Genomic DNA, 288,358 nt, shown 5'->3' on the forward strand with positions numbered 1-288,358 from the left:
CTGTAGCCACTGGGGTGCTCTCCACAGAGCTGGCAACTTTTGCCCCACTCCTGACAGTAGTCCACTTTCCTGACCCCCCCAATCCAGGGGTAAGCACTTCCCTGAGTGTTGAATCAATAAATTCTTCACTCTCTCTGATTAGCCTCAGATCATCTAGCTGCATCTCCATTTCTTTAATTTTTTTCCTAAATGCTTGTGTCTCATTACATCCCCTGCAGGTATGTCCTGTGGAAATGTTTATGGTCTTGTCACCAACCTCCTCACACTCTCTGGTGAGCCTAAGGTCACCTCAACTCGGCCCCTAAGGAACCCCACCTCCTTGCACCTGGCACAGATATGGTCTTTTGGGAGGGTGGAGGTCACCCATGGCTCCCACATCTGGCAACTTGAGCATAGCACCAACCCCATGGACATGGATCAGCCTTTTAATGGTAGGATACTCACAATGCACTTTACCTAGGAAGGTCTTTCTCTACGCCTGCTTACGCCGAAGCCTGATGAGCCAAAGCCTGGAAGTCCCACTCCTTCGCTGGGCCACTCACGCGCTGGGCCTCTTATTTATCTGCCTTTTACCCAATTAACCCCGACACGCTCACCTGCACGGCCTCCCGACCAATGGCCGCCTCCAACGCCGACTCCTCCCCTCAGGCCCTGGTAAGAGACTTTTAAAAAAAAAGTTTTCCTACCTGCCCCCGACTCTTTTCTTTTCTGTCTTCTGTCCTCTCCTCTCCCGACTGCTAGGCCCTGTCCCCGGTAAAAGCCTTTTTAAAACGCCTTACCTTCCCGACACGCTCACCTGCACGGCCTCCCGACCAATGGCCGCCTCCAACGCCGACTCCTCCCCTCAGGCCCTGGTAAGAGACTTCTTAAAAAAAAAGTTTTCCTACCTGCCCCCGACTCTTTTCTTTTCTGTCTTCTGTCCTCTCCTCTCCCGACTGCTAATTTCAATTAATTGAAATTATTATGAAGGAAGAGAACAGAAGTGCACGTCTGATCATTGTTATCAGAGTTTATTACCATTAAATCTTTAATATAAAACATAATATATCATGCAACATTTTAGCCATTTCACTTTGTTGAAGTTTGATGGATACAAGAACACTGAACAGTATAGGAATCTGACTTTTGATCCAGCAGGCCTACATTATATAAAGAGTGAAACACGAAAGTCTGCAGATGCTGTGATTGTAGTAAAAACAACGTAAATGGTGGAGGAACTCAGCCAGTCTTTTCAGCAACCATAAAAAGCAAAGATATATTGCTGACAATTTGGGCCTGAGCCTTTATTCAAGGAATAAGCAGAATTATGGGGCCAGGATGGACACTGGTCCAAATGGCTGAAGAGTTTTAAGTAAAAATGGGAAAAAGAAAGCACAAGGATCTGCGAAGTAGCAATTAATAAAGTAATCTTTTATTCTTCACAAAAGTGGCAGGGCTGCAGAATTGATAGAGTTACAAATGGCACATTGCACCATTGAAATTTTCAGAATTTAAAATGATTAACACTTTGAATGAGATGGGTTTATCATGCAATGGAAACACATGATATTTGTTCAAAGTCTACCACTAAGCTAAACTGTGTCAGATAGGGAATAAAAGCAATAATAGAAATTTTGTAACCATTCCATGCTTTGATAAAAGGATGGGGAAAAAAAGTCACATTTATATTATACTCCAGCATTGAATCCAGCTAAAAATATGAAAAAAATATTCTCCCAAAATTCTTATTTTCTATTAATTTTCTAAAATATGATATACAACAAGAGAATGCATTTCCAAAAGACATTTTCAAAATTATCCAAGATATATTTTATCATTTACAAAAGGAAATCTAACTTTGTACAATTCTTATCGATGCTCATTTTTGATCAGCTTTGATTTGTTAGTATATCATGGAATTTGAAAGTAAAAAGTTCCATTCCATATACTCAACTTTAACATTTGAAGAAATGCATATATTAACATGATAAATCTTGTAATAATATCAGCTCCACATAACTGCTTTATAAAGTATTAACGGAATTGGTACTTGAAATGCAAATCATATTGATACAGAGAAAGCATTACTAAATTTTCTAAAGATTTTTGGTTAGAATTCTGTTTTCAAGGCAGCGAAACAGATTTCAAAGAAACATTGAACCAGTGTACAGCAAAATAATTAGGGAATTTGTTTTTTTGCAAAAAAAAAGCAAGGCACATTTTCATGGTCTGCAGTTCAATTGAATTGGCCTTTGCATGCTTTCAAAGCCGTTGTGCTTAGAAATAAAATTTAAACATTCAATTTTAATTTAGAGATACAGACTGCCAGCCGACGAGCCTGTGCCACTCAAATACACCAATTAATCTACTTTGAAGGGTGGGAGAAAACCAGAGAACCTGGAGGAAACCCATACAGACATGGGGAGAATGTACAAACTCCTTACAGACGGTGCTGGATTCGAACCCAGTCACTGGCATTGTAATAGTGTTGTGCTATCCCTTTATATTGTATATGTGGTTACACTTGCAATGAGAACAGTGTAAAGTTATTACTATTGTCTTCTAATAAACTCAAGTCAGAAATGCAATGTGATCATGACTAGTGGAGGGTTAAAAGTCTATTTCTTGAAAGATACCACGCATAGATAGTCAACAGTTTTACACTGATATAGCCTAGCTTTTTCAAACATCCAGCAGATGCAAGGGCTAAAACTGAAATCAAATTCTCTTCATCCGAAGTTCCATATCCTTCCAAATCGGTTTCTTAAGATACAGTTCACTTCCTGATGAGATGATTGGGAGCTGGTTATCCACATGGTAACTGATCAAATGACTGATGCTGTCAAATATGTGGTCCTTAGTTCTCACCTTTATAGGGAAAAAAATTAGTAAGTACTGAATGGAATAAAGTAATTTTTGTAAAATGCAATATAATAAATCCCACAGCATAAAAGCTGAAAAATACATTTTCATGTTTTAGATCATTAAAAATAATAAGATCAATACTATTAAATTGTGAAATGGACATGAGCTAACAATTCAGAAGGTGCCAATCTGTTTGTTGTTATATTCAGTACAGAAATTATTACTTTGGAAGCCGATTGATTTCTCCATTTTCCATTAACCCCCTCCCAAGTCTCTCTTTCCCTATCCCCATCTCCTTTTCTCTAACTCCCCACCCCCTTCCATTCCCTCTACTATCAGAGAGCTACCCCCTCCATCACATCTCAGCTTTTTTCTTTTCTAATCTCCTACCAATATCCACCTATTATCTGTTAGCCTGTGTTCCACCCCCTGCCCTTTCCTTTCTCCTCTCCTACCCCCACATTTTTATTCAGGGGCCCCCCTGTTTTTTGATCATACTTTGACAAAGGATTCAGGCCGGAAACGTTGGATACACTTTATGGAATGCTGCATGACTCCTATATGTCATTTGCAAAGGATCACGTGACCTCCCTGTCTGAAACTTAGTCGGAGGTTGCATCACCTACTAACCAAGGTTGGACTCTGGCCACGTATTTGTGAACACCTTACGTTGGCTCATTCAAATGGTTCCGCGTCCATCATTGGGCCAGATGCTCAGCTCAGAATTGTATGAACATCGGCACATGCCTCTGAGTACTGGACATTGCTCCATGCTAGGTCACCCCCGTGGACTTTGCTGGAGGAGTCATGGATAAAGTGTGCATTATACTTAGTTGAGCAGTAGTACTACCATAGATCAGTGCTTGCAGAGAGCCTCACTCCCATTAGTTCAGGGAATCAGGAATGAGTTTGAAAGCCCTTGACTGTGAAGTGTGCACATGTGTGGTCAGGTAAGTAGCCACCAGTATCGGAGTCTGCAGTGGAGCAGATTTGATGGGCCAAATGGGCTACTTCTGTTCTTGTATCTTGTGCCCGATCTGCCTGCTTACACCGTTACAGTCTTTGTCTCATACAGTGTAGAAGATAGGTGACCAGCCTGAGCCCAATGTGAATATCTATATAGCTATTAAGTAGGAGAGTAATTAGGAATCATTTGATGTCTTCACCTGTTTGTTTCTCATATGTTCAATAAAGCTACCTTGGATTGTGTCGACTTGTCTCTCTGTGAACCCAAGAACCTGATCCTTTCCCAACACAATGATCAGCACATTTGTGTATTGCATTCAAGACCAGCATCTGCAGACTTTCTGGTTTAACTACAAATAGAAACTGGCTACTTTGGAAGAGTGAAAAAGTGACACCTTATTGCTTCACATTGACCACCGCCAGTGGGCTGATATCGCCTCAAACCGTGCATCTTGGTGCCTCACAGTTCGGCAGGCAGCAACCTCCTTTGAAAAAGACCGCAGAGCCCACCTCACTGACAAAAGACAAAGGAGGAAAAACCCAACACCCAACCCCAACCAACCAATTTTCCCTTGCAACCGCTGCAACCGTGCCTGCCTGTCCTGCATCGGACTTTTCAGCCACAAACGAGCCTGCAGCTGACGTTGACATTACCCCTCCATAAATCTTCGTCCGCGAAGCCAAGCCAAAGAAATTGCTTCATGTATAGGTTGTAAGTGAACTAAGTGCCAAGCTCCTTCGCTTCAATATGCAAGTACAGCTTTTTAGCAAATATTTATTTCTCAAGCCTCTAAGATCATTTGGCATTTCTTTGTTTAGCCCTACAATAATGTTTCTTGGTGCCATTAAATAATTTCTGAGTGCAGAGCATAGTTCTTGTTCTTTCAGGTTCAAAACATTGATTGCCCTTTATTTCCTGTGAACACGACATGACCTGCTAAGTTTCTCCAGAACTTTTGTGTACCGCACATGGTTCACATCACCACTGAGATGTTCCCTTCTGCTAACTGAATTAGAATAATTTAGGGATAAATTAAGAAAAATAGGTTGAACTCAGTGAATGAAAAAAAATATGAATTACTTTTAATTCAAATTATGTACACTACTGTGAAGTTTACTTTAGAAGTACCTGTTTGGATGTAGCAAGTAAGAATTTTGGTGCGTATGTACATTGTACAATGTGTTTGACAAAAAGACTTGTTATTGTCTCATTATTCACATTGTCTCACAAAGAAAATAAAACTTTTGTTCTATAGTTTTATTTCTTTTTAGAAGATTATCCTGATCCAAATATTTGAGCAGAAAAGTTAGGATACATTCTAGTGCAGTCCTGAGGAGTCTGCAATACTGTCAGAGAGGTAAACAAGAGAATCTCCAGATGCTGGGGTCTAATGCCATACACAAAAGTGCTGGAGAAACTCAGCAGGTGTCGCAGCAGCCAGAGGAAGTAAAATGCAGTTAACACTTTGGGCCTGAGCCTGTCTTCAGGAGTGTCGAAAATCAGGCAGATAGCCAAATAAAAAAGTGAGTGGACAAGAAAGGAAGATGGGGGGGGGGGGGGGGGGGAAAGGGAGTACAGGCTCTCAGGTAAGATGAAGTGGGAGTACAGATGAGAAAAAAGCTGAGGTAATGAGGAGAGAGCAAAGAAGGGTAGCTCTCTCATAGGAGAAGGAAGGGAAGGGAGTGGGAAGCTGGAGGATGGGAGACAGAGAAAGAGAGATTGAAAGAAGAGGAATAATGGAAATTAGAGGTGGGTATTGATGCTGTCTGGTTGGAGACTGCCAAAATTGAATAGAAAATATTGTTCCTCCAATTTGTGGGTGGACTCAATTTGGTAGCACATGAGGCCACGTGCAGTCATATCAGTGTGGCAATGGGGCGTGGAATTAAAATAGTTGGAATCAGAGTGAAGGTGCTCAAGGAAAGGATCTCCAAGTCTGCATCCTGTTTACCTGATGTATAGGAGGCTACTAGATGCAGTGAAGGACCCCTACAGATCTGGAAGTGAAGTGTTGCTTCACTTGGAAGGACTGTTTGGTGCCACGAATAGTGGTGAGGGAGGAGGTCTGGGCGCAAGTTGAGGTTTGAGGTTATAGTGGTAGGTGCCAAGGGGGAAATTTGTGGGAAGGGAAGAATGGAGGGAGCCACAAATTGAGCTAATTTTACAGAAAACAGGGAGGGAAGGGTGTACTATCAATCAACCACAATCAGACAGAGAGTCGTGATTAATAAGCTTTAATCACCTTAAAGTGTCAGCACTACTTGCATGTTGCTGGCCTGGTTCCAAGGCAGGTACTGAGGGAGAGGTTTGGGTGTGACAGCCTTAATATGGGTGGAAGGAGTCACAGGTTCAGGGGGCAGGCCAGCCCCTACATATATCTATACACATAGTGGTAGCAACACAAAGGGGAAGATTGTCTGGAGGTGGAATCCCATTATAGGTGACAGAAATTGCAGAAAATACTTTGGATGCAGGACTGGTGGTGATGACAAACAAGAAAATCTGCAGACTGATGTAAGTGTAGTTTACACATAAATGCTGGAGAAAAATCACACAGAGTTCTTTATATAGTAAAAATAAATATGCATAACCAACATTTCGGGGCAGAGCCCTTCATCAAGTCAGGAGCTAAAAGCACACAGGTGCCAGAATAAAATGACAGAGGGAAGGAATGGGGAAAGAGCACAGGCCCACAGGCAAGTGGATATAGGTGGGAGGGCACAAAAGAAAAAAGCTGAAGTGATAGTGGGAGGGGGTAGCTCTGAATGGAGAGGAAAAAGGGAACTAGCTGGAGACAGAAGGATGGGGAAGAGTGGCAGAATGGGGAGAAGTGGATGTTAATGCTATCTGGTTAGAGAGTGGCCAGAATGTTGCTCCTCCAATTTACTGATGGCTTTGGTTTAACAGTGCACAAGGCCATGGAGAAACGTGTTGATGCAGGAGTGGGATGTGGTATTGAAGTGGTTGGCCACTGGGAGATCCCTGCCATCGCTGCAGTCCATTCAATGAAATGAACTCTGGCTAGGAACATCAACTTCCTTTTACTTCCTCTGGATGCTGCGTGAACTACTGAATTTCTCAAGCACTTATGTGTGTCAGAGATGCTGGTTTTTCAATTAAGGCCCAATCTTTTTCTCCCTCTGTACATAATAAATCCCACAGCACAATCCACACTGCTGAAGATCCAACTGCACTGGGTAGGTCACGTCTCCAGAATGGAGGACCATCGCCTTCTCAAGATCGTGTTATATGGCGAGCTCTCCACTGGCCACCGTGACAGAGGTGCACCAAAGAAGAGGTACAAGGACTGCCTAAAGAAATCTCTTGGTGCCTGCCACATTGACCACCGCCAGTGGGCTGATATCGCCTCAAACCGTGCATCTTGGCGCCTCACAGTTTGGCGGGCAGCAACCTCCTTTGAAGAAGACCGCAGAGCCCATCTCATTGACAAAAGACAAAGGAGGAAAAACCCAACACCCAACCCCAAACAACCAATTTTCCCTTGCAACTGCTGCAACCGTGTCTGCCTGTCCTGCATTGGACTTGTCAGCCACAAACGAGCCTGCAGCTGACGTGGACATTACCCCTCCATAAATCTTCGTCCGCGAAGCCAAGCCAAAGAAAGAAAAGAAGAAGAATATTTAGGTTTTAATGAAGATCACTAAAGCAGGTCACCCGTCATTGACACTGTGGTTTTTAGAGGAGCCTTTGCTGTGATTGCCATATTAGTTTAGTTTAGTTTAGTTTATTTATATAGCACATTTAAAACAACTCACATTGACCAAAGTGCTATGCAAACCATAAATTATATCTTCAGTAAAGCAGCTATTTAAAGTGCAGAATAAAACAGGTACTGGAGGTTCAGAATTGTACATACCACATGGGAACAATCAACAATCACCTCACAATGCTTGCGAGTGAAAATCCAACTTCAGCCTGGATTTAAAAGAGTTAAAGGAAGGGACTGATTTGATGGAGGGAGGAACATTGTTCCCCAGTTTGGGGGCTGCATCAACAAAGGAGTGACCTCCCCTGAGTTTGCGATTTGAGTGAGGAAAAGCCCAGCACCATAAATTGGTCGATCTGATGGGTCTTGAAGTGGAGGAGGGAGATTTGATATATGAGGGGGATAGACCATTAATGACTTTGTAAACAAACTGGAGAACTTTAAAATCTATTCTGGCACCTCTTCTTGGCTCCTGTCCGGAGCATTCAGCACCAGTTGCAGACGGGATAATGACGACGGACTAATTCTGTATTAGAGGAGAGTTAGAGTAGCCTAAACAGGAGAAAATAAGGGCGTGGATCACTTTCTAGAGGTCTTTCAGTGACAGGAATTATTTGAATTTGGCAATAGTGTGGAGCTGGAAAAAGCTTGCTTTTACTGTTTGTCAAACTTGAAGGTGGAATTGAATATTGCACCAAGGGATTTGATGTGAAGTTTGATGAGGGTGGAAAAGTTATCAAGAGTATTGGAGATAATTTTAGTGGAGTTGGGTGGGGGGGGGGGGGGGGCAATTCAGATGATCTCAGATTTCGTTTTGTTTAGCTGCAGGAAGCTTTGAGCCATCCAGCACTTTATGTCCTCCAAATAGTCAATGAGGTTGATCGTTGGGCTTTATCTCTCCCAGAATGAGCCGAGTATGATCAGCATAGCAGTGAAAGGAGATGCTGCGTTTTTGGACGATATGGCCGAGGGGAAGCATATATAAAGAGAACAGAATGGTGTGAAAGAATGTTTCTTGGAGCAAAACTGGGGCAGGGTTTTTAATGTAGGTCACGTACAAATACTTTAAAACAGATCTTATTTAAAATACTGGAGCTCTGCTCATGCTAGACATGTTGGGGCCAACAGTCTTTGCAAAAGCTTTGGAGAGTGCCCAAGAGACCACTAATGGATTGTTGTTTACAAAAAAGGCAACAGATGGAAGAGGTTGTCGGAGCCACATTCTGTCTGGAGGGGAACTTTCTGTTCTATAGGAGGGTCATGTGGTTTTGCAAGCAGAGAGAGTCAAACAGGATTTTTTTCTTTCTGAGAGAGAGAGAGAGTGAAATATCAATTCTACAGTTTTACAGTCAGCATCAGCAACTGGGACTGGAACAGGACAAGCTGACAAGCTTATGGAAAACCCCATTTGGAAGACGAGTTGTGAGTGTTTAGTTAAACCTGGTCAAAGTCCTTGTGGTTCATGCAAGAAGAGAGGAATGGCTGATTAATGTTTCACTTGAAATAAGAGAAACAAAAAAGGAACTCTGTGGTGACCTGAAAGAAAGAGGTTATCATCTGGAGAATCCTGAAGGGGGCAAGTTTCATCAACAAGACACTGAAGTGGCTGATGGAAGTAAATCAGTTGTGGGTGTCCTGGAACAACAAATCTCTCTCTGAAAACTGACAAGAACCTTCCTGAGCAGTAACCATTTACCTTTCAAGCACTAAAGTCTGGTGAACTTTATAAATGTTAGATTCTGTGCACAGTCTAAGAATTGCCTGCAACCAGTGAATGTGGAGGAATGAGAAGTGAGATTGGACAGTGAATCAAATAACTTTTCTGAACTTACACACACATTTGCGCTTAGAATTAGAAGGGGGTTAAATTAGGTTAGTTCAGTCAATTGTGATATTAAAATGTGATTCTGTTTTCAGGTTTAAAGATAATTAAAAACAACTTTTGTTTAAGCAACCATTTGTCATGGTGAATATCTTGCTGTTCTCTGGGCTTGTAACAATGGAGTGCAGAATAGACCCTTGTGGGACCGTGCAGGAAAGGGTAGCAGAGGAGGATGAAAATTTACCCATATTGACTGAGAAAGTTCTATCACTAAGATAAGATTTAAACCAGTTCAGGGTTGTACTGTCACCACAACCCTCTGCCAGAGGTGATCTATTAAATTATCCATGACATAGTGGAGCCATGGTTAATGTACCACATTGGCGTCAAAGCAACTTGTCCAACGAGCCATTTAGGTCTAAAGTTCGTGCATGTTAACAAAGTACTTGTTAACGGATTACTCCAAACCTGCTCTAACCCAATATTGCACTGGCTAATAGGAAATGAATAAGGGTGGTGAGGGAAGATAGCAGAACATTTTATATATATATGGAATTCTAAATTACTATTTGGCCCTAAGGAAGTCCCCTTACTAAAACATATTACAGATATTACAATTTGGAATAAACTCAATGGTCAAATTGGTGTTGGGCAGATCTCTCACCCAAAACGCCCCTAGCTCAAAATAAATTAATTCTGTTAAAATTAATAATAAAATTCTGGAAACTTGGTCTCAGAGTGGGATCAAATATACCAAATATTGTTTTGAGCAGGGACCATTGATGACATTTGAACAAATCATGAATAAATTTGGAGTTTTAAATTCATTCTTTTTCTACTATCATCTGTTAAGATCTTATTTAAGGGATCTTACCACAATGTACTGAAATAGAAACTCTGGTTTGAAAGGGGACCACAAAAGAAATTTATCTCAAAAATGTATTTCTTACTTAAGGCAGAAGCCCTCAAACAATGGCTCGATAAGTCAAGAGAGCGATATCAACCATGTTCTGTAAATGACATAGTTGGACAAGGTGGTGCAGAAGGAGTTAGCACACTTGCCTGTGTTGGGCAGGGTATTGAGCACAAAAGATGGAAATCAGCTTTACAAGTTATTAGTGGGACTACACTTGAATTACTCTGAGCAATTCTGGTCCCACTGCTCTAGGAAAGATGTCATGAAGTTTGAAATGATGCAGAAGAGATTCTACAGAAGTTTCTGAGGCTTGAGAGTTCTCGTTATAATTAGAGGCTTGATAGACTGGGTCTATTTTATGTGGAGAGGTAGATACATTAAGTAACTCCTAAAGGTTCACAGGTGAAGTATTGCTTAGGACAAGCATGGAGGAGTCGGGCATGTTGACTTGAATCCATTGTGTGACATCATGGGACAGTTCCCCAGTTCATTCAGCTTTTACCTGCAGGTCCTCTACTTCCAGACATGGTTGTCCCCATCCCCTTCCCCCAAGATGCAATGTCAAGGTTCCCCTCATTCTTACCTACCATATCACCAGCCTCCGTGTCAAATATATCATTCTCTGCAATTTCAGCCACCTACTACATGATCCCACTACCAGATACCTCTTTCCCTTTCCTCCTCTCTCTGCTTTCCCATGTGCAGCAAACATAGGAGGTTAGTGCATGGAGCCATAGGAGATGTGTAAAATCTTACATTAAGATTTCTTGTCAGTGGCAAAGAACATGGAAGCTGGCAAGTTCAGGGAAGCAGGAGAAGAAATTGGTGGGGTCCTGGCAGCGATCTTTGCATCTTCTTTACCCATGGGTGAGGAATCAAAAGAGTGCACGGTGAGAAATACTGTACCTTTATCTGAGAGGGCTACAGGAAAAATCCGGGGAAGTGAAGGCCGGTGAAAAGTTAATGCAGAGGATTCTGATGGACAGGATTTATAGTCAGCAAGATTGTGTGAGCAGAAAATGTTATCTTGCAAGTTTGATTGAGATTTATAAGTTGACCATGGAGATTGACGAAGGCAGAGCAGTAGATATCTCCATGGAGTTTTCCAAAGAATTTTTCAAGGTCCTGCATGATAGGTTGGTTTGGAATGCTCGGGTGAGCTGGTCAATTGTTACAGATTAGATTGATGGGCTATTGCCCAGACTGTAAACCAAGGATTGCAGATGGATCCACTGTTGTTTGTCATGAAAATGTAGTTAGCATGGTTGGCAAGTTTGCAGATTACATCAAAATCAGTGGTAAAGTGCACAGTGAAGAAGGTTATTTGAGATTACAACAGCATCTAGAATAACTGGGAAAGTGGGCCGAGGAATGGCAGGTGGAACAGAGACAAGTGTGAGGTGTTGATGTTTGCTAAGCAAGGACAGAATCAGTAAATGGCAGGGCCCTGGAGTGGGTCCAGGTTTTCAAGGTTTTGTAAGTGTTCACTGTTGTTTCAGCCCGAGATGCTGATATTATCTTGGTAACACCCAGCTAAGAGTCCAGGTAGTAATTTGTCCATTGTTGCTTGAAAAATTGCAGGTACTTCTGAAATTCCATAAGGCCCACGTGTAGGTGAATAGTCCCAGATGGGTATTGATTGTCACATATTCCCTTGATATTTTATCCAATTCTATCTGTTGATATGCTTGTGACAAATCTAATTTTGTGAATTTTTGCCCTCTGTTTAGTGCTTGGAACAATTCTTCTGCCTTGGTAATGGGGTGTTCAGGTATTTTGAGTGATGGATTGATGGTGACTTTGTAATCGCTGTAAATGCAAATCTCACCATTTGCTTTTCGTACGGATATGATGGGCGCTGCCAATCGCTGTATTGTATTGGTTCTAATATGCCTTCATGTTTTAGTCTGTTTAATTCAGAGAATTTTTCCTTTCATAGCAAACCAGACTGACTGTTCTGGCTTTGAAGACTTTTGGTTCTGCATTATCTTTTAATTGCAGTTTGGCTTGAACACCTTTGATTTTCCCCAATTCTTGTTGGGAATTTGGTCAAGTTTTGGCTGGGAGGTGTCCATGTGGTTTGCATTTAGTCTAGGGGAATATGTTTTAACCAGTTTCTTCCAAAAAGTGCTGGTCCTTGAGTATCTACGATGTAGATGGAGAGAGAGTGTTTTGCTTGCTGTTGTTTGTTTTGTACTTGGACAGTATTTTTTCCAAACACTTTTATTCTGTCTCTTGTAACAAATCTTGAGAATTATTTCAGTTGTTTTTACCAAGAGGCGTGGTAGCAAGCATTCCTTTACATGTAATGGCATTAGGGACACCTCTGCCCCTGTGTTTAACTCTATCTTTAGGGGGTATCCATTTATTTTTACATGTATAGATTGCTGTGTTTCCTCCATTTATTCCTCGGATGTGTAATATCTCAGGAGTTGAAATTTCAGGAGCTTGAAGGTCAGCCGTTGGGCTGTTATCATCTTTGTTGTTAGGTTCTCTCTCTCTCTCTCTCTCTCTCTCTCTCTCTCTCTCTCTCTCTCTCTGCACAATTGCTTTGACTTTAGCTGGTGTTTATTTGCAGGCCACTTGCGCATTAGAAGTGATACATCCTTCTGTTTTGCAATGGTTGCATTTAGAATTTTTGAAGAAACAGTTTTCTGGTCGGAGGTTGTATTTCCCACAACGGAAGCATTGTTTGTGGGAAGACTCCCAACCAGTAGGTCTGGTTGACCCACATCCAAGTTTTATTCTGCCATTTCAGAGCTGGAGGCAACCCTGTATGCCATCTGTAACGTTATATCTTCATCCATTGCTAATAATTTTTGCCTTGCAGCCTCATCACTAAACTCGCAGTGCCTGATTTAGAAATTGCTTGAAATGACAGTGCTCTGCTAGTTTGTGCAACAATACTAGGTATTTGCTAACTGTTTCTCCTGGTCCTTGTCTCCTTTCATAGAATCGTTCTTCTGCCATAACTGCTGGTTTGGGACTTAAATGGTTCCTTAGAGGTGTGCATAATTCGTTGAATGTCTTCGTCCCTGGATCCTCCGGGGACAGCAAGGTCTTAAGGAGGTTGAATGTTTTGCTGCCCATTATACCGAGCGAGAGGGCATGTTTGCGGTTTATTGCACCTTCCACAATATTGTGGGCTAAGCAGTAGTAGTTAAACTGATCTACGTAGTTATCCCAACTTTCTTCTACTTCATTGAATTCCCTGAACTTTCCCTTGATCTTTTGGCAGAAATTTGTTGGGGTTGTTAAGTAGTTGTTTTCTATCTTTCTTCTGTTGTTTTCTTTCTCATGGTTGGTGCGTGGAATATGTGTAGGGTTCGTTTCGTTCCTCATTGTGTATGCACTCACACAATTAAGTCTTGGAGACGTGATGCTTTCTTATCCTTTACTTCTATTAGACTAACATGGCTATTGACACACAGGGTTATATGCATGGAAGGGTAGCATCATGATGTGGGCGACATGATGTCCAGCAGAGGGCGGCCTTAAACCAAACAGTAACGTGTCCCTTAACACAGCGAACCGGCACGGTTGAAAGCTGGAGCAGTACAAGACCAGCAGCCCTAAAATGGTGCTGGCCAAGCTGCCCATCTAACAGATCAATAACAGGCTGGGGAAGAATGGTATTCACATGCAAGAATGCTCCCGCCTGCTATTGTTATTAATGCCGCTGATGTCAGCCAATCAAAGAGCGGGAACTCCAACTGTATGAAAGGAGCCTTTCCAGCCTCAATAAATTGCAGAGCTTAACCTCCTACATTGTTTGTGTTTCTTTGTAGCAGCCTGCTACAACTGAAATAAAACAGTTGCTTTAAGGCCTTTTTTTTCTGTCGTAATGTAGCTGGTTATTGTGATTTCTAAAATTGAATAATTAACCATATAACAATGACAGCATGGAAACAGGCCATTTTGCTCTTCTAGTCTGCACCGAACGAATTTCTCTCCTCTAGTCCCACCTAGCTGCACCCTGCCCATAACCCTCCATTCCCCTCCCATCCATATACCTATCCAATTTTTCCTTAAATGACAAAATGGATCCTGCTGCCACTACTTCTCCCGGAAGATCATTCCACACAGCCACCACTCTCTGAGTGAAGAAGTTCCCCCTCATGTTACTGCTGAACTTTTACCCCTCATTTTTTTTGTGATAATTTGAATGTTATGGTTCCAAATTTCAGGCAAGCTAATTTAGATTTGTTAAAACTCAAAATATTTCCCCATTACAATTTAGAAACAAGGTTTGAAAATTAAAAATACTAATTGGTATGCCAAAATTAAATGCTCATTTATTTTTCTTCTTTTCTTTTCAAAAAGCAGCACAAATAAAGTAGCACTTATGCTTACCATGCCTTCAGGGTCCACCAGGAGCAAGTGCTTGGCTTGTCCTCCCTGCAGTCCAGTCAGTACATACTGTCCTGCTGTAGCATTGCTCTCCCGCACCAGAAAGTCACCATCGTTTATCAGCAGTCTCTCTGCTTCCTGTCTGCTCATCCTTCCACAATACCAGATTTCCGTCATGAATTGCAGTCTCATGGAAGAGAGGGTTGTGGTTATGGGGACCACAACTGGCCTGTCCTGAACAACTTCAGTCAATTCTACGGATGAAAAAGGCCCAAGAGAACAATAAATGGCGTTGTACCACAGACATGAGTAGGAATATAAGGCATGGCATTGGAGAATATTAATTAATTAGGAAGTGGGTCAAAAAATTAGGAAGGTAAAGAAGACTGATTAAATAAACACAAAACTAAAAGCTAAATATTCTACAGGAACATGAACTTTTAAGAACTAAATGTTGGCTCAACTCCTAATAGATGGGGAATATAAAATCTCATAAGGAATGAATGTAAAATTACAGAACCATCATCTCATTTCTTTGCTTCTGCTTTTACCACAAAAATGGATATGAGACAAGATGAGTAAGATTAGAAACACAGAAATATAGAAAACTAGGAGGAGCAGGCCAAAACCCCCTGCTCCACAGTGAAACATGAATGTCTGCAGTTGCAGTAAATACACAGAAGTGTCGGAGGAACTCAGCTGGTTTCGCTGCTTGCATAAGAGGCAAAGACATGTAACCTACATATTTGGCCTGAGCCCTTCTTCAGTGGACGTGTAAAAAGCAGGCAGCGCCTGAATTAAAAGGTTGGGGAGGAGGGAAGAAAGGGCAAGGGGAGGAGCACAGGCCGACAAGCAACTGCTGTTAATTGGACGTGGATAGGAGGATGGGAAAGAGAAAGAGAAAGAATTAATTGAGAAAGTGGAGGGGCAGGGGTGAATGTAGAGCTGGGGAAAGGGAAAGAGAGAGAGAGAGAGAGATATAAAGGAGTGGAGCCAACGGAAACCAGAAAAATTGATGTTAATGCCATCCAATGGAGAGTGCCCTGACAGAATATGAGGTGTCCTCCAATTAACGGGTGGTCTCAATCTGGCAGTGCATGAGACCATAGACAGACATGTCGGCAAGGGAATGGGGTAGGCCGCTGGGAGATCTCCATTAATGCATGGAAAAAAACGATCTCCCAGTCTGCCTTCTCCTCACCTACAACCCCAAGAGCTTCAGCATCTGACTTTGTAGGACTAGGCAGAAAAAATAGTTTTGCACAGACCAGAAAAGATGAAAGGCTTGTTTCTATGGTTCTACACCATCCTCTGCAATTTTCACCACCTACTACTTGATCCTACCACCAGTCATGTCTTCCCCTCTCCTACCCTTTCCATCTTCTGTAGGGACTGCTGCCTCAGTGACTTCCTCGACCACTCCTCCCTTCCCACCAATCATCCCCTTGGTTGTGTTCCCTTGTGCCCACACCTCCTCTCTTGCCACCTTTCAGGGCACCAAACAATCCTTTCAAGTGAAGCAACACGTGAATAGAACATGGAACACTATAGCATGGTACAGGCCCTTTGGCCCTTGATGTTGTGCCGACCTACATGTTCCTACAAAACAAAGTATAAACCCTCCCAACCCCATAACCCTCTATTTTACTTCCATCCATGTGCCTGTCTAAGAGTCTCTTAAATGCCCCTCATGTTTCAGCCTCCACCATCATTCCGAGCAAGGCATTCCAAGCACCCACAACTCTTTGTGTTAAAAAAAAGTACCCCGATGTTTCCCCTAAACTTCCCTTCCTTAACTTTGTGCAGAATCTGCATTGGAAAGATTGGATGCACACTGAGAGATCGCTTCGTTAACACTTGGCTCTGTCCGCTGCAATAGCAGGAACTCCTATTGGCCACCCATTTCAATTCCCCTCCCCATTCCCATGCTGACATGTCTATCCATAATCTCATGCACTGCCAGACTGAGACTACCTGCAAATTGGAGGAACAACACCTCGTATTCTGTCTGGGTGTTCTCCAAATGGATGGCATGAATATTGACTTCTCTGGTTTCCGTTTTTCCCCAACCCACCCCCCACTGGTCTCACCTTCCTCTAACCCTATGTCTCCTTTCCTCTAGCACTCTCTCTCTCTCTCTCTCTTCAGCTCTGCATTCACAGAGCCTCCTCTGATCAATTCTCACCTTTCCTCTCCTATCCTCCTATCCATATCCAATCAGGGATTTAATGTGTCCCAGCAAATGTGGGACCATCTCACCTAAATGAGGCATTAATAAGCAAACAAGATTAAACAATGCAGATGTTATTTGTTTAACAGACAAACAGATCCTCCAGTATTTCTGTTCTTTTACTACAATCACAGCATCTGCAGACTATCATGTTTCACCCCTGAAGCATGTGTTGCAAAATTTCTAGATCCTGGCTCCTGATCCCATGAAGACATGTGGCAATGCCAAACTTATTATTCTGGAATTAATTTCAGAAAAAGGGTCATTTTGGTTGGAATAGAGTCATCAGATTGACGAGAGATTCCAGCAAACCAATAAATGTGAGGCTGTGCCATCTGGTCCTAGATCAACTACTGGAAAATCTTCTCCGCATCCATTCAATCTATACTTTCGATATTCAGTAGGTTTCAATGAGATCCCCTCTCATCCTTCTTATCTCCACCCAGTACAGGCCCAGAACTGTCAAACACTCCTCATGCATTAACCCTCTCATCCCCAGGATCATTCTTGGAAACCTCCTCTGGATCCTCTCCAATGCTAGCACTTATTTCGTTAGATCAACAGCTCACAATTCTCCAAATGTGGTCTGGCCAATGACTTGTAGAGACTCAGTATTACAATGTTACCTTTATATTCTGGTCATCTCCACATGGGAATGGGGCAGGGAATTGAAATTTTCAAATTGAAAATTCGAAATTGCATTTGTTCTTGTTACTCCAGACTCAACCTGCAAATTAACCTTTAGGCTGTACGAAGCTAGTACTCGCAAATCCCATGGCCCTTCACTTTCTGAATTCTCTCCCCATTTACAAAATAGTTGATTTCTTTATTTCTTCTCCCAAAGTGCACAACCATACACTTACCTGCACTGTATTCCATCTGCCATTTATTTGCATGCATCCTTCTTCCTCTTTACGAGCTGTCACACCTGTTTTGTCGACTAGTTTCCCTTTCCTACCAATTTTCCCTGTCTCAGTGGGACAAACCTATCCAGAACCCCATGCAAGTGGTCTCTAAACATCCCCCACATTACTTCTGTGCTTTATCCCCAGAAAATCTGTTCCCAATTTATTCTTCCTAGTTCCTGCCTCATCCCAATGTAATTAGCCCTTCCCCTTGCACTTTACCATTGTATCTGCTTTTATCCTTATTCATAGCTAAAACTCAGGGAATTGTGGTCACTATCAGTGAAATGCTCCCCTGACCAGGTTCATTACCCAGTACTAGATCCAGTATGGCATCTCCAGTCAGCTGGTCCACATAATGTGTCAGGAATCCTTCTTGGACACCTGACAAATTCTGCCCCATCTACTCCTCTTGCAGTTAGGAAGTGTCAGTCAATATATGTCAAGTTGAAGTCTCCCATCAAAACAACCCTGTAATTTCTGCATCATTCAAAAACCTACCTGCTTATCTGTTCCTCGTGGTCCTGAAGACCATTTGGGAGATTATAGACTACTCGCAATACATTGATTGCTCCCTTCCCATTTCTGACTTCCACCCACACCAATTCAGTAGACACTCCCTCTGCAATATCCTCTCTTTCTGCAGCTGTGACACTACCCTTGACCACCTAATGCTTCCTTACCCACCCCCTCTTACCTCCCATCCTATCCATTTTAAAACCTCTAAACCTTGGTACCTGCATCAGCCACTCCTGTCCTTCCTCCAGCCAAGTCTCTGTAATGACCACAACATTATAATTTCACATACTAATCTATGTTCTAAGTTCATCTTTAAGGCCTGCCATCCCACTGGAATAGCTCCCTGCTTCCCCAATTACTCATATCAATGTCCAATTAATTCAACCCACTTCTCTTCCACACCAGTCTTTGAGCCATACATTTAACTCTCAAATCTCTGTGCCAATTTACACATGGCTCAGAGATGGTTGTATTTTAGATTCTACTTTTTAATTTGGGCCCTAGCTCCTCAAATTCCCTCAGCAGAACCTCTTTCCTTGTTCTTCCTATGTCACCGTCACCCACATGCACCATGACAACTGGATCTTACCCCTCGGCAGGTCAGATGAGATGTCTTGAACCCAGGCATGTAACACTCTCGATCTCACTGCAGAGAATAGTCTATTCTCCTGACTGTACTATCCCCAATCACCATAATATTTCTTTCATCTCCCACCCTCTTGAATGGTTACCTGAACCATGATGCCATGGTCAGGTTGCTCATACCTCCTACAGCCACCACCCTTACCCATAGACAAAAATCTCAGACCTGTTGTTTGAGCTCATGGACTGACCTCCAGCATGACCTCCTGAATTCCTCAACCTACCTCACAAGCAGCCATGCAAGGTATACTCTTTAAATCTCCATCACAAAATACTTCTATGTAGAATATGTCTATGATTCAAGAATTACATTTAAATTTTAAAATTAGATTTAGACATACAGCCCGTTATAGGACATTTCGGCCCATGAGTCCATGCTGCCCAATTTACACCCCCCCCCCCATACATTTTGAACGGTGGGAGGAATCTGGAGCATCTGGGGAAAACCCATGAAGACACGAGGAGAACGTACAAGCGCGGGATTCGAACCCCAGTCCTGACAGAAATCCTTCATCTGCACTGGGAAGAAGGCAGGCAGAAGCCAGAATAACAGGATGGGGAGTTGGAAGAGCATTATGGCAGGAGATAAGTGAACATAGGTGGGAGAGTGAAGCAGGTGGGCGGGGAAGGGGGGAAGAAATTGGTCAAAAAAAGCCTGGAGGTGATAGGATGAAGCACAGTGGATCAGGGATCAAACAGTTACCACCTATCCCCTTCCTCCAGCATTTTGAGTGTTGCTTCAGCCAATCTCACCAGGCTTTTTTTCCAAAATTGGAAGATTTGAGCATACAAAATAAAAACATAGAATATACTCAGGAACTGTCTGAGTCAACATTTGTGAAGAGTATTTACCAGACATTGTCTTTCTCGATTAGATTTGATTCAACTTTATTGTCAATTGTGCCAAATAAAATACAAACATAGTGAAATACAATTAGCATCCAACCAGGTTAAAAAAAAGTGTTATATACAAATAACTATGTGCAAGTAAAAACAAGTGCATTCAATAAGCAAAAAATTCTAAAAGTTCTGACAGTACAAGTTCTGAGTGCAGGACCACTCAGCATGATGTGGTTTAAGGTTCAGGTGGGTCACAGCCTCGGGGAAAAAAGCTCTTCCTGAACCTGCTGGTTTGAGAGCGAAGGCTCCTGTAGAACCTACTGGATGGGAGAAGATTAAAAAGTCCATAGTTAGGGCGAGATGCATCCTTGATGATACTCTTCACCCTGTCCAGGTGAGATCATTGGAAATGTGGACACTAAGGAATTTGAAGCTTGCTACACGTTCCAGCACAACCCCATTGATGTAAATAAGGGTATGAATGTGGCTTCCAGCTTGCCTGAAGTCCACAATGATCTCCTTGGTCTTCTGAGTGTTAAGTGCCAAGTTGTTGTCAGCACAATATGCAGCCAGGTGCTGGACCTTGTCCCTTTTGGCATCTCATCACCCCCTTTGATCAAGCCAACCATCATGGGGTCATTTGTGAACTTGATTATGGAATTAGAACCATATACAGGAACGTAGTCATTGGTGAAAAGGGAGTACAGAAGAGGGTTCAGCACATAGCCCTGGGACAAGGTAAGAATGGAAGAGGAGAGATTAGGGTCTGCTAGTCTGAAAGTCCAAGATCCAATTAAAGAGAGATGAGCTGATTCCAAAATGATGAAGTTTGGCGATCAATTTGGAGGGAGTCACAGTACTGAATGCCAAACTAAAGTCAATGAATAGTGTGACACAGTATTTAGAGGTGGTTTGGGAGGAATTGTTAGAGCAGCTTGCACACACACACATTTTAAAACAAAGAATATTTGCAGGACTTTTGCAGAATGCTTTTTGTAAGAGGCAACAAAGTATCGACAGCAGCTTGCCTGCGAGAGCATGCGATCTTTGCAGGCAGAGGAGAACAATTTTGCTCTCAGAGAGGGAGAGTGTGAAACAGAGAGAGAGGAGACAGAAATCAGTTCCAAAAGGACAAGCTAGCAAACTTTGGAAGACTGTCTGGTCAAAGGAGAAGCCTGGCGATGTGAACAGTGACCTGAAAGAAAGAAGATCATCTGGAGAACCCTGAAGGGGGCAAGTTTCATCAGCAAGACTGATTGAGAAGGAATCATTTGCTGATGTCCTGGAAAAGGAATCTCTCTCTGAAAACCAGCAAGAATCCTCCTGAGTGGTAATCATTTGCCTGTTAAACACCAAAGACTGTTGAACTTTGTTAATGCTAACTTCTGTGCACAATACAAGAATTGCCTGCAACCCGTGAGATTGGACTGTGATCCAAAGAACTTTTCTAATCTTAAATATACATTACACACACCTGCGCTTAGTATTAGAGGGGGGATTAAGTAGTTAGGTAGGTTAAACTTTAATTCTGCTTTCTTGTTGAACTATAATTAAAAATTACTTTTGTTTAAGTAACCCTGTGTTGTGGGGTATATCTAGTGCTGCTGGTTTTTGGAGTCCTCTGAACTCCGTAACAATAGCATTCTGACATACGAGTTGGAGCTGTCCAAGAGGAACAAGGCAGAGGAAAGTGTCATGGAAATGCCATCCTCAGTTGATTGTTGATACAATAGATAAATTGATGAGAGTCCACGCCGAAGGGCGAACAGAATTGTAAGTGTGATAAAACTAATCTGCAATGATGGGGGTGAGTGCAAATTGATGGAAGTCATTCAGACACGTGGCAGTGGGAAGCTTTGGCACTGGCACGGTGGTGGCAACCTCAAAGCTTATGGGAACAATTGCCTCGGCCAGGGACAGATTGAAAACGTCTGTGAAGACCCCAATTAACTGTTCTGCACAGACCAGGTATAGCATCCAGACCAGCTGGCTTCCATACATTCACCCTACTCAGGTTGGCCCAAACATCATAGATGAAAAGTGAGAGAGGTAGTTCATCAGGTGGGAGATCCACTTTGAAGGTGACCTCCTTGTTCTCATCCTCAAAGTGAGCGTAGAAATAATTAAGCTCCTCAAAGAGGGAGGAACAGCTGGAAGTGGGTTTATACTTTGTAATGATCTGTATGCCATGCCTCATACGCCGGGGGTCTGAGGAGTTTAAATGCTTTTCGATCTTTTGTTTGTACGCGTGTTTAGCCTGAGAGATTCCCCTCCTTAAGTTGACCCTGGCTAAGCCATAAGTCTCCCAGTCTCCAGATGTGAAGGCTAAATCTCTTGTCTTTGAGCAGACGGCGAACCTCACTGTTCATCATGGTTTTTGATTAGCAAATTTTTTATTTGTTTTTGTAATGTCACTCCATCCACACATGTTATACTCGAGGAAAGTTGGTATATAAATCAATAACAATCTGAGAATCTGCACAGATCTTGATGCTTTTGGAATGTGTTGGCCACATTAATATGTCTGAATCTCTTGATCTTGATGAGGAAGAACAAGCTTCCTCAATTTCTCATACACTGCAGCCATGCTGGAATGAGGCAAATGGAGGGGGAGCATTTAACTCGTTAAATGTTCATTACGTGTTTTACATTTTCTGGAGTCAGGTATTAAGTTGATTTTGCAATCGCCTGTGCTTGACAGAAAACAATGTAAAATATGTCAAATCGTGGGCAAAGTGATAATGAACATCAGTTCTATTAAAAGAGCATCATCAATATCTTGATCTTTGAATAAACTTACTTGCATTATACACATCTCTATTCATATTAGCAGATAACTGTCCTGACCCTCCCTTCATGGGAGAAGAGTGGGAATTCACTGGATTCTGGATGTTCATGTAAGATGGATCATCAAAAAACTCAGATTGGCTAATAGGTTTGCCTGGAAGAACAGTTTTCTTAATTAGTGAAGGTCTAGTTGACCAAGAATCTTAATATTATTCATTTTAAATTAATGCACAAGATGTTTTGAAAAATATTGCAAAATAGGATATGAAGCTTCTCAGTTTCAAACAAAGAATATAGACCCATAGAGTCACACAGGGCGGAAACAGGCCGTTCAGCCCAACTTGGCCACTGACCAAACTTTTCCATCCACACTAGTCCCACCTGTCTGCTTCTGGCCCATATTCCTCTAAACTCATCCTATCCACGTACCAGTGTAAATGTTTCTTTTGCAATAGCACCCTCCTCAACAACCTCCTCCAGCAATAAAAAGTTACCCAGGTTTCTATTAAACACCCCACCCTCCCACCTCACTTTGAACCTAGGTCCTCTGGTTCTTGATTCCCCTCTGGGCAAAAGACTTTTGAGTTCTCCCAATCTATTCCTCTCATTATTTTGCACACAATTTTGTAAACTCTCCCTCTCACATTAAACAGGCTGAAGGTAGCTACTTAAATTGGATTGTTGTAAAATGTAGCTAATGCAACATTTCTGCTCCAGTGAACCTCCAACCAGATCAAAGTTGGTGAGATCTACCAGAATCAGGTGGCATGGTTAATGTAGTGGTTAGTAAAATGCTTTTACAATGCCATAGGTTTGTGTTCAAATCCGATCAGGACAGTTATCTGCTAATATGAATAGAGATGTGTATAATGCAAGTAAGTTTATTCAAAGATCAAGATATTGATGCTATCTGTGAGGAGTTTGTACGTTCTACCCGTGTCTGCGTGGGTTTTCCCCAGGTGATATAGTTTCCTCCCACTGTCCAAAACGTAGGGCTGAATAGGTTCATTGGGCTATTTGGGAAGCATGGGCTTGTGGGTCAGAAGAGTCTGTTACTGTGCTGTATGACTAAAGTATTTTAAAAATTTAAATTATTCTGAAAAAAAGCACGTTTTCAACAAAGCTCAAAGCATCAGGAAATAAAAAATAAAACACAAATGTGCCAGTGGGAAAAGGCAACAGTTATTTTTATTTATATAATGGAGCACAGTGACAGACCCTTCAGCCCAACTTTCCATGATACCCAGATTGTCAGTCCAAGACAAGTCCCCTTTGTATGTGTTTGCCCAAGTTCCCTCTAAAGCTTTCCCATCTAAGTTGTAAATCACACAATTGGACCCATCTCTACAGCTTTCTCTGCCAGCTCTACCCACTATCATCAGTGTGGAAAATATTCTCCCTCAGGTCCCTTTTAAAACTTCTTCTTCTCACATTAAAGCTAAACCCTTTGTTTCAGACTCCAGAACCCTGTGGAAAAATGTGACCCATTATTTTTACCTTATCTCAGCCTCCCAGTTTCCAGGGAAAAAGATCCAACTTATCCATAGAACACTACAGCACAGAAACAGGCCCTTGGCCTATCTAGTCTGTTATTCAGCCCACTCACACGGAACTGCACTTGACCCATAGCCCTCCATACCTCTCCCATCTATTTCTTAAGCATCAAAATTAAGCCCACGTTCTTCGCTTCAGCTGGCAGCTCTTTCCACACTCTCACAACTCTATTTTCCCTAATGTTCCCTTTAAACATTTCACCTTTCACTCTTAAACCATGTCCTCCAGTTCTTGTCTCACCTAACCTCAGTGGTAAAAGCCTGCTTGCATTTATTCTGTCTCCAGCCTTCATAATGTTTATTATGAGCTCCTGTTTTAGTAAAATAGGATTAACACTGTAAGGGATAGTATAGACAGGAGGGACTGAATGGTCACAGTTAACATTAAACATTTCACACAGGCATCATCACAAGTCACAGGCCAGTGACAATTTGATACATTGGAGGAACTGAGGGAAGGTTTGTCACAGTCTGTTCCAGATTCGATAAATTTGCAAAGACACAGGGATTTTGCAAGGGAGAACCATGCTGACGGCTGGAGAGGAAACATCTGTTTAAAACAGTTCTTGTGGCCAACCATTTTGTAGAATTCAAAGTGAAGCATGTTCTGTGAATGACTGGGCCTTTTAAGTGGATTAACCTGTGCAGGAGGGTCTTTTGGGAAGCCAAGTGCTTCATTTTGATTGTGACTAACAGTGGAAGTCACTTCGAGAGACTGCTTCATTTTAAGTGTGACTGGCAGTGAAGTTACTTGGAGAGACCAGTGCCAGGGTCTTGGAAGCTACGTGGAGGCCGCGCAGTTCGAGTCTTGCCTACGAAAGGACCAGGAGTATTATGACCACAGCTCTTGTGAGGATGGACATTTCTTCAAAGGCAACACAAGAAGAATTCGTGAGTCCTGTAGCAGCCACAACTCCAGTCTCCCCATCACTTCAACATTAATTCTGGGCATCAAACTTCAAAGGCTTCAACACTGAATTTGAAAGACTGAATTTTGAAGTAACTTTCTAGATTTTGCCTGGACTGGAATGGTTTGGGTATAACACACACACACACTCGCAATTCGTAACATATTGTATATCAAATCTCCCCCACATTCCCCTAAGGTACAGGGAATAAAGTCCTAATCTGTTTAACCTTTCCCTGTAACACAGTTCCTAAGTAACACCTCTCCTTGTATTTCAAGCTCCTCATTCCTCATTACATCCTCATAAATCTTTTCTGCACCCTTTCAAACGAAATGAGACCTTCTGTATACCTGGGTGACTAGAAATACTGTGACAGATTATGTTATATTTTATATAGATATGTTTTAAAGGAGATAAATTGTGGAGGTTTTTTAGTGTAGGTCACATACAAACACTTCAAAACAGATCTCATTTAAAATGCAGAGCTCTGCTCAAAGCAGACAGTCCAGGCTCCGAGTGCCTTTGCAAACACTTTAAAGAATGCCTATGATTTCACAAGTAGGTGTTAATTGGACATGCTGTGGAGTAATGGTTTTGGAAAGATGAACAAACTCAGAAGATTAGGTCCAGAACTGCAGGCTGTTCTAAGAGGGTCATGTGGATTTTCTCTGTGAGATAGCGAGAGAGAGAGAGAGAGAGAGAGAGAGAGAGAGAGAGAGAGAGAGAGAGAGAGAGAGAGAGAGAATTCAGTTCTACAGTTCAGCAGTAGGGACTAGAACATGACAAGCTGGAAAGCTTGTGGAAAAAACCCATTTGGAAGATGGGTTGTGAGTTCTTAGTTCAGCCTGGTCAAAGCCCTTGTGGTTCATACAAGAGGAGAGGACTGGCTGCATAATGTTTCACTTTAAATAAGAGAAACAAAAAGGAACTCTGTGATGACCTGAAAGAAAGAGGTTATCATCTGGAAAACCAAGATGGGGCAGGTTTCTTCAGTAATATTCTGGAGTGGTTGATCTGAAGGAATCAGTTGTGGGTATCCAGTGAACAACAAATCTCTCTCTGAAAACCGACAAGAACCTTCCTGAGCGGTAACCATTTACATTTCAAGCACCAAAGCCTGGTGAAATTCATAAATGTTAAATTCTGTACACAGTATAAGAATTGCCTGCAACCAGTGAGGAGTGAGAAGTGAGATTGGACTGTGAATCAAAGAACTTTTCTGAACTTACACACACATTACAAACATATGCGCTTAGAATTAGAATGGGGTTAAGTTACACTACGCTGGGAAAAAGTGCTGTAATGTTTTTACCATTTGCTGTTTTGTTTACTTGTTGGTTCCCAATTTTTGGGAAATCACCAAATTGCTCACAATGTATTAAGTCCTCCTGGAATAGGGGCAGCAGAGGTGACAATTATTTACCTTTAGAATACAGACAGGGCGCAGGTATAGAGTATAGTCATAGTGGGGTACCTTATTTAGTATGGGTTAATATAAGATCCCAAAATGGACCAGGGGAACAGAACGGCTCTAGAGGAGTAGATTTGATTTGTATTTCGGCCTCGACAGGTATTAAAAAGAGGAGTTTTAAAGAGATAGCACAAAGAAGATGGTGGGACAATGACAGACAGAATGTTAGACAGGATTGTACATGTAGCAGAGATAGAGTGAATACAGATGCTAATGTTCAGACAGGCTGCAACTCACAGGTTCAGTGATACTTATGCTAATGTTCACAGACAAGCTGCAACTCACAGGTTAAATGACAAGAAACACCCCTCCCCAACTTGGTCTCCTGTAAATCATCCTTTGGGTCACACAGACATTCGGAATGTTAAGAACCACCACTGTAAGGGGAGTTCTAGTTGTAAACGACGTAAGCTGCTCCAGAACACCACAGCTGCTTGGCATTTAAATCGTTTAATCAGATTCCAGGCAGCCTTGGAGATCATCACCGAACAGATAGTGATGGCCCTGAAGTTATGGGCTGAAGAAAGATGACAAATACCTGTCTGGGTCGGCCCCTATTGTGTACTTTTGATTACAGACATTGCAGAGCGAACTAAAGAAAAGGGGTGGACTCACATAGAACGAATTAAACAAGCTGCTGATCCACGGACTAAAGACATTGATAATCTACCCTCCACCTGGCGTGGAGTCCTTCATCCTTCTAATCTGAAAGTTCAACAAAACCGCCTGGCTCTCGATTACTCGTTGGCTGCTGAAGGCAGCGTTTGTGAAAAACTGGTTAATGACTGTAGAGCTCGTCGAAAGAACCAAAGACTTGTTGATCCAAACCAAGGCTTTTATTAGCAAAAGACCGGAGCTCTTCACAGGTGGCCGACCAGTCCGGAATGATCCGACCTGGCTAGGGACACAACCCTTTAAGGCCCAAACAATAGGTGTGGCTTAGCTCTCAGCCAATCGCTGTAAGCACCGTCTAGATACAGTAACTATATACACTATGTACATTGGTGATAGATCTGTACTATCACAATGACAATGCTCACAACGGTCAGGCGGTTAAAGACACTTCTTCAGGAGTTCAAAAATCTTCCCATGCCCAGGTTCAGACTTGGCAACCTTAGTCCGGTGTGGGATGGACTAGACTTTTTATTGGTAACTGGAGTCTGATACCCACAGCCCTTATAGCAGCTGGACTCGCTATTCTGGCCATTATGGTGCTCCCCTGCCGAAAGACTTGTGTGCAGTATTTAATTCAATGGACCCCTCGTCAGAACACTATAACCCAAAGGATGTATGTATGTTTCCCAAATTCTGTCTGATGATGCTGTGAGAGATGCGTAAAACTGATATAAAAATATGAAGATGAGGAAACTAGTGTAGATATATGTGTAACTAATAAAGCCAGTATGAATAGGATAAGGATAGATATTAGAATGTAGGAAGTAAAGTTAGTCTGAATAAGATAAGGGTCTTCTAGCCCTAGACAGAATTAGCAAGTTCACCAGTATGAATAAGATAAGGATAGATAATAGATAATAGAATGTAGGAAAGTAAAGTTAGTTTGGATAAGATAAGGGTCTTCTTAGACAGAATTAGCAAGTTCTGCATATAAGAAGGTTGTAGCCCTGAGAGTCGGGAAGGTGTGAATTAGAACAAAGGCAGGTTTGTGAATAAGGACAATGACATGATGGGACACTGACAGGAACCCCCTGGTCCTCCAAGCTCACAGAAACAGCAGGTAGGCAGACAGGATTGCCTAATGCCAAACTTATCCAGGAGGCAGAAGAATGTTAGGCGGGGAGGGTCCCTCTACACTGAAATGAACTGTATAAAAGTTGGGTGAGCCCCAGTATCTGTGTGTATTCCCAGGGTAAGGGGAAGCACCCAACTTTGCATTGTTGTATAATAAATGTTCTTTGTTGTTCTCAATTTTTGTCTCGACCATATTCTGTGAAGGTACTTCTGTTTCTCACACCACATAGTAGTATTGAGTGGCATTGACAAATGTGGAATTGTGTTCCATCCACACTTCTGGTTGATTTGTCCAAAACACAGGCAGTTTGAGGGAAACTGCTGAGTTGTCCATTTTGGGTCCAAAAGCCTTTTGGGCCCGTTGGGGTCACCAATGTGGTCGGTGTATCATGGTGCAAAATGAAGAGTTGTAGTCAAGTTGAGTAAAAAAAGTTTACTGTTGGACCCATGCACTTTATAAAAGTCCGGGCTCCAGCCACCCCAGAGCCACTGTAACAATATTAATATTTGGGGAGAATTTATAAGATTTGGAGTAGGTCACATACATACACACATTTTAAAACAGATCTTATTTGAAAGACTGAAGAATTCACATTGTAGGATTTCTGGAGAATCTAAGCACCTTTCACAAGTAGGTGTCAATTGAACTGACATCATAAAATGCTTGACCATTGTCTTGTTATGCTGTCTATCAGTACCCTTTCTGCAAAGTGATCACAGGAAAGGTCACTCCTGGATTGTTTACCTAAGCTAACAACAGATGGGAGCAGAAGAAAACTCCTGTTGTTTTGTTCAGGAAGGTGGGGGTTTGGCAAGACATGAGTCACATGCTCTCTTTGGAGTTTCAGTTGGAAGAGAGAGAGTTGAGTTAACACCTCAGTCAGTCAGTGTGTGGGACACTGACAAGTAATTGAAAAGTGCAATCCATGGAAAACTGTTTGAAACTGATGAAAGCAAGTTGCAGAGCAGTAGATGCTGGAAGTGTTATCTGTCTGATGTTTCTCTTGAAATAGAGGAAGGAATGGATCTCTGTGGTATCTTGAAGAAAGAGGTGACGACCATCTAGAAGACCCTGATGGGGCAAGTTTCATCAGTGAGACCCTGAGGTCACTAGTACCTGTTGGAATCTAGGGGTTAAAACATTATGAAAGGAATGATTAATTAATAAGTTTATATGTACTGCATGGTTCAGGGAAAAAGAGGAATGTGATTAAGTGGCAATCACAGCATGGAGCAAAGTTGGCTGAGCAAAATTGTCTGCTCCCAAATACAGGGAGAGGAAATTCATAAAACGATTTAAGAGGAATGCTCAAACTGAAGGAGGTGGTGAGTAGCACAGGAGACACAGGCCAGACCAGAACAAAGAATGGCCTGCAAGAAACAAAGGGAATGGAAAACCAGTCTAGGAGAAAGATTAAGGCAGGAGGAGGTGTTAAAGAGAACAGCAGAAATTGGCCAGACAAGAACAGAATGGTGATTAGAAATATCTGGGGATGAATTAATTTCTGATCAACACAACAGGATAGTCTGGCCTGGAGGATTAAGATGGGAGTGCTACACCCCAGATATCTGCAAAACAGGAGATGACTTGTGATAACCCTTATGCAAAAAGATCTAGCAAAGGAAGCCAACTTTTGTTCTGTATGATAAAGTTGATCTATATAAACTGAGCCAACTGGACAATAGGAGTCAGTCTTGGGGAGTAGCTCACTGTGCAGGTGGCCTATGAACTAACGATTGACCCAGAGCTCTGTTAAGTTTTATTCTTGTGCTGTGTAATAAATTGACTGTTGAACCGAATACCTTCTCCTATCACTTCATTCAAAGAACACGCTGGACTCAGACTACACATAGACTAAATTAAGAGTAAGGTAAAGCCAGAGTCCGACATACCTCAGTTGTGAAATCCTGGCGCAACAAATATCTCTCTGCAAACCCTACAAGAACCTTCCTGAGCAGTAAACATTTATCTTTCAAGCACCAAGCCTGGTGAACTTTATACATGTTAAATTCTGTGCACAGTATGGTGATTGCCTGCAACCAAAGAACTTGGAAGAAGGAGGTGAGATTGAACTGTGAACCAAAGAACTTTTCTTGAATTTACATGCATATTACATACATGTGCGCTTAGAATTAGAAGGGGGTTAATTTGGGTTAGTTAAGTATTGAGTTAAGTTAATGTTTGATTCTATTTTCATGTTTGAAGTTGATTAATAAATACTTTTGTTTCAAAAACCACATCTTGGTGAATGTCTATTGCTGCTGGGTTTTGGGGTTCTTTGGGCTCTTAACTCCACACATAGCCAAAGGTGATGTCATCTGGTTTGATTTCCTGGCAGGCAAACCGCCACAGATGTGATGACCATGTGCTGTGTACTTTCTGTGTGTGTGTGTGTGTGTGTGTGTGGTGTGTTGTGTGTGTGTGTGTGTGTGTGTGTGTGTGTGTGTGTGTGTGTGTGTGTGTGTGTGTGTGTGTGTACCATAGTCCTGAGAAACACTGGTTGTATATGTGCAGTTAGTAAACTTAAACATGAATCAGAACTTGATTGTCAGTGTGGCTTCAGTCAGTTCCTGTGTTGTATGAATCAATGAGAAGGCGGAAGCAGAGATGGGATGGGAATTCCAAACTTGAAGCCTTGAGAACTGACGTCACAGCTGAACAATATTTCAGGATGATCACAGACCTGAGCCAGAAGAGTGCAGATACATTGAAAGGCACAAGGTGGTTACACAGATAAGGAGGGACAGTGTAATGGTTAGCAAAAAGCTGCTACAGTACCAGTGACCTGGATTTGAATCTGGCGCTGTAAGGACTTTGTGCGTTCTCCCTGAGTCTTTGGGTTTCCTTCAGATGCTTTGGTTTCCTTCCACATTTCAAACATGTACATACGGAGTTTGATGGTTAATTGGTCACGTGGATGTGTTTAGCCAGTGCAGGCTTGTGGCTGGAAGGATCTGTTATCATACTGTTTCTGGAACTTCAATTGTCTTTGGAGTGATTGGAAATCAGGGATGAAATATTTGCATGAATCAGATTCACCAAGCACTAAGTTTCTAGGGCAATATGAGTGGGGCGATAGAATGGTACAATCCAGAGACTGGCACTCAGCTCATTATTGACTTTGCTCATATATACTCATCCCATTTGCTCACATTAGCTAGGCCATGATCATTTAACTCCCTGTCTAAATATCTCTTAAATGTGGAGATTATATTTGATTCACAACCATAAAACACTGCAGCACAGAAAACTGGCCTTTCAACCCCTCTCGTCTGTGCTGAACTATTATTTTTCCTTGTCCCACTGACCTGCACCCACTCCATAGCCCTCCATACCTTTCCCATCTATGTATCTGTCCAAATATTTCTTAAATGTGTCCGCATTCACCACTTCAGCTGGAAGCTCGTTCCACACTCCCATTACTTTCTGTGTTAAGTAGTTCCCCTGATGTTCATTCTATACTTTTTTCCTTTCATCCTTAACCCATGTCCTCTGGTCTGTATCTCTCTGAACCTCAATGGAAAAAGTCTAGTTGCATTTGCACTGTTAATATTCCACATCATTTTGTTTACTTATATCAAATCTCCCCTCAATCTTCTACGCACCAGGAAATAAAGTTCTAACCTATTTAACCATTCCCTGTAACTCAGTTCCTGAAGTCTGAGAAACATCCTACTGTATTTTCTCTGGATTCTTTCTATCTTATTGATATCTTTCCTGTGGTTAGGTGACCAAAACTGCACACAATCCTCCAAATTTGGCCTCACCAATGTCATACAATTTTACCATAACATCCCAACTCTTATGCACAATACTTTGATTTATGAAGGCAAACATGCCAAAAGCTCTCTTTACAACCCTATCCAGCTCTGATGTCATTTTCAGGGAATTATGTATCTATATTCCCAGGTCCCTCTGTTCTACCACACTCTTCAGTGCCCAAACATTCACTGTCTACATTATTTCCTGCTTTGTCCTTCCAAAATGAAACACCTCACACTTGTCCGCATTAAGTTCCATCTGGCATTTTCATCCCATTTTTCCAGCTGGTCCAGATCCCTCTGCAAGCTTTGAAAACCTTCTTCACTGTCAACAACGCCTCCAATCTGCAAACTTGCTGATCCAATTTACCACATTATCTTCCAGATCATTTGTACAGATGACAAACAACAATGGTCCCAGCACTGTGGTCATACCTTTCCCGTTCCTCAGCTCCACCCATGTAGCCTCAGTAGACGAGTCCTCCGTTGTCTATCCTGCCCTGAGCACAGCTGTGATATTTTCCCTGGAAAGCAATGCCACTCCTCCCCCTTTCAACCGCCCCTCCTCCTTCACTAATGGCCACAATGCCATAATTCCACTTTTTAAGCTCAACTGCCTTTCATACAATACTCCTTGCATTGAAATAAAGGCACTTTAGAAAATTTTCACCGCATACAACCTATTGACTTCTCATGGTAGATGTAATAATAGTAAACTATACGCAACAGAAGTTGACTGTGTCAGAGAGGAGGTCTGGGCCACAAAGAAAGAGAATATTCAACAAGGAGGAAGGTCATTAGATTTTTGTCATAAAACCCATAGTTACAGAAAAATGTCATTTTTAATCAGAGAAGTCACACTTATAAAACAACCAATTATCAATCAAAAATGATTCCAAAATTAAAGTTACATTTCATAATGTTAATAGAACTGAAATCTGTCAAGTTGTAACATACCTGGCACAGTGAAAGTTTGTTTGTGTGGAATGGAATAATTTTCATAACTGGAGACTGATGGTGGTTTAGTTGTCTATAAAACAAAGTGTTCAATGTGAGGAGAATGGCCAACCTTTTCGATAAAAATGTAATAAATAAAAGTTAATATGCAATTATATTTCACATGTGCCATTACCCTAAACATAAATTCAACTGCTGATCAGTGTGCAATGATTATTTCACTCAGACTTGCCACAAGAAAAATCGATCAATCGCTGGCCAAATGTCAACGGACTCACTCAAACCTTGCTTCACTGTCATATTGTGCAGATAAAGGAAGACAAAAGGTCTTCCCTGGCCCTGCAATGGGGGTTAGGCAGAAGTTCAGACTGCGATTACTTGTTGAGAGGTGAATGGAGGGGAAGAAGAGAAGTGAGGTGTCATCATTCAGTGAGTGAAGGGTTGAGGTGTTGGTTGAGGATACTCAACCTGGCTATGTGGGTGAGGGTCAGCAGTGATGGGACAGGAGTGGGTGGTGGTAAGAAGGACTTTCTCTTAGGATGATAGGAAAAAGAATTTTTTTGAAGGGAAGCCTGTTTTGTGACATCCATTCTAAACTCTGTCCTCTCCATTCTTACCCATTGTTAGTCCTCATCAAAATCGAGGTCCTGAGTGTCATCAGATATGTCCTGAGCAGATCAGATTAAGTAATGTACCATCCATCAGTGCATCCAAAGCAGCCAAGTGTCATTGTGGGTGCGACATATGGAATTTGTTGTTGCCATCTGCCCATTTCATTGCAATGCATTGACTTGACTCAACAACCAAAGTATTAGTCTGATCATCCTGCCACTTAAATCAAGGAGACTGACTCAAATCTCCATGGGCCCTGAGGACAGTAAAATCCTCAGTATTCAAGCAACAACAATAAAAATATGAAGAAATAAATAAATAGTAAATAAAGAAATAAATAGATAAATAGATAAGTAGATAAAAGTTTAAAGGTTCTCTGAAGCAACACACAACCCCTTGGGATCAAACATTCAGCCAGCGGAGCGCCCCGGTCATGCTCCACTCACAGCAACTGTTTGAATAAAGTTTCGATAAAGTTATGTTTGAATATGGCGGCGACCAGGATGAAGAGCTGGCAGGTGCCACCCACCACTGAGGCGACTCTCCCAAAGTGTCTTCCTATCCCTGCTTAGTTAGTCTTATCTTTATTAATATTAAGTATATTAGTAAGGCTTTATCTGTAAACTTGGGGGAAGGGGGGTTATTTATAGTGGTGCCATGGTTAGCTTTGCAGTTAGTGCAATACTGTTATACCACTAGTGATCAGGGTTTGATTTAAATTTATATTTTCTACTTTACTGGAATTATTTGATTAAAGTGAATTTTACAGAATTATGGTCTACAATACTGTTTTTTTTCCAAATACTTTACATTATGCATTGTCTTTTTTTAAATTGTTTATTTTTAATGCAGGTACTGGCTATGTGGGTGAGGGTCAGCAGTGATGGGGCAGGCATTGTAAGAGTATGTCTCAGACGATCTGAAAATTTGCATATCCGGAATCTGCTATCCCCTTAGGTGCAGGATACCGAGGATTTTACTATACATTTAATATTGAAGCATAACTGTTCCTCCTTTGCAGGGTGCTTGTTTCTTGCTGCCGTTGATTCTCCTAGTGCTGGGAACTGGATCAAGATCCAGAATGTCAAAGCAAACATCATTAACAAGCCAATGAATTCATGGCATTAGGGCTGTTGGGCTTCGCCAAACTCTTTCTTCCTCAAAAATCTTAAGATTTATTCATCTTTCATTGTTCTTTCAATCTGTTCTACTTGTGTGTTTTATTTACCAGATGGGAAGTTACAGCAGCCACATGGTGCAAAACTCTAGCTCAGAGGCTCACACAGGATGAGAAGGAGAAAAGAAGAACAATAATGATTGGGGATTCAATCGTGGGAGGACTGACAGTTTATTCTGTGACCAAGATCAAGACTCCCAGATGTTATGTTGCCTTCTGGGTGTCTGGGTCAGGGACGTCTCCGATTGAGTCCACAGCATTCTTAAAGGGAGGGCAAGGAACCAAAAGTAAGGATGTCAGAATGGAATGCTATGAAGTCCTGCAAAACAAATATTGGGAATTAGGATGACGATTAACAAGGAGAATTAGTCCCAGTGCCACGTGCCAGTGAGAATAGGAATAGTGGAACAGAACGCATGAATGTGGTTGAGCAATTGGTGTAAGAGGGAAGGCTTCTGATTTAAAAACAATTAAGATCTCTTCTGGAGCAGAGGTGACCTGTACAAGAGGGACAGGTGTTGCAATTTCTTGCAAGAGGTTGGTTCAAGGTGCAAAACACTCACAGATTTCATAACATTTTTACAGACTCAGAGGTACCTGAGTCCAAACCATAAACAGTTAATGCTCTCATCTAAGGATCAGAACAATGGATTGTTTATCCAAGGAAAAGTGTCTGTTAAGAGAGAAGTCATATGATTATGAGTCATGTGTTTGGGACATTGAAACAGAAACAAAAAGTAGTATTGATCAGCAAGTCACCAAAAGACACTGAAGTGAAGACTTTGTGAGAATTGGACACTTTTGTTGTTTCTCTTTGTTAGGGAAAGCAGTGAACCACCGTAACCATTGTAATGGTCATTTTGATTGACCCATATCTAGGTAAAAGAAGCAGAATGGACCACCATTCCGATGGTTATTTCATCTGATCGTCACCTAAGTTTTTGAAAGCATCGTGAAGTCACATTTAGTTTCCCCTAAGCAAGGAAGAGGAGAGAGTTGTGAAAATCATTTGTATGAAAGAACATTTCTCTGGAAGCAACTCAACAGGATTCATGAGCTTTGAGCAGTCTGATCACTTAGTGTCTCATCTACTTCCTAATTACTTCTGAATATAGTTTAAAGGTCCTGAGTTTCAACACAGGATTTAAAAGAGTGGACTTTGAATTGACTTTCCCAGAATTGTGCCTAAGCTGTAATGGTTTAGGAAATACACACACACACACACACACACACACACACACACACATATTCTTTTGTGCATAGTTGGGGTTACGTTTAGATTTAAGTAAGATGTTATATTATTAGTAATTATTAATAAAAAAATATTGTTTTTAAAATAACATGGTGAATTTCTATTGCTGCTAGTCTGCAATGTAACACAGGTAACAGCTGAACTGGAGAGGGAACAATATTCTGGCAGGAGATTTGCTAGATTAGAAGGAGGCTTTAACCTAGTCTAGACTGTTTAACCAATCTTGTGGAGATTTTCGAAGAGGTTACCAGGAAGGTTTACAAAGGAAAGGCTGTGGATGTTGTCTTCATGAACTTTAGTAAGGCCTTTGACAAGATCCCACATGGAAGGTTAATCAGGAAAGCTCAGACGCTGGTATTCATGGTGAAGTAGCACACTGGATTCGATAATAGCTGAATAGAAGAAGCCAGAGAGTAGTGGTGGACGATTGCTTCTCAAACTGGAGGCCTGTGACTAGTGGGTGCCCTCAGGGATCGATGCTGTGACTACTGTTGTTTGTCATCTATATCAATGATCTGGATAATGTGGTAAATTGGATCAGCAAGTTTGCAGATGCTACTAAGATTGGAGGTATTATAGACAGTGAAGAAGGTTTTCAAAGCTTGCAGAGGGTTCTGGACCAGCTGGAAAAATGGGCTGAAAATAGCAGATGGAATTTAATGCGGACAAGTGTGAGCAGTTGCATTTTGGAAGGACAAACCAAAAAATGGCATACATGGGCACTGAGGAGTGCAGTAGAATAAAGGGATCTGGGAATACAAATACATAATTCTCTGAAAATGGCATTAAAGGTGGATAGGGTTGTAAAGAGAACTTTTGGCATATTGGCCTTCATAAATCAAAGTATTGAGTTTAGGAGTTGGGATGTTATGGTAAAGTTGTATAAGATATTGGTGAGGCCAAATTTGGAAGATTGTGTGCAGTTTTGGTCACCTAACCACAGGAAAGCTATAAATAAGATAGAAAGAGTGCAGAGAAGATTTACCAGGATGTTGCCTGGACTTCAGGAACTGAGTTACTGGGAAATATTAAACAGGTTATGACTTTATTTTCTGGAGTGTAGAAAAATTAAGGGAGATTTGATAGAGATGTTGAAAATTATGAGGGGAATACACAGAGTAAATGATTTTTCCACTGAGGGTAGGTGAGATACAAACCAGTGGACATGGGTTAAGAGTGAAAGGGGAAAAGTTAAGGGGAACATGAGGGGAACCTCTTCACACAGAGAATGGTGGGAGAGTGGAATGAGCTTCCAGCTGAAGTGGTGAATGAGGGCTCAATTTTAACATTGAAGAAGAATTTGGACAGGTACATGAATGGGAGAGGTATGGAGGGCTATGAACTGGGTGCAGGTCAGTGGGACTAGGCAAAATAAAATGGTTTGGCACACACTAGAGGGGCTGAAGGATCCTGTTACAATGCTGTAGTGTTCTATGGTTCTATGGCAGAAGCTGGGAATCCAAGATGGAGAGAGGCCAGAACAAATGAGGGAGAGTGAGAAAGACAAAGGAAATGCATGAACAGAACAGGATGGTGGAAGTCAAGCTTTGTTGTAAGATAGGTAAACTTTGTTGTGTTTATTTTAACACAAGAAGGTCAACACGCAAAGAGGACGTTGGGCACGGATGGGTACAGAACAATGGGACGTTGTAGCCATAATGGAGACATGTTTTGAAGGAGACCTTGGTCCAGAAGGTCAATGTTCTGGGGAATCATAGTTACAGATGTGATAGGAACAGTGGAAAGAGAGGTGGGGGAGGGGGGCTGTTGTAATACTGGTCAAAGAAGTTATCACTGTCATCTTCAGAGAGGATGTTGCTGGAGAGCTTTCATGTGAGGCAGTGTAGTGGGAATCAGGAGCACAACAGAGTGGACAGCTTGATTGGTGTAAACTGGAGGCCACCACTCGCTGGGAGATAGAGGGTCAAATATGTCAAGTAGCAAAACTATAATTTAGGTGTGCCTAACTAGACAAATACAGCACTATGGTGAACCACTTTTGTATGTATTTTTCTGGTCGGGCACTCCCATTGGCCGGCTTTAGCTGTGGCTCCTCCCACATATTCCTGTATAAAGGTGACTTATGGCCCCTACTCAATGCAGGTCAATTGAGCAGTATGGTTGTGCCTTTGTTCTTTAGTGAATAAAAGCCTTTTAGTATCTTAACCTCAGTCTTTGAGTAATTGATGGTGCATCAAGCACAGAAACAGGTTGGGAGGGGATTGGATGGAATGGGCCTGATACAGTCCAGTGGACAAAAGCAGGGTGCTCATTGTTTAGCACAGACAGGCTGGGCCTGTGAGCCAGTTTCTGCACTTTCCACTGTTGACTTATCTTTTCTGCAGGATTGCATAAGGTACAAATAAATAATTAAATGAAACTTTGGAGCACACGTATTTAAGATGAGCGGAAGGAAGTTGAGGGAGATTTTCAGGGCAAATAATTTACACACAGTAGTGGGTTCCTGGAACGGGCTGCCAGGAGGATTTTAGGATGCAGTATCTTTCAAGTGATTTCCCACTGATACACAAAAATAATTTTAGCCCTTTCAAATTAAATGTTTAGCTTGAGAATTAACTATTTCTAACATTGGAATATTAATAAAGATTGCTTCTATTATGCTAACCTGTGAAAGGTTTCCATCCTGAATCATTTGAATACTATTATTCTGGATGGCCAAATCTTCGTCTACTCTTGTATTCTGCAGTCCTGCAGCAGAGGCCAGTTTACCTGGGAGTTCATTGCAGTATCCATGCTTCCAATTTTCATTGCCCACATTCCAGACAGCAAGGCCAGCTGTTCTGCTGCATAGAATTAGCAACAAGGACATCAGGAAAGCATCTGTAACTACACTGACATGACCTCATACACTGCCAAAATAAGGCCACATGCAAATAGGATTAACAACTCTGGGCACTGTCCTCCAGATGCCATTAACATAGACATCTCCATTTTCTGTTAAATCCCTCCCCTCAATGCTTGTGTCTCTTCTCCTCCATCTCCTGGGTCTGATGGACTATACCCCAGAGTTCTAAAACAGTAGTGATCTTTCAAGAATCACTAGATTCTGGAATGGTTCTGGAGGACTGGAAAATTGCAAATGTCATGCCACTTTAAGAAGGGAGGGAAGCAGAAGACAAGAAACTATGGGTCAGTGAGCCTGCCTTCTAATATGTTAGAATCATTTATTAACGATGGAAGCACATAGTAAAATAGGCCAAAAACAGCATGGTTTCCTCAAGGGGAAATCTTGTCTGGAATTCTTCAAGGAGATAACAGGAAGGAGAGTGAAAAGGAGAGTCAGTGCTGCAGTTTACTTGGATTTTCAGAAGACATTTGACAAGGTTCTGGACATGAGACTGCAAAAAAAGATAAGAGCCCACGGCATTACGGGAAAGATATTAGAACAGATAGAAGATTGGCTGCCTGTAGCAGGCACTGTTACGGCTAGCCTTTTATGGCTAGCTCCCAGAGACCAGTGGTGTTTCACAAGGCTTGATGCTGGGACCACTTCTTTTCATGTTATATTTCAATGATTTTGATGATAGAATTGATGGCTTTGTGGCAAGTTTTCAGGCAATACAAAGATAAGATGATGGGCAGGTAGTGTTGAGAAAGCACTAAGTCTACAGAAGGACTTTGACAGATTAGGAAATTGGGCAAGTGTGATGCTACCACTATGTGTATAGATGTATGTATGGGCTGGCCCATTCCCTGAACCTGTGACTCCTCCCTCTCAGTTACCCCCATAAAGGCTGTTATGCCCAAACCCCTCCCTCAGTACCTGCCTTGGAACCGGGCCAGCAACATGCAAGCAGTGCTGACACTTTAAGTTGATTAAAGCCTATTAATCACAACTCTCTGTCCGATTGTGGTTGATTGATAGTACAGCAAGGAAATGGCGGATGGAATATAGTGTAGTGTGTGATCAGGGCTTTTGGTGGAAAGAATAAAAGTATCGACTATTTTCTAAATGGGCAATGAGTTCTGAAATCAGAGTCCTCGTGCCAGACTTCTTAAAGGTTAACATTCAGGTAGTGTCTGTGGTAAGGAATACAAATGGAATGTTAGCATTCATTTCAAGAGGAATAGAATATAAAAACAGGGATGTGATGTTGAGGTTTTATGAGGCATTGGTCACACTGCACTTGGACCATTGTGATCAGTTTTGGGCTCCATTTCTAAGGAAGGATGCATTGGCATTGGAGAGGGTCCAGAGGAGGTTCACTAGAATGATCCCTGGAATGAAAGGGGTTTCATGTGAGGAGTGTTTGATGACTCTGGGACTGTAGTCGCTGGAGGGGGGGATTTCATTGAAACCCATCAAATACTGAAGAGCCTGGATAGGGTGGTTGTGGAGGATATTTCTCTAGTGAGAGAGTCTGGGACCAGAGGGCACAGCCTCAGAATACAAAGATAACCCTTTCAAACAGAGGAGGTGGTGAATATTTGGAATTCATTGCTTTGGATGGCCATAGAGGCCAAGTCAGTGGGCCTATTTAAGTCAGAGGTAGATAGGTTGTTGATCAGAAAGGGAATCAAGGTTTCTGTGTAGATTCAGGAGAATAAGGTTGAAAAGGATAGTAAGTCATTCATGATGGAATGGCAGGTCGACGATGGACCGCTCTGCTGGAGCTGCTGTAACGGCAGCACTGCCATTGGTGTAGACCAGAGACCCGACGCTCCACTGCACAGTCCTACTACTGTCAGCTCTGTACAGGCTTAAAATGGCCTGTTAAAGGAGCCAAGAGTAGTTTATTTTAAAATTCTACAACGACAATGTCTGGGCCCAACATGGCAACGTCTCTACAGCCTCAATGGGATGCAGACTCTCGGAGACCAGAAAACAGGAAACCACTCGCTGTTTGAGAAGGAGAAGCAGAGACGACCCACGGGGATGGTGACCAGAGCGACGGATCAGTGAGGGGTTCAGAGGCTGAAAAACACATTGGAAGTGGGCTGTTGGTGACTCAAGGTGAGCAACCCACACCAGGTTGCGGACTGATGGAGACAGGCTGAAGGGGTATCTGGTATCAAAACCAGGATGGAGAGGGTGCCGAGGGTGCTAAAAGCTTCCTCATCATGTCTGAAGTTTGAACCTGGAGCTCGGGTTGCTGGGGAATCCAGGTGTAAAATTATGCAAAATTGGTCGAACAATTAAACAATTGCAAAAGCTGGAAAACTTTAAAAAAATTGAAAATGCTGGACACACTCAGCAGGTTTCCTCCAATGTTATCTAGGTAGCCCTGCCCTCCACTATCAGAGATACTTTCGTTGTCCTCTCCTCCCCTCTCCATCTTCTCTGCAATTTAAAATAGCTTTCCCAATCCCACTGGAAGGTCTTCACGGTGAAAAGTTCATGCTATTTCTGTTTTCACAGACACTAACTGACCTACTGAGTTTTCTCATATTATTTGAGAAAACACAGTAATCCTTCTCCATAAATGTGGAAAACTTCTATGAAATAAAATAATGAGGACAGCCATGTCTATCCAATTGTAGATTCAGTCACAGTCAAGAAAGCAGTGAAGACATCATCCTTGGTTTACAGGAGTTATCTTGACATTGTCATGACATTATACAACATGGGGCCTTGAAATGACGATGGAGATTTGAGGCACTCACCTCTCATTATTTGTCTTGATGACTGTATGTGGATTCTTCAAGTATTGTTTGAAACGAAGTTCAAATGCTTGTCCTATGCTATTAATAACACATTGCGCAAGACCATCAAAACACTCCAAAATATGGCATGCTGAAAGAGAATACAAGGACAAAACTCACATTCATTACTTCAGAAATGATTGTTGAGCAAGCTTTAAAATATTAGAAAATTCTGACATTAGATAACCTATCCAACTCATTGGTATTACAGCATTTCATTTTATATTGCTTTAAGAAAGAGCATCAATGCACTAATATCCAGTTGTGCAATATGAGAAAAAAATTGTTCACAATATTTAGTTATGTATTCAATGATAAAGATAGATAATTGGTGAAGATCTTGAAATAATTTAGTCCACAATTATCAACAGTCAGGGTTGTAGTTAGCTCACAATTGTACACTGGAGTAACACCTCAGTGTTTACAGTCTGTCCTCGTGATATTGTGCTTCTTGCAGTAAACACACAAAACAAACATGGCATGTTTGACAGCCAATTCTCCAAGGACTAAAATAGATTTGTATGGCCATAATGAGTCCAATTATATTTATTGTTGGAATGGAGATTGAAAAATGAAATTGCTGATGGAAGAAAGATATTTGCCACCTCACTCTTTTGTTAATTGGGAGGCTTCTTAAATAACTTAGATATGCAAGATTCAAATAACAGAAGAGACTTTACTTACTGATGCCTTCCACCATCTCAGGAAACTGTTCACACCCACTCATATACATATACATACGCCCCACAGTGGTGCATTACAGTTACTACAGTGAGAAGGGTGTATTCTTATGCAGTTACAAAATAGTTCACATTATCCTGACTATATAACACTGGTAATCCATAAAACTGTTACCTCTTTGATTGACTGGGTCTTTTGCTACATAAGCAACATAATTTCTTGTATCCTAAAATATAAGAGAGTCAACACTTAGAACATGAGGCAAAACATTCAACATTATTCCAATATTATATGTTGAACTTAACCTAAAGATGATGAGACTGACCAGCCCATTGGACTTGAATGAAAATGCAGTAGACTTAAATAGAAACAAAATTTGAGAGAGAGAATTATATATATATATCATACAAAGAAGTTTAAAAAAGGCCCTTTCCTCTCAAATTGTTGGCATTAAAACCATATTGTGCATTATCCCAATGCTATGTGTGGAAATTACTTGAAGAATAGAAACTTCAAAGGGAGGTTTGTGAAGAATATCATCAGGCTTTCCTGTGAACCACTGAATTTAAAATGCCAGTGAGGGTCCCAGAATAAATTGTAACAAAAGAGGGCAGTGTTTCCAGGCAGCATTTAAATGGACATATCATTCTACGAGCAAGACTCAGAAAGGTAGCTTCCACCCTTAACTGAATGGAGAGATGGTGAGAAGTGTGTGGAGGGAGTGGTTGCACCCAAACAGTCAGAGTTTAAAGAGTGAACACGAGCTAGACCACCACAGTAGTTAAGGCAAAAATGCCTTGTATTAAAAGCACACCAATATGCTGGAGGAACTCAGCCGGTCTTGCAGCGCCCAGAGGAGATAAAGATACGTTGCTGATGTTTCGGGCCTGAGCCCTTCTTCAAGGTATAAGCTGAATGAGCAAACAACAGGAACTTTCAGAATAGAGACAGTGTTGGCTGGGGGAGGGGTCCAGACCAACAGAAGGTGTTAGTTGGATATGATATGGGGAGAGGTGTGAATTGAGAATTGATTTTGTCTGTGTGAAAGGAGACAGGGAAAAAATGAGAGAGGCAGAGCTGGGGGAAGGTGATGGGGGAGGTTTTAATGAAAGCCATTTGGACGGTGCCCAGACGGGTGTTGTTACTCCAATTGTATTATCTGTGGTTACAGGAGGTCACAAGTATTAATCCAGAAAATAAGGTTTATATAGGTCAGCACCATTTTATCTCCAACCAGCTGGTATTAAAATTAACCTCCCATTTCCATTAAATCTCTCCCCTCTATCTCTCTCTTTCCTTGTCCCTTTGTCTCCCTTCCTCCGGTTCCCCATCCTTTCCTTTCTCTGATCAAACATACCCTTCTTAGCCCTCTGCCCCTCTCACTTCTCAGCTTTGTTTGGGTCTCTTCTACCCTCTCAACCTGTTAGCCTGTGTTGATTCCTTCCTCACTCCTCGCCACCTCCCCTCTCCCACCATCTTTTTATTCAGACATTAACCTGATTTTTTGGTTATTCCTGAAGATGGTTACCTTTTACTGTACTTCCAATGGACGCTGCGTGACCTGCTGAGGTTCTCCATTACATTTGTGCATTGCACTCGACCCCAGCATCTGCAGATTTTCTCATTTAACTCAAAGTTCAAAATCTCTCTGCAGAGAGACTTCCTTTGTGTTGCACTCCTGTCATTAGGGGAGTTGTCCTGAACGGAGACCTACTCTCCCTCCAACAGCCCTACCACTCATAGACTGTTCAAGTGAACCGGTACGGACTTGAAGGGCCGACATGGCCTGTTTCCATGCTGTAAATGGTTATATGGTTATATGGTATAGTGGGAGAAAAACGAGAGAAACTCCCACTATGAGCACCCAGAAATGTGCACACCCAGATTCACACCACTTCAGCCTAGCCAGGCGCAGTTAAAATACAATATTGTAGAAAAAGATTATTTCACATTCTGCTAGAACCATAGAACATACTGGACGGAAACAGGCCCTTCAGCCTGTTATTCTGAATCCCCACTGACTCCATACCTCTCTCATCCATGTAACTATCCAATTTTTCTTAAATGTCAAAATTGAGCCCACACTCACCATCTCAGCTGGCAGCTTGTTCCACACCCCCATCACTCTCTGTGTGAAGAAGTTCCCTTAATGGCCTTGTACAATGATCCAAAAAAGCTGAAGTAGTAACTAATGGACAAATATCTACTTCATTTCAACTGATGGGATGTCCTCTATCTCCTGCATTGTTTATATTAGCTATGGAACTACGAGCAGAAGTAATTAGGAGTGAAATGGGAGTTGGATCTGAATATTTTTATTGATGAAAAAAGATGGACAGATCTTTGTCAGGATAGTATGACAAACATTATTAATGTAAGATATAGATTTGTTCAGTATAATTTATTACATCACTTATATTTAACACCACAAACACTGAATAGAATGAAATCAGATTTATCAGATCAATGTTTTAAGTGTAGTGAAGAGACAGGTACTTTTTTGCATTCAACTTGGTCATATCCTAAGGTAAAACCTTTTTGGGTGGACGTAGGGTGGACTTATGTTACAGGTATACAATTTCCATTAAACCCAGGTTTATTTCTATTGGGAAACACCTTCCCCCAGCTCTGCCTCTCTCACTTTTTCCCTGTCTCCTTTCACACAGACAAAATCAATTCTCAATTCACACCTTTCGCTGCATATTAAACAATGCAGGAGATAGAGGAAAAAGACCCAAACAAAAATTGTCAACACATCAAATGAAATTTGTTAAAATAGCATTGGCAGTAAAGAGGAAATGTATTGCAGTGACTTGGAAATTGGATTTATACATATATATGGGAAGATGCCATGCAGAAATCCAAAGCTGTATCCTGTGAGAGAAAATGACATATAATTTTGAAATAAATACCCTATATTTTTGCAAATTTGGAGCCCATGTACACAAATTTTGGGTATAAATATGTCAAAATATTCTTCAGGCCCCTTAAGCCCTGTGTTAACCTTTTTCCTTAAAATGAAAATATTCATATCAAATCTGTTGAGTTCTGGGACAGTCCATGATACTATATTATTTCTTTTTCTTTTCTTTTTTTATATTATATATAATTCTTCATATGCATATATTATTCTTTAAGATGGCAGAGGGATTTGGAGAGGGAGGGAAGGGGAGGGGTTATAACCATCAAGTAATGAATGCAATTTTCTTTAGTTTGAATACTTATTGTATAATTACATGTTTGGAAATTTTTAAATAAAATATTTAAAAAAAAAGAAATTCCCCTAAAAATCCCTCTAAACATCTCACCTTTCAACATTCAGTGGAAAAAACTTGCTTGCTTTTATTCGATAGGGCAACATGGTTAGCATAGCGGTTAGCCAAAGCTATCCCAGTGCCAGCAACCCAGATTCGAATCCAGCACCGTCTGTGAGGAGTTTTTACATTCTCCTGATTCCCTCCCCCAATTTCAAAATGTACAGGTTTTTTGGGTGGCATGGGCTCATGGGCTGGAAGAGCCTGTTACCATGCTGGATGTCTAAAAAATGTTTAAATTCTATATCTCATAATTTTACATACCTCTATCAAAATCTCTCATTCCTCTAAGCTCCGGGAAATTGTAATTCAATCCCTCCAGTTCTGGCAACATCACTGTGGTATCAAAATTCCCATGGAAGGAGAGTGAGTAACCAGAGGCCTTTGTTCATATTGGTACAATATCACAGGGGGGAAAGGGGATGAGGTCCTGCAGACTTAATGTAGGGAATTAGGAAAGAGAACAAAAGAAGATAGAGTGAGAGCACAAAGGATGGAGGTCTCGGAACTTGTCGATGAGTTTTACTGACTGCAAATTGCTTGTTAATAATTGATTGGCTAATCACTGATTTGCAGCAGCCAATTAAAAGAAGTGAGGATCAAGTGGAGCATCCAATAGTGGAGAGGGTCAATGAAAGATCTGAGGCTTTGGCTTGAGAGGTTTGGGTGTGAAGAGTCCGAGCCAGTGGCCCAGGCGTTGATAGTGACGGTAACTCGTCAAGAGAAAACCTTCAGAGAGAAGACACAGGTGAGGGTTTAGGGCTGAGGAAGAGAGGAGTGAGGAGAGGTGTCTAGGCTTTGGTTCAGGAGCTGCGGTGAGTGGAGGGGTTGGTAGGGTGGCCCTTTCTAAATGACCAAAGTAGAGGCTTGCCCCCTTACGTTGTGCACGTGTGCGCACGTGCAAGGGGAAGTGCTGTGCGCACATTTATGCACAGCCACATGCAACGTTTGAGCAAGTAGGCGCATGCACACAAAACACGCACAGCTTAGAGGGAACACAGCATCATAAAACTCAGAAGAACAAAAAGGTCAACCATTCTGTCTCCAACTCTCCACACCCCCACAGTCTACTGCATTAACACAAGGTAAGTTTTTAAATTTATTTTTTATTGAAGTTTAAACAAACATTTCCATAAAATGGATGTGACCATTGCAGAGACTTGGATGATGGAAGAACATCTGATCAAATGGAGAGGTAAAAGAGGAGGGTGAGAAGCACTGCTAATAGAAATAATATCGCAGCTACAAAAAGAGAGGACATTGTTGAGAGATCGTCAAATGAATTAGTGTGGGTGGAAGTCAGAAACAGGAAGGGAGTGATCACTCTGTTGAGAGTATTCTTTAGGCCCCCAAACAGCCTCTAAGATACCGAGGACCAGATAATTAATTTTTAACATTTAGACATATAGCACGATAACAAGCCACGAGTCCATTCTGCCCAATTTACACCCAATTAACCTACAACCTTCAGAATTTGAATGGTGAGGAGAAACTGGAGGCCCAGGAAAAATCCACTCTGACACTGGGCGAGCGTACAAACTCCTTTCAGACAGTGCTGGATACAAATCCCAATTGCTGGCCCCGTAAAGGCACTACGCTAACTGCTATGCCAACTGTGCCAAGCCCATATGTCGGCAGATGTTTGGAAAGGTGGAAGGTTGACTTCAACTTTCCTAATATTGACTGGAAAAGGTAAGACGTGGCAAAATTTGTTAGGTGTGTCCAAAAAGTATGTGGACCAGCCGAATGGAGGAGAGGCCATACTGGATCTAGTACAAGGAAATGAACTTGTTCAGGAAACAGACCTCTTGGTGGGTGAGCATTTGAGATGTTGATCTTAACTCTGGCCTGTTAACAGTCAGAGACAAGGATAGGAGCAGGAAAAATGAGGAAATCTTTAATTGGGAAACTACTAATTATGATGTATTGGACAGAAACTTGAGAGCATCAATTGGGAACAGATCTGCTCAGGGAAATGCAATGGAGAATGTTTAGAGATCACTTGCATGGTGTTCTGCACAAGTATGTCCCACTGAAGCAGGGTAAAGAGAGATGGAACAATTCTTCAAGAGGAAGAAGGAAAGAAGTACACATAAGGTTTAACCATATAACTATATAACAATTACAGTACGGAAACAGGTCATATCGGCCCTTCTAGTCCACACTGATTTAAGTGAACTCCACTAGTTCCACCTACTTGCTACTTGCTACCTGCCCATAACCCTCCAATTCCCCACATCTATGCACTCATCCAACCTCCTTTTAAATGACAAAATTGACCCTGCTGCAACTACCTCTTTAGGAAGGTCATTCCACTCAGCCAGCACTCTCTGAATGAAGAAACTTCCTCTTAAGTTAATTCTAAAGTTTTGTCCCCTAACTCTTAACTTATGACCCTCAATCCAATCTCTCCTACCCTCAAGAGGAAGAGCCTATTCACATCTACTCTTTCTATTCCCCTCATAATTTTATATACCTCTATCAAATCCCCTCTCAACCTTCTATGCTCCAATGAATAAAGATCCAGTCGACTCAATCTTTCTCCATATTCTAGGTACTGCAATCCAGGCAATATTTTAGTAAATCTTCTCGGCACCCTCTCTACCTTATTGATATCCTTCCTATAATTTGGAAACTAGAATTGTACACAATATTCCAAACTTGGCCTCATCAATGCCTTGAACATCACCTCCCAACTCCTATATTCTATGCCAGCATACCAAAAGCCTTCTTCACCACCCTATCTACATGAGAATCCACTTTCAAAGAATGATGAACTGTTATTCCAAGATCTCTCTGTTCCTCTGCATTCCTCAATACCCTCCCCTTCACTGCATATGTCCTATTTTGATTATTCTTCCCAAAATGAAGCATTTCACACTTATCTACATTAAATTCCAACTGCCACCTTTCAGCCCACTTTTCTAAGCTGTCCAAATCCTTTTCACTCCACGAAAATCATCCTCACTATCCACAACTCCCCCTATTTTTGTATCATTCGCATATTTACTCACCCAATTTACGACCCCATCATCCAAATCATTAATGTAAATGACGAACAACAAGGGACCCAACATCAACCCTGAGGCACACTGCTTGTTACTGGCCTCCATCCTGACAGACAGTTGACCACCATGATTCTCTGGTGACTATCTTCTAGCCACCATTGAACCAATATGACTACCTCAACATTAATCCCTAATGCCTGAACCTTCCTCTTATGTGGAATCTTATTGAAAACCTTACTGAAATCCAAATAGACTACATCTACCGCATACCTTCATCAATCTTTCTAGTTACTTCCTCAAAACTCTGGCAGGACTTGTGAATTTCAAGAATGAAACTTAAGGAGTGATTTGAAAGTTAGGAAGGGACATGAGAAGACTATGGCAAGTAGGATTGGAAGAACTAAGCCTCTCTAGATGTACATGAAGAACAAGAAGATGGCCAAGTGAATATAGGACCGCTCAGGCATAAAGGGGGAAAATATATGCCCAGAGGCAGAGGAGGTAGGGGAGGTCCCTAATGAATACTTTGCTCATTGTTCACCAGGGTGAATGTGCGGTCAGGGTAGAACACGCTGATGTGCTGAAGCATGTTGAGGCTAGGAAGAGTCAGTGTTGGATCTTCTGAAATACATTCAGATAGATAAATCCCTGGAAGTCATGGGTTGTAGCCCAGGTGGCTATGGGAAGTGCAGGAAGAGATAGTTTGGTGGGGGGTGTTGACAATGATGTTTGCATCCTCCCTGGACACAGCAGTGGTACTGGAGTATTAGAGGATGGCAAATGTACTTCAAGAAGGATTATCCTGGGAATTATAGACCAGTGAGTCATCAACCAGTGCAACATTCTGAAGAATTTACAAAGTAAGTGAATTAGGAAACAATCCTGCAACCACGTCCAGCTTCCAAATAAAACACTCATCATATGTGCTTCAACCCTAAGATCAGGGGCATGATAACATTCTCTACAAAACAAAGATCAGATGCTGCAAGTTTGGATCATGTACAAATATGATGTTATCTAGATGTTTTCATAAAGTAATTATGTTGTTAGTTTAGATCAATTTCTGGATAATCATGAAAGATTACACAGAACATTCCACACAGTACCGGCCCATGGTCTGACCTTGTTGTACTGACCTATGTAAACCTACTCCATAGCATTTTAACCCTTCCCTACCTCACATCCATAACCCTCTATTTTTCTTACATCCATATGAATATCTCTATTGTACCAGCCTTCATCACCAGTCCAGGCATCCACCACTCTCTGAGTAAAAACAGATGTCCTCTGGAAAAAGGTGCTGGCTTTCTGCCCCATCTAGATATTACTTAACCTTATATACAGGTACTTCTATGAAGTAACCTCTCATCACTCCAAAGAGAAAAGCCCCAGCTCTGTTAACCTTGCCTCATAAGACACGTTCTCCAAACCAGGCAATGTTCTGATAAATCACCTCTGCATCCTTCCTCTCAAAAGCATCTACACCCTTGCAGCAATTAGGCTACCAGAAATGAACCCAATACTCCAAAAGTGTGATCTATTATGAGTTTAGAGCTGCAATATTACCTCATGGCTCTTGAACTCAATCCCCTGACTATGAAGGCCAGCACACCATAGACCTTCTTAACCACCGTATAAAGTATCAGCCATTAACCATGTACTCTTGACTTCAAGTTCAACCTTCCAAAGTGTCCTGTATAATTGAGGGGGGGGCGGTGGGGGATGATAATACTATTACAGTATCTTTTTTTTCAGGGGTTTTTTTGTTTCTCTCTTTTTTTTCTTTGAGACCTTAAATTTTGTTTGTGTTCGAGCCAGGGGAGGTGCTTCGCCAATTATGGTGGGGTGTTTATAGAGATGACTTACGGCTGATTTAAATTTTGCTACTTTTAATGTTAACAAGCTTAATAATCTGATTAAGAGAAAGAGGGCATTGGCATATATTAAAAAATTGAAGGTCGACATTGCTTCTTTACAATAGACACATTTGAGCGAAAAGGAACATCAGAAATTCAAAAGAGATTGGGTTGGACAAGTTATAGTGTCTTCTTTTAATTCTAAAGCAAGAGGAGTCGCTACTTTGATCAATAAGAAGTTATCTTTGAAATTGGACTCAGTTTTTGAGGCAGCTGGTAGACTTTTGATTGTAATTTGATTGTTAATTGTAAAATCTATTCTGAATTTTGGACTTTAATGAATGTTTACGCTCCTAATATAGATAATGAGCAACTTATGGTAGATTCTTTTCTTAACTTAAGCCAGGCATATAATAAAATTATGGTAGGGGGTGATTTTAATTGTTGTTTAGACCCATTATTTGATAAATCTCCAAAATCAATGATTGAAACTAAAATGGCGAGACAGTTAATGGCATTAATTAAAGATATGAATCTGGTAGGTTAAATTAAATCCTAAGGAGAAAGATTTTTAATTTTATTCATTCCATCATGATTCTTATTCTAGAATAGATTTATTTTTAGTATCAGCACAATTACTAGGTTGAGTTTTTAAGGCTGAATATAAGACAAGGATTTTTTTCTGACCATTCTTTGTTATTAATTACATATACCAGTTCAGAGAGAGTGGAGAATGCTTATCGTTGGAGATATAATTCTTTATTGTTGAGAAACCCGAATTTAGTAAATTTATAAGGGATCAAATCAGCTTTGCTTTGAAAATAAATGTAGGCTCAGATGATAATTTTTTTTATAGGATGCCTGAAAAGCTTACTTATGGGGACAAATTATTAGTTACACTGCTAAAATTAAGAAACAACATATGGCTGGGGTTAGTAAATTGGAGAAAGAGATAGAGATTTTGGAAAAGGATTTACCACAAAATTCTATGTAAGTTAAGAAAGCATGTTTCATTCATTTGAAATTACGGTATAACTCGTTACAAACTTATAAGTTTGAGAAATTATTACAGCAAACTAAACAGTGATATTATGAGTTGGGTGAGAGAGGTCAAAAAGATTTAGTAAGATTTTTTATGATGATTTATCTACAGTGTTTGGGGATGTATTACGTCAAGTTGGAGAACATTATGAATTACCTGAGTCTTGTTCTAGTGCTTTAATTACAGTAATTCCAAAAAAAAGAAGAGTTCCTTTGAAGGTATCTTCATATAGACCAATTTCGTTGTTAAATGTAGATTATAAAATAATAGCTAAAATATTAGCGAATAGATTGGCTAAATTTTTACCTAAGTTGATTCATATGGATCAAACAGGTTTTATAAAGAATATATATGCTTCAGATAACATTTTGCGTGTGATTAGTTTGAATAATAGATTTTGACAATCTTCAGATCACCCAATAGTGATACCTCCAGATGCAGAAAAGGCATTTGATAGAGTTGAATGGAACATTTTGTTTAAAGATTTGGAGAAATTCAAGTTTGGTCCTTTTTTTATTGGTTGGATTAGGGCTCTATATAGTAAATCAGTAGCTAGAGTATTAACAAATGGTTTGATTTCGGAACCCTTTGAGCTATCTCGATCAACTCGTCAAGGTTGTCCTTTATCACCAGCTTTGTTTGCGTTAGTGATTGAACCTTTAGCACAGCTGATAAGACAAAATACACAGATACAAGGTATGAAAGTTTTAGATGAGGAGTATAAAATTAATTTATTTGCTGATGATGTATTGGTGTATTTAACAAACCCAACTCAATCACTTTTGCACTTGAAGGAATGTTTAATACAATATGGATGTCTTTCTGGATATAAAGTTAATTGGAAAAAAAGTGAAATATTACCGGTAAGTGAAGGAGATAATTCAGTTTATAAGAATATGATTAATTTGAAATGGACTGATCGAATTAAATATTTGGGTATAATTTTGAATGTTAATTATCAATCTTTATATAAATTAAATTATGTTCCGTTAATGAAAAAAATTAAAACTGATTTGATCAAATGGAAAGATTTACCTATTAATTTAATGGGTAGGATAAATACAATTAAGATGAATATCTTTCCGCGTATACAATATTTGTTTCAATCTATTCCGTATTTACTTGATAATTTTTTTTTCGAGATTTGAATAAAATGGTTAGAGAGTTTTTATGGAGAGGTAAATTTTCGAGAATACATTTTATGACAAATTATATACTTCTGAAGTATTGAAAGATGAAGCGAAAACTTTTTGTCTGATTTAGTCTTACCTTCTTTGATGGTTATGGACATTAACCTTACTGTTACAGAAGTGGTGGAAGTACTTCGATCTATGCCTGATGGGAAAATTTGAATAAATTAACTTGGAAATATGAGTTAGGGGGATTACGTTTACCACATTTTCAAAATTATTATGAAGCAGCCCAACTTAAATTTATTAGTTCATTTATGGATTTGGTACAGCCTCCTAGTTGGGCCAAAATTGAGATGGCAAATATTTCTGAATTTGAAATACATCAATTTTTGTTTAGATGGAATATAAATTTGTTACAACAAATGCGTCTGTCTATACTAAAACATTTAATGAAGTTATGGATAAAAAAAAATAAAATGACAGGCTCTGGGTAAATTATCGGCTTTGACTCCGTTGTATAATAATCAACTTATTTTTTTTTCAATACATAATCGAAGTTTATTGCATTGGAGATTTAAAGGTCTGAAAAATTTGGGAGATTGTTTTAAAGAGGGTAAATTTTTATCTTTTAATCAGATGAGGGACAGTTTTGGTATTGATAAGAACTCTTTGTTTCTCTATTATCAAATTTGATCTTTGGTAAAACGTATGTTTGGTAGAGATATGATTTTACCTGAAATGACTAAATTTGAGACTTTTCTTATGAAGGTACCAGAGAAGGGTTATATTTCATCTATGTATCAAATATTACAGGATGGTATGAATAAAAAGGGTTGGGATAGATCTAAAAGTAAATGGGAAGCGGATACTGGTTTTATTTTTTCCGAAGATGATTGGTTAGATATTTGTTATGATAGTGTAACTAGATTGATAAATGCTCGTTATGTAATGATTAACTATAATTTTTTACATCAATTATATTTAACACCTGAAAAATTTATAAAAGTCTGGTTTTCATGAATCAGACTTGTGTTTTAGATGTGGTGATACAGTTGGAACTTTTTATAATGCCGTTTGGTCATATATACATATACAATCTTTTTGGAAGAAAATTCAATTGTTTTTAGAATATCTGTATAAGATTAAAATAGTTTTAGATCCAACAGTATTTTTATTGGGTAGTTTGCAACCTTCGAAAGGCTTGGGATTAGATAAGTTTCAGCTTGCTTTTGTATATTTACCATTATCCGTAGTGAAAAAATGTATTGCTAGTACGTGGAAAGATACAAATATGATTGATATTAATAGATGAAATAATGAGATGAAATATTGTTTAATAATGGAAAAATATGTATGTTTCGCATGATAATTATAATTTTTTTATTAATAAGTGGTCGTTATATTCAGAATATTTACATTTCAATTTACATTGATTAGATCTTAATATGAATATTTAATTTTTCTTCAATATTTTTTCTTTTTTCTTTCTTTATGGCTCTCCTTAGGAGAGTTGGCTGAAGGAGGGGGGTTCTTTTCTTTTCTCTTTTTTTATATATATAAAAAATAACGTTCCTGTTCATGGTTAATTGTTGTATATGTCATATTATTTGTTTTTTGAACAAATAAATAAAGTTTTAAAAAAAAATTTTAGCAAGGCAGTTAAAAACGAAGCAAGCTTCTAGAACAATAAACACTGTTAGACATGATTCAATTATTTCATATAAACCTCAGGAAATTAATGATGAGTTTCGTACATTTTATGACAAATTATATACTTCTGAAGTATTGAAAGATGAAGCGAAAACTTTTTGTCTGATTTAGTCTTACCTTCTTTGAAGGTTATGGACATTAACCTTACTGTTACAGAAGTGGTGGAAGTACTTCGATCTATGCCTGATGGGAAATGATAGTTTTACTTCTGAATTTTATAAAGAATTTCAGGATTTATTAATCCCTTTATTGATAGATGTATTGGAACAGGCGACAGAGACTGGTTCTTGTCCAGATTCTTTTTCTAAAGCAAAGTTATTCTTAAGAAGGATAGAGATCCACAAAAAGCAGGATCTTATATATCTATTTCTTTGTTGAATGTAGATTATAAAATTGTTGCCAAGGTTCTGGCTAATAGATTAGCTAAATATTTACCAGATTTGATTCATGTAGATCAGGTGGGTTTTATTAAAAATTGATATTCAGCAGATAATATTGTAAAGTTGATTTCTTTAATTATTATTTCTCAGGAGCAATTTAACCAATCTATAGTAATTTCTCTTGATGCAGAAAAAACCTTGGATTGAATGGAGTGGAGTTTTTTGTTTAAAGTTTTGGAGAAGTTTTATTGTGGGCCTCTTTTTATTGATTGGGTTAAGGTTTTGTATAAAAATCCCACTGCCAGGATTGTGACAAATGGACAAGTGTCTTTACCTTTTGTGTTATCTAGATCAACTAGGCAAGGCAGTCCTTTGTCACCAGCTCTATTTGCATTGGTTATTGAACCCTTGGCTCAGATGATTAGACAAGATAGTAATATTAAGGGTATTAAGGTGAAAGCTTATGAGTATAAAATAAATTTTTTTGCAGATAATGTTTTGATATATTTAACACAACCTTTCTTCGGCTCCGAATCATGGGTCCTCTACCGGCATCACCTACGGCTCCTAGAACGCTTCCATCAGCGCTGTCTCCACTCCATCCTCAACCTTCATCACCAACATCGAAGTACTTGAGCTGGCAGAGTCCGCAAGCATCGAATCCACGCTGCTGAAGACCCAACTGCACTGAGTGGGTCACGTCTCCAGAATGGAGGACCATCGCCTTCCCAAGATCGTGTTATATGGCGAGCTCTCCACTGGCCACCGAGACAGAGGTGCACCAAAGAAGAGGTACAAGGACTGCTTAAAGAAATCTCTTGGTGCCTGCCACATTGACCTCCTCCAGTGGGTTGATATCACCTCCAACCATGCATCTTGGCACCTCACAGTTCGGCGGGCAGCAACCTCCTTTGAAGAAGACTGCAGAGCCCACCTCACTGACAAAAGACAAAGGAGGAAAAACCCAACACCCAACCCCAACCAACAAATTTTCCCTTGCAACCGCTGAAACCGTGCCTGCCTGTTCCGCATCGGACTTGTCAGTCACCAACGAGCCTGTAGCAGACGTGGACATACCCTTCCATAAATCTTCGTCTGCGAAGCCAAGCCAAAGAAAAGAAAGAAGAAAGAAGATATCTTTGGGGAATCTCCATGATAGATTGGAGCAGTATGGTGAAGTATTGGGATATAAAATTAACTCAGAAAAGAGTGAAATTATTCCTTTGGTTGATAAGGATTATTCGTTTTGCAGGGATATTGTGAAAATTAAGTGGTCCAATTGGATTAAATATTTAGATTTTATATTAGACAGTAATTATATAAGATAGAAATTATAATCATTTATATGAACTATTTACCTTTATTATCTAAAATTAAATATGATTTGAATCAGTGGAAAGATTTACCTATAACATTAATATGATGTGTTAATTGTATTAAAATGAATATCTTTCCCCAAATTCAATATCTTTTTCAATCTATTCCTTGCAAGATTCCTCAAAATTTTTTAAAAAGATTTGAAAATGATGGGAAGATAAAATGGTAAGGGTGTCATTGCAGAAATTAACCTGGAAGTATGCATTACGAAGTTTGCAACGTGCTAATTTTCAGAATTATTATGAATCAGCACAGTTAACATTTATTAATAGGATTTTTGAAGTGGATAAACCTTTGATATGGGCTAATAATGAATTATCTCAGATTGGTGAAAAGGAGATGAATTAGTTTATTTATAAATGTAATTCTTAGTTATGAAGTAATTATAACTTGCCTGTGTAGAAACATTTTATGGAATTATGGAATAAAAAAATGAAATTATAGGTACTCAAGGTAAGATTTCGGCTAAAACTCCTTTGTTTCAAAATAAACTTTTTCCTTTTATACTTAATAATCAACTTTTGAAGTTGTATGATAAGAAAGGTATTAAATTAGTAGAAGATTGTTATGAAGCAGGATATTTTACTTCATTCCAAAGAATGAAAGAGAATTATGAAATATCTTCGAATACTCTTTTTTCTTATTATCAAATTAAAACCCTACTGTTGGATACCAAGGTAATCTAAATTTGAAATTTTACTTACTAAGGGTGGCAAGAAAAGATTTATATTTGAGATGTATACTTTATTGCAGAATAAAATGCTCAAGCCGGATGTTTATAAATCTAAATTAAAATGGGAAAAGGTTTTGTCCATATCTATCTCTCCAGATGATTGGATGACTTTATGTGAGGATAGTATGACTAAAATTGTAAATGTAAGGTACAGATTGGTTCATTATAATTTTCTCCATCAGTAATACTTAACTGGAGAAATTAAGGAAATATAAGTTGATTTATGTTTCAGATGTCATAAGAATGTTGTTTTTTTTTACATTCTACTTGTTATGCAAGTCGGTGAATTAAGGAACTTTTACAAGCTATTTTCAAATTTAAAATTTCACTTGATCCTTTGGTATTTTTATTGGGATATATTAAGAAATTGAGCTTGGATTTAAAATTAAATAAATTTCAAATTTCTTTTTTGAGATTGGCCTTAGCTGTGGCTAGAAAATAACCATATAACCATATACAGCACAGAACAGGCCAATTTGGCCCTACTAGTCCATGCCGGAACAAATCCCCACCCTCCTAGTCCCACTGACCAGCACCTGGTCCATACCCCTCCAATCCTCTCACCTCCATGTAATTATCTATTCTTTCCTTAAATGTAAATAATGTCCCTGCTTCAACCACCTCTGCCAGAAGCTTATTCCACATCCCAACCACCCTTTGCATGAAGAAATTTCCCCTCATGTTCCCCTTATAATTTTCCCCCGGCAATCTCAAACCATGGCTTCTGGTTTGAATATCCCCAACTCTTAATTGAAAAAGCCTATTCACATTGACTCTCTCTGTCCCTTTTAAAATCTTGAACACCTCCATCAAATCCCCCCTCAAATCTACGCTCCAGAGAAAAAAGCCCCAGGCTGCTCAACCTTTCTCTGTAACTCAAACCCTGACATCCTGTCAACATTCTCGTGAACCTTCTCTGCACTCTCTCTATTTTGTTTATACCCTTCTTATAATTTGGTCACCCAAACTGCACCTAGTATTCCAAATTTGCCCTCACCAATGCTTTGTACAATTTCATCATAACATCCCAACTCTTGAATTCAATACTCTGATTTATGAAGGCCAACATTCCAAATGCCTTCTTTACCTCTCTATCTACCTGAGTATCAACTTTGAGGGTACTATTTACCATAACTCCTAAATCCCTTTGTTGCTCTGCACTCCTCAATTGTCCACCATTCAATGTATATGACCTATTTAGATTTGCCTTTCCAAAATGCAACACTTCACACTTATCCGTATTAAATTCCATCAGCCATTTCTCAGCCCACTCCTCTAGCTTTCCTATATCTCTTTTTAAGCTACGGTAATCTTCCTCACGGTCCACAATACCACCAATCTTTGTATCATCTGCAAACTTACTTATCCAATTCACCACCACTTCTTCCAGATCGTTGATATATATGTAACAAACAATAGTGGACCCAGGACCAATCCCTGAGGAACCCCACTAGTTACTGGCCAACAATTTTACAAACAATTTTCTACCAGTACTTTCTGACACCTCCCATCCAACCATTGCTGAATCCATTTCACTACCTCCTTATTTATACCTAATGCCTCCATCTTTTTTCCTAACCTCCTGTGGGGAACTTTGTCAAAAGCTTTACTAAAGTCTAAATAGACAACATCCACAGCCTTCCCTTCATCAATTTTTTTTGTAACCCCCTCGAAAAACTCTATAAGGTTTGTTAGGCATGATCTACCCCTGACAAAACCATGCTGATTACTACCTATCAATCCCTGTTCTTCCAAATATTTGTAAATGCCATCCCTTAGAACACTTTTCATCAATTTACCCACCACAGACGTCAGACTCACAAGTCTATAATTTCCAGGCTTACATTTAGACCCTTTCTTAAACAGCGGTACAACATGAGCCACCCTCCAATCCTCTGGCACTACCCCCGTGACCAGTGACATCCTAAATATCTCTGTTAATGGCCCCACTCTCTGTACACAAGTCTCCCTGAGTGTCCTTGGGAATACTTTGTCTGGACCCGGAGATTTGTCCACCTTTATCTTTTTTAACACTGCCATCACTACCTCCTCGGTTATCCTTATATGATTCATGACCTCCCCACTATTTTTCTTTACTTCAACTGGTACAATATTTTTTTCCCTAGTAAATACTGAAGAAAAGAAATCATTTAAAATTTCCCCATTTCCTCCGACTTTTCACATAGCCTTTCCTCCCTATCTACAAGGGGTCCAATTTTATCTTTTATTTTTAATGTACCTAAAGAAACCCTTTGGATTTATTCTTTCTCTGCCTGCCAAAGCCTCTTTGTGCCTATTTTTGGCCTTTCTAATTTCTTTCTTAAGATTTTTTCTACACTCCTTGTAGTCCTCTTTCAAATTCTCATCACCCTGCTGTTTATACATCTTGTACACCTCCCTCTTTCTCCTAACCAAATTTCTAATATTCCTCAAGCACCAAGGCTCCCTATGACTTCCAGCCTTTCCTTTGATCCTCTCTAGGACATATCTACTCTGTACTCTCAAAATTTCTTCTTTGAATATTCTCCATTTTTCATTTACATCTTTTCCTGAAAAAAATCAAGTCCCACTCAATACTCCCCAAATCCATTCTTATTCCTTCAAAATTTGCTTTTCTTCAATCCAGAACCTCAACTTTAGGCCCTTCTTTGCTCTTCCCTAAAACTAATAGAGTTGTGATCACTAGACCCAATTTGTTCTCCAACATTAACCTCAGACACCTGACCTATCTCGTTCCCTAACAGGAGATCCAGTATTACACCGTCCCGAGTCGGTTCCTCGACATATTGATGAAGAAAACTATTTTGTACACATTTGACAAACTCTAGCCCATCCAGCTATATGGTTATTACTATATGGGTATCCCAATCAATGTGAGGGAAGTTAAAATCTCCCATGATCACTACCTTATGTTTATTACACATTTATGCTATCTCCTTACAAATTTGTTCTTCCAATTTTCTTGGCCCATTTGGTGGTCTATAATACACTCTTATTAGTGCTCTCATGCCTCCTCCACCCCTCAATTCCACCCAAACAGCCTCACTAGATGATCCCTCCAAACCATCCTGCCACCTCACGGCAGTATGTCCTCCTTAACAAATGTATTCTGGAATATTTAGTTGCCAGTCCTGGCCCTCCTGTAACCAGGTCTCACTAATTGCCACAACATCATGATTCCAAGTGCCAATCCATGCTCTAAGCTCATCTACCTTGTTCACTATGCTTCTTGCATTAAAGTACATGCATTTCAGAGAATGACCCTCACATATATTCCCTATTCTACCTTTTACCTTAACCTCCATCCTTCCTTTGTTATCTTTATCATTCTTAACTAGCTGGCCATGCACCCTAGACACTGCTCGCAAATTCTGCTCCCCACCCCCATGCCAAACTAGTTTAAACCCTCCCCAACAGCTCTAGCAAATCTGCTTTCCAGGATATTGGTCCCCTTCCAGTTCAAGTGGAGTCCATCCCTTTTGTACAGGTCCGACTTTCCCCAGAAGAGATCCCAATGATCCAAAAATCTTTTCCCCGGCCCCCTGCACCAGCTCTTTAGCCACGCATTCATCCTCCACATCCTCCTATTACTACCCTCAGGCATCGGCAGCAATCTAGAGATTACTACCTTAGGCTTCCTGCCTAATTCTATGTATTCCTGTTTCAGGACCTCATCCCCACTTCTAACTAAGTTATTGGTCCCCACATGGACCACGACTTCTAGCTGCTCACCTTCCCCTTGCAGAATTCTGTGAACTCGATCAGAGACATCCCTGACCCTTGCACCAGGGAGGCAACAGACCAACCTGGATCCCTGATCTCGTCCAACAAACCTCCTATCTGTCCCTCTGACAAGTGAGTCCCCGATCACAATTACCCTGTTCTTATCCCTCCTTCCCTTCTGAGTCTCAGGGGTAGCCCCTGTGCCAAAGACCTGACCCCCACGACTCGTCCCTGATAGGCTGTTCCCCACAGCAATATCCAATGCCGAATACATGTTGCTGAGGGGCACTTCCAGAGGGGTACTCTGCACTGGCACTCTCCCTCCTTTCCTTACAGTCACCCAATTCCCTGACTCCTGCCTTCTAAGGGTGACTGTCTCCCTGTAACTCCTCTCTATCACTGCCTCTGCTTCCCTTATGATCCTCAGTTCATCCAATTGCAACTCAAGCTCCCTAACACGGTTGCTCATGAGTTGCAATTGGATGCACCTTTTGCAGGTGTAGTCGTCAGGAATGTTTGGCAATTAACCATATAACACCATATAACCATATAACAATTACAGTACAGAAACAGCCCATCTTGGCCCCTCTAGTCCAAACTAGAGTGAAACTTCACTACTCCCACCTACCTACTCCCCTTTCCATAACCCTCCAATCCCCTCACATCCATGCACTTATCAAAACTTCTCTTAAATGACAAAGTTGACCCTGCTTCAGGAAGGTCATTCCACTCAGCCACCACTCTCTGAATGAAGAAGCTTCTTCTTATGTTACTTCTAAAGTTTTGTCCCTTAACCCTTAACTTATGACCCTTCATACCAATCTCCCCTACCCTCAAGGGGAAGAGCCTATTCACATCCATTTTATCTATCCCCCTCATATACCTCTATCAAATTCCCCCTCAACCTTCTATGCTCTAATGAATAAAGACCCAGTCTACTCAATCTTTCTCTATATTCTAGATACTGCAATCCAGGGAACATTTTAGTAAATCTTCTCTGCACCTTCTCAACCTTATCGATATCCTTCCTATAATTTGGAGACCAGAACTGCACACTGTATTCCAAACTTGGCCTCACCAATGCCTTGAACAGTCTCAACATCACCTCCCAGCTCCTATATTCTATGCTTTGATTTATAAAAGCCAGCATACAGAGGCCTTCTTCAACACCCTATCAACTTAGAACCCTACTTCACCACCCTATTACTTGGAATTTAAGACTAATTTGAGTATTCAGCTATGGCATTTGGAAATGAGATTTTGTATTCCGTTGGAAAAGATAACATTTAATTTATGTAATAATTATTCTTTTTTGTTGAAACCTGGAGCCCATATATGGAATATATGCAGTTGAATCATTAATTATTTTCCCATGCATTGATGGTGTTGCCCCGAACCAGGGCAAATAACTGAAGGGTTGTTATGTTAATTGATCTCCTCTTCTTTCATTTTTGGAGTAGTTTAGAGGGGGGTTTAGAGGGTTGCGTGGGGTAGGATAGGGGGTGGAGGGTTGTAAGGGGTAAAATATTATGTACTTATTTGTATCTTTATTGTATGATTTATTGCAATTAATAAAAATTTTCAAAAAAAAAACTTTGAAAGAGCATCACTTCACACTTATTCAGAATGAACTCCATCGCCACTTCTCTGCCGAACTCTGCATCCTGTCAATATCCTGTTGTAACCTATGACGACTTTTTATACTTTCAACATCACTTCCAACCTTTGTATCATCTGCAAACATACTGACCTATCCCTCTACATCTTTGTCCGGGGTCATTTATAAAATGAAGGTTCATGCAACCTCTCCGACTGGAACCTAGGTGGAAGTCGCATCACCTGCCAGTCAAGGTTGGACTCAGCCCACCCACTGGTGCACAACTAACCACTGGTCCCTTTAATCACCTAGTGATTACCTGGGCCGAATCCTCCAGCTTACTGTACTATAAAGTCCATCGCAAGCAATAGCTCTTTCTCTTTTCTCTTCGGCCCTGATACAAACCCTGCTCCACTCCAGGTCACGAACTGTTGACAATACTGGAGGAGTTCTTGGTAAAATGTGCACTACTCAGGGATTAGGGCTGTTAGATAACATTGGAGCCATGCCTATGTTAGGCAAGTAACGGCGGGGAGCAATCTTTGGTTGTTATGTCTGTACACAGTTGCTAGTATTGATAGAGTCAAGTCCATTGTGAGTGGATTGTACTGAGTTTGTATGAGTGTAAGCACTTGCTTAAGGTGAATATAACACCATTATTCATAAAAGGATGTAAACAAAAGGCAGGGAACTATTGGTCAGTTAGTTTAACATCTGTGGTTGGGAAAATGCTTGAAACCATTAAAGAGGAAATAACGTGGCATCTGGAGAGAAATTGATCCATCAGGCAGATGCAGCACGGAACCAGAAAAGGCAGGTCCTGTTTGACAATTTACTGGAGTTATTTGATGATCAATCAAAGGCAGTGATAGAAGGGAGCAGATGGACATTGTTTTCCTGAATTTCCAGAAGCCATTCAAAAAGGTGCTTGTACACAAAAAATTTGTACATAAGATCAGCTTGCATAGAGTTGGGGGTGATGTATTAGCATGGATAGAGGATGGGGTAACAAATAGAAAGCAGAGAGGTTTTTATTTGGTTGGCAACCGGTGTGAGCAGGGTGCCAGAGGGGTCGGTGCTGGGCCCGAAACTGCTCACAATATACATTAATGATCTGGAAGAGGGGACAAAGTATCCAAGTTTGCTGATTACACTAAATTGAGTGGAAAAGCAAATTGTGCAGAAGATATGGAGAGTCTGCAGAGAGATGTAGATAGGTTAAGTGAGTGGGCCAGAGTCTGGCAGATGGAGCACAATGTTGACAAATATGAGGCTATCTACTTTGGAAGGAAAAATGTAATATCAGGATATTATTTAAACGGCAAGCGGTTGCAGCTTGCTGCCATGCAGAAGGACTTGGAAGAGCTTGTGCATGAATCACAAAAGGTTGGTTTGCAAGTGCAGAGACTATCAAGAAGGCAAATAGAATGATGGTCTTCATTCCTAGAAGGATGGAATTTAGGGGTAGGGAGGTTATGCTGCAACTGTACAAGGTACTGGTGAGGCCACATTTGGAGTACTGCATGCAGTTCTGGTTTCTTTACTTGAGGAAGGATGGACTGGCTTTGGAGGTGGTGCAGATGAGGTTCACCAGGTTGATTCCAGAGATGTAGGGGTGGGCGTATGAGGAGAGATTGAGTTGTATGGGACTGTACTCGCTAGAATTTAGAAGAATGAGAGGGAATCTTACAGAAACATAGAAAATTATGAAAGGCATAGATAAGATTGAGGTAGGTGTTGTTTCCATAGGTGGGAGAGACCAGAACTAAGGGACATAGCTTCAAGATTTAGTGTAGTAAATTTAGGTCAGAGATGAGGAGGAACTGCTTTTCCCAAAGGGTGGTGAATCTCTGGAATTCACTGCCCATTGAAGTAATGGCGGTGACCTCAGTAAATATATTTAAAACAAGGCTAAATAGATTTCTATATTGTAAAATTAAGGGATATGGGGAAAAGGCAGGTTGGTGTAGATGAGCCTATCATCAGATCAGCTATGACCACATTGAATAGCGGAACAGGTTCAATGGGCGATATGGCCCACTCCTGTTCCTGGTTCTTATATTCTTATTTCTAGTATCGGCAGTAATACTACCTGCCTGCTTCAACTTTGTTTTGTTCCCTCATGGTCCAGTTCCTCCCCACTTACTTCCACAATATTTCACATGCCCTCCATCACTTCAATAGCTTTCAATTTCTTGAACATATCCACCTCATTTTTACTATGGACATCCAATTGCTATCAACCCCCATTCCCCAATCCAGAGGTCTCAAAGCCCTTCGTTTCTTCTTCAACAACAGACCCAACTAGTCTCCCTCCACCATCATCCTTCTCCACTTGCAAGAACGTCATCACCCTCAGTGACTTATCCTTTGACTCATCCCATTTTTTCCAAATCAAATTAGTAGCCATGGGTATCCGTATGGGTCCCAGTCATACCTGTCTTTTTGCTGGCTATGTGGAGCAATCCATGCTACAAGCTGACAGTGGCAAGGCCCCTAAACTCTTCCTCCACTACACTGACAACTATATTGGAGCTGCATCAGGCACCCATGATGTGTTTTTAAGCTTTATCCACTTTGCTGCCAACTTCTATCCTGATTCCAAATTCACTTGGTCCATCTATAGGAACACTCTTCCCTTTCTCGAATTCTGTCTCCATCTCGGGGGACAAGCTCTCCAGATATTCTCTACAAACCCATTAACTCCCACAGCTACCGACTACATCTCTTCACACCTTGTCTCCTGTAAAGATTCCATTTGTTTCTCTCAATTCTTCAGTCTTCATTGCATCTGCTCCCAGAATGAGATCTTCCAAGTGCAATTATCTGAGATGTCCTCCTTCTTCAGAAAATGTTGCTTCCCTTCCACTGCTATCAACTTGGCCCCCACCCATATTTCCTCCATTTCCTGCACATCTGCCCTACCCCCTTCCGCCCCAGAAGCAACAAGGACAGGATTTCCCTTGTCCTCACCTATCACTCCAACGGTCTCTGGATGCAACATATCATCTACTGCAATTTCTGCCACCTACGATATGATCCCACCACTAGACACATCGTTCCTTCTCCTCCCCTCTCTGCCTTCCGTAGGGACCTTTCCTACTGATCCATGTCCACCTATGGGCTCTTAGCTGTTGCCTTCAACATTTTTATTCAGGCACCTGTCTGCCTTTTGCTCATACCTTGACAAAGGTCTCAGGCCCAAACATTGGTTATATATCTTTGCTTCCTATGGTCCCTGCGGGGCCTACTGAGTTCCTCCATCACTTTTGTGTATTTGATCCACTAGATTCAGATCCCTCTTCCATGCATCCTCTACTTGTAGAAAAGTGCTCACATGGTACCTTAATGGTAGCTTCAAGCATTTTCTGGGCATTACCTTCCTTTTCCCTCCATCATTTCTCAAGCATACAACATACTTTGAACATAAATAGCACAGTGCAGGCCCGTTGGTTCATGATGGTGTGCTGACCTTTGTAAACCTACTCCACAAAAACTAATTTTTCCCTCCATCACACCCATAACCCTTTATCTAAGATGGACACTTGCTGCCTTTAAATCCCCCAGATCCACCCAGTGTAGCTTCATAAATTACCATTACTGTATCCTCTGTAACTTCCAACAAGAGTGGTTTTCATTTTTTTAACCCAAAGAACTTCCCAACCCCATACATTTTGGAGTATGGGAGGAAACTGGAGCAACTGGCGAAAAACCATGCAGGTCACAGGGAGAAGGTATAAACTCCTTACAGACACAGTGGCAGCCTCGAACCCAGGTGGCTGATGTAGGTCTTTCCATTTTACAGCCTTATTTGTGGCAAAATGGCAAACCAACAACATAATTCACACACTTCCACAGACCCATATTTTCAAGCATCGGAAATAATCCTCATTTTCTTCAAGACTGGATGCACCTTGATGAAATCCATCGATACAAGTTAAACCACAGGAGTATGGTTATAAACACAATAATTAGTTTACAAGTTTATACTCGGATTTTGAGAACTTCTCTCTGGCTCTCGATCCAGTCTAGTAACAGCTGTCACCCTGGCAATTCTGTTCTCTCCCTGGGGAGGGGAGTGAGCACTCAATCGTGACATGTACCAGATTTATCAAATGACAAACCCTCCTTCAATGAATTTGTACAAAATACATCGCACATTTTTCTTGGAGAGGTTTCTGCTGCCATGGCGCCCTTTTCGAGAAGTGCTCTCACTTGTGCAAATACAAAGAAACAAGCTGATGCACTCACCGGATCCCCTCCAGAGGCAAATGAGACTGAGTGCATGTGATGGTCGATGATGACCTGTAACACAAAGAACATTTTACAATCTCCAGTCATAGGTCTGAAATCTGAAAAATTCTTGCTTTAAATAACCACCAAACAGTGCAGACACATAATAAAATTCGATTCTGAGGATTTTGATGACAGCGCCAGCGAAGCGGGTTTGAATCTGCTGCAGTCTGAAAGGAGTTTGTATGTTCTCCCAGTGCTTCCTCTGGGTTTCCACTTTCCTCCAATCTTCCAAAAATGTTTGGGATTAGTAGGTTATTGATCGCTTGGATGTATTTGGACAAGCACCGGTTTGTGGCCCAGAAGGCCCTGTTAGAGTGCTATGTCTATAAATTAAATTAAAAATTAAAAAGCAACTTGTAATAGTTACCAGAGATTTATTTTCCATTAACAACAATGATAGTAAATCAGAAAAGAAAATATCAGGAAAACAACATTGCCTGGAGTTGAGAGAAACAAGGTTGTTTAATCAGGGAGTGTGCAAGCCTGCAGTTTTGTAGCTCCATTCCATTTTGTTTCTGCAGCATTTGCAGTGTTTTGATTTCAGGGTTGTAGATTCCCCATTTGTAGCAATGCAGTTGAAATAGATGGAAAATGTGCAGGAGAGAGGACTTGGGTTTGCTTTTTCTGTTGCCAACCTAGCATCAGATACCAACGAGGTCCAGGGATGATATTCATGCCCAAGGTGATGTCCTGCATTCTGTGATCTCTCTTGAAAAATGTAAGTAAATTTTCATGTCAAAATTACTAAAAACAATTGGTTGAATCCATTGTTTTCCCAGAAATGTTTTCCAATGATCCCATCTTTTCATTTAGAGTTATAAAGTCCCACGTGTCTGTATTTAGTCCCATCCCTCTAAACCTTTCCAATCCACATACCCGTCTAAATTTCTTTTAAATGTTACCTTTGTCCCTACTTCCACCACATCCTCTGGCACCTTGCTTTGCATACCGATCACTCTCTGTGTAAAGGAGGTGTGATCAGGTCCCTTTTAAATCTACCCCTCCCCTCATTTTAAATCTGTGCCCTCTCGTTTTAGGCTTCCCTACCCTGGCCAAAGGGTTATAACTACTTACCTCTTTCATACCCCTCATCGAATTATAAACCCATTTGCCTCCTGTGCTCCAGGAAGAAAAGTCCCAGTCTTTCCAGCCTCCCCTTGTAATTTAAGCCCCAGTCTCAGAGACATTCTCTTAAATTTTATCTGTACTCTTTGCAAGTTAACAAGATCTTTTCTACTGCTGGGTGACTAGGAGTACACACAGTGTGTTAACTGCATCTCACCAAAGATTTTTATAATTGTAACATGATGTCCCTGCTCCTATACTCAGTGCCCCAAATGATGAAGGCAAACATGCAAAACACTGCCTTCACCACCCTGCCAACCTGTGACACCACTCCTCAGGAGCCCACCATTCACTGGACAAGTCCTACCTAGGTTTGCACACATCACACTTGTCAGAGTGTAATCTCAGATCGCCTTCTCGTAGTCCACTCTATCACGCATTTTGGTTTCATTTGCAAACTTACTCACCATGCTAACTCATTCCCATCCAAGTCATTAATATAGCTGACAAGTAACAACGATCCCTGTGGCACACCACTGGTCACAGGTGTCCAATCTGAAACACAGTCCTTCAATACCACACTCTGTTCCTGACCATCAAGGCAATTCTGTATCCAGCTTATGTGATCTAGACCAGCCTACCATGTAAGACTTTGTCAGAGACCTTGCTAAAATTCATCTGCACAACTTCTACTGTCCTACCCTCATCAATCTTAGTAATTTCTTCAAAGAAACTCAATTAAATTTGTGAGACATTAAATCAGTGAGCCAGGACACGATCCATGGAGAGAAGTAATCAATCAATGCTTCTGCTGGGGACCAGCCTTGATGTAGGACCCCAACCTGAAAAGTTGACTGACCATTTTTCTCCATTCCAAGATTCTAGCGTCTGCAGTTTTTGTGAACCTCTAATCAGTTCTTGCCTTTTCAAAAACATGTTAACCCTGACTCTTAGAATACCTTCCAGTAACTTACCCATGACTAATGTTAAACCCACTAGCCCATACTTTCCTCACAGTCTTTGTTAAATACAGATACAATATTCACACCTTCTAAGTTTTCCAAACCTCACCTGTGCCAAACGATGATGCAAATATCTCTACCAGGGCTCCTGTGATTTCATCCCGTTTTCCACAATGTCCTGGGATACACTTGACATCACAATTTACCTCACTGCATGGCCTGGACTCCATATCTTTCCCCTCGGTAAATACAGATGAGAAATACATGGACCTCGCCCATCTCCTGGGCTCCACACATATATGATCTTGTTGATCTCAAGGGTCCTTATCCTCTCCTTATTTACCTATTGCCTTTAATATGTTCATAAAATCACAGAATTCATCTTAACCTTATCTGCCACAGCCACCCCCTTTCTCTTTTGAGAGAACTCCTTTATCCTCTATACTCCTCGAATAAATCAGTTGATCTCACATTTATTTATGACATATATCCTATTTTTCTTCACTATAACCCAGCATCTCTTTTCCTCCAGGATTCTCTACTCCTGCCACCCATGTCCTTCACTCTAACAACATATCATTATTTCTCCTTTCAAAGTCTTCTATCCACCCTCCACAACTTCCTGCCTAATGCAATCAAAATGAGCCTTGTCCCATTTTAGGACTTCAGCTTGTCTGATCTTTTTTCACAACCATGGTGACTGGTGTCATTCCTCCTGTCACCCCAGGTTCTTGGCCTGCCTTCTTTCCCTGTATTGTGATCTCTTTGCTCAGGCTATTGACATATTTTTTGAGAAAACTTTGCTGGTCACTGGGACAGATTATCTTATATTTTATATATATTGTTTTAAAGGAGATAAATTGTGGCAGGTAACATACAAACATTTCAAAACAAATTTTATTCAAAATGCCAGAGCTCTGCTCAAGGCAGACAGTCCAGGCTCCGAGTGCCTTTGCAAACACTTTGAAGAATGCCTATGACTTCACAAGGTGTTAGTTGGACATGTTGTGGAAAAATGGATTATAGTTTTGGAAAGCAACAGATGAATGGACTTGGAAGATTCGGTTCAGTGCTGCAGTCTGTCTGAATGCACTTTGCGGTTCTAAGACAGTCATGTGGTTTCCTCACAGAGAGAGAATGAATTCAGTTCTACAGTTCAGCAGCAGCAGCTGGGACTGGAATGGGACAAGCTGGCAAACTTGTGGATAAACCCCATTTGGAAGACGGGTTGTGAGTTCATTCTGGTGAAAGCACTTGTGGTCCATACAAGAGGAGATGGCTGACTGTATAATGTTTCACTTGAAATAAGGGAAACAACAAGGAACTCTGTGGTGACTTGAAAGAAAGAGGTTATCATCTGGAAAACCCTGAGGGGGCAAGTTTCTTTGGTGAGACACTGACATGGCTGATCGGAAATAATCAGTTTGTGTCAAGCGAACAACAATTCTGTCTCCGAAAACTGACAAGAACCTTCCTGAGCGGTAACCATTTACCTTTCAAGCATCAAAGCTTGGTGAAATTCATAAATGTTAAATTCTGTGCACACTATAAGAATTGCCTGAACTTGGAGGAGTGAGAAGTGAGATTGGACTGTGAATCAAAGAACTTTTCTAAACTTATACACGTGCGCTTAGAATTAGGAGGGGGTTAACTTAGGTTAAGTTGTTAATAGTAATAAGTAAGAGTTTGATCCTGTTTTCATGTTTAAAGATAATTAAAAGAAACTTTTGTTTAAGTAGCCATTTGTCTTGGTGAATTGCTGCTGGGTTATGGAGTCCTCTGGGCCCATAACAACACATTGAATTAATTCTGCCCTGCCCCAGCCCTTTGGACTGAGAATGCCAATCAATACGATGGGAAGTTGAACCCACCTGCTCTAACAACCCTGACATTCCTCCAACTGTCAGTGATTTCCTGACATATTTGCTCATTTATGCTTTGGCATTTTAATATTTAGGTGGCAAAGATTACTTTTTCTGTCTGTTAGGTCATCAAACTGATGATTTTCCTTTTTACAGCAAGTTCTGCCTGGTATTGATGTATTTGGAATTCCCATGCAACCCCCAAAGTTTCCAAAGACTTCTCAGAATTTTGTAATTTTTTTTCAAAGGTGAACATTTGAAAGCAAATCTATGTCTCCTCAGCCGTGACCTCACAACTCAGGGGTAGGTACCAAGGGGGAAATTATTAGGAAAGGATGAGTGGACAAGGGAGGGAGGTGAAGATGTGTCTGGTGGTGGGATAATGTTGTAGGTTGACAGAAATTGCAAAGGATAATATTTTGGATGTGGAGGCTGGTGGGGTGGTAGGTGAAGACAAGGAGAATACAGTCTGAGGTGTTGCGTCTCGAGGTGTGGAAGTGTATCAAGAGTGGAGGTTCGTGGTGAAAATGAGCCAGTCCAGCCCAGTGAACTGAGTGTTGTTAAAGTGATGGAGGACATGTAATATATCCCAGATCTAGGTTGGAAGGGACAGGATCGGGGGAGGGGGGGAGGGACGAGTATCAAAATGGAGTCAAAGTAAGTGAATAAAAGCAGCTGAGGGTGTGATGGTGAGGGGATTGGTGTGGAGAGAGTGAAAAGTATTTCAAGGGGGGAGAGAATAAATGAGGGGAGTGGCTGATGTCTCAGCAGCAGTTGGAAATATAAACATCCAGTCCGGGCAGAAGGCCAGAATGAGGTGTCCAAGAGGAGGAAGAAGGCTTAAGGTGGGAGAAGGGTCTTCAGTGGGGGGGTGGAGAATCCTGGTGGAAATAGTAGGCACGGAAGCGATGGAAGAAGAGTTCGGCATCATGTTGTTCATGGAACTCAGATCTGTGGGTGAAGAGGGATAAAAGTGAGGCCTCTACTGAGGACAGAACATTTTATCTCTGAGAGGGGAAGGTCGGAGGAGATGGTGAAGACTCAGCAAGGCTCAGAGTGGGGGCTAGTGCGGTAGAAGATGTTAGGGAGGAGAGGCTGCGCTGTCAGAGGGGGAGGTTGAGTGATGTGGAGGACGGTGTTGAGAAAAGGTGTGAGAGCCGGGGGTAAAGGGAAGGGAGCTCACGATACGAAAAGGGAACTCAGGAAAGTCTTGTGGAGGATCAGGAGAGGTGTGAGGAGGTGCCTCTCTGCATGGAAAGGGTCAGGGCAGATGTGGGAAATAGTGGAGACGTGTGGAAATGTATCAGAACTAGAACTCCATGGTGAAAATGGAGAGGGGTAAGGGAGTAGGAAGAGGGGTGAGGGGGAGGGGAGAGGGGGTGGAGAAGGGTGACGATGAGGGGAGAGGGGTGAGGGAGAGGTGATGGGGAGGGGAGAGTGATGAGGGGATGGGGAGAGGGGCGAAGGTGAGGGTGAGGGGGAGAGGGGTGAGGGGGTGAGGAAGTGGGAGTCCCCGGAGGAAATGCATATGGACATGGGGAAAACAGACAAACTCCTCACAGACAGCACAGCACGCCTTCTTGGGGTTCTCCCTTACTTCTTCTGCCAGAGCTATCTATTGTCCTTCTTTTTCCCTCCTAATTTCCATCTTGTACATATTCCTATATCCGTTATATAAGGCAAATAGCGCCTTTGGAAGACTACACAAAAGAGTCTGGAAAAACAACCAACTGAAAAACCTCACAAAGATAAGCGTATACAGAGCTGTTGTCATACCCACACTCCTGTTCGGCTCCGAATCATGGGTCCTCTACCGGCACCACCTATGGCTCCTAGAACGCTTCCACCAGCGTTGTCTCCGCTCCATCCTCAACATCCATTGGAGCGCTTTCATCCCTAACGTCGAAGTACTCGAGATGGCAGAGGTCGACAGCATCGAGTCCACGCTGCTGAAGATCCAGCTGCGCTGGATGGGTCACGTCTCCAGAATGGAGGACCATCGCCTTCCCAAGATCGTGTTATATGGCGAGCTCTCCACTGGCTACCGTGACAGAGGTGCACCAAAGAAAAGGTACAAGGACTGCCTAAAGAAATCTCTTGGTGCCTGCCACATTGACCACCGCCAGTGGGCTGATAACGCCTCAAACCGTGCATCTTGGCGCCTCACAGTTTGGCGGGCAGCAACCTCCTTTGAAGAAGACCGCAGAGCCCACCTCACTGACAAAAGGCAAAGGAGGAAAAACCCAACACCCAACCCCAACCAACCAATTTTCCCCTGCAACCGCTGCAACCGTGTCTGCCTGTCCCGCATCGGACTTGTCAGCCACAAACGAGCCTGCAGCTGACGTGGACTTTTTACCCCTTCCATAAATCTTCGTCCGCGAAGCCAAGCCAAAGATATTTAAGAGACTCCCTTGATCCCAGTTGGTGCATCCTGATTAATATTTCCTTTATCCTGTTGAGATGCTTCATCAACTAGGAATTCCAGCACTCTGCCAGCCTAGCCCTTTACCCTAACAGGCCCATCCCCTGCCAGCCGCATTACCTCCGCCAGCCGTGCCACCCCTACAGCCTTGCTCTTTACCCTAACAGGCCCACACCCTGCCAGCCTTGCCACCCCCTGTCAGCTGTGCCACCCCTACAGCCTTGCCCTTTACCCTAACAGTCCCACCCCCTGCTAGCCTTGCCACCCCCTGCCAGCTGCCCCACCCCTACAGCCTTGCCCCTTAGGCACATACTGGACCTGACTCTTCCCATCTCACTCTTGAAAGCTGTTGGTCCCAATAAAAGCTAGCTGCCTGTCTCAATCAATCTTTGCAAGTCCTGTTTCATTCATGAAACTTTATCTGCACTGAGAATTAAGAAAGTTTTCAGACTAACCATTGCAGTATTGGCTTAGAACAGGTTCAGTGTCCTCCATTAACAAGTACTTTGCTAACACACACTTGAGACCTAAATGGCTCGTTGGACAAGTTGCTTTGCAGCTAATGAGGCACATTAATGGCTAAGACATGGATAATATGACAACCACAGTGTACAGAAAGGTTCCACTGAAAACCATAGTGTCAATGACAGGTGACCTGCTTTAGTGATCTTCATTAAGACCTAAATATTAGCATTGCCAAAAGAGTGCCGTGGGATTTATTATGTACGGAGGGAGAAAAAAGATTGAGCCTTGATTGAAAATCCAACATTTCTGACAGTTTAACACACAAAAGTGCTTGAGAAGCTCAGCAGTTCATGCAGCATCCAGAGGAAGTAAAAGGCAGTCAACATTTTGACATTTCAAGCCTGAGCCATTCATCAGGAATGTGAAAACTCAGACAGACACCTGAATAATAATATGGAGGAGGGAGCAATTTGACTTTCTGTGATCACGAACCACTTAATATAAATGATATTCTGCCTATTTAATAAAAGCAAAACAAATGAAGCAACATTTAGAACACAATCCGATTTCATTTGAAATCCCCCAGTTCCTTTGACAGAACAGATCCCTCTGGAATAAAGTACAAACTTTGGTTCAATGTATTGACCTGTCGAGCCTCTGTATGTGACTTTATCAAAGGACTTCCAGCAACAGGGGAATTAGCCGATCTGAACTCACAGCTGATCATGGCAATTCACATCATTGGACATGTTATAATTAATATACCTCAGCTCATGACAAATTCCTACCTGCTTGGAGTCTGGGATCATTAAACTGAGGTTGGCAGTGGAGATGCACATTAATGTCTTCATTCCTGCAAACTGTAGGTTCCTCTTCCCCAAAATAGGAGATAATTCTTTGTTGGGAGGCTAAAATGTAAACAATTCAAAGCAATTGGTTTTCTAGATAACCATTTCAAAACCAGGAAAAGCTTCTCTCTGAACGTCCTGTTGTAAACGTGTGATATTTTTGAACTTTCATTTCATATTTACACCACCTGCATTATTTTGTTGCACAAGCCAAGTGTTACTAAATGGAGGGTGTTCACGGCTGAAGAGCAGCAGGGTCAGGTCCTTTGGCCCACACATCCAAGTCAAACGGAAATGCTGAAGCAAATGAGAGAGACTTCAGACACTAGAAAACTGGATCAAGACACAAAGTGCTGAAGGAACTTAGGGAGCCATTGGACCGCTTCAGACAGTCCATGTTTCAGGCCGCAACCTTTAATCAGGAATAGCAAGGAAAGGCAGGAGCCCACAGAAAAGGTGGGGGAGGAACACACTGGAAGGCTAAAGGTAAATACAGGTGGTAGCGGGACGAAGCTGGGAAGTGATACATATCTTCCCCCTTCATCTTCATCGACTATCTGGAAGCCTCTGAAACACCAATGCAATAGTATTTGCTTCCACCACTACTCCTGGCAGCCTGTTCCAGATACCTAGCACTCAGTAAAATATTTGCCCCACTTCACACATCCTCTCCTTCACTGTACAGTGTGTGACGTTTTTTACATTGAGGAATGCATTCTGCATGTCCACCTCATGATTTTGTAAATCTCAATCAGGTTTCCCCTTGTCTCCAACATCACCTGACTTTCATACTCAATGCCCCTCCCAATGTAGCCAAGCATACCACACACTTTCTGTACTGTCTACTTGTGTGTGGCCATTTCAATGAGCTGTGAACATGGAACCCTGAGCCCTTTGCACAACAATACTTTTAATAGTCCTTAAACCGCCCAAAGTGCAACACCTCACACTTGTCTGATTAAATTCCATTTGGGATTTCTTTGCCCATTTCTGCAACTGATGCCATATGTTTTAATCTTTGATAGCCCTTGGCATGTTCCTAACTCCACCAATCTTAGAATCACCTTTTCAATCAAGTCATGGGAACCAGAGTGTGAGGTCAGGAGATGGAGCAATTGGTGAAATGGTAGATGCCATGTGTACAGAGACTGTGAGAAAGGATTGGCAGTGGATAGAGAATAAATGGATGGGTTGAAATAAGTGTACTGAAATGCAAGGAGTATAAAGAATGGAGCAGATAAACTTGGAGCATGGAACTATGACCTCATGGTCATCACAGAGACTTGGATGAGTTATGTGAGGAATGGGCCAAGTTTCAAAAAGTGAGGGAAGTAAGAGAAGGTGGGAGAGTGGCATTTCTGATCAGGGATACTGTCACGGCTGCAGGAAGGTGGAGAGGAGGTGTAGTGGAGGGATTGTCACTGAGACAGTGTGGGTGGCGGTTAGGAACAGGAAGGGGGCAATAACCCTACTGGGTTTATATTGTAGACTCCCTAATAGTAACAGAGACATCGAGGAGCATATAGGGAGGCAGACTGGAGTGAAGGACGATTATAACTTTCCTAATATTAATTGGCACTATCTTAGAGTGAAGGGTTTGAATGGAATTGAATTTGTTAGGTGTTTCAGGAAGGTTTCCTGGCCCAACTAGAGTAGTGGCTATACCCGACCTGATATTGGGAAATGAATCAGGTCAGGTGTCGAATCTCTCAATGGGTGAACATTTCAGAGAAAGCGATCGCAACTCCCTCTCCTCTACCACAGCACTAGAGAAGGGCAGGAACACACAATTCAGCAAAACAGTCCATTGTGGTAGGGGAAAGTGTTATGCAATCACGCAGGAGCTTGGAGGCAAAAATTGGGAGCACATGTACTTGGGGAAATGTACAGCAGAAATGTGGCAAATATTCAGGAAACATTTTCTTGGTACTCTGCAGGGAGAGGACAGTAAGGTGAAAGAGCCATGATGTAGAAAAGATGCATAAATTCCAGTTAAGAAGAAAAGATTACAGGAGGTTTAAGAAGATGGGAACTGATAGAGCTCTAGAAAATTATGTTTGCCAGGAAAGAAGACTTAGGGGAGCTAGAAGGGACCATGAGAAGGCCTTGGGGAGCAGGATTAAGGAAAAACCCCAAGAAATTCTATATATATATGTGAATAACAAGAGAATGAGTTGTGGGATGGTAGGACCCATCAAGGGGTGTTGGTGGAATGTGTGCATGGAGTTGGAAGAGGTAGTGGAAGTCCTTAATTAATACTTTGCTTCAGTATTCACCAGAGAAAAGTATCTTGGTCATTGCAGGGATGACTTGAGCATGTTGACATTAAGAAAGAAGGTGTGTTGCAGCTTTTGAAAAGCTTGAAGTTAGACAAGTCACCAGGACCACAAGATTTACCCAAGACTACTGCGGGAAGCAAGGGAGGAGATTGCTGAGTCACTGGTGATAATCTTGACATCACCACTGGAGACAAGAGAAGCACCAGAGGATTAGAGGGCTGCAAAGTTATTTCCTCAGGAGAGTGGAAACAAATGTTTGGAGCAGGAACACATGCCATGCAAGTGATGAGATTTTATTGGGGAGGATCACACCCTGGATAAAGTCCCAATTCCTTCCAATAGAACAGGGGAAAGGGGAAGGGGGGGGTGGGGTTGAAGGGTGAACGGGGGTGAAGGGGTTGGAGTCATTATAAAAGCTAGAAAATAAACCAAAACAACTTGCACTCTTTTAAAAAAAGTTTCTCTCTTGCTGAAGCCTGATGAATTAACCCTTTCCATATGCCAGAATTTTTAAAAGCAGTCACTCAACAACTAACTCATGGTTCACAAAGGCTGTTTTTTTCTACATCTATCTGCACTCTTGGGTAAGGCATAATATTTTAATCAGTTTGAACAAAGATATCTTTCAATATGGAGAGATTCACAGCATCATGATCCTGATGTTTTGAATTATCTCAATATTTTTGTCAGAGCTGGATTGCTGGCACACAGATCTTCATCGGAAAGAAGCAAGATTCCACTCCAGGACTTGCATTCAGTCTCGCTTTGATAAAAGGATTGCAGTGGCTTTTGACCAGAATCTTCTCAGGATCAAATGGATTTCAAACTGGGGCAGAGAGGTGAACTAGAACAGCAAATTCCAGAAAGAAATGTCATCCTACAACTCGAGAAAATATTTCATAATGAAGCTTCAGGAGTGGAGATAGAGCCCAGACCCCTTTCCACATCTAAGGTGCTGATATAAAGACAAGAGACCATTCATCTCCAATGACATGATCTGGAGCAACAATGATGGTCAAGAAAGCACCAATCCTCCTCTTTCTGAAAAGTTGAAGGAAGTTTGGCACTTCTTACCCCCCCCCCCACCCCGTCCCACAACATCTACAGGTGCACCATCAAATGTACGCTGGTGCTTGTATCCTAGCGTGGGATGTGAACTGCTCTGTTCAGGAATGGAAGGGCTGCAGGTTAGCGAATGTAGCTTGGAACATCATACAAACCCCTCCCCTCCACAGACTCTATCGACATCTCTTGTTGCCTCGAAAAGGCAGTCAACAAACCCATCACACTCTGGAGACACTCTCTTCTCCATCCTCCATTCAGGGAAAATGTTCAAGAGTGTGAACGAGCACCAACAGACTTAAAGATTGCTTTCTCCCACATTCATCAGGCTTGTGAATGAACCCCCACAACAGTGCTCTCACGCTGCCCTTGCTTTGACCTATTTGATCTTTCTCATTGTAATCCTATCTTCACTAACTGTGCTCTTGGCCTGCCACTTTGAATGGCAGTACGAATTGACTTACTGGACTGCTCATGGAAAAACATTTCTCACTGTAGTATGGGTAGACAATAAACTTGAAACTTGAAGAACTGAAAGGATTAGAGTTGATGATAATTGGGTCAGTGCAAAAAAAAATCCATTTTCCTGCAGAGATTGTGAAAAATTATTAAAGATTTATTTATTCCTCAATCATTCTTTTGTATAGGTATTTATCGAAGGCATTTCTCATTAATTCTTTAATTCCAAAACGTACACGCAACAATCAAGCAACATGCACCAAAATATAACCTAGTTCCTTATTGTATCATTGGTTTTAAATGTAGTCTGGACTCGATGTTTTGTAAGTGCCTCTTGTACATCATGTAAGTACTGCATTTACCTTTCTTTTTCTCATAGCTGCTTTGGCATTTGGATCAGCTTCACACACTCTGCTTATCGCCTCCCTGTGGAGTACAAAACATGATCATGATTGATAAACAGCTTAAAAATAAAAATAAGATTACTTGTTGTTATCAGTGCTGTAAATGATGGCTGGTTCAGGATGCCAACGCAATAAACAGAAGCTTCTATGAGGTAAATTATTTACATTGTTAACTATTTAGATCCATCAGGACTCCATGACTGGAGGAGATTTAAAATCAGCTTTACAGTCTATGAATCAACTGTATTATTGATTATCATCTTTCTGTACAAGCTCACAGGTGTACCCAGTCATCTATCTACAGCAAAAACGCATTGATTAGATATCCTTCATTGTGTACTAGAACTATAGTTTGAGCAACAAACTTTCTCTTCTGACTTTGACAGAGATCCTTTTTTTCAAAACAAAGTACCAGAGCTGAGACCAGAGGCCATGAGCTTTACATTGTGATGGATTTACATGGATCTTCATATCTCCCTGGTTTCACTTCACCTACAAATCACACCATCACTTGAAGGCTCTTCCCCAAAAGTTAACTTTATAGACAAGGTTGGAATGAACATGAAGTGCTCGCTATAGAACTTAAAAGTGTTCTTCTTTCAAGTTTTAATTAATACCACGATTGTTTGTGTTCATTATTAATTAAGAAGAATAGTTCTCATTTCACGAGGCAGATTCCTTTTTCAAATTAAAAAAAAATCATCAGTGGAGATATCAGATGCCCCAAATTCTTTGGGCAGGTCCCGGTGGATTGGAAGAAGGAAATGTAATGCCACTATTCAAAAAAGGATGTCGGCAAAAGGCAGGGAACTATCGGCCAGTTAGTTTAACATCTGTGTTGGGAAAATGCTTGAAGTTATCATTAAAGAAGAAATAGCGAGGCACCTGGAGCAAAATGGATCCATCAGGCAGATGCAGCACGGAACCAGAAAAGGTAGGTCCTGTTGGACAAAATTACTGGAGTACTTTGAGGATAGAATGAGTATGGTAGATAGAGGGGAGCAGATGGATGTTATTTAACTGGATTTTCAGAAGGCATTCGATAAGGTGCCACATAAGAGACTCGTACATAAAGAATTGCATGGAATTGGGGGGGGGGGGGGTGTATTAGCATGGATAGAGGACTTGTTAACCAATAAAAAATGGAGAGTTGGGATACAGGGGTGTTTTTCTGGTTGGCAATCAGTGGTGTGTGGGTGCCAGTGGGATCAGTGCTTGGTCCTCGACTGTTCACATATACATAAATGATATGGAAGAGGGGACAGAGTGTAGTGTATCTGATTACCCCACATGGAGTGGAAAAGCAAATTTTACAGAGGATATGGAAAGTCTTCAGAGAGATATACAGTGTCCTCCATAATGATTTTTCTTCCTTCATTTGCCCCTGTTTTAAATTTGTAAACAAATAATTCACATGTAATTGAATTGCACATTCCAGATTTTTTTCCAAAAGTTATTGGTATACATTTTGGTTTGACCATAGGATTACCAAAATCAACAGTTTGGAAAATTATTAAGAAGAAAGAGCGTACTGATGAACTCAGTAATTGCAAAGGGACTGGTATTCCAAGGAAGACCTCCACTGATGATGGCAGTATTCTTATCATAACAGAGAAAAGTCCCCAAAAGTATGTCTGACAGATCAGAAACACTCCGGCTCCAAGCACATGGTCTCTTTGATCTTTCAGCAGCCCTCCTCCATTCTCGTCATTCCCCTGCCTTGGGATTCTCCTTAATCCTACTTGCCAAGGCCTTCTCATGTCCCCTTCGAACTCTCTTAAGTCCTTTTTTCCTTCCTGGCTACTATATACTTCTCATGAGCCCTTCCTGTTTCTTGCTTCCTAAATATGATGCACACTTCCTTCTTCTTCTTAACTAACTGCCTCAGAGGTTTTGTCAACCACAGTTTACTTTTCCTACGCTCTTTTCCCTGACAAAACTATCCTGAACCCAGATGATGTGTGGTCCCTAAATATCCTCAGCATTAGTTTTGTGAGCAGGCTTATTTCTTTAGTTTGATAGACTTAGAGAGAAGTTTGGTATATCACCGAATACGTTATTTGCTTATTACCAAGTACATGATTTTCTAAGGGAGTCTTATGGTCGAGAAATAATATTGCCAAGTCAATGGAAGTTTTTGTAAGGCATTTGACATGAGAGGCTCGTTCAGAAAGTCATGAGGCATGGGATTCATGGAACCTTGGCTGTGTGGATTCAGAATTGGCTTGCCGGTAGAAACCAGGGAGTAGTAGTGGACAGAAAGTATTCTGCCTCGAGGTCAGTCACAACTGTACCGAGTCTCTCCAGTTATAAAGCAGAGGCTCCTTCACAGTGACAGCACAGTCTGATATGATTCATCCACATTGTAATTTGAATTATTGAACTGCACCAACCTCATTCGATTGAAACAAAAAATAATTATATCGGAATATTTAATAAAGTATTCTTCAGTTTTAAAAGCAGCAAAATACTCAGCAGTAAATTGTCATAAAAGAAATTGGCAAAAAGGATGTCTTAGACATTTTCTTGGTGATTAAAAGGATTCAATTAACAAGAGGTCATCACATCTTTCTGCAAATTGGAAGCAACGAAAGAAAAACAGTATCAAATTTCCTCCCCATATTTCCCATCCAAATCCCATCTCCCATGATTACTGATCCAGTCAGTACTCAAGGACAGAATCTGATGAAAGCACTCAGACATCTCCTCTCAAACTTATCAAAGTTCTGCAGCCTATTTTTTCCAGCTGGTCTAGATCCTGCGGCAAGCTTTGAAAGCCTTCCCTGTTGTTCACTAACCATCCAATCTTTGTTTAATCTGCAAACTTGCAGATTACCACATTATCACATTACCACATTATCATCCAGATCATTGATATAGCTGACAAAACAACAAAGGTCCCACCACTGATCCCTGAGTCACACCACTTTAGTCAGTGCAGGAATCATCCACTACCACTCTCTGGCTTCTCCCACCAGGCCAATGTTTCATCCAATTTACTACTTCATCCTGTAAGAGATGAGTAAAACTAATATGAAAATATGAGAGATGAAGAAAGCTAGTATGGATATATGTGTAATGAATAAAGCCAGTATGAATAGGATAAGGGTAGATAATAGAATGTATAGGAAGTAATGTTAGTCTGAATAAGATAAGGGTCTTCTAGCCTTAGACAGAATTAGCAAGTTCTGCATATAAGAGTTAGTAAGCCCTGAGGGTTGGGAAGGTGTGAATAAGGTCAAAGGCAGGTTTGTGAATAAGGACAATGACATGATGGGACACCGACAGGAACCCCCTGGTCCTCCAAGTTCACAGAAACAGCACGTAGGCAGACAGGATTGCCTAATGTCAAACTTATCCAGGAGGCAGAAGAATGTTAGGGGGGGGGAGGGTACTTCTACACTGAAATCAGCTGTATAAAAGTTGGGTGAGCCCCAGTATGTGTGTATTCCCAGGGTAAGGGGAAGCACCCAACTTTGCACTGTTGTGTAATAAAGGTTCTTTGTTCTCAATTTTTGTCTCGAGCAAATTCTGTGAAGGTACTTCTGTTTCTCACAAATGGGGGCTCGTCCGGGATCCCACTCCCTCCACTGACAGAGTGCCCGACGACGGGGGTAGGTGCACCCCGGCTGATTCAGCTGGACTCACAGACGACGGGTGACTGGTCAGTGGATGAAGCGAGTGATATCCGAGAAGAGGCATTGAGAACAAACGACGGGAGGACATTAAGGAAGCGCGCTAGGAATAGCTACTGGATCCCGGTAAGAGGAATTTTACTTACCTGTTAATATGGGAGGTGTGAGTAGCAAGGGAAATAGTCCTAAGGAAGGACGGGATGATCAGATAACTAAGCAAAGTCTGTTAGGATTAATGCTATCTGATTGGGGTGCGGGGAGAACCCGCAGGAAAGACAAACAGACCATGGTCAGGTATTGCTGTCTGGAATGGGTTAATAACCCGATAAAAAGGAATTCGGTATATTGGCCAAAGTTCGGATCCGATGAAGACTGGATGTGTCAGGCATTGAACATCTGGCTCTATCAAAATCAAAGAGATAATATTGAGAGCAGAGAATATGCAGCCTGCTGGCTCAGTGGATCGGTTGATCAACTGGTTTTGAATGAAAAGGAATGTAAGGACAAGAAGGATGAGGAACCTTTTGTCCCTGAAACACAAGGATGGGATGTGTTACTTTCCCTTCCTCCACTTTATGCTCCTCCTATGCCGGCTCCTATCTTTCCCCTCTCTCCTATGCTCTACCCTTCTTCACCTTCCCCTCCTTCCCCACAGCTAAAGAAAGGAGAAGAAAGTAGGGGTGGTATGATGACCCGTTCACAAAGTACTAGATTACCACCTCAATTGACAAGAGAGGGAGGAGACTTTGATTCAGAACAGTGTGAGACCCTCCGGGAGGGAAGGGCAGAACCCTTTGATTCATTTCCCGGAGAGCAGGAACCTAGACATTATAAAGGAGAGGATAAGCCAGAAATTAACTGGATGAGACCTTTATGGGAAGTTCCCGTGGGAGGGGGTCTCGGTTTCGTAAATGTGCCTCTGACTAGTACGGTGCGTAACTTTAAGAGAGAAATGACTTCCCTGATAGAGGATCTTCAGGGATGTGCCAAACAATTAGATCAATTTTTGGGACCAAATATATATACATGGGATGAGTTAACATTAATCTTTAAGGCTCTGTTCACTTTGGATGAACGTGAAATGATTCACCAGGCAGGGATTAGAGTCTGGGATAGGGAACACCAAGGGGGACCAGAGGTGATACCTGGGGAACTGAAATTCCCCCTGGCAAAACCAAATTGGGATAACAATACTAATTAATGGAGGAATATGGGATTAATCTGATAAAAGAAATCAAGGAATCTGTTCCAAAGGGACAGAATTTTAAGAAAGCATTTGAGGTTCCCCAAGGTCCCGAGGAGACCCTTCTGCATTTCTGTATAGATTGCGTACGGCCATACAGCAATATGGGGGTCTGGATATAGAATCCCCAGTGGGTGAACAATTGATATTATCGGGCTTCGTTACAAATTCAGCCCCAGACATTAGAAGGAAATTGCAGAAGACTGAGAATTGGCATGAACAGGGAATAACACAGCTTTTACAGATCCCACAAAGGGCATACGTCCAGAGGTCTGAGGATAAACAGAAAGGAAAGGCTAAGATTTTGATGCAGGCAGTCAAGAAAGTCATGGAGGGACAGCAAGGAAAGGGTAGGGGCTGTGTGCCAGCACCTGGACATTGGGAGGAGCTCCGGGAGTGGGAGAGTAGAGACCAGAGCAGGGGCAAGGGTAGAGGGGAATTCCAGGAACGACGACTGTTCCCGGGACCTCATGGTAATCCTGGTAGGAATTGGGAAACAGGACCATTAGTTTGCTACCATTGTAAAAAGGAGGGACATTTTAAGAGAGAATGCCCAATGCGAGCCAGGGAGACGCGATTTCACGCACTTATGGAAGCAGATTATGAATAGGGGGGTCACGGTTTTCAGTCAATACACACCGTGGGGCTGCACGGAGAACCATTGGTAAATTTAAGCATAGAACCCCACAGTGACAAGATGACCCTTTTAGTAGATTCTGGGGCAGCCCAGTCTAGTATTTTACAACCACCCGAGGGTGTTAAGATAGAGGGGACAGTGATGATTTCGGGAGTAGGAGGAAGAGATTTTACGGTCCCTGTATTAAGGGATATAAGAATACAAATGGGAGAGAAGATAGTAACGGAGGACATTCTACTAGTTCCCCAAGCTGGAGTTTGTTTGTTAGGATGAGATTTACAGGACCAATTGGCTATCGGCACCAGACCACAGGAATCAGGTATCGGGCTTCAATGGTATGTATTAACCGAGGAGGATTGGGAACTAATAAATAAGTATGGGCAAAAAGAGGCAATAGAGGAGTGTTAGATATTCCTCCCCTGAAAGTTACTTTAAAAGATCCTGAGCAAGTCATTATACGAAAGCAGTATCCAATTCCGATGGCTGGACAAAAGGGGCTGCAGCCAGTAATTGACGAAAGATGGTATACTCGAACCTTGTATGTCACCTTTTAATACCCCTACCCCTGAGGCTAATGACCAGTACATATCCAAATATTTAAAGGGACTTTCTGCCTCTCTATACGAATTAAAACGGAAGGGTTTATTAGCTCAAAACCCACCCCTGGAGCATCCTATTCATTTTATTAAATCTGGGGATTGGGTATATGTAAAAGCATGGCAAGATCACCAACTAAAACCTGTTTGGGACAGCCCCTATTGTGTACTTTTGATTACAAACACTGCAGTGCGAACGAAAGAAAAAGGGGTGGACTCACATAGAACGAATTAAACAAGCTGCTGATCCACAGACTAAAGACATTGATAATCTACCCTCCACCTGGCATGCAGTCCTTCATCCTTCTGATCTGAAAGTTACACTACGCCGGGAAAAAGTGCTGTAATGTTTGTTTTTACCATTTGCTGTTTTGTTTACTTGTTGGTTCCCAATTTTTGGGAAATCACCAAATTGCTCACAATGTATTAAGTCCTCCTGGAATAGGGGCAGCAGAGGTGACAATTATTTACCTTTAGAATGCAGACAGGGTGCAGGTATAGAGTATAGTCATAGTGGGGTACCTTATTTAGTATGGGTTAATATAAGATCCCAACATGAACTAGGGGAACAGAACGGCCCTAGGGGAGTAGACTTGGTTTATATTCCGGCCTCTGCAGATATTAAAAAGAGGAGTTTTAAAGAGATAGCACAAAGAAGATGGTGGGACAATGACAGACAGAATGTTAGTCAGGATTGTACATGTAGCAAAGATAGAGTGAATACAGATGCTAATGTTCAGACAGGCTGCAACTCACAGGTTCAGTGATACTTATGCTAATGTTCGCAGACAAGCTGCAACTCACAGGTTAAGTGACAAGAAACACCCCTCCCCAACTTGGTCTCCTATAAATCATCCTTTGGGTCACACAGACATTCGGAATGTTAAGAACCACCACTGTAAGGGGAGTTCCAGTTGTAAATGACGACGTAAGCTGCTCCAGAACACCACAGCTGCTTGGCATTTAAATCGTTTAATCAGACTCCAGGCAGCCTTGGAGATCATCACCGAACAGACAGCGATGGCCCTGAATTTATGGGCTGAAGAAAGACGACAGATACGAGCCACAGTTCAACAAAACCGCCTGGCTCTCGATTACTCATTGGCTGCTGAAGGCAGGGTTTGTGAAAGACTGGTTAATGATAATGCTCATAACGGTCAGGCGGTTAAAGACACTTCTTCAGGAGTTCGAAAATCTTCCCATGCCCAGGTTCAGACTTGACAAACTTGGTCTGGTGTGGGATGGACTAGACTTTTTATTGGTAACTGGAGTCTGATACCCACAGCCCTTATAACAGCTGGACTCGCTATTCTGGCCATTATGGTGCTCCCCTGCCTAAAGACTTGTGTGCAGTATTTAATTCAACGGATCCCTCGTCAGATCACTATAACCCAAAGGATGTATGTTTCCCTAATTCTGTCTGATGATGCTGAGACTGCAGTTCGTTTACTGACTCGCTGGGAAAAAGACCAAGTTTACAAGTAATACATTCCAGTTGAGAATTCACGAAGCGTAGCTAAAAGAAAAGTGAGGATTGTGAAAGATGAGTAAAACTAATATGAAAATATGAGAGATGAAGAAAGCTAGTATAGAAACATAGAAACATAGAAGATAGGAGCAGGAGTAGGTCATTCGACCCTTCGAGCCTGCTACGCCATTCAATGAGATCATGGCTGATCTTAAAGTTCAGTACCTCGTCCCCGCCTTCTCTTCGTAACCTTTAATACCCTTATACTGAAGAAATATATCTAATTCCCTCTTAAATATATTTAATGAACCTGCCTCCACTGCCCTCTGTGGCAATGAATTCCACAGATTCACCACCCTCTGGGTATAGAAATTCCTCCTCATCTCGGTCCTAAATGGTTTGCCTATTATCCTCAATCCATGGCCCCGGGTTCTGGATTTTCCCATCATTGGAAACATCCCATCTGCATCCATTCTGTCCAGTCCTGCCAGAATTTTATGTCTCTATGAGATCCTCTCTCAGTCTTCTAAACTCCAGCGAGTACAATCCCAATTTGCGCAATCTTTCCTCATAAGTCATTCCTGCCATTCCAGGTATCAGCCTGGTGAATCGCTTCTGCACTCCCTCCATTGCAAGAACATCCTTCCTTAGATAAGGTGATCAAAACTGCACACAATACTCCAGGTGGGGTCTCACCAAGGCCCTGTACAGCTGCAGTAAGGTATCCTTGTTCCTATACTCAAACCCTCTTGATATGAAGGCCAACATTCCATTTGCCTTTTTAACTGCCTGCTGTACCTGCATGCTCGCCTTCAGAGACTGATGTACAAGTACCCCTCGGTCTCTCTGCACTTCCCCATCTCTTAATCTATTGCCATTCAAATAGTAATCTGCCCTCCGGTTTGTATTACCAAAGTGGATAACCTCACATTTATCCACATTGTAGTACATTTGCCATGTATCTGCCCAGTCCCTCAATTTATCCAAATCACACTGGAGCTTCCTGACCCCCTCTTCTGTGCACACAACCCCTCCTAGCTTAGTGTCATCTGCAAATTTGGAGATATTACATCCAATCCCCTCATCTAGATCATTAATGTAAAGTGTGAACAGCTGGGGTCCCAGTACAAATCCCTGTGGCACCCCACTGGTCACCGCCTGCCACTCAGAAAACGAGCCATTTATCCCAACTCTCTGTCTTCTACCTACCAGCCAGTTCTCAATCCACATCAATACTTTTCCCCCAATCCCATGAGCCTTGATTTTGGAAGCCAGTCGTTTATGCGGGACCTTATCGAAGGCCTTTTGGAAGTCCAGGTACACCACATCCACTGGCTCTCCCCCATCTATTTTACCTGTCACCATCTCAAAGAATTCCAATAGATTTGTCAAGCACGATTTACCTTTTGTAAATCCATGTTGACTCCGTCCGATCCCTTCTCTGCCAGTCATATGCTCCGCTATTACATCCTTAATAATGGATTCCATCATTTTGCCCACTACTGATGTAAGGTTCACTGGCCTATAATTCCCCACTTTTTCTCTACCCCCCTTTTTAAATAGTGGGGTAACATTAGCTACCCTCCAATCCATAGGTACTGATCCTGAGTCTATCGAGTCTATCGAGTTATGGATATAGTGTAATGAATAAAGCCAGTATGAATAGGATAAGGGTAGATAATAGAATGTAGGAAGTAAAGTTAGTCTGAATAAGATAAGGGTCTTCAAGCTTAGACAGAATTAGCAAGTTCTAAGAGTTAGTAAGCCCTGAAGGTTGGGAAGGTGTGAATAAGGACAAAGGCAGGTTTGTGAATAAGGACAATAAGGACAATGACATGATGGGACACCGACAGGATACCCCCCTGGTCCTCCAAGTTCACAGAAACAGCAGGTAGGCAGACAGGATTGCCTAATGCCAAACTCATCCAGGAGGCAGAAGAATGTTAGGGGGGGGGGGGGGGGGGGTGGGTACCTCTACACTGAAATGAACTGTATAAAAGTTGGGTGAGCCCCAGTTTGTGTGAGTATTCCCAGGGTAAGGGGAAGCACCCAACTTTGCATTGTTGTATAATAAAGGTTCTTTGTTCTCAATTTTTGTCTCGAGCAAATTCTGTGAAGGCACCTCTGTTTCTCACAATCATGAATACCAACTCATTGAACCTTTTCGACCGAGTTCCCATGCAGGTCCTTGTCAAAGGCCTTACTAAAATCCATGTCGACAACATCCAAGGCCTTCGTTCATCAATTTTCCTGGTAACCTCCTGTGTAGTGGTTAGTGCAATGCTGTTACAGCACCAATTATCAGGACCAGGTCTCAAATCCCATAAAGAGTTTGTACGTTCTCCCTGTGTCTGCATGGGTTTTCCTTGGTGGCTCTGGCTTCCTCCCACCGTTCAAATCATACCAGCAATGAAGGTCATTTGGGTATGATTGGGTGGCATGGGTTTGTGGGCCAAAGAGCTTGTAACCATGCTGTATGTCTAATTTTTAAAAAATGTAAAATTCTGCGAGATTTGTTGAATATGACCTACCATGTATATGGCCATGTTGACTATTCATAATCAGTCCCTGCATATCCAGATTTCTTGGAATATTTTGCAAGAATTTCAGTACACCTGTAAATTGTACTTTGACAATAAACTTTCATACCTTATCTCAGATTTCTTTTCTCACTTTAAAATGCAAGCAGTCCCACAGGAGGTACTGCTTTATCTAAATTAATTTTGCTTAATTTCAGGGCAGTTCTGGACTTGAAGCATTTGTTCTGACACTGAATCGAGTAACAGCCGCTGAAACTCAAAATCAGTGTTGTTCTGCAATTTATTCAATCAAGCCCAACAGTGATGACTGTGACTGATACCACCCAGAAGGACCACTCTTCACTGCTGGAAGCAGGCAGATGCTAACCATACAATTTCCCCATCACTGGAGCTGGAGATTGGACTTGTACTTCCCCCTTTCACTCTCAAACACTTCCTTCTCACATCTGCAGGATAATCTCCAGTGTCCTGACTTGGTTTGCACTACTTATTGATGCCAATTCTTCTTTCCTCTCTTCTTTTCTCCTTCTGCAATACCTTTGTTCCTTCAACGGTCACCTTTCTCCTGTGGTTCCTCCAGTGGTTACTGCCCCAACATTTGTCTGACTGCTGAATCCCAATATTTGGGGCTCACTCATCCCCCACAAAAATATCAGCAGCTCTTCAAATATCAAAACTCCAGGGCAACACTGTTGCTAAACGTGATACCTGGCAGATTGGTCTGATCCACTCTCGTTGATGACCCTTCTGCTGTGCACAATCCTCACCAACAGTGATGTTCATATTCTCATCCATGTTAACTTCTCCATGGCCTCAGCGACTACCACCCTGTGGCACTGACCTCCACCTTTATGAAATGCTTCGAGCATCTGGCGATTGTACGCATCAAAGCACACCTCCCAGAGACACTGAAACCATATCAATTTGGAACGGAACTGTTCCACTGGTGATGCTATAGCCTTCTCCCTCCAATCTGTCCTGACCCATACGCCAGACTTCAGGTTGGCATTTAATAAGATCATATCTTAGAGGCTTGTGGAGAAGCTGGCCTCACTGGGACTCAACACCTATTTCTATAACTGGATCCTGGACTTCCTAAAGGAAAGACCGCAGTCTGTTCAGGTCAGAGGCAGAGCATTGAGCACCGTCACGCTGAGTACTGGTGCACCCCAAGGCTGTGCGCTCCGTTCACTCTGGTTCATGCTCATTTCCCACGACTGCATCACCAGATCCAACTCCAACAGGCTCATCAAGTTTGCAGATGACACGACAGTCGTTGGCCTTATCAGCAACAATGACGAGTTGCACTACAGAGAAGAGGTGGAAAATCGTGTGAAATGATGCAAGAGTAACAACCTGACTCTTAGTGTTGTCAAGATGAAGGAGATTACTGTGGACTTCAGGAAGACCAGGGACAACTACCCTTCACCACACTTTAATAGCTCAATAGTGGAGACAGAGCATCAAGCTTTCCAGAGTCCACAAGAAATTACCTATCATGGACACACAATATCCCCTCACTTGTCCGTAAGCATCAGCAACTGCCCTTCCTGAGAAGACTGAACCAGGCAAGGCCACTGGCCACCATCCCGTCAATTTTCTACCGGAGCTTTTTCGAGAGCATCTTGGCTGCATCACAGTGTGGTACATTGGATCGGAGGACAATCCACAGGACCATAAGAGTGGCAGAGAGGATCACTGGGGATTCCCCCCCCCCCCCATAGATGTGATTGTTGTCAGAAGAGGACCCCTACCACCCCGCACACAGCTTCTTCCAGCTACTCCCATCAGGAAAGAGATACAGGAGTATGAGCCATATCTGTCAGGCTGAGAAACAGCTTCTTCCCATGCCAGCGAGACTGCTGAACTGATGGACTATTCATACAAACCCTTCATGACTAACTTTTTATTTAACAATATTTATCTCTTTTAAATATCTGTATAAACTGTACATATAATATTACTAGTATGTACGTGTGTTATGTCTAGATCTGTGTTTGCAGTGTTTTGCACCAAGGACCACAGAACGCTGTTTCATAGGGCTGTATTTGTACAATTGGATGATAACTAACTTGAACCTGTTTCCCATGTCTGTAATCTCTGCTGATCCTATAACCTTGGACAACACTGAAGTGTTGATATCTCCAACCTGCCATCTACTGTTGACATCTATGTGAGGCACTGTTCAAGAAGGCAGCCAACATCATAACAGACCCTGATCACCCTGGTCAGATTTCAGATTGATTGTCAGAGTACATGCATAACATCACATACAAACCTGAGATTCTTTTTCATGCAGGCGAGACAGAATGACCACTTATGGGTTGTGCCAAAAAAAAACTGTACACAATGTACACGTAAACAAATAAAGAAATCGAAACTGACTGTGCAATATATAGAGAAGAAAAAAATCAACAAAGTGCGAGTCCTTAACTGAGTTTCTGACTGAGTTTGATGTTGAGGAGTCTGATGGTGGAGGGGGAGTAGCTGTTCCTGAACCTGCTGGTGCGAGTCTGGTGGCACCGATGCCTCTTTCCTGATGGTAGCAGCGAGAACACAACCTCTCCTCACTGCTACCTTCAGGCAGAGAGTACAGAAACCTGAAAACAAGCACCTCTAGGTTCAAGAATAGTTTCTTTCCATCAGCTATCAGGCTCTTGAACATGCATTGTTACACTAATCAGGAATTGCTCCGACACCAAAACTGTCTGCACTACTGCAAATCACTTTTTCTACAAGTAAAACTGTAAAAATTTATTAACTATTTTTCCGCACTTACAGACTCTTTAATTCAATTTAACAAACAATTGTTTTTTAACAAAGTACCTGTTGAGTTGCAGGAAGCAATTTTGGTGCCGTTGTACACTGTACAAGAGAGATGACAGTAAATTCATCATGATCTTGGATACGAAATATAACTCGTCAACTTTCCTGGTAATCTCCCCGAACATGACCTACCATGCACAAAGCCATGTTGATTATCCCTAATCAGTCCCTGCGTATTCAAATCTCTTTGAATACCTTATATTAATATGAGAATTTCAATGCGTCTGTACATTGTGCTTGTTTCTCTGACAATAAACTTTCATATCATATCTCAGATTTATCTTTAAAGTGCCCATCCACCCATCAAGCTTGCTCCCTTTACAACAACATCATGGCTGATCTGGCCATGGACAACTCCAACTACCTGCTTTTTCACCAAAACCATTAATTTCCCAGCAATACCAAAATCTACTTGTGTCTTAAATACATTTAATGAGGCAGCCTCTGCTGCTTCTTGGGGCAGATCATTCCATAGCTTCACCACTCTACGGAAGAAGCAGTACCTCCTCATTTACATTCTACATCTACTGCTCCATTGTGGTTTCCTCTACATTGGGCAAAGTCTTGGAGAATGCTTCGTGAAGCACCTTCACTCTGTCTGCCACAATAGGAGTGATCTCCCAGTGGCCACCCATTTCAACTCCTCTCCCCATTCCCTTGCAGACATGTCTGTCCATTGTCTCATGCTCTGCCTGACTTAGACAAGCTGCAAATTGGAGGAACAACACCTCACATTCCGTCTGGCATTCTCCAAATGGATGGAATTAATATTGGCTTCTCCGATTTCTGTTAGTTCCCAATCCCCATCTTTCCCCTCGTCTCCTTTTTTTCTAGCTCTTGTCTCTCTTTGTCTCTGTCTCCTTTCCCCCAGCTCTGCTTTTACCGAGCCAAAAACACCTTCCAACCCCAAACAATTCCCACTTTTCCTCTCTCCCTCTCCATATCCAATTAACACCTTTTGTCTGTTTGTCTGTACTCCTCCCCTTGGCCTTTCTTCCCTCCTTCCCAGCCTTTTAATTCAGGTGCCTGGCTGTTTTTCCTCACACCTGAGGGCTCAGACTGAAATGTTGGTAATATATCTATCTCCTGTGATTGCTGAAAGACCTGCTGAGATCCTCCAGCATTTCTGTGTCCGTGTTTGTGATTAAATCCCAAACTATTACAGTTGAAGCTTAACTCTGAAAAAGTCCATCTTAAAATCCTGTTTCAAACAACTTGCTGAACTTGAGGATCTTTTTAAAGTGTGGTTCAGAAGTAACTACGAAGCAAGAGTGAAGTATCAGATTTCTTTAAATTGTTGCTCAAAAGCAACAATGAAGCATTTTGAAACATCAAATCATCAGACTTCACAAATGTTCTTTCATACAAACAAAATTCTTTAATCCTCCATACAAGGGATTTTCCACAAACTCCTACCTATTTTCTTTAGGAGTTATCAAAAGTGACCATTTCTCTGGACACAAATGTGGCTTTTCTTAAAAGAGCAGTTGGAGTGGCTATTTTATTTTAAAATACCATTGGATGTTCCTTCTTTTCATAACAAAAGCACAGATCCTTTTCAAAGGAAACATCTTCTCTTGATGGAGAAAGCAATCCTGTATTCACAGGATGCACAGTTTCTTCCAACTAACCCCAAATGTCTAATTTCTTCAGTAATATCTTTTCTCAAAATCATGTGACATAACATCATCACATTTTTGAATATTTTATTTAAAGTTTTCTCCACACATTGAGTAAATTAATGCAGTAATACAAACTGCAAGAAGAAATCAAAAGTTACATTCATGATGGTATTCACGCCCCCCCAAAACCCCTCCCTCCCTAACCCCCTCCCTCAAAATAATCATACTCAATATAAAAGATATAATAAAGAAAAAGAAAGAAATGTTTTCAGGATTGCACAGAAAGATGTTGTCTAACGCACAAATAAAAATCTTCATAGCAACACAGAGGAGAATCTCGCAGGTCTAGAGGGACAGAAAGGACATTATTACAAATTTAAACCTAAAATTTGGGTATATGGGCACCAAATTTCCAAAGACACAGAGACTTTATTTCTCAAACTATATATAATATTTTTCCAAAAAAATTAAACTTTGAATTTCTGCATGCCATCTTGGCATACCAAATACATCTGATTTCCAAGTAATTTCAATACGTTTCCTTGCCACTATATTACAAATTTCAATTGTTATATTAATAGTTTTAATTTAGCCCATGTTTCTTCAATATTTCCTAATAAAAATATCCAGATTTTGCAGCAAAACAACTGCTATAATTTGTTCTAATAAATTGTATAAATGTACCCAAAAAGATAAATCTGTCCATATTTGCTCATCAATTACAATATTTCAGACCTAGTTCCCTCATTTAAAAGTTCTCACTTGTAATAAGGAATCTATCGTAGAAGTATTTTTTTAACAATTCCTCTTCTGATAAATGCCAAGGGCAAAAATATTATATTAGTAATAATTTATACGTGGTATTAACTTTTACACAATTATATACGGCATCCTCTACGTCCTCAGGAGTTTGCGGAGGAGCTAGTGGAGTTGTTCAAGTGAACTGGTACGGACTTGAAGGGCCGACATGGCCTGTTTCCGTGCTGTAAATGGTTATATGGTTATATACAGGCTCCCAAACACCAGCCAGGAGGTGGACCATGAGATACAGACAGAAATACAAAGGGCATGTCACAAAGATAATATCAAAATAATTGTGGGAGATTTTAACAAGGCAGGAGATTGGGAAAAACAGAAATTTACTGGATCACAAGGAGAGTGAGTTTGTAGAGAACCTAAGAGATGGATTTTTTTGAACAACTTATTGAGAAGCTACCAGGGGCTCCGCAGTTCTCGATTGGGTCATGTGCAATGAACCTGAGGTCATTAGGGAGTTAAAGGTCTCAGAATCTCTAGGAAGCAGCGATCATAACATGGTCAAATTCAATTTCAAATTTGAAAATTTTTCAGTGGAATAAAGGAAATTACGGTGGTATGAGAAAAGAACTGGCTCATGTCAACTGGAAAAGAAAACTAGTCAAAGGAACAGAGAAGGACTTGAGGATATTTTTGCAAATAGAAAAAGGCATGCAGGATAGATATATTCCAAGGAAAATGAAATTTGTCAAAGGAAAGATTGTACCAATGTGGCTAATAAAAGAAGTGAAGGCCAAGATAAAAGCAAAGGGGAGGGCACACAAGGAAGCTCAAATTAGTGGGAAATTAGAGGACTGGGAATCCTTTAGAAACTTAGATAAGGGATATAGAAAGTCATTAGGAAAGAAATGATGAGTTATGAAAGGAGATCGGCAAACAATATAGAAAAAGATACTAAGATTTTTTTTAATATATAAAGAATAAATGAGTGACACGTGTTGACATAGGACTGATAGAAAACGATGCTGGGGAAATTATAAAGGGTTGCAAAGAAATGGCAGAAGAATTAAATCAACATTTTACTTCTCTATTCACTGTGGAAGTCTGACAGACAGAGACTTCAGGGAGTAGAGTTGGTTACAGTTAAGATTACTAGAGAAATTGTGCTAGGTATATTGAATGGATTAAAGATTGATCAACCTCCTGGACCGGACGAGGTGCACCCACGGGTTTTGAAAGAGGTGGTTTTGGAAATTGTAGATCCATTTGTGACAATCTTCCAGAAATCAATAGCCTCTGGCATGGTTCCAGGGGATTGGAAGGTTGCAAATGTGGCTCTATTGTACAAGAAAGGTGGGAAACAGAAAAAAGAAAACTATAGACCTAGAAGTCTGACATTGGTGGTTGGGAAGATATTAGAGTCAATCCTCAAGGATGAAGTTATAAAATATCTGGAAATACATGACAGGATAGGTCCAAGTCAGCATGTTTCTTTAAAGGGTAGATCCTGCCTGACCAACATATTATAGTTTTTTGAAGAAATCTTAGGTAGGATAGACAAAGGGGAGGCTGTGGATGTTGTACATTTAGATTTTCAAAAGACTTTTGATAAGGTGCCCCATGTTAGGCTGATAAATAAGATGAAGGTCCATGGAATTACAGGGATGCTATTAGACTGGATAGAAAACTGGCTGATAGGCAGAAAGCAAAGGGTTGAAATTAAGAGACCCCATTCAGGATGGCTGCCTGTAACAAGCGGTGTTCCACAGGGGCTGGTCTTGGGGCCGCTGCTGTTTACAATTTATATTAACGATTTGGATTGTGGAATGAATGGTTTTGTGGCCAAATTTGTGGATGACCCTAAGATAGGTGGTGGAGCAGGAAGTGTTGAAGAAACTGTAAAATTGCAGAAGGATAAAGACAGATTAGGAAACTGGGCAAAAATATGGCAGATGGGTGCAGAGGATGATTTCTGGAATGCAGGGGCTGGCATATGGGGAGCATTTGACAGCTCTTGGGTTGTATTTATGGAGAATAGGAGAATGAAGGTGGGATCTCAAGGGGAAATTTTGAATATTGAAAGTGAATGCAGATAGGATCTTAAAATTAGAAGTTGTCCAATTAGAACAGAGAGGAGGAAGAACTTCTTTAGTTAGAGGGTCGTGGATCTGTGGAACACACTGCCACAAAAAGCAGTGGAGGCCAGATCACTGGGAGTATTTAAACAGGAAATGGGTAAGGGTGATATGGGGAAAAGGCTGGAAATTGGGTTTGGGTTAGGGTAAGCAGACTTAATGTAGAGTCATGGAACAGACTCAATGGGCCTAACGGCTTGCTTCTGCTCCTTTAACGTGAACTTTTGATAAGGACTTCTACTTCGATACAACTCGGCAACTACATTAATGGTCCTAATTTATCCCTCAAATATGCTCTGTTGAAAATAACAAAAAAGAGTGCTATGAGTTATACCATGTTTATTTCTCAATTGCTCAAATGACATTAATTGACTTCTTTCATAACAATCTTCAACATTTATAATCCCCTTACAAAACCAACTATCCAAAAATTAATTTTCCATTGAAAAAGATATGAGGATTTTGAATCAAAGGCATTTTAGGTGATATAAACTCTCTTACACCAATTTCTTCATTTATTTAATTCCACATATTAATCAAATGTTTCAATAATGGTGTATCTTTAACAGCAACCATTAATTTCAATTCTCACTTATGTATAAATTCTGTTTTCTTCTCTCCTATTTTATTCAATTCTATTTTAAGAAATGAGAAATCACATTTAAGCCACTCAATAATCATTTTTAAAATTAGGAAGTTGTAGACCTCCCAATTCATATTTCCATGTTAACTTCTCCAAAGAAACTCTTGACATTTTACTTTTCCAGAGGAATTTCCTTATGTATTTTTTCAACTCTTGAAAAAAATTTTGAGATATTAAAATAGGTAATGTTTGGAAAAGATATTGTATTCTTGAAAATATATTCATCTTAATACAATTAACCTTCCAACTAAAGTAATAGGTAAATTCATCCATTTTCAAAAATCTTCCTCCATCTTTTTAAGTAATAGTGAATAATTCAATCTAAGTAGAAATTCAAATTATTATCCGTATAGATACCTAAATATTTAATATCCTCTTTTGGCCATTTATACTGAGTATTCCCTTTGACATGGAATATAATCACCTTCTGTTAATGGCATAATTCACTTTTATCCCAATTTATTTTATAACCTGAAACTTTCTCATATTCTTCCAGTTTAACATATAATTTTCATAAAGATGTCTCAGGTTCAGTCAAATATATTAAAACACCATCTAAAAATTAACAATTTTATGTTCTTGTTGACCTATCCTAAATCCCTTTATTTCTAAATCACTTTGAATTACTTGAGCAAGTAGTTCTATTGCTAAAATAAACAAAGCTGTGGATAGAGGTCATCCTTGTCTACTTGATCTAGTTAACTGAAACGACATAGATATTTGTCCATTAGTCACTACTTTAGCTTTAGGAATATTATCCAATTTTAAAAATTCAATCCAAATCCAAATGTTTCCAACACCTTAAACAAAAAATCCCATTCCAATCCATCAAATGCCTTTTCTGCATGTAAAGCCACTGCAACACTCAAATCAGTTCATTTTGGGCTAAATTAATTATACTAAGTAATCTAGGCTACATTTTCTGGTGACTGTCTTTTTTTAACAAAACCTATTTGATCCATATTTATTAATTTAGGCAGGAATTTAGTCTATCTATTTGCCAAAATTTTCACAATTTTATAATCCGCATTTAATAAAACATCTGACCTCATCTTAGTCCAAAACTATAGGTGGATGACTCCAAATTGTCTGCACAGGTGACTGAAATGGTACTTGAATTTTGAAACAGCTGCTAGCATAATGCTGAATATACACAAAAATGCTTTTAAGAACCAAATAGGAAGTGCATGACATGGAGCAAATGCAGGCAAATGGGACTAGCCCAGAATGCTTTTGGGCTGATGGGCCTATTCTATGCTGTTTATCTCCATGAGTCAAACTGTGACAACAATTCAAAACAAGGCAATTTTCCAGATATGCTCAGTATGGGGCTGGCAGATTCTAATCTTCACATTACATTTTCAAAAGCTCAAAGGTTTACAAAGATTGTTCCATTAATTATTATCCTGAATTCTTTCAGTTGGAAGCACTGCAATCTGGTGGTGTCAGAATTCACTTGTTCTCTGATTATGTCCCAGTGTGCTGTGTTTCAAATCAGATACAAGGTTACAAATCTAAAGTTTAATTTGCATAAGATATGGGTTACATCATAATTTCAAGAATGAAGATGTTTGGGTGTTCCTGAGATAACCTGTCCAGTTTCTGGATGTCGTCATTCGATTCATATGCATATTATTTACTTAAGTAAACCTTGTTTAGAGGGAGGGGCTTGATCAAATTGTGGGGGAGGGGCCTCCTTTTCTCTTTTCTTTTTATTCGAGTTGTATTAGATAAATGTGAATTTAGTTGAAAATTGTAAACATTGATTACTCTATATTACAGAAGATAAAGTTAATATCTGAGAAGTATAATTCTCTTTTATTATATAAGGGAATGCGATTTATAACACTTTATTTTTTGATTTTTTTTGGAATATGTGTGTTGATAAATAAAATAAAATAACTTACTTTCTTTTAAAAGAAAATAGATTCAAGATTCAATTTATTGTCATAGTAATAAATCAGTGTCATGTCCAAACCACTGGCAAACTGAGCTCCAGACCGAACTTCCAATATAGTCAGGATCCCTTCAGCGCCCTTCGCACCTCCTCGCCTCCCGGTTCCGATACCTGTACCCCTCCAGCCAGTTCAAGCCAGTCTCCAGCAGCCCACAGCTTGGCACGAGTCTCCTGACTGTAGTCTCCATCGGTGCACAGCTTCCATGGGTTCCTCACCTCGAGTCGTGAACAACTGGCCGCATGCACTGGTCTCTGAGTTGCTGGTCTGCTGCAACTCACTGGTCTGCTGCCGTGGTCACTGTTCCTGCAGATCATCTCCTCCACTTCTCCCTCTCAGGCGGGGTGGTAATGGGGGTTGTTGGTGGCTGATTTTTCTGTCTCAGGTTTTATTGTATATTTTTCTTTTTTTTTTAAACCCTTCCTGGGGGATTATTCTTCTTCTATTCTTTTTCTTTTCAAAATTATCTTTGCTATATTATGAACAAAATGGGGGAAATTTTGAATGATTTCTTTGCCTCGGTATTCACTAGGGAAAAAAATGTTGAACCAGTTGAAGTAAAGAAAAATAGTGGGGAGGTCATGAAGCATATAAGGATAACCGAGGAGGTAGTGATGGCTGTGTTAAAAAAGATAAAGGTGGATAAATCTCCCGGACCGGACAAAATATTCCCTAGGACACTCAGGGAGGCTAATGGACAGTTAGTGGGGCCATTAACAGAGATATTTAGGATGTCATTGGCCACGGGGGGTGGTGCCAAAGGATTGGAGGGTGGCGCATGTGGTTCCTCTGTTTAAGAAAGGGTCCAAATGCAAACCTGGGAATTATAGGCCTGTAAGTCTGACGTCTGTGGTGGGCAAGTTGATGGAAAGTGTTCTGAGGGATGCTATTTACAAATTTTTGGAGGTACAGGGATTGATAGGGAGTAATCAGCATGGTTTTGTCAGGGGTAGATCATGCTTGACAAACCTGATTGAGTTCTTCGAGGGGGTTACAAAAAAGGTTGATGAAGGGAAAGCTGTGGATGTTGTCTATTTGGACTTTAGTAAAGCTTTTGACAAAGTTCCCCACAGGTTAGGAAAAAAGGTGGAGGCATTAGGTATAAATAAAGAAGTAGTGAAATGGATTCAGCAGTGGTTGGATGGGAGGTGTCAGAGAGTAGTGGTAGATAATTGTTTGTCCAATTGGAGGCCGGTGACTAGTGGAGTTCCTCAGGGTTCGGTCCTGGGTCCACTATTATTTGTTATATATATTAACGATCTGGATGTAGGGGTGGAGAATTGGATAAGCAAGTTTGCGGATGACACAAAGATTGGTGGTGTTGTGGACAGTGAGGTAGATTACCGTAGATTAAAAGGTGATTTAGAAAGGCTGGAGGTGTGGGCTGAGAAATGGCTGATGGAATTTAATACAGATAAATGTGAGGTGTTACATTTTGGAAAGGCAAATTTAAAAAGGTCATATACATTGAATGGTAGACAATTGAGGAGTGCAGAGCAACAAAGGGATTTAGGAGTGATGGTAAATAGTACCCTCAAGGCTGATACTCAGGTAGAGGCTGTGGTGAAGAAGGCATTTGGAATGTTGGCCTTCATAAATCAGAGTATTGAATTCAAGAGTAGGGAGGTTATGATGAAATTGTACAAGGCATTGGTGAGGCCAAATTTGGAGTACTGTGTACAGTTTTGGTCACCAAATTATAGGAAAGATATAAACAAAATAGAGAGAGTGCAGAGAAGGTTCACGAGAATGTTGACAGGATTTCAGGGTCTGAGTTACAGGGAAAGGTTGTGCAGACTGGGGCTTTTTTCTCTGGAGCGTAGAAGATTGAGAGGGGACTTGATAGAGGTGTTTAAGATTTTAAAAGGGACAGACAGAGTAAATGTGGATAGGCTTTTTCAATTAAGAAAGGGGGAGATTCAAACTAGAGGACATGGTTTAAGATTGAAGGGGGAAAATTATAAGGGGAACATGAGGGGAAATTTCTTTACGCAGAGGGTGGTGGGGATGTGGAATGAGCTTCTGGCAGACGTGGTCGAGGCGGGATCATTGGTTACATTTAAGGAAAGACTGGATCGTTACATGGATAGGAGGGGACTAGAGGGGTATGGACTGGGCGCTGGTCAGTGGAACTAGGAGGGTGGGGATTTGCTACGGCATGGACTAGTAGGGCCGAACTGGCCTGTTCTGTGCTGTAAGTGGTTATATGGTTATATGGTTAATTGTTAATTCAATCCAACCTTAAATTTAATGTTTTGGTGAAGATTATAGCTATGTTATTGATTTAAAATTTATGTACCTTATGTACATGATATGGCTGAGGCTTTCCATGAGATTATTATGTTCATAGGTTTTTATTAAAATCAAAAAAAATTTAGAAAGAAAGTATTCCTTGAACAATTTTATACCCTGCCGTGAAAAGAACAGAATTGTATCCTTTTTGTCGAGAGTTTAATCTTTACAAATCCATGTTCGTGAGCTTGCAAAATGTGCAAAGAGGAGTCCATTCGTTCTGGGCTTGTCCACATCACATTAATCAGCAGGATCTGGATGAATCCACATCAATTTCAAACTGAAGTCATTAGATCAGACAGACAATTCCCTTTTGCTTGCCTGCACACAGTCTTCCATTACACTCAATTTTGAAATCATATCTTAACAACAAACCTTTGCTGATTTTAATTTTTATTTTGGAGGAAGTTTCCAGTAATTTTCTTAAATTTAATCCAATGAAATCATTACAGGGAAATGAAGCCTCTGAAACTATCCTTTACATCAAACTTCACAAGAATTAAAAAAAAAAGATTCTTCTCTGCTTCGAGACAGGTTTTACAGCACAGAAACAAACTTTTGGACAAACTAATCCATTTGCCCATATTTGGCACAGATTGCTCCAAATATTTTCTGTGTCTATGTACCTGAATCAATGTCCATTGTCCCCACCTCTATGCTTCTGTTAGGCTGATCACACCATTCATCTTCCATCTCAGGCATTTCCTGCAACATTGCCATGTTCGCTGATGATTGTCAACATCAGCCCATGGGAACGGGAAATTTGAGAGATTCACCATCTCCTTCACAAACACACCCCTTCTCATTTCACTCATGAATGGCATCTGGGCAGAGTTTAAACAGCAAGACTGAGGGGCTGGAATATATTTGGTGTAAAATATAGGGATAGGCTTAAGAAAGGGAGAGGGAAATATATGGGGCAGGATTCTTTTACTCATTGTGGTGGGTGTCAGAAGAGGTGGTGAAAGCAGATACAACCTCAAAGCTGAGAAGGTATTTAGATAGACAGATGAAGAGGCAGGGAGTGGAGGGATCCAGACATGTGCTGGCAGGTGGGATTAGTTTGAATTGGCATCAAAGTCTACCCGGAGATTAGCAGTGGAGTGGACTGTTCTTGCACTGTACCACTACACTCGCTGTGCTGACTCATTTAACTGAAGACTTTTCCATCGTGTATCTTGCTCAGCCATTCAGCTTGTCTCCATCTTCTCAAAGCCTCTTCACCCCTGCTCCCTTCTCAAACCCATCTGCTTTTGTACCACTCTGTGTTTGCCTGCACATTTTGATACTTCATAGATATTGATGGGCTCATCCAAATGTCTCATGAGCCAGGTGGTTTTGCAGCCCATTACCTCAACTTTGCAAGTGAAACAATACCTCACTGTGTGACCCAAGTGTGAAGCTAAATGGAGCCAGCAGGGCCTTGGAGAATTTGTGGGGTTGTTCACCTGATCCAGTAAGGACTGAATCAGGAAGTAAGCAGCACCTAATCCCTGCAAAACGTCGCGCACACCTACCCCCACCTAGCCCCTGCTCACAATCAAAGGCACAAACATATTTCAAACAACATTTCACAACCAGTTTCCTGCAAATCCACAATATTTATGACATCTTGTGAGTTTTCAAGAAAACGAGTATTAAGAAGTATATTTTAAGTGCAGATTTCCTTATTCTGACATCAGTGCTTACCTTGTAACTTGGGTTCTTGTATTGAAATCAAGTGACCTCATGGACCGCAAGACCTCCACACAACCCATGTACTGAAAGAAGAGAGGAGAAAAATTATAAATTTCTTCAAATTATTGCAAGATGAATCATTCTCACAACATGAAGCTATTTGGAGGTAGGGAGGCAAAGAGCTCGAAAGTGTGCTCAGCCACTGGCCCAACAATGGGGTGGCTCAGGGTTCCAACCACCGAGTGTTGGGAACTTTCTGTGACCAGCCAATGGAGTGGAGAACATTAGCAGCCACATCCCTGCTGCTTCACACAGTCGTTTCCATTCAGATCAGTCATACTTTGTGAGCAGGTACAAAGTAGAGTTGCGGCAGCTCACCACGAGGCAGGCGAACCGGCCCCGCTTGTAATCCACGCAGCGGGGCAGCCGGCCAAAATGGCGCCATCGGGGGTTTTCCCTTCCTCCCACCACGGGGCTCAGAAGCCCACGCTGGGGGACCACGTGATGCCTGGGTGACGTCAGCGCCCTCCAGCGCGGTTCTCAGCCAGGTCCGGGCTAGGAGTATAAGTGCAGCCCAGCAGCCTGCAATAAACTAGTCTGCTCACTGAGCTCAACCCGTCTGTTGTGTGTGTGTTCTTTCAGGAGCAGGGTAGCTGCCGCTACAGAGTCTCCTTCAAGTAAAGTTTAGTATAAAATTAGTGGAAAGGAGACAGGGGGCAGGTTGAGGGTTTGGGCTTGCAGGGTGGAAGGGGGGTGGTCATAAGTGTTCAAGTGTGGGCTTCAGTAAACACTGGGCTTCCAGGAGGCGAGTGAAAACATGGAGGTTCTTTTCTTTGTGACTTCTAAAGGTGGTCAAGCATTTGCATCAAAGTGTTTTGGTCACAGCGAGTGAGCTCAGACCTGTGTCATCCTCCTCCTGAGCAATGTGGGAACTCAGGGATGCAGCCGGTGTCCCTGAAGACGCCGTGTGTAGGACGTGGGTCTAGCTGCAGCTCCTCACAGGCCACAGGGCACAGCTCTGGAGCTTCCTCTGGATTCACTTTGGAGCATCCTTGACGCTGTGAATGTTATGGAGGACACACTTTGTGGGTTGGTCACACCTCAATTTAAGGGCCCAGGGAAAGAAAGGGAATGGGTGACTAAAAATTAGAGCAATGAGAGGAAGGTGGTGCTGACTTACACAGGCTGTGGGCTGCTGGAGACTTGTGGTCGAAGGACCCACACTGGAAACTGGCTCGCTGGAACCAGGTATCGGAGCCAGGATTTGAGAGGGTGATGAAGGCAAGAAAAATTCCCGAATGGCCTTTGATGCTGAAAGCTTTCTGATCCTATTGGAGGTTTGGACCTGGAAGTCGGGTTACCAATGGGAGTCTGTATAACTGCAAAGTTATGTAATGATTTCAAAGTCTGTATAAGTGCTGTGGGAGCACTGAGGCAAATCCATAGACACTCATTGTCTCTGAAGGGAATCTCCCTGGCTTCCCTTTTCTCTTATTGTCAGGAGCCCTGGGCAATGTTTATGGTGACTCTTTGCCGTACGGGAAACAAACGTTGATGTATATCATCTTTTTGTATTATTCTGCCGAAAGGAACCTCAAACCTAAGGGTTCCCCTGTGCTCATCTCCATCCAACACAGATGAGATGCTTTGGGGGAGATGGCAGCAGGAGCCAAGATGATGGCACTGTGGGCCACTGCTACACAGGAGGATAGGAGAAAGAGTGGTAGCGCCATAGAGGTCGGGTGTTCCTTGAGGAGGAGAAGGCACAAACAACTCTTGGATGGTGTGTTGCCTACCGAGTACAAGGTCAGGGATGCCTTGGAGTGGACACGGGGCAGTCTGAATGAGGAGGATGAACAATTAGAGTAAAGGTGCCAACACTGTGGGAGAGAAGCAGGATGAGATCCTACCATCTGAATTTAGCAAGTTTGGAGATAATTTAAGAAGTTGGACAATACCAGCCAGTGGAGGAATAGCTGGATTGCTATCTGGATTTAGCAGTAGAGGAGGGGGGAGGGTTTCAGATTCCTGCGACATTGGAACAGGTTCTGCAGGAGGAGAGAACCACAAAGCCTACACCTGGAGCGGACTGGGATCGAGGAACTAGGGAGATAGTTTTCTGTTGGGGGTGGGGTGGGGGGGGAAGTTTGTGGGTTTAGAGGCAGAGAGGCAAAGGGAAGCAATGCAGAGACGAAGGAAAAAGTTAGAACAGAGAAAAGTCAGCGGAGTGCAGAGGCAAATGCAAAAGACCTAAATATTATTAGATTCTTGGAGAACTAGGAAACTTTATCTGGATACCACACAGCATTGCCACAAGGCAGTACACATATGGCAAAGAGGACTTGTTTAGTGGCCATTGCAGAAATTTGTTTGCCGAATGCACATGGTTGCGAAATAAATATCCAATGGTGTCAAGTAATACAGAAGTAAAGGCAGAATGGTAAGGGCACGGCTCTCCCATCTACATCCACACTGGGGCACAGCTCTCCCATCTACACCCACACCAGGGAACGGCTCTCCCAACTACACCTACACCAGGACTCGGCTCTCCCAACTATACACACACCAGGACTCGGCTCTCCCATCTACACCCACACTGGGGCATGGCTCTCCCATCTACACCCACACTGGGGCACAGTTCTCCCATCTACACCCACACTGGGGCACGGCTCTCCCATCTTCATGCATAACAGGGCACAGCTCTCCCATCTACACCCACATTGGGGCACAGCTCTCCCATCTACACCTACACCAGGGAACGGCTCTCCCAACTACACTCAGACCAGGACAAGGCTCTCCCATCTACCCCCTCAACGGGGCACAGTTCCCATCTACACCCATACCAAGGCACAGCTTTCCCATCTACACCCACATTGGGGCATGGCTCTCCCATCTACACCCACACCAGGGAACGGCTCTCCCATCTACACCCACATTGGGGCACAGCTCTCCCATCTACACCCACACCAGGAAATGGCTTTCCCAACTGCACCCACACCAGGACATGGCTCTCCCATCTACACCCACACTGGGGCACGGCTCTCCCATCTACACCCACAATGGGGCATGACTCTCCCAACTACCCCCACAACAGGACACTGTTCCCATCTACACCCATAACAGGGCACAGCTCTCCCATCTACAGCCACACCTGGGCACGGTTCTCCTACCTACACCCACACCAGGGCATGGGTCTCCCATCTACTCCCACAACAGGGCACAGTTCCCATCTACATATACACCAGTGCACGGCTCTTCCATCTACACCCACACCAGGGAACGGCTCTCCAAACTACACCCACACCAGGGCACGGCTCTCCCATCTATCCCCACAATGGTGCACAGTTCCCATCTACACCCACAATGGGGTATGGTTATCCCATCTACACCTATACCAGGGCACAGTTCTCCCAACTACACCCACACCAGGACATGGTTATCCCATCTACACCCATAGCAGGGCACGGCTCTCCCATCTACACCCACACCCCTCAATTTATGTAATGATTTCAAGCATTTAGTATAAAGGTGGAAGACAATAATTCAATATAAATCTATCCCTTCTGACCTTATACATATTCTGATACACTTCTCACAGACGAGGCCTCATCTGCTGAGTGTTCTGGCATTTTCTTTTTTACTTCAGATTTCTAATATCTGTAACTTTTTAAAATTTGAATCCATGTTCACTGCTGGTCAACCCCAAACACTTTTCTGTCAGCTTTCACCCGGCTGGAGATGGTTTAAGCTCCACTCCCTGTTGTGTCTGTGCTAAGTCCACCCTGCCATCGCTGGAGCCAACTGATCCCACCACCTCCTTCGCAAGCACAACCTCTCAGGTGGAGAGACCATAGCTGCCTGCAATGAAAAGCAAAATCGATCCCTTCACGGAAAGATGACAGATGATATTGGAAACTGATCCAAGTGTTTGCCCAGAATCCAGGGCAGGAGTTGCCTTAATTCAGATGGGTGAAATTTTGCCATAACTTAATGCTGAAATGCAAATAGAAAAGCAGTTTGTCTGTCCCAGTCATGAACCAGAGGGGGCTGCGGTCCTTCAACCTGCCTTCAACAGACCACATCAAGGGTCACTTAGAGGTTCTAACTAACCTATCAACCTGCATATCGCTAGGACGTGAGGGGAGACCGGAGCATCAAAAATCACCTGTAATTGACTAGGCCTATAAAGGGTGCAAAACCGCCTCATGTTGGCACGTGCAAACTCCATATAGGCAGCATTTGATGTCTTACTGTTAACGCGGTGGTTCCCTTCTCTTCCATGATTTATCACAATATATTCCCGCAATGCACAGACTGTAAATGAGTGCACGTGGAATTAAAACTTGGCCAAATTTGCACAACTTGGCACACAAATTTAGCCCTCAATGTGCTAAATAAACAGACATATTGTAGTAGCTCATTCTACATTGGCTAATGAAGAAGAAATGATTGCATGTCAGCACACAAATGATGACCCACACCCTAAATATATCTCCACGATTAGCAATGAGGGATGAAGTGACAGGAGAACTGACTCACTGTAGCTGATTTACTTCCGATGAGTCTTTGTAGCTTTCTCCGACAATGCCAGAAATAATTGTATACGTACAGATTTAGGATGAATCATACTTTCAAATGACAAATGGCTAATTTTACTTCTCAGGCAAAAACACAGGAATGAAGACCAGAAAATAACATTCAAAATTTGGTTCAGTGAATGTACATATTCAATGCTGAACATTGAATTACAAAGCTAACAATCAAATTCCAATAACTAAACAAGGATAAAATGGATCAGATATTTGCACCAGCCATATGGTCCAAAATCTCTCTTCGTAGTTGAGGGTTTAGTGGCTGAGAATGATTGCACTGTGACTGGGCAGGTCCCTTGGCAAGTCTCACATCCTTTCATGACTTGCCCAAAGCTTCAGTGATCATTTGAAAGTTGTGCTCTTCATGTTGAACCTTGCCTGACTTCATCTCTCTTTACCTTAGCCACTCTTTCTACTCCACTAGCTTGACGCACCCTCTGCTCCTCAGACACACACATAACCCCAGTTTTTAACTTCTCTATGATGGCTATACATTCATTTGGCTACTAATTTCCTGTCCTCTAGTACCTCAGTTTCGTAAGTTGATAAATAATGCTGTATGTGGCATAATGCCAAATAGCCTTCAAGACCCCAAGGAGGAGATCAGCAGGCAGATTTTGGAATGGTGCAGGAAATACGGGGTTGCAGTTATGGGTGATTTCAACTTCCCTAATATTGACTGGCACCTACTGACTATATAAGAGGGATAGATGGGGATTCCTGACACATTGAAGGGGTGTATTCTGCCCCACCCCTTCAGTTCTCAGATGTCTATGACTTTTTCTGTGTACGTTTTATGGCATCGACCCCTCTATCTCTGTGCTGCGTGTTGGCCTGCATGGAGAGGGATTACATTTGCCTCCTAGTGGCCTCGAAGGCCCGAGCTGCGTTTACGGCATCTGCTAGTTTCAAGCTATCTTTTCCTATGAGAGCTTTCAGCCCTTCAGGATGAGCCCTTCCCCAGATTAGTTGGTCGACTCTTCTCTCCTCTATTTCTTGGAACTTGCATTTTGCTGCCATGTTCTTTAGGCTTGTGAGGAAATTATCTACTGACTCCTCAGGTTCTTGTTTTAATCCCTGGAACTCATATCCCTTTATTCTATGGTTGGGTCGCAGTTCCAGGGAAGAACATTTTTCTAACATCCTTTCTGGGTGGTTTTCTTCCTCTTCAGCCAGATCCCAGCTATTAAACAGGTCTGGTCCTCGCTCACCCATTCAAAGAAGGATGTAACTAACCGTTTCCTCTGGCGTAGCTCCCTTGAGGAAATTTTTGAATGCCAGGTTGCACTTCTGCTTGAAATTTTTGAAAGCCTCCATGATGTCGTCGGCTTCCCCGTCCATTACTTGGAGGGGGGGTGATGGGGAGGGGGCAGCTGCTACTGCCAGTTTCTTCTCCAGCCCTGGTGATCAGTTAATGGGGCTTTTTCTTTGTTTCCTTCTCTCTGTGTTTATTTCAATTTTTTTTCTATATGGCGTGGGTTTCGATTGATCCTGCCACTGCCATCATGTTGTGTCCGGGTTGTACCATCTGAAGACTTAATAAACACTAGGAAAGCTTGTAAGTTTACAGCATATTTCTTTACTCACATCAGGCTACTGGGTCATGTATAGACACAATGTCTCTAACCGCGTATGCACCACACTCAAGTGTGGCTCTTACAGTGTTAGTATATAACACTGGGCTTCAAATTTCAAAGGCCTATGCTTAAACATTGCATTTGAAACACACACACACACACAAGAAACCTGTGCATAGTTGGGGATAGATTTAGTGTTAAGAATAGTTTAAAAGTTAAAACTATAGTTTAAGAATTAGAAATAAAATTAGTGTTTTAGAATTAAACACTCTTTGGTTCATTGCCTATTGCTGCCCATTACATGCAGTTCATAACAATTAAGATCGATAAGTCCCTGGGGCCGGACACGATATACCCCAGGTTTCTGTGGGAAGTGAGGGAAGAGAGAGCTGGGGCAGTAGCTATGATCTTTGAGTTCTCTTTGGCCACAGGGGATTTGCCAGAGGATTGTAGAATGGCAAATGTAGTCTCCCTGTTTAAAAAAAGGTAACAGGGAGAATCCTGGTGAGTCTGATGTCAAGGGTGGGCAAACTATTGGAGAGGATTCTTAAGGATAGGATCTATGGCATTTGGAGAAGTCCTGTCTACTCAATGATAGTCAGCGTGGCTTTGTGAAGGGAGAGTCGTGCCCCACAAGCCTCAATGAGTTTTTTTGAGAAGGTAACAAAAGAAATTGATGCCGGTCAGGTGGTAGATGTGGTCTACATGGATTTTAGTAAGGCATTTGAGAAGGTCCCCCATGAGAGACTCATTCAGAAAGTCATGAGGCACAGGATCCATGGAACCATGGCTGTGTGGATAAAAAATTGACTTGCAGGTAGAAAGCAGAGAGTAGTTGTGGAAGGAAAGTATTTTTCCTTGAGGTCAGTGATAAGTGGAGTACTGCAAGGATCCGTTCTAGGACCCCTGCTCTTAGTGATTTTTATAAATAACCTAGAACCATAGAACACTAAAGCATAGAAAACAGGCCATTTGGCCTCTCTAGTCTGAACTGTTCATCATCTCGCTAACCCCACTCACCTGCTCCCATTCCATGACCGTCCAGACCTCTCCCATCCATATATCTAACCAATTAAAAATACAAAATGCTGGAGAAGCTCAGCAGGTCAAATCCAAATTGTTTTTAAAACACAAGATCAAGCCCACATTCAGATGGCAGCTCATTCCACACACAAACCTCTCTCTGAGTGAAGAAGTTCCCCTAATGTTCCCCCTAAACCTTTCCTCTTTCATCTTAAAACTATAATCCCTCATATTTATCTCCCCCAATCTTATCCACCCTCATAATCTTGTAAAATCTCCCCTCATTATTCCCTGTAACTTAACTCCTGAAAACCAGGCCACATCCTATTAAATCTCCTCTCCACTCTTTCAATCTTATTGATATCCTTCGTGTAGTTTGGCACCCAGAACTGCACACAATATTCCAAATTTGGCCTCACCAATGTCTTATAACATCCCAACTCCTAGACTCAATACTTTGATTTATAAAGGCTAAGATGCTAAAATCTTTCTTCACAATCCTGTCCACCTGTGATGCCACCTTCAGGGAACAATGTACCTCTATTCCCAGATATCTCTGCCCATCCATATCCTCAGTGCACTACCTTGTAGTGTATATCCTACCTTGGTTTTCCCTTCCAAAATACTTCACCTCTCACTTGTCTGCATTACTGCCATTTTTTGGCCCATTTTCCTAGTTGGTCCAGATCCCTCTGCAAGCTTTGTAAAGCTTCCTTGCTCTCCTCAATGCCTCCTATCTTTGTGTCATCAACGAGCTTGCTGGTCCAATTTACCCATTCATCTGTCATCTGACCTGTCTTGTTCCCTAATAGGAGATAATGTATTTCATCCTTTCTCGTTGGTACCTCAATCATTTGGAACTCAAGGTGAATGAATGTTTTCTGAACCAAGGGGTATGGGGCATAGGTGGGCATTTGGAGTTGGGTCATGGATCAGTATTGATGGGTCACAAAGTTGTGCAGCGCAGACACATCTTGTTCATGCTGGCCCCATTTGACGCATGTCCATGTTAGATCCATGTTCTTAAATATATGCCTTTAAGTTCACATACCTTCACTACTTCCTCTGGCAGCTCATTCACATGCCCACCACCCTCTGTGCAAAGTTAAATAGGGGAGTTTGCAGACACTAGGTCTGCAGTGTGATACTGGAGAAACTCGGCAGGTTGCTCACTGACTGTAGGTTAACCATTGTTTCAGGCCTGGGCCCTTCAAGGTCTGAGCAAAAACCTGAATAAAGATGAGGAGAGGGGGAGGAGCTCACGCTAACAGATCACAGGTGGATACAGTGGGTGGGAGGAAGAGGTTAGACGTGATGGGGTACTCTCTGATTGGGAAGGGAAACATGGAGTTGGAGGAAAGGAGATGGGGAATAGGAAAAGAGACAAAGTAAGTCATTAGGAAAGAAAAGACAAGTTATGAAAAGAGATCGGCAAACAAAATAAAAGAAGATACTAAGAGTTTTTTTAAATATATAAAGAATAAAAGGGAAACACGTGTTGACAAAGGACTAATAGAAAATGATGCTGGGGAAATTATAATGGGTCATAAAGAGATGGCAGAAGAGTTAAATCAATGTTTTACGTCTGTATTCACTGTGGAAGACATTAGTAATATCCCTGACAGACAGAGGGTTCAGGAAGTTGAGTTAGATACAGTTAAGATTACTAGAGAAATTGAGCTAGGCAAATTGAATGGATTAAAGATTGATAAATCTCTTGGACCAGATGAGGTACACCCGCGGGTTCTGAAAGATTTGGAGATTGTGGACCCAATGGCGATGATGGACCCAATGGCGATGATCTTCCAGAAATCAATAGACTCTGGCATGATTCCAGGGGATTGGAAGGTCGCAAATGTGGTTCCGCTGTTTAAGAAAGGTGGGAGACAGAAAAAAGGAAACTATAGGCTTATTAATCTAACGTCAGTGGCAGGGAAGATATTAGAGTAGTAGATCCTCAAGGATAAAGTTATGAAATATCTGGAGATTCATGACAGGATAGGTCCAAGTCAACATGATTTTTATTAAAGGGTAGATCCTGCCTGACCAACCTATTAAAGTTTTTGAAGAAATCTCAGGTAAGATCAATAAAGGGGAGACTGTGGATGTTGAATATTTGGATTTTCAAAAGGCTTTTGATAAGGTGCCGGATGTTAGGCTGATAAATAAGATGAAGGTCCATGAAATTACATGGACGCTATTAGACTGGATAGAAAATTGGCTGATAGGCAGGAAGCAAAGGGTTGAAATTAAGGGATCCCATTCAGGATGGCTGCCTGTAACAAGCGGTGTTCCACATGGGTTGGTCTTGGGGCCAATGTTGTTTACAATTTATATTAACGATTTGGATTGTGGAATGAAAGGTTTTGTGGCCAAATTTGCAGATGACACTAAGATAGGTGGTGGAGCAGGAAGTGTTGAATAAACTGTAAAATTGCAGAAGGATAAAGACAGATTAGGAAACTGGGCAAAAATATGGCAGATGAAGTACAACGTTGAGAAGTGTTCGGTTCTACATTTTAGCAGTGGAAATAAACAGCCCAATTTTCTGGATGGGGAGAAAATTCAATCCTCAAGGTGCAAAGGAACCTGGGTGTCCTCGTGCAGGGAAATCTAAAAGTTAACGCCCAGGTGGGATTGGTAGTGAAGAAAGCAAATGCTATGTTGGCATTCATTTCAAGAGGAATAGTGTATAAGAGTAGAGAGGTGTTATGGGGCACTGGTGAGACATCATTTGGAGGACTGTGTGGAGTTTTGGGCCCCCTATCTTAGAAAAGATGTGATGTTGTTGGAGAGGGTGCAGTGGAGATTTACTAGGATGATTCCTGGAATGGAGGGGCTGGCGTATGGGGAGCGTTTGGCAGCTCTTGGGTTGTATTCATTGGAGTATAGGAGAATGAGAGGAGATCTCAAAGAGGCATTTCGTATTTTGAAAGGTTTTGACAGAGTGGATGTAGATAAGATGCTTCCCTTGGTGGGTGAATCAAAGACAAGGGGTCACAGTCTTAAAATTAGAAGTTATCCATTTAAAATAGAGGTGAGGAAGAACTTCTTTAGTCAGAGGGTTGTGGATCTGTGAAACTCACTGCCACATACAGCGGGGAGGCCAGATCACTGGGAGTATTTAAACAGGAAATGGATGCATCTAATTAGTAAGGGTATCAAGGGATATGGGGAAAAGGCTGGAAATTGGAACTAGGTGTGAGCATAGTTCAGCTTAGTGTAGAGTCATGGAACAGACTCGATGGGCCTAGTTGCCTGCTTCTGTTCCTTTATCTTATGATCTTGTGATATACCTGGATGAAGAGGCAGAAGGATGGGTCAGTAAGTTTGTGGATGACATGAAGGTTGGAGAAGTTGTGGATAGAGCTGAAGGTTGTTGAAGGTTACAAAAGGATATGGACAGGATGCAGAGTTGGATGGAAAAGTGGCAGATGGAGTTCAATCTGGATAAATGTGAGGTGATGTATTTTGGAAGGACAAACCAGAAGGCTGAGTAAAAGGTTAATTGTCAGTTTCTTAAGAGTGTAGGAATGGAAGGGAGAGGATGGGAGGATATGCAATATTTTTTGTTATTTCAGAAATGTTAGTTTTAACCTTTTTAATTTATCTTGGGAAAGGATTATTTTGGGGCTTTCTATGTACCTGTTTGAAATATTGGTTTTGGTTATTTAGGTTTAGTTTTACACACAGACAACTGTATGGAGAATCAAGGTAAGGTAAAAGAGATGGAAGATAAGTATGAGAAAACAAAGGGGAGGGAGAAGAGGGGGATGGAGAAGCAATGGGATAATGAATAAATCAATTAAGTTTTTAAGCTTTAATGTCAATGAACTATATGGTCAAATAAGAAGTCTTGGCACACCTTAAGAAACTTCAAAGTGATACAGCGTTTTTACAAGAATCCCATCTTACAAGTGAAAAACACACTAAATTGAAGAGGGGATTGGTAGGCCAGACTAAATTGAAGAGGGGATGGGTAGGATGGGTAGGCCATGTGGCAGTGTCTTCCTCTAATTCCAGAGCCAGGGCAGTGGCAATCTTGATAGGACAGGATGTTCCAGTGTCCGTCCAAGGAGTGATTGTTGACGCAGCAGGGAGGTTCATAATGGTACACTGTCAAATATATTCAGAGTCCTGGACACTCATTAATGTATATGCCCTAAATTTTGATATTGAAAAATTGATACAAGAAATATTTTTGAAAGTAGCTGATGGAAATTAAAATATTTTATTTGGAGGGGATTTCAATTTTTGACTAGATCTGGTCATGGATAAATCATTCAGGAGGTGACAAAGGCCAGGGTGTCAAAGCCCACACTGGCCATGCAAGGCCTGAACCTTATAGATATTTGGAGAAGGCTAAGTCCAAGAGAAAGAAATTATTCCTTTTACTCAAGACAACATGACTCCTACGCTAGAATTGACCTTTTCTTGGCGTCAGCCAGTTGGAAGGTAGGATAGTGGAGTCCGACTATAAGGCTCGGCAACTGTCGGATCATTCATCCCTGACCTTGTCCATTATAATGCCAGATAAGCAGACTATGGCATATAGATGGTAACTAAATTCACTGCTGTTGAGAATGCAAAATTTTGTTGCTTTATTAGAACTCAGATAGAATTGTTCTGCAAGACAAACTGCCCCTCTACTGATAATAATATTTTTAAAATTTGGGATACATTGAAGGCTTATTTAAGAGGCCGGATAATTGGATTTTCTATAGGACTAAAAAAAATATGAAAGAAATTAATACTTTGGAACAGGACAGAGCTCAATTGGAAAAAGAGATCGGGGTCTGATGAAAAATACACAGGGATTTAGTGAATAAAAAGCTCAAATAAAATACATTGCAAAACAAAATGGAAAGGTCGATTTTAATCAAAGCAACAACATTATGAGTTGGGGAAATGGCTCATGAAGTTTTGTCCTGGCAGGTGAGGGTGGAAGAGATCTCGAGGACAATTAATGCGATTCAAATGGGGAAAGGCAAGATTTCATATAAACCACAAAAAAAATAAATGATACATTTAGTAAGTGAAATGAAGAACTGCATAAATCAAAATCAGAAGGGGACCTTACTAAAATAGATGACTTATTGTATACATTGGAACTACCAAATTTGGATCAGAAAGAGAAAGAGGGGTTGGATGCCCCTTTCTTAAGAGAAGAAATTAAACAAACTCTAAGGACTCCACAAGTGGAGAAGATGGGTTCCCCATCGAATTTTACAGCGAATTTAAGGACCTTTTAATGCCCCTTCTTATGAATATGGTGGATCAGGCGGTAGAAACACATACTCTCCAGGAGTCTTTTTTGACAGCAATTATTACGGTGATCCTGAAAAAAGATAGGGATCCATTGAAACCCACCTCCTATAGGCTAATATCACTATTGAACGCAGATTATAAAATTATAGCAAAAGTGTTGGCCAATAGATTGTCAAAATAGTTGCCGAAATTGACGAATCCAGATCAAGCTGGGTTGGTTAAAAAAAGGCAAACTGCAGATAATGTAGCTAGATTGCTTAACATAATACATCTGGTGCAGTCGAGGGTGGACCCAGGAGTGGCTATATCTCTGGATGCGGAGAAGGCCTTCAACAGATTGGAATAGGACTTCCTTTTTAAGGTACTGGAGAAATTTAGATTGGGAGAAATATTTATAAATTGGGTGAAGACATTGGATCATAAATCCTAAGCCAAAATGATCAAAAATGGACAAATATTTCAGTTGAGTAGATCTTGTAAATAGGGCTGTCCTTTGTTGCCAGCTGTTTAATCTGGCCATTGAGCCACTGGAAGAAACCATTCAACAGGGTCCAGACATAAAGGGTATAAAGTGGACCAGGTAGAATGCAAAATTAATCTTTTGCTGATGACATGTTAATATATTTAACAGACCCTGGGGGATGGGGGCCGGTCGTTGGCCAGGCTAAAGAACACACTGGAAGATTATGGAAGGGTCTCAAGACTTATAATAAATTTTGACAAAAGTGAAATTATGCCTTTAAATAAAGGAGACCAGACCCTATCAACAGGAAGGCATCAAATATTTGGGGATAAGAGTAGATAAAGGCTTAAACAATATATATGTTAAATTATCTCCCTTGCTCCAGAAGATAGAGGAGGACTTGGTTAGATGGAGAAATCTGCCCATAACATTAGTGGGCAGAGTGAATTGTATCAGAATGAAGGTGATGCCAAGTGCAACCTCTTTTTTAAACACTGCCCATTCCATTGGCTCAGCACTTCTTCAAGATGCTCAATGAACGTGTCAGGAACTTTTTGTGGAGTGGGAAGGTGGCTAGAGTCTCCATGGAGAAAATAACATGAGAATAAAAAATAAGGGAGTCTAAAACTGCCAGATTTCAAAAAATATTATTGGGTGTCCCAGGTGAGATTTATTGCCTCACTGTTTGAGATGGGGGGGTGCTTCCTGGGCACAAATTGGACTAAACCTGATAGGGGAAACGATAGATGGAGAGTTTATATCCAAATGGAACACCAAATTAATTTTGAAAAACTCAAATAACCCCATATTAAAACATGGCAAAAAAAACATCAATGTATTGGATTGAATACGCCTTGACCCAGAACAGTTTTATACCCATGATGCTGGACAACATGATCTTGGACACCTGATGCCATAAAGGGATCAGATGTATCTAGGACTGTTATGATCGGGGCAACTAATGTCATTCAAGCAATTGAGGGTTAAATTTGGATTAGGTAATAGAACATTCTTCCGCTTTCTACAACTGAGAACTTTCTTAAGAGACAAATTAGGATAAACAATGATTCTACTGCAGTGTAGCACCATGGAGACTCTCGTTCAACAAGGAAATATATATAAATTTTTTTCTAGAATGCATCTCCTACTCCAGAGTGAGGGCTTGAAACTGGGATTAGACCGGTGGTGGGAAAGATGGGAGTCAGACCTGGGTACAACGATTAATGAAAATTAGTGGGAAGACTTTTGTCCAAACAGCATGACAGGGATTATTAATGCTAGATACATCCTGGTGCAGTACAATTTCCTGCATCAGTTGAAGCTCATACCGCAAAAATGACATAAATCAGTCAGAAATTTCAGATGTGTTTCAGATACGGTGTAGAGTTTGGAACCTTTATCCATTCCACTGGTTATATACAAACTTGAGATCCTTCTGGGTAGACCTGGGGGACATTCTAAAACAAAATTACAAAAATGGAATTTTCACAAGGTCCAAAATTGTTCCTTTTGAGAGATATTAGTGAAGTACAGTTTAGATTATTCAAACACCAAATTCAATTTGTGAAGATCGTTTTGTCAGTAGCCAGGAAGTGGACAGCGGTTGCATGGAAGTCCAACTCTTAACAGAGTATTACATGATGGATTATGGAAATGCAGTGCTGCATTCCCCTGGAGAAGTTGCGAAGATAAAGTTTGATACTGCAATATTCGCACTACACAAGCATGGAGAAGAACGACATGCACACTAAAGCCTTGAAGTAGAGACTGGTTTATTGGTTTATTGCTCTGGCTTATATGGGCCCCGGGCACTGATGTTAGGCCCACATCATCAGAGCGCTGGCCAGGGATTGGTTGGCATTCCCGCCAGAGTTCCCCATCTTCCTTTCATGCAGGAGGTCACCTAGGATGATGGTTGGTGTCACCCCCAGGTCCATATGGTCACTGCATTCATCAGGTGTTTTGTGGGCCGGTCCATAACCGCCAATTGGACAGTTGTCCATTGACTTGGGCAGTCTGCCCTTGTGCTGCAGGGAGGAGTGGAGGTTGGTTGATCACAGTCCAGATATGCCGATTTCAGGCAGTCAATGGGAAAAGTCTCCTCCTTATCGTCGATGTCGAGGATAAAAGTGGAGCCGTTGTCCCTGATGACCCTGTAGGGCCCCTTATAGGGTTATTGTAGGGGTGGCTGGTGTGTGTCCCTTCTCACATACACATACTGACAAGTCTTTAAGTCCCTGGGGATGTTATGTTTGGGCTGGTCATTGGTGGGGGTTGCCGCGGAACCAGGGCCCCAGTTTTCGCCGCATTATCAAGGGTAGCCACGGGATCTTACAGGCATTTGTTGAGGACTAGGACTCCCACAGAATGGTTAAGGGTACACCATAGAGCATCTTCTCTGCCGAAGTGTGGACGTCTTCCAGCCTGAGACCAAAGATGGCAGGATCTTAGGGTCCTGCTGCTGCACTTTGGCGAGGGCCCTGTAGTTGACTCCATGGGACAGGGCATGTACTACTGGATTGCAAGGCGTGACAGACTGTCGACTCCAATGTTGCTTTTTCCCCCAATATGCTGTATGTCTATGGTAAATTCGGACACATAGGACAAGTGTCTCTGTTGTCGGGGCAATCACACGTCCGATACCTTATGGAAGGCAAAGGTCAGTGGCTTGTGATCGGTGAAGACCTTGAATTGCCAACCTTCCAAAAAGTAACGGAAATATCTTACCGCCAGGTACAACACCAATTGCTCTCGGTCAAAAGTTCTGTATTTGAGCTCTGGGGCTAGAGAGGCCTGCTGAAAAAGGCCAGGGGTTGCAGGAATGAGCTGTTCCAGTATTGCCCCCTACCGCTGTGTTGGAGGCATCAACTGTCACAGCAGTAAGTGCCTCTGGTCTGGGGCCAGCACGTCTTTGGCGTGAAGACTCATTGTCCCAGGTGAGGACCTTTGACTTGCCCGTCATCAGCATGAAGATATGATATGAAGGTATGATATAGCCACTGCTGGTATGAACCTGTGGTAAAAGTTTATCATACCAGTGAATTCCTGTAGCCCTTTTATTGTGCATGGCCTGGAGAAGTCCTGGACTGCCTCGAACTTCCATGGGAGGAGTGTGACCTCGTGTCTGTTTATCCTGTGCCCCAGGAAGTCAATGGTGTCCAGGCTGAATTGGCACTTCACGGGGTTAATCAACAGCCCGAACCCATTCAACCAGGTGCACAGTTATCTCAGGTGGGCGGTGTGGTCTTTGTGGCTGCAGCTGGAGATGAGAATATTGACCAAACAGATGAACGCAAATGGGAGGTCCAGGTCCACTGTATCCATCAGTCACTGGAAAGTTTGTGCCACATTCTTTAGCCTGAAGGGCATGCAGAGAAATTCAAACAGACCAAAGATAGTTATGATTTCAGTCTTGGGGACAACCTGGGGTGAACTGGGATTTGGTGGTACCCCCAGATGAGGTCCACCTTGGAGAACATCCATGCCCCGTGCAGGTTGGTGGTGAAGTCTTGGATGTGGGGCACGGGATATCTGTCGGATGTGGAGGCCTCATTGAGGTGGTGGTAGTCGCCACATGGCCTCCAACCCCTAGCTGTTTTGGGCACCATGTGGAGGGGGGAGGCCGAGGGACTGTCGGAGTGATGCACAATCTCCAGCTCGTCTATTTTCTTAAACTCCTCCTTCTCTAGACTGAGCTTTTTTGGGAGGGAGTCAATACACCTTGGCGGGGAGCGGGGGGGCCCTTGGTCAAAATGTGGTGCTTTGGCTTGGCAGTGGAGAACTGTGGTGCCACTATTGAGAGAAACTCCGTCAGGATGCAGGCAAATTTGTTGTCTGAAAAAAATGTTATAGAGTCCAGGTTGGTGGTTGGGGGGGGGGAGGGAACGAGTAGCTTGGCTTCCCCCAGAGGCAGAGTCTGAAAAGAACTGACTTGCACCAAGTACTGTGCCTTGAGGTCAACAAATAGGCAGAGGGCACAAAGGAAGTTGGACCCCAGGGGTGGTTGCACCACTGCTGCAAGGGTGAAGGTCGATATAAAGCAGCTATTGCCGAACTGAAGGGGGATGGTGTGGGTACCAAAAGTCTGAATGGAGGAGCTGTTGGCTGCCCTCAGTACAGGGCCCTGCTTGCCATTGCGGGTGTCGAGCACTGTGGGGGATAGGTCGGCGGCGATGTGGCGAAGCTGGAACTGAGCCTCGACCTGCTCAAACTACACATGTGGCTGCGACGCCAAAAACGTTGAGAGCCTGAGTTAGACCGTGTGGATGGTCGCAGGGTCCGCCTGATCCATCATAGAACATAGAACACTGCAACACAGAAACAGGCCACTTCGGCCCATCTAGCCTGTGCCAAACTAGTTTTTTTGTCTAGTCCCACTGACCTGCCCCTAGTCTATATCCGTCCATACCTCTCCCATCCAGTACCTATCCAAATTATTCTTAAATGTTAAAAATGAGCCTGCATATCTGCAAAATCTGACTCAATAACACATCTGAGAGGAGTAGGTGACAGGGTCTTCGCGTCCAACTGCTGGTTGGGCCTGTCAGGGTCACTAATGCAATGTTTAAACTATGCAGGTGTGGAGAAGGACAACACACACACCAAAGGCTTGAAGTTGAGATTGGTTTATTGCTCTGGCCATTGCACTTATATGGGCCCCAGGCGTTGATGTCAGGGCCCCATGTCATCAGAGCACCGGCCTAAGATTGGTCGGCATTCCCACCAGAGTTTCCCATCTTCCCATCATGTGGGAGGTCACCTGGGATGTTGGCCAGTGTCACCCCCAGGTCCACGCGGTCGCCACATTCATCAGCCATTTTGTGGGCCAGTCTATGTCTCGTGCACGGGCTGCTACAACATGTTCATTGGAGTGTGGCAGCTGTACCTGAGGTACATAGGGGGCACAGATATCATCTAAAATAAGTTAAGATACAAATCATCCTGACAGATAAATAAAAATAAGAATGAACTAAGAAGACGTGTGTTCTAATTTTTAGTTTTAATATTGTTTTTTCCTTTTCCTTTAATAGTTTACTTAATATCCGGGAAGGGAGGAAAATATATTGTTTGTATATACTTGCTTGAATCTTTTAAAATAAAATATTCAAAACAAAAGTGTGGTTGGACAGAAGGACCTTGGGGTCCAAATCCATGCATCCTTCAAGGTCGCTGCACAGGTTGGTAGGATAGTTAAGAAGGCCTATGGGATGCTGGGCTTCATTAATAGGGGGATTTAAAGTAGAGAGATCATATTACAACTCTACAAATTTCTGGTGAGACCACACCTAGAGTATTGTGTTCAGTTCTGATCCCCTCATTACAGGAAGGATATGGAGCTATGGATAGAGTGCAGAGATGATTTACCAGGATGTTGCCTGGATTGAGAAATAAGTCTTATGAGGCAAGGTTAGCAGAGCTGGGACTTTTTTCTTTGGAGCATAGAAGGATGAGAAGAGATTTAATAGTGGTTTACAAGATTACAAGTGGCATTGATAGGGTAGACAGCCAGCACCTCTTTCTCAGGGCATATGTACAAAGTGAAGGGAGGGAAGTTTTGGGGAGACATCAGGGGTATTTTCTTTTAAAAAAACAGAGAGTTGTGGGTGCCTGGAATGCCTTGCCAAGCATGGTGGTGGAGGCTGGAACATTAAGGGCATTTAATAGACACTTAGACCAACACATGAATGAAAGAAAATTGGAGGTTTACGGGGTAGGGGAGGTTTAGTATTTTTGATAAGGAGTATATGGGTTGGCCCAACATCAAGAGCCGAAAGGCCTGTACTGTGCTGCAATGTTCTATGTCCTTTAATGCTGTTGCAAGATGGAAATTCATTGCCCTGCACCATATTCCAGCATCCAACTCATTGAGCATTGCCAACAAAGGAAAAGTGGTTGGGTGTTCAATTACTTTGTAGCTTTAGTGATAATGCAAGATTCAGACACTGAAATCAAAATTTAAACTTTGGAAGTAAAAGTCGGTGGTTGATAGTGAAAAACATTTATTTAGAAGATCTAAATGATACATTAAAACAAAATCTCAAAAGTTCATGGTCAACAAATGCTCTGGTGGTTTACACAAAACAGAAGCCACTGACCTAATTTGAGAAACAGGTCAGATTATGAACAGGAAGCCTGACTACATCTTGGTGAGTAGAAATAAAAATTGGTTGCAGCAATAAATTGATGCTAGGAATTAAACAGAACATAGAATAATAGTAGGGTTCAGTACATCATGTGACCATGATGCCAATTTAAAGCTCCACATCCATCCACATGTGACCTACACATCCCACCAATCCTTGTCTGTTCACACGTCTGAGTTCTTTATTTTTGTAACTGCTTCCACCATCTCCCAAGCCCCTACCACTCTGAGTAATAAAAACACTTCATAAATCTCCTTTAAACTTCCTCCTCCCCCCACCCACCCCCATAACTTCAATCCATCCCTTTTCATATTTGACTTTTCTTCCCTGGAAAAAGATTTGCAACATCAACCCTATCAATGTCTCTCAAATTGTTTTCATACAAACTTCTCTCAGCTCTCTGGAGAAAACAACCAAAGTTTTTCCAACCTCTCTTTATCACTCATCCCCTCCAATCTAGACAATACCCTGGCCAAACTATTCAGCATCCTCAACAAAAACTCCTGAATTGTGGTGACACTCCAAATGTGGCTTTTATACCAACAACAACATTGCACTCAATGTCACCAAAACTAAGGAACTGATTGTTGACTTTAGGAAGGGAAAACCAGAGGATTACAATCCAGTGTTGACTAGGGAAATCTGAGGTAGAGAGGGTGAACACATTTAAGTTCTTTGGAGTCACTGTCTCAGGGGATCTTTTCTGGACCCAACACACTAATGGTGAAGAAAGCCTCTATTTCCTCAGGAGTTTGTGGAGGTTTGGTCTGACACCAGAAACCCTGGCAAATTTCCACAGAGGTGTGGTGGAAAGTGTGCTGACCAGCTCCACCACAGTTTGATATGGGGACACCAATACCCCTGAACGTAAAGCCTTCCAAAGGGAGTGCATACGGCCCAAGACATCACAGGCAAACCCCTCCCCACTATTGAGTACATCTACAAAAAACGCTGCTGTCGGAGGGCAGGAGCAATCATCAAAGACCCACACCACCCAGCACACGCTCTGTTCTCACTGCTGCCATCAGGAAAGAGGTATAGGTGCCACATGACTCACACCATCAGGTTTGAAAAGAGCTGCTTACCCCTCTACCATCAGACTCCTCAATGACAAACTCAATCAGGAACTAATTTAAGCACTCTTACTTGTGCACTTTATTGATTTTTTAAAAATTCTCTCTGATTTGAACAGTTTGTTTACATTCGTTATCTGTTTAGAGTTTCTTTTGGTTGTTTACATGTTTTACGCTGTGTATAGATTATTTTTTGCACTACCAATTATTGGTAATTCTGCCGTGCCTACAGGAAAAAGAATCTCAGGGTTGTATGTGATATCACGTATGTCCTCTGACAATAAATATAAAATTGGATGCCCCAACCGTTGAAGGCATAAGTGCCATGCACTTTGTGTTCCACCCTGTCTTCTTGTGTTCCCACTTTCAAAAGCAATTAATGCATCCTAGATCTCTCTGTACATCAATACCTCTCATTTCTCCAGATTAAACTCTATTTGCCATATTCACAATCTATATCTTGATCTATTCTTTGACAACTTTCTTCATGATCAACAACTCTTAAAAGTTGCTGTCTATTTATCAGAAAGAGCAGATGCCCCAGCACTTATTGACATCTCCTGCCTTACATTCACCCAAAAGCAATAGCTCAGGAAATTCAAGGGCTGAAAAATCAACAACCCTAGAACTTGCCAAAAGTATCAACTGTTTGAATTGTCTCTAATTTATTTTAAAAAAGGCAAGAAAATGGTTTCCACTAGTAGGTGAGACTAGAACTGCAGGACCTTGGCTTATGATTCAGGTGGGGGGAGAGGTGTAGATTTTGGATATTGATGAAGAGAAACTGCTTTTCCCAGAGAGTAATGAACCTGTGGAATTCTCTGCCCAAGGAAGCAGTAGAGGCTGCCTCATTAAATGCAGAGAGATAGATATTTGCAAAATAGGGGAATTAAGGGTTATTGGGAAAACATGGGTAAGTGGAGCTGAGTCAGTAAATGGCCAGTAAAAGCCATGATCTCATTGAATGGTAGAGCAGGCTCGATGGGCCAGACGGCCTATTTCTGACATTCTTGAACATTTTCAAACTAGTTTCTAAGCAGGGGTAGAATTCAAAATTGTGGGTGAATAAATTAGCAAAATTATTTGGTGGCATTTCAATGGTTCAATTTTACTTTTTACGTTGTGGATGTTGATGATCTCCTATTGTTGATGTAGTTCTTTATTAGACAGTCATATATATTTTGATAATTTATATTCTTTAACTCCTCACCAACAAGTGACAATATTTTGGTTTCACAAAATTAAATTTTGCAATCAGGAAAGCAAAAATGACTTACAAATGTCACGTGGAGCTATGGATGGATCATGGTCAACATGTGAACCTTGCACCCACCTCAAGGAATCTGAAATTATTTTCTGGTCCCATTTTTTAAATTACTAGTTTTGTTACATTGATGGTTATTAGTTCAAAATACATCTTTGAATCAACAATTCAGTTTCTAGTGATGTCAAACATTGAACAACATCATGGTGACTTCAAGGCCAGGACCTCAATCTTAATAAAACAGAACCCAAAGTCAATCAGAGAATAGTGGTTTGATGACTAATTGTGCAAGGCAAGGACATGATAGGCTGAAGGGTGCAGAGGCCATTCATTGGGATGGAATGTTCCAGATTAGGGGGGGTATTTGAAGTGGAGGCATTTGAGTGGAGGGTGTGACTGTGGGAGATAAACCAATGAAGGATAGAGAACAAGAAACCTCTCCCCATAGCAGAGAACCAAGGTCACAGATTTAAGAGGTGGGGGGGGGGAGGTAGAATTTTTCATTTCACTCCAGACCCAGTGCTGGTCAGTGGGATTAATATGGACGGGATCTGAGCACCAAGACCATGGGTCATGAGGCCTGTTACTGTGCTGTGACAATCTCATCTTGTCCCTTTCACTCACAAATCCGAATGCTGCATTAGAATTTTAATGAAATCTGCAGAGTTAAGTGCACATAAATATCGCTTCAACACATGGATAACGTCAAAATGATACCAGACTATAACAACGTGGCGATTATACTTGACATCCACTAATCAACAATAACTGTTGTTACGTCCTAATTCGAATCAATCACTCCTCCCAAAGAATAGTGGAAATATTTTGTTTTACAAGTGTTGTCTTACAGTGTGTTCAAAAAAAGAAAACAGAAATGGATAAGGAGGAAAGGTGGTGATGAGAAAGCGGAAATGAGAGGTAAACAAAGTATGAAATGGCCATGTTGAACTATATGAATATCAATATTAATGGAATACATAATCAAATCAAAAGGAAGAGGCTGTTAAATTTACTGAAGAGAGAAAAAATTGATATAGCATTCATACAGGAAACACATCTAACTGAAGTGGAACACAAGAAATTAAGGAGAGACTGGGTAGGGCACGTAACCGCAGCATCATATAATTCAAAAGCCAGAGGAGTAGATATATTAATCAATAAAAATGTACCAATCAAAATAGAGGAGGAAATAATAGATCCAGCAGGGAGGTATGTAATGATAAAGTGTCAGATATATTCAGAATTTTGGAATTTGCTCAATGTATATGCACCTAATGAAGAGGATTAAAAATTTATGCAAGTTATCTTTTTGAAGATTGCAGATACACAGGGGAATATACTGATAGGAGGGGACTTTAACCTTAATTTGGACTCAAAGATGGATAAAACTGGAAAAAAGACTAGCAGAAAGAACAATGTAACCAAATTTATGGTGAAATCGATGCAGGAAATGCAACTTTTGGATATATGGAGGAGACAACACCCAAAGGAGAAGGAATACTTATATTATTTGGGTAGACATAAAACATACTCAAGGATAGACCTGTTCCTGTTGTCAGCCCACATCCAAGGGAGAGTTAGGAAAATGGAATATAAAGCTAGATTGTTATCGAATCACTCACCCCTGTTATTAGCAATAGAGCTGGAGGACATCCCACCAAGAACGTATAGATGGAGATTAAACTCCATGCTACTTAAAGGACAGGATTTTAGAGAATTCATTGAGTGACAAATTAAAATGTACTTTGAAATAAATACAGAATCAGTGAAAGATAAATTTATACTATGGGATGCAATGAAAGCGTTCATCAGAGGGCAGATAATAAGTTATGTAACTAAGGTGAAGAAGGACTACAATCGGGAAATAGAACAGCTGGAAAGGGAAATAGCAAGTACAGAAAAAAGAATTAGCAATAAGGGAAGATACAACAAAAAGAAGAGAATTGGCGGACAAAAAAAATAAAATATGAAACACTACAAACATACAAGGTGGAGAAGAACATAATGAAGACAAAACAGAAATATTATGAGCTAGGAGAAAAAAACGCACAAAATACTAGTTTGGCAGCTTAAGACAGAACAAACTAATTGGCATCAAGGAAAAAGGACAAACAAATTACATATAACCCAATGGAGATCAATGAAAACTTCAAGGAATTCTACGAGCAACTTTATCGAACTGAGAACGAAGGGAAAGAAGACAAAATAGATGAGTTTCTAGCTAAAATTGAACTACCGAAATTGCAAGAAGAGCAAAATAAATTAATAAAATCATTTGAAATAGAGGAAATACAGGATATATTAAAAAAGCTACCGAACAATAAAACGCCAGGAGAGGATGGACTCCCAATAGAATTCTATAAAACATTTAAAGACTTATTAATTCCTCCTCTCCTGGAAGTAATGAACCAGATTGAAGAAACACAAAACATGCCAGATTCATGCAAAACAGCAATAATTACAGTAATACCAAAGACGGGGAAAGATCCATTAACACCAGCATCGTATAGACCAATATCTACTTAACACAGATGATAAGATAATAGCTAAACTATTAGCAAATAGATTGGCCGACTGTGTACCAAAAATAGTAAAACTAGATCAAACTGGATTTATTAAGAAAAGACGAACAACGGACAATATCTGTAAGTTCATTAACTTAATCCATGCAGTACAAGGAAACAAGACGCCAACAGTGGCAGTTGCCTTAGACGCAGAGAAAGCCTTTGACAGAGTAGAATGGAATTATTTATTCAAAGTACTACAGAGGTTCAACCTACCACAGAAATATATTAATTGGATTAAAGCATTATATAAGGGACCATTGGCAAAGGTGACAGTAAATGGATATATATCAAACCAATTTAAATTAAGCAGGTCAACTAGGCAGGGATGTCCATTATCTCCCTCACTGTTCGCGTTAGCTATAGAACCACTGGCAGAACAGATAAGAACAGAAAATAAAATAAGAGGGATAAAAATAAAAGAGAAGGAATATAAAATCAGTCTATTTGCAGATGACGTCATAGTATACTTAACAGAACCAGAAATATCAATAAAAGAATTACTTAAGAAATTGAAGGAATATGGAGAAGTATCGGGGTACAAGATCAATGCAAATAAAAGTGAAGCAATGCCAATGAATAATGCGGATTTCACAATGTTTAAGAAAGAATCACCATTTAGATGGTAAACACAAGCAATCCGATACCTACGTATACAACTAGATAATAATCTAGGCCATCTATACAAACTAAATTATCAGCCATTAATGAAGAAATTACAAGACAACTTAGAACATTGGAAAGACTTACCACCAACACTCATAGGAAGGGTAAATTGCATTAAAATGAATATCTTCCCAAGAATACAATACCTATGCCAATCATTACCAATTCACCTAACAGAGAAATTCTTCAAGGAGCTAAAGAAAATAGTAAAGAAATTCTTAAGGAAAGGGAGGAAACCGAGGATAGCGCTAGATAAATTAACAGAACAAGGGGGCCTACAGCTTCCAAACTTTAAGAATTATTATAGAGCAGCACAATTAAGATACCTATCAGATTTTTATCAAACAAGGGAAAAACCAGATTGGACCAGATTAGAGCTAGATAAAATAGGGGAGAAGGTATCTGAACTATATAAGTGGGATGAAAAGCTGGTGCAACATAGGAATTCACCAGTACTGCACCATCTGCTCAACATTTGGAAGAAGATTCACGTAGAAAGGAACAAAACAAATTATCAACTACCAAAATTAATATTGATGCAAAATCAACTAATCCCTTTCACAATAGATAACCTTTCCTTTAGAGAATGGGAGAGAAAAGGGATCAAAAGAATAGAAAATTGTTTTTCGGGAAATAAATTATTATCTTTTGAACAAATGAAGGACAAATATGGTATAACTCATGGTACAATATTTGCATACCACCAACTGAAAACCTGCTTGAAGGACAAATTGGGAAGCAGACTGAGGTTACCAGAAGGAAGCAATTTTGAATATGTGATTACAGACACAATGATAATTAAAAGATTTATAACAAACATGTACATCAAACTGCAAGAGAAAGAGAACGAGGAAACAAGCTGTAAACCCAAACAAAAGTGGGAACAAGATCTAAACATAAAGATAAAGAATGAAACATTGGAAAAGCTGTGCTCCGGATCTATGAGAAAATCAATAAACACGAGGTTACGCATGATACAATATAATTGGTTACACAGGCTATACACCACGTCCCAAAAGTTAAATAAATAGGACCCAACAGTATCAGATAGATGTTTTCGCTGCAAGAAGGAAACGGGAACAACAGTACATGCAATTTGGGCATGTGAGAAAGTGGAAATGTTTTGGGAAGATCTAAATCAGGTATTAAATAAAATCACAAAAAGCAACATACCAAAAAATCCAGAGATCTTTCTTCTAAGTAATATAAGAAGTAAACAACTTGGACATGATTTGGATGGAGCACAAAAAAGATTTATTATGATAGCCTTAGCTGTAGCAAAAAAAAATGTATTATGTCAACCTGGAAATCAGAAGATAGCCTGAGAATACAGCAATGGTACATGGAAATGAATAAATGTATTCCATTGGAAAAAAATAACATATAATTTCAGAAATAACATCACAGTATTCGAACAAATTTGGGAACCATACATGGAACACAACAGAGAAGTCCTACTGTGGACCTCCACCACCTAAAATGACAGAATGAGAAGAAGACGAAATGAACTGTCCCAGTATGTAAAAGTAGATGACACAAATTTCTTGTTTATTTTCATTGTGTGATGACATTGTTTAATGGGTTTAATCTATCATATATGTTGAACGTTTAGTGGGTGGGGAGGTGGGTGGAAAGGAGGGAGGGAAGGGAGGGTGGAAAGGGGGAGAAAATGACAGTGTATATTCAAGAGGAAGATGTTTGTGTGTATTTTGGTCAATATGGTAAACGACATCATCCTGAGATTCATCGGGCTCTTTCATCAGGTTAGAGAATTGCATTCTACTCACCAACATCTCTCTTCATCAGGGACGGGAACAAACATCTGGCTGCCAAAAGTCTACCCCTAATCATTAATGAAGCTTTGACGGTTCCTTCACGTTTCTTTCTCTTCCAAGGGAAGTCACGGCGCGAGTGTTAACCCTTCATGTTCCAAGAGAAGTCATGGCGCGAGTGTTAACCCTTTCTGTTCCAAGGGAAGTCATGGCGCGAGTGTTAACCCTTCATGTTCCAAGGGAAGTCACGGCGCGAGTGTTAACCCTTTCTGTTCCGAGGGAAGTCACGGCGCGAGTGTTAACCCTTTCTGTTCCAAGGGAAGTCACGGCGCGAGTGTTAACCCTTTCTGCTCCGAGGGCAGTCACGGCGCGAGTGTTAACCCTTTCTGTTCCAAGGGAAGTCACGGCGCGAGTGTTAACCCTTTCTGTTCCGAGGGAAGTCATGGCGCGAGTGTTAACCCTTTCTGTTCCAAGGGAAGTCACGGCACGAGTGTTAACCCTTCATGTTCCAAGAGAAGTCATGGCGCGAGTGTTAACCCTTTCTGTCCCAAGGGAAGTCATGGCGCGAGTGTTAACCCTTCATGTTCCAAGGGAAGTCACGGCGCGAGTGTTAACCCTTTCTGTTCCGAGGGAAGTCATGGCGCGAGTGTTAACCCTTCCTGTTCCAAGGGAAGTCACGGCGCGAGTGTTAACCCTTTCTGTTCTGAGGGAAGTCACGGCGCGAGTGTTAACCCTTTCTGTTCCAAGGGAAGTCACGGCGCGAGTGTTAACCCTTTCTGTTCCGAGGGCAGTCACGGCGCGAGTGTTAACCCTTTCTGTTCCGAGGGAAGTCACGGCGTGAGTGTTAACCCTTTCTGTTCCGAGGGCAGTCACGGCGCGAGTGTTAACCCTTTCTGTTCCGAGGGAAGTCACGGCGCGAGTGTTAACCCTTTCTGTTCCGATGGCAGTCACGGCGCGAGTGTTAACCCTTTCTGTTCCAAGGAAAGTCACGGCGCGAGTGTTAACCCTTTCTGTTCCGAGGGCAGTCACGGCGCGAGTGTTAACCCTTTCTGTTCCAAGGGAAGTCACGGTGCGAGTGTTAACCCTTCGCACAGGAAAGACGTGATTCCATTGGATTTTAATGAAATGAAGGCAGCGTCATGTCACATTTCTGACCCTGCCCAGCTCCTGCGTGTGGGCCGAGTGGTAAAGGACGGGTCTTTTGCACAGCAAATTTCTCTCCCCCAATTCCCTCTCCCCTCAACCAAAGAACAAGTTAAAACTGGAAAAATGACTTACTTTCACGGTGTAACATGCGCCAGAGTCCAGATCTCCAAGCCCAGCCTTCGCCCGGTTCCGGACCCCCTCCGCGATCTGCATCGTGCTGGGAGTCACCTGCACGTCGCACTCGGGCTGGCAGGGGAGAGAGAGGCAGCTGGTGAGACGGAGAGCCGAGGACGAGGACAGAGTCCGGGCACTGCTGGCCACTGTCCTTCTCGGCAAGTCTCTGCTGGCCCGTGGAGCGCTGCTGAGAGCCAGGAAACCGGCCGGGCCGGACAGCTTCAGGTGAGCCATCCTGCGGTTGAAGGAAGACAGGTGAGGGGACATGTGGGGAGGGGAGTCGGAGGAATTCTTGCCCCCCGGCCTTTCCTCGGGGGACGAGAGAGAATCGTTCCTGAAGCGGCTATATTTCGCCCGATGGAGCATCCCCGACGGCATGAGACGGCCAGACCTCTCATCGTCCACCTGCCGCCGGACTCACTCCAGAACTGTCCCAAATCCCTCAGAGAGTTCCTGGCGCCAGCTCCATCCAAACGCCGGCTGCCTTCAGTGGCGGGCGGCTCGATGATGCTCCTTTGCCGATCTCATCCCCGTGCCTGCCTCACGCCGCAGTGGATGGATGGATGGACGGACGCGGGGAGCCCTGGCCCCCCCACCCCACCCCGACCCCGATCTCCGGACCCGGAGAACCCCGCGCAGACTGACACCCCGCACTTGCCGACGGATCAGAGAACGGGGGGAGGAAGCGGCTGCTGCCGATGGTCTTCAGCGTGCAGTGGAGAAGGCCGGCGGGGCATTGCCCGGAGCCGCGGACGCGGGGAAGCGGTGGGGGGGGGGGGGGGGTGCAATGTTTATGAATGAATTTATGAATGAGTTTGCTACTCCCTGGCAGCGCACGCTAATGTGGCGCGGGGGCGGTAATTGCCTGCCAATCCCTGAGGTGCTTTCCTCTCAACCAATCAGCGAAGAAGCGTCTGACTCGGGCACCGTAAATACACGAAACTATCCGCAGCTCCGTTTCCCAATTGGAACTCGAATTGGCGGGTAAGAAATTAAGAATGACCGGGAATTGAGATGAAAATCGTGACGGAGAGGGTTAAGCTCACGTTTGCCCAATTGTCAACAGGCTGGATGGGGTGTTGAGCCAACCCAAGGCGCGGTGGCCGTGATCCCGCAGGAGGGCGTGATGCATCTCTATGGGAATTTGGTGGCATTGACTGGGGGTTCAGTCTCCGGGCTGCTGCAATTTCCTGGAGTGAGCACGTCTCCTCGAAGGCATCATGAGCATTGCCGGGCGCACAGGGTCCTGTGGGGCGATCGGGGGCCGAAATCTGCTTTTGTTCATCCAGCAGGAGAGTTGCGTCCAAAATAGCAAATACGGGACGGACCCTCCTCCTCGCTCCTTCCTTCGGACACCAACCGGTCCTGGGGCGAGGGAGGAGGCCGAGAGTAGCGCAGCCCTGGGCTGGGGCGGGAACAATTCTGGGGCTTCATCTCGGGAGGGGGACGCGTGCCAGTAATTAATCTATCTTAATTCCCCCAAAGTGATTCATCCAGTTAGATTTGACGAGTGAGAAACTAATTATCAATAAAATGCCCTCAAGCCATTTTGCGACTCTCAGTGAAAGGGTGAAAAGTTTCACCGTCCCATCTTTCATCACAGTGGACACCAACCAGGCCAGAGTTTACACACAGCATCAAACTTTCTGCAGATGCTGCGGTCTCCAGTCATTCAGCTGGGAGGGTCGCGTCTGCGCAGAGAAGAGTCCCTGATGTCAACGACCTTTTCGCCTGCACAGATGCCTCCCGACAGGCTTGAGTTCGTCGGGAAGTTTGCTTTCCACTCCAGCTGCCTCAGCTTCACTGAGACAGTCCACCTCCTGCCCCACAGCCTTCACCAGGACCGTTATAATCCACCTCTTGCCCCACACCCTTCACCAGGACTGTTACAATCCACCTCCTGCCCCACACCCTTCCACTGGACTGATAAAACTACTTCCTTCCCCGCATCCTTCAGCAGGACCATTACAATCCACCTCCTTCCCCACATCCTTCAGCAGAACCATTACAGTCCACCTCCTGCCCTACACCCTTCCACAGGACCGTTACAATCCACCTCCTTCCCCACACCCTTCACCAGGACCATTAGAATTCACCTCCTGCCGCACACTCTTCCACAGGACCGTTACAATCCACTTACTGCCCCACACCCTACAGCACCACCATTAAAATCTACCTCCTGCCCCACATCCTACTGCTGGACTGTTGCAATCCACCTCCTGTCCCATGTCTGACAGCAGGACCATTACAATCCAACTGATCCAGTTAGCCATGGTTCTGCTGACAGCTCTCTTGCCTGAATCAGGTTTTTGATTCGGATCCCCATGACTCAGTTGGTGGCATCTCCCATCTTAGACAGATGGCAATGACCCCAGAGACCAGCACAGAGAGATTGGCTGTCATTCCTGTTAAACCTCCATTATTTTACCGAAGATTCTTCATTAAGGACTTTGAGCTGAACGTAAATGGTCTCATGGTTCATTTGAAGTGCTGATGCTTTTGTCTAGTGTTTACCCTGAAGCCAACTAAAAAGTGAGTACAGGCAGTTAGGTAGGGAGTTAAAAAGAAGGACCGCAAAGGGGGTAATCTCTGGATTACTCCCTGTGCCACGTGACAGTGTGAATAGAAATAGGATGAGGTGGAGGATTAACACGTGGCTGAAGGGGTGGAGTAAGGGGCAGGGTTTTAAGTTTCTGGATAACTGGGACCTTTTTTTGGGGGAGATGTGACCTGTACAGTAAGGACGGGTTACACTTAAATCCCAGGGGGACCAGAATCCTGGCAGAGGTATTTGCTAGGGCTACTCAGGATCCTTTAAACTAGAATGGTTGGGGGGAGGGAACAAAATAGTACAGAGCAGTAAGGAGAAGGTTAGAATGCAAACAATGAAAGTTTGTAGTAAGTATTTGAATATGGATGGGCAGGTGATAGAGAAGGGAAATGCTCTGGAAGAAGATGAAGGGCAATTGGCAGGAAAAGTAAATAATGTTGTTCTTAAAGATGAGGGAAAACAGGGATTAAAAATTGGGAAATCTCTGAAATTCATATATTGTAAAAAAGGTGTATTGTAAAAAAGGTGGATGAGCTGAAGGTGTGGATTGATACTTGGAAGTATGATGTGGTAGCGATTAGTGAGACATGGTTGCAGGAGGGATGTGATTGGCAACTGAATATCCCTGGGTTTCGTTGTTTTAGGTGTGATAGAGTCGGAGGGGCAAGAGGAGGTGGGGTTGCATTGCTTGTCAGGGAAAATATTACAGCGGTGCCTAGGAAGGATAGATTAGAGGGCACATCCACGGAGTAGGAAAGGAGAGGTTACACTTGTAGGGGTGTATTATAGACCACCCGGAGGGGACCGAGACCTAGAGGAGCAAATCTGTAGGGAGATAGTAGATATTTGTGATAAGCACAGAGTTGTAATTATGGGAGATTTTAATTTTCCACATATAGATTGGGAAACACATTCTGTGAAAGGACTGGATGGGTTAGAGTTTGTGAAATGTGTGCAAGACAGTTTTTTACAACAATATGTAGAGGTGCCGACCAGAGAAGGAGCAGTGTTAGATCTACTGTTGGCAAATAGGATGGGTCAAGTGACGGAGGTTAGTGTTGGCGAGCACTTCGGGTCCAGTGATCATAATGACTTCAGCTTCAATGTCATTATGGAAAGAGAGAAATCAGGTCCAAGGATTGAGGTTTTTGATTGGGGAAAAGCTAGATTTGAGGAGATGCGAAAGGACTTGCAAGGTGTGCATTGAGACAATTTGTTTTATGGGCAGGATGTAGTAGAGAGATGGAAGTCTTTTAAAGATCAGATTTTGAGAGTGCAAAAGCTTTATGTTCCTGTTAGGTTAAAAGGAGGGGCAAAAGGTTTGAGAGAGCCGTGGTTTTCAAGGAATATTGGAAACTTGGTTCGAAGAAAAAGGGAGGCGTACATTAGATATAAGAAGCATGGAGTTAAGGAGATGTTTGAAAGATACATTGAATGTAAGAGGAATCTTAAGAGAGGAATTAGGAAAGCTAAAAGAAGGTACGAGAAAACTATGGCAAGCAGGGTGAAAACTAATCCAAAAGAGTTCTACAAATATGTTAATGGTAAGAGGAAAGCTAGAGACAAAATTGGTCCCTTAGAAAATCAGAGCGGAAAACTGTATGTGGAGCCTAGAGAAATGGGGGAGATATTGAACAGTTTCTTTTCTTCGATATTCACTAAGGAGAAGGATATTGGGAGATGTGAGATAAAAAAAGCAAATTGGGTAAATATGGCGAATATAGAGATTACAAAATGTGTAGTTTTAAGGCTTTTGAAGAATATAAAGGTGGATAAGTCTCCGGGACCAGACGGGATCTTCCCCAGGACATTGAGAGAAGTGAAGGAGGAAATAGCAGAGGCTCTGGCGGTAATTTTCCAAATGTCATTAGATATGGGGATAGTGCCGGAGGATTGGCGCATTGCGCATGTGGTTCCGTTATTTAAAAAGGGTTCAAGGAGGAAGCCTGGCAACTATCGGCCTGTAAGTTTGATGTCTGTGGTAGGTAAATTAATGGAGAAAATTCTTAGAGATAGTACTTATAAACATCTGGATAGACAGGGTCTGATCAGGAGCACTCAACATGGATTTGTGGGAGGAAGGTCATGTTTGACCAATCTGATTGAATTTTTTGAAGAGGTGACTAGGAATGTGGATGAGGGTAGCGCAGTGGATGTTGTCTATATGGACTTCAGTAAGGCCTTCGATAAGGTACCACATGGAAGGTTAGTTAGGAAGGTGCAGTCTTTAGGTATAAATTTTAAGATAGTCAAATGGATCGAACATTGGCTGAAAGGGAGAGGCCAGAGAGTGGTAGTGGATAATTGTCTGTCAGGTTGGAGGCCGGTGACCAGTGGTGTGCCTCAAGGATCTGTATTGGGCCCATTGTTGTTCGTTATATACATTAATGATCTAGATGATGGGGTGGTGAATTGGATTAGTAAATATGCAGACGATACTAAGATAGGTGGAATAGTGGATAATGAAGAAGGTTTTCAAGGATTGCAGAGGGATTTGGGCTGCTTAGAAAAGTGGGCTGAAAAATGGCAGATGGAATTTAATGCTGATAAGTGTGAGGTGCTTCATTTTGGTAAGAAGAATCAGAATAGGACATACGTTGTAAATGGGAGAGCATTGAGGAATACAGAAGAGCAGAAAGATTTAGGAGTAACGGTACATCGTTCTCTGAAGGTAGAAACTCACGTGAATAGGGTGGTGAAGAAGGCTTTTAGTATGCTGGCCTTTATCAATCATTGCATGGAATATAGGAGTTGGGAGGTGATGTTGAGATTGTATAAGACGTTGGTGCGGCCTAATTTGGAGTTCTGTGTGCAGTTCTGGTCGCCTAATTATAGGAAGGATATAAACAGAGTGGAGAGAGTGCAGAGAAGGTTTACCAGAATGTTACCTGGGTTTAAGCATCTAGAGTATAGGGAGAGATTGGACAGATTAGGTCTTTATTCTTTGGAGCGTAGAAGGTTGAGAGGGGATTTGATAGAAGTATTTAAGATTATGAAAGGGATAGACAGAGTGGATGTGGATAGACTATTTCCGTTAAGGGGAGGAAAGATTAAAACAAGAGGACATGAGTTAAGAATTAAGGGGCAGAGGTTTAGAGGTAACATGAGGGGGAACTTCTTTACTCAGAGAGTGATAGCCGTGTGGAATGATCTTCCGGGAGAAATAGTGGCGGCGGAGTCAATTGTATTATTTAAGAAAAGGTTGGACAGGTATATGGATGAGAAGAAGATGGAGGGCATTGTGCAGGGAGGTGGGACTAGAAAGGGGTGTTTGGTTCGGTGCGGACTAGAAGGGCCTAATGGCCTGTTTCTGTGCTGTAATTGTTATGTTATGTTATGTTACAACAGATTTATCTCAGCATCAAGATTTGTGTGTGTGTGTGTGTGTGTGTGTGTGTGTGTGTGTGTGTTTTTACTGTCACACTTCTTTCTTCACACAGAGACAATGCGCATTGGCATGCTGGACTAATTGAGCTCCTGTTCTTTGTTTCTATTCCTCAACAGTTTCCTTCTTATTAACTTTCAAATAATAGGTTGGGGGCAAAATGAGGGTGGGAAAGAGGACAATAAAAGGGAGAGGCAGAAGAGAAGGAGGGGTCCAAAAGAGAGAGAGAGGGGACTCATTATCTGACATTAGAAAACTCGATGTTCATGGCACTGGGCTGTGGACAGCCCAGGTGGAATATGAGGTGTGGTCCTCTGGGCCCAGGGGTGCGGTGCTAATATTTTAGGTGCCGGAGTTCACAAAAAACGGTGACATGGTGGTGTCGAGGCTGCCCCCTGAGGTGCCAGAGCGGCGCTCCAATGAGCTGCAGAAGCACTGCACCCCTGGTTGGGCCTCCCTCTGGCAGTGGAGAAGGCCCAGGATTACAGGTCGGGGTGGGTATGGGAATGGCAGTGACTGGGAGCTTGGGATATCCACCATGGACAGAGCATAAATGCTCTATAAAACAATCCCCAAGTCTGTGTATGGTCTCACCAATGTGCAGGAGGTCACATTGAGAGCACTGAGTGTAATGGACGAGGATAGAGGAGGTACAGGTAAATCTTCACCTTGCATGGATGGGCTGTTTGGGTCCCTGGATGGTGATGGGGGTGGGGGGAGGTGTAGGACCAAGATTACATTTCCTGTGTAAAGTACCTGGGGTCACAGAGAGGTGGGAGGAGAGGGCTAAACAGACAAGGGAGTCACAGAGGGAAAAGGTGAGGGGGGTAGATGTATCCAATGGTGGGGTCTAGTTGCAGCTTACAGAAGTGATGGAGGATGATGAATGCGGCAGATGATGGTGTGAGAGATGAAGAAGAGGGAAACCTTTTCTCCGTTTTGTTTGGAGATGGGGAGAGTAAGAGTGGAACTCCGAGAGAGACTGAGAAAATGCGGGAAATGGCTCTGTTGATCACAGGAGAAGGGAAAAAGCCGTATTGCTAGAAAAAGGAGGATATTTCAGATGTAAAAACACAATACTGGAGAAACTCAACAGGCCAAACAGTGTCCTTTAAATGGCAGAGATAAAAATACAGAACTGAAATTTTGGGATAGAGCCCTTCATCAAGGTCTGGAAACCTGTGTGGGAACGCACCTGAACAAAATGGTAGAGGGGCAGAGATGCAGAATCCCAAAGGCAGCTGGATAAGTGAGGGACGACACAGTAGCAAGCAGGAGGAGAAGGGATGGTGAGATGAATAGAGAGGGAAGGGGTGGAGAGCTGAGGGAAAGAAGAGGGGGAAGGGAAGGGGTGGGAGAAAGGAGAGCAAGTTAACAGAAAATGGAGGTCAACATTAATGCCATCCGGTTGGAGAATACTCAGATGGAAAATCAGATGACCTTCCATCAATTTACAGGTGGTCTTGGTGGGATAGTACACAAGGCCACAGACAGATGGTTGGCCACTGGGAGATCCCTATCATTGGAGAGAGTGAAGGTGCTCAGTGAAGCGATCTCCCAGTCTGCATTCAGTCTCTCCGATGTAGAGAAGGTCCATGTGGTGGATTTTGTGGAGCAATCCATGTTGCAAGTCTAGACGGGCTAGGCCCCTCAACTCTTCGTCTCGGGAGACAAACTTTTCACCGACATATACTACAAACCCACTAACTCCCACAATTACCTTGACTACACATCCTCACAATCTGTCCTCTGCAAGGATTCTATTCCCTTCTCACAATTTCTCCATCTCCGGCACATCTTTTCTCAAGGTGAGGTCTTCCAGTCCAGATCATCTGAAATGTCTGCCTTCTTCCACAAACATTGCTTCCTCTTCACCACCATCAACTGAGCCCTCACCTACATCTCCTCCATTTCCCACTCGTGCGCCCTGACCCCCTCTGCCCCCAGATGCTACACACACACCATCCACCGTATCCAACATATTATCCTCTGAAATTTCTAGCACTTACAACAGGATCCCACTACCAGACACATCTTGCTCTCTCCTTCCATCTCTGCATTCCATAGGGACCACTCCCTCCGTGACTCCGACGTGCACTCGTCCCATCCTACCAATAACCCCCATCCCTGGCACCTTCTCCTGTGCCTGCAGAAGGTGCCACACATGCCCACATCTCCTCCCTCACCACTGTCCGGCACCCCAAACATGCTTTCAGGTAAAGCAGCACTTCACGTAAACCACAGGACTGATTTACTGCAGCCAGTGCTCCCTTTGTGACCTTTACATTGGAGAGACTGGGCACAGACTGAAAGATCGCTTCACTGAGCACCCTCATTCTATCCACACCAGTGATAGGGACCTCCCAGTGGCCAACCATTTCAGTTCTGCATCCCTCTCCCATACTCACATGTCTGTCCAAGGCCTCATCTACTATCCCACTAAGACAACCTGTAAATTGGAGGAACAACACCCGATTTTCCGTCGAGAGACTCTCTAGCTGGATGGCATTAAGATTGATATTCAGTTTCTGCGAATCTGCTCTCCTTTCTCCCACCCTTTCCCCGTCTGCTTTCCCTCAACTCTCCACCCCCTTCCCGCTCCATTCACCTCGCCATCCCTCCTCTCCTTGCTTGCTGCTATGCTCTTCCTCCCTTCTCCAATTATTACCTTCAGCCTTTGCTACCATGCTCCTTCCCCCATCTCTCCCCCCTCACCTTCTGACATTTTTCCATACCTTGATGAAAGGCTCAAGCCCAAAATGTCAATATATATAACCATAGAATGGTCCAGCACAGAAAACAGGCCAATCCACCTTTCTAGTCTGTGCCGACCACTATTTCCCTAGTCTCACTGACCTGCTCCCACTCCATAACCCTCTAGACCTCTCCCATCCAGGTATCTATCCAATCTATTCTTAAACCTCAAGACAGAGCCCACACTCACCACATCAGATGGCAGCTCCCACCACTCTCTGAATGAAAATGTCCTCCTAATGTTCCCCCTAAACCTTTACCCCTTCAGCTTAAAACTATGTCCTCTCATATTTATCTCCCCAAATCTGTGGAAAAAGCCTATTCACATTCTGTCTATACCTCTCATAGTCCTCTATCAAATCTCCCCTCATTATTCTTCGCTCCAAGGAATAAATTGCTAATCTGTTCAATCTTTCCCTGTAACTCAACTCGTGAAGACCAGGCAACATCCTAGTAAATCTTTTCTGTGCTCTCTCAATCTTACCGATATCCTTCCTGTCGTTAAGTGTGCATAACGGCACACAATATTCCAAATTTGGCGTCACCAATGACTTAAATAACTTCAACATAACATTCCAACTCCTATTCTCAATACTTTGATTTATAAAGGCTAAAATGCCAAAGCTTTCTTTATAACCCTGTCCACCTGTGACGCCACCTACAGGGAACAATGTACCTGTATTCCCAGATTTCTCTGCTCCTCAGTGCCCTACTGTTTACTGTGTACGTCCTACCTTGACTTGCCCATTTTCTCAGTTGGTCCAGTACCCTCTGCAAGCTTTGAAAATCCTACTCGCTGTCCACTACTCCTCCTATCTTTGTGTCATCAGCAAGCTTGCTGATCCATTTTACCACATTATTATTCAGACCTTTGATATAGACAACAAACAACAATGGTCCCAACACAGGTCCCTGAGGCACATCACTAGTCACAGGCTTCCAATCTGAGAAGGAACCATCTTCTACCACCCTCTTCCTTCTCCCACACAGCCAATTACAAATCCAGTTTACAACCTCTCCATCATACCTAGTGTCTTAACCTTTTGAACTAACCTTGTCAAAGGTCTTTACTAAAGTCCTTTGTAGACAACATCCACGGCCTTTCCTTCATCTAACTTCCTGGTAACCTCCTCAAAAAACCCCACCAGATTTGTTAAACATAACCTACCATTCACAAATCTATGCCAACTATCCTTCATCAACCTATAACTGTCTAAATACCTATATATCCTGTCTCTCAGAATTCCTTCCAGTATTCTACCTACTACAGGTACACAATCCTTTATCCAGACATCTAAAATCTAGAACACTCCAAAATCCGGCAATTGGGGAGAGAGATGGCAGCGCGAGTCGGGCGTGCGAGGGGGAGAGACCAGCAGCGTGAGTCAGGCGGGTGAGGGGGAGAGACCGGCAGCATGAGTCGGGTGGGCGAGGGGGAGAGCCCGGGAGCGCGAGTTGGGCGGGTGAGAGACTGGCAACGCAAGTCGGGCGGGTGAGAGACTGGCAGCGCAAGTCGGGCGGGTGAGAGACTGGCAGCGCAAGTCGGGCGGGTGAGAGATTGGCAGTGCAAGTCGGGCGGGTGAGGGGGGGAGTCCGGCAGCATGAGTCAGGCGGGCAAGTGGGGGAGACGACAGCGCGACTAGAAGGGGGTGGGAGTGGATTCGGCAGCACAATTCAGATGGTGCCGAAATTTGGAACACACTGTCCCCCAAAGGTTCCTGTACAGACTCACTGGCCTATAATTACCTGGTTTTATTTTGGATCCTCTTTTTGTAAACAATGGGACAGCATGAGCTACCCTCCAATCTTCTGGCACCTCACCCATGGCTAAGGACATATCAGCCAAGCCCCCTGCAATTTCTACACTAGTCTCCCTCAAGGTCCAAGGGATTATCTACTTTTATTCACTATAAAGGCAGCAATCACTCCTTCCTCCTTAATCTCTATCTGTTTCATGACCATTCTGAATGTCTCCCTTCCTTCCTTATGCACTCTGCCAGTTTCCTGAGTAAACAATGATGCAAAGTAACTGTTTAAGATCTCCCCCATTACATGAGGCTCCACACATAGTTGACCACTCTGATCCTGTAGGGGACCAATTTTGTCCTTTACTATCCTTTTACTCTTAATATACTTGTAGAAACCCTTCAGGTTTACCTTCATATATTGTGCCAGAACAACCTCATGGCTTCTTTTTGCCGTCCTGATTTCCTTCTTGCGTATTTTCTTGTTTTTTTTTTCTGTACTCTTCAAGTACCTCATTCGCTCCTTGTTGCCTGCTATACATCTCCCTCTTCTTCTCAACCAGATTGCCAGTATCCCTTGAAACCAGGATTCCCTATGCCTGGTAACTTTGCCATTAATCCTAACAGGAACATAGAAACTCTGAACTCTCAAAATTTTTCCCTTGAAGGCCATCCACTTAAACACCCTTGCCAAAAAACAACATATCCCAATCCACTTTTCCTTGATCCTTTCTCATTTCCACAAAATTTGCCTTCCTCCAATTTAGAATCCCAACATGAGGACCAGACTTATCCTTTTACATTAATAACTTGAAGCTCATGACATTATGGTCACTGGACCCAAAATGTTCACCAATACATCTGTCACCCGATCTCTCTTTTTCCCTAACAGGAGATCAAGTCCTGCATCCTCTCTCATTGGCACCTCAATAATCATATAATCATATCCAGCACATAACAGGCTAGTTTGGCCCTACTATTCCATGCCGGAACAAATCCCCATCCTCCTAGTCCCACTGACCAGCACCTGGTCCATACCCCTCCAATCCTCTCACCTCCATGTAATTATCCAGTCTTTCCTTAAATGTAAATAACGTCCCTGCTTCAACCACCTCTGCCGGAAGCTTATTCCACATCTCAACCACCCTTTGCGTGAAGAAATTTCCCCTCATGTTCCTCTTATAATTTTCCCCCTTCAATCTCAAACCATGGCCTCTGGTTTGAATATCCCCCACTCTTAATTGAAAAAGCCTATCCACGTTGACTCTCTCTGTCCCTTTTAAAATCTTGAACACCTCCATCAAATCCCCCCTCAATCTTCTACGCTCCAGAGAAAAAAGCCCCAGGCTGCTCAACCTTTCTCTGTAACTCAAACCCTGACATCCTGTTAACATTCTCGTCAACCTTCTCTGCACTCTCTCTATTTTGTTTATATCCTTCCTATAATTTGGTGACCAAAACTGCACACAGTATTCCATATTTGGCCTCACCAGTGCTTTGTACAATTTCATCATAACATCCAAACTCTTGAATTCAATACTCCCATTTATGAAGGCCAACATTCCAAATGCCTTCTTCACCACTCTATCTACCTGAGTATCAACTTAGAGGGTACTATTTACAATAACTCCTAAATCCCTTTGTTGCTCTGCACTCCTCAATTGTCTACCATTCAATGTATATGACCTATTTAGATTTGCCTTTCCAAAATGCAACACTTCACACTTATCCGTATTAAATTCCATCAGCCATTTCTCAGCCCACTCCTCTAGCTTTCCTATATCTCTTTTCAAGCTACGGTAATCTTTCTCACTGTCCACAATACCACCAATCTTTGTATCATCTGCAAACTTACTTATCCAATTCACCACCCCTTCTTCCAGTTCGTTGATATATATAACAAACAATAGTGGACCCAGGACCGATCCCTGAGGAACTCCACTAGTCACTGGCCAACAATTTGACAAACAATTTTCTACCACTATTCTCTGACACCTCCCATCCAACCATTGCTGAATCCATTTCACTACCTCCTTATTTATACTTAATGCCTCCATCTTTTTTCCTAACCTCCTGTGGGGAACTTTGTCAAAAGCTTTACTAAAGTCTAAATAGACAACATCCACAGCCTTCCCTTCATCAATTTTTTTTGTAACCCCCTCGAAAAACTCTATAAGATTTGTTAGGCATGATCTACCCCTGACAAAACCATGCTGATTACTACCTATCAATCCCTGTTCTTCCAAATATTTGTAAATGCCATCCCTCAGAACACTTTCCATCAACTTACCCACCACAGATGTCAGACTCACAGGTCTATAATTTCCAGGCTTATATTTGGACCCTTTCTTAAACAGCGGAACAACATGAGCCACCCTCCAATTCTCTGGCACTACCCCCGTGATCAGTGACATCCTAAATATCTCTGTTAATGGCCCCACTATCTGTACACTAGTCTCCCTGAGTGTCCTTGGGAATACTTTGTCCGGACCCGGAGATTTGTCCACCTTTATCTTTTTGAACACTGCCATCACTACCTCCTCAGTTATCCTTATATGATTCATGACCTCCCCACTATTTTTCTTCATCTGGTACAATATTTTTTTCCCTAGTGAATACCGAGGAAAAGAAATCATTTAAAATTTCCCCCATCTCCTCTGACTTTACACATAGCCTACCCTCCCTATCTACAAGGGGTCCAATTCTATCCCTCACTAATCTTTTACTTTTAATGTGCCTATAGGAACAGTTTGGATTTATTCTTACTCTGCCTGCCAAAGCCTCTTCGTGCCTCTTTTTGGCCTTTCTAATTTCTTTCTTAAGATTTTTTCTACACTCCTTGTTGTCCTCTTTCAATTTCTCAGCACCCTGCTGTTTATACCTCTTGTACACCTCCCTCTTTCTCCTAACCAAATTTCTAATATTCCTCAAAAACCAAGGCTCCCTATGACTTCCAGCCTTTCCTTTGATCCTCACTGGGACATATCTACTCTGTACTCTCAAAATTTCTTCTTTGAATATTCTCCATTTTTCATTTACATCCTTTCCTGAAAATATCCTGTCCCACTCAATACTCCCCAAATCCATTCTTATTTCTTCGAAATTTGCTTTTCTCCAATCCAGAACCTCAACTTTAGGCCCTTCTTTGTTCTTCCCTAAAACTACCCTAAAACTAATAGAGTTGTGATCACGAGACCCAACTTGTTCTCCAACATTAACCTTACACACCTGACCTATCTCGTTCCCTAACAGGAGATCCAGTATTACACCGTCCCAAGTCGGTTCCTCGACGTGTTGATTGAGAAAACTATCTTGCACACATTTGACAACTCTAGCCCATCTAGCCCTCTTACCGTATGGGTATCCTAATCAATGTGAGGGAAGTTAAAATCTCCCATGATCACTACCTTATGTTTATTACACATATATGTAATCTCCTTACAAATTTGTTCTTCCAATTTTCTTGGCCCATTTGGTGGTCTATAATACACTCCTATTAGTACCCTCATTCCTCCTCCACCCCTCAATTCCACCCAAACAGCCTCACTGGATGATCCCTCCAAACCATCCTGCCACCTCACGGCAGTAATGTCCTCCTTAACAAGCAGAGCAACTCCTCCCCCTTTTTTAACCCCCTGTTCTGTCACACCTAAAACATTTGTATTCTGGAATATTTAGTTGCCAGTCCTGTCCCTCCTGTAACCAGGACTCACTGATTGCCACAACATCATGATTCCAAGTGCCAATCCATGCTCTAAGCTTATCTACCTTGTTCACTATGCTTCTTGCATTAAAGTACATGCATTTCAGAGAATGACCCTCACATATATTCCCTATTCTACCTTTTACCTTAACCTCCATCCTTCCTTTGTTATCTTTATCATTCTTAACTAGGTGGCCATACACCCTAGACACTGCTCGCAAACTCTGCTCCCCACCCCCCCTGCCAAACTAGTTTAAACCCTCCCCCACAGCTCTAGCAAATCTGCTTTCCAGGATATTGGTCCCCTTGCAGTTCAAGTGGAGTCCGTCCCTTTTGTACAGGTCCAACTTTCCCCAGGAGAACTCAATAATCCAAAAATCTTATCCCCTGCCCCCTGCACCAGCTCTTTAGCCACGCATTCATCCTCCACATCCTCCTATTACTACCCTCTCTAGCGCGTGGCAACGGCAGCAATCCAGAGATTACTACCTTAGAGGTCTGTTTTTTAACTTCCTGCCTAATTCTATGTATTCCAGTTTCAGGACCTCATCCCCACTTCTAACTAAGTCATTGGTCCCCACATGGACCACGACCTCTGGCTGCTCACCTTCCCCTTGCAGAATTCTGTGAACTCTATCAGAGACATCCCTGACCCTAGCACCAGGGAGGCAACAGACCAACCTGGATCCTCGATCTCGTCCAACAAACCTCTTATCTGTCCCTCTGACAAGTGAGTCCCCAACCACAATTACCCTGTTCTTATCCCTCCTTCCCTTCTGAGTCTCAGGGGCAGCCCCTGTGCCAGAGACCTGACCCCCATGACTCGTCCCTCAAAGGCTGTTTCCCCCAGCAGTATCCAATGCTGAACACATGTTGCTGAGGGGCACTTCCACAGGGGTACTCTGCACTGGCACTCTCCCCCCTTTCCTCACAGTCGCCCAATTCCCTGACTCCTGCCTTCTAGGGGTGACTGTCTCCTTGTAACTCCTCTCTATCACTGCCTCTGCTTCCCTTATGATCCTCAGTTCATCCAATTGCAACTCAAGCTCCCTAACACGATCGCTCATGAGTTGCAATTGGATGCACCTTTTGCAGGTGTAGTCGTCAGGAACAGCTGTCCTGTCTCTGACTTCCCACATCCCACAATTGGAGCACTTGACTACCCCAGCTGACTCCATTACCTCCTTTCTTAATATATATAGGTTATTTAAAAGAAAAACTAAACAAATCATACTAAAAGGCTAACCATAAAGGACACCTTACCACACAGGGAGCTCCTTCTTACCGAAGTCCCTCGAGCCAATGTATTGATTGAGAAAACTTTCCTGAACACATTCGACAAATTCCAAGTCATCCAGGCCCTTTACAGTATGGGAGCCCCAGTCAATATTTGGAAAGGTAAAAATCTCCTACTATCACAATGTTCTGCTTCTTACATCAATCTCCTACCTCTTCACCGATTTGCTGCTCCAATTCTCTCTGACTATTGGCCAATCTATAAGTGTGGTCACACTTTTCCCATTCTTCAACTCTACCCATATGGCCTCTGTAGACAAATCCTCCTGGCTGTCCTGACTTTACCCAACTGAGATATTTTCCCTGACTAGAAATGCCACTCCTCCCCCTCTATCACATCTGAAGCAACAGGACCTTAAGATGCCAGTCCTGCCCCTCCTGCAACCGTCTCATTAATAGCAATAATATCATAAACCCACGTGTCAATCCATGCCCTAAGCTTGTCAATACTCCTTGCATTAAAATAAATACACCTGAGAAAATTGCTATTGCATACAAACATTTGGTTTCTGTCTATACATGCAGTTCTCATTTTCCCCCTTCCCTTAGCCACAGCACAAAACTCTGTGCCAAAGTCCTGATTGTCATGGCTTGTACATGGTCGGTCATTTCTCTCAACAGTATCCAAAATGGTATACTTGTTTTTCAGGGGCATGTCCACCAGGGGCCCCTGCTCTGCCTGCCTGTTCCTTCTTCCTCTCCTAAATGTAACCCAACAACCCTCTACCAATCTCCTAGGTGCAATAGTGTCCCTGTAACTCTTATCTATCACACCTTCTGCCTCCTGAATGCTCTGGAGTTTATCCAACTCCTGCTGCAAAGCCTTAACACAGCTTGTCAAGAGCATCATCTGGATGCACCTCACATTTGTAGTCATCGGTGAAACGACTAACTTCCCTAACAATCCACATCCTACTAGAGGAGTATTCCCTTCCATACCCACACTTTCCTTATCTCTCCCACTCTTCATCTCACTCTCCATCACCACCACTACACCACCACTCTCTGCATACTATGCTTGTAGTGCGGTTCCAAGGGGGCAGGGGTAGAGGCAAAAATCCAAAGAAAAAAGCCTGAGGCCAATTTCTGGAAAAAAAGCTTTGGAAAATTTCTTCCTGACTCCCTAGTAGTTCCAGGAGATGACTGAAAATAGTGATACACTTCTATTTCTAATATATAACAATTTAGACCAATAACAAAAAGAAAGAAAAAGAAATCTTTATTTTTGATATATTTTATTTTTGTTTGACCTGCTGAGTTTCAACCACAGTATCTACATATATTTGTGTTTTCATTCGGATATCTAAGATGCCCTGGAATGGAAGGTTTCATCTTGAGAGAAGAAATTGGGAGATAAGGGTGGGATCCTTTCCAGAGACCAGGTGGGAGGAGGAGCTGTCAAGGCAATTGTGGGAGTCAGTGGGCTTATGGCAAATGTCTGAATATAGCATGCCTCCTGAGATAAAGCCAGATTTTGAAAGAAGAGAGAGATAGATTTCAGAGCAGGGTGGAGATTTAACAATAAAGTTGATAAAATTGACAAGTTCTACATGGGTGCAGGAAGAAGTCCCAATGCAGTATCAACTTAGCAGAGGAAGAAAGTTGGGGAATGGTGCAGGGACAAACGCTGTTTCATGAAGCCAACAAAAGGTAGGCGTAGCTGGGTCCCATGATGTAGAAAACCTTCCCCCTGAAGTCCCTTGTAAATCTTTCCCCTCTCACCTTAAACCCAGGCTCTCTTTTTCAGACTCCTCTGTCTGGAGATTGTGAGCATTCTCCTTATCGATATCTCTCATCAACCTCTTGAAGATCAATTGCTTCAGGCAAAAGTTCCCCCAGCTTATCTCGAGTCCTCCGGACCCAGCAACCTCCTTGCAAATCTTCATTATCCTCCTTCCAGCTTTTTCACATCCTCCTACAGCACCGAACGTCCTGGTTGTGGTGTCACCAGTGTTTTGTACAACTTTGACACTGCATTTCCACTCTCTTACCAAGCACCTTCTTCACTACCTTGTCTACCTGTCAGGGCTCGATGTCAGTAATACATGCTGCCTTCGAAGATCATTGATGAATAAATACACCTTTATATTTTAATGCTTAAAATGTTTCCCATTTCGTATGAAAATGTGGATGGATAAAATAAAATAATCTACAAAATAATGGTGTCAAGAGTGGAGGGAGCAAAGAGCCATATGGAATGGCAAGTTCAAATCAAGACACCTTTAGGTGGGCAACATTCTGTAACTTCTCCCAAATATGCTGATACATCTGTAAATATTACATAATACTTTCTGGCCTTTCTTCTCTCGTTAGTTTATAACATTTTCCTCAAAATATTTTGTGTTGAAAGATCGGAGCATGCCTCAGAATGCATGAAGAAACGGTAACTGGTGAACATTATGCTAATTGTGGTGCATGGTGTCATTCAGCCAATCACACCTGTGTTACATAGAGAACAGCAGATGCCTGCAAATGTGTTTGCAAGGATGTAGCACAATCATGGGGTTCAGATGATGTCACTAGGCTGACAAGGTTCATTAAGCTCTGCGATCAGCTTCAGAAGACAGCTGTAGTCTTGTAAAATGTGCGCACTTGTGTGCTATTCTTGAGGTGTTTGAAAAGTCAAATTTAATTCTCCTGCAAAACTCTCATGATCTGTCTTTTGGGATAGTTTTAACTGATAGTATTGGTACTGCTGTTCAGGTTCAAGTAATGAGGTGACCAGGCTTTAGATGAAAACCAGTGCCTTGGTGTTTCTCACTTATAACTCTGACGTGTGTGGGAGTGGGGCTGAGTGGGTGATGGATCAGCTCAGGATTAGAATGGTGGAACAGACTCGATGGGCCGACTTCTGCTTCTCTATCTTGTGAACATGGAAATAACCAGCAGGATGAGACCAAACATCTCAATTCAAGTTTCCAGAATACAAAGCTTCTTAAAATTTTTACAACATTGCACATGCAATCATGGGTATTCTCTCCACCATATCCTTTCCCACTGAATACGAGCCATCCTTTCTCTCTTTCCTGGATGTGAAACATTTGCCCTGTTTCTCCTTCTGCAGATGCTGGTTGATGCTGATGTGGATCATCTTTTTCAGACATTGTCATCATTCAAAAAATAGTTGTTCTGTTGAATTCAGGATAGCCCTCGTTAATCACAAGGCTGCAAATCAAATTAACAAACCCACACAAGTTGGCGAAAAGACCAGAAGCAGAAAATCTTTCAGAGACTCGAGGAAAGATGTAAAATGGATTTTTGGAGATTGAAAAATACCATTTTTACCTGTATGGCTGAATGGATAAATATTGCCCAGCTATCAGTTAGGCAGGCTTGCCTGTAAAAAGCAGAGAGTAGTAGCAGACAGTAAGAACTCTGCCTGGAGGTCAGTGACGAGTGGAGTTCTGCCAGGACTCCTACTCTTCTGTGATTTTTATAAATGATTGAGAAGAAGAAGCAGAAGGATGGGTCAGTAAGTGTGTGGGTGATATGAAGGTTGGAGGAGCTGAGGATAGTGTTGGATTACAAGAGGATACAGACAGGATGCAGAGTTGGGCGTAAAAGTGGCAGATGGAGTTCAATCTGGTGCATTTTGGAAGGTCAAACCAGAAGGCTGAGTATAGGGTTAATGGTCAGATGCTTAATGGTGAGGAACAGAGAGATCTTGGGTCCGAATCCATACATCTCTCAAGGCCACTGCACAGATAGTTAAGAAGGCATATGAGATGTTGGGCTTCATTAGTAGGGTGATTGGGTTCAAGAGCCAAGAGGTCACGCTGAAATCTCTGGTGAGTCCACACTTATAGAGTATTGTATTCAGTTCTGGTCACCTCATTATAAGAAACATATGGAGAGGGTGTGGTGATATGTAATTACACCACTAGGTCACCAGGGGTCATTCCGGTGACCCTGTACATAAAGCAGTCTAGAGCTACAGTCTAGCCTTCCAGGTTCGTCTTGCAGAGACAAGACCTCTTAGTGTACATATTAGTTTATTAAAGCTGTTTTATATTTGCACTGCTGGTGTGGTTATTGTCAGTATAATTTAATAAACTAATATGTACACTAAGAGGTCTTGTCTCTCTGCAAGACGAACCTGGAAGGCTGAACTGTAGCTCTGGACTGCTTTATAGACAAGATCACTGGGATGACCCCTGGTGATCTAGTGGTGCAATTACATATCACCATAGAGGGTGCAGAGGAGATTTACCAGGATGGTGCCTGGATTGGAAATAAGTCTTATGAGGCAAGGTTAGCAGAGCTGGGACTTTTCACTTTGGAGTGAAGAAGGATGAGAGGAGACTTTATAGATATCTACAAAATTCTGAGAGGCATAGGTAGGGTGGACAGCCAGTGCCATTTTCTCAGGGTGGGCGTCGCAAACACCAGATGACATCAGTACAAAGTGAAGGTAGGCAAGTTTAGGGGAGACATCAGGGGTACATTTTTTAAATGAAGAGATATGGGTGCCTGGAATGCCTTCCTAGAGATGATGGTAGAGGCTGGAATGCGGGGCATTTAAGAGACTCTTAGACAGGCATATGGATGGAAGAAAAATAGAGGGTTCAACATTGAGGGCCAAAGGGCCTGTGCTGTCATATTCTATGTACTGAGAAAAATGGAGGGATATGCAGTTGGGAAATTTTAGACAGATGAGTAGATTATTAGGTTAGCACAACAATGTGGTGTGAAGGGGCTGTCCCATGTTCTGTGTCCAGTCAAATTCATGAGTAGTATTTGTGCCTAACTTGTTTCACAGAGTTTGAGTTTCACATATGTCGTACAGTTTGACAGCACAAAATAGGCCCTTCAGTCCAACACATCCTCGCTGACTAAACGAGCCCCATTTGCTTACATTTGGCCCTATCCTATCCATTCCTCTCCATGGACCTGCCTAAATGTAACTTCACCATGACAATTGTCTCTGTCTTTCCCATGTCTTCTGGCAACTCGTTTAACACCCCCACCTGAGGAGAACATGCTCCTCAGGTCCTTTTACTTCTTTCCTCCTCACCTTAAACTTCTGAGTAACTGAGTAAATTATAATCCACATTTGTTATTTGCTTTACAGCTGGATACAGTAACGGATGAGGAAATTGTGCTAAACAGCTGCTTCTGTAAAATATCAACATGCACCAACAACACAGGAAATAATTTGCAAACCACAAAAACAGAGCATCTAAAATAAATCCAATGCAATGCTCACTTGTGAAAAGTATTTAAGGCAATAAGACAAAAAGTTAGTTTGTTTTATTTGGTGGTGAAGGAGTGTGGTACACTTAGCTTCACTGCTCAGGCCACTGAGGGTAAAGGTCAGAGGTCATGATGCAGCTGTGTGAAATGCTAGTTTGGATTAAGATGTGGCCTGGTTTAGAAGGTGTGGGAGGTAGATTGTGGACCGAAAGTTGTTGCGAACCCTGTTGCGCCTTTCAGCGCGTCCCTGCACAACCGTACTCTACAGGGTCCTACAGCCTGGCTGTTCCATCCAATAGTCTCAGAGCCCATTTCCTTTCCTGTAGACTGGGGCTTTGGAGAAGACAGCGACCAGGTTTGGCAGATGTCATGGGTTGTGGAAATAGCAGATGGACACAGGGCACCAGAGTAGAACGCCTCTGGCCGGGAGGGAGGAACCCAGGTGAGGTTCCAACAGAGAAGGAAACCACATCAGTGGACCAGGTCAGCTGTGTGATTGCATCCAGGTAAGTTTCTGTTGGACCCTTTGGGTTGCAGCACATAGCAGACACAACGCGACATGGCCTGGGACTTGCCCTCAGGCCATATGGTGCTGTTGACCAGAGTCTGGGAATCAGGGATTGGGACCAGGATAGGTGAAGGTGCAATGGTGAACAGACCTAGTGGGTGCTTCAGGGATTTGGAGGCAGGGTTGAGGAAGAACGATCTGGATATGGGATTCTATGCTGAACAGGCCTTCCAGCATGAGCACCAGAGGACCACCCTGGGACCCACAGAACCAGGAGGGTCTCTCCCTTTGGCTTTGGTTTCCTGCTTAAGAAACATCACTGCAATTGCTGGCGACTCTGGGCAAGAAAAGAAAGACTTTTGGCAAGTTTCTACCCGACAATAAATTAGTTCTTGAATCTCAAAGGAGAGTTTGGACACATTAGGCTGATTTCTCTGAGCATTGGAGACTGAAGAGTGACCAATAAAATCATGATTAGGCATTGATAGGGTGAACGGTCCAAATCTATCCCCGGTTAAAAGGGTCACACTCTGAAGGACATGTGTTTAAGGAGAAGTTTAAGGGAGAAGTGTGAGGTGAATATTTCACCTGCTGAGTGGCTGGAATGGGCTGCCAGAAGAGTTGGGAGCAGATGCCAGATCAATCACAAAGACATCATAGAACTAGGCCATTCCGCCCATCAAAGCTGCACTGGCATTCAAATCATGGCTGATGCATTTTGCCTCTCGACCCCATTCTCCTGCCTTCTCCCCAAAACCTTTGACACCCTTACTCATCAAGAACCTATCAACCTCCACTTTAAATCTCCTCACTGATGTGGCCTCCACAGCCGTCTGTTGCAACAAATTCTATACGTTCACCACCCTCTGGCAGAAGAAAATTTTCCTCATCTCTGCTGTAAAGCGATATCCTTTGATTCTGAGGCTGTACCCTCTGGTCCCAGTCTCTCTCACGACTGGAAATATCTTCTCCACATCCACTCTATCCAGCCCGTTGAATGTTCCGTAGGTTTTAATGAGATCCTCCCTTATCCTTCTCAACTCCAGTGAGCACAGGCCCAGAACCATCAAACACATGTCATACCTTAACCCTCTCAACCTGGGATCATTCTTGTAAACCTCCTCTCCAATGACAGGACACCTTTCTTGGGAACTGGGGTCCAAAGCTGCTCACAATTCTCCAAGTGTGTTGTGAAATGAAGCATCATGTCATTGCCTTGAAATAACACCAACAACAATCTTGCCCTCAATGTCACCAAAACTAAGGAGCTGATTGTTGACCAGGGAAGGACAACCAGAGGTGTACAATTCAGTGATCATTGGGGGATCAGAAGTAGAGAGGGTGAGTACATTTAGGTTCTTGGGATTCACTATCTCAGAGGATATTTCCTGGACCAAACACACCAATGGCTTTGTGAAGAAAGCACGTCAGCGCCTCTACTTCCTCAGGGGTTTGCAGAGGTTCGGTATGGCACCAGAAACCCTGGCAAATTTCTACAGAGGTGTGGTGGAAAGTGTGCTGACCGGCTGCATCACAGTCTGGTATGGGGAACACCAATACCCCTGAGTGTAAAGCCCTGCAAAAGTTAGTGGACACAGCCCTAAACATCCCAGGCAAATCCCTCCCCACTATTGAGCACACCTACAGGGAATGTTGCCTTTGGAGGGCAGCAGCAATCATCAAACACACACTCTCTGTTCTCGCTGCTATCATCAGGAAGGAGGTCGAGGTGCCACAAGATTCAGGTTCAGAGTTGCTCCTCCACCATCAGACTCCTGAACAACAAACTCAATCAGAGACTCATTTAAGGACTCTTACTTGTGCACTTTATTGATTTTCTTTTTGCTCTATGTATTGCAGTTTGTTTACATTCATTACCTGTTTACAGTTCTTTGTTTGTTTACATGTTTACACTGTATACAGTTATTTTTGCACTTGCGATTAGTGGCCACGCTGGCAGGAGAAAAGAATCTCAGGGTTGTATATGAATGTAATGTATGTTCTGACAATAAGTTCAAATCTGAATATTCTCGTTCTTGAAATGAATGTTAGTGTTTTATCTGCCTTCCTTACTCCCAACTCAACCTGCACATTAACCTTTAGGAAATCCTGCATATGGACTCTCCTCTGCTTTCTTAAATCTCTCCCCATTTTACACTTTTAGTCCTTTCCCCAAATTGCATAACCATACAATTTCCGGTGCTGTGTTCCATCTACTAATCTTCCCAACCTGTCCAACTTCCTCTGTAGTCTCACTACTTCAACACTACCCTTCCCTCCACCTATCTTTGTATCATCTACAAATATGGCCACAAAGCCATCAATTCTGTCAACCAAATCATTTAAATACATTGAAAAGTCTTGGTCCCATCACTAGCCATGTGGAACACCACTAGTCACTGGCAGTCAGAAAAGGCCCTCTTTATTCCCCTCTTAGCCTTAGCATATCCACACCAGTACCTTTCCCATAATACTGTGGGCTCCCAATTTGTTTTGGCCTTCTGTAAGTCCAAGTAAATGAGGTTCACTGATTTTTCTCTCTCTGTGCTCGTTACTTCCTCAATGAACTCCAACAGGTTTTGCAGACAAGATCACCCCTGTGGAAACCACGCTGGCTTCATCCTATTTTATCTCGTGCTTTAGAGCACTCCATATCCTCATCCTTTATAATGGACTCTAGAACCTTGGGACCACTGAAGTCAGGCCATCAGTCCTATAGTTTCCCACCTTCTGAATCTCTCCCATGTGCTATGTGAATGTGAATATGAAGGAAAAGGAGAGATTGGATCAGGGGTAAACAGTAGAGTCTTAGTTTGTTTTGGCCATTGTGTTCAGCACATACCTGTGGACCAAATGGCCTGTTCCTGTGCTGCACTGCTCAACCCTCTGTTCACACTGTGCTTTCCAATCCAGCTCACCTCTCCTTGCCAACTGGTTTGAATTAGTTCTGCATGTAACTGTAAATCTTGTCCTTCTCCCTCTCCAAACAGTGCACTTCCTCTCTGCCACATTTTGCTACCAAATGTGTTTAAACTTGCCCCAAACACACAATCAAACCTCCTGGCAAGAATTTTGGAACCCATCCAGTCCCACCTTGCTCAAAGACCAGAACATCGCTCTCCAACCCACTCCTTCATCCAACCTCCTTTCCTATCCCAACAGTCACGAACATACTCCTCCTCCAGAACTTGTCTCTTTTTTTATTGTTTGGACCTGAGCATCTTTCTGATGTTTTGGGTAGGTCCTGATGTTGTCACCCTGCTGGTCCACTTGGCTGAAGGAAGGTTGTGAGGCACCACAGCTGGAGTGTGTGGTCTCCACTCCTTGTGAAATCAACTCTACCATTGTTGCATTTCATCACTGCCCACCCCAGTAGACACTTTGGTGTGCTCTGACATTTCTTGGCTTAGAACCATCAAACACTACAGCACAGAAACAAGCCGCTTTGGCCATTCAGTTTGTACCAAAACATTTTTATTCCTAGTTCCAATGACCTGCACCCAGTCCATAGCCCTCAGTACCCCTCCCATTCATGTACCTGTCCAAATTCTTCAATGTTAAAATTGAGCCCACATTCACCACCTCATCTGGAAGCTTGTTTTACCCTCCCATGACTCTGAGTGAAGAAGTTCCCACTCAAATTCTCCCTAAACTTTTCTCCTTTCACCCTTAACCCATGTCCTCTGATTTGTATCTCACCCACCCTCAATGGAAAAAAACCCATCTACATTTACTCTGTGTATCTCCCTCATAATTTTCAACATCTCTATTAAATCTCCCCTTATTCTTCTACGCTCCAGGGAATAACATTCTAACCTGTTTAACCTTTCCCTGTAACTATGTTCCTGAAGTCCGGGCTACATCCTAGTAAATCTTCTCTGCACTCTTTCTATCTTACTGATATCTTTCTTGTGGTTAGGTGACCAATACTGCACACAATCCTCCAAATATGGCCTCACCAATGTCTTATACAACTTTACCATAACATCCCAACTCCTAATTTCAATACTTTGATTTATGAAGGCCAATATGCCAAAAGCTCTCTTTACAATGTTTGTGTCAGAGAGACCCAGTGTCAAACACCAGCAAAACAGTCCCTCCCAGCCATCTTGTCCATGGTGACCTGTTGGCCCTATCCTTTAGTCCACTTAAGGGCTGGATCTTTCCACACCTTGCTGATTCAAGTGTCTGTCTCAATGCCTCTTCCACGTAATGATCGTCTCTGACTCTACCAGCAAGTTCCAGATATCCACCACTTCCTGGGTAAAAAAAACCCAAAAATACACCGTTCAAAGCTCTTTCCTGTCTCCCACAACAGATGTCCTCTTGATTCTTCTACTGTGGGAAAACAGGGTTTTGACGATTTGTCCTTTCTGCCTCTCATCCTGTTAGATTCTTCTGCCCGATCTTCCTCCAATCCGAGGAACCCCAATCTCTCTGTCCAGGTAACATTCTGGTGAATCTCCTCTCCACTCTCTTCAGCACCACCACATCCTCCCTGCATGATTTCACTCAATACTCCATGGTGAAACCAGTATAAAATTGCAATTTCAACATGCTGTGTCCTGTCCTTCACACGCTGCACGTCTTCACCACCCTTTACACCTGCGTTGCTGCTTTCAGGGATCTCTATGTCTATTCATTCCAGCAGTATGGTCTCACAGCTGGGCAGAAATGTAATTACCCATCCCTAACCACCTGTGAGATGATGATGCTGAGCTGCCTTCGTCACAGGGTCATCGACTCACACAAACAGGCCAGTTCCTTTGGCCCATCTTGTCCATACTGACCAAGTTGGCATTCTGAACGAGGTTGAGATTGTCGATGCATATACCAATCCCTTATCTAACCTTCACTTATCTTTGTCATCCTGGGTTCCCTAATCCTGCCACCTTTGTTTGTCATCCTTCCAGAACACCCTGTCTCTCAGCTCTTGCTGACTCCCACTTGTCAGCTGTTGTTTTACTCACCAGGATCTGGCTAGGTCCTCTCTTCAAAATCAGGATTTATTGTCATGAACAAGTTATGAGATGCGTTGTTTAGTGACAGCATATTAATGCAAACATTTATATAAACCACCTTACAAAATAAATAAAAATAGAGTAAGAAAAAGACAAAGTAAGGTCATGTCTGTGGATCATTGATCATTCAGGAATTTGATGGAAGCTGTCCAATTACTGCTGAGTGCTCACCTTCAGTGTCCTATACCCTTTTCCCAAAGGCAGCAGAGTGAAGAGGGCATGGCTGGGGTGATGGAGGTCTTTGAGGATAGAGGCTGTTTTCTTAAGACACTGCCTCATGTAGGTGTCCTTGATCGAGGGAAGACTGGCGCCCATAATATAACCGGCTGAGTTAACAACCCTCTGGAGTTTATTCTTGTCCTGAGAATTGGTGCCTTCACACCAAACAGTATTGCGACCAGCCAGAATGCTCTCCATGGTACACCTGTAGATGTTTTCAGTGAGATACTAAATCTCCTCAAAAACTTCACAAAGTATAGCCACTGACGAGCCTTCTTCATGATGCATCAACGTAGAGGCTCCAGTATAGATCCTCAGAGATGTTGACACCCAGGAATTAGAAGTTCTTGACCCTCTTCACTACTGACCCCTTGATGAGGAATGGGTCGTGTTCTCCTGAACTCCACAATCATCTCCTTGGTTTTGCTGATGCTGAGTGCAAGGTTGTTGCTGATCTATCTCCTCCCTCCTGTAAATCTTCCTCATCTTACAACCAGACTGGACTGCCCTAACTACTGCCTCCATTGCCCACTCCATAGTTAATGAACTTTATTAAAGAAACTTACCAGCCTCACCTCTGTGGGAGCAAGCTCTTCCACAGCCTCTTGAGTCAAAGCTCCACTCCTCCACTGGCTGCCCCTGCTTTTATCTGTCCTTGCCCATTATCTCAATTACTCACTCCCACAAATCAACACTCTGCTTAACCCTTCAGTTGCCCTTCTAACCTTTTTTAAAACTCTTCCGCTGACTCACCTCTCTCTCTCTCCTCCCATGATTTAAATGGCTTCTTGGGCACTGGGATGGTCGACGCCCACTTGAAGCAGGTGGGAACCTCTGACTCCAGCTGTGAGAGGTTGAAAATGTCTGTGGACACTTTGGCTAGTTGGTTGGTGCAGATTTTCAATACTTTGCCATGAACGCCATCAGGACCTGATGGATTCCTCAAAACTACACCCCTATACAGGGTGTAATAGAGATTGGGAATGGGGAACAAAAGGAACTGTAACCATAAAGATGAAATCTCAAGGAAAGGGTTAGGATGCCACAGAACAGAAAGTAGGGGTGTCTGGGATGCAGGGACAGCAAGGCCCATCCGTCACAGAGCACATTCTATCAGATGCCTCCTTCACATTCCATCAGATGCCTCCTTCACGTTCCATCAGATGCCTCCTTCACGTTCCAGAAATGAGCTAACACTAGTTTAACTTTGAGCAAAACTCAAAATGTGTTGCTTCATTTTGTTGGTGACAGCCCCTCCATCAACTTCAGAGCGAATCAAATGCAGGATCATTGCTCACTTCACCTCTACCAATCCTGAGACTTTGCTGATATTTTTATTTCTCTTTATGACATGGAATGAGGCCATTTGGCCCCTCGTGTTGCTGCCAGTTGTCCAAACAATTCCATCAATCCAGTTTTCTCTGTAGTGGCCCACACTGACTGACCCCCAACATGGTGTGTTGGCACCCATCTTTATTTGCCAGTGGGATCTTGGTGGGGGGGGGGGGAGGAACGGGGAACTCAGGCAGTCATAGAGACAATGTGCAAACTCCACAGACAGCACAGAAGGTCAGGATTGAAGCCAAGTCAGCAGAGCTGTCAGGCATCAACACTATCTGCTGAATTTAGCTGAACAAAAAAACATATTTTTAATTAAAAATAGTGTAGTTTAAGTGAGGGGTAAAAAATTTAAAGAGGACCTAAGGGTTTGGACATGTGAAACAAGCTGCCAGAGGGGGTGGGAGAGGTCGGTTTAAAAGATATGTGGATAGGAAAGGTTTGAAGGGTTGTGTGACTAGAATAGATAGGAGTCTTGGTCGGCATGCACATTGGGTAGAAAGTCTTCTTCGGCACGGTTACTAATCAATCCTTGAGGAAATGCTGAAACATAAGCTGCTCCATCATTGGTTTGGTTGGCAGCTGCAGTCCTCATTTCCCAGAAAACAGACCATACAACTCAGTGCCTTGTTTCTCTACACTGAAGCCTTGTCTCAGACTTCCTCAACTAATTCTGGGGGATCCATGGAGTCATTCAGCTCATCATGTCTATGCTATTCATTCCAAACCAATCCCATTCCTGCTTCTGGCCTGTATCTTTCTATATGTAGTGCAGTAAAATGGTTGCCAAAATGTCTGTTAACGTTTGTAACTGTATCTGATTTCACAGCCTCTTCCAGCAGCATGTTGCAGAGATCAACAATATTGTGAAAAACCTTCCCACAGTTCTACTTTGAAACTTGCCCTCACATCCAATCTATGCATTCGTTCATATCCAGAGCACAGGACAAATAGTTTGTCTATCGATGCCTCTTATAATCTTGTAAACTTTTACCAGATCGCCAGTCATTCTACACTATCCTATCTTTCCCCAGAACTGAGTCCTCCAGTCCAGGCAACATCCTGGTGAATGTCCTCTGCTCACTCCAGCACCGTCACATTCCTCCTATGACCAGAACCAAACTCAACACCGAGGTTTCACGAGGAGGAGGAGGAGGAGGAGGAGAAGGAGGACTCTGCATCTTGACTGGCACTCAACCACCTGAATTGCTTTTCCTTCAGAGTGTATTGAAATTCAGAGCACATCGAGTGTTTTCTCTTCCCACCCCTCCCACAAAACCCCCGTCCCCCTTTCTTGTGTCCCTAATGCATATGATCAACTGGTTAGGCATGAGTAGTACTCGAAATGTTAAATTTTAAAATTGTAAAAAAGATGTACTGATACTGCTGAAGTGAAGATGACAATTTCTCTCTAAAGTTAGACCAAGGAAAGTTACAAAAATTGGGAAATAAAACTGGCACTTACTGGCAATGTGGTTCAGATAACGTCAATCAGTTGAAACTCTTCGTCTCGCAGTCAATAAATAAACTCCAAAAAGCCGAACTTTGATCTGTTGGGCAGCTTCTTTGTCAAAGGAAACTTTTATTCAGATGCAGAACTAATCATTTCATCTCTCACGATGGCAAATGACTGCCTGTCCCAGAAATGGGAGAGAAAGGGGAACTTAACTGTTGTTCAACAATTTGTCACTTTCAAGTAGAAGTGAAGGAAGTGACAGGCTGGTGTCCACAAGTCGATTGCAAAAGAAACTGCACAAGCTCTCCTTAATACTTGAGAAGAGCTGTCACCATGAAGTGTTTTGAGTGACACCTCTATTCCCTGTATATTCATATCAGATCTATTGACTGTTGTATCTGCTTCCACCAGTGTCTGTGTAAAATTTACCACATACATCTCCCTTAAACTTTTCTCCCAACCTGAAATGCACAACTTCTCATCATTTTAACTTTATTCAGGTCTCCCCTCAGCTTCCAAAGGTCCAGAGAAAACCACAGACTTTTGTCCAACCTCTCTCTGTAGCTCATTTCCCCCACGTAACATCCTGGTAAATCTTTCCAAAGCCTTCACATCCTGCCTACCACACAGTATTCCTAGTGTGACTGAACCAAAGTTTTATATCGCTACAACACGCCTTCTTTACCACCTGATCAACTCGTGTAGCCACTTACAATGAATCATGCACATGGACCCCCCAGATCCTTTTGCATATTAATACTTTCAAGAATCCTCCCATTAACTATATATTTTCCCCTTATATTTGACCTCCCAAAGTGCAACACCTCCCACTTGTCCAGATTAAACTTCATCTGCCATTTCACTGCCAATATACACAGTACATTTCAATCACAAATAACAGGGGTCCCAACACCGATCCCTGTGGAACACAACTGGTCAGAGTAGCAGCCTTCCACCACTACCCTGTCTTCTATGGGCCAGACAATTTCATATCGAAGCTATCAACTCACCATGGATCCTACACACCTACACCTTGTGAATCGGCCTAGCATGAGGAATGCCTTTCTGAAGTCCATATAGACAACATCCATTGCTCTAGCTTCAACAACCACATTTTTTACCTCCTTAAAATAAAAGATGTGACCTTCCCCTCACAAAGTCATGTTGATTATCCTTCTAATCTGACCAAGGTATCATTTCCAATAGTTTCCTTCTCACTGGCCCATAATTTCCTGGTTGAAATTCCTGGAGAATTTTGACCTTTTAGAAGTTCAAATTTTTTCTATGAAAGGAGGTGTAACAGATCCGTGTTAATATTATCATCAGTTTAATGTTAAAACTATATTTTATCTCGATATGGTTTAATAAGTTAGTTTTGGATGGTCAGGGAAAGAAAGACAACACATTAGCATTTTGTTAGAAACAGAAGTACCTTCACAGAAATTGCTCGAGACAAAAATTGAGAACAAAGAACAATGCAATGCAAAGTTGGGTGCTTCCCCTTACCCTGGGAATACACACATACACTGGGGCTCACCCAACTTTTATACAGTTCATTTCAGTATAGGAATACCCCCCACCCCCTTATTCTTCTGCCTCCTGGAGAGGTTTGGCATTAGGCAATCCTGCCTGCCTACGTGCTGTTTCTGTGCACTTGGAGGACCAGGGGGTATCCTGTCGGTGTCTTATGTCATTATCCTCATTGTCCTTATTCACAAACCTGTCTTTGTTCTAATTTACACCTTCCCCGACCCTCAGGGCTGTGTCCTCTTCATATGTAGAAATGGCTAATATGTCTAAGGCTTATTAATTACATATGCAAACCTGCTAATTCTATCTGGGGCTAGAACTTATCTTATTCAGACTAACTCTACTTCCTACATATCTATTGTCTATCCTTATCTCATTAGTGAACTTGCTGATTGTCTAAAGGGTAGGAGATCCTTATCTTACTCAGACTGATTCTGCTTCCTGCATTCTAATATCCATGTCCCATCCTGTTCATACTGGCTTTATTCATTTACCCATGTATCTATTTTAGTTCCTCATCTTCATATTTTTATATCAGTTGTACTCATCTCTCACACTTGTAAACACACTGGCTTCAGCATCAACAAATACATTTGCATTTTAAGCGCCATTGACCAAGAAGCCAGTTTGAAAGACAGAATGCCTGCTGATTGCAGTTGAGGCCAAGAAATGAAATGATCTCTGTGGTTCTTTAGATACTGAAAACAATAGGTGTTATCTCTGTGGTGAATCATCCACCAGACTACATCAGGGGGCGATCTCTGTACCTGCAGGAAGACCACCTAAGGGGCTGACTCCGCCTGACCAGTTGTCAATCAGCTGACCTGAATATAAATCTGAGCAGGCCCCTGCTGGGTCAGTCACTCATGGAGCTATCAGGACAGAAACTGGCGTACAGACTTTTAACGGATTAAAGCCTGTTGTACAGTCTTTGCTGAGTTTTGCGTTTGCTTGCTGCACCACAGCGGACCACAATGTCTGATGCATCTGTGTAAACACACAGCCATTTTGTGCCTATGTGGGCAGATATCACGGATGCATAAGTGGACTTAGATGCTTTTAGTACATCAGTATGAAAAGACATTATGAACTTCAAAGACAGAAGTGACGATTCATGACAATCGTACCATGTGACACGAGAGATTTGCCAGAAATATATTATGGAAATGCGAGACAAAAAAAGTCAGTTGTTAAGATGCAGGTCTGACCAGCAGCTGTATCTCCTGCAGAGGGGGAAAAACTCCCTATGCTTCTCCTCAAATAGGGGAACACAGGATAAGTGGCTGTGAAATATAAAGTGTTCACAATCACTACTCTGGAGACAAAGTCTTGGAGAACAGGTTCAGCTTTTTTCGAGTCTGGAGAGTCGGGTGTCCCCGGTCTGGAGACACACCGAAGGTTCAGAATCATCACTCTTTTGTACAGTCCTGCGCTCAATATCACCCCACCTTTATTTACCTTCTTCCAATCAGAATCCCAATACATTACAACATTCTCCTTTTCCCTTCCATCAATACAGGTATCACTTAGTTCCTCCCACTTCATGCAACACATGTTAATTAGTTCATTCCCTCCTTTGGGGCATCTAAGTTAATATACATGTCTCTATTAAGCAAGTGCAGTACTAGCTATAGATTACCTTTGTCACTGTACCAGCCTGAACCAGATCCTTGCATCCTTGGGGCTCCTGATAAGAAGAACCCTACTAGCTAATATTGTAGATGAGAGCTTGAAAACAGACATTCTTTCAATTCCATCCCTTTTTATCAGAATGGTGCGAGTTTAATCATCTTCAACCATATTTCACAATTCCTCCCTTTTCTCTTTACCATGTATTTTTGATTAAACTGCATTATTGTTCACTTTTTGTTTCCTCAAATTGTTGTAACACGAGTTGAATTTGTCATTGTGCATCTGCCATGGCGTTTTTTAATACCATCTGCTTCGCTCCAGTAGCTGAGTAGATTAATCTGGTAATATAGGATGGCCAATCCAATAAATAAACCTACTATAATCATTAAACCATATATTGCAAGGTGCATTAACCATGGCTCTCAACCTCCGAAATTCCAATTTCCCGATGTCCAATCACCCCATACACATTTTTGATAGTTGACTCCAGCCTCCCGAATTTTCTCTCTATACTTTTTAATATGGACTGCCAAATCCGAGATATTCGCTGATTCACTCGTGATGTGTGTGCAACATTCAGAGCCAATTAAAGCACATCCCCACTCTCTCTGCTAAAATAAAATCAAGGGCCATGTGATTTTGGAGGACTGTAAGTCAAATGGCGACCATTTCTGTAGTTATTGACCAGACTTGAGATTGGGCTTCCCCAAGCGCCAGGTCCGTAGCATTTACTAGTTCATCTAGGGTGGCTGCTAATTCTTGAATCTCAACCCCAGCTCGTGCGGCTCTATATGCCGGGAAAAACGTCCACATGAGACGATCGCCTTCAGTCACCCTTCTTTTGCTTTGCCCATGGGTCAAGAGTAGTACAGGTAGCTGGTTAAAAATATGAACATGGGGATTAAGTAGGCCAGGTAACAATATCCACTCCAACCTTTAGGTGTACGGGTCAATTTAAACCTTTTGTCCGATTCCAACATTCCTTTTCCCTGGGTAACCATGAATAAATTTTACATCCACACACACAATATGTGCCATTTGCAGGCTGCGGAGTTCATGTGATGGTCCAATTCTGCATGCAATTAGAAACTCCTAGTTGTTATGGAGCAGATCAATTTATATTACAGAGGCATTCTTAAGTCCCTCCTCAAAAGGAAGCAACTCTCCAGACTGAGGAGTTGGTGACTTTGTTGGTTTTGGTCGTAAAGACCACCCTTTGTATTTATCTTCAGTGGTTGGATCACTGTTGCTGGGCAAGGTATATATATCAAATAATTTGTGTCGGGAGAGAGGGACTGCAACTAAGGGTACTCCTGACTTGCCATGGTGTGGTATTTTCGCATATACCCAACAATCGGTTTGATTTTGGTTCTTAGCATAATTAGTACATAGAGAGATAAAAGAATTTTTAAGTTCAACATGTAAAACTATCATATGCATAAGTACAAATTGAGATAGTAAGCGTAAAAGTTTCATTATTGTCGTTTTCTGTCCCTTTTTACTCCTGTTTCTTTCCCTCTGTGGCTGGTGGTAGGTTCACTGGTCCCTTTATTCTTGAAGCGTGTGTCCAACCCTTTTCCTTCGTTTGGACCGCTGTTTCTGTGGTCTGTTCCACCGGGGCTGAAGCTCTTCTTCTTTCCATGATTTGATCAGGACCCAGTCACCAGCATTCACAGAGTGGATAGGGAAATCCAGAGGAGGGCTCTGTGGCAGCAGACCTTTAGCTTTTAAATCTGAAAGAGAACTAGAGACTGCCAGTAAATAGTTCCTTAAAAACACATCATTACTTTTAACTGTAGGTATTCCTTCTACCCGCCCCAAATATGGGAGTCCAAATAACATCTCGTAAGGGGATATTCTAATGTCTTGTCGTGGGGCTGTCCACATTCTGAGAAGAGCTACCGGTAAGCACTTGGTCCAGGGTAATTTAGTCTCTTCTTTCAGTTTTGTAATTTGCCTTTTTAAAGTGGCATCATTCATTCCACTCTTTCCGAACTCTGTGGATGGCATGGTGTATGCAGCTTCCATTCTATCCCTAAGGCTTCACAGACCAGGCTGTGAAGTGAAGTGCATTCCCCAATCTGAATTGATGGATTCGACTATTCCATATCAGGGTACAATTTGTTCCAGAATTATTTTTGCCACTGCTTGTGCAGTGGCATTGATGGTGGGGAATGTTTCGACCCAACTCGTGAAGTGGTCCACTATTACTATTAGAAATTTCCATCACTGGACCTTAGGGAGTTCGGTGAAATCCACTTGTATCCACTGAAACGGCCGGATTGTTAAAGGTTGTCCACCTCCAGGCATAGCTTTCATAACTTTCTTATTAACCTTTAAACAGATCACACAACGGTTCATTGTCTGTCTTACTAGGGTATAGACTCCTCTGCAGGCATAAGTTCGTAAGAATACATCACACAGTGCTTGTGCTCCCTGTGGGAGCGAGTACAGTTCCTCTAGAATCTGCCGGGTGATTTCTTTTTTTAACAATTGTCTTCCCTCGGGGAGCCACCATTTTCCATCTTCCATCTTCTTTGCTCCCATCTTTTCCATTTGTTCTTCTTTAGCGGTCGAAAAGATAGGCACCTTCTTCAGCCCTTCTCTGAGAGGTATCAGAGTCGTCATGTGCACTGTTCCTGATCGTGCCGCTTGTCATGCCAGTTCATCAGCCATCTGATTTCCTCGCGCTTCTGATAAGTTCCCCTTCTGATGTCCTGATACATGTACTATGGCAATTCTTTCTGGTTTGATTAATGCTTCCAAAGTCTTTTCAATTAGTTGCTCATCAGCTAGTTCTTTTCCTCATGCTGTTATCATCCCCCGTTCTTTCCAAATTTTCCCAAACGTGTGTACCACTCCAAACACATATTTCGAATCTGTATTTTGGTACCATCCTGCCCTTCCAACAGTTCCAGGGCTCTCATTAGGGCATACAACTCACAGGATTGAGCGGACCAGCTGCCAGGCAGACGTCCAGTTTCCACCTCGGTTCCGGTAACTCCATCAACAATAAGTATATCCACTGTATCTCTTTCCATCTATACAGCTCGACGATCCATCTATGAACCATCATTGTCCTTCCGAGAGGGGCTTCTCTTCTAAGTTATCTCGGCTTTTCGTTTGCAGCTCGACCACCTCACTACAGCCATGCTCTGAGTTCTCTGGTTCTTTATCTTCTCCTGAGGAGTACAGGAACAGTGAAGGGTTCAGACTTTTATCTGTACAAATAGTTAAGTCATCTTTTTTCCATTAAGATTGCCTCATACTTTAAAATTCTCGAGTCTGTTGAGACTTCTGAGTTAAAATGGTTCTGACAGTGTGAGGAGTGAATACAACCAGACTCCCTCCAAAGGAAAATTTTCAGTTTTCTTCCACTAATACTGCCGTGGCTTCGACTGCTTGAATGCATTCTGGCCACCCTCGTGATACTGGGTCCAACATTTTTGAGAGGAATGCCACAGGTTGCCTTTGGCCTCCTCTTTTCTGAGCTAGCACTCCCAAAGCTATCTCTTTTTCCACATTTACAAACAAGTGGAAAGGCTGATTAATATCAGGCAAAGCCAGGACGAGACCATTAATCAAGTCTTTCTTCAAGCGATTAAATTCCTGCTGCTCCTCGAGGTTCCACTCCACATTTTCTTTCTCGTTTCCCAGTTTTTCATCTAAGAATCGGACTTTCTGTGCGTATCTATCTATCCACAGTTGGCAATACCCAATTAATCCAAGGAACTTCCTTATCTCCTTCTGATTTTTAGGTATAGGCAGATTGGTGATACCAGCAATTCGTTCAGGTCCGATTCTCTTTTCCCCTTGACTAATCAAGTGTCCCAAATACCTTACTTCTTGTTCCACGAATTGCAGTTTGTTCTGAGAAACTCTTAACCCTTTCTCTCCCAAGAAGTTTAGCAACTGAATGGTGTATTTGTGAACTTCATTTTCCTTTCTTCCTGAAATCAACAGGTCGTCTACATACTGTATTAACTGTGTTCCTGTAGTGCTTGGGGGTTCTTCTAATAATTGCTCTAACACTTGTCCAAATAGATTGGGAGATTCTGTAAACCCTTGGGGGGAGGACTGTCCATCGATACTGCTGTTTTCCTCCCGAGTGAGGGATCTCCCACTCGAATGCAAACAAGTCCTGACTATTCTCATCCAAGTGGCAACTCCAAAAAGCATCTTTCAAATCTACCACACTAAACCACTCGTGTTCTGGGGGAATTCGATTCAATATGTTATAGGGGTTTGGGACTACTGGATGTCGTGTCTGAACAATCTTATTTAATTCTTGTAGATCCTGGACCAAGCGGAAAGTCCCATCCGTTTTCCATACAGGGAGGACAGGGGTGTAATAAGGGGACATGCAACTTTCTAGCATTCCATCTCACAGCAAATTTTCAATAACCAGCTGTAGGCCTCTTCATCCTTCTACCAAAATAGGCTACTGTTTTACCCGTACTGGCTGGAACCCCTCTTTTAGGGTTATTTTGAGTGGGTTTATTTGCAGTCCTCCCCTTTTTCCCTCTCTGGCCCAGACACAGTCCCCGATGTCCTGGATATCCTCTTCCCTCAACGGGTACAATCTCACCATTATACATTATACATCCTTCCACTGGAGCAGTACCGACTCCTAGACTAATTTGCAGATCTCGTCCCAACAGATTCACCCTAGCTTGAGGAACCAGAATCAGGTCTTCAGTTACCTCCCTGTCTTGATACTTCACACAGACCCCCTTGATCAGATACCTTTAATTGTGGACTAGTGAATCTAACTTCCTCCGGTATAACGTTTAATGATGATCTAGTGGCCTCTGTGTCCACCGGAAAAACGGCATCCTCTTTGTTGGGTCCCACCTGGAAGAAACCCCTGATACCTTTAATCCTCCCCAAAAGTCATCAGAGGGATACCATCCGTTTCCCTCTTTAATTCGGGACATTCCTGTTTGAAATGTCCCACTTTCCCACAATAGTAACCCCTTGCCTGCTGGGGTTACCCAAAACTCAAGTACATTATCATAATAACAACCGGAACATTTCCATCACTCAATTTCTCTATCAGAGGCGTCCCTCTGGTGGAGTCTAATTTCCTGGATGGAAGGTACAAGGCTCGTTGAGGAGAACTCATGTTGAACTAAATCTTTGGGGGTCCCAATCCTGATAACCCTTTAGATACTTTATCTGTTGCCTCATTAAGTTAAGAAATCACATCTTTATCATGGGTATGTGCTCAACTTTAAACTGCAAACAAATTGGTATCTTGTGTGGCCCCTTTAAGAGTATTCCTGGCTGTCCTCATTCTCTGCTCTGCAGTATTCTGCACAAACTGGCTGCGTTATCTCTTCTTCTGGGCTTCCTACCAATTTGCCTGGCTGTTATCTTATGTTTTTATCCTGAGTTCTCTCTGTCCTCACTGAGAACAGCTTAATTTTTAAACTGTCCAAATGCAGACAAATATGTTTTAACAAAAGCTTCTAGAATTTTTCACAGACTTTAAATCTTAACTTCTTTGTGACAGTGGCCGGATGATTTATCATGGCTCTGGGTTCGAGCACTAACAGTATCCGAAAATACTTTAGGTATTGCTGGCTAGGGGTCTAGATACAGGCAGATGATATGCTAGTGGTGGTTCTTAGGGGGTCCCCGAGGAGTACTCGGGGCCACTCGTCTCTCTCTCTCTCCTTCATCAGCCTTAGGACCCATTTGACTACGTAGTCTTTGTTTATCCTCCTGTGCAGGAGGCTTCTCCTGCCTACCCTTTACCCTTTTCCTTTCCTGATTTTTCCTGTCCTGGTCCTTTCTATGTGCACATTCTTTCTGGAGGACATCCATAGATTTACTGGTTTCCCCCCCACCCCCCCTTCTGCCAGTTTTACAGCATTAGTTTGGCAACTTGCAAGCCTATCTCTTTTTCTCATGTTTTTCCTGCCTGTCCGAGCTCTTTTGTCCTGCTTCCTCCAGCTTTGGGGCACAGGCCTCTACCCCTCCATTGGACTCTCTCACCTGTTGGTGTTCCTTGGTGAACACCTGGTGATTCTCCCCTCCCCTCTGACTGTCATAAGGCGGGGGCAGGTGCTTCAAAGGATCCCAAGGAGGTACGTCTTCCTTCTCATTTTTTTCACAGCAACCTTAAACAATTCGGTCACTTGGATCCAACACACTGCATAATCTGACTCCTCCAGGTCTGGAGGACTTTTTTCATTTATCCAATCTTCATCTGACCCCAGTCGGGGCCACCAAACCGAAGACCCCAGAATCGGAGTCTGAGGTCATTTGTAATAACAAAACTTTATCATAATTTCCTTAGTCTTTCCCTGGGTCCTTCCCCGACCCCAGTTTCCTAACATCCACCCCAACGGACTATTGGGCAGAATGTCAATCCCAGGACCCCCACTCTGGAGTCCCTTCTTCTCTCGGGTACTCTTCTTACCCACTCACTCCTGACAGAATCCTGGTCGCCCGAGTCATACTTAATAGTCAATTTTTCTTACCCGGGTCTTGTGCACAAGAGTTGCCCCGACCGAACCACTCCTCTTACCGGAGCTTCCCTGGGTCCTGTTCACTCGCTCAAACTGCTGACAGCAAGCAAGGAAATCAGTGGGGTGCACCTTCTTGTTTTTCGATAGCCAGTCGCCAAGCGGTGGGAATTGAAGATCCTGGACGAGTCCCCAAGCTTGTGAAGTATAAAGAGTTCACAATCACTACTCTGGTGACAAAGTCTTGGAGAACAGGATCAGTTTTATTTCGAATCTGCAGAGTTGGGTGTCCCTGGTCTGGAGACACACCGAAGGTTCAGAATCATCACTCTTTTGTACAGTCCCGTGCTCAACATTACCCCACCTTCATTTACCTTCTTCCAATCAGAATCCCAATACATTACAACATTCTCCTTTTCCCTTCCATCAATACAGGTATCACTCAGTTCCTCCCTCTTCATACAATGCATGTTATGTTAATTAGTTCATTCCCTCCTTAGGGGCGTCTAAGTTAATATTCATGTCTCTATTAAGCAAGTGCAGTACTAGCTATAGATGACCTTAGGTCACTGTACCAGCCTGAACCAGATCCTTGCATCCTTGGGGCTCCTAATAAGAAGAGCCCTACTAGCTAATATTTTTCCTACACGGGGGGGTGTGGTGGAATGACCTAGCAGGAAAAAGCCGGCTCTGTGGCTCAGAAGGAAAAAATAGAGAAGAGGAGAGTGATCGTGGTCCGGGGATCTGACAGGAAGGGATCCAAACTCTTAAATGGTGTGTTGCCTCCAGGTGCCAGGATCAGAGACATTTCAGACAGAGTTTACAACATTCTTGAGAGGGAGGGTGAGCAACCAGATGTCGTGATGCACGTGATGACAGACAGTAAAAGTGATGAGGTCCTGATCAGTAAATATATGGAGTTAGGAAGGCAACAAGAGCTGGACCTCAAATGGGGGCCAGGGGTTCAGATTTCTGGATGACTGGGATCTTCTCTGGGGAAGGCATGACCTGTACAAAAAGGACGGGCTGCACCTGAACTGGAGTGGGCCAACATCCTGGTGGGCAAGATTGCTAGAGCTGTTGGGGAGGGTTTAGACTCGCTAGGCTTGAGGATGGGAACCAGTGTGTTAGGTCAGCTGTTGGAGCATTTGGGGGAAAGGTAGATGCTACGTGTGGTGAGGAAGGACAGGCAGTGGATGGAGATTAAGTGCAGTTAATATCTGTAGTTGAATGCAGGAAGCATGACGAATAAAGGTGATGAACTTCTGAGTATGGATCAGTACATGGAATTATGATATTGTGGCCATTACAAAGACTTAGCTGACACAAGTTCTTGCGTTTAGATGTTCAAAAGAGCTCTTTTGCCTCCCTCTCTAGCTCTTCACTATCCCATCAATGCATTTCAGGCACCCACCACTCTCTCAGTAAAACAAACTTCTCCCTGCAAGTCCTCTGGTACTTGTTATTTTGCAGGACCTCGTATTCATCATCAAGTCACTGCTCATCCTATGTTGATCCAAAGAGAAAAGCCCCAGTTTAGTGAACCTTGATTCATATGGGCATCTTCTATAATCCAGGAAACATTCTGGGAAATCTCTGCATCCTCTCCAAAATTTCCATATCCTGACTGAGGTGACCAGAATGAATACCCTAAAACCCCCAGCATCTGGCACCTATGGGGATTGGTAGATACTAGATAAGTAAATTTTCCAGTTGCTTGAGTTTACATGTGACGTGATTGCCGACTAACAGTGAGGCAATTTATTTTCAGCCATTTTTTGCTGGTTGCTTGAGGCTGCCGATTGCTTGAATTCCTGATAACACGAGGTTTACTGAACAATATTCCAAGTGTGGTCTAATTAGAGTTTTATCGAGCTGCAACATCCCTTCATGGCTGTTGAACTCAACGAAAGCTAGCACACCATATGCCACCTTATCTACCCTATCAACCACATGGCAACCTTGAGAAAGATCTGGGCCTCAAGATCTTTCTGTTCCTCCACACTGTTAAGAATCCGTTCATTAACCATGTACTCCACCTTCATGCATCACTTCACACTTATCCAGATTGAACTCTGTCTGTCACTTCTACGCTCAATTCTGTATCCTGTCTATATCCTGTTGTAACCCACAATAAATTTGTATATCATCCACAATAGCTCCAACCTTTGTGCCATCTGCACTCTTCCACTTCTTCATCCAGGTCATTCATCAAAATCACAAAATCCAGGGGTCCCAGAACAGATTGTGGAATCTCACAAGTAACTGACCTCCAGGCACCATCTTCCATCCACTGCTTTCTGAAGGCAAATCGATTTCAAATCTGCACAGGCACCGATTTCAAACCTGCGCAGGCAAGGCTCCTTGGAACCCATGCTTCATGACTTCCTGAATGAACAAACCTTGGGGGACCTTGTCAAACACCTTGTTAAAATCATCTACACCTTAACTTTATTAGTTTCCTTTGTCACCTTCTCAAAAGGCATGAACTTCCCCTCACAAAATCACATAGTAAAACACAAAAGTCTGTTGACACTGTGGTTGAAGTAAAAAAGACAATGCTGGAGAAACTCAGCAGGTTGAACTGTCCTTTATAGATCAAAGATACAGAACCAACGTTTCAGGATTGAGCCTTTCATCAAGGTCTGCTATTTTCGAGTCAATGGCCAAAAATACCTTGAGATCCACACAATCTCCTTCCCCTCAAGCCCAAAATATTGATTCTGTATTTTTACCTTTACACTGTCTGACCTGCTGAGTTTCTCCAGCATTGTGTTTTACTCCTGTGTGTCTTGAACGTGACACCATTATGACTGGTCCACACTACCAATGCAAAAAAAAAAGTTATTTATTTGTAGTTCCTGAACACTATTTTTAGGAATCATTTTGGGGAAAATTTAAAAGGCCTGAAAGGTGGTGTGCTTTAAGGCATTGCCAAGTCCAGACACCAGATTTGTAGCAAGTTCTGAGGAAGCTCCTGTTTGCTGGCTGCGTACGTGTACAAAGGTCCAAATGGCCCAGTGCTCCTGAATTAACGTGTTGTGGAAGTGAAGTCTGAAAGGTGAGCCAAGTTGTGCTGATACTTTCAGCCTCAAACTGTGTCCTTTGTTTAAATTATTTACGCAGGGCGGTTTAGGGATTGAGGCTCTGATCGGGTTTGGGGTGGTGTTGCTGCAAAAGGTGCAAGGAGGCTCTTAGCCACAAGGTATATAACCAACATTTGAGCTTGAGTTCTTCATCAAGGTATGAGCTCTTCATCAAACCCAAAACGTTGGTTATGTTTCTTTATCTTTGCTGTATAAAGCAAGATGGCGGCGTGCACTAGGTCTGCTGCAGCTTCTCTCTCGTTACAGTCACTGCAATGTAACACTGAACCACACACATCATGTTATGATGTCCCGTGCCAGTTCGCTAGACTTCTGTGAGATGTAGTCTAGCCACTATACGGCCCCTCTCCCCCCCCCCCAAGAACTGGCACCATCACCTAGTGGTTTTTTGGGAGGTCGACTGCTGGCTGTTGTCAACGTGGGCAGGTTTGAGGCTGTCAATTGTGAATGACAGAGGCTGTCCGGCAATGTCCAAGATGCAGGTTGACCTTGTTTATCTTAACACCCTGTATGGTCCCTCGTATGGCACCTGTAAGGGCTGTCCATGTGTTCCTCTATGTGTGAACATGTATTCACAGTCCTTCAGTTCATGTGGTACAAAAGAAACATGTTTGCCATGTGATGGTGGTGGTACAGGGGATAATTTGCCTACAGTATCCCTTAGTCTGCTCAGCAGTTCTTTGGGATCTTCATCTTTACTGGATCCATGTGGAATGAGTTCCCCTGGGACCACCAAAAGCGCATTGTATATAAACTCCGCAGACAAAGTGTGGAGATCTTCTGGAGTTGTCGGAATGCTGAGGAACACCCATAGTAATTAATTTGCCCAGTTGGGACCATCCAAACTAGCCATTAAGACTGATTTAAAGTGATGCTGGAATCGTTCAACCATCCCGTTGGACTGCAAGTGATAGGCATTTCTATAATGAAGCCTTGAGCCAAGATAAGGCTGTCCATAACAAAGGTACAAATTGAGATCCTCTGTCAGAAGTGATGTGCGCCAAAGCCAGCCACCCAGGAACGCTCATGCACAAGAGCCTGTGGAAGGATCCGGCATGGGGACTGCCTCAGGCCATTTCAGAAACCTATTGATCATCGTGAAGAGATAGTGGTAGCCTCGTGAAACTGGAATTGGTCCCACAACATCCACATGGACATGGTCGATGCGCTGAGTTACTGGTGGAAAGGGTTATAGCGGTGCTTTCGTATGCCAATGGATTTTGACTTTTTGCCAAGCTACACAAGATCTGGCCATTTATGTGACGTCTTTCTTCAGATCGCGCCAAACAAATCTGTCTGAAATCAGATGAATGGTTGATCTAATGGATGGATGAGAAAGACCTTGAACAGAATCAAAAATGCGACATCTCCACCAAGCTGGAATCACTGGCCGTGAATGTCCTGTTGACATGTCACAAAAGATCAGCTTGCCATCAGCATCGATTTTCACATCCTTCCATTGTAGCTTGATTAACGATGTGCGATACGACTCCATCTCACTGTCTTGTGCTTGGGCAGTGGCATGAGCCGTGTAGTCAATACCGTGGTCCACAGCTGATACCTCGAGCTCAACGTAGTGGGAAAGTGCATCAGCCACTACATTGTCTTTTCCAGAAATGTGCATTATTCTGGTAGAGAGTTCCAAAATGAAGGATACCTGCCACTGTTGTCGAGCTGACCAGCGCTCTGACACCTTCAAAAACGTGAAGGTCAAGGGTTTGTGGTCTGTGAAAATGGTGAAGTATCTGCCTTCCAAAAAATAGCGGAAGTCACGGATAGACAAATAAAGGAGCCCTTTATCAAAGGTGCCTTTTTTTTCTTGGCCTCACAGAGTTGGTGGCTGAAGAAGGCCAATGGCTTCCATTGTCCATCGACATACTGCTGCAGAGCGCCCTCTATGGCCACATAGACAGGTCAGTTGAAAGGGCAGTGACTGTGTTTAGGACTGGGTGTTGGCTCTTTTGACTTTCATCTGATCACTGAATGAATGTAGTATTTACCAGACAGGAGATTGAACAGAGGCTTCAAAATGTGAACTTGCTGGAAGGAATTGACGATAAAAATTAACCATGCCCAAGAACTCTTGCAGACCTTTGACAATGGTTGGTCTGGAATGTTCAGTAATGGCACTGATCTTGGAAGGCAGCAGAACCACGCTCTTCTCAGTGATTGTATGCCCCAGGAATTCTATGGACTGTTGTCCAAAAACACATTTTTCTGGATTGATGGTCAGTCCAAATTCTCACAGACGTCCATAAAGTGTTCCATTGCTCTAGTTTAGTTTTGCTGGTGTTAGATATGTTTTGGGGAGATAATTTGGGGCAAGGTTTGTTAGTGTGGGTCACATACAAACACTTTAAAATAGATCTTATTTAAAATACTGGAGCTCTACTCATGCTGGAGATGTTGGGGCCAACAGCTTTTGCAAAAGCTTTGGAGAGTGCCCAAGAGACTTCACTAATGGATTGTTGTTTTCATAAAGGCAACAGGTGAAAGAGCTTGTCAGAGCGAGGAGAACTTGCTGTTCTAAGAGGGTCATGTGGTTTTGCAAGCAGAGAGTCAAACAGGCTTTCTCTCTGAGAGGGGGAGAGAGAGAGACACACACACACAGATCAGTTCTACAGTGTTACAGTCAGCAACAGTAGCTGGGACTGAAACAGGACAAGCTGGCAAGCTTGTGGAAAACCCCATTTAGAAGACGGGTTGTGAGTGCTTAATTCAGCCTAGGTCAAAGCCCTTGTGGTTCATGCAAGAGGAGAGGACTGGCTGTCTAATGTTCCACTTGAAATAAGAGAAACAGAAAAGGAACTCTGTGGTGACCTGAAAGAAAGAGGCTATCATCTGGAGAACCCCGAGGGGGAAAGTTTCGTCAGCAAGACACTGAAGTGGCTGATTAAAAAGGAATCAGTTGTGGGTGTCCAGCAAACAATAAATCTCTCTCTAAAAACTGACAAGAACTTTTCTGAGCAGTAACCATTTAACTTTCAAGCACCAAACCCTGGTGAACTTTATAAATGTTAAATTCTGTGAACAATATAAGAATTGCCTGCAACCAGTGAACTTGGAGAAATGAGAAGTGAGATTGGACTGTGAACCAAGAACTTCTCTGAACTTACACACACATTATATACACGTGCGCTTAGAATTAGAAGGGGGTTAAGTTAGGTCAGTTAAGTCAATAGTGATAAGTTAAAGTGTGATTCTGTTTTCATGTTTAAAGTTCATTAAAAGCAACTTTTGTTTAAGTAACCACTTGTCTTGGTGATTATCTATTGCTGCTGGGTTTTGGGGTCGTCTGGGCTCTTAACACTGTCAAGTAATATGTCATCTAGATAAGTGAAGATGTTGGCCATGCCGTGTTTTACTGCTTCAATCTCCTACCCTCCAACAAGGTCCACACAATCTCCTACCCTCTAATGAGGTCCACACTGAAAAGTCTAAGCTCTATTTTGTAACCCAAAAGGCATACGTAAAAATTTGAACAATCTGAAAGGGGTAATTATTGCCATTTTCAGGATGTTGTCTGGTTCCACTGACACTTGGTGATATCCATGCACCAAGTCAATCTTTGAAAAGGTTTTTACCCCATGCAGATTCACTGAAAAATCTTGAATATGGGGAATAGGGTAGTTATTGGTAAAATGGCATAATTGAGCTATCTATAATCTCCACAAGGTCTCCACCCTCTGGTGTGTTTTTGGTATAAATGTAATGGAAATGCCAATCGGCTGTTGGGCCTGTGAATTATCCCCAGCTCTTCGATTTTGTGGAATTCTTGCTTAGCTAATTGCAGTTTCTCCAGAGGCAAATGACGTGCCTTCGCGTGAATGGGAGGGCTCTTGGTAGAAATATAGTGAGTTACTCCATGTTTCGCAGTGGGGGTTGAAAACTGCAGAGTTGTAATTTCGGTAAAGTCTTCTACGAGTCTGGAGAAAAACAGTCTTACACAGGGCTTGAGGACATAGTGCAGGAACATGCGATTCTGCCAGGCGAATAGTTAGAAAGGTGGTTCTACCCACCAGCTGATACTCTTTTAAAACCACCATGAACGAATGAGCTCGAAGGAAACTGGCCCCAAGATGGAGTCGCGACCCTGCCACTATAATAAAAGGCCATGTATAAATGTTCCCCTCGAACTGAACATTAATTTTTTTTGGTGTTGGAACTATTGACGGCTGTGAGTTGGAGGTTAGGGGTAGGATAACATGCATCGAAACCGGTTGGTGGAAAAACACTAACCTCCGTTCCTGTGTCCACCAAAAATTTACATTGGGATAGCTGATCCCAAACAAATAAAAGGCTCATAGATTTCTGGCCAACCGTCGCAGCCAGTAACGTCTGTCGGCCAGGGCATTTCCCGAGAACACATAGGGTAGCAGGCACCTCTGTCTAAAGAGTGCATGCAGATGTTCCATGTACTCTTGCTTAGTTTCGACTCCCCATTGCCAGTGATAAAAACACCAGGTGGAAGTGTTGACAAGCTGTCTGCCTAATTTGAGACATTGCCTCACTAAAGGAGCTGGTGTGTTGAGAGCATTGGCTTGGGAAATAGTTAACAATGGAGGTGCTGGGTGCGGACAGCTGTGATGCAGTGACATTGTCTGAAGAACTTTTGGTGTGTTTTTTTTTCCAACCAAAGGACATCTGCCTCTGCAGCTACTGCCCTGGGGTTTTTGAAAGAATTCTGTGATAAAAGATTATAATGTCTTCTGGCATCGTCTCCAGGAAAAGCTGTTCGAATAACATATCTGGCTGTTGTCCGGATGCCAGGCACAGCATATCGTCCATTAGTTCAGACAGGGCGCGATCACCATGTAGTTTGGCGTCCTCTCTCTGTGGGACATGCCGTAAATTTGCAGCAGGAGCGCTTTTAGTGAAATACTTAGATTCTCCAGACTCTGGTGGATCGTGCAGGATGTCACCGATTGGCTTGGTCCAAGGTACCAACGAAGTGATAACAGCGAGTCGCGTCCACCTCGATCTTCCTGAGGTGAAATTGTACCTCAGTCTGTTGTAACCACAGCTCTGGTTCCACCGTCCAGAAGGGTGGCAGTTTAACAGCAATAGCTGCAGTGTCCATATGGGTCCAAAAGCTCATTTTGGACCCATCGGGGTCACCAATCTTAGCCACTGAACACGTAATGGTGGCTGATAAATGGGAAATAACGACACATACAGTTGCAGGAAAATCAGAACTTGTTTACTCAAGTTGTGAGCATATTCTTTTAAAACACTGAAGCATGCACGCCACGTTATGACGTGCCATGCCAGTTCGCTGGACTTCTTGGGAGTTGTAGTCTATCTATAGCACCACTACAAAGGGGTCGAGCCGCTTGTGTCATGGTGGCCAACAGTTTTCAGCCTTCTTCAGGTCATCGCTGGGTTTCCAGGAATCCAAGGACAGAAGGTGCAGCAGCAGAGCTGATGAGGAGTCCCGTGAAAGTGGGAGCTGCAGAGTCATTCCAGAATGGAAGGACTCAGGGATGCTTTACCCAGGGCCTTGTGGCGACGGTAGAGTCTGCAGGTTGCTTTGTCTGGGCTTCGGGGTAGCCGAGGTCGAAGTTCAGGAAGCTCTGTGAACTGTGACTGTGCAGTGTATACTCTCCTTAACACCAGTGGTATGTCACTGAACCTGACTTGTGACGACGGCGCACGTAATTCAAGATTAGGCGAAGTGTTATTTGCCATACGAATGGCAGACATTTTAACATCTGCTCCAACCTGATTTGCTGTATCATGTCTAAACTCTAGTAACTGGATCTAGTACTGGGTAAAGTACATGGTGGAGATGGTGACCACACTCCCTGACTTTGATTCTTGCTATGGACAAGGACAATGACAGGAGCAAACATCATTGATGGAGGCGTCAGGGTCTCCGGCCTCTGGACAGAGCACATTTGCCCTGGCCCCCTCCACCCTAAGATGCAACAGGACAGGAGACTTGTTGTTCTCAACTTCCAACCCACCAGCAGCTGCATCCAATAATTTCCGTTACCAACAATGTGATCCCACTACTAGGCACATCTTCCCCTGGCCTCTCTGCTTTCCATTGGGACCATTCCCTCCAAGTCTTCCTTGTTCACCCATCTCTTCCCACCAATTTCCCCCTTGATACCTACCAACATGACTGCAAGAAATCCTCTGGCAGTTTTTTCCATATTCCAACCCCCTTCTCACCTCCACTTTGAGGTTCCTCTACACTGGGAAAAAAAACTGTGACCATTCATCTGATCTGCAATGTCCATCCTCAATCATCTACCCTCCAATGAGGTCCACCCTCAATCTCCTACCCTCCAATGAGGTCCACCCTCAATCTCCTACCCTCCAATGAGGTCCACCCTCAATCTCCTACTCTCCAATGAGGTCCACCTCAATCTCCTACCCTCCAACAAGGTCTATGGTCAATCTCCTACCCTCCAATGAGGTTCCCCTCAATCTCCTACTCTCCAACGAAGTTCACACTCAATCTCCTACCATCCAGTGGGTCCATTCTCAATCTCCTACCCTCCAACAAGGTCCACATCAATCTCCTACCCTCGAACGAGATCCACACAATCTCCTTCCCCTCCAAGGTCCACCCTCAATCTACTATCCTCCAACCAGGTCCACACTCAATCTCCTACCTTCCAACGAGGTCCATCCTCAATCTCCTACCCTTCAACGAGATCCACACAATCTCCTTCCCCTCCAATGAGGTCCACTCAATCCCTTACCCTCCAATGAGGCCCACACTCAATCTCCTACCTTCCAATGAGCTCCACCCTCAATCTCCTACCCTCCAATGAGGTCCACCCTCAATCTTCTACCCTGCAAGAAGGTCCATCCTCAATCTTCTACCCTCCAATGAGATCCACCCTCAATCTCCTGCCCTCCAATGAGGTCCATGCTCAATCTCCTACCCTCCAACAAGGTCCACAGTCAATTTCCTACCCTCCAACAAAGTCCAAGGTCAATCTCCTACCCTCCAACAAGGTCCACTGTCAATCTCTACCCTCCAACGAGGTCCACCCTCAATCTTCTACCCTGCAACAAGGTCCACCCTCAATCTCCTACCCTCCAACAAGGTCTATGGTCAATCTCCTACCCTCCAATGAGGTCCCCCTCAATCTCCTACTCTCCAACGAAGTCCACACTCAATCTCCTACCATCCAGTGGGTCAATTCTCAATCTCCTACCCTCTAACAAGGTCCACACTCAATCTCCTACCCTCCAATGAGGCCCACCCTCAATATCCTACCATCCAATGGATCCATCCTCAATCTCCCATCCTCTAACAAGGTCCACAATCAACCCCCTACCTTCCAGCAAGCTCCAATCTCCTACCCTCCATCAAGGTTCACACTCAATCTCCCACCCTCCATTGGGGCCTACACTCAATCTCCTACCCTCCAATGAGGTCCACCCTCAATCTCTTACCCTCCTACCCTCCAACAAGGTCCATCCTCAATATCTTATACAGCCTCTCTTTATAATTCAAACATCAATCTCACCAAATATTCTCCAAATAATTTCAGTACCCGTTCCAGCTCAGTGACAGCCTTCTTACCGCTGGGTGACCAGAACTGTGCATAGTACTTCAAGTGTGATCTCACCAATGTCCTGCCAGAAGAAGCAATAGAAGTGGTACAATTGTAACAGGCAAGTGCACATATAGGAAGGATTTCAAGGGACATGTGCTGAACATGGCAAAACACTAGTTTGGTCAGCATGTATAGGTTGGGCTGAAGGGCCTGTTTCCCTGCTGTAGAACTGACTTTCAGCTGTACACCATCCTGATGGGAATATCCTGCCACTTCTTCACTGTTAGTGGATCAACGTCCTGGATCTCAGAATTGTCAGAACCCCCACACTTCAAGGCAAGGAAGGCAGCTCCTCGTTACCTTCTCTCGGGTAGTTAAGGAAGGGCAATTAAATACTGGCTCAGCCTGCAAAGCTCACATCCCTTAAATAAGTTCAGAGATCATCATCTTTTAAATCACAAGGAGTGTTTAAAATATTTTTCCTGCCAAAATTGACAATTTGGGTGACAGGATTAGGGCGACCTGTATGACCTGACAGAAGTGCACAAGAGCATCAGCAGGTCCCTGATCAAATCCCTTTCCAACAGTCAGACAACTTAAATCAGGTTTAAGGCGAGAGGAAGGAATTTATACGGATATCTGAGAGGCTGGACAACATCATGGCTGAAAGGCCTGCATGCTCTATGTTACGCACCGTCAGACATAAGACCTCATGTGGGCCAGCATGATCAGTGTAGATGGGCAGGAAGGTCAGGACGGTTGTGGTGAACATCGATGAGTTTCTCATTCTGTCCTCACACTCACTTTGTATTGGACCAATGCTTACTTCATGAATTCTTTTCAGTCTTATGGAATGATACGATCATCCTGCTGGATTGGATATAATTTTTTCTTCCTTGCCATCTTTTAGATTTTTTTTCTAGTTTTCCTATGACTAGACCTACTGACCTGCAACAAATCTTTTTGCAAATTAATGCTTTTCTTTAATATTGATACTATTTTTATCTTTTTTTGTTCACAACATTTAGCAAGACCATTGCTTGATCATTTCCTTTCTCGTTGAAATGAATCCATTCTGTGTATTCTACACCAGACCATGAAGTTCTTTGAAAGTATCCTGAAAGTATTCTTTCTACCATCTGGGTTCGAGTTGATATGACTTTGTTCGGTTTACATGTGGCTTAAAATCCCCTGTGATTTCTCTGTACTCCTCTGATAGGTTCTCGTTACTTCTTTAAATTCTGTTCCACTCTGTGGCTACAGTGGCGAATTAACTACCTCATGGGCCCCTAGGCTGAGTTTTAGTCAGGCTCCCCCTGACCTTGCCCCTTGCCCCATCCTTCATTGAAAAGAATAAAGTGACATTATTACTTTAAATAACGTATCATGGGTCTCCAAAGTGGTCAATATCGACCCCTGCTGGGAGCCCGAGGTCATCGCTCCTGTCCAGGACCCCGACATCCCCACTCCTGTCCGGGGGCCCCCTCCCTTCTGGCTCCTAGGCTTAAGCCTACTCAGCCTAATGGTTAATCCGCCACTGGGTGACTACTGTTCCATATCTTAATGGGTTGGACAGATGGTTGATGGAATTAATGTAGAGAAATATGAGGTGTTGGATTTTTGGAGGACTAACCAGACCAGAGAGATCTAGGAGTACAGGTATATGGTACCTTGAACTGGTGTCACGGGTGGCTATAGTGGTCAAAAAAGCTTTTGACAAATTGGCCTTCATCAGAGTATTTAGTGTTGAAGTTATGAATTCACGTTGCAGTTCTATAAGATATTGGTGAATCCATATGCATTCAGTTTTGGTCACCATGATGCAGGAAAGATGTCATCAAGTTGGACAGGGTGCAGAGAAAATTTATGAGGATGTTGCCAAGACTCGGGACCTGAGTGAAAGGGAGAGGTGAGCTCATCATCAAACCTGCAGACAAGGGTGAAGCTATTGTGGTCTGGTGCCCTGACCTCTATCTGGCCAAAGCCAGACCACATCTCTCAAACACCAGGTTTTACTTTCCCCTCCAACAGGACCCTACCAAAACTCAAACCACTCTCACGCATGATCTCAAATTCATCTCCCTCGCACAACCTCCAACCTCATTGTTTCCAAACCTAAGACTACACGATTCTACCTCCACAAGATCCACAAACCCAAAGACCCGTTGTTTCTGCCCATTCATGCTCTACTGAACTGGTATCCACTTACCTCGGCTCAGTTTTGTCCCCCCCAGTCCAGTCCCTCCCCACCTACACCCGCGATACTTCACATTCCTTCCATCACTTCATCAACTTCCAGTTTCCTGAACTCGGCGGCCTCGTGTTTAGCATGGACATCCAATCACTTTACACTTCCATCCCTCATACCAAAGGCCTCAAAGCCCTTCATCCTGTCTCAACACCAGAGGCACAGTTCCCTATACCACCACTCTCCTCCAGCTGACAGAACTTGTGCTCACTTGTAACAACTTCTCCTTTGACTCATCCCACTTCCTCCAAATCAAAATCAAAGGTAACGCAACCATAATGGACTTGTTGATATTATCGACTTTGCTGCCAACTTCCACCTCAACCTCAAATTCACTTGGTCCACTGTCCCCTTTCTCAATCTCTCTGTCTCGAGAGACAAATTCTTAACAGCATCTTCTACAAGCTCCCCATCCACCATAATTACCCCAACAATACCTCTTCACATCCTATTTCCTGTAAGGATTCCATTCCATTCTCTCAATATTCCCTGGTCCTCCCTTCTCCGCATTCTGCAGGGACCGCTTCCTCTGTGACTCCCTTGCCTACTCTTCTCATCAATCGCCTCCTTGGCACCTCCTCCTGTGATCGTAGGCGATGCTCCACATGCACCCACACCTTCTTCCTCACCACCATTCAGGGCCCCAAACAGTCCTGTAAAGTAAAACAATACTTCATTGGTGAATCTGCAAGGGGTCATCTGCTGTATCCAGTGTTCCCGTTGTGGTCTCCCCTACATTGGGGTGACACAATTGGCATAGCAGATAGCGCAATGCCTTTACAGCGCCAGTGATTGGGACATGGGTTCTAATCCTGCACTGTCTGTAAGGCGTGCATTCTCCATGTCTGCATGGGTTTTCCCTAGAAACTCTGGTTTCATCCCACCATTCAAAATGTTCCGGGGGTGTAGGTAATTGGCTGTAAACTGAGCGGCACAGACACGTGGGCTGAAATGGCCTGTATGTCTAAATTTTTTTCAAAATTAAATTTAAATTGGAGAGATTGGACACTGACTGGGAGATCACTTCATCTCAGCTGCTGGCTAACAGGATCTCCCACTCATTTCAATTCCCCTCCCCATTCCCTTTCCGACGTCTTGTAAACCTCTTCTGGACACTCTCCAATAACAGCACATCGTCCCTTAGATACGATGCCCAAAAGTGCTCACAACATTCCAAATGTTGCCTGACCAACACGTTATAAAGCCACAAAACCACTTTTATATTCTAGTCCTCTTGAAATGAATGTTAATACTGCGTTTGCCTTTCTTATTCCCAACTCAACCTGCAAGTGAACCTTTACGGAATACAACACTGAGACTCACAGTCCTTCTACAGACTCCTAACCTCCTCAACACTACCCTTCCATCTACCAGTCTTTGTATCATCCACAAACATGGCCACAAAGCAATCAATTCTGTCATCTAAATAATTTTTATACAGCTTGAAAAGTCATGGTCCCATCACTGGCCCTGGGAAAAATCCCTAGTCACCAGTGGACCCATCACTGGCCTGGGGAACACCATTAGTCACCGGTGCACCCATCAGTAGCCCAGTGGAACACCCTAGTCACCAGTGGGCCCATCAGTGGTGCTGGGAAACACAACTAATCACCAGTGGACCCATCACTGAAACTATGGAACACCCCTAATCACCAGTGGACCAATCGCTAGCCCTGTGGATCACACCTAGTCAACAGTGGGACCATCACTGATCCTGGGGAACACCAGTCGTCACTAGTGGACCCATCACTGGCCTGGGGAACACCATTAGTCACCGGTGCACCCATCAGTAGCCTGCTGGAACACCCTAGTCACCAGTGGGCCCATCAGTGGTGCTAGGAAACACAACTAGTCACCAGTGGACCCATCACTGACACTATGGAACACCCCTAATCACCAGTGGACCAATCGCTAGCCCTGTGGATCACACCTAGTCAACAGTGGGACCATCACTGACCCTGGGGAACACCAGTAGTCACTAGTGGACCCATCACTGACCCTGTGGAACACATTAGTCACCAGTGGATCCATAACTGGCTCTGAAGAACAGCACGAGTCACCAGTGGACCCATCACTGACCCAGGAGAACAGCACTAGTCAGCAGGGGACTCATAATTGACTCTGGGGAACACCACTAGTCTCCAGTGGACCCATCACTGACCCCGGGGAACACCACTAGTTACCAGTGGACCCATCACTGACCCTGGAAAACACACCTAGTCACCAGTGGATCAATGCTGGCCTTGTGGATCACCCCTAGTAACAAGTGGGACCATCACTGACCCTGGGGAACACCACTAGTCACCAGTGGGACCATCACTGGACCTGGGGAACACCACTAATCACCAGTAGACCCATTACTGACCCTGTGGAACTCCTCGATTCACCAGTGGACCCATCACTGGCCTGGTGTAACACCACTAGTCAACAGTGCACCCATCACTGGCCCTGGTAAACACCACTAGTCATCAGTGGACCCTTCACAGGCTCTGTGGAACACCCCTAGTCACCAATGGACCCATTACTGACCCAGGGGAACACCATTAGTCACCAGGGGACCCATCACTGACCCAGGGGAAGACCACTAGACACCAGTGGACACATCATTATTAGCCCTGGGGAACACCACTAGTCACAAGTGGACCATTCACTGGGCCTGGGGAAACCCACTAGTTAAAAACAATGGACCTATCACTGGCCCTGTGGAACACCACTAGTCACCAATGGACCCATCACTGGCCCTGGGAACATCAATAGTCAACAGTAGACCCATCACTGACACAGGTGAAAACCACTAGTCACCAGGGGACCCTTCACTGGCTCTTTGGAACACACCTAGTCACTGGCCCTGTGGAACACCTCTAGTCACCACTGGACCCGTCAGTGACTGTGTGGAATATCACTGGTCAACAGGGGACACACCACTGTCCCTGTGGAATACCACTAGTCACCAGTGGACCCATCACTGGCTCTGGGAAACACCACTAGTCACCAGTGGACCCATAACTGACCCTGTGGAACACCACTAGCCACCAGTGGATCCATCAGTAACCCCATGGAACACCACTAGTCGCCAGTGGACACATCACTGACCCTGTGGAACACCACTAGCCCCATCAGTGACAATGTGGAACATCACTGGTCAGCAGTGGACATATCAGTGACCGTGTGGAATATCACTGGTCACCAGTTGACCCATCACTGACGTGTGGAACATCACAGGTCACCAGTCCCATCAGTGACCGTGTGGAATATCACTGGTCACCAGCGGACCCATCACTGACCCTGTGGAACACCAATAGTCACCAGTAGACCCATCACTGGCTCTGGGGAACACCTGTAGTCACCAGAGGAAACATCACTGACCTAGTGGAACACCACTAGTCACCAGTGGACCCATCATTGACCTAGTGGAACACCACTAGTCACCAGTGGACCCATCATTGACCTAGTGGAACACCACTAGTCACCAGTGGACCCATCACTGGCCCCGAGGAACACCATTAGTCACCAGCGGACCCATCACTGGCCCTGGGGAACAGCCCTAGTCATCACTGGACCTATCACTGGCCCTGGGGAACACCACGAGTCACCAGTCGACCCATCACTAGCTCTGGGAAACAGCCCTAGTCACCAGTGGACCCATCACTGGCCCTGGGCAACACGACTAGTCACCAGTGGACCCATCAGTGACCCTGTGGAACACCACTAGTCACCAGTGGACCCATCACTGGCCCTGGGGAACACCTTTAGTCACCAGTGGACCCACCAGTGACCCTGTGGAACTCCTCGATTCACCAGTGGACCCATCACTGGCCTGGTGTAACACCACTAGTCAACAGTGCACCCATCACTGGCCTGGTGTAACACCACTAGTCACCAGTGCACCCATAACTGGCTTTGGAGAACACCATTAATCACCAGTAGATCCATCAGTGACCCTGTGGAACACCACTATTCATCAGTGAACCCATCACTGGCCCTGGTGAACACCTCTTGTTACAACTGAACTCATCAATGACCCCGTGGAACACCATTAGTCATCAGTGGACCCATCACTGGCTCTGGGGAACAGCCCTAGTCACCAGTGGACCCATTAGTGACCCTGTAGAACACCACGAGTCACCAGTGGACCCATCACTGGCTCTGGGAAACAGCCCTAGTCACCAATGGGCCCATCACTTGCCCTGGGGAACACCACTAGTCACCAGTGGACCCATCACAGGCCCTGGGGAACACCACTAGTCACCACTGGACCCATCAGTGACCCCATGGAATACCACTAGTCACCAGTGGACCCATCACTGGCCCTGAGTAACACCTCTAGTCACCAGTGGACCCATCAGTGACCGTGTGGAACATCACTGGTCACCAGTGGACCCATCAGTGACCCTGTGGAACAGCCCTAGTCACCAATGGAACCATCACTGGCCCTGGGGAACAGCACTAGTCACCAGTGGACCCATCACAGGTCCTGGGGAACAACTCTAATCACCACTAGACCCATCAGTGACCCCATGGTATACCACTAGTCACCAGTAGACCCATCAGTGACCCTGTGGAACACCACTACTCACCAGTAGACCCATTAGTGACCCTGTGGAACACCACTACTCACCAGTAGACCCATTAGTGACCCTGTGGAACATCACTAGTCACCAGTAGACTCCCTCCCTTCTTAGCACCATTTCCATTGAAATAATAACTGCTCTCACTACCTTCCCTGATTACTTTAGACGTCTGGCATACTACTAATGTCTTCCACAGTTAAGACAGATACAAATTATACATTTAGTTTCTCTGGCTTCTCCTTGTGTCCCATAATTATTTCTCCAGTGTTATTTTCTCATGGTCCTTTATCTCCTCTCAACTCGCTTTTACTCTTTATAATCTTAAAGAAACATTTTGCATCCTCTTTGATATTATTTGCTTTCATACTTCATCTTTTCCCTTCTTCTGAGTGTATTAGTCACCTTCTGCAAGTTTTTACAAACTTCCATATCCTCTATCTTCTCAAACATATTTGCCTCTTTGTATGCCCTCTCTTTTGCTTTCACGTTAGCTTTGACTTCCATTGTCAGCCAAAGTTGTGACATTTTTCCATTTGAATATTCCCTCTTTTTTGGTGTATTTATCCTGCACCTTCCCCATTTCTTGCAGAAACTCTGTCCATTGCTGCTCTGCCATATTCCCTACTAGTGCCCCCTTCCAATCTACTTTGGCCATTTCCTCTCATGCCACGGTAATTCCATTTACTCCATTGATACATCTGACATTATTTCTCCTTGTTAAATCTCAAATTCAACTCCATCATATTGTAATAGTTCCTTTACTCCAAGCTCCCTGATCACCTCTGGTGCATTACACATCACCCAATCCAGTACAGATGTCCCCTCGTAGGCTCTCAAGAAGCTGCTCTAAAAAGTTATCTAGACAAATTCTCTCTCTTGAGATCCAGTCCCAACTGGTTTTCCCAATCTACTTGCATATTAAATCCCCCATGACTACCATAACATTACCCTTCTGACATGCCTTTTCAATTTGTTGTCCACATCCCAGGTTCAGTTGAGGTCTGTATTAACTATCAATAGTGTATTTTTATTCTTGCCATTTCTTAACTCAACCCAGAATAATTCTATATCTTCTGATCCTATGTCACCTCTTTCTGATTTAGTCTTGTTCCTTACCAACAGAGCCATGCTGCCCCCTCCACTTAACCTGCCTATCCTTTCAATGCACTGTGTATCCCATTAGAAATAAGGGCAGTAAGAGAGGGAAGAGCCAGCCTTGGTTGACTAAGGAAATAAAGGAAAGTACAAAATTAAAATCTCATGTACAAAGGCACCAAGAGCAGTGGGAAACTGAGGGACTGGGAAAACTTCAAAAGGCAACAAAGGACAACTAATCGGGAAATAGGGAAAGGGAAGAAGGATTATGAAGGTAAATTAGCAAAAAATTTTATAAATATATGAAATGGAAGAGGGTGACTTGGAAGATGAGAAAGGGAAATTGATATTGAGTAATGAGGAAATGGCTGAGGCACTGAACAGATATTTTGTGTCAGTCTTCACAGGGAAGACATGTCCAGCATGCCAAAGAATGGTGTTACAGATGTGAAGGGAGGTGAGGGCCTTGATAAAATAATTGTTACAAAAGAGATAGTGATGAGCAAACTAATGGGACTGAAGGTGGACAAATCCCCTGGTCTTAATGGGATGCATCCCAGGGTACTGAAGGAAATGGTGGAGTTATAGTTGATGCTTTGGTAGTCATTTACCAAAATTTGTTGGATTCTGGGGAGGAACTGGCAGATAGGAAGACAGCAAATGTCACGCCACTTTTTAAAGAGAGATGTAGGCAGAAGACAGGTAACTATCAACCAGTTAGCTTAATGTCTGTGGTCAGGAAAATGCTTGAAGCTGTTATTAAGGATGAAATAGTGAGACATTTAGAACAAAGGGGTTCCATCAGGCAGACATAACATGGGTTCAGAAAGGGAAGGTCTTGTTTGACAAACTTGCTAGAGTTCTTTGAGGATATAATGGGTGCGATAGAGGGGTAAAGGTTGATATTGTATATTTGGATTTCCAGAAGGCATTTGATAAGGTTCTGCACAAGACTTATCAATAAGATACAGATGAATGGAGTCGGGGGAAGTATATTCGTATGGATTGAGGATTGGTAAACTGACAGAAGGCAGAGAGTTGGGATAAATGGTATTTTTCTGATTGGCAGACAGTGGTAAGTGGGGGGGCCGCAGGGGTCGGTGCTGGACCTCCAGGTATTCACCATTTACACTGATGATTTGGAAGAGGGGACAGAGTGTCATGTAGCCAAGTTTGTGGATGATACTGAATTGAGCGGAAAAGCAAATTGAACAGAGGATGTGGAGATCCTACAGAAGAATATAGTTGTTAGGGCAAAGGTCTGGCAGATAGTGAACAACATTAGTAAATGCGAGGTCATCCACCTTGGTAGAGAAAATAGAAGAGCAGATTATCATTTAAATGGTGAAAGATTGCAACATCCTGTTTGGCAGAAGGACTTGGGAGGGTTTGTACATGAATCACAAAAAGTTGGTTATTAAGAAGGTAAATGGAATGTTGGCCTTCATCACTAGAGGAATTGAATTCAAGAGCAGGGAGGTCATGCTGCAACTGTACAAAGTCCTGGTGAGGCCGCACCTGAAGCACTGTGTGAGTCCTGGTCTCCATACTTGAGGAAGGATTGACTGGCCTTGGAAGGTCCAGAGGAGGCTCAGCAGGTTGATCCCGGAGGTGAGGGGGTTGACCTACAAGGAGAGACTAAATCATCTGGGATTATACTCACTTGAATTCAGAAGAATGAGAGATCTTATAGAAACATAAAATTTGAAAGGGATAGATAAGATAGAGGCAGGAAAATTGTTTTCACTGATGGGTGTGACCAGAATTTGGGGACACAGCTTCAAGATTCAGCGAAGTAGATTTCAGATGGAGATGAGGAAAAACTGTTTTTCCCATTGAATCTGTGGAATTCTGTGCCCAGGGAAGCAGTTGAGGTGAATTCATTAAACATATTTAGGATTCAGTTAGAAAATGGAAGTAAGGGATATGGGGAAAAGGCAGGTAGGTGGAATTATTGATGATCAGATCAGCCATGATCTTACTGAATGGTGGAGCAGGCTCGATGGGCTGGATGGCCGACTCCTTCCCATATTTCTTATGTTCTTCAACATTCAGCTCTTAATGACATCCATCCTTGGGCATGACAATATCATACCTGCCAATATGTAGCTGTACTACAACGTCGTCCACTTTTTTCTTTACTAAGTGGATTAAATTATAAAAACTTTAGTCTTTTTATTAAACTTTTGTCTGTTTCCCTGTTGCTTTGCAACTCATCCCACTGGCTGCAATTTTGCTCCACCTGCTTCTGCTTCCAAACATACTCCCGACCAGCTGCACCTACTTGTGCGCCAACAGCCTCTTCCTCTACCTCTTCACCTTGGTTCCCACCCCCCCCACCAATCTTGTTTAGACTTCGCCCCCCCCCCCCCCCCCAACAGGAGGTCCCTCGAGTTCAGGTGCAACCCATCACACTTGCACAGTCACCCCTCCCCCAGAAAAGGTTCCACTAATCCAAGAACTTGAAACTCTGCCCCCACCACCGTCTCTTCAACCACACATTTGTCTGCAGTAGTTTCCTGTTCATAACTTCTTCAGCTTGTTATTTCTTCAAAGATCTCCAATAGTTTTGACAGGCAAGCTCTTCCCTGAAGGAAAGTGTGCTAACTTTAGCCTATTTACCTTGTGCATTAAGTGCCCTGAAATCTCATCCTCAATAATGGACTCTAGAATTTTTACCACCTTTATTGGCTACAGCTTTTAATTTCCTGTCTGTTGCCTCTTGCCCATCAACAGTGGTGACATTTGAAATGTTCCAGTTCTCTGGAATCATCCCCAACTTTCGTGATTCTGAAAAAGTCTCTTCTAATGCATTCACATTTAGTTGCCTTTTAAACCCTGGGTGTTTCCGTCTGGTCCAGATGACTCATCCACCTTCAACCCCTTCTTAGTATTAGTGACTTCACTCACTACTGTCCCCTGATTCTCTTGAATTATTGGCATGTCATTGAAGACTGAGTTCATACTCCTTTTCTTTGTTCCCCATTTCTAACTGTGCTTTAAGCTTATCTGCCTCTTTTCATACACTGTGGGCATTTACATACAACATATTCAGTTCTGTATGCACTACCCTTCTCATATTTGTCTGAGTTGCCAGAGTTTAAATTATTATTCTCTTCTAAACGTTCTCTCCTTTTTAATTTCCTAGAGATTACCTGTCCTGAGCTCTTCTTCCCAATAGCTTTATCCATACTTTTTCAACCTGTGGCACCTCCCTCCTCTTCCCTCTCGTTAGTTTAAAGTCCTAGCCACATCCCTTGCTTTGACTCACCAGGACCCTGGTCCCAAAACATTTCCATGAAAATGGGTGCCAATGTCCCGCAAATTCAAACCACTTCTCCAATAACAGTCTTTGAGACACACTAATCTTCCTAAGTTCCAGGACTCTGTTCTGGGACCCCTGCTTATTGTGATTTCTTTGTGACTTGGATGAAAAAAGTGGAGAGGTAGGTCAGTAGGTTTGCAGATGATTCAAATGTTGGTGGTGTTGTGGAAAGTGTAGAAGGTTATAACAGGATATAGACAAGAGAGAGGTGAGCAGAGAATTGCAATTCAATGGGCTTTGAAAGGTTGAATTTGAAGAGTATGTGGTTAATGACAGGATTCTTAACAGTGTGGAGGATCAGAGAGATCTTGGGGTCCAGGTTGATAGATATCTCACAGTTACTGCACGAGTTGATAGGGTGGTTCAGAAGGCATACAGTGAGCTGGCCTTCATTAGTCAGGAGACTGAGTTCAAGACCCATGAGGTAATGTTGCAGCTCTATAAAACTCTGGTTAGACCACAACTTGGATTATTGTGTTCAGTTCTGGTTGTCTCACAAGAAGGGAATAGATGCTTTGGAGAGATCTTTACACTCTGTAGAGAAGATTTACTAGGATGTTGCCTGGATTGGAGAACATTATTGAGCAAACTGGAGCTTTTGCCTTTGGAGCAATGAAGGATGAGAGGTAATGACAAAGGTATACAAGATTATGAGGGCTTAGATAGGGTGGACAGCCAGCACCTTTCTCACAAGGGTGCCGATGGCCAACACCAGAAATGATCTGTTTAAGGTTAGTGGAAAAGGTTTAGGGGAGGTGTCAGAGGAAAGCTTTATATTTTATAGAGTGGTGGGTGCCTTGAATACACTGCTGGAGGTGGTGGTGGAGGCTGGTCCAATAGTGACATTTAAGGATGTAATGGATGTGAGGTAGGGAAGGATTAGGTTGTTGTGGAGTGGCTTGTGGGCTAGTACTGTGCTGCAATGTTCTGCTGTGTTTAATTTAGACAACACATAAAAGGTCCTTCTCTAGTCATGACCCTGTGCTGTCCAAATACATCCATGTGATCAATTCACTTGACTTTGGAACATGGGAGGAAACCCAAGCTGTCATGGAGTGAAGATATCATCTCCTTACTGACAGCAGAAGATTCAAACCCAGGTCATTGGCACTGTAATACACGAACTGTGCTGACAGATTAGATTACCAAATTGGATTGTAGTCTATGTTCTAATCTTATCAATCCTTCTCCTATTTGGACATTGCTCAAGGTACAATCCAGAGATTTCACTTTTAATTTTTTAAAATATTAGTACCTAGCTACTCAAATACCCTCTTTCCTTGTTCTATCTATGATACTATCATCCACATGGACCATGACAACTGGATCTTACCCCTCCAATTCCACATTCCTCAGGTCAGATGAGATGTCCTGAACCTGGGCACCAGGCAGGTAACTTTCATTGGGACTCTCAATCCTCATTACAGAGAATAGTGTCCATTCCCCTGACTACACACTTCTCTTCTCTCTTGAATAGCTCTCTGAACTACAATGCCACATCCAGGTTGCTCATCCTTCCCATAGCCTCTACCCTTGCCCATACAGGGAACAAAAATCTCGGACCTGTTGGATGAGCTCAAGGGCCGAGGGTCTTCCAGATTTACCTCTTGGAACACCTCGACCTTCCATTGTATCCTTAACACCACTATTTAGCATTTTAGATGTGCCCTCCACCAGGAAGACCAACATGAAATAGTCATTTGAGACCATGACCATTTCCACATTATACACTACCAATTCCACTTTCTCATTTTCCAAGGAACTATCGCCATCCTTTTATAATAAAAAAAACCTCTCATATTTCTTTTTATATTTTGTGCTACTTTCATTATTTATCTTTTTTTTATTTATTGAATGCTTGCTTAGTGATTCTTCAAAGTTTTGCCCGTCTTCCTGTTTCCACTATTCTTGGCAACTTTGCATGCATGAACTTTTAATTTGATGCCTCATTTATTTTTCTCCTGAGTGAGTAACAAGGCAGGACAATAAACTGGTAAATGCTGCAAAGCTGTCAGGGTGGTGGTTAAATTAAGGTAATTTTGGAGTGAAGCGACTATAGGAAATGATGAGAGCAAGGACGGAAAGATGAACGACATGCATGAACACTGGCTTCCTCCCACCACTGCTCGCTTCAACAGCTGGAAAGATAATATTTATTGTGTAAAATATTTTCTCTTTTAATCAAGAGCATTAATAGAAGAAATCCTTTGTTGAATTGTTCAAGTTTATTGTCACATGCACTAAGATGCACAGATAGTAGGACTAGTTGGATGTTTCAGCCATCATTCAAAAAGTCAGGCAAAGGGCAAAAGTTCAGAATTACAGGGAAAGGTCAGATCGTTAAAGGTAACGCAAGCTTCCCTTCCCTCCATGGACACCATCTTCACCTCCCACTGCCTGGGAAAGATAGCCAAATTACTGACAGACCCATATCATCCTCTCACCATCATCTTCCCTTCGGAGAGAAGGCTGAACAACAATATTCTTGGAGCCATCAAGCTCCTGAATGAACCCCTTACAGTGCCCTTGCTTGGTGCTAATTTTTATTCCAAGACTAGGCACAGTAACAGGTCCTTCCGACCCACAAATACATGCCTCCTAAATGCATCAATTAACCAATGAACATTTTGGGAGGGTGGGAGGAAACTGGAACACCCAGAGGAAACCCACGCAGACACGGGGAGAACATAAAAACTCCTTACAGACAGCGCTAGATTCAAACCCAAGTTTCTGGTGCTGAAAGAGCATTGCGCTAACCACTTCGCTGACCATGCCACCCCTTCTTTCTGATCTGATAAATCTTTTTGAATATAATCCGTACAGTAAAAATTATGCTCTTTACATGGCTGATGAATGTTAAAAATAACCGGCTGGCCTGCTCACAGAAGAACCCTTCGCACTGTACTCAGCATTTTGTGACAAATAACCTTAAATTTGAAATGTTTTCATTTGTCACACATTGATTGCACCAGGTCCTGTCCTCTGACATTGAAAATGCCCTCCCCCAATTCAGGATCTTGATTACAGGTTCACCCTTACCCTTTGCCAAAATGATTTCAAAGCTCAGTTATTCCCCAAATGCTCAGATGCTGACAACTATGATGCTCTCAACTGCATTCCCTAAAATTAGGGCTTGAAGACCCCCAAGGCAGAGCTATTGAATTTTCCTAATATTGACTAGCACCTTCTTAGTGCAAAAGGGTGAGATGGGGCAGAATTTGTGGACAGGACGAATAGAGGAGAGACCATTCTGAATCTAGTTATAGGCAATGAACCTGGTCAGGTGACAGATCTCTTGATGGGCAGAGACAGCAAACACATCTTCAGATTAGCCATGGACAAGGAGAGTAAACCAAATTGGAAGATATTTAATTGGAAGGAAGAGCCGATTAAGAGCAGGTGCCGTTGGTGCTGGTGCGGGCCCACAGAGAGCGGAGACAGTGCTCCTCAAAGGGTCCAACTGGCCAGTCTGACAGCTGTCAGCTCCATATAGGTCTTAAACAGCCCGTTGAAGCAGCCAACGGTGGTTTATTTTAAAATTTTGCGACCACAGGGTCTGTGCCCAAGACTCTGGTGCCTATGGACTGTGTGGCTGCGTGACCGCTGCAGGAGATTCCACAGACAATTCATCACTCTCTTTCTCTGATTGTAGGGAGTGCAGAGGACTGACCCAGGGTACGAGGAAACAGGGAGACCATCCCCCCCCCATTTGAGAAAGAGGAGATGACTCACGGGACGGCGACTTTGGCAGCAGGCAAGTGAGGGCCTTGAAGGCTGAAGAACACAAATGGAAGGTTGTTGGTGACTCAAGGCGAGGAACTCATGCAGGCTGAGGACTATAATCAGGCTGCGGACTGCTGGAGAACGTCTCGAAACTGGCTGAAGGGGGACCAAATATTGGAACTGGGATGCAAGAAGGTGTCAGACACTTCCTGATCATATCAGAGGTTTGCAACTGGAGCTCGGGTTGCCAATGGTTTGGACTGCATGGTGTAAGGTAGAAACATCATGAGATTGGACCGGAGAAGGAGTCACCCAGTACTAAGGAGTAACAGAATGCAGATGTGACCTTGTACACTCAAGATAAGCTTTGCACTAACAAGAATGATGTGCAGCAGACTAACAGAGAAGGGTAGCAACAGCTAATTCATTGGACAATGTAATGGTATGATAATTTACTAAGTGCGTGTCCTGGGATATAAAAAAACACCACTTGCTGATATCGGGAGAATGCGCCTTCTCCAACTAACACTGTTAGTTGTAAGTGTTACAATCCGGTAATAAAGAACCTTGATTTCGACTCAGTCTGGTGTCTGACTCACTCATTCTTGAACAAAGCAGACCTAACAATGGCTGCACGACTGCTGCAGGAGATTCCACAGACATTTCGTCACTCTCCTTTGCTTCTATTTCTCTGATTGTAGGGAGTGCAAGGCAATTTCTGTTGACAGCGAATCAGGAAATTCCCAGTCATATCACATTTTCTGTTTTATTACATAATAATAAAATAACCTTGAATCAATTACAATGCGATTAGGTAGGAATTTGGGAACAGATGCTCTCGGGAAAAGACCCAGCAGCAATGTGAAGGATGTTTAAGGGATTGTGTGAGATTGTGGATAGGTTTGTCCCAAATGTGATATGGAAAGTATGAGAGAGTAAAGGAACCATGGTTGGTGAAGTGGAACAAGATCTTGGTCAAGATCAAGAAGCAAAACTATACTTTGGGTTTAAGCAGCAAATATCAGGCAAGATCCAGAGAAATATGTTAACCAGGAAGGAACTTAAGAAGGCACTTAGGAGAGCTGGAAGGGTGTACAAGGTCTTGACAAGTAGGATTAAGGTAAACCCAAAAGCATTCTACACATGTGAAGAACAGGGAGATGACGAGATCAAGGTAGGATAAAGAGAGAAATGTGTCCGGATGCAGAGGGTTTTAATACTTTACTTCAGCATTTACTAGGAGTCAGTGCAGAACAGACTAGGTTAAGAAAGAGGAAGTGAGGGGTCACATGATGTCGAAGAGGGTGTAGAAGCTCCAAGGAAAACCAAGCAAATTCATTTTTAAAACAGCCAAAAAGAAAGCACAGAAAGAATCAAATAATCAAAGTGATGGGAAAGAAGATGATGAATGGTAAAGAAATGATTGCCTCAACACCCTACGACAATCCTGCATGACAGCACTGTGGCAGTGAAAATGGCAGAGCATGCCTAAGCATCCAGGGGAGAAGATGGAGTAGCGACCCACTCCACAGGAAGATGGGCTGCTGAAATCATCCCCCCGAGGTCCCGAGGAAACTGAGCTAAACTGGCAGGCAGGTCCAGGGGAAAAGGAGGGCGCTACGGCAGAAGAAATGACACCTGCGCTACCAGTTGAGCCCCACACCTAGAATAGGGCCAAAGATGCCACCGGTATGGGAATCAACTGGGCTGGGGGGGGGGGGGGGGGGAGGGGAGGGAGGCAAGAACATTCAAGTTCAGCGCCAAAAAAAGCAAATAGAAAGAAAAGATGCAAATAGCACCACAGACCTACCCTTTCCTGTGGAGCGGGGCGAATCCCCAGCGCAGCAGCGATGATCCAGCGACAGTGAGGATGACTCCGACTCAGCGGTGATGGCATTGGGAAGTAGCAGCGCAGATTAAATGTACAACACAACTTCACAGACAGTTAGAAGGAAAAAAAAAGAGGGAAAAAAAGAGCCCTTTTATGAAAAATATTAAAGTCATGATGGAAACAGTAATAGAGGTTCTAGAAAACAGAATAAAAGAAGTTTGAAGAGATTTGTCAATGGAGCTGGGAGAAGTTAGGAAAGCCATGGGATAATTATCAGGAAGGGTGGCTACTGTTAAGGGTGGAAGGTAACATGGAGAGATTGGAAAATGACAGGGAAACCTGGGGAAGGGATAAAGAAAAAAATATGGGATAGTCTAAACACCCTTGAGAACCTTAGCAGGCAGGCCCGGAGAAAAATAAAAATTATAGGGATGAACAAGGAGACAGGAGGGATCCAATAGCATTCTTTCTGGAATGGATTCTGAAAATATTGGGGAGGGAGAGAATAAGGAGGGCCCTCTAAATAGAAAAAGCTAATTGCTCTGCTCTTCCAAAGCCAGGTTCGGGACAGAAGCCCTGATTTGTCCCGATCAAATTGGCCATATTCCAGGATATGGAAAAAATCTTGGCAGCGGCTCTGGGAGCAGGGGAGAGGTGGCCCTGTGGAATATAGAGGGGCAAGTCCTCTTCTATCCAGACATTACCATAAGGCTCTTTAAAAAACATAAAGAATATAATCTGGTCAGGAAAATGCGAAACAAGGGAATTGGGTCAACTTTACTTAATCCAGCAACCCTGAAAATATTCCTGGCAGCAGGAGGGAGGAAATTTTTTTACTGAGGCCAGAGAGGCATTAAAGTAAGTTAATACTTTGTCTCTCGCCCAAAATAAAATCCCCAAGGGACATGGTGAGAAAAGGAATTCTAGGCTAAAGGCTGTGTATCTAGTTGGCTGTATATAATGTAAATACAATTGAAGGAAATATTATACTTGGTTGAACAAAAGCAAATGTCATAAAAAACATTCATTGTGAGCTCCGTAGTGACTAAGAGGTGGTGAGCATGGAAAATGGGTGCAATGGGCATGCCCGGGATGAGAAAGGCAGTGGCACCAAGTTTAGAGTTGGTGTCATTGGGAAAGGAAGGGTTGGGTTGGGGATGGGGGGGGGGGGGGGGGAAGAAGGCATATGGGTTATATACTAGTTATTTGGGTTTTTAAATTTTTTTTGTCTCAATTTCCCAGGGGTTATTTTATACATGGCCAGTAGGTCCAAAAGGAAGAGCACTATGGACTGGGCGAAAGGAAAATATTTTTTGAGAGAGGGAAGGAATCAAAGGAAAAAGAGCTGGGGCAATGGATGAAACAATCAAATTTTTGAGCTTAAATGTTAATGGCTTAGTTTGGTGAAGAGGAATAGTTTTGGTATACATTAAAAAAAATAAAGGCAGATGTGGCCTTTCTGCAGGAGATCCATCTTATGAATAATGAACATCAAAAACTTAAAAGAACTTGGGTGGGACAAGTGATAGCAGCTTCCTTTAGCAGCAAGGCCAGGGGAGTAGCTATTTTAATAGGGAAAAATGTCCCAGTAAAGGTCAAAAGCAGTCATGGACCCAGCAGGTAGATTTGTAATGGTACACTTTCAAATATATTCTAAACCCTGGACACTCATGAATATATAAGCCTCTAATTTTGATGACAAAATATTTATACAAAATTCTTTTTGCATTTGGCCAAGGGTGGAAAAATGTCTTAATTGCAGGGGATTTCAATTTTTTCCTGGATCCGGTAATGGACAAACCAGGCAAGAAAGTGACAAGAGCCAGGGTGGCAAAAGCCACCCTGGCCTTCATGAAAGAGTTAAATCTGGTGGATGCTTGGAGACCATGGCAACCAAGGAAGAGGGATTATTCCTTCTACTTGAAACAGCATGACTCTTATTCCAGAAATGACTTGTTTTTTTTTGTCTTGGCCCAGCTAGAGGGAAGAATTGTAGAAAATGAATATAATCAGATCATTCACCTTTTACCTTAACTATTGTCATGCCAGATAAATAAGCCACAGCATATAGGTGGCTTAATCTGTTGCTACTGAAAAAAACTGGAGTTTTGCAGTTATGTTGGAGCTGAAATAGAAATGTTTTGCATAATAAACTGTGCCTCTACTGCCAATAAATTTCTGCTATGGGATACATTAAAAGCTTATCTGAGAGGACAAATAATTAGATATACTAAAAGTATTAAAAGAGAGCACATGAAGGAGGTCAATGAATTGGGACAAGAGCTAACTCAATTGGAAAATGACTACCAAAGATCAGGCTCTGAGGGAAAGTGAAGAACACTAATAAATAAAAAGCTCAAGTGCAACACTTTGCAAACATATAAAATGGGGAAAAAAATGATATTAAGATCTAAGCAAAGGAACTATGAGCTGGGGGAAAGAGCCCATAAGGTACTGATCTGGCAGCTGAGGGCAGAGGAAACCTCAAGGACAATCAATGCAATCCAAATAGGGCCAGACAGGATTTCTTATAAACCAAAATAAATAAATGAAGTGTTTAGGCAATTCTGTATGCAATTATTTAAATCTGAGTTGAAGGAGGATTTGGACAAAATTCTTGACCAACTTGGAATTGTCGAACTCAAATCTGTAGAGCAGGAAGGATTAGATACTCCCTTCTCAGATAAGGAAATAGCAAAAGCATTGAGCTCACTGCAGACTAACAGGTTTCCAGGGGAGGATGGGCTCCCTCCTGAGTTTTATTTAGAATTCAAGGACCTGTTAATGCCACTCTTTATGGATATGGTGGAAGAGGTGACTTTTTCGATGGCAATAATTACAGTAATTCCTAAAAATGAAGCTGTCCTCTTATAGACTAATCTCACTTTTGAATATGGATTATAAAATAATAGCTAAAGTTTTGGCAAATACATTGATTCGGTATCTACTGAAATTAATAAATCCAGATCAGGTGAGGTTTGTGCGGAAAAGACAATCGGCAGACAATATAAGCAAGCTACTTTATACAATACACCTGGCACAATCCAAATATAGCCATATCACTCGATGCTGAGAAAGCCTTGGATAGACTGGAGTGGGATTTTTTTTGGTAAAAGTGCTGGAAAAATTTGGGTTTGGATATTCATTCATAAACTGGGTTAAAGCATTGTACTACAAACACAAGGCCAAAGTTGTCACTAATGGACAGACATCTCCAGCCTTTCCACTGACCAAATCCAATAGACTGGGTTGTCTGCTATCCCCTCCTTTATTTATTTTGGCTATTGAACCGTTAGCGTAAGCCATTCACTAGGATCCAGGCATCAAAGGATTCAGAGTGGGCAAAGAAGAACACAAAATTAATTTGTTTGCAAATGATGTTTGATATATTTGACAGAACCATTAGGGTCATTGGCCAGGCTGCAGACTATACTGGAGGACTAAGGCAAAATCTTGAGATATAAAATTAATTATGATAAGAATGAAATAATGTGGCTAACAAAAGGGGATTGAGAAATACCAATGAGAGTAAATTTAAACAAATTGAATTATCTCCCCCTACTTGGAAATATTGAGGAGGACTTATACAAGTGGATACACCTGCCTACAAAGTTGATAAACAGAGTTAACTGCATTAAAATGAATGTGATGCCAAGGCTACAATACCTCTTTCAATCTTTGCCCATACTGCTGCCCCAGAGTTTTTTTCAAGATACTTAACAGATGTATCAGAATAAAGTAGCTAGAGTCTCCATGGAAAAATTGACTTTGGACTACAGTCTGGGAGGAATGAGGATCCCGGACTTTAAAAAAATATATTATTGGGTGACCCAGGCCATGTTTATCACCTCATTCTTAGGGAGACGATTTACCCTCCGGGGCACAAATTATTCTACACATGGTAGGGGATGAGATAGCAGGAGAAATTATTTACAAATGGGATACTAAATAATAATGCAAAAAAGACAACCCAATACTAAACCAGATTATTGGGTAAAAATAGGGTTGTCTCCTAAAACACCCTTAACCCAGAACAAATTAATCCCTATGACTATGGGTAACAAGATCCTGGACACCTGGGGCCAGAAAGGGATCAGCTGTATTTAGGTCTGTTATGAGAAGGGGAAGCTCATGTCATTCAAGCAATTAAAAAATAAATTTGACTTATCAAACAAGACCTTCTGCTACCTTCAATTAAGATTCTATTTGAGGGACAAATTATGTCCGTCTATGGCTTTAATTTGAAGGGGCATCACACATAAATTAATTTAGGCTACGTATCGCCTGTTCCAAGAGCCAGAAACCGGGTCTCCATAAAGTGAGGCAAAGATAGAAATCAGTTCTTGCAACAATTCCTGAACAACGTTGTTCCGAGTCCTGCTGGGACAGCACGAAGGGGGTTATTAACACCAGATACAATTTTTTGCACCAGCTATACCTTGCGCCGCAAAAATTCCATAAGGTTAAACCAGAAATCCCTGAATTGTGTTATAGGTGCTGCACAGAGATGGGAACTTTTGTGCATTCAACCTGGTTTTGCACCAAGGTGAGACCCACCAAATTCAATTTGTGATGGTCGCCTTGGCGGTAGGCAGGAAATGCATATCAGCTAAGCACAGCAAGATGGGACAGAGATACAGAGCTGTGTTCCACTGGAGAAAATTACTTCCAACTTAAGAGAGACATGACACATTCGTTGAGGAGTGGCGGCCGTATTTGAAACACGTCGAAACGCAGATGTAAATAGCCTTCCCAGGGCCTTTCTCAAAAGGAATACAGTGAATAACAGGATCACACAAGTCCTGAAATACTGAGAACGAGGAGACAATTTGGAAGTCCTGCTGGCTCCCCGCCCCTTTTTCCTCATGTATTTGCATTATTTTTAATGATTGATTTTTATGCTTTTTCTTGGGTTGAAATGGGAAATGAGGGTGAAGGATGGGGGGGGGGGGGGTGGAAAAGAGAAGGATTCGGCAAACAATAACCTGTAAAAGGGGAGGATTGTTCCCCTATAATACCTGGCTAATACGAGTCTATAAAACTATAAATAAAATTTTCAAAAAAGTGTTGAAGCTTCTCAAAGGCACAAGTCCCTGTGAACAGACAGGATATACCATGAATTAATATGGGAAGTGAGGGAAGAGATTGCTGGGATGTTGACAATGAATTTAGTTCCTTCCTTGCCACAGCAATGTTATGAAAAGATTAAAGGATGACAAATGCTGTTCTCTTATTCAAGGAAGGTAATAAGGAGAATCCTTGGAATTGCTGACCTACGTGTTCTCCATCGGCAGTGGACGAATTATTGTAAATGATTCTCAGGCACGGGATTTGAACATTTGGAGAAGCACTTTATTACTGAGGATAATCAGCATGGCTTCATAGGAAAGGCAGGATGTGCTTCATAATCCTAATTGAAAACTGGATTAAACATTGGCTTTTCAGATGAAAGTAGTAGGTGATTGCCTCTCTGATTGGAGGCCTATGTTGAGTTGTGTTCCTCAGGGATCGGTGCTAGGCCCATTGTTGTTTGTCATCTATATCAATGATCTAAACAATAATCTTGTAAATTAGATCAGTTGATTTGCAGACGACACAAAGATTGCAGTGGACAGCGAAAAAGGCTTTCAAGGCTTGCAGAGGGATCTGGACCAGCTGGAAACTGGGTGGCAAAAATAGCTGGTGGAATTTAAAGCAGACAAGTTGTGACTTTTGCATTTTGGAAGGACAAATATACAAGACAGAATATACACTGAGAAGTGTGGTAGATCAGATGAATCTGGGAATACAGATTCATAATTCCCTGAATGTGGCATCACAGGTAGATAGGGTTGCAAAGAGAGCTTTTGGCACATTGGCCTTCATAAATAAAAATATTGCATATAGGAGTTGGCATATTATGTAAAGACATTGGCGAGTCAAATTTGGAATATTACGTGCAGTTTTGGTCACTTAACTACAGGAAAGATATCAATAAAATTGAACAAGTGCAGAGATTTACTTGGACATTACCAGGACTTTGAAGAATGGAGTCACATGGAAAGGTTAACCACCCTTTCTTTTTTTAAAACCACAAAGCTGTGCCCATTTGAAATTTTCAAAGACCTTCTCCCTCGTTACTGCAATTATGATCTCCAACTCAATGTTGCAATGGCCCTTGTTTTACTTGTTCTTCATCACACATCGAATTGCTGCTCCTGTCCCTGTTTGGAACTCTCCTCCTCAAGTGACCTTGGAAGCAGTCTTTGTATGTTTTTTAAGGCAGAGATAGATTTTGATAACTGAGGAAATTAAAATGTTACCAGGTTCACAACTGGAATGTGCAGTTGCCATGATCTATTCCTGCTCCTGAAGTGAACATATTTACTTTTGTTAATCAAGATTAAATACTGGTTTTCATTTCCAACACAGTAATGAGGATGGAAATTTATAATACACTAGCTAATATTGTAAAACTGAACTTATTTAATATTAGAATACAAAACCAGGATTAATCCAAATTTACCTTGCTGAACAAAGATAAATGTCCTGTCACCAAAGAAGTTCAGAGTAAATCTTAGACATGAGAACCCACCTTTTGAAACTGAAAGCACAAATAAAACTTAAATTACACAATGCAAGGAAAATATAATAATCAAATTTATTAGTTACAGAAAAGAAAATTCTGATATTTACATAGTGCAAGTCTATCTTATTTTGGAATTAAGTACATGAAATGATGCATGTTGGTCACACAAGCAAAAACCCTTCATCTAGAGCTTTGCATCTGTCTGTCTCTCGACTTTGAATTGGATTTCAGATGAAGACCATAAAATACAAGTCGAACATCACTTAATATCAATAGCCTGTCTTCTGAGCTCCGAGGAGACAACATATCTGTGCAATTTAGATTATAGCATTGATTAGGACATTACTGTTGAAATTCTCGTACAATTCATAGTCAGGTGACGTTACTCAGCTAGACAAAATTGGCATTCACACAGCACTGAGCCTAATAAATCCTGAATTCACCAGATACAAACTGTCCTGTGAATGTGTCTGAACAGAAACATTCGTGTCTCAATCTGTTATTTGAAACACGAGCAAAATAAACCTGGTTCCTATTAACTGATATGAGAATAACAATCACACACTATTAGTACATTACAGACTGAAATATTATGGATATTATGTCAGATTTTTAAACACCAACTTGATGGATGTTTTTTCTTGAGCGCGATTAATACAAATTAGTATTTAACCTTGTTCAAGATGTCTGTTCGTAACAGTTTTCAGTTGAATTATAACAAAATCTTCGAAAGTTGTTTTGCATCATATATTATTCTTTATCAGCAATTAAATATTAAAGATTATTTGAAAGTTGCCATAATTTTGTGTATGAATTGTTCTATTCTGGGTAAAAATTTACAAATGGAATCAACTATGAAAACAAAAAAGTACGTCTCCTCTATAAAGATTAAAAATATTTTCTTAAAAATCTTTAAGCACCAGGTGTTGCTGTTATCAAGTTATGCACGACCCACTGATACATGTGTAGTCTTCCAAACACCTTAAACACCTTTGTGAAAGAGTGCCACACACCAGTTGTGTTCGTCCTTTACCTGCAACAGTATTTTTTTTTGCATACGAGTTGGTGAAAAATCCTCCAGTCAAGGTTTGTTTACCATTTTGAATGGGACGAATCCTTCAATCCAATGCTTCTATCAGCCATCTAAAAACAGTTTCAGTGTTGAACATTCTTAAAAAAGCTGTAATTAGATTAAAAAAAACATTTTAAATGTCAATAAAGAAAACTTGCATTTGTTTCATATCCATGACTCAAATCCTGAAACTTCAATTTGGGAGCAAGAAATGTGAGCAGACTTTTAAAGTTGGTCTGATCTTATTTTCATGTGCATTTCATGGTGTAATGCATCTTGACCATTTTTTGTAACTCTTACAATCAATTTAGTGCAAAACAAATTTCCACAATAATCATGATGGAATTAAAGTCACAATATCCTTTACATTACCAAGTGTAAATGCTAAATAAATTTCAGCTTGGGTGGACATGTTTGTGAGCTATCAATATTAGGGGCAATTTTCAAGTTACAAAAGCATCCATTGCCTCAATGTCATCATCCCCCAAGATGTTGCAGTGAAGATATTATTTTATATTGGAATAACAGTACAAGTGCAGGTTATAACTATGCAAATAGTAAACACTGACACTTTAAATACACCTCTCCAGATTTCCAAGCACGATATAATTTTAAAAAAAAGGAACTGCAATGGTACGAGAGCTCTTGTTACAGTCCTTTTGTACACTTATATTGTACAACATTGCTGAGGAAGTATTATCAATTTTTCCAGCTCACCTCAATTAAAATGAAGTATTTTCTAGTATATCCCATGCACATACAAGGCCAGCTTTAACATTTATTTCAAGTTTAATGTCCAACATTTCTGTTTTGGGTGGTAGCAAATTAATGGAGAACCATATAGAAAAGGAGAATGAAAAGCTATTATCACATTTATTTTATCAACTTCCCTGAATAAGTCAAAAAATGCTGATGTAATCAAAATCCAGATAAAGTCTATGATGTCTCAGTAATGCTATTAACATTGTATCTTTATTATGTACAAGTATGGTTTACATGCATCCTTCAATCAGTTGTAATCCACTGCACACCACTGGATTTTGAAGATGAAAGGTGGTAGTTTTTAATTATAGATCTCAAAAAAATTTCCATTTTGCTGTTTAAATTTTCTAGAGACAGATTTAGATTTTTTTAAAATATAATTCAAATTAAATCTGGTATAAAACTATGAATTCCTAGACACCAAATTTCTTGTAAACAAAATTGCTGGCTCCACCCCCCACCCCCCCACCAAATCAACAATTATAACATTTTTCTCCAAAGATTCAGAAAGGACTTTCAGAAACCATCTAGAAAAATCATTTTATGATGCACAAAGACAGATTTGGGTCAATAGAAGACAGATTTTGAAATGACAAAACTTTTCAATTAGACTTTTATGATGTAAAATTGAGATGTCGAGTTAGAAGCAGCAGATTCTTACTTAATTATTCCTATACGTATTCCTGAGGTCAGTGAAAACAGTAACCCCCTTAGGTAGCTTCGAATGATCACTCACTAAACAGTTCCAGAGTAAGGAATTTAATATTAACTGTTACAAAATTTGATTAAAAGTTTCCTGAATTTTTTTTAAAGCAAAACAATAATGATTTGACCCAATCAAATAGTGGGAAAATGGGCTGGCAGGAAGATTCTTCAAAATCAACAATAAATACAGACCTTACCAAAGGAGAAACAAATCCAAAGGATACCAAAATCTTTGGAGCATAAAACTCCAAGTATTTTGTGCCTTTGGCTTTCAAATCTGTCTATCAAATATCTGTGGTGGCTGGAAATTAATGTGTACATTCCACCACAACTTTACTCATTTCAAACCAAGTGTTGCCATTAATGGGATCAAATTGCTTTCAACAGTGCCTGTGCATTTTTTGGTGAAAATTGACAAAATGCTTTTTGGAATCCCATGAGTCTACCCAAAAAATAAACTGTGCTCAGAAAGAGAGCTGCTGGTCTGTGGGCTACAATTATTAGCAGGGTTGGGTCTCCAATTCTGCAGGGAGAGAGCCTTCACTCTCTGTGGTTGCATCTGCTTGCTCTGCCATTTCATGCTCTTCCACATCACTTTGGGCACTGTGATCTTCCTCTGCACCATCAACATTTTTGCCAAGCTGCAATATTTCCAGTGTTTTTTGTGCTTCTGACACCCAATCATCAATTCTACTGCTAAATGTAACTACAATGGCAACAGGCTCAGGGATATCATCTTCCTCCTCTTCATCATCATCACCCCCCTCTTCCTCAAGCATGTCTGGTACAAGTGTACTTGTGGTGCTAATCATGGAGGAATTAAGAACATCCCTGCAGCTACCATCAAGTGACCCTGTCTCAGTGCTCTGCTGAGAGGCCCACTCCAATATATCATCAGCTTTTCCTTCTTCCTTGTCTGAACCAGTGAATTTGGTTGGATGGGAGGTCTGAGTCACAGAGGAAGTAGCCGTCATGGCCAAAATGGTTTTATTCGCACTGCTTGTGACTCCTGGTAAATTTGCAGACTTCTTCAAAGTGACACTAGACGTGGCTTTCTCAATTTCAGCAGATTCAGGCGCATCAGTGGCTTCAACCATATTTCGCCAGTTTGTTTCTGAAAACAAAATGCATTTTACAATTATAGATGGACTGAGTAATGAACTAAACGATGCATTTTTAGAAAATTCTAAAACAAGATAATCAGATCATGCAGTTTTAAAGTACATAGCATATAAAGTCAAATTATTTCAACTATACATAAACCTCATGCAAATATGTACATCATAAAGTATAAACATCTCAATTTTGAAGATGTGTTTTAGTTCATCCAAATTGCCATTCAATTCTGACAATAGACACCTTTTGTACAGATTATAAACTTAGAAATAAACCAGAAGCCATTTTTAAACAAAATGCTGGAGCTGTTATAACAGCAACATTGCCACTGTTATTATATTATTACATGAAATGAAAGGAATATTTGACTTTAAAATGATCTCCAGAACTTCAGTAGTTACACTAGGCCATGGAGGAAAAGTGCAATGAAAAATTGAAAATGAATCAAGGTTTATTCAAATTTATCCATGCACGAGAATAAGTTTTATACATTCATCATGGTTTGGCTTCGTGAACAAAGATTTAGGAGGGAGCCTGTCCGAGTCTCCTGCAGGCTTGCTGGTGGTTGACGAGGCCAATGTGAGACAGACTTGCCCATCTGCAATGACAATTCTGTTTTGGGGTTGGCACTGCTGTTTCATGGTTTTTCCTCCATCTCACATTACGCAGTGGAAAATACAGTTTGAAGAACATTGAAACACAAAGAATTTTTAAATAAAGCATAAATGCAGTCAGTTGGAGGGATTAAAATGTGGGTACTTTCACATGAGAAATACAAGGAACAAGGGTGATAAACCGAGAGCATTTGTCCAGCACATGAATTTAGGATAGATGATATAGATGATATTACAGCTTCGAATGCGCTGCTGTCTGCAAGGATTTTGTACGTTCTCTTTATGTCTGTGTGGGGTTCCTCTGGGTGCTTTGGTTTCCTCCCACTCTTCAAAAACGTATGGGGATTGTAGGTTCATTGGTATATTTGGGGTGTACAGGCTCCTGAGCAGGAAGAGCCTGTTACTGTGCTGTATGTCTAAATAAAAAAATTCAGAAACTTGGCTAATACAAATACAGGATTGTCTGTCACAAGTTCCAGGACTAAGATATTGCAGAAGGGATAGGGAGGAAGTTAAAGAGAGGGAGGAGGTGAAATTGCTAATTGGGGATACAGATTGTATCTCTCTTATCCAGCCAGCCCTCTGTGGTCCGGCACAAGTGTATCTGCCACCAACAATACAAACACCTTACAGACAAATCCTGGTCCCAATCGCTGGCACTGTTAAGGCAATGCACTAACTGCTATGCTACTGTGCCACCCCATAGTATTATTGCCTGTTTTAAGCTTTGTTCTATTTTTGATATGATTACCTAGGGGGATCCTGGCATTTTCTGTGGCCTGACAATGACCAGGTCCCAACGTCGCCAGATTAAAGAGATTCAACCTGTAGTATCATACTTGCAGAAAGGGAGGACACTGTAGAGGGATCGTCTGCTGAGTCAGTATGGTGGATATTAGAAACAAGAAGGGTGTGATCACTCTATTGGGAGTGTTTATAGGTCCCACAAATAGCCACTGAAGAGCAGATATACAGTCAGATTTTGGAATGATACAAAAATAACAGGGTTGATACAAGAGACTTCCACTTCCCTAATATTGACTAGCATCTCCTAAGTGCAAAAGATTCAAATGGCGAAGAATGTGTCGAAGGAGGATTCCTTCAAGTTGATTTATCATCCTATTGCACAAGTATAACCCAACGAAACAGCATTCCCTGGTCCTCAGTGCAAAACACTGCAAACACACATGCAGACAAACGATACATATCACAGTATGTATATACAATATTAAAATAAATAATGTTATTGTTAAATAAATAGTAGAGCATAGTATGAGCATTCCTGACAGTATGTGGACAGCCAATGAGGGGAGGCTGTTCTGGATCCAGTCCTGGGTTAGGAACCTGATCAGGAGTCAGACTTCTTGGTGGATGGGCATTTTGGAGATAGTGATCGCAACTCCCTGACCTTCCACATAGCCATGAAAAAGGATAGTGTTCAATTGGGAAAAGCGAAAGTTCATTACCACAGGATAAGGTAGGAACTTGGGAGAGTAAATTGTAAAAGGATATTCTCAGAAGAAAGGTGGATGCTTACAGATCATTTTCCCAGAGTTCAGGAAAAGTTTGTACCACAGAGACAAGGAAAAGATGGAAGGGTGAAGGAGCCATGGTTAAGAGGGGTAGGACAGCTAATCAAGAAGGAGGAAGCATTTATTAGGAAGCAAAAGTCATAGGAATTATATGGTCACAAGGGAAGAGATTTCTGGGGTGTTGCCGATGATCTTTGTGTCCTACCTGGCCACAGGAGAAGTAGAGAATAACAAACAGTCTTGTTTAATAAAGAATCCTGTGAATAATAGACCAGTGAGTCTTGTGATAATGGCGTGCAAACTAATAGAGAGAATTCTTAGGGACAAGATTTATTAACATTTAGAAAAGCATAGCCTTCTCAGGTATAGTTAACATGATTTTATAAGGGGAAAGGTAATGCCTCATGAGCTGAATTGAATTTTTAAAGGAGGTGACAAAATAAATCGATGAAAACAAGGCAGTGGATGTGGCATATATGGATTTCAGTCAGACACTTGACAAGGTCCTCCATGGTAGACATTCAGAAAGTCAAGAGAACCATGGAACCTTAACTACGTGGATTCAGAATTTGCTTGCCTGCATAGACAGAGGGTGGAAGCAAATGGAATATATTCTGAATGGAAATTGGTGAAGAGTGGTATTCCACAAGGATGTGTTCTCGGACCCTTGATCTTGGTGATTTTTAAAAATAACTTGGACAAAGACCAAGAAAGTTGAGCCAGTTTACCATAATACCATTTATGGAGCGGAAACAGGCCATGTCGGCCTTTCGAGTCCACACCAGTTCACTAGAACAACTCCACTAATTCAAACCTCTTGTTCTCCGCCAGTAACCCTCCAAACCCCTCACCTCCATGTACGCATCCAACATTCTCTTAAATGACAGAAGGGAGCCTGCCGCAACTATCTAATTCAGAAGATCATTCCATTCTGCCACCACTCGCTGAGTGAAAAAGCCACCTCTAATATTTCTCCTAAAGTTTTGTCCACTTACCCTTAACTCATGGCCTCTTGTTCCAACCTCCCCTGCCCTCAGGGGAAAGAGTCTGTTTATGTCTAGTCTATCTATTCCTTTCATAATTTTAAATACCTCTATCAAGTCCCCTCTCAGTCGTCTATGTTCCAATGAATAAAGTCCCAGTCTCCTTAATCTCTCCCTGTAATCCAGATGCTGTAAGCTAGGCAACATCCTTGTAAACCCTCTCCACCTTTCTATATCCTTTCTATAATTTGGAGACCAGAAATGAGCACAGTACTCCAAACCTGGCCTCACCAATGCCTTAAACAGCTGCAGCATCACCTCCCAGCTCCAACACTCAATATTATGATTTATGAAGGCCAGCATACCATATGCCTTCTTAACCACCCTGTCTACATGGGAATCTACCTTGAGTGAACTCTGTACCATAACCCCCAGGTCCCTCTGCTCCTATGTGTGCCTCAGTGCACTTCCCTTAACTTGTATATGTCCTAATCTGTTTATTTTTACCGAAATGCAACTCCTCACACTTGTCTACATTGAATTCCATCTGCCATCTTTCATCAGCCCACTCTTCCAAACAAACCAAATCCTTCTGTAATCCAAGAAAATCTACTTCACTATCCACCACTCCCCCTATTTTTGTATCATCTGCATATTTGCTTACCCAGTTAACCACACCCTCCTCTAAATCATTAATATAAATGATAAACAACAAGGAACCCAGCACCGATCCCTGAGGTACCCTGCTTGTCACAGGCTTTCAACCTGACATACAGTTGCCCACCATAACTCTCTGCTGTCTCCCAGTCACCTCTGAACCCATGTCACTATCTCTCAACTAATTTCTAGTAACTGAACCTTCCTTATTAACCTTCCATGCGGAACTTTATCAAAAGCCTTACTAAAATCCAAATAGATCACATCCACCGCTCTACTTTCATCCACCATTTTTGTCACTTCCTCAAAAAACTCAACAAGATTCATCAAACATGACTTTCCTTTTACAAACCCTTGCTGGGTGCCCATAATCAATCCCTGCCTATCCAGATATGCGTATGTACTATCTCGAAGAATACCCCCATAACCTTCCCCACCACCGAAGTCAAACTTACTGGCCGATAATTACTTGGCCTACACCTAATGCCTTTTTTGAACAATGGAACTACATTTGCAACCCTCCGATCCTGTGGTACCACCCCCTCCTCTAGTGATCTTTGAAAAATCACTGTCAGTGCCCCCACTATTTGTTCCCTGACCTCCCTTAAAGTTCTGGCCAAAATCCCATTAGGACCAGGAGACATCCACATTAATTGGCCCTAGAAGCTCCAAAACCCTCGCTTTACTAATCCCTATCCTCTCCATAACTAAGCCCTTTGCCTCTCTTATCTCGTATAGCCCAATGTCCCGTTCCCTCATGAATATGGACGAGAAAAAATTGTTCAATATTTCTCCCATCTCATACAATTCCTGACATAGTTCACCGGTCCCATCATCCAGTGGTCCTATTCTATCTTTAACCCTCCTTTTACTGTTCACATATCTGTAAAAACCCTTAGGATTCACCTTATTAGCTATGGACACCTCATACCTTTTTGTCTTTCTAATTTTCCCTCTTAAGGTTCTTCCTGCAATCTAAGTAACGACCATAAATCTCCTCAATCCCTTGTTTTTTTATATTTGGTATAGGCCTCCCTCTTGTCCCAAACCAACTTCTTAATTTCACCAGAAAACCACGGCTCCCTCGAACCTTTAGTCTTCCCTTTCGGCCTGACTGGAACATAAAGATCCTGTACTCTCAAAATCTCACCCCTAAATGCCCCCCAAATTTCCTCTACTTCCTTTTCGGCAAAAAGATCAGCCCACACAACTCTCTGCAAATCCCTTCTCATTTCTCCATATGTGTCCTTCCCCCACTCGAAGACTTTCAACCCCGGACCCGACCTATCCCTTTTCATCATTAAGCTAAAACTAATGGACCCTTGATCACTGGATCCGAAGTTCTCTCCAACGCTTACCTCCGTCAACTGCCCCATTGAATTCCCAAACAACAGATCTAACACCGCTCCCCCTCTAGTTGGCTTCTCAACATATTGCTGCAAAAAGCAATCCTGAACACAATGCATAAATACTGCCCTTTTACTGACTGCATTTCCAAATCTTGCCTCAGCACTGCTGTAATATCCACCCTGACAAGTAATACCACACCTCCCCCTCTTAATCCACCAACTGTCACATCTAAAGTAGCAAAATCCTGGAACATTCAACTACCAGTCACAACCTTCCTTCAACTACATCTTGCTAATGGCCACAACATCATAATGCCACATGTCAATCCACACCTTTAGCTCATCCAGTTTCCTTTCTACGCTCCTTGCATGAATATAAATGCATCTCAGTGATCTTCTACATCCTACCTTCTGCATATCCTCCTCTCTACCATTCTCACAATTTTCACTACAACATCTTTTTACTACTTCCTGCTGTTTCTCCCTCAAATTCCTTAGCCTACAAACCTTCTCCCTGCTGTCCTGCCTAACTTGAAACCCCGTCCCCAACCATACTAGTTTAACCCCACCCCCACCCCCCACCGGCAGCCCTAGCAAATACCCCCACTAGGAGATTGGTCCCTCTGGGATTAAGATGTAACCCATTATTACGGTATAGGTTCTATCTTCCCCAAAAAAGGTCCCAGTGGTCCAAGAACTTGAAACCCTGTCTCTTACTCGACCCCTTTAGCCACGTGTTTAACCTCCACCTAATTCTATTTCTGCCCTCACTGTCAGATGGCACAGGAAGCAATCCAGAAATTACCCCCTTAGTGGTCCTCCTTTTAAGCTCCTTACCCAACTCCTTAAATTCATTCTGCAGGACTACTTCCTCCTTCCTTCCAACATCATTGGTACCAACATGTACCACAACCTCAAGCTCCTTACCCTCCGCTTTTAGGATGTTCTGAACGCACATAGTCGCACCAGGAGGCAACCACCATCCGGTTTTCCTTATCGCATCCACAAAAACCTCTGTCTGTCCTCCTAACCATTGAATCCCCTATGACTATCGTCCTTTTCCTTTTATCCCTACCTTAACACCACACCTCTGCCCACCATAGTCTGACTCTCCCCCTCCTCAATAGTCAAGGTGGAGTACCGATTTCTGAAGATTTCAGACTCGGGTGCTTGCACATGATCCTGACCCCTCCCTTTCCTCCTCCTAACGGTAACCCACTGCCCCTGTGCGACCACCTGCCTGTAGCTCTTGTCTATGATAGCCTCATTCTAAAGTTTGAAGATGAGTGGAGTTGGGAGGAGAAGTGGCAGATGGAGTTCAATCTGTACAAGTCTGAAGTGATATATTTTGGAAGGTTGAATTTGAAGGCACAGCACATGGTCAATGGCAGGATTCCTAATCGTGTGGAGGAACAGAGAGATCTTGGGGTCCAGGTCCATAGATAAACTCGAGATTGCCTTGCAAATTAATAGGGTTGTTAAGAAGGTGAATTTATATTAGTTCATAATTTATACATTAACCTTGTTTAAAGGGATGGGTTAGATTAGTAAGGGGGGGGGGGGGGAATTTATTTTTTTTCTTTTTTTGGTCGTAAATAGATAATAATGGATTTTAATGAGGTTTATTATAGATCATATTGCAGAATAAGACAAAAATACCTTTTTTATATAAGGGAATTTTAATTGCATGTTATATATTTTCTATTCAATACTAATTTTGTTATATTATGAGAAATGGATTAACTGTCAACTCAATATAATTATAGAATTCCATGTTTTGAAAGAGATAAATTAAGTAAACAATTATGGGTATACATTTGATTTACAATTTATGGATGATATTTATATGATATGAAGTATTTTATGTTATTAACTGGAAGACTATGTACATAGGGTTTTATCTAGTAAACTCAATAAAAATATTTTAAAAAGAAAAGAAGGTGAATGGAAGCTGCCTTTCATTATTGCAGGGGATGAGTTCAAGAGCCTTGAGGTAATGTTGGTACGTGCACTTCTTGTTGCCTGATTACAGAAATGATGTAGAAACTTTAGCGAGTGCACAGAGGAGATTTACCAGGATGTTACCTGAAATAGAGAACATCTTATGAAGCAAGGATTATCGACCTTGGGGTTTTCTCTTGGTGCTCCAGAGGAGATATATTAAAGGTTAAAAAAAAGACTATGAGAGGCAGAGATAGAGTTGACAACCATCACCTTTTTCTCAGAATGACACTGGCAAATACCAGAGGACATCTATTTTAGGCGAGTGGAGAAAGGTTTTGGGGAGATGTCAGAGGCAAGTTTTTTTTAAATATCTCGAGAGAAGTGAGTGCCTGGAATGCATTGCCAGGGAGGTGATAAAATAAGACCTTAAGACACAGGAACAGAAATTGGCTATTCAGCCCTAATATTTAATCACAGGCAGACCCATTTTCCCACTCAGCCCCACTGCTAAGCCACCTCCCCATAACATTTGATGCCCTTGCTAATCAAGAACCTATCTATTTCTGCCTTAAATGGGGATATTTAAAAGAATCTTATATAGGCACATGGATGCAAGAAAAATAGCACGTCATGGGAATGAGGTAGGGAAAGGAATGGATTGTTGTGGAATAGATTGATGTAGGTCAGCCCCTATTTTGTGCTGTAATGTTCCCAAAAATCAGAATCAACTGGTAGTACATTACGATCTACATTAAAAACAGAACAGATTCTGGGACAGCTATTTTCAGAAGAGTATTTGGGATCTTTAATCAGTAGTGACTGATTAACTATTTTTTTAAAATAGAGTCCAGCATGGCAAGAGGCCATTCCAGCTCATGAGCTTACACTGCCCAAACACACCCACGTGATTGATTAACTTACTAACCCTGTATATCTTTGGAATGTGGGAAGAAACTGGAACTCCAGAGGAAACCCATGTGGTCACAGGGAGAATGTGCAAATTCCTTTTGGACAGTGGCAGATTCGAGCCTGCTGGCACTCTAATACAGCTGCACTAACCATGCCACCTAAATATCCAAATTTAATAAATATTCTGCATGGTGTTATGAGCCCAGAGGACCCCAAAACCCAACAGCAATAGATATTCACCAAGATAAATGGTTACTTAAACAAAAGTTGCTTGTAATTTTCCTTAAACATGAAAACAGGATCACACTTTAACTTATTATTGTTAACTTATCTAACCTAACTTACCACCCCCCCCCCCTTTCTAATTCTAAGCGCACGTGTATGTAATATGTATGTAAGTTCAGAAAGTGTATGTAAGTTCAGAAAAGTTATTTGGTTCACAGTCCAATCTCACTTCTCATTCCTTCACGTTCACTGGTTGCAGGCAATTCTTATACTGTGCACAGAATTTAACATTTATGAAGTTCACAAGGCTTTGGTGCTTGAAAGGTAAATGGTTACCGCTCAGGTAGGTTCTTATTGGTTTTCAGAGAGAGGTTTGTTGTTCACTGGACATCCACAACTGATTCCTTGTAACCAGCCACTTCAGTGTCTTACCGAAACTTGTCCCATCAGGGTTCTCCGGATGATAATCTCTTTCTTTCAGGTCATCACAGAGTTCCTTTTTGTTTCTCTTATTCCAAGTAAAACATTAGGCAGCCAGTCCTCTCCTCTTACATGAACTACAAGGGCTTTGACCAGGCTGAACTAAGCACTCACAACCCGTCTTCCAAATGGGGATTTCCACAAGCCTTCCTGCTTGTCCTGTTCCAGTCCCAGCTGCTGCTGCTATCAAACTGCAGAACTAAATTCTCTCTCTCTCTCTGTCTCTCACAGAGAGAAAGCCTGTTTTACTCTCTCTGCTTGCAAAACCACATGACCCTCTTGGAACAGCACGTTCCCCTCCAGACAGAAGACGGCACCAACAAGCTCTTTCATCTGCTGTTGTGTTTTTAATGTAGATCGTAATGTACTACCAGTTGATTCTGATTTTTGGGAACATTACAGCACAAAACAGGGGCTGACCTACATCAATCTATTCCACAACAATCCATTCCCTTCCCTACCTCATACCCATAACGTGCTATTTTTCTTGCATCCATGTGCCTATATAAGATTCTTTTAAATATCCCCATTTAAGGCAGAAATTGATAGGTTCTTGATTAGCAAGGGCATCAAATGTTATGGGGAGGTGGCTTAGCAGTGGGGCTGAGTGGGAAAATGGGTCTGCCTGTGATTAAATATTAGGGTTGAATAGCCAAATTCTGTTCCTGGGTCTTAAGATCTTATTTTATCACTTCCCTGGCAATGCAGTCCAGGCACTCACTTCTCTCGAGATATTTAAAAAAAACTTGTCTCTGACATCTCCCCAAAACCTTTCTCCACTCATCTAAAATAGATGTCCTCTGGTATTTGCCAGTGTCATCCTGAGAAAAAGGTGCTGGTTGTCCACTCTATCTCTGCCTCTCATAGTCTTTTTTTTTTAAACTTTAATATATCTCCTCTGGAGCTCCAAGAGAAAACCCCAAGGTTGATCATCCTTGCTTCATAAGATCTTCCCTTGTTGTAAACAACAATCCATAAGTGACATCTCTTGGGCACTCTCCAAAGCATTTGCAAAGGCTCTTGGCCCCGACACGTCTAGCATGAGCAGAGCTCCAGTATTTTAAATAAGATGTGTTTTAAAGTGTTTGTATGTGACCTACACTAAAAATCTGCCCCAATTTATCTCCCCAAAACATAGCTGTGTACAATATAACACAATATCTGCCACAATGGTCAGATGTTCTATGCATGCACAAAATATTTTCTGGTTTTGAAATGTTGGTAAAGTGATTGGAGAACAGGTAACTTACCATATTCCTTTTCATTCACTTCAGAAATTGGCTCAGATATCACACTACAAAATGAAATTGCACTCGCTGCAGAAGGGTTGCGAGAATGACCCATGTGTGGAACCTTCCTGGTGTGCTTCAGTGCTTCCTCAGCTTGTTCTTGCTCCAAAGCTGTGACCATATCACGATATGCTTTGCGGGCTTCCTCAGTTAATGCCACCAGCTTATTAAACAAGTTCTAAGCAGAGAAATCCCACAGTTGCTCATTTGCAGTTACATTCAGATTACTTACTGAGTGAAATCTCTTCAAAAGAATTGACAAAGGGAACATTACAATATTCTGAGGTACTTTGAGAAGCAAGGTATCTCAAACCAATTTCCTTTGCTGCTGACTGTTTATGAACAAAATATGTTTGGGTGGCTGACAACACCATATCCTGCTGTCAAATAAAGGAAGGTTTTAGAAGAGGCAAGGTGCGAGGTATGGGAAGATGCTGAAAAGTTGATGAGAAAGTTTAGGAGCTATTGTCATTAATGGTAGCTTTATCTTGGAAGCAAGGGGATGGTCAGGAGTTAACATTGATCTGCAAAGATGCTGTCTGCCCTGTACAAAAGGTATGGGTTATACCTGAACTGGGATGCAGGTAGCAAGTAAATTTGCAGAGTGGGAGATCTTATGGCAATAAATTCTGCAAAGAAGGGATATACAAATGAACACAGTGAAACTGTTGGGGTGAAATCTGTTTATTTTAATGCAAGGCACATGATAGGTAAGGCAAATGAACCCAGAGCCTGTATCAGTCTCTGGAATTGTGTTGTGGCCATGAAGGAGTCATGGCTGCAAGAGGGACAGGTCTGACTTTATCTACACCTATATCTATGCCTTTTTCCAAGGTTTCGATCGAGCTGCCACAGGAAGTGCTTGAAGCAAAAACAAAGGTTCAAAAGATATTTGAACAGGTACATGATAGGAAAGGATTGGAGGGATATGGGTCAAACACAGGAAAATGTATCTTGCTAGGTTAGCATGGACAAATAGGGTCAAAGGGTCTGTTTCACTGCTGTTGAACTCTATGACTTTATATGTACATGAAAACATTTATTTCTATTTCAGTTTAATGCATGGTCTGGTAATAGGAGAAAAATCTACTGCTGTTTCTCAATTATTACAACGTTCCATTTAATGGACCCATTATCAGAGCGTGCTGCTACATGCATTCATACATGATCATCCTGATGTCATTATTGAGCAACAGGGTCCAAATCAATCATTATAATTGAATTGTGCACACTTGGAACTAGTATTTAAACAGAAGTGCATGGCACCAAGCTTCAAACATACCTCAGCACCACTGTAGTTGAAAATTCCTACAACACTAACAGGAACCAGTTTATTCACACAACGACCTAGTGCTTTACGTCCCAGAGCAAAGACAAAAGGAATTTCTTGCTCCCGAGCCATCGCAATCACATTGTATAAAGCTTCGTCGAGTCCTCCTGAAAGAAGAATGGAGTGATGAACTAAGCTCTGTCTCAGGTTTTCATGCATTCTCAGTATAAAATATTAAGCCTTGCAAAAGATGCAAATGCATCTCCCAAAAGGTTTCATAAAATAATTATTTCTGAATTATCCATAACTCAGAAACTAAATTTATGAAAATTTCCCAAATAGATTTGCAAATTCCAGTTATATTAAATATTTGATCTTTTACTTTATTCCAATGTGTGCATGTTTAAGTTGTTACTGAATGCTAGTTACTTCATTTCTTTCCCAAGAATCCTATAGATAACATAACCTGTGCTTTACACAACAGTTCTCCCACTTAACTGGAAATTATCTACAAACAGGCCACAGATCCTTCAGTCTTCTTTGGCAGATTTTGACTTTGCTGCCTGAAATTACAGGCCAGCATGTGAATTCTGCAATCCCAAGGAAGAAAATACTGAAATTCAAAACAAAATACTGGAAAAAGCAGCATAATAATGTTTCGGGTCCAGGCCCCTTCATCACTACAAAGAGAGAAGCAAAGAAATAGAGAAGGGAAGGTGATGATGGAAAGAGGAAACTTCCCTGGTAGGGCAAAATAATGTTGCTTCAGAGCTACAATTAAACTCAGAATAAGGATCTTGCTCTGTATTAAATGTTGCTAATGCCTGCACACCTTTAGATTGTATTTTCTCACAGTTTGGAGAGATGATCACACATTTAATCTTTTTTAATTTCATATGCTTGGTCACTTCACGTAGACCCATGACAAGTCTTCTCTTCATTTTAGCTTTGATTGGATCTTTTTGGTAAATGCGTTCTTGAAAGCGAACAAGTTCTTGAAGTAATAATGTGACGCATTCATCGATATCTTTACTTAACACTTGATTACAATATCTGGTAAGAAGAAAGATTTAAAATGTGAAAATTAAGTATTTAGCTGTAATTTTAAATGTTTATAGTTGATAATAAAGCTAACTAGACAACGGAACAGACACCATTAAGAATCACTAGCAAGTAATCTGTTGGATGGCATCAAATCACTGCTCCTTAATCCAGTACAAATTATTTGAAAAGGAAACCATCCTTCCCCATCTTTTTTCATTAAATAAATCTTCAACTAAATGAGGCTAATCTTTAATGGAGCCAAACCTTTGAGTTCTTAAAATAGAAATGAGCAATTATGGCTCTATTGTTAATTTTCAATGTTCCCAAATGAAAGATCCAGCTATTTCACAGAAACGTTTGTAACTCTGCTCAGCCTTGAGGTCATTTTACAAATTAGGTGCCTTCCAAATATACAACTGGCTTGTTATAATTACATCTTACACAAAGCAGATATGTGGACTCTATTAATATAGCTCAACAGTCTTCGGTGGAATTGTAAACAGATTAGATCCTGGGCATTCTCAGAGGGAACAAATGAATGCTTGACGTGCATCATAACTTGATCAACTCCTGCCTGGACTTGCCCACTGATAAGAAAGGCATTTCAAAGATAGTACAAGACTCTACCCCACAATAGAATATCACACAGGAACAGGCCCTTAAGGCCCATGTGTTTGCATCGACCATGATGTCCAAATCAACCTGACTCTCCATATTCATGTGTCAATCTGCAGGCCTCTGAAATGCTACTATTGTATCTGCTTTACCGCTATTCCTGGCGGCCCATACCAGGCCCCACGCACCTCTCTTAAACTTTCTCCCCTTCTAAAATGCATGTCCTCGTGTTTAATCCTTTTATCCTGAGGAAATGGTTCTGACTGTCCATCCTACCAATGCCCCTCATGGTATTATACAAAATGCAAAAAATACATGAGCATTCTCCACATTATGCTCCCTAACACTGTCCGTGTCCTCATAGCAACATAGAACCATAGAAGGTTACAGCACAGAAACAGGCCCTTCAGCCCATCTAGTCTGTACTGAACTGTTATTCTGCCTATTCCCATTGACCTGCACCTGATTTATAACCCTCCATCCATGTACCTATCCAAATTTTTCTTAAATGTCAAAATTGAGCCAGTATTCAAGCATCCTTTGTCCTTGAGTGGTCCTGTCCTCTCCTTGTCATCCTCTTGTAAATTTCTTTATTCCTGCTCGCCATGAACATCATTTGGCCCCTTTCTACCTTCCTATTGCTCTCCACGAGCTCTTTCCTCCAAGGCCCTATCCGATTGCAGATTCATGAACTTCACATAAGACTTCTTTTTCTTCTTGACCAAGTTTCTGACCTGTCTTGTCATCTAAGGTTCTCCTTCCTTGCCAACCTTATTGTCCCTTTGCATTGGAACATGTGGGCTTTCCCAGTAAGAGCTGCACCCAACTGATTACCCCAAGCCCCTGCATATCAGGTGATACCTTGCTCTCACAAAATTCAATACTTTTCAACAAGGCCCTAGCTTATCCCTGTCAATAGCTATCTTGAAAGTGAAGGAAGAGTGACCACTATTCCCAAAGTATTCCCCCACTGAAACTCCGATACCCTAGCCAACCTCACTTACCAATACAAGGTCTAGTGTGGCCCCCTTCCTGGTTGGGCTATCAACACACTGCTTCAAGAAACTCTCCTGGATGCCCTTAACAAATTCTGCCTCATCTAAACCTCTGGTACTAAGGCCATCCAGTCAATATTAGGGAAATTAAAGTCACCCATAATTTTAACTTTGTTCCATTTGCAACATTCCATATGCTGTCTACACATCTGTTTCTCCACCTCTTGATGGCCATTGGGAGGCCTATGGAACAGCCTATTTAGAGTGATTGTACCTTTCATATTTCTGATGTCTCAGTACTTGAGCCATTCATCTGATCACATATACTCAACTAGACTGCTCACATTTGTAAATACCAACAGAAGGTGATCTCCTTGAGATGTTTTTGGATAGAGAGCATCTCAAGTTGCTCCAGTCTACCCACTACCAAATCTGGAATCATTCTGGTACAATTCTTTGAACTTCCACTCCATGATCCTCATGCTGTCCTGAACAGAACATAAAAATCCAGTGCCTTATGAAATGCTTTTCTTCTTCTTATACTTCATACCTCAATTTAAAAATTCCCCCAAAATGTTTCAATTGCCCCAACTTGCCCTATCACTCTCAACCACTCCCAGACTTTTCTTTGTCTAATAGTTGAAGAAATGGAATTAGGGCATTTGGCCCCTCAAGTCTGATCCGACATTGAATCACAGCTGATTTACAATTCCTTTCATCTCAATTCTCCTGCCTTCTCTCCGTAACCCTTGAATCCATTCCTAACAAAAAATATCTACCTCTGTCTGAAATAGATCCAATGACGGGCCCAATGACGGCCTCCACACCTGTCTGTGGCAACGCACTGCATGGATTCTCTAGGTAAAACATTTCCTCCTCATGTCTGTTCTAAAGCAACATTTTGGTATAGTGTATTTTGAGGCTGTGTTCTCTAGTCCCAGACTCCCCCATGAAAGGGAACATCGTCTCGATGTCCACTCTATCCAGTCCTTTCAGCATTCAATAGGTTTCAATGAGATCCCCAACATGCTTTTAAATACCATCGAGCATCATCTCAGAGCCATCAAACACTCCCTATGTGATAATCCTTTCATTCCAATAAATCTTCTGCCAGCTCACCCTTTCTTACATAGGAGCTCAAAATACTCTATGTGTGGTCTGACCAATGCCTAAACATTATATCTCTGCTTTTATATTCTATCCCTCTTGAAATAAATACCAGCATCACATTTGCCTTCCTTACCACAGATACTATCTGCAAGAAAGGTTTCAGTTAAAACATTAAATAAGGCTTTCGCTTTTCCCTGTTAGAAAACAAGTTTGTAAAAAATATTTCGGAAAGACAACTTTTATACTGTTTCCTAAAAAGCTTACTCTCTAAAGCGTCTGCTATGAATTTTTGTGACGGTTGTAGATGCCATTGGACTGCCAACTCCTGAACTGACTGGGGAGCCTTGCGAAACTGGAGTCATACTGTATGGAGAATTCTGGCTTGCAGGAGACAGAGATGTGTCACTGGTAACATTCAATCCAATATCTGAAAATAAGAAACCAAATTAATTTTCTTCATGACAGTTTAGTCCATGAAAAATAAATCATTTTAGAAATAAGCTGCACTATGCTGCTTGCTCATTTGTTTGTACCCAAGTCTCAAGGGCTTTTCAGTAAGGAAACTGTCCCATGGGTCCAGTTGTTGACGTTGAACAGTACAGAAAATGTCCCATGGGCCCCACTTGTTGACATTGAACAACATGGCATCCTGCTTTAAGACCACTTGTTCACATTAGGCCTATGACCCTCCAAGCCCCTCCCAACCATGTCATTATTCAAATGTTTCTTTGAGGAAGCTAGCACGCCTGGCTCCACCACCAAAGTGCTTGGTAGCTCATTACATACACTCATCACCCTCTGAGTGGATATGACCCCCCCCCCAAATCCCTTCTAAATCCTTCTATCTCAGTTTACATTTAAGCCCTCTCATCTTTAACTCCCCCAGTCTGTCACTATTCACCTTTTCTATGCCCCTCATGATTTAATAGACTTCATTAAGCTAGCCTCTCAACCTCCTACACTCAATTTCCTTAATCCTGGCAACAATTTTTTAAACTTCTGCTTTCCCCTGATCACGTGCTCTTCTCACTGCTACCTTCTGACAGAAGGTACAGAAGCCTGAAACCCAGCACCTCCAAGTTCAAAGAGCAGTTTCTTCCCAATGGCTATCAAGCTCATGAACCTCCCTCTTAACACTCATCAGGAACTGCTCTGATTGCACTACATTTTGTGCATTTATTATCTACTTTGTGCAGTCATTGTCTTTTTAAAAGTTCAATTGAGTTAACAATTTAAAAAAAAACTACTCAGCAAGTAAGAATTTCGTTTTCATATACACCGTACAATGGACATACGCGATTGTATAAGACAGTTGCTATTTCGTGTCTCAGCCCTTTCTCAGAGGTGCTGAAAGTCAGGAAGACACTCAAATCAAAAGATGGAGGGAGAGAGGAGCACAGACTAATAGTCAGAGGTAATGGGTGGATATGGATAAGAGGGTGGAATTGAAAAGTGTTGGGGGAGAGGGCAGAGACTGATACCTCTGAATGGAGAAGGAAGGAAAGCAGGAGGAAGGGAGACCAAGGAAGAGACTGGGGGAGGAGGTCCATGGAAATTGGAGGTCGATTCAAGGAGGACATCAGAAAGGAACAAAAATGACAATCCAACTGTCAAGTTTCCTATTCAACGATTCACCAGTTCATAATTACTTACATTTGCAAAAGATAAGTCAATCTCCAACACAAAAAAATATCGTGGAAACCTTTAAACACCCGTGAAAAGGTAAATTGTCATAGAAATATACCTAAATAGGTATCTCACCACAATGAAAATTTAAAAAAAAAACAGAAAAATATAATTTTCTGAATTGAGAAAACTTAACCTTCTTGAGAAACCGCTTCCTCCTCCTCCTGAGAAGTCAGTTTTTCCTCTGATCCCACAATTGTTGGCTCGACTGGAAATCTATTTTTTTTCTCCTCTCTTTCCTTCAGGATAATCTACGTGCAAAGAATAAAAGGTATTGACACGATAACAGAGCAGAAGTAAAATAATTTTCAATTGTGGCTATCCACGGGCTTCATGGGACACAATGAACCTTCAAATCAGCTACTGACTACTTACTTGTATTTGTTTGGAGGATCAAAGGGTGGCCAAATCTTTGCTGAAAACAACTCAGGCAAGGAAAAGATTTTATGCACATTTTTCTTGGAATTTGCCTTGTCTGTTTTTTCCAAAAACAGGCATGATATCAACAAAATTCTCTCATCATGCATCTCTATATTATTCAAGTGAAATACATTAGTCAGTATTTAGAAATCAACTAAAATAACTTTTACATAACCATTGTGACATCTGTAATGAGAAAAATATTTGAAGCTACCATTAAGGATGAAATTAGGGATAGGGTTAGGTATCTGGAAAGAAATGGTTCCATCAGATAGCATGGATTCAGAAAGGGCATTTTGAAGAAAGTGGAGTTCTTTGAGGATGAAAACAAGAATAGGTGGATGGGAACAGGTGGATGTGGTATACTTAGGTTTCCAGAAGGCACTCAATAAGGTGCTAGAGTTTGGGGTAATGTACTGAAATGGATAGATGACTGGCTAATCAATAGAACACAAAGTTGGGATCAAGGGGTGCTTTTCTGGTTTGAAATTAATGGTTAGTGGAGTGCTACAAGGATCATTGCTGGGATGCAAATGTTAACTATAGACATAAATAACTTGGAGTGCACCAAATGTAATACATGTAATTTTTACTGATGACACCAAATTGAGTGGAAAAGCACAATGTGCAGAGAACACAGAGAAACTACAGAAAGAAAGATAGGCGAAGTGAGTTGGCAGGGATTTGGCAGATGATGGAAATGTGGTAAATGTGGGATCATCCACTTGGAAAGAAAAAGAATGATAAACTAACGTTATTCATTAGCCATATTCCAGTCTTCCAGCATTTCGCCGGAGACAAACAATGATGAAAATATCATAGAGTCTCTGCATCCCATTTGCCTTCAGGATTACCTGTGTAAAAAGTTTGGCTCTTGCTGTGATACTTTCATCATTGTTTGCCTCTGGTGAAGTGTGCTGAAAAACTAGAATGTGGCTAATGAATGTTGTCCTGTTATTTAAAAACAGCAGCAAGAAAAAGCCAAGGAACTGAAGGCCAGAGCTTGGTGGCAGTGGTTGGAAAGTTGCAGGAGATTGTGAGGGTCAGGATCTAACAATCAGCATGGTTGGCATTAGCGGTTAGCACAACTCTTTTACAGTGGCAGTGATCGGAAGAAGGGTTCGTATTCCACGGTCTGTAAGGATCTGGTATATTCTCCCTCCGTTGGTTTTCCCCAGGGGCTCTGATTTCCTCCCACCGTTCAAAAGTGTAGGTGTAAATTGTGCAGCTCAAACTCATGGGCCGAGAAGGCCTGTTACGTGCTGTATGTCTAAATTTAATTTTAAAAAAATATTTGGATAGTTAGGGAGTGATTGGAGGCCATTAGCATGGATTATCCTGTGGCAGATCACATCTCATGAATCTGATGTTTTTTGACAAGCTGATAAAGAGGATTAATGAGAACAGGGCAGCAGATGCCGCATATATGGACGTTAACAAGGTTTTCGGAGACATATGGCATGGAAACATGCCCTTCAGCTCAACTTGGCCATGATGAACAAAATATTTGACCCAAATGCATTAGGCCCATATCGCTTTAAATCTATCTATGCCCATACACTCACCACTCCTGCATGGCAGGTTAATCTAGGTTAAATCACATGGGATATAAGGTGAGATGGCATGTTGGATTCACAAATGGCTTACTGGAAGGAGCCAGAGGGTAGTAGTTGATTAATGTTTGTTTATCTGATTGGAGGTCTGAGTGGTGTTCCACAGGGGTCTGTACTGGATCCAATTTATCATCTAAACTAACAATTTAGATGGCAATGTAGTTAACTTGATTAGTCAATCTGTGGATGACACCAAAATTGATGGTATTGTGGACAGTGATAAGAAAATAGTGATAATGAGTTTATTGGCATACACATGCACACAGATAGTGAGGAAGGATATCTTGGTTTACAAAGGAATCAGGGCGGCATAGTTGGCGTAGCGGTTAGCGCAATGCCTTTACAGTGCCAGCAATCAGGACAGGACCTGGGTTCAAGACCTGCACTGTCTGCAAGGAGTTTGTATGTTTTCCCCGTGTCTGTGTGGGTTTTCTCCGGGGGCTCCTGTTTCTTCCCTGCCTTCAAAAACGTACCGACTGGAGTGCAGGTTAATGGGGTATAATTTGGCGGCATGGACTCGTAGGGCTGTATTTCTAATTTTAAAAAAAATTAAAATCTAGATCAGTTGGGAAGGTGGGTCAAGGAGTGGTAAATAGAATTTAACTCTGACATATGAGGTGATACAAACCACGGCAGGTCTCATACCGTGAATGGTAGGGCCCTGGAAAGTGTTGTAAAACAGAGAGTTCCTTGAAGATGGTGACTCAGGTGGATAAGATGATGAAGACGGCATTTGGCACTGGCCTTCACTGGGCAGGATGTAGAGTACAAAAATTGAGACCTCATGGTTCAGCTGTACAAGGCATTGAAGAGGCCACACTTGGAGTGTTGTGTGCAGTTCTGGTCAACCAGCTACGGTAAGGATATCAACAAGTCAAGACAGTTTATTGTCATCTGATTGTACAAGTAGACCCCGACGAAACAGCATTCTCTGGTCCTTGGTGCAAAAACATGCACACATACAACCAGACATTACACACATACAGACAATTAATATATATGCAGGACAAGTATTATATCTTTAGATAAATATTGTTTTGTACAAATGAGTCTCACATGGTCAATGTGAGCAGTTCCTTTGGTCGTTCAGCATTCTCACTGCCCGTGGGAAGAAGCTGTTCCTCAGCCTGGTGGTGCTGGCTCTGATCCCCCTGGATCTCTTCCCCGACAGGAGCAGCTGAAAGATGCTGTGTGCAGGGTGGAAGGGGTCCTCAATAATTTTGCATGCCTTTTTCAGACAACAATCCCAGTAGATCACATCGATGGTTGGGCGGGGTGTTGGGAAGGGAGACTCCAGTGATCCTCTCTACCACTCCTATGGTTCTGTAAATTGACTCCCTATCTAATTCTCTCCAGAAACCGTACCTCACTGTAATGCAGCCAGCCAGGATGATCCGATAGAGTTCCTATAGAAGGTTGGCATAATAGTGGTCGGCAGCCTTGCCCGCCTCAGTCTTCTCAGAAAGTTTAGTCATTGTTGTACGTTTCTGACAAGTGAGGAGATGCTGAGTATCCACAATAGGTCACTAGTTAAGTGAACTCCAAGGAACATGATGCTTTCCACTCTCTCTACTGCAGAGTTGTTGATGTGTCGTGGAGGGTGGATGCTCCTGGTCCTCCTGAAGTCCACAATCATCTCCTTTGTCTTATCCACGCTGAGACTCAGGTTGTTATTCTCATACCATTTCACAAGATCTTCCACCTCTTCTCTTGTCGTGTGACTCTTCATTGTTGCTGCTGAGGCCGACGATTGTTGTGTCATGTGCAAACTTGATGACACTGTTGGAACTGGATTTGCCGATGCAGTTGTGGGTCAGCAGCGTGAACTGGAGCGGGTGGAGCTCACAGCCCTGAGGTACTCAGTGCTCTGCGTGACAGTGCTCGATGTTCTGCTACTGACCTGATCAGGCTGTGATTTTTCTGTAAGGAAGTCCACGATCCAGCTACAGAGAGGGGCGCTGAGTATCAGCAAGGACAACTTCTCCCCCAGTCTCTGGGGAATTATTGTATTAAATGCCGAGCTGAAGTAAATGAACAACAGCCTGGCATATGAGACATCATTCTCCAGGTGGACTAGGTCTTTGGAACAGTTCTAAAGGCAAATTGAAATGGGATCCAGCAACCCTGGGAGGTATTATTTGATCACTAGACAATCAAAGAATTTCATAATGGTGGAGGTCAGAGCCAGAATGGTAATCATTGAGGTCTGTTATGTTGCCACTTGGATATTGGGATGATGGTGGTTGTCTTGAACCCTGTGGAAGATGTCAGTGAAGAACTCCATCAATTGTTCTGTGCAGTCCTTCAATACCTCTGTGCAGTCCTTCAGTATCCGACCAGGTATGTTGTCTGGTCCCGCCACCTTGTGTGGGTTCACCTTGGATAGGGTTCTTCTTACTTCAGCCACGGCTATGCAAGGGGCCCATTCATCAGGGGGACTTGGAGCTTGCTTTGGCGTAATCCTGCTTATCCCACATATCCCTCATGTTGTCAATGTCACACAGCTGTCTATGGATCTTCAGTGCGTATCCACGCTTTGTCTTACCAATTACACGTGAGTGTTCAGCCCTGTCTGATCTTAGTGCCATCTCTCACCCTGTCTTGAAGGCAGGATCATGAGTTCTGAGAAGAGCCCAGAGCTCTGCATCCAACCATGGTTTCTGGTTACCTCTGGTTGTGAAGCATTTAATCTTGGTGACATCCTCATGTACTTGTTGATGTAGCCAGTAAGTGAGCTCATGTACTCCTCTATGCTTACAGGACCGTTGTAGGTGGCCACCTCCCTAAAACAGCTTCAGACAATGGTCTCAAAGCAGTCTTACAGTTTTTAAATAACATATTAAAAAAAAGCAGTCGCAGCGCTGCTTTGCCCCACCCCGGCCACATCCTGATCTCCCTGCGAACTCACTGAGTTTGCTTTGCCAGTGGTCTGTACGCCGGGGTTAGCAGATATATGATCTGTGTAATCAAGGTGAGGGTGAGGTGAAGCCTTGTATGCACCAGGGACATTGGTGTACACCCAACCCAGAATGTTCTCTCTGGTGGCAAAGTTCATATACGATTGAAACTGTGGCAAGACCATTTTTAGGTTGGCGTGATTGAAGTCGCCAGCAACAATCCTGGCACTGTCAGAGTGGGAAGTTTCTAAAAAGTTGGAAAGGGTGCAGCGAATATTCAGTAGGATGTTGCTGGGACTGGAGGGGTTGACATAGGGAGAGGTTGGATAGGCTGGGTCTTTGTTCCCAGAGCAATAGAAGCAGAGAGATTTTTTTTAAAGAATCACAAGGGACAAGGTTGATTCTGGAACCGGAAGGGCATTGATTTAAGTTCAGAGGTGAACAATTGAAGAGGGACCAGATAGGAATTCATTTCACTCAAAGGTGGTTCTTATTTGGAACAAGCTGGCAGAACTGTAAAAGTGTACTTAATAACAACATTCAAAAGATGTTTGGACAGATTTATGGACAAGAAAGACTTTTTAGGATCGGGACCAGGTGCAGGCAACTGGGATTAGCCTATAATACCATATGAGGCAGCATGGAGTAGTTGGGCTGAAGGCTGAAAGATGATATCTGCTTCTATGACTTCAGAGCAGGGTGGATCCTTTGCAACAGTAAAGAGTACTGGTGAGGCTTGAGATGGAGTGCCGTAATGGTTCTAAGTCAGGGAATGAATCCTCAGGCTGCTGACAGGAGCGGAGATCACTATATACAGAACTTCTAATACAAAATATGTACTTGTACAGTAGTTTTAATGAAGATTTTTAAACATTTTGGTCATATGTGTGGGTGGACATGACTCGCCTAGGTCGGAAGTCAAGGACTACCTGCACTGGCTTTGGTGGAGTTTCAGGAGATTCTCCAATTTGATTCCGGAATGAAAGGGTTATCTTACAAGGGGAGATTGATTGTACACTTTGGAGTGTGGAAGGATAAGGGGGTGGTGGGGGGAGAAGGTTCATATAGAGAGATATAAAATTATTAAAGAAATAGATAGGAACAGGGAGGAAGATTTCATTGGGAGGTGAGAATACAATTGGGTAGGTTTAAGACAGACGCATGGAGGAATTATTTTTCCTAGAGAGCAGTGAATTTGCAGAATTATCTGCCCATAAGCTGTGAATCAGAGAATTGAAGGCAATGGGGAAGACAGATAAATGGAACTAAGACCGCAGCAAGATCAGCCATGATTTTATTGAATGGCAGTGTAGTCTCAATGAGGCAGATGACTGACTCCTGCTCCTAAATCTAATATTCTCATCTTAATGTTTTTCCCTCATCCATAAATACGTTAGAGTTCTATTTACCACATTCAAGTTGTATTAATATAGGAGGAAGTGAAGGTTCTTTGAGCTAATTTTTCAATCTTACCATCACAAGGTAAGTAGAATCTATTTCAGATTGTGGTTACGATAAAGACTGAACTCTTTCCACATATCCTGAACCACATATTTACCTTTTTAAGAGCAGTTGGACGTTTTGCTTTCGGAATTTCTCTTTCCTTCCCTCTTTTCATCCTTGGGGCACCAGAATCCAATGGATTATGAAATCCAATAATTTGGTGATTATTATGTACATTCTTCATGCTCCCACAATCTTTGACAGAAAAGAGTGTTGTTGTACCAACTAGAAAAATGATGTGAAAACATCAATTAGCAAACTATTCAATGATAAGGTTTAGTTTTGCACATTGCAAGTGATCTCAGAAATTAAATTGATCAGTATTAAGAAAACAAATAAATTTTAAAAAGTGGAATTTCAGTTACCTGAGAGCACAGCCTGATAGCATATGGTTTACTGATCCCTGGCTTTGAGTCTGGCTCACTTTTCTATTAGCTGCAATTGCCCCATCATTTGAGGCAGTAAACCACAGATATAAACCCAAAATGATGTGACCAATACTGTTTCAACACAACTCAATTTTTATAGTGACCATGAAGGAACATTGTTTGGGATTTATTGTGGGACAATAAACTTAAAAAAAATGGTGAAATTCCTTTAAATTATTTCCAGTGGCAGAAACAATAAAAGGTCTCTCCACAACTCCCTTGTCTACTCATTCTTCCCACCAATCAGCCCCTTGGTATCTATCCTTGTGACTGAACGAAGTGCCACACTTCCAACTGCACCTCCTTCTTCACCACTATTCAATGCCCCAAATAACCCTCGCAAATGAAGCCAACACAACTTATAAATCTGTAGGTGTCATCCATTGCATCCGGTACTCCCGATGTGGCCTCCTCTACATTGGGGAGCCTGGACGCAGACTGGGAGATTGCTTTGTTAAGCCCCCTTTGCTCCATCAGCTTCAACGGCAAGGACCTCCAAGTATCAATCATTTCATTTCCACACCTCACTGCCACACTGATATGGCTGTCCATGGCCTCACATACAGACAGATTTGAGGCCACCTGCAAATTGGAGGAACAACACCTCATATTCCTCCTTATCAGTCCCCAACCAGACAGTATCAAGATTGACCTCCAATTTCCGTTCACCCTCTCTCCATATCCCCCTGTCTCTTTTCCTCCTGTTCCCTACATGATGTTCCCTTCCTTCTATCAGAGAGCAATCCTTATCTTCCTCTATCTCTCTCTCTACCACCCTCCTACCTGTATCCTCCCGTTATCTACCTGTTAGCCTCCTGTCTACCCCCTTCCCCCCACCTTTTTATTCAGACATCTGCCCAATTTTTGACGTTCCCAATGAAGTTCAAACCTGAAATGTTGTCTGCCTATCAATTCCTATAGATGCTGCATGACCTGCTGAGCCGCTATTTGTGTACTGCACTAGACCAGAGCCAGTACCAAGGGAGGGCATCTGTAAAGATTGCCCCCCCCCAAAGCAAGGTGCTGAACCCCCCCCCCCCATACAGACCCACCCCCACCCCATCTGGCATCACTAGCAGCTAGTTTGATGCACGCTACCAGCTAATGATGCTTGACGCCATAAAAACAGCACTCTCTGCACCTACATCAGAGGGGTGGACAATGGCAACACCCCCCTGCCCCCATTGAGCGAGTTTCTGAGGTCTGCACCTTGCCCCCACTCTAACACGCCAATGCCCCCCTCTAAGATTCATTCTGGCGCCGATGCTGCACTAGACCCCAGCATCTGCAGATTTTCACAAGTACATCAAATCATAAAAAGGAAAACAGTCTATAAACAGATGTCATCAGCACCCTATTCTGCATTGAAAGGATATCGAATATGCTGCCTGAGACTTTTCCTGGACCCCCCCACCCCACCCAGTCATATAATTGAAAAGTGACATGAAAGTGTGACAGGCATTGTTCAGTGAGGAAAATCAAACAAATGGCAGAGAGCGCTAAAAAAAACCAAAAAATGCTGAAAATATTTGAGGTAAGGTATCATACTGTGGAATGAGATGAGATGTTATTGATCTGAATATTCAGCCATTCCTTCACTTGAATTAATTCAATTTATTTCCCATGATATTTATAGAAACATGAAGAGAAAAGTGTCTAAGAAAACAAAATTAGGAACCCACGTGCAAGAAAGAAATTTACCCGAGTATGATAGTGGCTTTGTGTTCGTCATTTGCCTTGCTTTCATGGCTTGTTGTTGCTTTTCCAGTGCAGCTAACATGTCTCCAAGGTCCAGCTGCACAGGAGCTTTGCTCTTCCTCCCTGCTGCCTTATTCAAAGCCTCCTGAAGAAAAAGCAAAACATAAAAAAACTATCACAACCAGCCACTGGCTACAATGCACTAAGGTGACTATTTTGGAAGACTCAAATGTATTTTGTTCAAAAGATAATGAAGGTAGTTTAGTTTTAAACTTGTATTCAATCTTAATGGATTTTCATCATAGTTTATGACAACAAAGTTAAAGGGAGCAATATTAGTTATCTGATTTATCTATACCCTATTAATAATGGATACTAAAGATAACCCAATTAAATAACTTGAACAACATACCATAACTTTTGCCAACTTTATAAGCTCTGGCACTGAATCTGGGTCTGTGGCTTAGTAAGGAAGGGGATGTCGAAAAGGAGAATAATAGTGATAGGAGTTCATGGATTAGGAGAACAGAATGGATATTCTAAAGATGAGATTGAGACTCCAAGATGACATTTTGCCCACCGTGAGCCACAGTCAGAGACGTCTTGGATCAAGTGCATTGCATCCTTGAGAGGGAGAGTGAGTAGCAGATGTTGAGGTAACACATTGGTACCAATTACACAGATAGGAAAAGGGATGAGGTTCTGAAGAATAAATATAGGGAGTTAGGAAGGAAACTAAAGAGCAGAACCTCAAGGGCGGTAATCTCTGGATGCCAGTGAGGACAAGAATAGGAACTTATGGCAAATGAATGCATGTCTGAAGAGTTGGTGCAAGGGTTTAGATTTGTGAATCATTGGGAGTTCCTCTTGGCAAGGTATGACCTCTACAAAAGGGACGGGTTCCATCTGAATTGGAGAGGGATCAATATCCTTGCAACAGGTTTGCTGGAGCTGTCTGGGAGGCCTTGAATAGTTAGGCAAGGGATGGGAACTTAAATGTTTAATCAGATGATGGAAGGTATATACAATGTGAAAAGAGATTGTGAGAAATGCCAGGCAGTGAATGGGGGAAAATGTGGTCAGCTGGAGGGGTGGAAATATGTTCATTTAACAGAAGAATTACTGAACTTGGATCAATGAATGGAAAAATGATGTCACGATAATAGAGTCTTGGCTGTCACAAAGGCAAGATTGGCTTTTCCAGGATTTAGATGCATCAACTGGGAGTATCCAATGAGCCCCTCATTAGCCAGCTGTCACTGACAAGCAGAAAAGCTAGCAGATTTTCAAAAAGCGCAAAAAAAAGAGAATAATTTTCATGATACAGCAGAAAGATGAAACCTGTGCAAATTACACCCATTAATCCATCAACTGTATACATTTTTGGGGGATGAAAGGAAACAGGAGCACCTGGAGAAAACCCTCACAAGTGACAGGCAGAATATACAAACTTCTTATAGACAGCACCAGATACAAATCTGAGTCAATTAAAAATAACAGAATTGTTATCATGGGGAACTTCAACTCCCCAAATACAGTATTGACTTGAAGCACGTGAGAAGGGCAGAATTTGTGGGGTGTCCAACACCTTGACAAGCCTTTGGACAAATGGAGTAGAGGTCATACTGGATACAGTACTGGACCATGTACCTATTCAGGTGACAGACCTCTCAGTGGGTGAGCATTTCAGAGATAGTGACCACAGCTCCTCAACATTCAGCATAGCCATGGACAAGGATAGGAGCAAATGATATGGGGAAGTATTCAATTGAAAAAGGAATGATTATGATGGTATTACGACCATTTAAAGAATTATAGGGAAAGTCAAGAGAGCTTTATAAGGAGCAGGCCATGCCTCACGAGCCTAATTGAGTTTCTCGAGATGTCAGAAGAAATTGGTGAAGATAAGGCAGTGAATGTGGTGCATATGGATTTTAGTAAGGCATTTGACAAGGTCACTGGTTCAATAAAAGTCCTAAAATAACATCTGCTCAGAGATTGGGTTGGTGTGGATTTTCCAGATTCTCAGGCAGTACTTTTAAAATTTATATTTATGGAGGAATGAAGAAGAGACGAACAGGTAAATTTTGATAGTTTATTCATTAGCAAATATGGCAAACTTCATTTATCAAAACGAGCAGTTTTGAAGAAAAATATACAACACTTGACAAAAATGTAAACAGTTTTTTTTAACTACAAAGAGCTTGTCATGCTTTAAATTATGTTTAAAAATGAACATTGTAAAAGAAAAATTACAGCATACAAATAAATTTCTTTATGATTACCTGTATTAAGCATGGTCGCTTGTTGCATGTGACACTCACACACACACACACACACACCACGACGCAGACACAGACACTAAATTTATAAAAGTTTGAGAGTTTGGATTCTCCAGTGGTTCAGATTTCTGGTATCTGAATTTTTGAACTTTTACAGAATTAGGCTCATTAAGACAATCATGAGAAATGGGACCCAAGGATTCAGAATTGGTTTGCCTGTAGAAAATAGAGGATAATGGTAGATGGAACATATTCTGCCTGGAGGACAATGATTAGTAGCATTCTGCAGGTATCAATTCTGGGATCCCTGGTCTTAGCGATTTTTATAAATGACTTGGAAGAAGTACAAGTTTTCAAATGAAAAAGGTTGGAGGTGTTGTGGACAGTGTAAAAGGTTTTAGGTTACATTGGTTATAATGGGAGAGAGACAGGTTGCAGATTTGGGATAAGTGGCAGACGGAGTTCAATCTGGAAAAATGTGAAGTGATAAGCTTTGGAAGGTCAAACTTGAAAGCATGATTACATGGATAATGGCAAAATTCCTAGTCATGTGGAGGAACAGAGGGGTATCTTGTGGTCCAAATCCATAGATCCTTCAAGGCTGACAGGCAATTTGATGGGATAGTTAAGAAGATGTATGATGTTCTGGCCTTCATTAGTTGGGGGATCGAGTTCAAGAGCTGCAAGGTAACATTGTGGCTGTTAAAACTCTGGTTAGACCACATAAAGTATTATGCTCAATTTTGGTCACCTCATGTAAGGATGTTGGGGGTTTGGAGAGGGTTCAGAGAACTGAATGCTGATTGGACAACATGAGGAAAAGTAAAATGAGGATGAGGAGATTATGAGAAGCCTAGATAGAATGGACAGCCAGCACCTTTCCCACAGGATGGCAATGACCAATACCACAGGATGTCCATTTAAGGTGAGTGGAGGAATGTTTGGGAAGATATGAGAGGTAGTTTTAAAAAAAAATAAAGAGAATGGTGGACACCTAGAACAGATTGCAAGGGGTGGTGGTACAGGTGGATACAATGTGGAGATTTAAAAAAAAACAGACACATGGATGCAAGAAAAATGGAGGGTTATGGGCTATGAAGGAGGGAAGGATTAAATTGATGGTGGAAGTTTATATAGATCAGCACAACATCATGGGGTGAAGTCTCTGTGCTGTGTTATTCTCTTGAATCATTTACGATATTGTAAAGGATGAAGAGATTTTCTATTTTTAAATCCTTAAAGTAATTTTTAAATAGTTACTGACCTGCAGTTTTTTTTGCTCCATGCTAATCTCTGAATACTCCTTAGCAGTTGCCAGCGCAGCAGCCAATGCCTTTTTCCTTTGACTTTTAGCACGTTTTGGAATAGCTGTGGTTATTGGAATTGGTGTTTGCACGATATTGATTGGAGAAGTTTCTGGGAGATCACCCAACTGGAGAAAGGCATAGTTAATGGCAACAATGATCAACATTAAAAAAATCCCTATATCATTTATTTCTTGAATAAAATTAATTCTTGAACATCTGAATGGAGAGGCAATGGAAACTATAAGTAATCTTCTCCAAAATAGTGCAGATTTCTGTCCCAATCTGATTTTAGTGAAAATATACCATTAACATTCAATTTTTAAAAAAAATTAAATTTAGACATACAGTGGTATGTCCACAGTTTCAATTATCCACTGCCCAAAAATATTAAATGGAAAATTCCAGAAATAAAAATAAACAATTCATAAGTTTTAAATTGCTCGCCGTTCTGAGCAGTGTGATGAAATCTTGCACCATCCCGTCTGGGACTTGAATCATTCCTTTGTCCAGCACATACACACTGTAGATGCTACCTGCCCATTAGTCACTTAGTAAATGTCTCGGTTATCAGATTGACTGCCGCAGTATCACAGTGTTTGTGTTCAAATAACCCTTTTTAGGGTTTGGTATTATCCATGGTTTTAGGCATCCGCTAGGGGTCTTGGAACATGTCCTACTATATACAACCCAAGTATATTTTGAAGAGTGGGAGGAAACCGGAGCACCTGGAGGAAACCCACACAGACATGGGGACAGCACTGGATTCAAACCCGAGTCGCTGGCATTCTCATTGTGTTACGCTAACCGTGCCGCCGAACATCATGTTTGTTGATGATGATATAAAACTTAGACCTCAAACACTTACCCCCAGTGGCTTTTTACTGAGTTGACAAATTGAAGAACTTTTATTCTGAGCATTATCAAGGCCCACAGCTTTGCTCTTAGATATTCCAGCTCCACTCATCAATTCAGGAAACTCACTGTCATCCTGTTAAAAAATTTTACACACTGTTGAAAAGCAGAGCACAAGACATGGTCCTGTAGGCAGTCCATGAACAGTAATTACGCAAGAGGCTTCGATGAAGGATTTCTGCTTGAAATGTCACTCCTCCAGCAGAGTGCATATCACTGAGAGACACTCCATATGATATGTTCACAGGGACTGTTTGGTCATTATTACTTTACCATTGTTTGGTATCTGTACATTTGTCTGATGTGGAAATATTTAATAGAAAACCTTTAAAGGAAGTTTGCATCATCTGATCACAGATCAAAACATTTTGATCTCGAAATAAATTTCTTTTGGATTCAGTTAAACTAATAAAGAGACAAGAGGCATCAAGAACTATTGTTCCCTCACATCAGACAAACAGAACTGATCAATATTTTTCATTCAAGATTTCAAAAACTATTATCAGCCAATGGAGACCAGAGAGAGACAGAACTCATGTTTTGCATGGCTCCATCACTCACAGCATTGCATTTACTCGTCCCCAATACAGTAACAATCAAAGAAACAAACACCACACTTAAACACTTGGGTAAATGCAATTATGGATGAAACGGTGAATACCTTAAAATAAGACAAGTCAGGATTTTGATTTGATCTAGAATTTCGCCCATTGGCAATCTGTAGTACTTCAAGAGACTGTCCAGCAGTCCGATCATGATTCTTCTGTTGGCTTGCTATTCCCTCTGATGACAAGTCCTGCATCCTTCCTCTGATGTAATCCTACATATCAAAACGGAGCAATTTGTAACAGTCCAGATTTCCCAAACATTCAAGTCAAAAATCCAAATCCATTGTCATTTACTTGTGTCATTGTTTAAACCATGTCAACATTTCTTGAACAATTTGGACTGCTCGGTTGTGAGAAACAAACAAAATTAGCATTCAGAGCTTCATTCCTCATTGAAAAAATGATGCTAGTCAAATGATAGCCTGATCTCTTGAGTATCAGCATACACAATGGATAAAGAGACAGCATCGTCAGATCACAGATGGCCGCTCCTTCACCCATGCCAACACTAACCATCAGGTTTCATCCCAGCTCACTGTATTGTTTTGAGTTTTTATTTAGACAAGGACTGAGAGTCAGCACGGTATAGAAAATCATGCATCATGAACTTGGTAAAGCTTTTTTTGGAAGAGGTCATCAAGGCGGTTGACAAGGGTAAGGCAGTGGACATCATCTACATGGCCTTTAGGAAGGCCTTTGAAAAGGTCTGAATTTTTAAAAATATAGGATGGTAGCAGGCTCTTGTGATCCATGAGACCATGCTCTCCAAATACACCAATCACCTACAATCCCTGTACATTTTTGAAGGGTGGAAGGAAAGCCTCATGGACATGTAGAGAACATACTAACTCTTTGCAGGCAGTTCCAGATTCAAACCTGGATCGTTGGCACTGTTTAGGGTGGCCATTCCAAAAGGAAGACATGGTGATGGGTTCCTATTGTTATGGACCATGGGCAATTTTATTTTTGACTGAGGACAGGACTGAATCTACTGTGGGGGATTTGACTGCTGCTAGTAGCATTGGGTTACTGCTAGAGAACTTTGACAGTTGTCAAAGGACTGAACCTACTGTGGGGGAATCACGTGCTCGAAGTCCGTGGGCTTGCAGGAGAGTGAGCCTGCGGCTGTTAACCTCTGTCCACCAATGGGGGGAGCTGGAGGCAAGCCCTGTGTGCTGGTTTTGAAGAGGTTAGTTGGTGGATTTGACTGCAGACAGTTGGTCTAACTGTGCGTGCTCACACGGCAGCTTCAGCAAGCCACACGCTAAATTGCTTTGTTCACGAGTGCTAGCATTGTCACCTGGAGCTGCATGTCAGTGTGCTCACGCAGTATTTTCAGTGGAAAAAAGTAAGTCCGAACTACTTTGTCCACGGGTGCTAGCAGTTTGGGGAACTCGGATACCCAGTGTATGTGTGGGATTAGATCAGTGCCCCTCCTGTCTCCTTTCAAGAGGAGGACTTTGTGAGGCAGGAGTCACAGGACCACTCAAGGCAAGATGTCCAAAGGAGAGGACTAAAGAGGCCTTTGAAAGTCTTCTATGTGACAGAAGGTCACTTGGTACACCTAAGGAGGGCTTTGGAGGAGTGAACCTCGTGTGGTGTCAAGGAGGTCACTGTGAAAATTCCTGGGTGGAGGAAGTAAAAGTGGCTGTTTCCACATTTGAAACTCAACCAAGACTCGCATCTTCCTGACAGGGTTGAAAGTCTATAGGGACCATGGTCATTTGGATACAGCCTCAAACTAAAAGATCAGTGGGCAAGGAAAAAAAAAAATCCCTAGACTGGAGCTGTGAGCTGTTCCTTCTTAACTGATCGACTTGACATGACTGATTTGAGGGTTTTGTTTTGGTAATTGTTGATTTTTTTTGGGGGGGGGGCATTTGACCTTGGACTGTAATGGTTTGGATTCCTCCCCCCACATACACCATACAATAATCTGTTGTTTGTATAAAGTTGCCATTAAGGCTTGTGTTTGGGTGTTAAGTTTATTGGGTTAATTCTATTATTGTTACCTTAATAAATGTTGTGTTATAATTAACCCATTTGTTTATATATCTCTCCATTTCTGCTGAAGAACATAATTATATATAAATATATTACTTACACACACACATATATAAAAAGTGCTTGCATTTGTTGTTTATGCAATACAGTTTAAATTGTATAAAATATTTTTTTTGAAACACATTACATATATTGTAACCTATGATCATGTCCTCCTTTTGGAATGCCCATCCTAGCTGTGATAGTGGTGTACTAACATCTACACTGTTCCATAAAAGTGGTAACTCAGTTGGACTGGGTGGCGACAGTGGTATTTGACACACTGGCCTTCATTAACTGGATGGAGTTTAAAAGTTGAGACATCACGATATAGCTGAACAAGACATTGTGAGACCACCCATAATACTGTGTGCAGATTCTGCCTCCCAGTGACACGAAGGAATTGGAAGGGGTACAGAAAAGCCTCAACAGAATGTTGTGGGGATTTGAGGGCTTAAAATTTAGAGAGAGACTGGATTTTCGAGACCATTGGAGGATGAATGGTGACCTTGGAGAGATGTACAATATCATTAGGGACATGAATAATGGAGAAACTCAGTCATCTTCCCAGGACAGATGATTCCAGAACCAAAGGAAGAAATTGTTGTATTCAGAGGCTAGCATGTACCAAATTGCCTGATGAAGCTTCAAAGGAAGGTACAATTTCAATATTCAAAAGATGTCTCGACAGATGGACTAGCCCAGAATGCCAGTTTTGTCTGCTTGGGTGAGTTAGGTTGAAGGGTTTTTTCCTGCACTTCATGGATTTAAGCCTTCACTTCCACCATCCTGATACCATCCAAATTTTGCATCCAATTTGCCAAATGAACATGGAATAACAAAGAATGTCAATGTTGATCATGATATCAAATTAAATTAATCCCATCTGCTTCCATGTGATCCATATCCCTGCATGTTCGTGTCCATCGAAATGCCTCTTAAATGTCACAATCATATTTGCTTCTACCTTCTCCTCGTGACCACGTTCCAGCCATCGACACATCTATGTTAAAATAAACTTGCTTTACACACCTTTTAAACTACCCCACTCATTTAAAACTTGATCTCACTCTTCATGCCATTCTCTTTGATAAATACTAATACTAATATACTAATAAAACTTAATATAGGAAGACACTTCGGGAGAGTTGCCCCAGCGCAAATGTATAGAACGAGGTGCTGGATGTAGGTTTGATTTCAACATTGAAGAGAAATTTGGATAGCGTCTTGAATCAGAGGGTCTGGAGGTCTATGTTTTGGGTTCCGCTCAATGGGACTGAGTGGAATAATAGTCGGTATGAGGCAGATGGGGCAAAGGGCCTGTTTAGGTGCTGGAACCTCCTGTGGTTCATAATCCCCAGCAAGCACATTCCCAAACTTCAGTATCAGGCCTCAGTGCCCCCCTTAGCAACTGGATCAGTGATTTTTCCTTTTCAATGTCATCCTGTATTCTGAAAATTTAGCTTTTTTGCATGAATAATCCATTCGTCTGCTTACAGAAGAACCTTTCTCACCACTTGGTCTTTTGTGACAAATGAACAAACATCAACTTGGATGGTTTAAATTCAAAAACTATCATAAATTCACACACCTGTGTGTTTCGTGAATCTGCAATCCTTCCACCTCTGCTGCAAACAATGGTCTGGAATCTGTCCATCCCATGCCTCTGTGGTGCTTGGGAGGCTATATTCGCCCAGCTGGGACCTCCTGATTAATAGACCATCCCATTTCTATTAATAACTAGGATCACATTTCACTTAAAAACAATAAACAAGATATGCATTTAAATATTTAATTATTACGTAACGTACAGGCATGGCTGGAAAATTTTTTTAGGTATAACATTTAAAGATTTTAACTTAAGTTTATACAAGTGGTAAGATGAAAACTTAATGCAATTGGGAAAATGAACAAAAATCTCAGTGGGCTATCCGGTGACATTTTTTCAACTATTCTTTTACCCAACAAACATGTCATACACATTCTATTTGTACTGCTGAAACAAATGATGTTCAACAGTCAACTGTTCCAATGAAGTAATCAAAGCCCAAGTCATTTAAAACTTTTTGTTGAAGGAGGCAAATCCACCAACATTTTCTCAATCATGTTCTGCCACATTGCGCCACGCGACCAGTTCCCGTTCTCATATCGCGCCACGCCCCCAGTTCCCCATTCTCACATCGCGCCACGCATCCTGTTCCTGTTCTCACATCGCTCCACGTGCCCAGTTCCTGTTCTTACATTTATTCTTAAGCCAACACAGCACAACCAAAAGCAACAAAACCTTGTCATGGGTCTATGTTCAAAGCATTTTGCCAAAATAGCAATATTCCAAATATGCTTCTTTGATCGTTAATGAACACTGAAAAAACTGAAAGATGCATAAATACAAGCTCTTTATGTCATTTTTGAGAAAATCTTGCCTTATCGCACCAAGAAAGATTACAAACTTTAAAAAAGGTATTCCACAAAGAGTATGGCGCATATATAAAATGAGGAAGTGGGTAAAACTACAAATTTTGAAAGGCAAAATAGGGAAGAGAGCGTTCTTGGGCCAAATACAGGAAAATGGGACCAGCTCAGTGTCTGCATGGGTTTCCTCCGGGGCTCCGGTTTCCTCACATCGTTCAAAACGTACTGAGGGTTGTAGGTCAATTGGGTGTAAATTGGGCCAATAAGGTCTGCTGCATTTCTAATTAAAACAAAAATTGTTTAGGAGAACCTTCTCCAGTAATATGTGGATAGACCTATTTGGGAAGGGGGAAATTGGACCTTACACTAGGGAATGATGCTGGCAGTTAACTGAGGTATCGGTAAGGAAACACTTAAAGATCAAGACGGGCATCTATGTGCAGAGACAGACTTAAGTGATTATTTTGTGTTGACTGTGGAGCAGGATAAACAGGAATGAGAATTAAAGGGAGGCAACTAAAGATGGCCCAGGGCATGTCTATATCAGTAGTGATGAGGTGGTAACATAGATCCCATCAGATGGATGAGTCTTTGGGCCCAGACCAGATACATCAAGAACATTGTGGAATGGCATGAAGGAAATTGTTGGGTTTTGATATTCTTCAACTCATCAGTGAAGACAGAAGTTCTGGAGGGTGGCAAATGTTAAAAGGTCTGCATGTATAATCTGGTTAACTACAGACCTGTCAGTCTGTCGTGAGTGGGACGTAAACTGCTGGAGAGGATTCTGAAAAAAAATCTATCAACATTTGGATGGTCAGGGGAAAACTGACGAGAGGCAGCATGGATCTGTGCGTGGGAAATGGTGCTTCAAACATTTGACAGAATTTTTTGAAATGATAAAGAGGGTAGACATGGGCAAGACAGATAATCTTTTTTAAGGATTTTTATAAGGTCTCACGTGATAGGAGATATGGAAGGTTTGGCCACATGGGATAGGAAGCAACTGGATGAGAAATTGCCTCAATGACAGGAGTTAGAGAATAGTTGCAAAGGGCAGTGTTTCAATGTACAGTGAAAAGGTTCATGGGTTTGGAATAGATGTAGACCAGATGAGAAGTAGGCCAAAGAATGGAAAAGACACTGACCAACTGAGTTTCTCCAAATTTTTGTGTTTTTACAAGGAATGGAACATGTAGTTCAACTTGGAAAAATGTGAGGTGCTGCATTTGGGTCAAGGACACAGAGTTATATTTATTCAGTTAACTGCAGGGCCCTAAAGTGTGTTATGGAGTGGTACAGATATATTGCTCGTTAGAGATAGCAGAATTGACAGAGAAGTGAAGAAAGGATTTGGGACATATGTCTTCAATTGGTTAGAACACAAGAAATAGGAGCAGGAGTTGGTCATCCAGCATGTCGACCCTGCTCAGCCATTCAATAAGATCATGGGTGATCTGATCATCAACTCAACTCCACCTACCTGCCTTTTCCCTATATCCCTTACTTTCTTTTTTTATGTAAAGATCTATCTAACTGAATCTTAAATATTTTTAATGAAGTAGCCTCAACTGCTTCCCTGGGCAGAGAATTCCACAGATCCACTACGCTTTGGGGAAAAAGTTTTTTCTCATCTCTGTCTTAAATCTACTCCCCTGAATCTTGAGGCTGTGTCCCTAATTTTGGTCTCACCCACCAGTGAAAACAATTTTCCTGCCTCTATCTTATGCTATGTTTCTATAAGATCTCCTCCCATTCTTCTAAATTCGAGGGAGTATAATCCCAGAGGATTTAGTCTCTACTTGTAGGTCAACCCCCTCATCTCCAGGATCAACCTGGTGAATCTCCTCTGGACTGCCTCCAGAGACCAGAATTGTACACAGTACTCCAGGTGCAGCTTCACCAATATCTTGAATTGTTGCAGCATGTGTACAAAGTCACTGTTGAATTCAATTCCTCTAGTGATGAAGGCCAACATACCATTTGCCTTCTTAATAACCTGTTGTACTTGCAACCCAACTTTTTGCCATTCATGCACAACCATTCCCAAGTCCTCTACCCAACAGAATGATGCAGTCTTTCACCATTATGCTCTTCCATTTTTCCTACCAAAGTGGATGATCTTTGCCCACTCACCTAACTATATTCTTCTGCAGGATCTCCACATTCTCTGTTCAATTTGCTTTTCTGCTCAATTTAGTATCTTCCACAAAAATGGCTACACGACACTCTGTCCCCTCTTCCAAATCATCAGTGTAAATGGTGAATACCTGGAGGTCCAGCACCGACCCTTGCGGCCCCCCCACTTACCACTGTCTGCCAATCAGAAAAATACCATTTATCCCAACTCTCTGCCTTCTGTCAGTTACCAATCCTCAATCCATACGAATATACTTCCCCCGACTCCATTCATCTGTATCCTATTGATAAGTATCGTGCAGCACCTTATCAAACGCCTTCTGGAAATCCAAATATACAATATCAACCTGTACCCCTCTATCGCACCCATTATATCCTCAAAGAACTCTAGCAAGTTTGTCAAACATGTCCTTCCCTTTCTGAACCCATGCTGTGTCTGCCATTTGTTCTAAATGTCTCGCTATTTCGTCCTTAATGACAGCTTCAAGCATTTTCTCGACTACAGACATTAAGCTAACTGGTCGATAGTTACCCGTCTTCTGCCTACATCTCTCTTTAAAAAGTGGCGTGACATTTGCTATCTTCCTATCTGCCAGTTCCTGCCCAGAATCCAGCGAATTTTGGTAAATGACTAACAAAGCATCAACTATAACTCCACCATTTCCTTCAGTACCCTGGGATGCATCCCATCAGGACCAAGGGATTTGTCCACCTTCAGTCCCATTAGTTTGCTCATCACTATCTCTTTTGTAACAATTATTTTATCAAGGCCCTCACCTCCCTTCACATCTGTAACACCATTCTTTGGCATGCTGGACATGTCTTCCACCGTGAAGACTGACACAAAATATCTGTTCAGTGCCTCAGCCATTTCCTCATTACTCAATATCAATTTCCCTTTCTCATCTTCCAAGGGACCTATGTTGACTCTAGTCACCCTCTTATATATTTATAAAGATTTTTGCTAAGTTTTTATATTTTGGGCTAATTTACCTTCATACTCCTTCTTCCCTTTCCTTATTTCCTGATTAGTTGTCCTTTGTTGCCTTTTGAAGTTTTCCCAATCCTTCAGTTTCCCACTGCTCTTGGCTCCTTTGTACATGAGCTTTTAATTTTGTACTTTCAATTATTTCCTTAGTTAACCAAGGCTGGCTCTTTCCTCCCTTGTATATTATTTTTAAAATGGGAATATATTTTTGTTGATCACTGTGAAAAATTTCTTAGAAAGTCTTCCACTGTTACATGAATGGGAGGGGCTTGGAGGAGTATGGGCCTAAAGAAGGCATGGGAATAAAACAAGAGAGCACAGTATTTGGCATGGACAATCTGGGTCTGTAGGCTTGTTTCTGTGCAGTAGGTCTCGGAATGGAGAACTCAACAAATGCCAAATTCAATGGAGTTTTTTTTACTCCAGCAAGGATTAAAACCTTTTATTATTTTTATAGCCCAGTTCCTTCATTCAAATTCCTCTTCATGGAATGCTGTCCCCTCAGTCACACGGAAAACTGAACAGTCTTGAACATAATTTCTAAGCTTTCTTGAATATTTGAACATTCTACCTGATTTCACAACAACTTGCAAGTTGTTCTGAATTCAGGCAGTCATTTTGCAACTTGCAGGGAAGGAGAGTGACAGAGAAGAAACTGACAATATCATTATGTGTGGCACAGGCACAGTGTGGAAAAGTGCCAGACATAAAATAAATCGTCATGTTCTTTGAGGAATGCATTCTTTGATAACAGACAGAATTTTATTCTGTATTAATTTTCAAGCTTAAAAAAATTGTTTATTTGACTAACTTGAAATTCAGCCACAAGGGTCAGAGCCCAGACAAATACTTTAACTGCGTAAACACTTCTATACCATTACAATGGCATCTGATCTCTAACCTGCCTTCAGTCACGATGTTCCATTCTTCCTCCCAGATATATAGCCCTTCAGGTGTCATTGATTCCATCCTCACCTCCACACAAGTTTTACCACACTATTTTATATTGCTACCATTGATAATTACCTGTAATCATTGTTGAATCCTGCACCTGAAATAAAACAAAACAGTTTAATTGCATATTGAGATTCACAATATTTCAGTAGAAGAGATTTTTTTATTCAAGAGTCCATACACAAGTTGTTCCAGGACCCAATTTAAGAAGCTGTGTGTGTGTGTGTGTGTGTGTGTGTGTGTGTGTGTGTGTGTGTGTGTGTGTGTGTGTGTGTGGGGGGGGGGCGGGGGGGGGGAATTATCAATATTTCCAATCTGATGCTAGTCGATCAAAAACATTGATCCCTCCTTCCACAAGTTTATGCTTGACCAACTAAATTGCTCCAGTAGATCTTTTTCACTCCAGATTTAAAATGTTTGTTTTGCATCTCCACCAGCCAAATTTTAATTGTTTATAGTATCAAGATTTCTTTTTAATGCAGTAAAATTAACAGAAGACTAACTTTGAATGGCAAAATCAAAGTACTAAGTTTTTTTTAAAAAGCGATTCCAATCCTTGTGGCCCCATCAGCGGTAGAATCGAATTCGAACCTGGATCGATGGCACTTTAATAGCATCGTACTAAACAATAATATTTCAACTATTTACTTAACAAAGCAAAACATTTTTCGCATTTAAAATTTTAACTTGGATCGATGCAGTGATGAGTTTTAGAATTGATTTTTTTTGTGTGTGTGTTTAACTTTTTAAAACTGGCCCTTTGCAAAATAACATTAGAAAGAAAAAAAGCAAAATTCTTCTGATCCTGAACAAAAAAAATTCTGGAAATTCTCATGTGAGGTAGGTAGCATTTGAAGATTTTTAGATTTAGACACACAACATAGTAACAGGCCCTTCAGGCCCACAAAACACACCAATTAACATACAATCCCCATTTGTTTTTGAAGGGTGGGAGAAAACCCATGCAGACATGGGGGGGGGGGGGGGGTAACATACAAACTCTTGACAGATATCGCCAGATTCGAAGAAAGAAAGAGAAATTAGGCCAACGTTTCAGGTGGGTGACTTTTCTGTAGCACGAGCATCGTAGAAAGAAAACAAAGATATTTTCTCCTCTCCCCTTTCCGGAGTAATCCTGTAATCTTTCACATTACCTTCCTGTGGGAACCACTATCGTGTGACATTCACTCTCTCCTGGTATCAGTTCTTTCATAAATTTCCTCCTTGCTCCTGAAGCTTCTCCCCTTGCCTTCCCCAAATTAAAATTTATGCCATTTCCAACTTTGAGTTCTGATGAAAAGCATTCAAATTGAAATATTAACAGTTCCTCACTTCAGGTACTGCCTGACCCACCGAGTTTTTTTTCCCCACATAGTGTTTTTTCAGATGTATACTGCATCATACATCAACCAGGTCACAACCTCCTCTCACTGCTACCTTCCAGAACGTATAGAAACCTGAAGACTAGCATCTTGAGGTTTGAGAACAGTTTTCAGATTTATTCTCAGAGTACATATGTGACATCACATACAACCTTGAGAATCCTTTTTCCTGCAGGCCAGACAGAATTACCACTAATTGGTCGTGCAAAAATTAACTGCATACAATGTGAATATGTAAACAATCCAAAGAACTGTAAACAGATAACAAAAAAACAAGACTGTGCAATACAGGGAGAGCAAAGAAAATCAATAAAATGCACAAGAGTCCTTCAATTAGACCCTGAATGAGTTTGTGTTGAGGAGTCTGATGGTAGAGGGGTAACATTTGTTACCTGTTTGGTGTGAGCCTTGTGGCACGAATACCTCTTTCCTGATGGTAGCAGCAAGAACAAAGTGTGTGCTGGGTGGTGAGAGTCTTTGATGATTGCTGCTGCTCTCCGACAGCAGCACTCATTAGTAGGGGGGGTTTTGCCTGGGCTGCGTCCACCATCTTTGGGAGAGCTTTATGCTCAGGGGTGTTGGTGTTCCCAGAGCAGACCTTGATGTAGCCGGTCAGCAACTATCCAATAACTATCAGACTCTTGAACCTCCCCAACTACCCTAATTGTAAACTATTCCGCGACTCATCTGCACGATGGAAACATCACTTTTTTTCCTTACACCAACTGTGAATATTTAGCTTTCCTTTATATTATTTCTTTCTGTACTGGGGAAATTTAATGTTGTAGCTGGTGTATTTTAGCTGGAATCTGTTTGGCTGCAGCAAGAAAGAAATTTAGTGCATCTGCACATTGTACTTGTGTATATAACAAACTCACCATCATTAGATCACTAACCATAGGTTTAGCTTTAAAACTCAAATCAATATGCATCATCTTAAATGAATTTCATTTGATCATTATCACATTAATAATGTACATATTCTCCAGATCTCTGCAAACATCTCAGTTTCTTCATTAGATTAACTTGACTTACAAGGTTAATACTATTCTCTTTTTCATGTAATATCAGCAGTCCCCCCCAGAACCACGCATACCAAGAAATGGAAAGGACTGGACAGAACCTCTGCAATTTTCATCCATTACATCCAGACCACATGCAGAAATATTTAAAATGTCCTTAGCCATGGGTGAGATGCCAGAGGATTGGAGGGTAGCTCATGTTGTTCCCCTGTTTAACAAAAGCTCCATAAGCAACCTAGGAAATTTATATGCCAGTAGTAGGTAAATTATTGGAAGGTGTCCTAATAGATTGGATATACAAATATTTGGTTAGCCAGGGACTGATTAGGGACAGTCAACATGGTTTTGTGTATGGTAGGTCGTGTTTAACCAATCTGATAGTTTTTTTGGGGAGGTTACTAGGAAAGTTGATGAAGCGAAGGCTGGAATATTGTTTACATGGACATTTGACAAGGTTCCATGAGTGGTTAGTTATGAAGGTTTCGATGCTCAGCATTCATGGTGAGGTAGTAAACTGGATTCGACATTGGCTTTGAGGGAGAAGCTAGAAAGTGGTAGTGGATGACTACTCTCAGACTGGAAGCCTGTGACGAGTGGTGTGCCTCAGGGACCATTGTTGTTTGTAATCTACATCAATGATCTGGATGATAATGTGATAAAGTGGATTAGGAAGTTTTCAGATGACACAAAGTTTGGAGGTGCTGTGGTCACCAAGGAAGGCTCTCAAAACCTGCAGAGGAATCTGGACCAGCTGTAAAAATGGGCTGAAAAATGGCAGATAGAATTTAATGCAGCTAGTGTGAAATGTTGCATTTTGGAAGGACAAACCAAGGTAGGATAAACAGGATAAGGTTGGCACTGAGAAGTACAGTGGAATAGAGGGATCTGTGAATAGATACAAAATTACCTGAAAATGGCATCACAGGTAGATAGGGTTGTAAAAAAACCCACTTGGCATATTAACTTTAAAATTTAAACATACAGTACAGTACAGGCCTTTTTGGCTCATGTGCCCATGCCACCTAATTACACCCACATGGTACCTTTTGAACAGTGGGAGGAAACCCACGCAGACATGGGGAGAACGTACAAAATCTTTAACAACAGCAGGGATTCGAACCCTCATCGTGATTGCTAATGCTGTAATAATTTTGTGCTAACCATGCTGCCTTCAGAAATAAAAGTATTGATAGGAGTTCATATGTTAGGGTAAAGTTGTACAAGTCATTGGTGAGGCCACATTTGGAGGATTATGTGCAGTTTTGGACACCTAACTACAGGAAAGATATCAATAAAATTGAAAGAGTGCAGAGATTTACTATAATTTTGCCCAGACTTCAGGAACGGAGTTAGAGAAAGGTTAAACAGGTTAGGACTTTATTCCCTGGAGCATAGAAGAATGAGGGGAAATTTGATGGAGGTACACAAAATATGAGGGATATTGAGCAGTGGTTCTCAACCTTTTTTCCCCCCACTCACCACCTTAAGTAATCCTTTTTTCCCCATTCACATAAAACCTTGAGTAATCCCATACTAACCATAGAGTACCTGTAGCATCCTATGTTATAAGTGCTCTGTGGTTAGAAAGTGATTACTTAAGGTGGTATGTGAGTGGGGAAAAAATGTTGAGAACTACTGGTATAGAATAAATGCAATTAGGCTTTTTTTCCATGAGCTTAGGGAAGATACAAACCAGAGGATATGGGTTAAGAGTGAAAGCGGAAAAGTTTAAGGAGAACTTCACACAGAGAGTAGTGGGAGAGTGGAATGAGCTGCCAGCTGAAGTGATAACAAATTTATCTGCAGGTTCTATGGTGCTGGAACCTCAACATTTTACATATTTTATTTAATGATTTAAATAAGGTGTTTATACTTGAGCATAAAGTTGAAAAGAATACACAAAGTAATGAGAATGTGGGAGGTAGTGGCTGTCTTTAATGAAACATTCCAAAAATGGACCTATATCAATTCACTTATAGAAAATAACATTCCACTGATGATGCTATAGTCTTGTCCCTTCACTTCATCTTGACCCACCTGGAGAATGACGCCTCATACACCAGGCTGCTGTTCATCCATTCCAGCTCAGCGTTTAATACCCATCATTCTCCAGCGGATGAAGAAGCTGTTCTTGCTGGGACTCAACATCCCCCTCTGTAACTGCATTCTGGACTTTCTAACACAGAAAGAACACTGTCTCTCCAGATCGCTTCATAATGCCAAGCACCATCACGCTAAACACTGGTGCACCTCAGGGCTATGTGCTCAGCCCGCTCCTCTTCTCACTACTGACCCACAACTGCATTGCCAAATCCAGCATCAACAGGTTCATCAAATTTTCAGACACATAACAATAGTTGGTCTCATCAGCCACAATGATGAGTTGCGCTGAAGAGAGGAGGTGGAAAATCTTGTGTTATGGTACAAGAGTAACAATTGAAGATAATGATCACGGATTTCAGGAGGGCCAGGAACAACCACCCTCCACTGCACATCAAGAACTCTGTCATGGAGAGAACTATGTTGCTCGGAGTTCACTTAACCAATGACCTATAATGGACACCAACATCTCCTCACTGGTCAGTCAATGACTGCAATTCCTGAGAAGTTTTGAAGTGGGCAAATCAACTGACCATCATCATGTCAACCTTCTACAGGAGTTCGATCTATAGCAGAGATGGCCAAAAGTGGAACACTGGATGATTAGAAGTGGCGCATTGCATCCCATAATAAAAAAAAGGAAGCCTGCTCATGCAAAAAAGTATAAACCAAAAACCGATTCGTAGAAAAAAAAATCTTTTGAATTCAAGTAGCTTAGAGCTGGAAATGGTTTTTACTGAGAATAAATCAGAAACTTAGCAATTATTTTTAACAATTTTATTTTTCATGCACATCTTTTGGTGAATGTTCTCTCACACTAATCGGTTTTAAATTAAAAAAAAAGTTCAATGAGTAAAACTTGGAAAGGACTTTTGTTCTGCTATCGTTCCAATACATGTTTGATACTTGTCTGATCCTGAGGCGCCAGGCATCTGCACCAGCAGTGATTTGCAGGTTTTTGCCAGTCAGTTTACAATTGACACTCGTGCACCATGAGTTGTGCTTTGTTCGTTCTTTGTGAACATGTGCATTTTTGTACTTTTTCAAAAATTAAGCCTTGTTTTTACATTCAGTCCTCCATCACAATGCAAAAGGAAATGAGCAATAGAAAAGCAGAAAGGGATAGTAAGCATGAATTCAATGAACAGTGGGAAAATTAGTTCTTCTTTATAATCAAAAGACAAAATATATTCATTGAAAGGATTTGTGAAAGTTTGGCAATGACAGAAGCATCTTACGAAATTGCTTTAGTGTTGGCCAAAAAACAGAAGTCTTTCTTTGATGGAGAAGAAATTGTTAAGCCTGGTCTTGGTGATAAAAAAAAATCACCTGTCAAAGCAGCTATAATATGCGCCTAAGAACTCTCTCATTATGTACCTGAGCAACTGAAAGATCTTATCCATGCTTGTACTTTCTTTTCTTTAGCTTTGGACAAATTTGCTGACATATGTGATGTAGCCCAGTTAAGCATTTTATTTTTAAGAGGAATTTGTAGTAGCTACTAAGGTAGAGCTACTAAAGAAATACACACACACATCAGAGTAGTCAACTCAAGACTGGTTTATTCATGGTTTACAGGCTTCTTTTATATACTGTGTGTCCCGGGTTCCATGGGTCAAGGTGGGATGGTATGCCGTAGTATGGTGCAAGTGTGAGCCATAAAAGCATGCAGAGGTGAATTGTGCTCCGCGGTCTGAAGGTATGTGCGTTGGGACACCAAATCTAGTGATCCAATTGAAAATGAGCACATGTTTCAGTGTCACTGGATGGCAACAGGATGGCCTCTGGCCAGCGTGTGGAGCGGTCCACCAATGTTAAAATGTATCTCATGTTTTGGCCCCACCAGGTCCACATGCACATGTTCAAACCTCCTGCGTACCACTGGAAAAGGCTGAAGAGGTGCCTTGTTAAGCCGCTGAATTTTGGCCATCTGGCAGGAGGAGCATATACGTGTCCATTGAGCGACGTCTTTTCTTAGTCGATGCCATACGTATTTATTTGACATGAGCTTGACTGACGGTCTGATGGACGGATGAGACAAGCTGTATATCTGGTCAAAAAGGCGTCGCCTCCATGATGCCAGAATAATCGGTCTAGGGTAGCCCAAAGACAAGTCACAAAGAAGGGTTGGGCCACCCTGTGGTGGTGCCACTCATTATACGTCCAGGTTAGTAATGGCCGTACTTTATGCCTGAACATCGGGGTCAACGGCCTGTGCACTGGCCAATTCAGAAATATTGATTCCACCCTGAATCTGATATACAGTTGGTCTGGACAGTATATCTGCCTCAAGATGGTCTTTCCCCGAAACATGGCGCACATCCGTCGTGAATTCTGAAATGATTGATAAGTGACGCTGCTGTCTTGTCAACCATGGATCTGTTATTTTGCTGAAGGCTTATGATCCGTAAACACAGTGAAATGGCGACCTTCCAAAATGTATTGGAAGTTCCGAGTGGCTAGGTACAATGCCAACAGTTCCCGATCAAATGTTCTATATTTAATTTCCGCTGGCCTTAAATGCCTGCTGAAGAAAGCGAGGGGTTGATAATGGCCATTGACATACTGTTCGAGAACCACACCCACAGCCATACTCGAGGTGTCAGTGCTCAGTACCGAGGTAGCCTCAGGGTTGGATGGGCAAGCATTGCTGCTTTGGCCAATGCAGTCGTAAATGCAATCTTTGCCTCTGATGTCCAGGTAATGTCCCCGCTCGGCCCGCTACATCATATGCATCGCCCGTATTATGGTTCTGCATGCCCGCAGAACCACACTGGCGACAGTTTGCTTTGCCGCGCTGTGCGCCCGCTCGGCCTGCTACATGGCCGCTACAAATTGATGATAATTTTAGCGTCTTTGAAGACTTTATCGGTCTTGAGTCACTTCATGGAAAAACAAGAGGATTAGACATATTTGACAAAGTAAAATCATATCTAGAAAATTTACAACTAGATTCTAGTAAACTCATCGATGCTTGTACTGGCAGAGCGCCATCAATAATAGGTAAAGCCGGTGGGACTACAACTTTGCTTGAAAACTTTTTAAGGTCGTCCTCCACTAAAATATCACTGCATTATATACCAAGAGTCACTGTGTGGAAAAACTTCAAATTTGCAGCATATTACTGGTTGTGAAACGTGTGAATAAAATTAGAGCAAGAGGATTAAACAGATGAGAATTCTGAGAATATTGTGATATGTTAGATTTGGAATATGGCGATCTTGTCCTTTATGGTGAAGATAAGTTTTGAGTAAATTTTGGAAACTGAAAAATACTGTTCATAATTTTCTAAAAAAGAAAAATGAACTGCCCGTTGAAAAAGCCCTTTTATGTGATAACAATTGGCTATTTGATTGAGCAATTTTGGTTGCTGTTACCAGCCATATCAATTATCTAAATGTGAAACGCCAGGGCAATAACAAACTGTTTCCTAGCTTAGTAAATGGTATCAATGCATTCAAAATAAAGTTAAAACTGTTCACTTCTCAGTTAAAAATGTGAATTTAAGCTAGTTTCCACTCTTAAAAGAGCAAAGTGAATGTGCTGGATAATGACAATTTTACAAAATACAGTCAAACTCCGTTTTAACACAAATCAGATATAATGCGACCCACTCCTGGATCTGGGGCTTGTGGTAGGCCAGCAATTGGTGGAGTGGTCAGCCAGAGATGTGCACACTTGTCGAAGCAGAGAGCATGGCTGGACCGACCGCAGCAGCCAACGGAGGCAGCAATCGCAGCACAGCGGGTTGTTGTCCAGGCACCGATGGACAGGCTGCACATTAGCAGCAGTACACTCTCTTCCAGCATGGCCAGCCAACGCGTGGCCAATACCCTCAGCTTTTACAGCTCCCAGAGTTTCTGCTCCAGCAGGGAGCCGAGGCCCAGGTCATGCAGCTGGAGTGTGGCCAGGTCCGAAATGGAGGTGAGTCAGGTTGAAATGTTGTTGGTGATGTTCTCAACGTATATGGGAAACCCCAATTTAGCGCGACCCCACTTTTAAAAGCGATGCAATTTTATGGACCCAAACGATTGCATTTTACAGGGTTTCACTGTATATTGAAAAAATCAATTACTGCAATAGTCATTTGAAAGCAGATTTCCATTTATAAATGCATACTTCCATTTATAAACCCATTTTCACTTCATGAACAAAAAAATCATGAAGAAGGAACTTTTTTTACTTGAAAACAAATCATTATTGAACATAAAATTTGATGAGCTTCCCTCAGGCCCAAATGCTTCTGACATGATTCATTTCTGGTGATTATTATCCTGTAAACATCTTCCAGAACTAAGAACATTTGCCTAAGTTATATGTCTTTTCAGAACTATGTACAGATGTAAACAAGCATTTTCAGCCATGAAATTTATTGAAAACAAAATGAGGCTGAGATTGACTGATCAAAGTTGAAGAATTCTCTGCTGCTTTCAGTAACTAATTTAGGTCCAAACATTAAAAGCTTGGCTAAATCAAAACAGACTCAAAAGTCTCATTATGGTAAGCAATGTTTATCTTGTTTTTATATTAAACAATATATCATGTAAAATGCTAAATATGTCTATATTAACATTTTTACAAGAATTGAATGGGGTTACAAGAGTTGGATGTGCCATGGAACTGGACCAGTGAATGAAAAAAATTGACATGTGGAATGTAAAAGGTTGGTCACCCCAATCTAAAGCATCCTGGCTGGCCACATCACAGTGTGGTATGGTTGCTGCAGAGAAATGGATCAGTGGTCAATTCAGATGACCATAAGAGTGGCAGAGAGGATCACTGAAGTCTCCTTCAGCCCCATCGATAAGGTCTACCGGAATAGTTGTCTGAAGAGGGGGCCTGGGGCGTAAATCATTGAGGACCCTTTCCATCTGCACACAGCATTCATCAGCTACTCTTGATGGGAAAGAGATACAGGAGTATCAGAAACAGCACCATTAGGCTGAGGAACAGCTTTTTCCACAGGCAGTGAGAATGCAGAACAACCAAAGGAACTGCTCACACTAACGATCTGAGATTCTCATGTTCATGACGTAATATTTCTTTGCATATGTCAGTGCTTGTCTGTATATGTGTGATGTCTGGTTGTATATCTGCATGTTTTGCACCGAAGACCAGAGAACGCAGTTTCATCAGGTTGTAGTGGTGATGACAATCAGCTGATAATAAACTGGACTTGAAATAATCATTGACATTGAGCTGTTCGCACCATGTCCCAGTTAATGAGTGACGAATGCACACCCATCGGCAACTCTGCTCTGAAAGTGAAGTCCAGTGGAGTCCAATGATGAGATGGAGTTCAGGAAGAAGAAAGAGCCTGGTGTCAGGGTAACAATCTCCTCCTCAGTGTCGGCAAAACAAAGGAGTTGGAGAATGAAGTGCTGAAGAAGTCTTGCAGTTCATTGGAGTGAATGTCATTTACAACTAACCTGGTACCACCATATTGACATGACAGCCAAGCTAAGGAAATTTGGCATGTCCACATTGCATGGCTAATTAACCGGTGCAGGAGGGAGGAATTCACATAGGTATTTGGATCATTGGGTTTCTGCAGGCATATTAAAAGTTAAAGAATAGTGAGATGTAAAATTGGGGCCCTTGAAGATTAGAGGGGTAGGCCTTGTGAGGAGTCAGAAGAGATGGAGGAAATTTTAAATGACTTTTTTTCTTCAGTATTCACTAAGGAAAGGAATACTGAGTCAGGTGAAGTAGGGAAAATGGTAGCATGGTCATGGAAAATATACAGATTAATAAGGAGGTAGTAGTGGCTATTTTAAAGAGAATAAAGGTGGTTAAGTGTCCAGGTCCTGTTAAAATGGGACCCTGAGGGAGGTTAGTGAACTAATAGTGGGGGTTCTGACAGAAATATTTAAAATGTCATTGGCCATGGAGAATGTGCCAGAGGATTAGAGGGTGGCTAAATTTTGTTCCACTTTTTAAAAAAGGCTCTAAAAGTAAATCTGGTAATTATAGGCCTGTGAGTCTGACATCAGTGATAAGTAAATTAATGTAGAGTGTTCTTAGAGATGGTATATACAATTATTTGGATAGAGAGGGACTGATTAGGAATAGTGAACATGGTTTTGTGCACGTTAGATCATTTAACAAATCTTATAGTTTTGAGGAGGTTACTAAGAAGGTTGACAAAGGGAAGGCTGTGGATGTTGTCAAAATGGACTTTAGTAAGGCTTTTGAAAAGGTTCCGCATAAGAGGTTAGTCAGGAAGGTTCAATCATTAGGTATTAATGTTGAAGTAGTGAAATAGATTCAACAATGGTTGGATGGGAGATGCCAGAAAGTGGTGGTGAAAAATTGTTTGTCATATTGGAGGCTGGTGACTAGTGGAATGCCTCAGGGATTGGTACTGGGTCTATTGTTCTTTGTTATATATTTTAATGACCTGGATGATAGGATGGTAAATTGGATTAGTAAGTAAGCAGGTGATACTAAGATTGGTGGTGTTGTGGACGGTGAAGAAGGTTTTCAAAGCTAGCAGTGGGCTATAGGCCATTTAGAAGAGTGAGTTGAAAGATGGCAAATGGAGTTTAATACTGAGCGTGAGGTGCTACATTTGTAGTATTGTGTACAGTTTTGGTTGCCAAATTATAGGAAGGATATTAACAAAATAGAGAGAGAGAGAGAGAGAGAGAGAGAGAGAGAGAGAGAGAGAGAGAGAGAGAGAGAGAGCGCAGAGAAGATTTTCAAGAATGTTGCCTGAGTTTCAGGGTTTGTGTTACAGGGAAAGGTTAAACAGGCTAGGACTTTATTCCCTGGAGCGCAGGAGATGGAGGGGTGATTTGATAAAGGTATTTAAAATTATGAGGGGGACAGATAGAGTAAATGTGGATAGGTTTTCTCCATTGAGAGTGGGGGAGATTCAAACAAGAGGACATGGATTGAGATTGAAAGGGGAAGCGTTTAGGGGAAACATGAGGGGGAACTTCTTCATTCTTCACTCAGAGGGTGGTGTGAGTGTGGAATTAGCTTCCAGTCAAAGTGGTAGATGCGGGCTCCATTTTAATATTTAAAGCAAGGTTGGATCGGTATCTGGAGAGAGGTATGGAAGGTTATGGGTTGGGTATGGGTCAATGGGACTAGATGGAAGGTGTTTGGCATGAACTAGAAGGGCCAAACTGGCCTGTTTCTGTGCTATAATTGTTATTTGGTTATAAGGCTTTCTTCCAGGAAGGGTGGGACCTAAACTGGAGGAGGACAGATACAGCCGTGGGGAGGTTCATTCATGCGACTGGAGAGGATTTCAACCAGAGTGGCAGGGGTTGGGAACCTAAGCAGCAGGGCATCAAGTGCAAGAGTTGAGGGGTTGGCAGATGCTGGGGCAAGCAAGCTTGGAAGGAAGGAGAAGAAGGGACAGATGAAAGATTACAGCGACATTATGGGGCTAACGTGTGTTCATTTTTATGCAAGGAGTAGTGTGGGGAAGGCAGATTAATTTAGAGCCTAGATCAGTATTTGGAATTATGATGATGTGACCATTACGGAGATAGGGGTGCAAGTGGGACCAGACTGGCAACTCAATATTCCCAGGTTCCATTGATTTTGTCAGGATAGAGGAGATGGTAAGAGGTGGAAGTGTAGCACTACTAATCAGGGAGAGTGTCACAGCTGCACTCAAAGAGGACCTATTGTTGGGGCAAACTACTAAGGCAGTGCAAATTAAGATCAGAAGGAAGGTGCAATCACTCTGATAGAGTTGCACAATAGGCCTCACACTGGCCACCAGGAGGTGGAAGAACAAATATGTAAACAGATTATGGAAGTTCCCAAAGCAACAGCATTGTAGTTGTGGAATATTTTAATTTCCACAACAGTGACTGGGATGTTCCTAGTACGAGAAGCTGAAATGGGGCAGAATTTGTGAAGTGCAACCAGGAGTTTCTTGAAGCAGCATGTAGATAACACAACCAGAAAGGGGGTTACAGTATACCCTGTATTGGTAAATGAGCCTGGCCAGGTGATTGGAGTTTCAGTGGGGGACATTTTGGGCCTCGTGATCACTTATCCTAACTTTCACAATAGTTATGAATGTGTATAAGCTTATACCTTGCAGAAAAGTACTGTAATGGGGATCAGTGCAAGCAGAAGGACTAAACTGTGATAGGGATAATGTTCTTGCGCTAGGGCCATTTGAAATCAAGAAAGAGATGGTTGGGGTTTTTGAAGGGCATTAAGGTGAACAAACCCCCTGGACCTAATGGAATATATCCCCAGTTATTGAAAAAATGTGAGTGAATCAGAATCAGAATTTATTGTCATGAACAAGCCATGAAATTCGTTGTATTGCAGCAGCCCTCATAGAGCAAATGTTCATATTATAACCATACAACATTACTATTAAAAAAATTAAAATAATAGGGCTCGAAAAGTAAGGAAGTGTCTTTGGTTCATTGATCATTCAGGAATCTGATGGCATTGGGGAAGAAGCTGTCCCTGTGCTGCTGAGTCCTCTTCTTCAGACTCCTGGACCTTTTTCCCGATGGTAGCAGAGTGAAGAGGGCATAGCTTGCCTGGGTGGTGGGGGGTTTTGAGGACAGAGGCTGCTTTTTTAAGACATTGCCTCATGTAGATGTTCTTGATGGAGTCAAGTCTGGTGCCGAGTTAACAATCCTCTGGAGTTTAGTCTTGTCCTGAGAGTTGGCGCTTCCATATTGGGCAGTGATGCAACCAGCCAGAATGTTCTCCATGGTACACCTGTAGATGTTTACGGGAGTCTTTGGTGATGTACCGAATCTCCTCAGACAATCAGCCGCTGGCGAGCCTTCTTTGTGATTCCATCAACATGGAGGCTCCAGGACAGATCCTCAGAGATATTGACACCCAGCAATATGAAGTTCTTGACCCTCTCCACTCTTGAGCACTCGGTGAGGACTGGGTTGCGTTCCCCTGACTTCCTCCTGAAGTCCACAATCATCTCCTTGGTTTTGCTGACGTTACTGTTGTTACACTATTCAACGAGCTGATTTATCTCCCTCCTGTTCGCTTCCTCACTGCTGTTTGTGATTCTGCCGACAGCTATGTTGTCATCGGCAAACTTGTAGATAAAAATTAGAAGTGTGCTTGTTCACACAGTCATGGGTGTATAATGAGTAGAGCAGAGCAGTGGGCTAAGCACGCATCCTTGGGGTGCACCTGTGTTGATAATCAGTGGGGAGGAGGCGTTGTTTCCAATTTGTACTGACTGTGGTCTTTCGATGAGAAAGTCAAGGATCCAGTTGCAGAATGGAGTACAGAGGTCTCGAGCTTGTAGCTTCTTGACCAGCACTGAGAGAATAATGGTATTGAAGGTCGAACTGTAGTCGATGAAGAGCAGCCGTATGTATGAATTGCTTGTTTTTGAGGTAAACCAGAGATGACTGGAGAGCCAGCAATATTGCATCCGCTGTGGAGCAATTGTGACGATAGGCAAATTGCAGTGGGTCCAGATCTTTGCTTAGCTATGTGTTAATTCTGGCCATGACCTGTCTCTCAAAGCACTTAATCATAGTTGGTGCTACTGGGCGGTAGTCGTTGAGGCAGATCACACTACTCTTCTTGGGTACCTGGTGACTGATGCCCTTTTGAATCAGGTGGGAACCTCTAACTAAAGCCATAAGAGGTAGTAAATGTCTGTAAACACTCTAGCTTGTTGGTTGGTGAAGATACACCATCAGGGCCTGATGCCTTGCGAGGGACCACCCTTTTGAATGATGTTCTGACTTTGGCCTCAAAGTCAGATATCACAGGATCCTGAAGAGATTCCTGTGGCCTCAATAACGATCTTTGCATCCTCAAAAGTGACAGGAAAAGACAGAGAACTGGAGAGTAGCTCATGTTTCATTTTTGTTCAAGGAAAAAAGATAATTTAGGAAATTATAGACCAGGATATCTCTGATTTATGGTAGGAAAACAACCATATGGGAAGAAGGTATGCATTTAAAGAGAGGAAGTTTAAAGGAGATCTTCAGGGCAAATATTTTACAGACACTGGGAGGTCCCAGGATTATGCAGCGAAAAGTAGTGATGGAAGTAGATGCAAGAACAGCATTTATGAGGCTTCCCAATAAATGCATGACTACGATGGGAATGGTGAAATACTTATAAGGTGCAAGCAGCAGATTTTCAGTCTGTTTTGAAAGGCCTGTTCCTGTGCTGTATTGTTCTATCTTCTTGTTGATTGCACCCCCGCTACCTCTCCCATCCTGATAAAGATTCCAAACCAAGACTTCTCTTGCTGCATTTCCACCCTTAACTTTGGAACCTCAGGAATCCATCGTTTGTCCGCTCCCATTTTCATCAATGCATCACCTTCAGCAACATTGTAGAAAAACATTAGTTTTCACACACTAGGTAACAATTCTAATTGCATCCTATTATGTTCCCTCTTGACCTATTTGCCCAATATTTAATGCTGGACAAGTAGAAATTTCCTCCTATCTATTAGGAAAAAAAAACCAGGCTCCTGTCCTCATTGAAACATATTTTCCTCTTGCTACCTTCCGTAAAACTGAAGTCATCCAAACCTGTTGTCTGCAACCTAACTTACCCATCCCACTGTTTTCTTTCCTACCCATATTGACTACTACTTCAGCAATTTTAATGTTTACATTTTTATTGTCATAACCCTCCAAGGACTCAAGCCAGCTCATCTCTAATTTCCTTCAGCTTTAAAAACCTAATGAGGTATCTGCACTCTTTCTGGTTTACTGATCATTCTGATTTCCTTCAGGTGCTCATAATTTGCCTCAAAAAATGCTTCTCTGCAGCATTTTGTCTCATCACCTCACCTTCCTATTTTTAGATGCTGAATAAATCTTCCCCTTTGGTCAAATATCAGCCTTGTGTCACAGCTTTGCTTTGTAAATTAATGTATTGATTCTATTCTTGAAGTAGAAACTGAACTCAATTATAAAACAGAAATGACCATATTCAGAGTTTTCTATTCTCCTTCAATCTTTACTGTTTTCTCCAGGAAACGTTTGTTTTTTTTTAATGGAAGTAGCAATTTATTGGACTGCAAAGCTTTACGTCCATCCCATTCTCCACTTATGGAATATTACAGCAAAGAAACATTCCTTTGGCCCTTCTAGTCCTGGGCAAACTTTTTTTTGCCTAGTCTCACTTACTTGTACCTCTCCCATCCATGTACCATTTTGCTATTTTATTTAAATTCACAACGAGAAATAATCACTGATGCGGAAACTGGCCAGAGGAAGCCAGAAGTGAGTAAAAGCATGACATTAAAAAAGCATTTGGACAGGAATAATATATAATATGCAAATGGAACAAATTCAGACGTGCCATTTGGTTGGCACGGACAAATTGGACCAAAGAGCCTATTCCATGCTGTGTAATTCTGTTACTCTCCATGAATCTTAGGGAAACCATATTGAAAATTTCCCAGATAGTTTTAGAACAAAAATGAGATCAAAATTGTGTTTCAAATTATTATCCGCTTTTTCTATGCTAACACATTTTAATACAAGTTTATTTTGATTAACAATGTATATGTACATACTTTAACATTGCTGCATTCTGTATTCCGCGTAGTAGCTGTGATGGTGTGACTGTGCTTGGGACTACAATAGCCACTATCACTGTCAATGTCGGCTTCACTAGCTCCTTGCTCACTGGAAGACTCAGCAGCAGGTTGAGATGCTCTTCTCCTCCTGACTTTCGATTTCCAAAGCAAGGGGCTGGCTCTCTCTGAGAGAGATTTATTGGCTAAATCTCCAGGAAAATCTTTAAAATACCAAAACAATTAAACATCAATATTGCACGTTGAATTGTAAATTAGGAATAAATTATTGCAGCTATCAAATGCTACACCCTTTTACACAATAAGCGATACTACAAAGATGAACACACATTCATCTGAATTCAGCATCGACAAATTAAGACTGTTCTTTTGAGGCTTCCATGACAATTCTCTCCTCAATGAATGCATTGAACATTTTGAAGATACTAAAGACTTTCATAGATAAGAAGAAATGATGGGCAAAACTGCATTGCATTCATTTACAGGTACATGATCCTTTATTCAGACATGTAAAATTCAGAAAGCTCCAAAATCTGGCAAGTGGGAAGAAAGGCGGCAGTGCGAGTCGGGCGGGCGAGGGGGGAGACCGGCAGCGCAAGTCGGTCGAGGAGGGGTGGGGGGAAACGGCAGCATAATTCGGGTGGGCTTAAATCTGGCTTTCCAAAGTCTGGAAAAATCCGAAATTCAGAACACACTGTCCCCCAAGGGTTCCAGATAAAGGATTGTGTATCGGTAATAGCAAAAAGCAATTTGACAGAAGGGTAACAATTAATGTTATTTTTAGCTGCAGGTCAAAATGTTAATGAATTACTGCCAGAATATGCCAGAAGTATGTTCTGGCAGTATATTTGGTAATGTCATTTACAATATCAAATACCATACTAAATATTTCAGTAAAAGTTGCACTGTTAAATGTGTCAATTTCATTCGCCATTACATCGGACTCTAAACATTTGGAAACAGCAATGATTCCGTATCTGAATCTGCATCAAACTTCTTGCATGGAGATTCCTAGAGTCAAAATCCAATTCATGCTATGTTACAAGATTCTGAAAGACCATTTAACTGTTTACAAATTGTGGACCCTCTGACCAAATTTTAAAAAATTAGCAATGTAACAGTCTTTCACACTGTTGGCAAAAGCACATGTTCTCGTGTTGCAAAAGTTAAAAATACAGTCAAACTTTAACCTACGATTTAAAAGCGACCAGAATTTAAACAAGGTTACCATTGATACACGTATCTATCAGTGTCAAAATAAGTTTCTGGTACAAAGTTACTTTGATGGTCAAAATAAATGAGACAAAACAAAGTAATTAGAATTTTTTTTAAAGTTTGTTTATATTATTGGGGTTCAACACAAGCATAGTTAATGGTAGGGCCCTGGAGAGTTTTGTGGAACAGAGAGCGAGGGGCACAGGTACAGAATTTCCTGAAAGTAGTGACCCAGGTGGCCAGGGTGGCAAAGGCGGCATTTGGGTCTCTTGCCATAATCGGTCAGACCATTAAGTACAGGAGTTGCAACTTCATGTTACAATTATTAAAGATGTTGGTGAGACCACATTTGGAGTATTGGTAGGCAGTTCTGGTCACTAAGCTAAAAAAAAGTCATTAAACAAGAAAAGATATAGAAAAGATTCAGTAAGATGTTGCCAGAATTGGAGGCATTAAGTTGTAAGGAGGGGATAGACATGGTGGGACCTCCCCCTGGAGCATGAGAGGCTGAGGGGATATATTATAGAGGTCTATAAAATCATGAGGGGCACAGTTAAAAAGTTAAGGGAAAATAAAATCTAAAGTGGCTAGAGGAATTGACAAAGTTGGGTACAATTTTAATGTTTAAAAGACAGTTCGAGAGTACATGGATAGGAGAAGTTTAGGACATGGGCCAATTAGCTTAGCTGAGTGTCTGAGTTTTTTTTTAAATAGTCAGACTGTAAAGCCTGTTTTCATGTAGTAGAACTCTATGATTCATACTTGAAGGAAATGTCTCAATTTGTGAAATTTGCTGAGCCTGGCATTCGAGAAAAATGGAAATTTTGTTTTCAAATTAAACTTTGAAATTATTGTCTTTTTTATTACCTGTCTGCTGGCTGGCATCAACTAGCAAAACAATTTTTGATCTATTTTCAGGACCTGCGGCACTGCTCTCCTTCTGTACAGCCACACTTCTAACCAGAGGCTTTGTCGCTCTCAATGTCTGCACGATAAAGAAATGGGAGTTTTTGTTCAAATACTGGACAGCAGATGACATCCTTGTAAGCATAATAATAATAATTAGCTATCCAATTATCGAACCAGAATTAAATGGAGTAGTGATAGTAAGTGGCAAATCAAAATGCCAAATCTATCCAGTTAAGAGACCTCAACTGCATTTTGACTGCAACAAGTGGTATTACTAACCCAAGTTCAGGAAGTTCAAACCATGCTCGCTGTCCAACCGTTCTGGCCCCAAATGAGATACAAAGTATAAAAGGTTCAGAATAGTTATTGATGTTTTATTAGATGATTAAATTGTAGTTGTCTGATGGTCATACAAGTAAAAGGGTATTGTAGCAAGTGAATAATATCTTCAGACAAGACAAAAAGATGAAGGAAATTTTGAAAAATCTATTCATAGCATCTTTGGACCCATCATCATTTTAGCACAATGCAAACAGAAGCCTGGTGTTTTGCTGACTATCTTGAACCTTCACCTCTTTCAGATGTATGCCCAGAAACTAAGGATATGACTGCTCTCTCTCATTTTGGATTTAATTCCTCAAGATAGGGTGACAGAAGGATCAGTCAGCTTTCTTGCACAAAGCAGAAAATTATTCAAACTTTGTAGCACCAGGTCAAAGCCTTGGACAGGCTATTCAAATATATTAATGTCACTGACACCCAATATCTCTATAAACTGATTAATTATTGGAATGGAAGGGCCTAAGGAAATAAAATTTTAGCTCTGTACAACTTGGCTCTTTCTCCACATATTACTTACAAAACAAACTGCTTTTATTCCACAATGCTGGAAGCTCGCAGAAGGTAGAGATAGGACCCAACACTTCTGATCAAATATCAGCAGGTTTTAAGGTAGTGTGGGGTAGAGAGAGAGCAAGAGTAAACGCAAGAGAGAAAGAGACCAATTATCATGATGACAGAGTTTATTGTCATGCACATGTTCAATATACATAAACACTGAAATTCTTGCTCGCTACCAGCAAATGGGTATCTATGGAAAAAAAAGATGGTAGTAAACTAATTGAAATCAAAATAAACCAACTCTAATAATATACCTTAAATTACCATATGAGATGAGAAAATAAAAATAAAAGATAGTTAATAAATATTCACAGTTACAGTTCGAGATAGAATAAGTGGTTCTTCAGTAGTGTAGTAGGTTCTTTTGATGGTACTGCTTATTATTAGGGTACAGATGGGAGGTCATAGTGCCTGATAGCCACTGAGAAAAAAACTGTTCTTGAACTTGAATGTGCTGGTCTTCAAGCTTATGCACCTTCTACTCAAAGGTAACAGTGAGAAGAGGTTGTGATCAGTTTGGTGGGGGTCCTTTATGATAACTGGCTGCCCTCACATGGATGACTAAGCATGTGATGGATTTGGGTACATTTGATACTTTCTGCAGCCTTCTGCCTTCCTGGGCACTCAAATTACCAAACGAGGCTGTGATGCTATTGGGCATTATACAAAGTACACCTGGAGAAGTTTGAGAGAGTATTTGCCAAATCTCCTCAGACTCCTTAGAAAGAGACACTAGTACACCTTCCTCAAGATTGCATTGACATGCTGGCTCCACGTAAGGTCCTCTGATATACAGAGTCCCAGGAACATAAAGATACTAACCTCCTCAATGCGCACAGGTGCACGGTCAACGACTTTCCCTTTCTTAAAATCTATAACTGACTACAGTTCAACGTCAGACCAGCAAAGCTCATGACCATGCAAAAAAACAACCTGGGACTCTAACCACCACCCCACACCCCCCCCACTCCCACCCCACCCCGTAACTGGATGCTTGATTTCATGCACAGGTCCCAATCACTGTGGATTAGAAACATCACCACCATCAACACAATGTCACTCTAATGCTACATGTTATTCCCCACTTTATTCCCTGAACATCCACGAGTGTACAACCAAGTTCAGCTCCAACTCAATATACAAATCCTCTGACGACAATACTGTTGTTGGCCGAATAACGAGAAATGATGAATCAGAATATAGGATGGAGATCATGATCCTGATTGGGTGGTGCCAGAACAACAATCTTGTTCTCGATGTAACCAAGACCAAGGGACATGTTGTTGATTTTAGGAAGGAGAACCTGAGGGACCACTCACACAATCTGTCCATATTGATGGGATAGAGGTAGAGAGAATCAGAACCTTCAAGTACCTGGGGGTCCATATTTCCAGGAGTCAGCAAAGGCAAATGTGAAGAAGGCACACCAACACCTCAACTTCCAAGGGAGTCCAAGGAGATTTGGCATATGATTGGATACTCTAATAAACTTCAACAGATGTTCTGTGGAAGGTATACTGGTTGGTTGCACCACAGCTTGTGGTTGCACCACAGCTTGTTTTGACCATTCAGTGCCGAGGAACGCAGAAAGGCTGTTAACATACCCAGTCCAACACAGGCTCTGACCTCTCATCCATTGTAGACATCTACATGACAGACAGCCATCATTATAAAGGACCTTCATCAGCTCTTCTCACTGCTGTCTTCAGGAGTTCCCTTCGGTTCCTAACCATAGACTGCTCCGATACCATAAAAGAACTGTTTGCATTATTGCAAGTCATTTATTTTGCATGAGGGTTACATGAATATTTGTAACAATATTAAGGATTTATTGCCTCTTTTAACTTAATTTAATGTTTAATTTTATATCTTTACTTTACAAGTACCTGTTTGTCTGCATGTGTTCAACAATAAACTCCTCCTCATCATCAGCTTCTTGACCTTGTGATGTTGAGAACCACCACCCAACCACATTTTCAATCTCCATCCTGTATTCTGACATCATTTCCCATTATTCTGTCAACAATGGTGGTGCCAGAGAATTTCTAGATTGGAGCCAAACTTGGCTACGCAATTATGAGCATACGGGGAAAAATGAAGGGATTCAAAGCACAATCTTGGGGTGCCCTCTGGATGGTCAAACGAAGTGATGATGTTTTTGATACTGACAAATTGGAGTCTGCGGATGAGAAGTTGAGGATCCAGTTACAGGGAATGAACAGAGTCCGAGATCCCTTTGATGATTGCTTTTGTTGGTATGTTGGTCTTCAATGCCAAGCTTTAATCAATGACTTGAGTGTTCTGGTGGTCAAGGTGATCTTGCATAGAATGGAAGACTAACAGAGTGGTATCTGGTATTGACCTGTTGTAATGACTGGCGACTGAAGTGGGTCCAGGTTCTTTCTGAGACGGACGTTGGTTTGATCCAGAACCACCCTCTTAAAATACTTCATCACTGTAGATGTTAGTCCTGCTGTCCAAAAGTCTACTTGAAGCAAATGGAGGTGAAAGTGGGTGGTGGGGGTGGAAACACATGTCTGGAGGCAGAGGAGGTAGGTGAGATCCTAAATAAATGCTTCAGTGCTCACGAGGGAAAGGAAACGATGTCTGTGAAGTCAGTGTAGAACAGGTTATTATGCTGGAGCAGGTTAAGGTTAAGAAAGATGAAGTGCTAGATCCTTCTCAGAATATTTCCCAGGTTGCTACAAGATTCAAGATTCAATTTACTGTCATGTAATAAAAAAGTTCCAATATTACACAAAATTGATTTTGTCTGCCTTAAGGCAGACAGATTCGCCATTGGCAGAAACTGCCTGAAGCTTCTCTTATGGTCAGAAGTAAAAAGAGAGTTCCCTCGAGAGGCACCGAGTATCCCTGGATTTGCCTCCAGCGCTATTTCAGCCCCGCAACTACAGAGTCTAGTCCAAACCATCAGCAACCTGAGCTCCAGATCCAAACCTCTGACATGATTAGGAACTCTTCAGCACCCTTTTTCACCCCGGTTTCAATATCTGGTATCCCTTCAGCCAGTTTCAACCCAGTCTTCAGCAGTCCGCAGCCTGATCAAAGTCTCCAGCAGCCCACTGCCTGCGTGGTTGCTCAGCCGCAGAGCCCCCACCACTGTTGTGGTTCACATCTTCTGATTCTCTTCTTAGACGGGAGATGGTCTCCCTATTTTCTAGTGCCCTGTGCCAGTCCTATGCTTCCCCGGATTCTGCAACCGGTGTAGCGGTTAGCGCAACATCTTTACAGCGACAGCGATCAGGACCAGACACGGGTTTGAATTCCGCGCTGTCTGTAAGGAGTTTGTACATTCTCCCCGAGTCAGCCGTGGGTTTTGACTGGGGGCTCCGGTTTCTTCTCACCCTTCAAAAATGTACCAGGATTTAAGTTAATGGGGTGTAAATTGGGTGGCATGGAAACTGGCCTGTTGGTATGTTTAAATTTAAATTTAAAAAAATATAGGCATCATCATCTGGGACGCAGACTCTGCAATTGCAGGATTTTAAATAAAAACTATTTATTTTTATTTAAAAAGGAGGCAGAATATGAGTTGTTGGGGTGTTGGCAATGATCTTACCGGAGAGTTACCGGAGAATTGGAGAATGGGAAATATGGTATCCTTGTTTAAGAAAGGTAAGAGGGAGAATCCTGGGAATTGTAGTCCAGCGAGTCTTATGTCAGTGGTGGAGAAACTATCGGATAGGATTTTTAGGGACAGGATTCATGAGTATTTAGATAAACAGTCTTTTCAGGAATAGCTAGCATGGCTTTGTGAGGGGCAGGTCATGCCTCACGAACTTCCATCGTATTTTTCCTGGCCACAATTCCTGGCAGCCATTCTATGCACAAAAATGCTTGCTTTGTACTTCATAAAATTATTCTCCCTCACATTAAAGGCATAGCCTCCAGTATGTGATCTTATACCCTGGGAAAAAGATCCCTATCAGTGCCTCTCATCATTTCTTATACTTCTCTCAGGTCACCCTTGAACCTCCTATTTTGCAGAGAAAACAACCTAAGTTTGTCTAATATCTCCTACACCTCATTCCCTTGAGACCAGTCCACGTCCTGGTAAATGTCTTCTACACTCTCCAAAACCCCCACTACCTTCCTGTCATCATGTGCACCAGAGAACACACAGAGTGCCGAAAGACATTTTACATAGCTGCAACACAACATTCCAAAGTGCAACACTTTACTTACCCTGCTTACACTCCATCTGCCGATTCTCTCCCCAGATCTGTAGCTGGTCAGTATTTTTTTATTATTATTTGATAGCCCTCTACACAATCCACAACTCCAACCTTTGTATCATCTGTGAACTTACTAACCTACGCACTCTTTCATCCAAGTCATTTACACACCCGGGGTCCCAACACTGATCCATCACTACCTTCTGCCTTCTACAGCCATCCAATTCCATATCCAACGATCAATTCACCATGGATCCCAAGCATCTGTAACTTCTGAATGAGCCCGTCAGGAAACTTGTCAGATGCCTGACTTAAGAACATATAGACAACATCCATTGCCTTCCTCTTATCATCGCCTCAAAGACTATAAAGTTTGGAAGACATCATCTGCTTCTCACAAAGACACCTTGACTGTCCTTGATCTGTCTATTACTTTCTAAATGTGCATAAATCTTATCCCTAAATATCCTCTTCACTCGCTGACCTACTCCAGCCTGTAACTTCCAGGATTATCCTTTTTCCCCTTCCTTCTTAAACAACTCATCTGTTTTAAATTTAGTGCCCTGAATCTTATGCACCACAATGTACTGGCCCATGCACGAAGATGCTGACCGTCTCACAAAATGATTGACAAATGCAACGACTGTGTGGACCTGCGGGTGACACCGGCCGTTGTCCCAAGTGACCTCCTGCATGGGGACCCCTGATGTCAGCGTCTGGGGCCTATATAAGGGTGACAGCCAGTGCAATAAACCAGTCTTGACTTCAAGGCTTTGGTGTGTGTGTCGTTCTTCTCCACGCTTGCGTAGTGCAAACGCTACTTTGGTGACCCCGACAGGTTCAACAGGCAGTTGGACCCAAAGATGATGGATCAACCAGAGGCAGCGACCATCTACACGGTCTCACTCAGACTCCCAATGTTTTGAGTGTCACAGCCACACCTGTGATTTGAGCAGGCCGAGGCTCAGTTCCAGCTTCGACACATCGCCGCCGCTAACACCCGCTACTTCCACCTCGTGAGCCCTCTTGATCAAGGCACAGCGGCAAGGGTCGTAGAATTCCTACAGCGGCCTCCAGAGCAATGTATATACGCAGCCCTCCAAGAACTATTAAACCACACTTTCGGGCTCTCCCGGCATGACCACGCTGCCCAATTGCAGCATATGAATGGTTGGGAGACAGGGCCCCATCCGCTCTATTGAGCGAAAAGATCACTTTGACCGAGGGCCACAAGCCTTGCCTGATCTTTGTGCAGATCTTTCTGCAGCAGCTGCCCGAGGATATCAGACTCTTGCTCACGGATGAGGACTTCAACAACACTTGGAGGGTTGAGGCCCGGTTGGACATACTCTGGAGAACAAGAGAGGCGCCATTGAAGACCACATCAGCAAGCCCAATGAACAGCCGGCTGCAAGACCAAGACCAGCGGAAAGGCAAGTTAATACCCCAGGACAATCCTGCTACTATCATCAGGGATGGGGTGTAGAGGCAGATTTCTGGAAAATGCTCTGGCCAACCTTCGTTGATGGCTGCAGCAGTCAGCCATCATGTCTCCTCAATGTTTGGGATTCCTTGTCAGGCAGGTATTTCCTGGTTGATGCTGGTGCCAAGAAAAGCATCCAAACCCCCATACCACAGGCCTCGACATCCGCAACAGCAAGAAGGGTCCAGTATTGAGGGCATCCAACAGCTCCTCCATTCGGACTTTTGGTACCCACACCATTCCCCTTCAATTCGGCAACAGCCATTTTACTTGGACCACCTTTACAGCTGTGATGCAAGTGCTCCTGGGGGCCAACTCCTTCATGCCCACTGCCTTCTTGTCGACCTCAAGGGACGGCACTTGGTGCACGCCAGAATTTTTCAGACCACCTCTGAGGGAAAGCAAGCTGCCTACCCCCCATCTTGACTGTATTACGCTTTCGGACAATGAATTCTCCCGCATCCTGATGGAGTTCCCCTCAATAGTGGTACCACAGTTCTCCTCAGCTGAGCCAAAGCACAGAGAAAAGCACCACATTCTAACTGAGGGCTGCACACTCCATGCCAGGGCACGCCTACTCCCTCCCAAAAAGCTCAGCCTTGTGAAGGAAGAGTTTAAGAAAATGAAGGAATGAGGGAATGTGTGGCATTCCAACGGTCCCTGGGGCTCCCCCTCCACGTGGTGCAAAAAACAGCGACAACTGCCGCCTCAACAAGGCCACCACACCTGACAGATATCCAGTGCCCCAAATCCAAGATTTTGCCGCCAAACTGCATGGGGCTCGGGTGTTTTCCAAGGTGGACCTCATTTGGGGGTACCACTAAATCCCAGTTCATTTTGGAAGTCTCCAAGACCGCAATTATAACCCCCTTTAACTTGTTTGAATTTCTACGCATGCCTTTTGGACAAAAGAACATGGCACAAACTTTCCAGTGGCTAATGGAAGCAGTGGGCTGGGACCTCCCATTTGCATTCATCTATTTGGATGATATCCTCATCGTTAGCTGCCAAGACCACGCCGATCACCTGAGACAACTGTGCACCCGGTTAAGTGAGTTCAGGCTGACGATTAACCCCGTGAAGTCCCAATTCAGCCTGGACACCATTGACTTCCTGGGGCACAGGATAAACAGACATGGGGCTACACCCCTTCCCAGAAAAGGTCGAAGCGATCTGGCACTTTGCCAAGCCACACACAATAAAAGGGCTACAGGAATTCGCTGGTATGATAAACTTTTACCACAGATTCATACCGATATTGGCATGCATCATGCACTCCCACTTCGCGCTGATGACGGGCAAGCCAAAGGACAATATCTGGGACAACATCTTCGAGAGCATTCCAGAAAGCTAAAGACGCACTGGCCAATGCCACCCTCCTGGTCCACCCCAGACCAGAGGCACCTATTGCCCTGACAGTTGATGCCTCCAACACAGCGGTAGGGGGCAATACTGGAACAGTTCATTCCTGCAACCCCTGGCCTTTTTCAGCAGGCACTTCTAGCCCCAGAGCTCAAATACAGAACTTTCAACCGAGAGCTATTGGCGATGTACCTGGTGGTAAGACATTTCCGTTTCTTTTTGGAATGTCAGCAATTCAAGGTGTTCATCGATCAAAATCTGCTGACCTTTGTCTTCCACGTTATTGGAGCAGTGGTCGGCCCAACAACAGAGACATGTCCTACTTGTCCGAATTTACCACAGACATATAGCACATCGTGGGGGAAAAGCAATGTGGTAAGCGACACTCTGTCACGCCCTGCGATCGAGTCAGTATGTGCCCTGTCACAGGGAGTCAACTATGTAGCCTTTGCCAAAGTGTATAAGCAGGACCCTGAGATTCCCACATGTAGGTCAGCCATATCCGGTCTCAGGGTGGAAGACATCCCCGTCAGCTCAGGTAACCTGATACTGCTGTGCAATGCCTCTACCGGCAGCCCGCACTCCATCATTCCAGCCGCGTGGAGAATCCAGGTTTTTGATGCCAATACAACCTAGCGAATCCTGCAATCCGAGCCACGGTCAAGATGGTGGCTAAACAGATTTGACTGACACAGCCTTTGTAAGCAGGTCAGCCAGTGGGCCAAAACCTGCACAAGCTGCCAGTCCTCCAAAGTGCAGATTTATACAAGGGCGCCCACTCAGACCTTTGAACCAATGCAGTGCAGGTTCAGCCACGTACATATTGACATAGTAGGGCTGTTACCAGTTTCCCATGGGGCGCGATACCTCGACCATAATTGACCACTCTACGAGGTGGCCTGAGACAGTCCCACTGGCTGATACCACCACAGAAACCTGCATCAGGACATTCGTCGACACATGGATGTCCAGATTTGGGGTCCCAGAGCACCTAACCTTGGACGGAGGCACAATTTACCTCTGGGCAGCACTAGCCAACTTCCTGGGTACACAGCTCCACCACAGCACAGTGTATCACCCTCAGGCCAAATGGGTTGGTGGAGCGGTTTCACAGGCACTTCATGGCAGCCTTGATGGCCTAGCTCAAGGGTCCCAACTGGGTGGATGAACTACCTTGGGTGATGCTAGGGATTAGCGCCATGCCAAAGGAAGACTTCAATGCCTTTGCAGCAGAGATGGTCAATGATACACCCTTAATAATTTGGGAAAGTTCCTGGCCCCTGATAAATGCCTGGAAGATCCCACGGCAACCCTCGAGAACTTGCGGCCAAAACCCGGGTCCCTGGTCCTGTGGCAAACCCCCTCCCCCCACACACAGCCAGCCCAAACACAACATCTGCAGAGACTTAAAGACTTGTCAGTACGTGTTTTTGAGAAGGGGTGCACTCTGGCCGCCCCTACAACAACCCTACAAGGGGCCCTTCAGGGCCATCGTGGTCAACGGTTCCATCTTTATCCTCAACTTCGGCAGTAAGGAAATGACTTTTACCGTTGACCGACTGAAAGCTTATCTGGACTGTAATGAGCCAGTTTCCACTCCTCCCCCACAACGTAGGGGCAGAACGCCCAAGTCAACAGACAATGGCCCGATTGCCGGTTCTGGGGGGCGGGGTTATATAGCAGCCTGAACGTGGAGATGCGGACTGGTCCACAAAATGGCCGAAAAATGTGGCAACTGCACAGACCTGTGGTTATCACCAGCCATCATCCCGGGTGATCTCCGCAAGGCAGGAAGACGGGGAACGGTGATGGTAACGCCAACCAATCCCAGGCCAGTGCTCTGATGATATGGAGCCCATCAGCACCTGGGGCCCATATAAGCTCGACAGCCAGTGCAATAAACCAGTCTCTACTTAATGAGGCTTTAGTGTGCGTGTCGTTCTTGTCCATGCTTGCGCAGCGCGAATGCCACACCAAGTTGTGGAATTTCTTCGAAATGGCAGATATTATCCACTGATTATGCAGGCTTACAAGGCATGGATAAGAGAAATCCTATCTTTGTTTTGACTCGGTGAGGGAATGAGAGAAATGCAGGAAACACACAAAGGGGCAAGTGAGAGGAAACCACAATGAAGACATCTTAAAAGTTCAAGCATAGAAGTTCTCGTCAGAGCAGATTCAATAAAGGAGGAGAAATTGGGAGTATGGAATCTTAACAGTAATAATGCATAGTAGTTTATGACCTCATAATGGAAGTTGGTTGCTCATCTATTCCTCAAAAAAGAGATGGAGAGGTCAAAAAGGCACGAGTCTGATATAGGATGTAAAATGAGATCAAGGTAGAAATTGGGAAAGGTCATGAAATTTTAATTCTGTACAAGTGCAGTAAGCAACAATATAGCCCCCTTGTAACAAATAAAGAACTGAGAAAGGGAGCTTGAAACTGTTCTAACATGTTTCAAATAAAGAACACGTAAACTTGGGTTCATTTTTCATGACTCACCATTGACTTGGAGAAAATGTATTGAAAAGTTGTTCAATGTCAGATATTTAAACAGATAAAGAACAGTAGATGGGAACTAGTAGAGCCTCTCAAGTGCCTTTATGTAGAAATGAAGTGTAAATAAATTGCTAATTTCCAGATTTTTTTCCATCCACACCTTGGATGTCTATATTGCCAGAAGGCATCAAAAATGTTATGGATCCAAGTGAGAAAGTATTGAACAACGAGTGCAAGAGTTGAGAAATGAAGAAATACATTTACAATCTTTCTCACGTGTTTTTTGGGGGAGACGGTATTTCAAACATCTGCAGTTGCTCTCTTTCATTTGTTTTACTACTAGTTATGCTACATACCTGCAAGCCCTCAGTTACAAGCTGCTCAACCCACTGTCAAATGAAGTCTTTCAATTAATGGAATTATACGTTTTAGATTAAAACCCAGACTAATTTTTAAATGAAATCATCAAGAGAATGATTAAACTTCAGTAAATGCTGAAAGCCAAAAAGGCTCGTCATTCCCTACCTTTGGTATTGGCCCTCTGTTGACTCGGTTTCTTGGAGTTGTGGCTGGACAGAGAGAGCCACCAGGAACAGATCTTTCACCACATTCAGAAGCTGTATTCACATCAGCTGACTGGAAAGATGCAGTGTACGGTGTTGGAAATGGAGAATAAAAACCCATCATCGGTGTGCATGGTGCTGGCATGAACTGGTAGTAAGCATAATCTGTAGACACAGGAGGCTGTGGTGTTGGCAATATTGGATAAGCCAAGTATGGTCCTGTTGAGCTTGGATTTGCTTGAGGCCACCGAACATCACTGTTATACACAGGCAACTGCCTGTAAGAAAAAAATTAAAACTGTACAATCTATACCATATCTGAGCATACTTCACCCCTCCCCATAGCAAAAACCAGTAAAGCCCTATAGACTTCAGTAAGCATTTGACAAAATGTTTACAAATATACTTAATGCATGTATATAAATAAATAAAATTGATGAATAAATAAACAGGAAGAGGGAGTGAGAGAGAGAGAGAGAGAGAGAGAATATAACTGGGATTAAAAGGTAGATGGTTAGATTAACAAGTTTGCAGATGAGACTAAATTTGGTGAGTTGCGCACCACCAATAGCAGGAGTCTGAAAAGCATTGGTGTGCAGAAATACCAGGTCCAATGTAATCTGAAAGTAGCCACATACATACATAGAGGAGTAAAGAAGGCTTAGGGTAGGTTTCCCATCATTGCTTGGGGCATTGAACTTGAGAGTCCGTGATGTTGAAGTCATATGAATTGTTGGTTTGACTAAACATAGAATACAGTGTGCTATTCTGGTCACTCTATGACAGGGAAAATGTGGATGCTTCTGAAAAGATGAAAAAAAGATGGGGCATGGATAGAAGGGTATGAGCTACAAGGGCAAATTTGGATAGTTTTCACTGGACCATCGAAGGCTAAGGGGAAAACTGAAATAAAATCAAACGTAGTCAGTCAAAATGTCACTACCATAGGACATGTCTTAAAGGAAGAAGCAAAGGAGTTTAAAGTGAGGGGTTGTTTGAAGGAAAAGAAATGGGCAATTTCTTTCCCCCATAGAAAAATGTGGCTGATTGGAACAGTGACGGAAGCAGCATTTATGAGGCTTCTCGATGGTCCCATAAATAAGCAAAGAATAGATTGAAGCGGGACATGGGCAGGGAGCAACAGAGGGAGGCGGGCGGGGAGCAACGGGATGCGGGTCATGTGGGGTGAGCAGAGCTTTGGCTTCATTTGAGCATGACAAACACAGACATTGGGCTAAAGGTGTATGTTCTTCGAACCTTGAGGGCCAGGCAGCACCTCTGCTCAGAACTGAGAAGCAGTATTAAATTGTCAGCCCTTCTCGGTCCAGTCCCCTCCCCTTTCATACTGCCTATCTACCCTCTCCTTGCTCAGTGTGGAGGCAAGGTTTCCACAAATCATCTACTGCCCATTTCCCTCCTTGGATGGGGCTTGAACCACTGAGTTCCTCGAGCATCTTATTTAGAGCATAAAACATTACAGCACATGCCCTTCAGCCCACAATATTGTGCCATCTTATAAAACTACTCCACATTAATCTAACCCTTCTCTCTTTCACCATCCATAACCCTCAAATTCTTTTTCCATCCATATTCCTATCTAAAATTCTTTTAAATATCCAGACTATATCAGCCTCAACCACCATCTCTGTCACTGTGATCAAGGCACCCACAAATCTGGGTAAAAAAAAACCTCTCATCTCTCCAAAATTTTCTCCACTTACTTTCAGCTGACATCCTCTGGTATTTGCAAGTTTTGCCTAAAGGTGCTGCCTAGTCACTCTGTGCCTCAAGATTCCAGTATTTGCAGTCTCTAGTGTCTTCCTCGCATCAACACCCTCCCCCCGCCCCCCCCCCCCCCCCACTTCTGTATATGTGGTAGTTTTCTAACAAATTCCTTTTACTTGGGTGATAATTCCTAAAGAATCAACAATGCTACCTGAAGTGCAGCACCAGTGGGCTAAGTACCAAATCCCAGCACTGCCTGTGGACAGTTTACAAGTACTCCTGGTGATTTATAGCTTTCCTCTAGGTGCTCCAGCTACCAGCCACATCCCAAAAGCATGCAAGGTGGGAGTGAATTGACCATTGTAAATTTCTTGATAAAATAGGAGAGGGAGCAGGAGCAGAGTTTCACCTGAACTTTCATGAGTTGCTGAAAATGTCAGAGGCAAACAGCATAGAAACAAGCCGTTCCACACTGACATATTGGCACCCGTTCATATTAATTCCAGGTTCTAGTATTTGGCCATTAACCTTCTTTGCATAAGCAATTTAAGATGCTTCTTGTGTGCCATCAGTGAATGTTTCCATCACACTCACTGGCAGTGTATGCCAGGTCCTCACCACTCACTGAGTAAGAAAGGGCCACCCAGAACCCCTATAAATCTCTTATTTCTTACACTGAATCAACTTTTTAATCAACATCTGGTTCAGGGAAGGTTTCCTGCAGTCTCCCCCATCTGTACTCCATCTTCTTTCTTTTCTTTGGCTTGGCTTCGCGGACGAAGATTTATGGAGGGGGTAAAAGTCCACGTCAGCTGCAGGCTCGTTTGTGGCTGACAAGTCCGATGCGGGACAGGCAGACACGGTTGCAGCGGCTGCAGGGGAAAATTGGTGGGTTGGGGTTGGGTGTTGGGTTTTTCCTCCTTTGCCTTTTGTCAGTGAGGTGGGCTCTGCGGTCTTCTTCAAAGGAGGTTGCTGCCCGCCAAACCGTGAGGCGCCAAGATGCACGGTTTGAGGCGATATCAGCCCACTGGCGGTGGTCAATGTGGCAGGCACCAAGAGATTTCTTTAGGCAGTCCTTGTACCTTTTCTTTGGTGCACCTCTGTCACGGTGGCCAGTGGAGAGCTCGCCATATAACACGATCTTGGGAAGGCGATGGTCCTCCATTCTGGAGACGTGACCCATCCAGCGCAGCTGGATCTTCAGCAGCGTGGACTCGATGCTGTCGACCTCTGCCATCTCGAGTACTTCGACGTTAGGGATGAAAGCGCTCCAATGGATGTTGAGGATGGAGCGGAGACAACGCTGGTGGAAGCGTTCTAGGAGCCGTAGGTGATGCCGGTAGAGGACCCATGATTCGGAGCCGAACAGGAGCGTGGGTATGACAACGGCTCTGTATACGCTTATCTTTGTGAGGTTTTTCAGTTGGTTGTTTTTCCAGACTCTTTTGTGTAGTCTTCCAAAGGCGCTATTTGCTTTAACACTTTAACTAACTCAATCACATCCTCCTTTGTTTCAGGATAAACAGACCTACCTTCTCCACTGACTCCTCATAACTGAGCTGCTCTATCCCAGGCAATATCTTGATGAATTTTCTCTGCATTCTTTCCAATGTTATCACATCTTCCCCACTGTGTTGACCAGAACTGCACGTAATTCTCCAGTTGGAAAAAACAAATAGGTGAGGCCAAGACGAGTCTAAGAATGGGTACCATGGATTACTGGGCTCAGGGGTTCGTTTCCTTGTCATATGATTAAGGTTTCTCTATCTTTCTTAGTCTCTTCTTTCATACTCATTCCTAAACTTTAGAATCCAAGACCTTGTGTCCCACTTGCAACTGGATCTCTGACTTTCTGTCTAATATACCACAATCAGTGACTACAGAGAACAAAATCTCCTCCACGATCAAATTGGTGCTCCTCAAGGATGTTTATTCAATCCCTACTACACTCCTTCGACACCCACTGCTGCACTGCTAAATTTGTTCCAATCAAATCTTCAAATGACCAGATGACACCACAGTAGTGGGCAGGGCATCAGATAACAACAGAATACAGGAGAGAGAGATTGAAAGGATAGTGGCATGGTGTCAAGATAAATCACTCTCAGCATCAACAGGAAGGATAGTTATCGGCTTTTGAGAGGGGACACACCCCTGTACAGATCCATTGTGCTGAAGACAAAAGAGTAGATTGCTTCAAATTTGGTTGTACCTGGGACAAACACGTTGACGCAACAGCCAAGAAATTGCAACGATGATTCTACTTTCCCTGACCTTCAACAACTTCTACAGGTGTACTATCAAAAGCATACCTGCTGGATGTATCACAAAGTGGTGTTACAACTCTTCTGTTCAAAATCAGAAGTAACAGGTGATGAATGCACCTTACAAAATTTATCTTCCCTCCAGGAACTTCATCTGCATCTTCCAATGCTTAGGAAAGGCAGCCAACAATCTGAAGGACTCATCACAACCTGGTCACACACTCTTCTCCTGCCTCCCATCAGGGAGAAGGCTTTATAGTGTGAAAGTGCACATCAACAAGCTTAAAGACAGTTTCTTCCTGAGAGTCATTTGGCTCTTGGATGAATCCCATTCTCTCACACTGGCCTTGCTTGGTGCTAATTGATATTTCTTTCATCAACTCTGTAGTTGTGCTCTTTACAGGAGCATGAATATTTGAGATAACCGGTCAAGTTTGCTCTCATATGAACCTTCTCACTGTACAAAGAATTTTATGACAAATGAACAAACTTGAAAATCAGAGTGCTTCACCTTTAGCTTATCAGCTTAAAAGTGGTCAATGACCACATCTGTCAGCCCAAAAACAACTATTGCGGAAGAATGATGTCTGAACATTTGAGTGACTCCAGACACACCTCAGATACTTTACTGCAATTGTTCAACTAACTGTTTCTAGATTTAGTACTGGGAAATGAACTTGGTCAATTGACAGAGACATGTTGGTGAGGAAGTATTTCATAAATAGTGACCGCAACTCCATGCTCTTTAGCATAGCTAGGGATAATGAAAAGGAGAAAGTGTCTAATTTGAGAAGAGCTAATTATGATGGTATCAAGCAGGAACTCGGCTGTGTGAATTGGAAACATGCTCTCTGAAAAGAGAAATCTGAAGAATGCTTAGGGATCACTTGCATGAGGTTCAGGACTGAGACTGGGAAAGGATAGCTGGGTAAAGGAACTATGGTTGACATGAGAGATAAAACATCTAGTTGAGAGGAAGGAGGAAGCACGAACAAGGTTTAAGAAACAAAAATCAGACAGGGCTTGAGAATTACAAGGTAGCCAGGAAGGAACTTAGGAGAACTTGAAAGGAGCACAAGGCAGCTTTGGTAAGTAGGATTACAGCAAACCCCAAGAAGGTCTACACAGGATGACTAGAGTGAGGATAAGACCACTCAGAGATAAAGTGAGAAATGTGTGCCGGCAATGGAGAAAGTCATGGAGGTCCTTAATTAATACTTCGCTTCAGTGTTCACCAGGGAGAAGGACCTTGACAAATGTGTGACCAGCTAATGGGCTGGAACATATGGAGGTGAAGAAAAAGGTCATGTTGAGACCTCTGGAACACATTTGAATTTATGTTCCCAGGGCCAGATAAGATATACCCAAGGTAAGAGAGAAATAAGATTGCTGAGGCATTGACGGTGATCCTTGTGTCCTCCCTGGTCACAGGAGAGATGCCGAATTAGAGAATGGGAAATTTAATACTCTTAGAACCATTACAGCACAAACAAGTCCTTCAGCTTATTTTGTTTAAGTAGTAGAGATAATTCTGGGAATTATAGACTAGTGCTATATCAGTTGTGGGCAAACTATTGGAGGAAACTCTTTGGGACTGGATTACAAACATTTAGAGAAGCATGGTCTTCTCAGGGATAGTCCACATGGGCTAGTAATTGGAAGAATGTGCCTCAAGAGTCTAATTAAGTTTTTCTCGAGGGAGACAAATAAATTGATGACAGTAGTGTGGTGGCTGTGGTGTATCTGGATGTTAGTAAAGCACTTGACAAGGTTCCCAATGGAAAGCTCATCCAGGAAGTCATGAGTATGGGATCAATGAAGATCTGGTGGTGTGGATACAAAATTGGCTATCCTACAGAAGGCAGAGGGTGGTAGTGGATGGGACTTCTGTGACTAGTGGTGTCCACGAGGTTTTGTTCTGGGATCCTTCCTCTATATGATTTCAATAAATAATGTGGATGGATGGGGGGGGGGGGGCACAGCCATGCGGAGGACTTAGACATGTTTTGGTCAAGCTCTCCATGAAAAATATAAAAAAGACAGTTAAAATTTTAAAATTAAGAATTTTCCACCAAAAAATTGATAAAGTACTGAGAAAGCAAGGTAGCTGAAAACAAAAAAATGAAGTTTCTATTCAGCCAGGAACATCGAGTGAAAGCCTGAAAGAGAACAGCAAAAGATTGGCCTTGGGACCGGAGGACCTCAGCAGAGCTGGGGAGTTGGGACATGGACTAAATATTATCCTGGAAAAAATGGAAAACATGAGCAACCAATTTGCTGGTGTTGAAAATGTAATGACATACATGACTGAAAAGATGACTGAAATTAAAGAAATCATTGAAGACTTAATGACCCAAGCAGAAGTAGATGGTAAAAACACAAGATAAACTAAAAGCTTTGGAGAAAGATGCAAAGCAATGGGAGTTGGACAGACGAGGTCTGATGGACATGATCGACCACATGGAAAATTTTAGCAGATGAAATAATATCTGAATTATTGGACTGAAAGAAGGAACTGAGGGAAGATACCCAGTGAACTTCTTTGAAACATGGATCCTGTGAATACTGTGAGATGACAAATTCAGAGAAAAACTGCATATTGAAAGGGCTCAATGGACCCAAGAGAGCCAGTGATCAGCGACCACAACCGGTCCTGGTAAGACTTTTAAGTTACTTGGAACAGGAGACCATTCTGGAAGCAGTGAGCACTAACCATGGAAGCAAAATAATGGCCCACCAAGATTGGCCATGAAAAAGTGCTAATTTTCCACTTTGATTAAGCAAAGGAAGGAGTTTGATAATGTATAAAGACAATTACATTCCTAAAAACTTGAAATATTCGATGATCTACCCTGTGACTCAAGGGTCGAAGTCGCAGAAGGTAATCGACGATTTTTCATGACTAAGAACAAGGTGGAAGACTTCCTGTGAGGGTTATGAAAAGGTTGCCAAAGAGGAAGACTGAAGAAGGTTTACAATAGGACTAAGTAAAAATTGTTTTTTTTAAAAAACCATCTTGCATTTATTGGTGAAATGTAAATTTTATTGAAATGTTCACTGAGAGCTCAGAAAAGAGAGCAAACATGGGAAAGGCAAGGCAGTGACTCCATTCTGGTGGGGGGAATGGGAAGACAAGAATGGTGCCCGGAGAGGAGTATCTCTAAAAGATGGTGCTAAAAGGTTCTTCGAGAGATTCCACAGGCTTTCTGGGTTTCCTGTTTACATCACTGAATACAGGGACACTTTGTGTTTTTTTTTTAAGGGGAAAGATCACTATTATTTAAACAATCGAAAATGTTTTATTGTTAAACAATACTTGTTTAAAAAAATATGGCCAGAAAGTTAAAATCTATTAGTCTTAATGTTAATGAGATAAACAGGATGGTGAAAAGGAGGAGGGTCTTGGCACACCTAAAAAAATTAAAGACAGATACAGCCTTTCTACAAGAAAGACATCTTACCAAATTGGTACATGATAAATTAGAGAGGATGGTTGGGCGTAACATCATCTATATTTGGCTCAAAAGCAAGAGGAGTAGAGATTCTAATTAACAAAATTATACTAATAATAATAACTGAATGACCAAGCCAAAAGATTTATAATGGCACAGTGTAAAATTTATGCAGAATCATGGATGTTTATGAATATCTATAAATTTTGACGATGAAGCCTTTATGAAAGATAACTTTTTAAAAACAGCAGAGGGAAGACAAAATATACTTGTTGGAGGAGATTTCAATTTCTTTCTAGATCCAGTACTGGAAAAATCAGCTAGAAGAGTAACAAGGGCAAAAGCTGCAAAAATGACATTATCATTTATGAAGGATTTAAATTTGATTGATTTATGGAGGCAACTTAACCCAACTGAAAGAAACTATTCATTCTTATTCACATACAAGGATTGATTTGTTTTTAATGTCTGCCCAGTTAAAAAGTAGTCATAAAAAAAGGATTATTTGGCATGATTATTCATCATTAACTTTAACTATTGCAATAATGGGAAAACAAGAAAGTGTGTATAGGTGGTATTTCAATGTCACATTGTTGAAAAGGAAAGACTTTTTGCGAGATTATTAAGAGAGATTGAACTATTCTGTAAAACTAACCTTTCTTCTACTGATAATAGTTTTTTTAATATGGGATATGCTTAAAACTTAGCTAAGAGGACAAATGATATCTTAAAAAATCTTGAGAGAATATACTACGGAGGTGGATGGTCGAGAGAAAGATATAACAAAATTGGAAAAAAAAATCAGAGAACAGGGTGACAAAAAAAACTGTTAAAAGAATTTAAAAAGTTGAAATATAACACATTACAAACGTATAGAACGGAAAAAAATCTTAAAAGCCAAACAAAAATATAAAAAATATTATGAATTAGGAGAACGGGCGCATAAAGTTTTATCTTGGCAGTTAAAGGCAGAGAAGTCATCTAGAATGATAAATGCAATAAAAACAGAGACTGATATTATAACATATAATCAAAAATAAATAACATTTTGGACTATATTATATGAAACTATATGAATATGAATTATGAATTATGATGAAATAAAATGAGATGGATGAATTTTTAACAAATGTTGAACTTCCAAAATTAGAAGATAGAGAATAAATTTGTTGTGTATGCACTCACACAATTAAGACTCTGAGACTTGATGCTTTCTCATTCTTTACTTCTATTAGAATAACATGGTTACTGACACACAGGGTTATGTATGGAAGGGTGACATCATGACATGGGTGTCACGATGTTCATCAGAGGGCGAGCTTTGACCCAACACTCTCCCCCCCCCCCCCCCCCACCCCCACTGCCGTGCGATAAATGCTGACTGGGCCCCTTCGAACTAATAAGATTACATCAGGCCCAGGACTACAAGTGAGAATTAGAATACATTTCATGAGTAATAATTATAAAAGGGAAAGTATTTAATAATAATCAGGGCACATAGTCCTTAAAGTGTTCAGGTGGTCATCTTTCTCTTTTGGACCGCCTCGGCATGGTTTGCTATGCCGGTTGGACTTTGCCTGGGACCTGGGTTGGTGGTCGAATTGACAGCAACTGACCATCTTCACTGCCCTCCTGGCTGAGTGTCTCAGTTACAGGACACCTTGGCTCTGTGACCGTCTCTGCCCTCCACCCCCACTCGGTCTGAGGGGTAGGATAGTCAGGGGCAGCCCACGGCAGGTCTGGTTCCACCTCCTCCAGTCCATGAGGCATTTCATGAACCTTCGTGTCAGTCAATGCTCGTAATTGGTCAATGTGTTGCTTCCACAAACTGTCCCCCACTAGAACAGAGTATGAGCAGAGGCTCAATTTTTATAAGATTACTCCTACCACCCATGGGTCTTTCTATTGTCTATAATCTTGGACCAGAACTCTCTCGCCCACTTCCAATGTTGTAAGTGAGGTTTGTGGCAATGCTGTTTGGTTTTTTTTTCCCCAATCAGAAACCTAGATCTGGATGAACTGTTGACAGCCTAGTCCGCAGGTTGCAGCCAAACATTAGTTCTGCTGGGGTGCGTTTTGTAGTAGAATGTGGCATGTTTCTGTACCCCAATAGGAAATTTGCTATTTTGTGTGTCCAGGAGGCATTTAAAAGTTTCATGGTTTTCATTGCTTTTTTAAATGTTTGTACAAAACGTTCTGCCTCCCCATTAGAACTTGGGTGATGTGTCTGATATTGTTGTCACAAATAAAATGTTTTAAATGTTCAGATGTAAATTGTCCTTAACTAATTCATGAGGCAATCTGTAAGTGGCAAAGATAGCTCATAGACAGTCAATTGTGGGATTTGCTTTGGTGTTTTTCAGCTGTGAAACTACTGACCATTTCGAGTGGGCGTCCACAGCTATTAGAAAAGTCTCACCCATGAATGGTCCAGTGAAGTCTACATGAATTCGATGCCAGGGCCATTTCCATGGGTTAGCTTCGGCTTGCGGCATTTTTGGCTGCATTGACTGACGATACTTTGCACTCTCTTACTATTGTTTCAATGTCTGTACCTATGGAGGGCCACTAGACCTGCATCCAGGCTAGTGCCTTCATTCGGACCATTCCTGGATAGTTGTGGTGCAGTTCTGATAACATGTAATTTGGCTGGAATAATTGTATGGGTATCTAATAATAAACATCATTCTTCGTCTGATAGTTCATGGTGGTATGTGTGGTAAGGTTTTAGATCTTCTGGGATGACTTTAGATTCGAGCCATCCATTAAGGGTGAAGTATAGGATCTTGCTTAATGTTGTCTCTTTTTGGTTTTCCTTTCTGATCATCTGGGCTGTAATGGGCAGTTGTTGAAGTTGTTCTTGGTTGATGCCCCACTGCCTCTGCTGTCCATTTAATCATTTCTTCTTCTTGTTGTCTCAAGTAGCGGCGTGAGTGATAAGGCATCTGCAATGCTGTTGAGTATTCCTGGTTTATATTTTATATCATAGTTATACGCTGCAAGTAGCATGGTCCATCTTTGAATTCTGGCCACAGCTAATACTAGTATACCTTTTTGTGGCCCCAGGATTAAACCAAGTCTTGTTGTCTGTGATCAGGGTGAATTTTCTTCCATAAAGATAATGATGGAATTTTTTTTTTTACACCAAAAATGATCGCCAAACCTTCTTTTTCTAGTTGGGTGTAATTGCATTCACTTGTGGTTAATGTTCGCGAAGCAAACACTACTGGTTGCTCATCTTTTCTATGATTTGGGATAATACCGCTCCTAGTCCCACTGGTGAAGTATCTGTGTAACTTCTTTACTAGGGTCGTAGTGGATCAGCACCTAATTTGTTGTCATTAGTATTTCCTTTAGTTGATTGACTTTTTTATTTCTGTGTTCCAATACCACGTTTGATCTTTCCTGAGTAATTGGTTCAGCGGGATGCATAGGGTAGACATATTAGGGATATGTTTTTGGTAGTGATTAACAAGTGCTAGGAAAGACTGTAAATCCGATTTGTTAGTTGGGTACGGGGCCTTGTGAACGGCTTCTGTTCCTGCTGGATTCATTTGCACCCTCTCATTGTCGATTTTAAACCCAAGATGTGTTACTGAGAGGCGCGTAAAGGCATAGTTGTCCTTTCGTAACCCTGTTGTAGTCTGGTTAAAACCTTTTCAAGGTTTTGTAAGTATCCACTGTCGTTTGGCCCGTGATGATGACATCATCTAGGTAACGCCCAACTGAGAGTCCATGTCGTGATGTGGCCATGGTTGCTTGAAAAATCACTGGTACTGCTGAAATTCTGTAAGACTTGCAGTTATAGGAGAAGAGTCCCAGATGGGACTGATTGTCACATATTCCCTGGAGTTTTCTTCTCCAATTCTATCTGCTGATAGGCTTAGGACAAATCTAGTTTTGTGAATTTTTGACCTCTGTTGAGTGTTTGGAAGAATTCTTCTCCCTTGGGCATTGGGTGTTTGGGTACTTTGAGTGATGGGTTGATGGTGACTTTGTAATCGCTGCAAATTTGAATCTCCCCGTTTACTTTTCGTACAGGTATGATGGGCGCTGCCCAATCGCTGTATTATATTGGTTCTAATATGCCTTCGTGCTTTTAGTCGGTTTAATTCAGCCTCAATTTTCCCTTTCATAGCAAATGGGACTGTTCTGGCTTTCAAGAATTTTGGTTCTGCATTATCTTTTAATTGCACCTTTGATTTTCCCCAATTCTTGGAAAACCACTGCGTGGTTGTTGAGGATTTGGTCGAGTTCTGGCTGGGAGGTGTCCGTGTGGTTTACATTTAGTATTGAACCGATTTCCAGCCAGTCTAGGGGAATGTGTTGTAGCCAGTTTCTTCCAAAAAGTGCTGGTCACTGAGTATCTACGATGTAGAGAGAGAGTTTTTGGTTGCTGTTGTTTGCATTGTACTTGGACTGTACTTTTTCCAAACACTTTGATTTGGACTCCTGTAACAAATCTTGAGAGTTTACTGGGAGGCGTGGTAGCAAGCGTTCCTTTACATGTAATGGTATTAGGGACATCTCTGCCCCTGTGTCTAACTCCATCTTTAGGGGGTGTCAGATTATTTTTACATGTATACAGATTGCTGTGTTTCCTCCATTTATTCCTCAGATGTATAATAACTCAGGAGTTGAAATTTCAGGAACTTGAAGGTCAGCCATTGGGCTGTTATCATCTTTGTTGCTAGCCTGCCACTCTCTCTCTCTGCAATTGTTTTGACTTTAGCTGCCTGCTTATTTTCAGGCCACCTGCACTTTAGAAGCGGACATTTGGCTTTGATATGCCCTTCTGTTTTGCAATGGTTGCATTTAGAATTTTTGAAGAAACAGTTTTCTGGTCGATGGTTGTATTTCCCACAATGGAAGCATTGTTGGCGGGAAGACCTCTCATCCAGCAGGTCTGATTGACCCACATCCAAGTTCTTAATCTGCCATTTCAGAGCTTCAGGCAGTTCTTGCCCAAAAACAAAATCTTTGCTTCTGGCTGGGAACATGCCAAATGGAGCTGGGGACAAGTCTTGAGCATCGATGGCAACTCCATTCTCAACATCGGGTGCAGTGCCGTCCGCATCGAAGAAGTCGCCTCGGGCTCCTGGGAAGGAGCAGCAAACGTAGTCGGGGGACCGGCGGTAGTGGCGGGGTGGTGGTCTCCTTTTGTAAGCAGAGATAGTTTTTTTTTTTTTGCTAAGTACTAAACATTATTTCATGTGAATTTGCCACTTGTGGCGTCATGTCATTGCACAACAAAAAGCCTGCCGTTGTTTGTTGTTGCTGTTTAACCATTGATACAGTGGTGCTATGCTACTGTGCTGATGCTACTGTGCACTTGGTTCCATTGTTTCAAAATCTGAAAAAACCCAAAAACCAAAAAACGTCTTGTCCCAAGCATTTCAGAAAAGGAGTACTCGACCTGTATTAGGAAGAACTTCTTCACACAGAGTGCTGGGAATGTGGAATAAGCTGCAGGCTGAATTGGTCAATGCAGGCTCAATTTTGACATTTAAGAAAAAATTTGACAGATACATGGATGAGAGGGGTATGGACAGACATGATCCAGGTGGGACCAGGCAGATTAATAGTTCTCCACAGACTAGAAGGATCTGTTTCTGAGCTGTAGTGTTCTATGATTCTAAAAACATTGTTCGATAACAGAACTGTGGTCAAGTTTGTAAATGATACAAATATAGGTGGAGGGGCAAACCGTGTTGAGGAAGGAGCGAGTGAAACGCAAGAGGAAGGAGTGAGTCTGCAGAGACTTGGACTGTTTGGGAAAATGGACAAAGAAGTGACAGATGGAATGCAGTGTTGGGAAATGTGTGGTCATGCACTTTGGTAGAAGGAATAAAGATGTAAACTCTTTTCAAATAGGGGAGAGAATTTTAAGAGGGAAGTCCAAAAGGACTTGAGAGTCCAGTGCAGGATTCCTTAAAGGTTGAGGCAGTAGTAAGGAAGGAAAATGTAACATTCATATTTATTTGGAGATGACTTGCCTATAAAAGCAAAGATTCTGGTCAGAATGTATTTGGAGTATAGCAAACAGTTTTTGGGGCCCACATCTACCACAGATCTAAGGAAGGATGTTTTTGTATTGAAGAATCCAGAGGTTTGCTAGAATGATCCCAGGGATGGCATATGATGGCTCTGGGCATGTATCTGCTAGAGTTTAGGAGGCTGAAGGGAATCTCATTGAAGCAATGTTGAAAGGTCTGGATAGAGTGGAGAAGAGGTTTCCAGTAATGGGAGAATCCAGGACTAGAGGACACAGGCTCAAATAAAAAGACATCCCTGTAGAACATAGGTAGGAGAAA

The 288,358-nt window shown here is 42.3% G+C and overlaps 2 protein-coding genes and 1 long non-coding RNA gene across 16 annotated transcripts in view; 1 reads left to right on the forward strand and 2 right to left on the reverse strand.

Annotated features, from left to right (window-relative positions):
- Positions 1-994: 994 nt before the first annotated feature.
- LOC138749850 (SHC-transforming protein 1-like) lies at positions 995-159,713 on the reverse strand. Of its 5 annotated transcripts, none has more exons than XM_069911803.1 (13): positions 159,264-159,713; positions 130,044-130,157; positions 102,373-102,443; positions 78,294-78,357; positions 74,072-74,191; positions 66,460-66,513; positions 42,510-42,561; positions 41,616-41,745; positions 38,617-38,794; positions 32,950-33,022; positions 22,563-22,703; positions 14,630-14,880; positions 995-2,847 (listed from the first exon to the last, which is right to left on the reverse strand). In XM_069911803.1, the coding sequence occupies exons 2-13, from the start codon at positions 130,122-130,124 to the stop codon at positions 2,698-2,700; spliced, it is 1,365 nt and encodes a 454-aa protein (XP_069767904.1). In that variant the 5' UTR covers positions 130,125-130,157; positions 159,264-159,713; the 3' UTR covers positions 995-2,697. The 5 variants fall into 5 exon arrangements, with proteins under 5 accessions (XP_069767904.1, XP_069767905.1, XP_069767901.1 ...); XM_069911804.1 differs by lacking the exon at positions 159,264-159,713 and adding an exon at positions 130,744-130,846; XM_069911800.1 differs by lacking the exon at positions 159,264-159,713 and having other exon boundaries at positions 38,617-38,791; positions 130,044-130,669.
- Positions 151,044-159,341, forward strand: LOC138749852 (uncharacterized). Its single transcript, XR_011348897.1, has 2 exons — positions 151,044-151,218; positions 158,833-159,341. It is a non-coding gene; the product is annotated as an uncharacterized lncRNA (long non-coding RNA).
- Positions 159,714-202,930: 43,217 nt separating the features above from the next.
- The window catches only part of secisbp2l (SECIS binding protein 2-like), a 130,905-nt gene continuing 45,477 nt past the window's right edge, over positions 202,931-288,358 (reverse strand). For 8 of the 10 annotated variants that reach the window (XM_069911273.1, XM_069911272.1, XM_069911275.1 and 5 more), the window contains 16 exons: positions 274,566-274,881; positions 263,558-263,675; positions 261,455-261,678; positions 245,511-245,535; positions 240,537-240,652; positions 236,956-237,114; positions 236,248-236,370; positions 235,340-235,507; positions 231,797-231,938; positions 229,723-229,892; positions 223,371-223,485; positions 221,813-221,975; positions 218,617-218,837; positions 217,797-217,951; positions 216,476-216,692; positions 202,931-206,530 (listed from right to left, as the gene is read on the reverse strand). In XM_069911273.1, the coding sequence (XP_069767374.1) occupies positions 205,917-206,530; positions 216,476-216,692; positions 217,797-217,951; positions 218,617-218,837; positions 221,813-221,975; positions 223,371-223,485; positions 229,723-229,892; positions 231,797-231,938; positions 235,340-235,507; positions 236,248-236,370; positions 236,956-237,114; positions 240,537-240,652; positions 245,511-245,535; positions 261,455-261,678; positions 263,558-263,675; positions 274,566-274,881 (3,046 nt within the window). In that variant the 3' untranslated portion in view covers positions 202,931-205,916. The remainder of the gene's footprint in view (positions 206,531-216,475; positions 216,693-217,796; positions 217,952-218,616; positions 218,838-221,812; positions 221,976-223,370; positions 223,486-229,722; positions 229,893-231,796; positions 231,939-235,339; positions 235,508-236,247; positions 236,371-236,955; positions 237,115-240,536; positions 240,653-245,510; positions 245,536-261,454; positions 261,679-263,557; positions 263,676-274,565; positions 274,882-288,358) is intronic. The other 2 variants (XR_011348780.1, XM_069911280.1) reach the window with 2 other exon arrangements.

This window comes from Narcine bancroftii, chromosome 14 (assembly GCF_036971445.1).
Source record: "Narcine bancroftii isolate sNarBan1 chromosome 14, sNarBan1.hap1, whole genome shotgun sequence".
NCBI classification, from domain to species: domain Eukaryota; kingdom Metazoa; phylum Chordata; class Chondrichthyes; order Torpediniformes; family Narcinidae; genus Narcine; species Narcine bancroftii.

Excerpts from the sequence above, each read along its gene's own strand:
- LOC138749850 (XM_069911800.1), bottom strand. The coding sequence starts at position 130,463 with ATGCCGTCGGGGATGCTCCATCGGGCGAAATATAGCCGCTTCAGGAAC. Across the intron at positions 102,444-130,043 it reads GCGCATGTTACACCGTGAAA|TACATGGGTTGTGTGGAGGT; the intron begins GTAAGTCATTTT and ends CTCTTCTTTCAG. Across the intron at positions 14,881-22,562 it reads TAGAGATGTGTATAATGCAA|AATTGACTGAAGTTGTTCAG; the intron begins GTAAGTTTATTC and ends TTTCATCCGTAG.